Here is a 278,003-nt window from a genome sequence, read left to right on the forward strand (position 1 = left end):
TTCGCAGAACAAGCATGATAGTGGAATGGGATGTCCATCTATCATCATACTTCTTTTCAGACACTTGTCATATGCTTCAGCTGACATCTTCTATTTGAGCTTACCATTATAGGTGGGTTGTGTAGATATTTAAATCTGCTCTGCTGCAAGGGAAGGGAACTAACTCATAGTTGTGGCTTCTCATTATTCTGCTGAAAGAGCTTTGTGGATATTTTCTCTGCTGAACAGAGATAGATGGAATGATGAGAGATGTCCTCCTGTGGAGGGGTATATCAACACCTTTGACATTTTACACATCGACATTAACATTCACAGTTCACAGGATCTAGTGTGTAACACGAAGATCAAAGAGACAGTATTATGTAACAGACAGTATTGTATGTGTATAATGTGTAGTTCCCTTAGAAACTTGAGGTCTGAGGTTCCTATCTGGGATCTGAACAGTATTTATTATGAGCCAGAATCCAAGTGTGACTCGTTAAAAACAAGTTGTCTGTCTGCTGTGAGACATTACAATGCAAATGTGCTCTAAATCTTTTAAGAGTGACATGACCATCATTGTTCTAAGGCTCATTTTCGAATAAATACAGTAGGTGACATGTCTCATTTCCACAATTAACGCATTGAGGGAATTTCCCTCACCCTACTGTTACACTAAACAGCAAGAAGGAATGGCTTCTGCAAAACACACACAAAAAAAGACGATGAACTAGAGTGGCACAGTGATAAATCAAACTGGGACACTACAAAATCACAAAGAATAACTTCAAGTCACTGTTAGTGCAGTCTTACTGTCAAAGCCTTTTTCAACCAAAAAAGTAAAACACATTGTAGCAGGCTCACTCCCTTAAACCACTGACTGACTGATTGGTGGTAGCTACCCTCATTTTTAAAACTAGACGCAGATTCCGCACTGACTGAATATTGTAATGCCTACACTAGTCATGCAGTATTTGTAATATAAAAAGGAGTATCGACCCAGAAAGTAAAAATACTTCATTGGGTATAAAACAGAGGTGGCTACAGAAGTCAAGGCTAAATCGACTGTATTATTAAAAGGTCTGGGTTGATTTTTTTTTTTTTTTTTGTATGGCAATATGTCACTTGTAAGAGGAAATGGTTCTATATTACACCAAGAAGGGTTTTGCTGTACACTGGCAACTTGTAGAGGTCAGGTGACACCAGACCTCAGTCCATTTCACAATATGAATGAAAACTGCCTCATCATTGATTTTGCAGGGAAAATAGACACAGAGCTTAAAAAAGGTTAAATGTGAATGAAGCAGGTCACTAGGGCATTTCTTTGTTATGCACAAGGACCACATCAAATTATACATTTTATAAGCTTTTTGTTATTGTATACATGGATTATACATGGATTAGCCGGCTCAAAACACTTTTTTTCCTGAGGGTCTTCATCATGGCAAGCTATATAATTTTGTACACACGTGTGAAAAGTGTCATTAGAATATATGTATAGTATAAGTATAAATAGGACCAAATTGCAGAGATCATCCATGGTACGCAGAATCTGCATTCACATTCACGCCATGTACGCTCATTTACATCGGCTCACGTATTGCTTAATTACAGCATGCCAGTCACATAATGTTTTGATTACATACTTATAACTGAAATTGCTGCTGCCACACTTTCACACTCAACAAAAGCCTGAAGCCATACCCACATCAAACTGCTCTGAACAAAAATTTGATCGGTACAAAATGCATTGTGACTGGTGGTTTTTGAGCACTGATAGTCAATCACGTCTTCCTTCAATATTTATGAACCTCTGAATCTAATTTCTTCATTCATAAAAATGTCTCAAAAATGTGAGCTAGCATTTAAATGATGGAAAATATATTTTTTATGGTATCCAGCTTTCTTTTGCTGTTATATTCGCCATCAGATCACTCCTATAAACTCCTGGGGCATGTTGTCTAAAGCTCTTGATCACAGGGCACAAACGAGAGCAATCTTTAGCTTCCTGCAAATATCCCAAAAGTAACCTTGCACAGAAAAGTTTGCTCTTTCTCTAAGAGATGTCCAGGGTGAGTCACCAGTTGGGTGTTAGTTCTTTCTCAAATCTGAGTGCTGAAGTAGAGTTGAGTATTTTTGCTGTCATGCAGATAATTAATGGCAGTTTGCCCATCTAATCTACAGACCATATGCTTTGGCAAGGGTTTATGACTATGTTCCCCAGACGCTTTGGATGATGATACCTCAGGAGTGCTGAGGTCATAGTTTCACTGATTTGGTCTCTGTCTCACTTTAGCAAGAACTCTATCCATACCTTGGAGAAGCTCATTTTCAGCAGATGTTGGACTCTATTGTGTATGTCATATTGTCATTTTCATGGGCAGAATGATGTCTACTCTTTCCATCTCTGTTTCAAGAGATGTATTATTTGCTCTCTATAATGCTGCATTAATTGAATTATGGTAAGTAGGGGACAAAAGAACTCCAAAACATCTGACAGGCACACAGCCATGACATATATAATCTTACAGAGAGTTGTGTGGAGTTGTGTCTGACCACAGTTATTCACTCTCGTTTTAGTTCAGTTTTTGTCATCATCAACATCTGCAAATAATATCTAGGTCTTAAGCTGCTGAATATTTGACATTCGTTTGGCACTGGGCAGTGTACAGCGGGTTTATCACAGCGTGTCTACATGAAACTGTTGCTTGCTACTGTTAGCAATGGTGCCATTCACCAAAACATAACCCGGCTACAGCTCCACAGAGTTTCAGAATTGAGTGATAATTTTCAGCCGGCTCCCTACAAACTATGTACATCTTTTACATTAAACATCATAATGCAATTTTATGTTTGTTCAAACTATTATTGATTAATGCAGGGTTACATGCATCTATGGAATTACATAATTAGATTATTGCCTCCAGTCCTTTCAATGAAGATGTCTTCACAGTCTTGTAAGCATAGTATGTGCACATACATTCATTTTATTACTGCATCATTTTATTTATGGGGGGTACAGATAGCCAAGAAAAAATATATCACTGTACTTGTAGGGCTCCTTTCATGAAATGTTGGTTGATGGTTTTGGTTCATTGCTCTCAATCTATGAATTTATTTTACAAGCCATTGCAGGTAGATGATTCTGAAATGTCTCAAACCTACTTTGTTTGTAAGGCTTCTTGCAAGTATTGTAACCTTGTGGATTCTAAATATTGAACAATGTGAAAATTTTCCAGATAACTGTACTCCGGGAGTGCAAAAAAAAGTGCAGAATTTGCTGTAAGCACAGCTACAGCAGAAAACCATTCAACCATATTTTCCATAAAGGTTTGAATCAATTTGTGTTTTTACTCTTCAAAAGTATCTCACCTAGCCAATGTTATTGCTTAAATTATTTCTTTGCAGTAGATGAATTCACACACATACACCCACACATTTCTATATCTGGATCTTCCCTTCCACCTCTTCATAGCATATCACCAAGACAACTATGTGCTTAACAAAGTTTCTTTCACTTTCTAACACTTTTCTACATTAGATTTTACTAATAGGGTAATTTCTGATAGAAAAAAACATTTACTATTCATGGCATGTATCCATGTATGTAATTTAACATATTTTTCCATATATACAGCACAAGGCATCATAATGAGAAGACCTAATGTCTATCAAACCCTCAGTTGTTCTAGAGAATTAGCTTTGTAGTGGAGGAAAATCACAAGTTACACCGTTCTAATAGGGGAAAAACTTAATTAACTAGGTGAGCCTTGGGGCCTCTTACAAAATGCCTCCCCAAGCAACAGCAGAGAGCAAGAATGACCCCCAGCTACAACAGACCTGCTTACTGATACAGAAAATATGATTGCTTTTCATATTCCAGTGAATTTTCAACATTTCCCATTTTACCTCAGGACACACAGTCGCTCAGAACACATTAGAATAGGTGCATTGCAGAAAAAGGGGCAGTGCATGTGGGCGTTATTAGCTAAATGAATTTTAATAAATAACACTGAGACATAATGAAACATAAGACAATATGGAAGTAGAAATTAAATGCTTGTTGAAGTATGCAAGACAGATAATGGGATACAGTCGTGAAACAGATGAGTTTAAGGAGGTGCGTGATACTGCATGTTCAATTTATATGTAAATCAATCCACCTAATAGAATGACCTCAACCAGGTGTCAGAGGATAGGAAAATGATCCCACCCAAAAGCATTTTTGAATTTTGAAATCTCATGAGCTTTTATAGGAACAGGGTGGCAGCCTGGTGCTGCAATAACCCATTAGAGAACAGGCTAATGAGGTGATTTATTTGAGTTACACTGAGAGTATCGCACAGTGCCCACAACAGTCTGCACAATACACATTTGGGACTTTGTCTGCACACGGAGTTCCTATATACCTACAGCAGGAAACAAGCTGCCCTTTTAACCCATGTGCGCCTGATCATGAGGTGGATGTATGGGCGACAAACATACCACTACTATCTGTCACCATTCCACTTCACCTTTTTGTCCTGTCGTAGTTTGAAACAGAGATATTACACATCTGTCACAGTGACTCTCCTTGTTAGAGAGACAGTAGAGAATAATTAGGAGAGAACAAATGATGTGCCGCAAAGGCCCCTGCTGTGTGACCTTTGACCATGCACATAGTAATGGTACATTGTCTACCTGATGTCTGTGACATGAAACTATTATTGTGAAAAGAGAAGTGTAGTTTACGATCAGAAAGTCCTATGCATAGTTTAACAACTTGTTCTTCTGAAGGTTTTTCTTTTCAAAAGTGGTATGTGGGCGTGGGCATGACAGTCCACCGTCTATCAGTCACTAATCGTGTGGAGCAGTGGGTGTCCAGGACACCTGCGTCTGCTGCCTGATAATGAATATGATGAAGATGGATAATACTTTACCCTGTCTGAAACCCTGCTCTCAGCTAGGGAGTGATTACTGCAGTAATTGGGATCCATGGTGGCTGCCGCTGGAGATACTGATGATGAGGCTGTCACGACTAAAATGCAGATAACATTGACATTACTCATATTGGACTTCAAGAGTTACAATTTCACAAATCACCACTGACAACTTTGTAATCAAATCTGTGACCTGTTTCTCTTCATCCATTTATTGGAGTTTCACTGTATATTTGGGTTGTGTAATATTTTCATGAATTAGCTCAAAGACAAACAAGAGATAAAGATTTTAAACATTGTGTTATATGTTTATAAGATGTATGCATTACATTTGACTAACAAAGTCTTGCTACGATCAGCATAGGGTGATCACAGTGAAGCAACAGGAGCTAAGTGACTGGTGAAATCCTGTCACCTTTCCACAAAAATCACTTAACTGGAAAAAAAGGAAACCGCTGATGATATCATTGACTTTTTGAAGCCATTTGGATTCTCTGATCATCTCGGTCGTATGCCAAAGGGTCTTACATATTGATTATTCTGCTACATGGGCCATCACGATACTTCATGCTGATCTTTTGAAAGGTTTCAAAAAGTAATTTATGAGGACCCAGAGTGATCATTACCAGGTGGCCTTGTCAGGCATCACTTCTTCAGGTTTTCTGGGATTCCTGAGGGATGATGGGTGTCCTCTAGGTAGTGTCCTAGTGCATAGAGGATGCTAAAAAAGGGGGAGCTGTTAATGACCATCTGCTCAGAGAGCAACCTTTTTAATGAAGACGGATGTTGGGAGGATCTGTCCAGGGGGCTACGGGCAGGGGTCTAATGACACACCTCTCTATGTCTGGACCTTTTAGGTTGTGTTAGGTGCCCTGCCGGCTCTCACCACCACACTGGCACCAAGAATTTAAAACAGGCCTCCTGATACTGTATCACATGCACCTATGATGTCATGTGATGTACCACTGAGCTCTGATAACTGCAACTGTGTAAGACCACATTGACACACTATTTGACAAAATATAAAAACTGTCAGAGTGAGGCATTAGGCACATTTAAGAGCATAATGCAATCTAATAAGTGGGTTGATCCATATATATATGGATATATACAAATTCAAGCAGAGAAAGAGAATACATGTCATACAAACTATTTATGTTAGTCTTAAATGCTGAATAACTGTAAGAATAGCATCATGTATTGATATCATCAGAGGTCATGTGGCTATGTAAAGAAGTTCCAGATCTTGTGCATAAATGTAGAAAAAAGTTCTCTGTTTTACATGTAGAAAAAAGCTTATTATTTTAAGTTGGGTCATTATCGCCTAATGCTTTGTCATTGAGCCACACCAAGCTATGGTTGAGGAACCCAGATTTAATTGGATTTCAGTTACTTAAATTAAACTCGCTTTCATTCTTGATCCATATCTATTTTTTGTCCATTTTTTGTCTTTTCATTCTTTGTGTTTATATTGAAATCTTTGGAAATGTCTCTGTTGATTTGGCAGACTCAGATTAAGTCCTGCGATTGGGTTCCTGTGCTCCAGCCTCATCATCCTAGATGTGTTTCCTGAGCCGCAGAGTTAATAATATCCAAAAAAGGAAAGTGGGAGCTTACAGCATCCATACCCTTAGGCTTCACCCCGAATGTGCGCTCAAATTAAGAACAAGCCTGTGGCCTAACGGCGGATCTAAATAGGGGGGCTGTTGTGTCAGCAATCTTTTATTAGTCATCCTGTTCGAAAACACAGCGGGGAAGGGAAGAAAGACAGAGCCTGGAGACGACATGAGCGCCTGTGTTCACTGCTGTCCTTTCTTTTTTCATCAGACATCACTTCTCTGCAAAGGTTATTAGAGAAGACAACTAAGATTGATGGATGGAGATGGAAGATGTTCAGATGCCTATCTCTCTCACACTCATCTTCATCTGAGTGTTGGTACTGACAGGTGGCGATGGATAGATGGGTCTTTTCTTCCTACTGCTTCCTACTGTACCCCATATATAGTGCATGATGCTATATCTCCAAGAGCGCACTGTTTATGGGCTTTTTAGCTTAGATGTCTTAATAAAACATCAATTTACCATTATTAGCTACAAAACAACATGAGCGATTTGAATGTTTATTGGAAACTTTTAATGCAATCCCAGTTATGAGTGTGTGTTACACTGTATTTGTCTAGTAATACACTGAGAGTATGTGAGGTGCCGCAGGCTAATAGAAGCCGTTATAATGAGGGATGATACCAATAAATTGATATCTCACTACACTCACTACACACCTCTTTACAGCTGCAGTTAAAAGGATTGACCCAGCCTTCACTAACCTTGTATTTGACTTGAACTGTCATTAGCAAATCAAAAGTAGATTAATTAATCACAGGTCCACTGGGGTATGCATTACCTTAAGTGACTATTGTAATATAACTTCAAGAGAAATCACCTATGATTTCTCATCTTGACACCAGAATGAATGCTGTGCTACTTCCAGGAGTGCTGATGTTGTCATCAAGTCGGGGGAAATGGATTCTGTAAGTGGTGCAGAGTCTATTAGTGCATTAATTCTGCTTCAAATGGAGCTCTTCAAAAATGGTCAACACTTATGTCTCATCTGGACCACTTCAAGTCTTTTCTGCACTCTACTACCTGTTTTACCACCTTCTCTGCCTTTTTTCCTAAAATATTTCCTTAAAATATACTGTATTTCTGTGTAAAAGATGCATAAGAAAAAACAGATGTGACATGTTTCAGTTTGACTGAAAGTGTTGTAAACTGTTAATGTAATTCAGCATGAGCATATACATGAAAGCACTGCTCCAAGTATCAGTGTGTGTCATTGACATGAAGATGCGAGTGGCTACATCCGTGTTGTTGTTCTGCCTCGAGCCCAGACGCTCTTCCATCCTGTTACACTCTGACATTGGGGAACATACCGTGACTTGCTTAGCCAAAGGAAGAGGAGGCCAAATCACAGTGGGACTGGTGGATCACTGATTGAAGCAAGCAAGATCTTTGGAAGATGTCAAGTATTTCATATAATCATGAAAATAAGCAGCAGTCGTATCTTCATGACCTTCTCAAGCATCAGTCCCTGTCCTTTTCTTGCATCTTTTTTCTTATTCTTTTTTCCCATATCAGATTTCTTTTAGTGCCATTAATTGTGTTGCGAACAGCCCACCGATGTACTAATACTATCCCCTGCTGGCAGAAGATGGAACATTTCACACACACAATAACAGATGGTGTAGATAAGTCTCATATTCTACAGCACATTCCTGTTTCAGAAAAGAAAGCAATTTAAGTTTTTAAATAGGATTATAATTAGGAATGTATCAGTGAAAATTACATTATGATGAACTGAAAACACTGAATGAATTTGTATCCTACTTTATAGGCTGGGAGTGTTTTAATTAATTGTTACCCCTGCAAGACCACCAGAGGTCACTACTACTTTATATTATTATCACTCATCTGAAATCTCAAGTGATCAGTCTCAGTCAACAAATGACTGCAGCATAATCCATATCACCAAATAATCTGACAGGTAACTTTTATAAACAGCAGAGCAAGACTAAATGAATTCCATTTTTTAGATAACAGTGAAATGCCTCTAAGCCATGAGAAGTGCACTGCACCTTACACTGCTACAATCCACCATTGTGATCAATGCAAATTCTCAGCAGTCATTGTGACTGATTGTATAATCCAATTAGTCATCCATCACTCAAGACACAGTGGTCCACATTGTTTATTTACACATGTATTTCTATCTAGTGCATAGTGCCTGTCAAACTATAAATTCCTCATTATTACAGATTGTAGAGCATGCAGGGCCCCTCCTCCATGTATGCTCCCAAAGAACAGCTACCTTCCCTCCTCCTATAAACATGTTGGTTTCCATGCCAACCTGGAGCAGGATCCACAGAGCAAACACTCCAGCAGCCAGGAGAAAAGTGTCTAACAATGGGGTCTGAGCTGAGGTTGGAGGGTTGGAGGAGCAGAAGGAGGGAGGAGGAGAGTGTTGGGGGGGAACAGAGCAGGTAGCCAATTCATACAAGACAAAGTCTCAAGCGAGGCTGAAATTATGAATTTCTTGAAATGTTCAGTTGAATAAAGAACTGAAATAATTTGTGCTGTAAAACCTTTATCTAACTGAAAATTAAAAAGTATGCCTGCATATTCTTCCTTTTCAGAGTAGATTGTAAATATGTTTTACAATCTCATGTTAAGTACAGTCAATCAAAGTATACTTAACATGTATTACTTAAAGCGAGGCCACTGTGAAGTAGGATTCACTCCCTACAGCCTTTACTTCCTGGATCACTGTAGATGTACATGTAGCACATTGTAGTTATTTTTACCCAAAAGTCTTTTACTTTACAACCACAGATTTGATGTTTCTAATGCTGCAGTTACATCATATAGCCTGAAGCCACTGCAAAAATCCAACATATTAAATTACTGCCCTTTTTAAAATAAGGAAAAAGGCCAGCATACGTAGAAATGGCACAACAAAGGAAGTAGGGGTTTAAAATGGCCTAACCCTAACTAGTTATTTGAAAATATTATTCTTATGAATATATAACTAATTCATGACATAAACTTTTCATGTGTGCAAACAAAATACATATATTATATGAACAAATTATATAATAGGCTACAGTAGGAGACCTGTTACAAACCCTCCCAAAATCTTTAATTATTTATTGTTACTTAGTCAGTTTGAAATGACGTCATTCACCTCCTAAAGCCATGTCAAGGGCAAAAGGGTAATCGGGGAAAGAAAAGAAGTTGGAAACAGAGGAGTGAGGTGGGACATTCAAACTGAAAAGATTCCTCAGAGGCGTGACTTCTCTACTCAGTGCACACCCATAACAAACTCTGAGAGAAACACGACAGTTGATCCTCCTGGTGTTCTCCAGATTACATTCACAGCTCTGTGGACTGAAGGAGCCATTCATCCTGACATGTCACTTTGGGAAAAGTATTCGCGACAACAACAATAGGTGAGTGAGCATGCCATTGACAATAGCAGTATGATGAAAAACTTGTCTGCAAAAGTCACATTTTTTTATTGTTTGATAATAGCCTTATAAGGACTTTTTTTTTAATATCAAATCATTATTAATTTGTGTCCCTACTATTTATATGAATTATAATGAAAACACAAAATTGAATTGTGATTTTTCCTGTGTGTTTTCCCCTATGTTGGTAGCCTAGGTGTTGGCAAGCATTTATTGATATAGTAAAGTCTGAAATCATTTTATTCTAGTACTAACACAATTAAACACTATTTTCCTTTGAGTGTTTTTCTACGGGTTTAGGGTTCAAAGTACAAAGACTGTACATGGTTTAATAATACATTTCCTGCAATTCCATATTTTGCTGATGCTGCCCTCCTTTTTGAAAACTGTTTATTTTATGTATTCTTGTGTTTGAATCACCTCCTACTGTAGCTATGAGCTGTGGACTACCATCTACTGTGTAAAGAAAACACAACTACTTGAATTGACTTCCTTGTGGGCACAGAGCCTCTGAGGAATCTGCATCAGCCATGACTGGAAAGGGTTGTCAGCTCCTGGTGTCTCCATGTAATGTGTCTCCATCACTGGGTATGATCAGAGGGCACCAGTCCCAATCCATCAGGATACCCATGTCTTCCCCCCAATGGGCCAATCTTAGTTCCTCCTCAGGCGTGGAGAAAGTGAAAAGAGGGACTGTCCACTCCTTAGCCTCTGGGAAACATAGTGAAAGCCATGTTGTCTTGCCAACCCTGAACCTCCGCAAACAGGTGTTAATCAATGGGAAACATCTAACCATGCCGAGTCCAACCCCACACCAGCAAGTACCTGCTCTTCATCCTACAACCACAACAGTGACGACTACCATTCAGACAGGGCGCTGCTCCTCTAACAAGAGCTTTGAAGGTAAAAACGTCAACAAAGGATACAAATATCTAATCGACCCAGGATGTGTGAACTGAACTTTACTCTCCAGAGCAGTAGTTTAATATTACAGTATTCATGATGTAACACCCAGTTAAAAACAAAATCTCACTACATTTTAAGTGAGACATCAGGGCACACAACCTATTAAATAATAACAGTAGTGTATACATAATAATAGACTTCTTAATTTCTTCTCAATTTCATTGAGACAATCTTCATACTTCACTTATTCTCAATGTGCTCTTCCCACCCCTACAGTCTTCTTGTTAGACCTTGTGTTCTCTTATTTATTGATAATTAACCAAGCATGAAGCTGGTCCTGAAATTTTCTACAGAGGAAAAATGGAAGGAGGTGAAAAGCTCATTGGTGATTAACAGAGCAGAAAGTGTCTCTGGCCCTCTTAGGCTGGTGAGGGAAATTCCACCATCTACTGTATAAACATTACTCAAAACTGGCTAAATTTGTTGGTGTCCTTGGATATGTGGAATGTGGATTAAAGTTTTTTGTTAGATAGCCATTTTCCTCCTGGATATTCTGTTTATTAATTTCAAGGCTTTGTGTCCGACAGGTTGCTCTGTGTCTGGGCCCACCATAGAAGTATTTGGGCAGCCAGCTGGTGCTAACCTGACAGTGACCAGTAGTCCCATAACTGTTGTCAAAGGCCAACCGTGTACTGCAGGGCCTGCAGCGCCTCATCCACCATCACATCCACAGAGCATGCAGGTTCCCCACACTGATGGCAGGTGGGCAATATCAATAACAGCATGTGATGATGAGCTCACTAAACCTTAAGAGTGTTACTAAAGTGTATAATAACAATCTGTTTCAGATCCTTACTGTCCAGAGAATCACTGGCATCCACTACTCTCAGTCTGTTTGAAACCCAGTCAATGTTCAGTGGCAGACATGACTGGCCGTATGGCTACCGTGTCCTTCCTCCCCTGGGGCTACCTCAGTGCTCCACCCAGGCTAGCGAGGGCGGTGAGCATATCAGCCTTTCTCCTGGCACAGCCATGTCGGGCACGACTATATCAGGTGGCACAAGCACCTCTGCCTCCCTGCCCTCGTACCTTTTTTCAGCTGATGCTGGGAGCCCCAGACAATCTCGTGCTAAGAAGAGAGCTCTCTCCATGTCACCTTTGTCAGATGTCATGGGTATTGATTTCAACTCCATCATACGCACCTCACCTACCTCACTTGTGGCTTATATTAATGGTTCTCGCAGCTCTCCAGCCTCCCACCCTACACTCTCACCTGTCCAATCTGAAGGGTATGGTCATTTCCTGGGTGTAAGAGGTCGATGTATCCCCCCAGCCCATCCCTGCAGTATGCCAGGCTCCTCTCAGGCTCTGGCCCCACAGACAGAGTGTGGCCGTATGCAGATGCTTGAAGAGGGAGGGGGTCTGGAGAGCCAGATGGCTAACATGGTGGTGGAGCAGCAGTGCCTCCCAGAGGAAGGAGGGGCACTGGAGAAGACCTCAGAGACCTGCAGCCAAACCGCCAATAACATGCTGCCATCTCTACAGTTTCACCCAGCTGCATTGACTACTATCCAAGAAGCTGCTACTCCACAGGGGCCTCCGCCACCCTACCACTCCCACCAGCACATCAACCTCGCCCGACATCACTGCAAAATAAAGACCTCTTCTCAGGACCCTCTCACCCAGGCTCCCATGGCTCCTCCCAGGCATGGGGTCAGCTTTTTACCCCAGATCCCAATGTTAGAGGAAGAAGAGGGAGAGCTAGAAGACTATGGAGCCCACTGCTGCAGGTGGTTGGAATGCAGTGCAGTCTATGACCAAAAGGAGGAGCTGGTAAAGCACATAGAAAAGCTACATGTGGACCAAAGGAAGGCTGAAGATTTCACATGCTACTGGGTGGGCTGTCCTCGCAACTTCAAGCCCTTCAATGCCCGATACAAGCTTCTTATCCATATGAGGGTCCATTCAGGAGAGAAACCCAACAAGTGCACGGTACACCATGCACACTACAACAGTGTCTCTTTTCATGCAACTGAAGTCTATATTTATTTTCATATAATACTTGATTCCTCTACTTCTCAGAAAGAAGCTTCTAGTACACAGATAAAGACAGCTCCCTCTCAATCAGATGATTGTTTTATTCATTTGTGAGTCAAAAGCAGGAACATAATGAATGACAAGGGGCTCAATGGGGTCATTTCTCAGTGTTTCATTCATTCTAGTTGAAGGCTTTCACGCCTCAGTCGAGAAAAAAGCCATTTTCAGTGTAAATGCCTTTGCCTCTGTGTTTATGGCCAAGGTTTAGATCAGAAATATGGCCTTGCTTGCCTCTTAACTTTAGCCATAGAGTAATTAGCAGAGCTCTGTTATAATTGACATGGATATTAACTCAATTATGTAGTTATTAAATCAACACAAAGGAGGCCTAGCACTTTAGATCTGGCATAGCACCATTGTGCTCTAGTAGCTACTGCCTGGGCCTGTCAGCAGCAGGGGGTTTGCCAGGCCACAGATTGACAGACTTGGCCGTCGTTCTGGGAAGGTGATGCCCCATAGTCTGGTTCTCTACAGGTCTCGCTTCTGTGGCCAAACAGTTGGCATTCAGCCATGGCCTGATTGTTGATGAACTAGTATCCTTATTTCTCAAAAATGGATTATCTAGTTCTTTCAGATATGTTGTAATTTAATTATTTTATATACATATTTATGTACGTATAAACACAGATATAGATCTTCTGTGTTAGTCCTTAACTCCCACTGGAAAAAGACTTAGATTTAGATGAATAATGGACAAAGCACTGCCCAAACATGCTCCATGTTTCTGCTTTCAACAAGTAAATTATTAACAGCATGCATACCTGTAGTCAACCTTTTGTTCCAAAATACTCACTTATTAGTAGAAACCAGCTCTGTTGCTATGGGGCTGAAAGTATTGGATGGGTCGTGTACCATGTATCCATTCAATAATGAGGAAAGTATACATGGTCACAATCTATTGCCAAAAACATAAATGATACCAAGTGACATCTGTCTCTTTTTGCTGTAAAGTAATTATAGAAAAAAACAAACAAATTCTAAAGCAAAAAGAGAAAAAGGCACCACATTAGATCTATCTTTCCTGGTCTTTAATGAGGCATTTTGATTCTACGTGGATTTTCTTAAGGTCAAGTCTGAATATTATGTCAAGATTGCAGGGATTTTCACAGACCTGGCATGAAGTTCGACATGTGATTACTTCTACTCCCTCCAAGGTTAAAAAATTGTGCTGAAAATGCAAGATAGGAACATTTTGAATGTCACAGAACAGGTAGATTAAAAGGACTATTTAGAGAAAGCTGTGGTCACTTGAAAGAGCTGAATAAAACAACTGCCCAAGGTGTAGAGCACAGTTATTCCTAGGAAATGATTGGCAGGTGAATAAACTGATGATAAATGAAGTGTGAGCGAGCAGCAGAACAATGAGGTAGCTCTTGTTACACAGTGAACATACAGGGCAGGCCCAGGCTTGTACCTGTCATTTCACAATCTGTTTGATGACAACTGAACAGTTTGTTAACATATCCTTGATTCGTCAGTCTATTTGAGTATGTCACCTTGATTTAAACATCTGAAGTTTGACAAGCATTGTTTGAACTTGCAAAACCAAAACAACTGGAGTCCCACAGTCATTGTGAGTCAGTGCATTGATTATGAGTTTTGGAAAATATTCATTGTCATGTTAGGCTATTTCCATTTTCCAGGACTCTATCCTCACATAGCTATATGAGATATGGCTTGCTGTTTGGCATTATTAGTTTGTATTCTATTTCTGTCATGTTTTCTACAACCATTCCACACTGAAAATGCCAAAAATGTTCTTTCAATTAATGTCAGTTACAATGACTGAATTAATTGTGTTTTCGTTTTGGGTTATTAATGATGAACCCAAAATATATTCTGTTCAGTAAAGCAATAATTTGCATGTATGAGAGTTGTAATGTTAAGCAAAATTTACTCCATCTATTATCTTTCAGTATTCTCTGATCAATGATGCATGATTTTTTTGCACAATCCTCTAAATGTCCCTGCATGAGCAGCTTGTAATTCAAACCTCGCTAGTACCACTGACAACAGGCCTGATAAAATTTCAGGTTGGACAACATTTTATGCGCCGTTGTTAGTTACAGTTTGGTTGAAATTACGGTTTGGCACCTGACATACATTTACATACATATATTATGGCTTCTGTCATTATTCTGGAAATCAGGCTGGTGATAAACATAATGATTCCTATTATGGAGGATATTTACATTTTCTGTAACATTTTAATTGTTGTAAATCACCCATATACATATTACAACATAGGTTTCATGAACAAGTAGTGTCTTTTGTACTAAATAGTATTAAAACGAGCTTACTGTAATTTTACAATCACTGACAGTTTGCTATGTACATTGTTTTAATTTAATTTAAAGCTTTTTATTATTTATTTTGTTGTCTATAAGCATTTTGGCCCACAGTATTAGGAAACAGGTACAACAAAAAAGAGTAGAGAGGGTAGAAATATCAGTGTTGCAGCAGGGAAGAGCAGAGTCCAGAATGAATTGACCTCAGAGTAAGACTGGGCACTGGACAGACTCCGCTGGCACACACTGCAGCTGTCATTGTTCAGCCAGGGCATGAGTACCTGCCAGGACCTGTCAGAGGCTGGCTGTAACACTGATCTACACTGAGGAGCCATGCTGCTTTCTTTTCAACTCAAACGTCCCTCACCACCAACTCAAAAGCCCTCCGTGCTTTATGAGAGCTTCATGAGACAGAGAAAGAGAGTTACACAGTTACTCCTGGCTTGTCCTGGAGCTCTGGCAGTATTTTAGCACTTTGGTGCTGAGAGACGATTTATCTTTGCCTTTGCTGTTTTTCTTGTGGCACTCTGGCAGAAGTTTCTGTTGTTAATTCTCTGTCTTTATTCTATATTTAGGATTGGTTGACTTTACAAATGTATCTCTCATGAAAGAGCATTTACTGCATTAGAACAGAATCAGAAAGTGTGCCCAGGTGAATATTCACTGCCATGCGTAGGAAGGGGTTATGAGAAGATATTGCTTTCTCATTTTGTGCTAATCTACTATTTGATCAATTTCCAATTTGTCTGTTTTTTTGTTTTTTTTCACTAAATGTTAAGACCTCTTCATTTCCAGAATCCAACCACAATCCATTTAACAGTCACAACATGATCATAACACTGAATTGTAACAATAGGTTTGCAGCAAAGAAAGCCTAGCTAGAAAGTGATAGTGGAAAAGTTTTTATTTTTATGTTCAGTTTTAGATATTAAGGGATTGTTTTTGAGAGAAGATGTTGACAGGAAATAGCTATGTCGTGATGACAAATGGCAAGTATGTTCACAGTACATGTGTAATTCAGAGGAATGCAATCAGTTAATCATTAATGGGAAGGAAAAAAATTGCTTTGGCAGTGATGACTGAGAGGTATCAGTATTTGAGAAATTCAGTGTTAGAGGAAGAATAACAAAACTGGACATGGTCTGTGTGTGTGTCCCATGAGGCTTAGTAAGGACATTCCAACCCCCTGTGCAGGAGGAAGGAGAGTAAAGTCCTGACTTTGATCATTCACATATCTTAGCAATGAAGTCACTGTGGCTGCATGACACTGCAAGAAAAGAGCTGTTTTGTTGAGTTGTATTACTGTGGCATTTTCCTGAAGCACAAGAAGTAACAGAGTCTTGTGTAAGATGTTTTTAACATGCTGTTGTTATGAATATACTGTGGCCATTCCTCAGTTTGAGTTTTCGGTGAATGTATAAAACAATAGTGAGTTACTTTTTTGTAATCGATAGCTACCAACTGCTGACAAGGTGAAACAACATAAAGGACTGAAAATACAAAAAAGGACAATACAGTGATGTGTGTATGAACACTGACCCCTGCTGGTGTCACTCACCACCATCAGAGACATATTTCTTAAATTATGATATATATATATATAAGCATAAAAGTATTTTTGAAAAAAGAAAATGAACATTTGAAATAGTGAAATAGTAAAATAACAGCTTCACATTCTGTTGGAGTGTCAAACACAATTTGTAATCAAGAGTCTCAAATTAAACATGATGACACTTTAATTCTTGCCTGTCCAATGATATATTTGCACAGTATGATGTGTACAGTATTTGTATTAAATAGTACATTATTTGCCTTTTCTCCAGTAAAATTTCATCTGAGCACCAACAATTCAAAAGAATGCTGACTAATATAAAGGCACAGTCATCTAAATTGCATCAGACTTTACAATGTTAACAATGAGTCTTTCCTCCTCTTAATATAATTTTCTTGTACATTTTTGCTTAGTTTTATAATTTTTAGGGTTTTTTGTATATCTATCTATCTATCTATCTATCTATCTATCTAAAGTAATCAATTAGAATTGGCTAATGGTTAAAGGTATTGTGGTTATATATAATGACAAGCAATAAAATAATCTCCTCACTACTACCAATAGCAAGCAGTTCCAACCGTGAATGGAAAGCATAACCTTGTCATAAAACTAAAATGCACCTGTCTCTTCCAAATGTCTGTCGCTCTCAGGGCTTCACTGCTTTATAGCTTCTTGTCTGCCAACCATGAAACAAGGCTTAAGTGTCACATCAGACTAAATGACAGTAATTTTTCTATTTGAAAGGTTTTCTTTGCAGTCCCTCCCACACACTGAGGTCAGCTGCTTTTTGTATGTGGTGGGCTCCAGTTAATAAGCTCATAGCTCCAGGTATATGTGCAAAATCAGGTTGGAGATGCTAGAACTTATATTGAATATCATGATGGATGGAGATGATACACCTCAAAATCAATGTCCCCCACCCCAGGCCTGTTTTTAAATGTAGAAGTGGAAGTAATGCCTATCTTGATGGCAATAGACTCCTTTCATTTATTTTACTGTGTTTGTATGCGGTTACAGTTCGAGGGCTGCAAGAAGGCTTTTTCACGGCTAGAAAATCTGAAGATCCACCTGCGTAGTCACACGGGAGAGAAACCCTATCTGTGTCAACAACCGGGGTGCCACAAGGCCTTCAGCAACTCAAGTGACAGAGCTAAACACCAGCGTACACACCTGGACACAGTGAGTGGCAGTCTTGCACAGACGATCCCACATAATTATGGATGGTATTTCAAAGCTTGTTTGCCTATATGTGGAGGCATATATGAAGTTTTCATATTTCTGTGGCCGTGCAGAAGCCGTATGCGTGCCAGGTGCCAGGCTGTGTAAAGCGTTACACTGATCCCAGCTCCTTGAGGAAACATGTTAAATCCCACTCTAGTAAAGAGCGACAGTTACGGAAGAAGGTAAGAACTGCAATGCATGCTGTAACACAATTCACTTTTTAACCTCTTAACGCACGCTGTTCCGTCTAAGGTACGGGACGGATGTTAGGATGTAGCCACACGTTCTTCTGAATGTTTTAAACACCAAACCTTAAACATATATATTCATGCCGTACATCGTTGGAAAGCTTAGATTGTCCTGATTCATTCAAGACCACTCACGACTTATATGGTTGCTCACAGCCGTAATAGTATTAGCGATTAGCTTGGCTAGCCACTCAGCTAAGTGAGAAAAGCTATAATGCCTACATACCTTCAAAGTCTTCCCTTTATCCACAGCGATCATCTTATGACTCAGCACTTTCTGTACAGCTCGCCAAATATCCGTTCTTGTGAAATATGAAATCCGTTTCCATAAAACCGAAATACTTTCCTCAATATGTCCATGTATTTAGTCCAACACGTAACGTAATAACAAAAAATAACAAACCATATACGGTCCGTGTACGTCATTTCCTGACCTGCGCGTCCATCTCAGAGTACACGTGACTAGATGTTTACGAGCCTCTTCTGCTTCTGACGACACCACACACAAGCCAATCGGTGCTTTGGATTAGGCAGTACAATATATCATTACGCACTCGGCATTTTGGTACACGGTTGGTTCTTCTTCGACTTGACATATGACTTACAGCAAAATAAACAGACAGACAGACAGACAGATAGATAGATAGATAGATAGATAGTCAGTCAGTCAGTCAGTCAGTTAGATAGGTAGATAGGTAGATAGGTAGATAGATGGATGGATGGATTGATGGATGAATAGATAGATAGATAAATAGATAGATAGGTATGGCCAAACAAAAAAATATGGTTACATATAATAATATAATATTTAATAATAATAATAATAATAATATGGTGTCAGCTTTCATTAGAGATCAAGATTTTGATTGTAGGCAAAGGGGATGTGAAGTTATAGGTGTTTGATTGCGGTTATACAGCTTTGGTAACCAAGTGTCCATTTGGAGTCTCCAGAAAGGACCTAAGGAAAACGCATGGACATATCTGTTGAAAAATAATTCTGAAAAATTCATCTTTTGGTCTTTTGACTGCATGAAGCCAAGACCTGTGGCTCTGGCCTCATTGTGTCTATATCCTGCTGAGAGGTTCCTGAATGTCTGTACACATGTCATTGTAAAGGCAAACCTATGGGCGAGTAAACAACCCCATTATTCTAACCTCTGCCACTCTTTGTCAGTAAGTCACAGAATCACACAGACACTTTTAGAAGAATCCTGAGAGTGTTTCCTTTCCAATGATACCAGACACATATCTGAGTCTCAAACTATGTGGGATCTCTGCTGCTCACAATTTGGGCATGTCGTTTAGGCTAACAACATAAAAAATGGGGGCGTGTATTAAGTGGTTAATTTTTTTTTTTACGTTTTTTCCTCCTTGAGAACATTTAGAAACATTGTACACTAACGGACAACTGAGTGAAGATGTAAAACTGTCCACCATTAGTGATGTGTTTGCTACACAGCATCACTTCCTGAACATCACAACTATGGACAAAAGGAAATCTACATTTACACATTTCACATATTTCATTTCATTATGCTGTCATTTGTCTAATTAGCTGAGAGTATTGTGTATACTCACTGTGGATGTGCTCTCCATCCCACTCCCTTAAGCTCTGCAATTTAACTGTTCGCAGAAACATCTAATTTACTTTTACCTTCATTAACTCACATCTACTGTAAGTGTGCATGCAGTCAGATGAAAATATCCTGGCTTGTCAGTTTATACATCCACCTACTGTGTGTTAACACTGACAAGGCTAGGTCACAAAATAATACACATAATTATGTTGTTTCTCATACGTTGTCTCTTTAGTTCTTACTGAGGGTCATGTCACCATAGATACAATGAAGGTGGGTTGTTACTAAAAAAAAGTGACATTTTACAAAGTTTCCTACATGCACAACTTGTGAAAAATAACACCCTGAATGTATTATACTATGTATTCATACTAAAACCACTGCAAAATTATAGCATACTGTATAACAACCCTCTTAAGCATCCTAAAGCTTCTTGTGTAGCCTGCAAATGGCTAAATAACTAATCTGACTCCCTTACGTAATAATGACCATTTGAGATTTTTTGTTTGTTTTTCGCCATCATTAGGTAACAGATGGTAGTGTGTTTGGCCACAGCTAATATAAAAGAGGTTTTTACGTCAATGTTCAAATCTATTAGTTATCTATTAGTACATCTAAAACCAGAAAGTGTTCAAGGTGACCTGGCATAGGAAGCATGAAGCCTGTTATGTCTTTCTAATCAAAAAACAACAGCACAAGACAAAATCTATTCAATGTAAATGATTAAAATGAGTAATATTGTTCATACAACTATTAGAGTATTACTGTTGGTTTTATGGCAAGAGTCATATTACTGTCTTTACCAATGTCCATGTTTATGTTTCAATGTGTCATTTCTCCAGATGAAATCCACAGCTGATGGGACCCAGGACACACTGACAGAGTGTTTAACCATCCACCCTCTGCAGCCAAGCCTCTCTCCCCTGGCAAGGATAGACAGCAACTTGAACCCATCCTCCAAAGCATCTCATGAGTCATACTCTGGTATGTTTTAGCTCTGGTTTTTTGTATGTGTATTATATGATGCAAAAACTAGATCCGTAAACACATCTTCCTGCAACCACCTGTGCATAATAGTTTATCCGTTAGATTTAGGCTGTGGTGGACAGCCCTGAAGTGTCTGTCATCCTGTTCTTCAGCTGCTCTGCAAGGACAAGACTCCTCCAGCAATCCGCACTTGGCTCTGTTGTGCTCCTTACAAGATAATTACAGGTACAGAGGATTTTTTTGTGTTATTCTGGGGACTGTAGGTCTTAGGGTGTGAGAGAAAGTTTCAGAAAGTAGAAAAAAGTCTTTCTTCTGTATCCTTACTGTGTTTGCACGCACATACCAAAGCCTATCCCCTTTTCATGCTATTCTTTTAGAAATATTGTGCAATTTAAACATGTCCACCAACATAAGAGTCAACAGTTGGAACTTTACTCAGCAAGCCAAGTGGTCGTTTCTTTTCAGTTTGTATTCCCATTGGCACGGTTAGAACTTTAAACCATGAATAACGTTAGTGCTTCACAAATCTTTTTTTCCTCAATCAATCACAATCAACTTAAACACTAGTTGTCATGGATTCATGGCTATAAGCTCATAATTAGAATAATCAGTTTAAAAGAAAGTGCTAGTTTGAATGCTGAGAAAAGGTTTTTTCTTGGTTTGTGTTTATCAGTATGTGTGTGTGTGGTGTGTTTACTATGGCTGGGAAGACGCTTTACAGTTTGCAAATGGCCAGAAACTCATTTGCCTGGTCAAGCCATAGGAAATCATCCCTTCATCTATATACTTCAAAGCATGTGATAAAGGATTTCTGTCATTCTGAGCAGCCAGATGCTCATGGCTCCTCACTGGCTGTGATTGTTCTCATATCAGCAGTAGGCCAAAGCATTCGCTGCAGGATTCCGGGTAGACAATTGGCCTGTGAAAGCAGACCTCGCCTTGCCTCATTGGTCTCGACCGCCGGTATTAATGGATGCTATAGTCACCGACAAGAGCGGCTAAGGAATTCAATAAGTGAATCATAAAATCTAAAAAATACCATTTAAAGTCCACTGGGAGAAAAAAGACGCCGTAATTACTTTTTTAGATGTTAAATCAATTGTGAAATCCTTGTTGCCATTTTCTGTACACTTTACTGGGATTCTTTCGGTTCTCATTCAGTCCTTGTATATTGTCAGCAAACTTTGGCTCCTTTAATTTTCCCGTTATTGGCAAGTAGACATGTAAATGTGTTACTTGGCCAAAACCTCACAGCAGGGGTGTCAGCTGCCATGGCCACTGAACAATATTTTGATTTAGCTTAATCCTCTGCATTTAACAGTGAGTTACGTGATCTTTGAAAGTAATGTTCTTGATTTTCTGGAAATTTGACAATGAGCTATAGAGGTGCTATCATTGAGGTACAACCCAGCTGTAGAGAAAAAACATATATTCAATTCAATTAATCCTATTTTGACCGATTACACGCACTACAGATGGAGCAGTCTTCATGTATTATCTATACACTGAAAAAGGTGACAGAATGAATTGCAAGCTTAGACTTCCACTATTGTGTTGGAAAATGATATTAGTGAATAATGATTGCACAGGCCATAGTGTTTGGAGTGCAGACTGACATATATTAAGAAGAAGTTCCTTTAGAGTGTTGACTCTGTTTATATGAATTGTCAGGCACAGAGGATCAATCATATGGTCATGAGCTTGATAACAGAAACACTTAAGATGGCACATTTTTACAGTATGGCGCAGAAACTGCAGTGTCTAGTTTTCATAATCTACCAGACATGTGCCTTCAATAAAGTTAAAATAAATAATGTTCAGACTCATAGCAGAAAGCATCCTACTTAGAGTACACTGCTTCATTGCATTGTTGTACAGGAATTATGCAGTGCAGAAGATGAAGGGTTAAATCAGCTGTGCCAGAAGCCACCATGCTGAGGAAGTGAAGCAGAGGAATCCATGAAAGCAGCAATTCTCTCCTCATTACATGGATGTATCAAAGATCTGTAAGAGGAAGCTCTGCTGCATTCTTGTAAAGGGTAAAGATCATTTCAAATACATGCAGCATTGTTTTTCCCACCTGCATCAAACAAGAAATTTAGTTTGTTTTCTACGTTCAAGTAAAGCAAAAGGACAATCGCATGATGACAGTTTATTGTCAAGGTTTGTGTCAGATTTCCGCAGACCATGCAAAACTATGACCTTGTGGTGGATTCATTAATGTTTTATTTGCTGCTTGACTGTGCCATTGTCTGTGCATTTGTCTGTGTGAAACATGAAACCTGTGTGGAAAATATAAAAGTGGAACTATGCAGTTGTTGGCATTGGTTTATAGCATGTAAGCGTGTTTAAAGGATGATGCAGTTTGTGAGTTTTAATGTTTTTGATTTATGTAGCCTTTTATGTCTACAGTAAGTGGTATAAAAGGAGAGTATGATGACCTTTGATGGTGATTTTTTTTTATTCCATAAGTTGATGTCTAAATTGATGTAATTGCCTATAGAAAATACATAATATTGTGTCTTACTTAACTTTGTTATTTCATAAATAAAATATCATAAATTGAATAATATATAGAGGATGGACACAACAAAGCTGTAGAGTGTGTTTCAGTACAGTAGCCCTGCAAAACATTCAGGCTTTTTAAAGTTAACAGCATTATTTGCTGGTTTCTAGGGTGTTTTCATGTGTGGATTTTTAAATCCAGCTTCACAATTGGAAAAATTGTTTGGTGCTTATAGAATTTTCAACATTCTTAGTTTTTATTGTCTTGGAAAACATTAGAAGGATGTTCAAGGATGTTAGCACATGATTCACAGGCTACAAATAAGTCATATGGTTTTTTGGGGTTTTTTAATCATTCTTTTTCTTAATTCCACAAGCAGATTATTTACTTAAGTCTGAAATATTTCAGGTTTGTTGATCCTTCCCCTCACCAGCTGTTCCCTGGGGACCAGCGTGTGCCATGCTCTTCCACCTGCCTCCCACATCCTCCCAATGGGACATCGCTGCAGAACATCCGAGATCTGAAGCAGCCCAGCCAGCTGCCTGATCTTGCAGATCACAACCCAGGTACTCAGAGGTCTATCATCTGTGTGCTGTCATGGTTTGTCAAAAATGCTCCTTCCATAGATGTAAATACAGTTGTGCACAGGCTAGCTCATGGCTGAAGGAGAGGTTCTCATGAGAATGGTTTTATAGTGCAAGTTTCACTGAAGAGCCTATTAGCAAATGTGTAGGTGGTTTGACAATCTGTTTGAACAGATTTTCTCACATGCACATTAATCGTGCAGTATATCTTTACGATGTGTAGCAGGTGGCAGGTGATTTTCTAGTTACTGTAGACAGAATCAGATAGCTCTACTCTATATCTTTAAATAGATATAACCTCTTTTCTTCCTAAGACTTGACAAGCACAGTGATGTTGACAAGGTTCTAAGAAACACACATGTCAGTTTGAACTGCTGAGATAAAGGCAGAGTTTGACAAGACTGAAATAAACACTTTGTTTCATTTAAGGGGTGTAATGCTGCTTTTATCCTATAATGTATAATTTAAGGACAACAGCTATAGAAAGCTATAAAGTTGTTCTTTACAATAAGAATAAAGCAAGACTTTCTCATTTACTCTGTAGAGCTCCCCGGCCAGATAAAGATGTTATATTCTCCTCCACAATATGGTGGGATCATGGCACAGACCAGCTCAAGTCACCTGATGCAAGTTGATGCCTTTGGTGACAGCCTCTCTCCAGCAGTCAATAATCCCAGTGGGGTGGCCAACTCACAAATAGGTCTTTCCTGTGTTACAGGTAATGAAAATACATTCAAAAGAAGATTGTGCTAGGATGAGCATTTTATTGCCATTGCATTTCACAACTCTTGCTGTGCATGTGTTTCTCTCTCTCTCTCTCTCTCTCTCTCTCTCTCTCTCTCTCTCTCTCTCTCTCTCTCTCTCTGTGTGTGTGTGTACGCACGCACTCATTTGCAGGATTTGGTGTCCAAGCACAAGATGTGGCCTCTAATCAAGAATTACATGAAGGAGAGTGTTTCAGTGTAGTGGACCACTGCACAAGTCAGGCCGCCTGCATTTATACAGAGGGGTGATGATATCCTATTGCAGGTTTCTCTCCTTTGGATTGTTTTGTGTCCCCATTCCATTAAGTAAAATGGTCAATAAGAAGAACACAAGATGGCACTGCAACCTGGTGGCAGCTTCATTCAGAGGAATAAAAGACTGATAAACCAAGATGCAGCTGTCTAGGTTTCATGGAATCGAACAAATTGACTCTATATTCTCAGTTTTTCTTTCTTCTCTTTTCAACAAAATCTCTGTAAATCTACTATCTGACTCTATTATCTGGATTCTGTCTCCATAATCAATGTAAAGTAATGACTGAGCCTACAGGATTTTAATGTTTACTTCTTCTGTTTTTATACAGCATGTGAATAACACATAGTAAGTACTTCATGTCGTTTATTGTGACATTTTGCACAATATTCTACTCTGCAATCAAAGTATGCTAGTGATCATTTATTAAGGTTTTTCTTAGAACTTTGTAACTATAGTAACAAGACAGCCTTACCATTTCACTGTAATGTTCATAGAGATAACCTGTTGTTTGAATATAATAATGTGCTATGATTGCTCCTGTGCCTAGTGCATGAGGCAGTTTTGTGTTGATGACCACACCAGTGATTTTGCTTGTTTTAGTTTATGTACTACAAATTCTACAAATTCCTTTTGTAGAATTACACAGAATCACATTACATTTGATCATTTTTCAAAGCATTGCATAGCTTTAGATTTTTAAACCTGTTTTTGCCATTCATTTTCATACAGTATTGAAGATTTACTTCAACACTTGCTTGACGTGTGAACTACCACAGTGATGACAGCTACTTCATTTGTTGCATTTGAATACAGTACATAAGTACAACTGTAAGTAAAAAAGCCATAAGCAAACTGATTTTTTCTATTGAGGTGAAATGACTTTAAGGATAAAATCTTCTGAAGCATGCTATGAATAATGATCAGCAGCAACCTGACATGATTTGTAGTATATGGGCTAAAATACACAAAATTGCTGCTCTGAGGCTTTAACTTTTGAATATATTTGAAATATAACAAGAAAAAGAAGTAAATCATTTGTACCCTCATTTGCTGTTTGTCATACCTTTTTTGACATGAAAGCATGGTCATTTTTCCAAAGCATTCTGCAATTGATAAAGAGGACATGCACTTATATTGAGAGAGCACGAAGCTCATTTTCACAAAAATTCTACTACTAAATAAAAATAAAACAGTCGCCTCAGTGAGAGACCCTAGTTTATATCTGTTACTCTGTAACTCAAGTGCAAGGACTCTCACTGATATACTGATACATTATGGCTCTGAAAGATAATCAAATTGCTGTTGCCACTCAGCAACATGGATTTCTAAAAATGTTGATTCTTTAAAAAAGCAGCAGCTTTGCACACCATGAACCCGGTTTCACAAGCATAAGTAAACTAATTTAATTGTTCTCATTGCTATCTTTGTTGATTCAGCGTGTCTATTACCATAAACCTAAACAAGACAAAGTTAAAAGGCACAACAATGTAGCTACTTTCTGCTAGCAATATAAATAATTTAATATTCTGAAAGTCTGGAGGCAATAAGCTAAAGTAAATTTCAGATGTACTCTAATTAGTAACCAATGCTGTGTACCTGAACAGTATGAAAAGCCTGTACAGATCCAGCAGGCACCAGTTTTCACAGCAGTGTATTTTTCTTGTTTGCAATTGAAAGGACAAACTGTTTTACTTGAAAATAATTCTTTTAGCAAAAGAGTGTCATGCTTCAGATGGGGGTTTCAGTAGTTGCTTAGCAACAACAACAGCTTTTCCAAAAAGCATCTGTTTGCGAACCAAAAAAAAAGTGCTGCGCAGTGGACACAGGTGGTTGGTTGAGCTTTGTATCTATAGGAAGCCTCTTAACAATAGGGTCTTTCTTTGGTTACAGTTTCATATTTAAAAGTTCTGCATGTTTTTAGTCTTCCTCAGGCAATGTGGTACAATATTTTAACTTGTGGCAAATGAGTACCATACTTTATATTTCAGTAATTTCAATGATATTTGCAAACACCCTTTTTCTACCATTAAGCACAATTTTTTGCCCAATATATGAAATTGACAAGTAATGTGGCAATAATTTAACAGAAGATATTTTTTAAATGTTATCAACAATATTTTCTACACCAGCATTGTCCACTTTGAACTAAAACAAAGTACTGTTTTTCCCAGATGTAGGGTACTTGTGAACCAGGTTGGGACTCAAATAAGGCACAGTTTGATCTGCAAATCCCTGAAGCAGTTGTTAACACAGTCAAGTCACAAACACCAATGTGTAATCATTCAGATATAAAGATGCATTCATTAGGAAGGATTTATTTTATGTATTAAGTAGGACAGTGAGAATCATGGCCAAAAAATGCAATATGATGGTCAATAAATACATAGCACAGAAGAACTGAGAATGGCATCCACCCTTGTCATACCCAGCCATCTGGTATGGTGAATAAGACATACTGGGCACTGCCTGTACACACTTGTGGTGACAAATTCACACAAATACTTACAGCAGTGGTGAAAACAGGCCAATGAAAGGCATTGATACATTCCTATCATCAGAATTGTGCATATTTTTGATTGTGCAGGCTTTTTGACAGGTGGCGAGCATTTGGTCAGCCTTGATTTTAAGAGCTATTCCACCTTGCATTTACTTTTTACTTCTACACAAGGTGAGAAAAATAAGCCTAGTTTTCAATTGGCAAAATATGTTAAATCTGCCAAAATTGCTGAGAAATGAGAAATGGCTGAAACTGATTTAGACAAAAGTGAGACTTTTTAAGATTGTTACATCATTGAAGTTTCCATGATTTTTGTGAAATTTCCTGAATTAAACTAGATGGATTACAACCTATTTCTGACTCTAACATAAAACAGTTTAAACAATATACAAAGGAAAGAAAGAAAAAAGTAAGAAACAAACAAACAAAAAGGCAACACCCAGTGAGGTGGATACAAAGCAAACAAGCTGATTTTGCCTTTTGTAGCAGGATGTAGGTCAGGGCTGTAACCTCAGGTGTGCTAATATATCAAAATCTGATCTAAACCTATCTCTGGGCAAAATATAAGTCAATTTGTCATCTTCTGAATCTCACAATACAAGCATGTGCAACTGCAGCAGAAAAATCAATTTTTCAAAGAAATAAAAATGTCACAAAAAATGATCATCATAGCCTAGTAATAATTATGATGTATATGAAATTAAAGTAATATCACAATTACTACCACATTATGAAGGTCCTAGACCAGGGCTTCTTACTAAAACTTATATGGAGGGCTAAAGTAACGGCCATACAGCATCTTGAGAACAATTTCAACCATTTCAAGGTTTTTAATGTCATTCTGACAAATGTCCCAGTCCCAGTGCAATGAGATATAAAAAGCAAACAATGAATGTCAGGATTTTGCATGGACATTGTCAGAGATTACTCAGGAACTAGCCGAGTTGCATTGTTTAACCTTCATCCTATCAACATACTTAACATACAAAGACTACCAGCTGGGGCCCCCAAGAATAAACTACTGTAATAAACAACCATTATAGCGAAATGTTAACTCACTTCTTCTCAAAGCATTAGGCCTATTAGTTATGTAATTAATACCATCTTAAAAAGCAACAGAATACTATCACTATTATTTGGGGAAAGTTACACTTAATTTGCATATTGTGTAAAACTAAAATATACAGTGCACTTTTCTTTCACCTTCAAAATGACTGAGAGTGCCTCTATGTCCCTGAGAGTGTGTAACCTCTCAGGGATGTAGAGGCACTCAAGAAATAATTTAATCTACTAAAACTACATAGGCAGAATTGGGTGATTTTAACTGGGGTTACAGACAACAATGATATGGGGTTATTAATTAGGAACAAACTGATTGAGAAATTTGGGGGGAATTGTTAGAATGAGGCACCTGTGAGATATGTCAAAAAGTAGGACTGAGGTCAAGGCGTTGTCTTGCATCTGGAAGCCAAAAAAAATCTGACTATTTCAACCTTGGTAACATGTTTTCATGTGTAATGTGCTGAAAGTCTCAATACATCTAACTAAACGTGCGCCCAACCTTATTACATATACTCGATCTTCTATCAATGTACCGTATATCGATGTGATTTTATTTCCGTTCATGCTGTATTAAGTGCGCTTAAATCTCCTCCCACCTGCCCGGTGAGTTTTATAGCAACTGTTGCCCAGTGAGGCAGCGCCATAGTCACCGTAGTCCTGGCGACTGTAACCCACCAACAACAACCTCTCGCTCCATCATTACCACCTCCTCCACCATCCTCATATTCATCAACCAGTCCACAGCTCAGGTTTGAATAAATTCTTTCATATATATTTTTTTTAGCCTGAAATAAAATCCTTTCTTGTTTCACGGGATTATTTTATAAAGGAGATATTAACTGCTCCGGTTAATGTTTTGTGTGCTGGTGAATGAAGGCTCGGTGGATAGCTGGGGGTAGTTTGCTAGCGAGGGTGTTTCTTTGTAACGTGTTAGCCTGCTTGCTAACGTTCACTGTAGGTAACGTTACCCACAGCTGTGAGAGGTCGTGCTCAGCTAAGTGGAATATTGCTGTGTTCTCCGACTGGGTGCTTTGTGGTAGAGGTGTTCAGTTTGACGGGCAAAAAGCGGGTTTAGCACGTATTTGTTTAAACTTACTATGCTGAGTGGTAGCAGAGGTCTGTGCTAGTCACTGAAGCTAGCTGGTCAGCTGGAGCAGGAGCAGGTGTCTGTTGTTGCTAAGTTGCTAACGCCAGCGTTGCCTTCCTACAATGCCTGTTGGTACCCCTTTTTTGGCTAATGTTGCGTTGATTTAGCAAGTTTGGGTTTTCGGGTGGTTAAAATCTTGTCAGTAAAGCAAAAATCAATAGCGTGGATCTGCAGTGGAAGATGCTATGAGCTAGCTTTCCATGCACTAACTGCTATTGACAATAGCTAAGCCATTACTTTCCCTTTTGTCTTAGGGAGCAAGATAGCTTCGCTAGCTTTCCAGCTGCCCTCTTTGTGGCATTAGATGGCTATGATAAGCTATCTGATAACACAAAGCTAAGTTTTGTAGTAGTCAGCTTTGAGGAGAAAACACCTGCTCGGCTAACATTAAAATACCTTAATGTTATTACCCCATTTTATCTCGAATCATTTCATTATTCTGCAAACTGGGTTTGTAAATGTCAAGGTTTATCCACCCCTTCTGCAATACACATATACTGCAAAATGATCTCCACTGACAAAAATACTGTCAAATTTTGTATTTGTGTGTCTGTTATAAGTGTGTGTTTATTTCCCTGTGTGTGCATGTAAACGTAACAAGGAGAGTTTCCAATCCAGCATGTCAACGTTCAGGTGAAGATGCTTAGTTAACATCTTCATATTGTGTCATGTTTGTTTTAGATTCACATGAATTGAGTAAAAACATTCTGTCACATCTGTTTTAATAATAATGTAATAAATAACAATTGTCCTGCCCTCCTCACAATATAATGAATAACTTGCATCAATCCTGTGGGTGGGTGGGTCATATAAGTAGAGACTTGGTTTCTTAATGTTGCATCACAATTATTTTTGGGTCCATTGGGTCTCCTGTGCAGCTGCGACCTCTGATTCCCATTTGGGGAGAGAACGTGTGTGTGTGTGTGTGTGTGTGTGAGAGAGAGAGACAGAGAGTCAGAGAGAGAGGAGAGAGTTGAGTTGAGTGGAGGGCAGGTGCACCACCACCAGTAGTGATGGGACTTCTGACCATCTATGTGTCTGTGTCCAATAAAGAAGGACAAAGCAGTGAATAAACTCTAATTGTCAATTGTCATCCCTCGAATTTGTTTCCCTTTTTTAAAATTGTATTGTTGTGAGTCCTATCTGCTCTTGCAGTAAGGCCTCTGTGCAGGAAAGACCTGCCACTGATATACACACAGGCATCAACAGTATCTGTCAGCGCCAGATTGATTGAAACCAATAAGGATAAAATACCAGTGGTGTGATTTTTACACATAGACAAAGTCAAAATAATATAAATATGTTGATCTATTGGGATATACAACCCAAAATAGGTCATGCACAGACCCCTATATATACTCTCTTTCACTCACACACACACACACACACACACACACACAAACAAACACACACACATTAAACAGGATGTAGGGAACTGCTAGTTATCAGATCATGTTACCACTTACCTGTAGTCCAGTAGGGCAGAAATAGTACCATGCCACCTGCTGCCTGGATCCTGTTGCATTTCCAATCACTTAAAGAGGGGCTGATTAATTCAATTATTCAGTCATCCATTTTCACGGCTTTGCAGAATACAACATGTTATTGTTTATTTGACCCAGCCTTCCAACAATAATGTATATTGCTGATGAAAGAGGAGACTTTAAAGTGCTCACTTTTTCAATAATAGCTACATGTGGCATTTAGGTTGAACTTGGCGGGGGTACATTCAGACCCGCTTTAGTAACTTGTGTTTCAAGACATTTTTGCAGTGGCCCTGTCATGACATAAAATCAAATTAAATGTTGAACAGTAGCTTTGATCATTTTGATTTTTGTATACTGATGCAATGTTTTTTAAATCAACACCCCTGAGAACTGTGTTGTTTGCATGTCCTCCAGTTCAGCCCCCCAATTGGATCTCCCTCTCCCCTTTTTCCTGCTGTACCTGCACCTAATCTTACACTCCAGTCTTGCCTTGGGCTACTGTACATGTGCGAGAGGGAGAAATTGTACGTATGTTGTACTTTTCAGCACCTCTCATTTCTTAACTTGGAACATCAGACTTTCATCGTCATCATAAATGGTTATCAGACAGGCAGAGGACATTCTGTGCATTCTGTGACTGTATATTTGCGCTGTTTTACTATTTGTTGCATCTTAACATAGAGGAATAGAGGGGAGAAAACGCAGGGCAAATTGTTGTCCTCCTTGGTGGCTTTTGTTCCTCTGTGTCTTTGTAGGGCTTGCACTTGCTCAGTGGAGCACAGCATTTAAGTGGGCCACAAGGGAGTGCCTGAATGGTGAGGCAGGAGGTGTGTTTGGGGGGGGGGGGGTTGAGGCAACAAGAGTGTGTTGTGATGCAGGGGCTCTTTTCCTTGATTAGGTGGGCTCAGTTGGGGCCATGTACTTTGGCTCTCGAACTGCACTGTGGAAGTCTACATCCTCCTCTCCTCCTCTCTTGACCAGACATTTTTTTCTTTTTTTTTTAGCGTTGGGATGTGGTGAGCTGATGGCTACAGTTTGACATTTTTATCACTTTGGTAGCCTGCATCCAGTGGCTTTCACACTTCAGGGTAAATGAGTAGCTTGCATGCTGCAGTATGTTAATTATTCGTGTTAATTATGCTTCTTCTTTTTTTTTTTTTTTGGAGGGGGGGAGGGATTGATTGTCATCATGTACGTGTCAAAAACACAGAATATAAACTGGACAGTGGTTTATTTTTCCAGAAGCCAGACTTGCAGCCTCTCTAGCAACAGCGTGCAGACATGTCTGACAGCGATAGTATATATACATAACCCCCCACCCCCCCTCCCCAAGGTGTTTAAAATAGCCACGCTGATAACAGAAGGCTTTGCGTTAATGAATCTCAGTGTCCCTGTATGTTTGAAGAAAATGCAGATTTTTTTTTTTCTATATCTTTATACTCAACGCGCCAGGAAAGACTGACTCAGCTTTGTAGTCCAACTTTGAGGTTAGTCACCCAAGCACAAATAAAATGATAGCCTTCAACAAGCCAGTATGATGTTGAAGATAAGGGAAGAAGCAGACTGTCCCCGGAGAGAGTCGAAGCTGTTAGGAAACCCAGGTTAATTAACCAAGAGAGGCTTGTTCATGGAAACTGTGATGGGGAGGAGGTGGCGGCCTTCCCCTGGAACGAACGGGGTGATGTAGCCATACTATTATTAACACACAAACACAGGTTCAGCCTCAGTGTCTCTTCTCACTATTATCTGCTCTTAAAAATAGTTTACTGCAGCCTTCTGTTAGTAAGCATTGTAAACATGCTGTGAAATCTCTGATGAAACTTAAAAATCAGAAACCTCGTCCGCTGTTCTCAGTATGTTTTCCTCAGTATTGGTCCAGGACTTTGTCTCAGGTAACGTTAAACCTGTAAAAGTGGGAACTGACAGAGCAACGAAAAGCAGCATCTATTTGGAGTTGGTTAAATATTAACTTGTTTTATGGCTGTGAACATGGAGACAAGACCATGTGTCACTGATGCATGAGGCTCTCAGTACATTGAGTACCACAAGGCAGAAACAGGTGCTCGGGTACAGTTGCTCTAGAGCAGCTTTAGTAGCATTGATTTGGGAAAAACAGATAGGAGTCTGTGATGAAACCTCATGTTTTCTATTGTGCCTCGACTAGTACCTGATTTAGGCATATTTTATGTCCTTGACTAACCCAATCATGAGGATAATTATTGAGTTTATTTTCATTAATTCAAAGATTTTGTCATGTAATATGATAAATTTGCCTTTTTGTTTTTTAAATGCTTGCTCTGGACACTTCTTTAAGATTGGGTGAAGTTATTAGAGGATGATGTCTATGATTTTATGACTATTTCACCAGTTGCTGTTAAAAAAGTAAACCCTCTGGTCTGTTGTTAATTAAAGGAAGAATGTATTAGTAGATTAACACTTTGGTAAAGTAAGTTATCAATCTTTAATACAATACAAGTGTCAGCTCAATGATGCATTTACATTGTGTTATTGTCATTCATTTATTGTCATTAATTAAAAAGCTGCTTTATGCTCCTGTATGTTGAGTGTTGTTGGTTTTCAGCTTCATGAAGTTGGTGTTTTCTTTGTGTTAATTAGGCGCCATGCAGACCCCTGAAGCAGGCGCTGACTCCACCTCCACTGTCCCTCTTCAGACCACTGTGCCTGTCCAGCCTACCGGCTCCACCCAGCAGGTGCCTGTCCAGCAACAGGTACATCCAACCTGTCTGTGTGTTTGTCCTTAAGTCTTAATGTTCCCGCACAAGTCTGCACACTGCACCTGCATTAATTTATATTTGTATCTGTTGCTGTATTTCTTAATAACAAATTTACGACTCTATTTGTCTCGCCAGGCCCAGACTGTTCAACAGGTTCAGCATGTTTACCCAGCACAGGTGCAGTATGTGGAGGAAAACAGTGGCGTCTACACCAATGGCAACATGTGAGTCAGTCTGTTACACAGCCCTGCTCTTACACCCCTTCACAGATATTAGCATGACGTCTCTGCAGGCTGTTCTGTCCCCTCTTAAGTCTCTTCACACCATCATTCATGTCACAAGCACATGATGTTGGTGGGACTGCGTTCGTTTTTGTGTGTTTGTTTTTCTTTTCTGATGAGGGTGCCGTCGTGTGTTTGATTGTGCTCAGTCACCTGAACATGACCAGAAGTAGGCCTGTCTTTTAAGTGCTGACGCTACACCATGGTCCCCAGGCTCTGAGGAACAGGGCTACATACACACACCACTAACAAGCCCAAGCTGTGTTTGTCCTACTGCGATACACACACATCAGTGCATGTAGAGACACACTGTGTGTGACCTCAGCTCCTGGTGGAAACACTCATACCAGTCTAGTTTTATAACAATAATATAATGATAATAACCATCAAAGTACATAGAAATACAAAATCATACATACACCAAACTGTTATCAGAGAGTACCAGGCATGTGTCAACGATTACACAAAAATAGTATTGTCTTATTTTCTGTGATTTCTGGTATTTTATGTTACATTGAAAAAAAGCACTGCACATACAGAGCAGGATTCTTGTGAGGAGTACAGTCAAAAAATTATAATACATTTGTGATTGTCCTCATTGTGATGATATTTATAGTAAATGACTGTCTCTGTAAATAACAATGAAAGCAGACCTCTCGTGTTTAATTATAACCGTATGGGCTCAACAAGTGTCTTGGATCATTAAGAAAACCATACTTAGACTAAAGAGAGAAAGTGCAGCTGTTTGAAACTTTAGACTGTGTTTTTTTTTTTCTCTCAGTGTTATTGTCTCGATCAGTTTGGGCTCATCGACTGACCTCTAACCTCTCCTCTGAACAGAAGAACCTACTCGTACTCAGAGCCCCAGCTGTATAGTCAGAACAGTGGCGGGAGCTACTTTGACACACAGGGCAGCTCATCACAAGTGTCCACTGTGGTGACGTCTCACGGCATGACCAACAACGGAGGAGGGGGCAGTGGAGGAATGAGCATGGGCCTGGCAGGGGGTCAGGTAATCAGCAGCAGTTCTGGGGCCTACCTCATGGACAACGCTGGACCGCACCCTGCCACCCAGACGGCACGAGCTTCCCCAGCTACTGTAAGTGGCTTAGCACCCACGAATTGGGTTTTTCATCTGCCTTTGCCTGCCTGCTTTTGTGTTTTGATAGACCATCTGACCAAGTCTATGCTGTAGTTTGTAGTAACTTCTACTTCCTCTCTGTTTAGCACCACACAGCTATTAGTTTGCCATGTCTGTCTCTATTAGCATACATGCTGTTTTTCTGTCACACTTTATTGATCTACGCAATAGTTTTTTCCCCAAAATGGATTTTAGTATGTACTCACTGTACACACATGTCAAATAATAGTAGTAGAAAAACAGCTTTAGTATGAGGCAGTCTGTTTTATCTCTGGTAATTATCCTTGCTGATGTATGCGGTGTGCTGCGTAGGCTTGGCCCAAGTCTCTATAGTGATCAAACTACTGCCAAAAATGTTCACACTGTAACCCTAATTATTTAATGTTCAAGTAATGCTGGGCTTCTTTGTTTCCACCCCCGATTTCATCTGTCTGTTATACCCACTCTTTGGTGTAGAAGAAAGATGGAGTTAAAAACTGAGAAACAAGTATATAAAGGAAAGGGGGAATAGTTAGGGAATGTGCTCCTTGAGTTTATCAAAGACAAAACAGCTTAACAGACTCACCCTCTCCTCACAAGAGTGGACAGAGTGGCACACACAGCACAAGAGCCTCACTCTTTTACTACATTCTGAACACTACATCAGACATGTTCACACAGTTCACCATAATGATACTTTCCAGCAGGAATGGAGCGATGATGGGGTGACTGACATTACATTATGAGGATGTCAGTCATGGTAGAGATTTTAAAACATTCAATAAAAACTACCCGAAAGGAGAAATCATTTAATGTTAAAAAGAAATATGTGCAAGGGTTTAAGTGCATTTTAACTGCTGAGGTAAAAAAAAGTCAGCTTATCCTTGTCTAGACTAAGTGATGAGCTTGATAAAAGATAAAAGGCTCCAGCAGTATGATTTGGAAAAAATCAAGAGTGGTGACCTGATTGAAACCAGTGATGCACCCACTATGCAGCCTGTAGGGAATACTTTAAGTTATGAAATATAATAATAACTCTTGTAATTTATTTGATGTCAGCAATCCTTTCATAAGAGGGAACAACACATTTTCTATGTAATGTATATCTCACTTTGTAAGTCACCTTTTTTCTGTTATACTAACTTGACAGCCACATAGATGCTAATTCTGGATTATTTACTACTGAGGAATAACCTCACACGCTCACTCGCTCCTCACTTGGGTAGAGTTTTGATCAGTATTTAAAGTAGTGAAGTGAAGTGTTAAATCACACTGAAAAGCACAGTTCTAATTTGCTAGAAATACACACAAAAACCTTTTATCTTTCCCGCTGCATTTTGTTGTCCTATTATGTTTTGTTGGTACATGATAATTGTTATAGAAGGATATGTGGTAGTGGTGTCTGCTAGGGATGGGCATCTGCCAGCTATCCATTACTGATGTACTAAGTTGATCCTGCAGTATGTTTCTTAACTACCGAATATGTTCCTAAAATGACAGGTTGACCTGCTCTGCTTGGGTTTAGTGGTGCTTGCTTTAGAATCTTTTCTAGAGTTGCTTTATTTTTTGTTACTAATGTGTCTAGATCCACTCTTCAGTTTCCTTGCTTTTGTTTTTATTTCAACCTCTTACATTTTGTTGTCCTTGTGCTTCGTGGTTTATCAGATTGAAATGGCGATTGAGACGCTCCAAAAATCTGAGGGTTTATCCAGTCAGAGAAGCTCGCTGCTCAACAGCCATGTAAGTTGCTTTTACAAATGCCTGCCTTCGCTTTACCTTAGCTTTTGCCAAACTCACTCTCTTGCTGTTCTGCCTCTCTCAACTTTCTATACATTTCAGTTTGAGGTGGCGTTTGCCATTTTTGTTGCGGGTTTTAATTATTATTGCTTTAAATTCACTGGCTGCTTTAGAAGTGCTTTAGCGGAGCTGTCACGCTGCAGCATCCAGATTAAGAACTGTCGGTCTGAGATCTTTCCACACAGTTTGAATCTCTTTAGTAAAACATGTGTTCCCCCCCTGTAGCTTCAGTGGCTGTTGGACAATTATGAGACAGCAGAGGGCGTAAGCCTACCACGATCCACCCTCTACAATCATTATCTGCGTCACTGCCAGGAGCAGAAACTGGACCCTGTAAATGCAGCCTCTTTTGGCAAACTCATCCGCTCCATCTTCATGGGACTCCGTACAAGGCGCCTCGGGACAAGGTTAGCTTTTTTAAACTTTTCATTATGTAAGGAAAAGTTGTCATTTTTCATCTAATTGCAGTATGCTTGCATGGTCCTCATCTTACTGTTATCATCTAACTCAATCCTGATCTTCTTAAGCCTCATAAGTTCTTCTACCCTGTTCAAACTATTTTATATGAGTCTGACTTTTTTGTACACCTCACCTTTTTGCCTTGCAGAGGGAACTCCAAATATCATTACTATGGTATACGTGTGAAACCAGATTCCCCGCTAAATAGACTCCAAGAAGACATGCAGTATATGGCCCTCAGACAACAACCTGTTCAGCAGAAGCAGAGGTGAAACACACACAGCCAGGCATGCATACAGACATAAAGTACTTTCCGTGACCCAAGGCATAGTGTTTATAGATACTGAAGTGAGCTATGTGATTTCAGGTTCAAGCCAGTGCAGAAGTTTGATGCTGGCTCTGGGGAGAATTACTCAGGTGGAGGCCAGAACCATCCTGGTGCAGCAGAGCAGACAGTCATTGCACAGAGCCAGCACCACCAGCAGTTCCTAGGTCAGCAACTTTTCTCTTAAGCTTAATGTCTATAAAACCCAAAATATGTGGAATGCACTTAATATTTACATGGTGTTCATGAGGCTATTCCATAGTTGCCATGTAAGTTTCTTTTCATCCCAACAGATGCATCGCGGGCACTCCCTGACTTTGTAGAGCTGGACCTAGGACAGAGCAATACAGAGAACATCAGCCCAGAGGATGTTAAAGCTCTCCAATCTCTTTACAGAGAGCACTGTGAGGTTAGATAAAGTGCATTATTTTCATTTCCAAATAATCACAGCACTGTGTAATACACAGGGAGAAGGGGGGGGGGGGTAAACAAAGCTAAGTAATCCACTTCAATATTGTGGCATTCATTGATACATCATCATCAATATGTCTATGCAGGCATTGTTACTGTACATTTTCATACTGAGCTGTTTCACCACCCACAAAATCAATTCCCCCTCTTTTTTTTATTTTGTAAGATTCTCATTCTCCTTTACAGTCTAGTCCATGTTTTTCCCCTCAATAAGTATATATGCCTTAATCTACCTGTATCTATCATGATGGCAATTTAGTTGTTTAATCTTATTTAAGCTACCTTTAATGAGAAAAGTGTGGAAAGAGAGAAGAGTGTGAAAACTTTGGGAAAGGTCATGTGTGTTTATAGCGACAGAGATTCGTAAATGCCAACCGCTGGCATTTTGGAAGAGAATTTTCTCTTTATCTTGTGAAGTTTTCAATCACAAGTCTCCTAGTGTCTGGAAAAGTTAGAATCAGGTCATCTACACAAAATTACCAAAGTCTTACTGTCTGACAGACAAGTGTCTACACTGTTGTTATGATTAAAGGGGGAATTCACCCATATTACAAAAAGACACACTCCTAGTGCTGCCTAACAATGCAGTTTGAAGTTGACGGGTCAAGCTCTATAGATCCATATAGTCCATGTAAAATATCAATCCTGCTGCTTCAATACAGTGGAGGTGAATAGAATTTAAGTTGCGCTCCTCACCACAGTGAACATTGATCTACATTACTCTACAGACCTCTCTCCTTCTTTTTATAAATTACTACCAGTGAAAATAATTCATGTTTTTTGTTTATTCTCTGCTTTTGTCTCAGGCTATCCTGGATGTGGTTGTCAACCTCCAGTTCAGTCTAATTGAGAAGCTGTGGCAAACATTCTGGCGTTATTCTCCCCCTGACTCTGTAGAGGGTGCCACTGTAACAGAAAACAGGTGAAGTCAAGCAAGAGAAAAAAATACATTTGTTTTCTTAGCTGAGATCTGTTACTGTTTTACCAAAAAGACATAAAACTTCAACCTGTAAAAGTTTGAACTTAATACATTTAATGATAATCTAATTTCAAAGGCATCTTTCTGTTCATTTTGCAGCAGCATAAGTGAGATTGAAGCGCGGCTCCCCCGGTCCCAGCTGCTGGCGCTGTGCAGAAACGAGGCTGTGCTCAAATGGATGAGCACCTGTGACCACCTAATGTACCAGTCCCTTGTGGAGATCCTCATTCCTGATGTCCTGAGACCCATTCCCAGTGAGCCACAGTCATAGACACCTCTCATGTTTACCTGTTTGCTGTGTTAAGGCTTGTTATGTCATCAATTTTTGTTTTTGGTTGTCCTTGTTTTTATATTTTTAGGTGCCTTGACTCAAGCCATTCGAAACTTTGCCAAAAGCCTGGAAGGTTGGCTCAATAATGCCATGAATGCCATTCCACAGAGAATGATCCAGACTAAGGTAAACAGCCTTAATACTGAGTCGACCTTTGCAAAATGCTGTAAAGAAAAGTCACCTGTTTCTAAAATATGTAATTAATACACGAGTATTAGTTTTACTCTCTGTTTTGAAAGGTTAAAGTAGGTAATACCTGGGCTTCTGTGTGCATTCTTTTCATAGATTGCCGCTGTTAGTGCCTTTGCGCAAACACTGCGTAGATACACATCTCTGAACCACCTGGCTCAGGCGGCACGTGCCGTGTTGCAAAACACGTCACAGATCAACCAGATGCTGAGTGACCTCAACCGTGTTGACTTTGCCAACGTACAGGTCAGAACAGGTCTTTGTGTTTGCTATGATGCAGCTGTGATGCTTGTTATATGTGTACTCTGATCCATGTGATATATTTCTGTTCTTTCACTGTACAAGTGTGAACCTGCTGTTCTGTCTTCATGTTGGTGTATAGGAGCAGGCATCATGGGTGTGTCAGTGTGAGGAGGGAGTGGTTCAGCACTTGGAGCAGGACTTCAAGGCCACGCTACAGCAACAAAGCTCTCTGGAGCAATGGGCAGCCTGGCTGGACAACGTGGTCACTCAAGTGCTCAAACCCTACGAGCATCGGCCCAGCTTCCCCCGGGCGGCTCGACAGTTCCTGCTCAAGTGGTCCTTCTACAGGTCTGCAAAAAAGCACGTCTGTGAGTGTGCCACATCACTGAAAAAGCAAAGACACTTACTTTGTTTGTTTTTTTTTTGTGTGTGTGTGTGTTTCCATCAGTTCTATGGTGATAAGGGACCTGACCCTGCGCAGTGCTGCCAGCTTTGGTTCTTTCCATCTGATCCGCCTGCTGTATGACGAGTATATGTTTTACCTTGTCGAGCATCGTGTGGCCCAAGCTACTGGAGAGACACCCATTGGTGTCATGGGGGAGGTATAACTGTGGCATCTTACGTGTTTTGTCATATGAAATGATCTCTGTTTGGCCTTTTTATAGAGAGAAGTTTCATATTTTGATTATAAAACAGTGAAACAATGTGAACTACTAATGGCTCACCTAACTGATTTTTGTCTCTGTTTTCAGTTTGACAGCCTGAACACCTTATCTCTCACTAACATTGATAAAGGTATGTGGCAAAATGTATAAAGCATACATGTATATGTGCTAGAGAAAAAAGCAAAATGACCGCTCATAACCAAGTATTGACATGCACAGACCAGAGCAGTGGAGTGTGTTTGAGCTGAGTGAAGTCTGGGTAAAGGTGTTTGTGTCAACCTTTCTGTGTCTTTTAACAAAACATTAGTGAAGCACATGGAAAGAACATCCGAGCTGATGTAATGTTAGCAAAGTAAACTGTTTTTGTATCTTCTCCAGCTCTTTTAATTGAGCTCTCGAGTCCGTACAGTGTTTATATTTGTGGCTTCTTCCTGTCTAGATGAAACAAGTGGGATGGACAGCGATTTAGAAGATGACACGGAGGAATCCGGGGAACCTCTTGCTAAACGGGAGAAGTCAGAGCATGAGGTGATCCAGGTGATTCAGGTCGGGGCGCTTGAGGACGGATCTCACCCTGTCGTGGGGGTCGTCCAACCAGGTGTCCTCCACTCGTTGCCCCAGCCCCCGCAGGACCACACCGAGCACATCCTAACCCCTTCTGCTGGTACTCCGACCATCCGCCACTGCAGCGCCACAGGCAATACCTACGCCTCTGTTTGAGGGCACGTCTGACCTTGTCTGGCCTGTTTCCGCCTTCTCACTCTCCACATATCTTTCTCTCTGTAAGTCTAGATGTTTCCGTCTGTTTCATGCATTGTCTCTGTCTGCGCTGGTGTGGACACGCTCTCCTCTCACCATCCAGCCTGGTCAGTGGAGGAGTGCTGAAATGATGATACTTTGGCCGAGATGTGCTGTCCGTGTCTGACTGCTTATATTCTGGATGTGGTGTCATCCCGTGAGTCTGTGCTCTATTAAAATGCGGCAGCTGGTGGAAGGGACGTGGAGGAAAAGGACTAATTTGACCCGTTAAATGTTCCCTGGTTAGACATGACTTACCGCATCTATCTGTCTGTCTATACCGACGGAGTTTATCATGAAGGAAAGTTAAACTTCTTCAAACTACTGATGTCTCAGAGCTCAAATCCATGTCACTAGTCCCAGTGGAGCATCGATTGACTCAAGACCTTTGCCTATTGTACATAGTTTTGCTGTACTTTGAATTGGTATTACCCAAAACTCATGGTGCTATCATTGTGTTTTATTTGTTTAAATTTCCAGTTAATTTTAGTGTGATTTATGTAAACATGCATTCAAACTGCTGATAAACTTTTGGCTGAACAAAAATATTTTGAGTATTGTATGTAGCTGTATGTATGACATTTAAAAAAGGATCATGGGGCAGTTTTGTCTGTTCTGTTTTGAAAATGATATGGTAGCCACCCACTGAAAACCACTTATAGCTTTTAGCCACAGAAAAAGAAACCCTGAAAGTAATATCTGTGCTGCTACTTCTGTAAATAGAAATGAGATTGAGAAGACTGGCTGTACAAAACCTCTTCCTCAATGTTAGCTTTTCTATGCACTCTGTGCATAACGCTTGCCTTTGTTCATTTTAGATGCTCTGTAGTGTGGTTTATGTGATGAGCTGTAATCTTGAAAACAACGTACTGGACACATTCCCCTGTTTTCGCAGTTTCTGTCTTAATGAAAATTTCTTAAGTTTGTGAAAGGACCAAAAACAAACCAACAAGCGGATGCTGAGAGTGAGCCATTTGGGCCACCCAAGAGCTGTTTCCTGTCCCACAGTGCCATGTTGCAGAGCAGAAGGAATGTCAGGGATTTAATGTACCTCGGCTTTATCATAGTGCCTTATCCTTAAATGCAGCTGTCCTTGTAGTCCTGACTGTGTGGTGTAAAGAGCCCACAGCCCCTCTGCATTGTCCCAGCCACAGATTTGGCTTTCTGGTGACTCGTGGCTGGATTTGGGCTGGCTCATCAGTGTTGAGACTAAGGGATGCAGGCACAGACACACCTGTTGTTGTTTCTCTGGATCAGCTCTACTAAGCTTCTTACTTATCAGAATCACGGTCTTTAGCCTTGCTCCTGCCCTCACTCTGCCCTCTTGAGGCCTATTCTTGCATTAGCCTTCGATATTGGGTGAAATGTGTGTATGTGTACTGTATGCGCGTGTGTGTGTGTGTGTGTGTGTGTGTGTGGATGGATGCATTGGTCTGCACTGTGTTTTTATGTGTACGTGTGTGTGTGTGTCTGCGTGCTTGTGTGTATGTGTTGGAACACATCCATCAGTCACCCTACCTCAAACCAGTGGTGCCAGCCCTTTTGACGCGTGCAGCACAGTCTGTCCAAACCTTATTGCACACACACCACTGTACTGCACAAATCTCAACGCGATAGAGAAAATCTGCTTTGCTTTTCTCTCACCTCTGATTACATTTTCATTTCCGTTTTTAGCCCATAAAATGCTTCATCCTTTGTTCCCTGTTGAACGATCATCTTTGTACAGTGGACCAAAAGTAGATATTTTCTGATATTCAAAGAGATATATAGATATATATGTATAGTATATATAATGATGATACACTACATATATTTGTTGCTTTTTATGTGGTTGACCTGATTGTTTCTATGTGATTGTTTCTTTTGGTAGCTCCTCTGTAATTAGTTCATAGACTGTGAAATGGGGGAAAGGCATGGGGACTAACTTCTGATTCATTAGACTACAGTACGTCTATACTTGAACTGTTTTAACCTATGTTGTGAAGAATATTGAGATTAATCCTCTGAATAGGAAAAATTGTCATGACATTTTTTTTTGTTGTTAAACCCTTGTTTTTGTTTTTTGTTTTTCAAATGGTCTGCACCATTTCTCTGCATAAATGTTTATTTATTGATATTTATTGTGTTACGTTTCGGCCTAGATGCTTATGCATATGTCATGATGGGTAATGATAATGAATCATTAATTATACCACTGCAAAGAGCAGACCTACTGTACAGAAGGACTGGGAGATTTGTTTGTTTTTTCTTTCTTTCTGAATCATGAAGGTTGATTATGGGTTTGTTTGTTTTTAAAAAGGGTTGGCACTGTATTTGCTGTAATCAGTCCTTTTTAGGCATATCAATAGTCAAAAAATCCTTTAGATACTAGCAGTACACTGGATTTTTGCTGTTTTCTTTTTAATCTATGGTTTGTGCCAGTGTAGAAAATGTGCTTGACAGTGAAGGAGGGTGGGAATGTGCAAATACTGCATGTCATTTGGGTTAGTGGGTCTTTGGACACATCTCACACTGGGGCATCTGACAAGCCCAGAGCCACAGCATACGGTACACATCACAAACTAGCGTTAGTTTGTGATGTGTAGCCTTACCCTGATCCTGCTGGCTTGAACTGTCTGGAGTTGTAGAAATTGAGCACACACTTAAAAACACAAATCTAGCTTTCCTGTTTACTGTACGTGGTTCAAGGTCAGTTTGAAAAGTCTGCATGAAAAGGTCGATGAACTTTTAAGTAGCTGATAGTTTACGATCTGAGGCATTTTGTTTACATCAGTCTGTGACCATAATTAATTTGCATGAGAGATTGAATCCCTGACTCTTGGTATAAAACTGTTAAAGGCAAGTTGGGAGAAAACTGAGAAAGTAATAAAAAAATATCCAATAAAAAGAGACAGATACAAAAACTTAAGCCCTAGATCATTTCTTATACTTTGTCTAGACCCCCAAATCAGCCTGGGTTAACATAACTGTGAAAAATGAGCTACGCCTCTCTTAACTGACTCCCAACGCGCACTGAAATTTTAAAAATGCAGTTGTAAAAAGTGATGGGGTTCTCTTTGTAAGTTAAAATTTTTAAATGCGTTGTAAATCTGGGTAGAGTGCACTGGTTACAAATGAAGGTTTTACAGGATACTTTCTTTCTTTCCTCTAGCTTCTCTTTTTTCTTTTTTACATTTCTCTGAGTGATTCTTTTAAAAAAATCTCAATCTCAGCTCCCTTTTCATATAAAGTAACTACAACACTGTAGATGGTAACTTGTATTATTTTTTTAGCCTTAAGTGAAAATGGCTTATAAAATGTTTTTCTTTAATCTTAATTATGTGCTTTAGGGTCAAATGTGCTTTCTGGTCTTGCACGCCTACATGTGATGCAAGAAACTTTTTTTTTTCTTACTTTTCGTGCCAGACAGTTTTCGCTTTCTGCATCTCAAAGCCTGCCTGGTTAAACACTGGACTGATGTTAATGCTGCCAACACAATTGTACTTTATTTCTCAGTGTCTTTTAAAAATTGAGAATTTTTTTTTTGTAACAGCTGTTTGCAAATGAGCTCATTTCCAAACAGAAAACATTTAAAAAAGAAAGAAAAAGAAAAAAAAAAACATAAGCTATTCCTTAACTTGTCATAGGAGCATATGAAATGCCTCTTCACCTGGAAAACATGGCAGCTTCACTGACCCATAGCAGACTCCAGTGCCTTTAATTTCGCCCCGGCCAGAGCAGACGGCCTGGGTGACTCTTGGGTCTCTGGTGGGCTACAGATAGAGACTATCAGAGCAGACGTTTCATTGCACAGGTGCTGCCACTGAGAAGACACCAGGGCTGAGGAAGCATACAGATCTGTCCTTAGACTGGACTATTTATTCTTAACTGGACACGACACCACAGACAGACACAAACACTTAGTAGTTTACACGTGGTAGATTACCTGAAGACGGCTTTTTATTGTATAGAACTATTGGTTAATTAAGGAGAGTCACTGTAAGTAAAAATTGCTCTCTTATGAATTGTTTTCTCATGATCGTGGTTTCTTTTGTCAAATGATATTTTCTGAATGCTGTGACCTGTTTGAGATTTGTATTTGGATGTTTTCAAGTGCCATTTGACAGTCTAGTGAGTCGTGGCCATCTGTAGCGCGCTCTAATGCAAGGACAAGCATTTGGCAGTGGCATTTGGGGAAGGTTTCTTATTTTGATTCACCCTAGACAAAAATATGTATATATCAAAAACTGAAAAGGTATATTTATTTGTGTCCTAATTATTTGATTTGTTCTTTTGGTGAACATTTTATCAGATATGTTGGCTAAAGTGTGATTTTTTTTTTCTTCCTCTTTTTATTTGGATAATGTAAAGTATCTGATATAATATATACACACAAATTTCATGTGACTTTCTTTCTGTGTGCCGTTAAGTTTTCTTCATATACTGTATCTTTTCAAATTGGCAAGCAAACAATGCGTGTAGGGTGATTTGTATTGTGTATTTTACATAAAAAAACAAGGACAATTGGGGGACTTTTATATTTATAAAGACATTATCATTTAGTGTGTCGTATTGATGAATATAGAAACTATTAAAGACACATGTAGTTTGGTTTTCTGAATATTTCAGATCTCAGCTCAGGCTAGCTTCTTAGTGTTGTTTTCTTAAAATTTGTGACTTGTCTTTGCAGTAATAAACGTTTTCTTGTTCAAAGTCAGCGTCCTTTCTCTTAACTTCTATTCATGAATCAAATTCCACTTAAAGATTTAATGGCTGCTAAACAATAGTGTTAGCCCATTAAATTTTATTCAACCATATTCATACATACATATAAACACCAATATCATTCAAACTCAGAATGTATGACATAATTGTAAAGATTAAAATGAACATGAGCTTGCATTTCCTGAAAATTGTACAGCATTGTTTTAAAGTCATTTTCAGTCATGACCAGAGTGGTTCATTAATGTAAAAGGTAGCAAAAAGAGTATAAAATACTGCAACAGTTGTAGGTAAACAGAGCTCCAAATACCAAAATATTGTTTGATAAAGAGTGCTGAGCAAAAACTAAAATCATTCAGTTTTACAAGCGACAGAACACTGAAATGACTGCAATCTGATAACCTTTTCACTTTTCATAGGGTATATTTGGCATCAGTATGGCTTACGCTTCCTCTCACAGTTCATTCCTCGCTTCCTTTGCTCAGCTGTTGTCCAGAGTAGTGTCATCCAAGTAATACTCAAATTAAAAAGGGTGTCAGTGAGCCATCTTAAAGTGACACTCTACCCAAAAGATATGTTTGGGTATGAAAAACTCAGCCCATGTAGGTGTGAAAGGTGGTCGTTATATGTAGGTAAAGTTCAGTGATGCTGTTCATTTAAATGTTCAATGTGTTTCAAACAACTATTTTACCAAAATATAACCTTTCAAATCTGCAGTGTATGAGTTTCTGATGCACAAAATAGTTTGCAGGTCCCTTAAAGCGATGGTTCGGCGTAATTTCGACCTAGCGTCATATGCACCTCTGCTAGTTAGAGCCATCAGCAGAATGGTTTAGTACAGGCGCTAACAGGACCACCAGTGTATCTCATAAATTACCCCACTAATAATGCCTGGATTGTTATCAAACTTCTACAGTAGTACAAATAGGGTCTTTACTCATAAATTGATGCATTGGGAAGTTTGTAAGTACACCAGGAGTTTATTAATATGAACACTTACCTGATGGCTTTTACTCTGCTGCTACTGCTAAAGCTGTAAATATTGTCGAAATCTCACGCGATCACTGAAATACCGTATGGTCGCACGAGATCCCGCACAGCACATAGAGATCTGTGCGTGATCACGCAGAGTAAAAGCCATCAGGTAAGTGTATATATTAATAAATTCCTGGTGTACTTACAAACTTTTCAATGCATTGATTTATGAGTAAAGACCCTATTTGTACTACTGTAGAAGTTTGATAATAATCCAGGTATTATTAGTGGGGTAATTAACCAGATACACTGGAGGTCCCGTTAGCTCCTGTACTAAGCAATTCGGCTGATGGCTCTAACTCCACTATTTTCTGACCAAATGAAAATAAACGGCTGAGGCGCTGATTAGATAGACCTCATGGTGCATATGACACTAGGTCGAAATTATGCCGAACCACCACTTTAACTTTATACTAATTTTCTGTAAATTGTGTAATTTGTCAGAATGTATTTTTAAGGCATTTTACAGAAAGGGTGGTGCAATTTTTAAAAAATTTATAAGGAAATATAAAAACAGAAAAAAGGCCTCAGTTAGTTTAGTTGGCTCAATTTCCCACTCATTATATTTGAATTAATATGTAGCTGTTAATTTGCAAAAAAGATTGCAAATTAATTAGTCTTGACTGACAGGAAACCAGTTTTCATTGTGTAGTTTTAAGCATCAAACAAGATATTAGCATATTAGATTATTTATTAAAAACCCTAAAACCCCTTTAAGCCATTACACTGAAGCTACTTTTAAGAAACTGGAAAAATGTCCTAGAAAATTTGCAGGAAAGTGTTACCAAAGTTCTTTATAGATGCTCACTCGTAGCAGTTTTAAGAAACCACCTCATATGCTAATATATCATTTATCGTTTTAACATTTGTACCAAATTACACAAAAATGTTTTGTAAAATGTCCTAAAAGATGAACTGTTACAAATTACTATCACATTTTTCAGAAAATTAGTTGAAAATTAAGGGATCTGTAAAAAAAAAATTAAAATAAGAGTTAACCACAAAACATATTTTGGGCAGTGTGTCACTTTGAGCCACATTTTTCATGGATCTCACCAAGATCATCATTAGCAAGAAAATACATTTAAACTATGCTAAGAGATTATATGGATACAAGTAACCACACATGAGACTATGAAACAAGACAAAATACTTTAAAAAATTAATAAAGTGCTAATGGGTACTATGCGGGCATCTAATTTAAAAATGACTATTCCAAATAATGATAATACACAGATGTGTCATATCAACCTTTTCCTTTTTGAAAATATTTTGAATAAACTCTGGGGTTTGAAAAACGTCCGTAGAAAACATCATTTGATAATGTCATAACAGCCTTGACTGGTTTTAGAATTACACAACACTTTAATGGTGTTGAAAGAGAAGCTGACGTCAGCTAAAACAGGCTTTTCAAACGCTCTCATTAAAAACGACTATTCAAAGGGGAATAATATTTTTTTTAAATCAAACAAGGACTGTCAGAAATGAAAAATATTGAAAATGACATCCTTACAAGAACATGAGTAATGAATAACATGATTTTACATAAATCTCCTGATCATTGAAGGGGGGAAAAAACTCCACTTACATGAAGCCATATCGGCACCCGAGAGCCGATGAAGGAGGGCTGGACCGGCAGTATACTCCAACTGAAATCAAATGTTCTTTTGTCAGACAGAGTTAATTATCAGTGTAAATACAACGCTTTGCCTTTTAAGCCAAATAGTTTGCCCTCTTTAGAAGAAATAGTTCAGAAAAGTAAGGTTGTCACTCAGTTGTGAGGATGCTTGTAAAAATGAAATATTAAATAGACGAGATGTCCACAGAACACAACAGTGAATAATTTCTGGTTTGACACTTAACATTCTGCTGTAATGACACAATGCTTTTGCACAGCACTACGGTTAAATTATTGAGACACTTTTTCCACCTTATAATTTCAGTGTGGACACGTTTTTTTAATTCATGTGAGTGTCATAATGTTTTTGTATTCTTCCATCATGTGCATCCTCTTGGCAGTATGTTTCCAGTGTACCACGACTCCTTCCCGTGTGACTCACATGTTCCTCCAGCTTTTGTTTGGAAGTCACTGAATTTACAGACCTGGAGTCTCGTTCATTATACTGGGAACTGCTCGTAGTGCTGGGTTTTAAAGCAGTGTGTTCAGAGTATACTGCCGGCCTTTAATGTCCTTGTTTCCACTCCTACAACCTACTCAGCTAGGCTTCCCTGCGGTCCTCCTTCAACTCCAAGCCTATATGTGGAGTGGTCTGTTAAAAGTAGAGTCAAGAGTTTTTTGTCTGTTTGTTTTGTTTGTTTGTTTTTTGTACAGTTTATGTCTTCAAACTCAGTCAAGAGGTTGAGGGTCAGCTATGGGCATGGTGTGCAGAACTTCATCCAGTAGTTGCAGAGCTCGGTGTAAATGGATCTCGATCCAGCAGGGTGTCTCTTTGATGCTTTGCCGTGGGTAGTCGGGCCCCCAGCCTTTCACAAAGCTCATCCGCAGGATACACAGCCTACGCAGGTCATCAACCCCAATGCCAGCAGCAGCAGACAAACCTTCAGGGGAATTACAGGCAGTAGCGATTAAATCGATGTATAGGCCAAACCTTGCCAAGATATGTTAGCAAAGTTACTGTTGCAGTAAGAGTTAGAATATACGTTGAAAGTAATTGATAAGCATGCCAAGCCTGAAAATATTTTGATCAAAACACAACCTAAGTTTGTTAAAGCCATAACTTCAACTCCAACTTTTTCACTCAAATGCTCCAAACCACAAAACATGGGTGCATTTATGCTTGTGGCTATACAATAACTAAACTTTCCTATTTGCTAAACATTGTGTTACTTTTGTTTTTAATTATTGAATTATCAAACATATCTCACAAACTTTTATGATTTATAATCATATTAACACTTCTTGTCTGACTGGCTTCACTGTCAAGACTGTAAAATGAAAGAAACATTGATGCCATGTAAAGACTAATTTATTGCTTTTCACACCCTGGTCCTTGTACATTTTGGACAACATCCTGCCCTTTAGCCATATCTCGCATTCTAATATTTTTTTTACTGTATATATGTTGACAACACATTCCTAACCAATATTTGTATTTTGCAACAAACTACAGCTGCACATCTTGGCTGAAGCATACAGTAGCTAGACTATTAATCCCACTTTTAACTGACACTGACTGCTGGTTTCTTTTCTTCTGCCAGTGCACATCTATAATTCTCTTGCTCACAATGCTGCCAGTAAGTGGAATAAGTAAGTCCCTTATATTAATTTGGACTTGGAGGATGATAATGAAAAGCAATAATAATACACTTGCTGAAGGGTAAGTGCAGCAGTAGGAACACTCACTAATGGCAGGGGCGATGCCTCCCACAGAGCCAGGCCCGGGAATATTCCCAGCCACCGCCGCTGCTTGGGCTGCAGCTGCTGCCTGAGCTGTTGCTGCCTGCTGCTGCATCTGCCTGTGGCACTGACGCAAGTCAAACACCTGGCGAGGACACATGGTATGGAATGAACACCAAGCATTGGACTTAAATGGCAAAAATGAATACAGGATGCTCCACATATTATAACGTGATTATGGTTACTCCTACTGTGAGCATAATTGATATTAACACAATAAATATGGTTTATAAAATGGCAAGACCTTCCTTAATTTAGAAATGAAATCACTTTATGACTGAATTATTTGGAACATTTCTGCGATTCACTGTATGAGCATGGTTCTGTGTCTCACCTTTATGTAAGCACTGGGGTAGATCTTGTGAACTGCATCTCCAGGAGCACGTCCGGCTTCTCGGTCTAAGTAATAGCTCTGCACGAACACTGCATGATCACTCAAACAGCGCACCCAAACGTCTCCTTCGCCTTTGCACTCCAGCTGCACACCTTTGCCAATGTGAAGCCTGAAAAAAGAAAAGACAGGGTGGAAAGCTAACACAGTCAGACAAGAGTGACATAAAATACACTTTGCTTGACTATCAATCACTTATCATACCTCAAGTCATACATCTAACAATCCTCGCTTCAGTGAGCTATATAATTGTAATGTCTCTCAGCATGTGGCTAAGTACCTGGCTCTCTCTATGTTCTCCGTCCTGTGGACATTGCTCAGCTGGCCCAAACAGAAACGATCTCCTCCCGAGGGATCCACATAGCCATCCACAGTCACTATCGGACATGTGGATGGCACCTTAAACGTCTCCCCGACCTGGACATCCATCTCAAAGTACGCAATGGAGCACCAGTATTCTGGGGCTGGAACAAAGCAACGAGCAACATCAGGTCAACTGTTTTGCACCAATTGTGTTACAGTTTTGTGATACATTAAGATTAAGTATGTGGTGTAATTCCATCTTCAGCTCAATACTTACCAGGGTGACTGGATATGGGGGGCTGGAACGCTATTTCATTAGTAACAGGCCCTGCAATAACATATCAAAATGAATTATGCAAAAGCAACTTTGGAACCATAACATTAAAGACGTAAAATATCATTTTTAAATTACCACAAATTGTCTATTAGTAATTCCATGAGTTGTCAGGGGTGGAGGTTGACCTAATAACTATGGCTGGTCTTCACTTTGGCCACAGTTACAAATTCTGTTCTGGTCTGGAAAAATATGATCTATTCATACCATAAGAAAGTCCGTTGGAAAAAAATATTTTGAAGTAAACCAGTGATGGTTTTTTGCTGCTGGTATCACTTTTACCCGTTTATCAATCAATTTTTTATATTGCGTAAAATCCCTCTAATTTGAAAAACAGCTAAGCAGGTCCCATCGCATAAATATGTTAATCCATAAATCAGCCTTTATCCGATCTGTCTTGTCCTCGAGTCACTGGTGAACTCTTAGCTCTGTGCTGTACAACAGGTTAATAATGTCCTCAAGTCACTGAAGTATTTGTGGACTATTTTTTCAGGCTTGATTTTTTTCAGTTCTCAATGTACTCACAGTAATGCCCTGTGTGAGGCATGGGCGGATGATGTTGTAGATGCCCATTCTGATGTTGGGGCACTGAAGGGGGGAAGCTGCTGTTTCTGCTCCAGTTTGGGGGAGGATCTGTAAATATACATTCAAAGTTGCAAAATGTGTGCCAATTTTAAGTCTGTTTTGTTGGTCTGAGCTTAATACTAAAAATACATGTTTACTGCATTACTAGTAGGTTTGTCCACTTCAAAATTCAAACAATTTTGCTGTGGACAGGTAATCCCTTTTTTTTTTTTTTTTAAAACAAAGCCATTATAAAATGACCTAAACCAAATCAAATAATGACACAAAATTGAAACTTTTACAGCATTTTGGTTTCACTTTGCTTTGTGCTTTTATGCAGTGTCTCACTTGAGGGTCCAGCACTGATGGTAGAGAAAGCAGAGGTTGAAGCTGAACTGGTGCCATCAACTGGGGCGAGTGGGGGGAGTAGAGCTGGACTGCTGAAAGGTTCTGGTGGACCTGGCCTTGACGGGGGATGCTGGATAGTCTGCAGGTGGCTTTCAGAGCTGGAGTGAGATGGCTGGTTATCATAGTCATATTCATCCTTTACCAAGAGTGGTCCTAGCAGGAGACAACAGACATAAATTAAACTGTTTTATGTCCACCAAACCATCAAAATGGAAAAGATAAAAGTGTGACACTTCCTTACCTGAACTGGAAAGGGTCAGTCCTGATAAGTCTGTGAAAACATTCAGAGGAACACATAAATCACTAAATACATTGATGTAGGTCAAATCCCAATAATGAATTTAATAATCTAAAACAATGAGATCTACTCTTATCCAACAAACCAGTGATTCTTACCAATGCCTGGGGAGACAACCCTTTCATAGTGGTATGGGTTGACACACACGTTATCACATTTGAGGTCAAAGGCATACTGGCAATATTTAACATGTTTTAATTCATTCTTATGTAGATCAGGCCACCGCCACAGCCGGGCATAGACAACATGGGGGAAACCTTTCCGCCCTGCAACCTAAAGCACAGAGAAGAAGATTGAATGAGATACACCGATAACGCTCTCTTACAATTACAAAGGAGTGTAACACAAAACAAATCCAGTACTGTTTATCTGATACTATACCTGTAAGCGTCCATCCAAAGTTCGTTGTATGGTTACACACTTGCTGGGATGAGCTCCATTTGTAGTGATGGCTGTGATAAGGGAGTCCAGCTCATCTTTCTTCTCCTTCAGTTTCTTGACAAGACTCTCGATGGCTCGCTTAGCAAAGCTTTCGCTCTCCCCTCCCTGGCGGTGGCACATCAAGCTGTGCACAATGCTTAAGCAGGCATCGTTACTTGTGGGAGTGTTCGTGATTGACATCTTGCTCCTTAGGTTTCAACCTTGGGGAGGCTTTGCAGCTGTATCCTCTATGCCTTTACAGAAAAGAGGAGGCAAGGTGGAATTACTGTTGATATAATGTGAGCTTAACAACCTAAAGCAGACTGCTGACCAAAATTTTACAATGCATCTGTGTACCACCATCACTTATTTCAGAGACCTGCTTATCATAGTTAACCCTCTTTGAAGTCAATTTATTGTACCTTAAGATACCCAGGCAACTCTCAAAAACTGAAAATATACAATATTTGCTTGACATGACATTTTACATAAAAATGAACTTTTGCTTTAGCATAAATGTGTATTAAAACTGGTAAACACTGCAATAAAGTTCACATGTATGCAAGCAGAACCCCCTCACTAACCCTTATCCACAAATATGGCCAATACATCTTGTCCAAAATGCAAAATGAAATAATGTTTTTAAGTGGGTTTATTATATTGAGATGAACGTAAAGTGGAAAAAAGCTTAACGTGAAGGTTTTAAGGGCATTTTTACAGCATACATTAGCTTTGATGGGTACCAGAGCTGCACAGGTAACCTCGCGTGTCCTCCCTTCACCATGCTTCAGATAACGTTAGTAGTGTGCAACCCAACATGATCTTCTACACTGAACAATCCTTTTATTACTTCTGTATATTCGATCAAGTTAATACACATCTATTGCAAAAGTGGTATTACTTCAGAACATTAACTATAACTAACATCAACGAGTTAATTGTAAGTGGTATCTGTTAGCGTTAGCCATCACTGGGCTTGCCGTAACGTTAAGTAACGCTAGGATGCATGTTTGATAACCTGAACCAAACACACTGATTTGTGGACTTACAGTGATTTCACCCACCAGTAGGGCACTGGGGACCGGTGGTAGACGATGATAAGAGAGTGGCTTTAGCTGCCTAAATGTTGCTACGCTATCCAGCCTTAGCTTGCGTTACTGTTATTTTGGCTAGCTGGGCTAACTGCTAATGCTAAAAGACATTCATCAGCTAACCTTCTTCTATAATAATCAGCTACCTCACGAGAGGTTATACTCTCACATTAGCTAAACGCGATCTCGTTTATCTTACACTAGGCTACATCTATAAATATATATGTATATGTATTGTAAGCTAACGTCAACACATTTACTGGTTAGCTGGCCACAAAATAAACAAATTTCTCTCCACCCACACCGCTCCGACTGCGCATGACCGCGTGAAATATGACAGGCAACACACAAGCAGCTACCAGCACGATATGATACGATTGATTAAATGAATAAATGAATGAATGAATAAAAAGTACGATTCACCCCTATGGTCATGCAGTGCAATTCAACACAGTTTCATTCAACACGATACAATGCAATACAAGAGAATGATGCTATGCAATTAAATATGGTGCAGAGAGTTTGATTGTATTTATTAAGCAAACAGCAAATCATAAACAAACAACAAAAATAAAATTTTACTTTACATTGCCTTACATTTGTTTTCCAATATACTGTTAGTAAGTATCTCATTTATGCTGTTTTTTAATCTCAAAAAAACATTTGGACCTCTCACAACAACTAAGAAGGCCTTTTCACAAGTCTGCAATAGTGAAGGGTTCTCTGTCTCCAGTTTACACAAATGTACTTCGTAAACCAAATAATTAAAACAGTTTAATAATCTATCTACTTATGCTGTGTAATAATTGTTCAAGCAGCACACCACAGTGTCATGTTAGCATGTTTGAGAAATAGTTTAGAGAGAGGAGTCAATCTAAATATCAAATGATTAGTCACATTTCTAGATAACAAAGGCATAGGGCCTCTACAAATAATAATATATAAATAAATCAGATTTTACAGATGCAAAGATGTCAGAAATGACGCATCACATAATCATCCCAAACTATATCCAGTGCACACTTTTTTTATTGGGGCCATTATTATATAAACCTTTATGCCGGTGCACAAATATGTAGCCTATCATGAATCTGCCGATAGTACACAGTGTTGGGTAGTTTAATGTAACAGCATTACGTAGTTAAATTACAAAATAAATGTAATTGTATCTGTTACAGTTACTGATAAAATATATATATATAAATTAAATTGATTGCAAAAGGGTTACATCCAAATATATTCTTTCAAATAACTGAAGGTCCCTCCAGACATGCTTTAATATGTATATACAATAACCTACTTTGGATAATAATTTGTGTCTGATGTGGTTTTTCCACAAAAAAAGTTCAATTAAAATCCTTAAAATAGGATCTATTCATTCTCACTGATTAAAAAACTTCAGACTCTATGAATATGCAAATATTTTTAATTTCAAAAGTTTAACTGCAGGACACAAAATAACTCCAACTTCACTGTAAAGTTCATCCTGGGTGTATGTGCACTGGAGGCATCAAGTTTACACATCACACTTGTTTAAGTTGAATATTGGACCAGGATAGTACCAAAATATTTGTGAGTCAAAAATATTCTTGTAGTCCCACGCCTTGATTTTTCAATGCCCAGCACAGACATATGTTCCACATTCACTAGAAGAATATGAAAACAGTCCTCTAGTGAATGTGGAACTATGAATATACATCATTTTGCACAGTGAAGTTCAAACATTCAAACCTGATAACTCTTAAATACAAATTAAATATACAGTAGTATACTCAGAGAGTTGGAGGATTGGGGCCAGTAATAGGGCCCACAGCTCTTCTCTGCCCCTCTGCCCCTCTGCCCCCATGCGTGAAGAGTTTAGTCAATTATAGTTACTTCTAACATATACATTGGACAGAATGCATACAGGGATGTTTAATAAACATTGAACTAACATTTATTATCATAATACAGTAAATTAGTAATAGTGAAATATTATGTCGCAATACCACACCCTGTAGGATTATTAAAATAATTATGATTAAAAATGTTTAAATCTATAAATTACAGTTTCCAAGAGAATTATGAAACCATTGGTAATAATGCTGTTGGGTGCATGCCAACAATATCTACTCAATTTTGAATGCATGGCCAACCTTGTCAAGACTTCAAATTATTTTAACCCCTGGATAATTGTCTCAAAATACATGAGGTTCTCTTCTTTTCTGGTGTACTGCAATATAAAGTCTCCCCCTTGTGGTTATAATTTAGTGTGACATTACAGTATTGGCAACAGCCTCCTGTCTTTTACGCTCTCTCTTCCATATCTCCCAATGATATGAACCATGTGTTTTGCCCCCCCCTTACCCCTGAACATTAATAGCTGTGAGTGCACAGTCGCACAGTGTAATAAAAAAAAAACAGCCCACACATTAACACGCTCAATTGTGTTTACTCAGTTGTCCTTTGCCAAACCATGTTACCAAATAAATGATACACAATGAATAAAGCTTCTGAAATTTCAATTATGTATTCATAATTTTCTTCTGAACAGTTAAAATGTTTTGTCTTTCATAAATATCTCACAAACAAAACAATACATGTAATTTAATATCATAATTACATACAGTGTGGATCAAAATATCATGACTGTACCATTAGTAGACTGAGATATTACAGTTAACAAATGTTTAGATATGAACTTGTATTACTTTATAATACTTTTTACTTAACATTTTTTAACATATTTCATAAACATACCCCCATTTAATGTTATTACAATAAGAAAAATAAACTGAATTATATGACATTAGTGTACCTTATTATTTTTCAACATAAGTAATGTAATGTTTTGTTTTTTTCACTTGTATTTTTATTGAAGCGCTGTTATTGTTCACACAGTTTATGCAGTTGTGTGTTTCAGATTTCCATAAAGCACAGACAGCACAACAGAACACAGAACATAAGGAACCAGCAAAAACACAGTGAACATAGCCGTGAAAATTAAAAGACAGTTGTGCGTAAAGTGCATGAATTTAGTGTAAGTGTAAGTGTCCACTACACTGATCCTCTAAGAGTTGTCTGATAAGGAGTTATTATTGGAATTGGTGAGCACTTCTAATTTACCTGAAATAATTAAGTTTCAGAGCAAACCTAATTGTTTCAAGTTGGAGAGTACTTGGCAAGTCATTTAGCCTATGCTGTGCTGAAGGTGTTTTTGTGTTTCCTAGTGTTTTAGTAACACTTCTTTGCTGTTATATGGCCAGTTTTTATGGCACCTTCAAGGTAGTCAAAGTGCCTGATGTGCAAAAAAATATCAACATTGGGTCTGGTTACAAATCATCTAAAAGAAAATCAGTAGCAGGTTGATTAAGTTTTGTTTTATTAAAGTTATTACAGCCTACAGAATTGACCCAATACCTACAAATAAAATAAACTACGTGTTTATAATGCCAAAGCAAGAGGTTCTGGTCAACAGGATGTCCAGAGTGTCAAATCCTCAGTATTTCTGAATCGTTTTATGATGAGTCATGAGCTTACAACAGTATGAGGCCAACATTAAACTGCAAGAGCAATAAGCCACTATGAACAAAGAAGTCAGGGATATTGCTGTTTTTATGAATAGTTAAAAGTTAAAATATAATTCCAGGTTTTAAAAAAGGGTCCACTTGGGAAATTTTGTTCACTGCCAGTTGATATCTCTGCCCTGCACACTTGGCCTATGTAAATCTATCTGCAGAGTAAGGATCCTATTAAGTCAGAAAGTTCCACAGTGTTATTCCATTATTGTTATCTGTTTCCAACTGTTAACAGCAGAAGCTAGGTGATGATGTGACATGTATTTTTCCATTTGTACTGTTGCCGTGGCCTTGATAAGGGCGTCAGCTTGCCCGTGTCAAAAAAAGGAAATGGGAGGGTTCAGAGGGCACCAAGCAACCTGATGGCAGCATTGTCAATAGAGCTTGTTGGCGTTGGAGACCAGGAATCTGACACCAACTTCTCACAAATGCTGCCACTTGGAGTGGCGTCTCATCCTGAGTGACGGTTTACAAGACTCCAGGCTCTGACACCTCGTTATCACTATGGCATGGAAGCGGGTAAAGAGAGGCCCGTCAGGCATGTGACGCCAGAGGGATGGGGATTAAGGTTGTTAGGTGGAGAGTGCTATGATTACCTGACCATGAAACAACACCTCAGGGTGTAAGTGATCCAAAATTACTCAATGAATAGATTTATTTTCAGATATTTTATTTTTACAACCAAAATAACATTTATGTTGGTGCAAGAACCAAAAGCAAGAGATGGACGGCTGATATAAAGAAACTTTTCACAGCAGCTGACAGTAATGTTAGGTAAGAAAAATTGGCTACTGCCCTGAAAAGCTCCAAGACATTGTAGAAATTCTCTCCAGTTCAAAAGCCATCAAAAATAAAATTTTTGCAAGTTTGGCAACTAAAGAAGAGGGGGAAATGTCACAGTCTTTAAATCATGTGGCTCCAAAATGCCACAGGGCACAAGAACAAATGATACCATTCATAAATCTGAAGCATGTATTGCTACTGCTTATAAAGCATTTTGGCAAGACTGTGATTCAGTTGATATTGAAATTAAGAGACTTTTCGACATATCAGTAGTGCAAATCATTGTAATCGATGTAGATTTTTCTTGAAAGAATAGCTGGAGCTTCTCAACTTCCGTACTAGGAATCCTTTCTGCCAGAACAAAATGGGAAACAAGCTTTGAGACAGATCTGTAATGAAGTCTGCAATAATACATGGCCTGTGGAAGATTCAGTCTTTCAGCATATTCTGTTCCCGCACTCACCCTGAAATAAACCATCATGCGAACTTCAATTCTGTCAGATTCTTAACCTTGAAACTTTGCCTTTAGGGTACATCATCTGTGCTTATTCACATCCTACTAGCATATTTCTAAAGTATTCAGAAGGATGTCATTGCAATTGATACCAGTGCTGTGCTGAATGGGACTGAGGCCATACTTGCAAGAATGTTGTCACTCACAAGAAATAATTAAATGTCTCAAAAACCACGCTAAAATACAAAAACTGGCAAATAATATAATAAATCATTCCAGTACAAGATTTGCAGCACTGCTAGTAAAACTAATCTAATAACCACTAAAGATTTGCCTTTATACAAACGCAAATTTACATCATGTAGCGCAGATATGAGCCATCCCTATTTTACAACTAAATCCAGATTTGTGTTTTTACACACCGCTGTAGCTGAGATGTTACATATTGTGGAGATAAGCACATGAGCAGATAAAACGATAGATAGATAGCTAGATAGATAGATAGATAGATAGATAGATAGATAGATAGATAGGTAGATAGATAGATAGATAGATAGATAGATAGATAGATAGATAGATAGATAGATAGATAGATAGATAGATAGATAGATAGATAGATAGATAGATAGATAGATAGATAGATAGATAGATAGATAGATAGATGTTTTTGAGATGATGATTGAAGCATCAGCCTGATTTCTTTTTTTTAATCCATCAGTGCACAGTCTCTATCTCTGTGTAACAGTGTCACTTTCAGGACTATCTACAGCCACACTCTGCCACCACCATGCCTTCATACTTGTGGTTGAAAGTGATCACCCCGTTATCATGATAAAGGAGTGAGATGGGCTCCAGCTTAGTGGGTACACAGCAGGCACGCGATGTTCTCTCTGGACTCTTAGTGCTCAACAGTGTCTGCACTATGGCATGTCTGGTGGGCGAGACCTCAGAGGTCATAGGTATCTTGCAAACACCGTTGCACTCATATGCTTCATAGCCCAGTGGCTGGATGACCCATGAATCCCAGCCGATGTCTTTAAAATCCACAAACAGCGGGGTTCTTTTGCATGGCTCACTCTTAACATTGCGACGGATTCGAGGAGGTGTGTCATAGATAAGGTTGGACTGCAGCTGTAGGAGAGACTGTGTGTCTAGCTCGTCCTGGTTAGCATGGCCGGCGTTGTGATGCCCCCAGAAAGCTTGTTGGCTCCAGTCCATGTTTTCTGGAAGGTCATTCTCATGTTCGATCATCTGGTTGAGCTCTTGCTTATCATGTTTGTGGTCTCTGCTCTTATCATCTGAGAATATGATCATCACTGCATTGTGTTTCCCCTCCAAGCCTCTGTCGATATCAATCTCAATCAGACTTTCACCCTCTTCTGTGCTCTCTCGTGCGGCGCCTGCTTCTTCTGACCCCAGATTCATAATATGAACCTCCAGTCGGTGAGTTGTGCACCCTGACTTCCCCCAGAGTGTAACCACATGAGTCAGGTCAAATGACACCCAGCTGTTATCTTTGGCATGAATATGCTTTGTCACCAGTTCCTCCAAATCTGCCGTCTCCACCACCTCCTCTTTATCCCTCCTTCTCTCTTCTTTCCCCACCTCTTTTGTCCAAACAACACCCTCGTGTATTTTGTAGATGGTCACCTTGCAATCAAGGCCAGCATACGGTCTTTGGGCCCTCCGGACCAGGGTGATCAGGCGAAGCTCAGCAATTGTTATGTGCTCATAGTGAGGCATGGAGATGTTGAACAGCAGGGGATGTATCCTTATACCCCTGGCCGTTATACTGTAGGGGGAGGAATCTGAAATTAAAATATTAATAAGTGTGTCTCAGTACGTTGTGTACGTTTTTGTGGTTAAAACAAAACTTAAACTATATTTTAAATGTTGTAATGAACCACTGGATCGTTTTGTTATATAATCTGTACATTGTCAAAACTTAACTTCATTATTTTAAACAAAATAAAACAATAGAAATGTACACGTCCACACATTTTAAAATATTGAAACAATTAAATCATTTCTTTAGGATGTCAAATAGGATCCCAGTGGTTTGAGTGTTGTTGTTTTTTAAATGTTTTAAAGGTTAGAATAATACAACAAAAATGAGCAAATATGTCCAACTGTCACACATTTCCAACATTTTTGTGCTGTCAGACAAAATAGAAGCTCATACCTTCATTCTTGAAACTGCGCACAATGTTGGCTGAGGGCACAGCAGTGCGGTCATTAGCAAATCGGTTGTACAGCTCCAGCATGTACTCTGGTGGCTCCTTACGGGCGTCAAGGGGCCGGGGCTGGGGCCTCTGCTCTGTGAGGTTTAGTGTAGACAGAAACTGGCTCAGAAAGTCTTGTGCATCAAGTAGTGGATTATCACGTCCGTCCCTACCGACTGATGTCCTGTGATGGTTCTCAGGAGACCTGATGGAACTGCTCAAGCTCAAACCAGTCAACATCACAAGTAGGACACTCAGAGAGTGGATAAAGCCCAGGCTGGAGAAGACTGAGACGGACATGGTTGAGTGGAGGAAAGGTTTAGATCCAGAGGTTGAGTATCAGATGTGATAGAACAGTTCAACCAGGGTGGACTCTCCTTCGTTAAAGGACAACAGGTTGTTGTTGGGGGGTAAAGAGAAACAGCTTTGCCCTTGTTGATCTTCAGGTTTGGTACTGAGGGCAGGGCTGTGTTGTCCAATCTGCTGTGCCACCAAGGCCCTGCTCGGCCCCTCTCTCTCTCTCCCCGCCAGGGACTTATCCATAATTTCCACTTGTATTCTGTGACATTTTGATGTATGCCTTTCCTTTCATTAACCACTGTCAAAACCTGCCGGACAGTGCCTTTAAATCAACACAAGTTGTTTTAGGAATCACTATAAACTGCCCCACACAGAAATCAAAAGACACAATAAATTATTAGAAAATAAATCTGATGCATTTAGGGATAAGGAAATCAAAACTCAATAAATATGCACCAAATTAAACATGTAAATTATGTGATTTGCACAATTGTCCTGTCTAATGCAGAAACCCAATTATCAATTAACAATATAATTTACATGCATAATCTCCACAAGAGGCCAGTGTAGAGGCAATATCTGAACTTCTCCTCATTTTGGATCAGATTAATCATTTTCATTGGAGAGGAGTGGAGAGGCTCATTTGATCTCATTTGCATGTGCTTTTAACTTATTACTGCTTTTGTTGTTTGACAGCTCACACATGTAATCAATGCCATCACTTCAACATATACCTTCTTGGACAAGCAAATGACAACAAATAAAAAGTAATGAAATGTATTTTTACAATTAATTTTAGATGAGAGACATATTATGGCTTAAAACACTCACCTCACCATGGCATAAGACATTTCTGCCATTGAGCATCATCAGTGTATGTAAAACACACATACTATATCATCACTTCAAGTGAAAATAGATACTGTAAGACTTTTGTGGGGAAAATGTGCACCAAAAAACTCCACTGGTTCCCTTTAAAGTGCTGTGTGCACTCATTTATGATCATCCATTGCTGAGTCACTGCTGAATCACTATCACTATACTGCAGATGCAATATGCTGAAAATGTAACAAGTATTCATTCTGCATATGCAACCCAAATAGTGTTTTAAAGACGTCTAGTTGGCTCTGTTTTCTTCATACTCAGTAAGTGAATCATTGTTACATTTTTTTAATTGAGTTTGAAGTTAATTCTAATTAACAATGATGAAAACTCCACTTCTGAGTTTCATGTCAGTAAATTGCAATACTGGATTTTTTTTGCAACGAGTAGTGCAAATACTGGAAGTAGACAGAAAAATACTATTGCAATAACTTCTGAGTTAAGATATTATTAGAGCCATTTCTGCATATTTAGTTTGATTATTGTTATGTTAAATAATACGGCATTATGGACAATGAAATAATTAATGGCTCTAAGTTTATGTTTAGTTTAACTGTCTAAAATGTTTATATGATGAAGTCCTCCTCCCAGGAAATGACACTGTGAACACTGCACCATCTAAAGTGGAATAAAACCTCAGTTCGATCCAAGCCAGACAGTGATTGTTTTATTGGAGCGCGTCAGGACCGCAGGTCTCCTCTGAATTAAGGAAGACGGCCAAAACCCATAGAAAGACCGCCACAGATATATTAAACTGTATACAAGATGTCCAACTTATCCCTCTGTGACTTTCAACTGGGACATGACATGTTTAAACACTGTTCCCATTATATTTAATTACATACATTTTTTATTGTTTTGTTCTATTTTGTTTTGTTTCAGGGGTTTTTGGCTGATGCACTTGCATCTTGGCACAGATTTTGGTCTGTTTGGAGCTCTGTTGGGTTAGCTGTTTAAAAACTTGCAATTGATTGTACTGTGAGTGCCAGACCTCATTTACAGCTGACAAATGCGGCTAACTGGCATCTGGCCTAATATGACCCACCTTTGTTGTTGTGTTTAGTAATTGTGATTAAGCCATTTTAAAGTTCAAGTCCATCTACAGGGGAGTGTTTATCATTTTGTAAATCTAGTGCAGTATGACTGGTACTGGCAATTAGCCCTCGCTGTGAGTATATGTGCTTCAAATGACAAAACAAGTGCTTAAAATCTTACTTATCTGACTATGACCTTGAGCAATTTGAACAAAGTATATGCACAGCAGGTCATTACCTATGAACTTCAGTCTAATAATTAATCCCTTCAAGAACACATAGAAAATGTGATTTGTTGATACAAAGCAGACAATACAAATAAAAATGAGAAATTATGCACGTTTTTTATTCTCATTTATCATTTAACATCGCAATGCAAAAAGGACCACTGCAAAGCAGAGTTGTATTGAATGTAGGATCACTTACTGGTATTAGCTAATACACATGTATAACTTTTAATAATAACATGGGTATTACAATAAATATTACAATATAAATGCCTTCATTTAGAATATTAACAGTCCTTTGTTACACATTTACAATCTCATTTTGCCTATCTTGAAACAAACAGACAATTTTCTAATAATCGCACAGTTGAGTCTGATGGCAAGTTTGTCAAGACTAAAGTGAATTCCAAATCATTTGGATGTGTTTGATGACCAGGCCATCAATAGTCCTAATCCTAATAATTACCTCAAACAGTGACCAAAAATATTTGTTTTGTTGTATTTATCAGAATCTTCTTTAGTCCAGAACCCATGGGGATGGACAGCAACAGATCCACATGTCACTTTAGGCCTCAATAGTTTTAACAAACTAGAAGTATTATAAATTATCCCATTCTTGTGTAAACACAGGAAAAATCTAATTGTACATGTAATATATTCTTTGGAGTCACGATTCACCACTTTTTGCATATTTAGACTATTTCAGATATCATTCATAATCCATCGCAATTTTCAAACTATCATCCAGTGACAAAAATCCATCATTCTATTTCCCTTCATAATAAATACATGTAAATATTTGGCACATCATTTCCTGTAAACAAAAGAAAGTATGTTTAACTGAATTGTTTTTCTCTGTCTCTACAAGAATGATCACATGGTGTAAATCCGTGTTTCCACTGATGGAGAGTGTCTCTACAGGATTTAATTGACTTGGCTGGCTGTGTTGTCATGTTTACACCCAGGAGTCCAGCGGCGGAGGTTTGTTATCCATGAGGCCCACTGCAGGTCTGCCAGCTCTGATGAAGTGTTTTCTTTCACTTATCGCCTAGGTCGAGAAAAATGCACACAGCCACTGTTACTCAATTTAAATGAAAGGCACTGACATTTACCAACACACAAAATCATTTATTACAAGATCCACTCTTATCATGCACACCAGAGATGGGTGGAACAGAATCAATTTTAAGTAATCTTTAGAAAACGTGGATGCATTCAGTATGGATTACCTGGAGAGCATCTCTTTCCACAACAGGTCCTTTTCCATCTCCAACTCTATCATTGGGCTCTAAACTGGAATACACATCTGCAAGGGGAAATTATAATAAAGCCAGCAGCAGATATGTAGCAAAGAGGAGTTTTAGAAATATTACATGGAAAGAAAAAGGACATGTAAATCAGTCGGAGAAAATGCTGTCAACCAGTAGTTATGCTATTAGTCTTTGACCACAGATTATAATCATTTTAGAATAAAACTCTACAAATAAAAGGACCTTTATGCTCCAAAAAGTCATAAATCAAGTAATACAACTTTTCAAAAAGACTATTATTTGAACAGAAGCACAGAAGGCAAATGCAATTAAATAAATTAATGAGAGTAACCCCCCCCCCCCCATTCATATTTCAAAATATTTCATAATTTAAAAGGAAGCCCTCATTATTATTATTATTATAATTATTATTATTAAAAGAAAATCACTGTTTTAGTGGGAAGCTAGAGGTCGCTCTTGATGTGGGAAAGTGGGTTCCCTTTTTTGAAAAAAACATTGAAATGAAATGCGACTTGTGATGCGTGAAACGGCTCTGCCTCTGGGAGAGACTGTTCAGGCTAATAAGCAAAGTCTGCACACTGATAACCTTGGCAGCACATCATTGGTTTAAGGCGATGTTTTAGAAGAATATGGTCTGGGACTGAAAATGCCTGTTTCTTTGTCCCTGACATGACAAGAACCACAGTATGTTTTAAAAGCAGTTTTGTATTCCCCTAGCTAGAGGACATTTTTCTCATTTAGATGATGATTTAATAACATTTTGCTGACGGAAAGCATGCAATGATATGCTGACCTTGGTTCTTATCCATGAGAGGCAAGGTGATGTCATCGTTGCCTTGCTTTCCACTCTTTGATTTTTTAATCACTCCAGTAGTTGTTGGCTTTGAAAAACAAAAGGGATTACATCACTAGTTGACAACCACAATTTTATGCTTATCACAAAAATGCATGCATTTGGTTTTTAATATGACTATGAACACCTTGCTGTTGCTGGGTGTTTTGTGTTGTGGTGCTTAGTGATCTTCAGCTTACTACACAAACAATTGTGAGGGCTCAAGTTGAGCCCAAATGTCACTGTCCTCATTTTTTTCTATTTTCCAGACAAAGCAGATTTCACAGTTTAATGCAATTTTTTGCCCTCATCCATGTTTGACAACTTTGTTACTTTCTGATGTGCACACAGGTTACTACCAGATATAGGCCTAATGGAGCCCGTAATGGTGCATGGGGAAAATAAAAATAATTAAATGTTTCTGGTGAGAACAAGAAACTTTCTCACTGCTCACCAGAAAGTATTGCATGCGCGCATGATGTCTGAAAGAAGACACGTTATGCATGGGTTCCCAATCCGACCATTTTTTGTGTATTATTTAATCATTATTAAGGCAAAAGAACTCAATTTATGTCCATCGACATTATAATGAATAGGCTATAGGCTTAATATGAGTTTGCATCCATCATGCTGCGTGGACTTCATTACATCTGCTGCACCGCTCCTACCACAATTATGAAATGCTAAGTTTGTCTGCGACCCTCATAAAAGTAATACTTGCATTATATAAACTAATGAAATTCGTTAAAGTAAGTCATTTGGCGACTTCTAAGTCATTCAATTAAACTAAGTCTGTTCCTGTGAGCGTGAATGATCACTCGAAGTGATCGAACTTTCTTACTTTTACTAGAATAAAGAGTTGAATCAGTACGTCTGCTTTTACTAGAGTATTTTTTACACAAGTATCTAGTACTGCATACTACACAGGCATGACTCAGAAGAACAAGCTTGCACTTTTTAATCATAGTGTGTTGTGTTAATTGATCAGCTGTGTTGTGTTTTACCGGTGCACAGCACGCGAACACACACCTGTGCATGTTTTATGAGAGTAAACAGTCTGACTATATTTTAGTGAATATATTTCACCAATGTTCTGTGTTTTTTTATTTTTAAATAACAATATTTTTTATGGTTCTCGTCATTAAATTTCTCAGGAATCAGGAAATTTTTTTGATTGGATTTCCCGGCAACCGTGTTTGAGTAGCTACACTTGGGTTTGAGTGCGGGCCAGCAGGGGGCAGAGTTGAGGCTTAAGCACAGGAGGCACAACTACCTTTAATTATGCTACCTTCGCCTGCTAGTGAGAAAAGTATCTCGTTTTTTTACCATGTCCCTTTATGGGCTCCGTAAGATATAAAGCATCAAATTTGATCAAAATTTTTTTTAAGTGTAACTGTTGAAACGTTTATGAAGTTCATTACACATGCTGACTGCCTTTACGTTCTTGGAGTTGTAAAATGAAGGGAAATCATAAGAAATACCTTGAAGTGGCTCTTGTTCCAGCCTGCCTTGATTAGACTGCTTCTTAGCTCCTTGTAGGTCCATATTGTTTGAAGCACATGGGAAGCGGCCTTGGTCTCACGTGCTGATTGGCTGACAACATATCATCAGACAATGTGTTAAACAACAGAGGACAGCTTTGAGACAGTCCTGTCCCAATGATTAAAATCCATTTCTGATTGCCCTGTGATGCTTCTAATATGCTGCTGCATCAGAAGCATAAACAGATGAAGTAAATAAGACTATAACAATAATCCAGTTTTTTGGGGGTTTTTTTATATCTTATTTTATCTATACCTGAATCTTTTGCTTTGGATTTCAAATTCCATTTTATATAGAGTTTATAGTTTACACATTACCTTGACTTGTTGATTGCCACTAGTTTCTGAACAGCATGGCCCTGTATGATGGCTCGGGCATTCTCTGGGCTATCTGTGACAATCTCATGAATTGTGTTCAGGATTGACACCACCGTATCTCCCTCCAGATTCTTTGCTGGGTGCTGCTGCCCACATGGCAGATTACCAACTAGGTCCCTCAAAGCGTAGCTCCCTGTAATGACAGAAAAAGAAAATATCGAAGTTATTGTTGAGTGTGCAGGCTTAGAGAGGCGTAATGTGAGTGTTATGAGCTGTTACCTATTAAGTCTTTGTTCCTTCTGTCCATGGCCAGGTTGCGAAGAGCAATGGCCACAGCTCGCACCACTTTGTCCACATCTGAGCGCAGCAGCTCCACCAGGATTGGCAGCCCTTTCTCTTTCCTCACTGTAGCACGGATGAAACTGGACCACTGCAAGCACAAAAACAAACCATAACAGCTAAGTGATATCAGCCTTAGCATTTTTGGAAGCATATGCTAGATTTAGCTTTGACGGTCCTGTTTCATATCTTTACCACCCAAATTATTTGTCACCACTAGTAGACTATAAAAATGAATTGCTATTCTATAAATAAGAACTAAGTTCCACTCTCTCAACACCTCTCTGATTCACCTTGATATCAACATTTTAAAATTCCTTTCATCTTAGCCTAGCCCCTGAGTTGATTTTAAATCATACTGACATTCATTGTATAGTATATCTTGGCAAAGCACATTATTTGATGGGCATAGTGATCCACTTGGGGGATATAGGAATAAAGGTGATTTCTTATGGTACACGATTAAGATGATCAATCCCACATCTCCCTCCTTAAGCACACTTGAACATGGTTGCAGCCTCGAAAAAACAAAACCCATGCCCAAATTAAATGTATCTTATTCCTTTATGATACTGCTCTATTTTAAGTCTTCACTTGAGCTGAACAGCAGAGAGATCCTAGTCATTATGTCATTCAGAGACAATCCTAGATCTGCTTCATAGACATTGAATGAGCACACTCAACCATCACAGCCCCTGTGCATAGGCGTATAAGAAATAACTATTCAATCCACTCACAGCCCAGTGTCCTGCAGCAAGGTTCTGAAGCGCCCCTGCAGCCGCCTCCAGGGTGTTATGGTTGTGACTGCAGGTGAGAAGAGACAGGTAAAGCCTCACCACCTCTGGCTGGTACAGCAGCTCCAACCCTTTAACAGAAAGGCAGAGAATGTCAGGGATGGCATTCAAGCAGTGGAAAACTACCAGTATGACCATCAGTGGCTAAAGATGTAAGGGATGATGCTTTAATGAAGGTTTTTTTTATTATTGAACATTATATTGCCTGAACAGATAAACTGAATTTCTTCTAGTTTGGAAGGTAAATAGTTAGGCAGGTCAGTAGATGAACAGTTAGATTAATTTAATGAAACGAGTATGAAGAAAATTACGGATCCTGACGATTTCTGCAGAAGGTTTTTGCACTAAGCCAGTGGAGGCTGCTGGATGGCTGCCAAGTAGTATAAAGCTGACCCAAGACCATAACATGCTTGTCATTCTGATTTGCATTCACTGGCTGGAGCGTGGGAGGCATGAGCTTAGCTCTGATCTCTTTTCCGATGGCAGCCACATCCACATACAATGTACAGTATACTCTACAATACAATGGTGGAATTTTTGCCACAGTTTCCACATACAACATGCTTCCAGGGCTAAAAACAGCCATTACACTGTACAATAGATAGTAAGGATTGCTAATAATTCATTATAAAGATATATATAAGATGCATGCTGTATCTTTGCATTGTATCAAATTCCAATGCCTGTCTTATATTGCCAGGGGAAATGTTCCTCCTCAAGATGTTGCCAGATAAAAATGTTATCACACTTTCAGTTGGTGGGTCACTTTGTTTCAGTAATGAAACCCTCCTCAAGTGGTGCAGGTGCTGATGTGTGGCTTTGCATTTAAATGGGTTCCCTACTGGGCCATGCCAACGTCATGCATACAAAGCAAATACACAGACAGCAGGTACGGATGCATCATTATGATGATGATGGTGATATATGATAGAAGTTGTTCATAATTTATCTACCTATAATCTATTAGTATTAAACCTAAGGCAATGAGTATTTCTATTCAATCTGAACTGCAATCTTTTAGTTTTTCAAATATATACCTTTCATTTGTTCTGTACGTTTTGGTAAATCCAATGTTCCATATTTTCTGTCCATAAATCCATTTTTCCAACCTGTACATCACAGATACACACATGCACACAAACACAAACACCATTTAATTACATCAGTAATGTTAGTCAATTCAAATCGAAGCACCATGTTACTGTCTTGAAAATGTTCAGGAGTAACGAGACTGACCTTGATTGAACCACTCCTCTAATGAATAAGGTTAGAGGGGAAAAGACGACAGAACAATGTCAGAGATTCGATCATGCTGGAAAAGGACACAGCAGCAGATAACACAGAACTCCTCCATGTGGTGAGATGGACCACATAAAAGGTGAGTGAATTCCCACAAAAGTCAAGTCATACTTATCATTTATCGTAGAAAAGTTAAAAAACCTTTACTATCTTGTACTACCGAAATACTGGTCTTCCTCAGACTCAATCAGTCACATACTCAGACAAGGGAAGTAATTACAGAATTCAATCACACACGATCATTTTCACAGCCAGATCAGACTCCCTCATTATACCTGTACTCAGTAAACAAACACTATAAAAGAAAAAAGAAAAACATACATACAATGAAAGAACCTGAAAAGACCAAATTAAAAAACAAAAAAAGAGGAAGAGGTTAATCAAAATGAAAAGCCAAGAATATCAACTAATTCATTTGATTTAAAAAGGTGAAAAATCCAAATTATGATTGAGTCTAACATGGGCATTCATTTTACAAATGTCCAAGTATGTATACTAATAATAAATGCGACTGAAGAAAATTATTATTCACTTTTTATGAAATTAATAAGGTATTGATTTTCCCCACCGAATTTTCTTCTGTTATCTTTTATTTTTCTTTTCATTTTTCAATGATATTTTATCATTTACAGTACATAAAGATGTAACAAACTGAACTGTGTCTATGAATATGCTTAATTTACTAGTCTATGTGAATGTTTGACTCAGAGAGAAACCAGTGTGTGGTTGTTCTTATCATGCAGCCACTACAATGAAGGCGTTTTAACTTTGGTACCTTGATGAAGCAGTGTGCCTTGACTTTTGTGGGAATGAATTTCCACAAAAAACCTTGTTTGTGGACAATGATTGCTTACCAATCCATTAGGAGCACCTGTTTGATGTTACATCACCAGGTCCAAGAGGCACTTCCTCATTTAAGGGTTCAAGCTTTGCTCAGGAAGGAATTTTTGTTAGTTGAAAGGCTAGCATTGGTGAAAAGTTTCCAAACTTTCAATTAACTCTGTATTATTTTTTAAGTACCCCCTCCCACATACACTCATCAGCGCTGCTGCTTCCTATTAATTACTGTATATCATCTGCAATTCAAATTCTTATTTATAAGGGTGATGCATTTGTAGCAAGGTTTCACCATCGGAAAAATCTTCCTGGTTGTTACATCAGTGGCATGGCATAAAAACCACATAACTGATGTAACAGTAAGTATATGCAAGCTTTTTCAATGTTGAAACTGGGTTCTCCAGTAAAGCCATCATCAGCCCCTGCATGTGTAGGGTGTTTATGAAGTATTCAGGCTCACATTGAAAGAAAAAAAGAAATATGAAACCATGATAAATAATATAAATAATATAATTCAAACTGAGAAAACAGTTATTGCTTATTCACGTGGGTTCTACAAGTTTACAGGTACTGGGCAATGATCTCTAAATGTGGGTAATCATCTCTAAATAAATCTCATTAAAAGCTGGAAACTTGGAGTGTTATGAGAGGAGGGCTACATTCAAAAACTGTAAAAGCTTCAGAAACTGACCTTGTTTTTTTACAATCACAGACATTAGTGCATCTCTGTCTGAACTGCAGAAACTGTGCTACTTTAGGCTCCTATTGGACATGCAATGCAAGAGCAAACAAATTAACCTACAGTAAGAGAGGGAATGATAATTACTTCACTTCATCACTTATTATTGCTACAAACCTTTTGGTCTTTTTCCTCCAAAACTGTCAGGCTCATTCTTCTTCTTCTGTGGTCCCACTGATCTCATCAGATGATTGGCATGGGGCTCCTGAAATCGCTCCACACCTGGTATTTCTTTGTGAACATGATAGGACAGGTTTCGCAGGATGCAGACGCAGTTCTCGACTGACTAAATGGAGGACAATGATAGAAGATTTAAATCAAAGATAGATGCTGTACAGAGGCAGGAGTAATCACTGACTATTTCAGTTCCCTTTTTATTTAGAGACATTTAATGAATGCTTTATATTGGCACACCATAATATAGTTATAAGGACATTTGTGATTGTTTATTGATATACAGCATTTGCCTGCAATTTAAGTTCTCCTATTTTTACAACTGGGTTTTACTCTTGTCGTTCATATTCTATAGTATCATTTAATTGTTGTTATACATATTTTTTATAAAGAACTTCTTTCTCAATCAATTTATGCTGTCTGAAACTGCACACTAATGATAATTACTGTGCACACAAAATAAATATTTTCTGACTTAAAGGCACTATGTGCAGAATTTTAGCATTTCTGACTATGCTCAAAGACTCAGTCAGTGACTTCACCAACCTTATTGTCAGTGTCCTTGTTGACTACAGCTGACTGAAGGGCATGAAGGAGTGCATCCACCAGCCCCTCACATTCCCTCAACCTCTGTCGAGCCTCCGCCCCATCTGAGCTGACATTCCTATTGAAACAGCATTATTAGCAAAGCTGCTAAAACTCAGTCCATTACAGGTATGCTTTTAGTGACTGCTGTCATTCATTCCTTGACAGCAGCCAAGGTTACCTCAGACATCCAGAGGTGTTCTTGAAGACGGTGGTCCACTCAGCACTCTGCAGTTTAGACGGATCGGCTGAGTCTCTCCTCCAGCCTGAGTGTGGGATAATGATTTCATCATTCAGTGTCTGAAGCCCCTGGTTGATGACCATCATCTTTAGTGGCTCATGTGAGGAGAGGTTCCACAGAGTTCCTGCAAGGGGAAAGAATACAAAAGTTGCAAAAGTTAGTTGAGGTATGGCTGGTTATAGCTCCAGGGAGACTATACGACTCAGCTGTACCTGTGGCTAGCTCTTTGACCTCCATGCTGCTGGACTTCCTCAGCAGTCTGACTAAAGCTTGGATGCCATCACAGTTCTTAATAGCCATTTTGTTATTGTGATCTTTGCCATAGGATATGTTGCGCAAAGCACCACAGGCCTTGCGGTGGACCTCAGCTTTAGGATGGTCTAGTAATTCCACCAATATTGGCACTCCATTCAGCTGGCGGACCTCCTGCTTGATGCGATCGTTCTCATAACACAGGTGCTGCAAATAAGCGGCTGCATTAGACTTGACTGGGTCCATTGGGTGGCTGAGCATCGCTATCACCTCATGCAGGTTGGGGTCTCTCCAGCGCGGGTCTCTACGGATGCTGTCCAGACTGACCATGCTGCTGCGTTTGTGAGGTAACTGCAGGGTCTGTGCTCGGCACATGGCCTGGAAGAAAGGGTTCAGGTTCCCCTCCAGCTGGGCCATGAAAGCATCATCGTAGCCACCTCTGAAGAGACAGAGAAAGTCACAAATGAGATTAGGTTGAATTAAACAGGTTAAATGCCATTTCTGAGTGGATACACTGAACTTCAGTGAGTTTAACAGTATAAGTGAGTTTCTTGAATCTTATGGAAATAGCTCTGTCACATTATATGGCCTAAGGAAACGCTTCTGGCAGGTAATAACAGGTGAAACCTCTTTATTTATTGACTTTGAAGCAGGCTGCCATTCCTGATTGATACCAGCTGCTACTTAACTGCTGTCCATCTGTCTTTCTATTGTCCAGGCAGAATCACAAGAACAGGACAGAGGCAACTACTGGGTTTCTGTGTATCTACAAAGTTTAATTTGGATAATTACATTTTGAGATAAAAATTAGTTTATGTGTTAAAATGTGCTTTGTTTGGATATGTTCTTCACATATGCACTTACAATATGAAGACAGATCAATACGTTATGTGATGTAAAATATACCTGGTGGAATGAAATGTATATACAGTCAAGTCAAACTCCGGTTGCAAACCAGGTTGATCGTTTTTTCTGGTCAGGATCAGTGATGACTATTCTTTACTTTCCCAGTCTGTTTTCTAACCAAAAACATTTAATGGCATCAAAGGCTGACCTTATCAACAGGAAGAAAAAAAAAACCTCAGTATTTATCTTTTACTGGCTCTCAGTTTAGCCTCAGTCTGAAACAGGTCATTTTAGCTCTTGTCATTTTAAGCCCCCCTCCCAATGAGCCCACTCTATTGTAACTGATTAGCTTCTGGAAGCTGCTCCCCAGCAGACTTCCAGCAGTGTGGAAGGCTATGTAGCACAATACAGTACTGTACAGTAGTACAGTAGCAGTAGTAGAAGGCAGATGGAACAGATGTCCAGATGTGGGCATGCATAAACGATCTGACTTCAGTTCAATAGGGAAGAAGAGGTAAATTTGCAAATGGGGTATTCAGAGCAGACTGAAGCCTGGGTTTTGAATTCCATTCACCTTGTGTTTTTGAGCTTTGACAATGTTTAACATAGACATGCAATATTATAACAAAATATAAATGTCAGAAAATCACAAAAATCATGATATGTCCACTTTAAATGTTATTACTTGACTGAGTGTCAAAGCAACATATACATACTACTGTTTCCCTTTCCCTTGGCACCTTCAAGATGCATGAGTACTGTACATGTACAGACTGATTTATATTTGACTCTACATTTTCTTGGTACCATGGAAACCACAAGAGTCCTTGAAATCCATTTACACAGTCTCCCCTGTTGGATCAATAAAGTTTGGATCAATAAAGTTTTATCTATTGTACCGTCCTTACCTGGTTCTTGACGGCTCCCTGAGGAGCTCCATGGTGGTGATTGGCCTGAACTGGTGGATTCCACCCAGTGTTGGGTAACTGGCAGCTGCATGGTCAGTCTTCATATCCAGAGGGTTTTCTCCCCGTTCACCAAGGCCATCGTCATCTGTCTGGCTGCTGAGGCCTGAGGGAGCATAGCTGTCCCTGAGGAAGGGTAAGGTGTAGTGAGCTCCGGGCTGGAAGTTTTTGGTGGGCCAGTAGCCGTGAAGGGTAGCGCGAGACAGGCTTCCATACCCTGCACACAAGTCACCGCCAATGCCTCTGTAGCTGTCGGGTATGGTGTACACTCTGCTCTGGCTGTCCGGGTTCACTGGCTGAGTCTCCACAGGTAGCAGTACCACCTGAGGTTGGGGGGGTGGTGCTGTGGTGGTTCTGCTGGTTGTTGTGGTTGGTGATTCAGAGGTTTCAGTGTTTGCTTCAGGGACGGGTTGCTTAGTAGGGGTATTATCTTGAACCATTGGGTTTGATGTAAAATCAGGCACATCCAATGTCTGGAAGTTCTCCAGCTGTGTCTCTGAGGATTCTTGGGTGTCATTCGGGGCCTTCTCGCCCTCCTGTTCCACAGCCTTGAACTCCTGCAAAAATTGATGTACCACAACTGTTATCACTGCAAAACTCTAATCAGAATCTCCCAGTCTTTAAAATCCTGTTTGTCCAAAAAGGCCTCAGGGTTTCCCCTCTCCCATTTAATGCCACCACATTGATGTGTTTATAGTCAGCAGGAACTATTTGGTCCTACCTACAGCATGTTTTTATCTTTCATTTAAACTGTACAGCCCATCCCAGCTTATTTCTCATAGTGATGTTCAATCATCATCCTTTCATCACTTCCCTGGCTATGTGCTCCACCAGTAAATAATGAACTCTTCTTTCCTGCCAAAGAATAATGAATTCCCCTAGTTGAAAATGAGTTTAGATTGGACTTTGATGAAAGAACTTGAGGTCCAGCCATTGTTTAGAAGCAGAGTAAATTGAAGGAAATTTAATTGTCTGATTTAGAACATTGATTTTGATTTTAACTATTTCCTAGCATAGTAAAAGCAAAACAAGTTTTAAGCATAAAAACAAGCAAATTGCATAAAATGTCATGGTATCATTGCCCCAGAAGGCAATTTGGTTTCCTTTGTCTGCCATTGTAACTGCAACCCTGTGTCTAGTTTGTTAGAACATTTTAAAATAAAAAAATATATATATATTTTATATATATATATTGTGTTATCTTTACTTAGTTTTATACTAAAGTTTCAGGAGACAAGACTAATTGATAAAAAGACAAAATGTGGGTGTCAGTCATGAAATGTGTGATTTATGCTGGAAAAGATACATATATTTATATTTTACTTAATAATAATGGATCACATGTTAGTGTCCGGTTTGAACCTCATGAATGAGTAAAGCATGTCAAGTTCAGAAGGAGTTTTCTGAGAATCTATGGAGAAAGAAGTGCTACTAATAGGCTGATATTTAATTTAAAACACTTTTTACTTATTTACTTTTTAATTATTTTATCGCTCATCAGATTAAATAAAATCGCAGTATCCCAGGCTTGTTTTTACTCCCCATTTTCACTATTTCTTCATTTCTAGGACAGCTTTAATCTCTTCATAAGTGTAAAATCACTATTACTTATAAATCATATTGTTCTGGCCACAAAACTTTCCTTAAGAGGCCTATAAACGTTTTTTCTACTCTGTGTCTGAATTGCTGATCAATCAATATCAACATTATAACAAACTGTAAGAAGTCAGTAGACAGTGACCAGTGTAATCAAACAAGTCATGAACCTCAGTGTCTGTCTGCAGTGGGGTGTCAGTCTCAGTAGAGCTTTCATTGGTTGAGGTCATCACGGAGGCGATGGAGGTGGGTGTGTCCAGTTCGTCATTGGTGGATGGGTTATCTAGAGTTGCCTCTTTAGCCTCCTGAGACAAAGATAGTGGAGGAGGTCCCTCTGAACTCTGCTCCTATGCCACACATAGAAATGAGGAAGGCACTGTCACTGATCAGCATCATTCCAACATAGTTTCCCTCTTTGTGTACACAAATATAGGGACATGATAAAGATATAGACAGCACCAATTCTATAGAAATTACAAAAAGTGATGATAAAGTTATTGTGCAACTTTCTGTGCGCTTGTTAAAACTTTTGTAATGATTTGAGGTATCAAATTTCTCTCTCTTTTGATATGTACAAAACTGACAGACAATCTTTTACTGGGTGACTTTCACAGATCAGACTCTGTAAAAAAAAAGATGAAGAAGAAAAATCACTCACAAATGCTAAAAGATTTCTACATTTCAGCTAAATAACTGGCTGTGAGAAGTGTCAGTGAGTGTGATTTATATACGTTGTTTGGTGTGAGACCTGATTTACCACAAGTGACTGTTGCATCAATAATGCAGCTGCTGCTCTGGTACAACATGTGGATATTTCTGTAATTTTCCATTTGTTTATTTCAAGTAGAACTTACATTTTCTTTTCAACAAAATGGGTTTCATTAACCAGAGTGAATTAATTATTCAGTGTCTTGGTCTGAGAAAGAACTGGAGGCACTATTTGACTGTAAACAGATTTTGTGCTGATTTTTCTTTCTAGAAAACTACTGCTAACTTCATATTCATTGTGGTGTGTCTACAGAAGATTGCCTCGCTGCTCTAATGATCTCAGTATCAAATCTGATTGTCTTTTACACCCTTTTTGGTCCAGACAGCCTTCTGATTGCATCAGTTTAACATCATTGAAATCTAGTAAAAACAATGACTTAAATAATCCATCAAACAATTACAGATGATACTTAAAAGGTTATATTATAGGAATTCCATTACACAATCTATGACAGACTTTACTATTTGAATGCCATATCTATACTCTAAATCAAATCTCATTGTGCGAAATATGACACCAATACAATCTCGCCTGAAATGTGTCACTAAATAGCACATATATACAAAATATACCATATGGTATGCTGAGACAAAAAAACTGTACATAAAATAAAAAAACTCTTTCTGAGGCTGCGGCATTCAACCGAACAAGTGCTGAGAACTCAACTCCACTGCATTAAATCAGGCTGCAGTGAACAGCTGACTGAATGTGGGGAGAGAGCATGATTCTCTCACCAAACACAAGAGCCCCTCGTATCCATGAGCAAAATATGTCAGAGGGACGAGGAGAGAAAAAGGGTCACACTGCAGGAGAAATTGGCAGCAATGAGATGATCCTGGCTTGAACACCTCTGGAGGAGGTAGATTGGATATTGTTAGTCAGTGCTGAATGAATGGCTGGCCAAAAGACAGACGGGGGTACTACTGTCCCCTACAGACAGCTTGATTAAGGATCTGGAGGATGATAATAGGCTGGACAGGGGCCTGTGTGCCTGTCCCTCGTCTGATTCGAGCTCTAGGGAAGGCCAGGCCAGTGTGAGTCAAAGCTCATTTAAATAACTCACTGCACCATCACTAACTGAGTGTGCTCACAGAGCCAAATAGGTCGAGATGATTCTGAATCTGACTAAGCCTTTTTTTTTAATTCATTTTTTAAAAAGAGGTTTAGCATATAGATGTTAGGTGTAGCGAGGCAGGAGACAGGATGACATGATTAGCATCTTGTTTCTGTCAACTCTCAGTATTGAGGCCAGCTGCAGCCACTGTATTATTTTGGGAGACAGAATCTGATCTAATGCCGAGTGAGTTCAGTTTTTGGTGACCAGCTCAAGGGCACAACAGGCACAAGCCATGATTCAAACTTGTCACAAATCCATTCAGAAGACACCACATTAAAGAAAAGATTATGTCAAAAATGGGATCTCTCAGTCACAATTAAATCAGCAGATTTGCAGACCAAAGTCATTTTACCAGTGATCAAACTTGAGTATGAATTAGATTTAACAGCTTTTGTCTTTATCAAACTAGAGTTGAAACAGTAATGCTTCCAGGGGATAATAAAACATGACATCAGCCCACTGATGTCAGAAGACATTAGTCACAACTTTGTCACCACTCATCTGCCCTCCACTATCTGTTGAATCAGTGATGCTCATATTGTCCACTATAAATTTACAGATGTCACCGTACATCCTGAATCAAAATGGCACTAAAATGACCAAAGACTATTCTTATTTCAGACTTGTATTCTCCAGAAAGACCATTCCATGCAATACTTCTTGTTTAACCATAATTCAACCAGGATGGCCTATTTAGAGGAAATGCTCATTGAAAATGATGGCCTGGAAAAAAAGAAAAGAAAGATATTCATTCCCAAAGTTTCTATTTGGAGTCTCCTTTCACTCCTGGTTATGCTCTGCTCCTCAAATAGTTAAATGCTGCATGGTCAGATTTAATGTCTCTCTGATAAATCATGGCAATACACTTAACAGTGTGTGCAGCATTTTTCCCCGGCGGGACAACCTCTCCTCATAATGCAATCAAAGATGATCCCCCTTATAAGCCTGCCTATGCATATGCACACATGCACACCTATGCACGTGCACCCATATTCACACACACAGGCACTTAATGAAGATGATAGCATCACGTCCCCATGCACATAAGGAGACTGCACTGAACAGCAGCAAGAGGCGAGGAGGTGAAGCGATTGATGCCTCCTTCATTCATCATGACAGAGGCAGAATGCAAAGCTGAGGAGAGCTACAGTTCTCTGCAGAAAGAAAAAAAAACTGATAGGCAAAAAAAGAGGGAGGGTACAGAGCAAATAGAGCCATTCCACCACACACTTACCTCTTTCACTTCGGCAGGCATTGCCAAATCTTTTCTGTTTCCTAACAAATGATGAACAAGATGCGTCCCCCAGTGACACGTCTGTTTCTCTGTTTCTGCTGAATTTTTGCAGTGACTCTCCCTTTGAGCATTAGAGGCAGTTCAAACATGAGCAGCCATCCTTCCTCCCAGCTCCCACTAACACACGTCCTCTCTCGCTCTCTCACTCTCTCTCACTACCTCTCTCTCTCTCTCTCTCTTTCCCTCTCTCACTCTCTCTGCCTCTATTTCCCTTTCTTTCACAAACACACACTAGACGCACCATGCACACATTTGCTCAACACAGACGTTCTCTCACATACATATACACACACGGACACACACTCACACACCAAGCTCTGTCTCATTACTGCACTCCTCCTCTGATCTGTGCTGCAGTTAATGTGTGCGCTATTAGCAAGGTGCTGAATCAACTGTGTGATGCTGAGCCTGTGAATGGCTTGGATAAGTGCAGAGCCCCGCAATCCCTTTGCTCTATTTTTTAGCAGCCATGGTGCGCAGGCAGTTTAAACATACGTCCATACATACAAGCACACAAACACACACACACACACACACACACACTTCCCTGTGGGCTTACAAGCAGATGCAGCTGGAGCACAGAGAAGCCCGCACTAGTTCAGTAGTATGTCGCCCATGTGCAGCATTACAGGAGATGAGGGATGGGAAATGGAGGGATGGGAAGGTGCGTAAACATAGAGGCACTGTATGCAGCAGCAGGCAGATACACGCTACACTGCTGGACCAACAGCTCTGCAAACTGTATCAAACAAATCAAATGCCTTTTCACTACCCATCACTGCCTGCAAATCTTCCTCATATGGCACCTGCTCAATTCACTGTCATTTGGTATAAGTGTAGAGATAATACAGGAAGATAATGGAGGAATGAAATGTAAACAGGGGATAAATATTCAGCAAGCACGTTAAATGTTTTGCCGTCACTATAAAATGTTGAATTACTCATTGTAGATGTCTATTGTAAACCCCTGGCTCGTTCAATGTAGGAAGCATTACATCATACCATTTTAAAATGAGTCTAAGATCAGCTGAAGTGGTCTGAAATCATCCCAGTTGATGATCTGAGACACAAAGCATTGCTCCACTTGACTGAAACATACCATCATTATGATTTTCAGAGTCTTACTTGCTTTCTCAATTTAAAACAAAAAACCATCCCAGCCATCTTCCAATTTGACATCAAACACATCACACCACAGACCACAGAGCAGCCCTCAGTGTCATTGATCTTTGAGTATTTAGAAATCCCCATAGACATCTGCAGTATTTTGTTTCATCTTGGTTTGTCCAAATATCACTAATAGTCTGCAGTTTGACATTTTTAAAGCAAATACCTCTGCATATTTTAAGATTTGCTTCATTAAACGCCTTGGTACGGACGAAGCTTTTCTCATTTTCATTTTATGTAATCCTTTGTTGGTCATAACCCATTTTTCACTTCATGTTGCCTCCTTGACAGTATAATTAAAAATATACACATTGGTACAGTAGGAGTAATACTTAAAAAGGAACATTGCCTCCCTGTGTGTCAACATCAAGATAAATGTTACATTCAAGTTAAAACTGAAGCAACTCAAGCTCCTTCAAAGAGTAGGGCTAAGAGTTCAGGCATCTCCTTTCATTTAAAAGAATAATAATAATAATAATAATAATAGACGTTGGTTCTTTCTTAGTCAAATCAAAGCAACATTCATGAAACAGCATGTTTTCACATTACAAAGATTTACTGATATGCAGAAATGCCTCCATTTGTTCCAGAAATGATTGCTGCTGTGCACAGCTCTGCCACTGTTCCAGCTCCACACTCGAAAAACACAAGTTCCATCAAATGGAAAATACCAACATTAAGTGTTTTAATGGTTCTGGGTCACTGACAGACACCAGAGCAGCTTCATGGGTATGTTTTAACTGTTTGACATTCTGACAAAGGATTACTCTATAAAACCAAATATGTCGTAGAGATACAGAGAAAACATGGTAAAAGCTGCAGAAAAGAAAAAAAGAAAAAATTTAAAAAATAAATATATATATACACACATAAATATCATAAACAATTGAGGCTTTTAACAATGATAGCTGGTCTCCTTACATTTGTTTTTACCCTCAACTCAAACACTTTTCAACCTATTAAAAACTTTAATATTATTGGCATCTCTATCACATATAAAATCATTACTTTTATAAAGCTAGCAGAATACATAAACAATGGATAACAGGACAAATATGGATCTTAAAAAACACTCAAGCCTCTGGTCTGCATTTAAACCAAATGTGAGTTGCCACCTATTAAATATAGTGTGGAGATGACAACTTATGATATAATTTGTTAACAGCTGAGATCTGCACACATGCTGATAAATGTGATGTACTCAGACCACCCGTTGATTTAGACACAGTAGACTACATATAGAAAGCCTAGCAGCTCACAATGACCATGTTAACATGTGTGCTAGCATGCTACAAATGTGCTTATTAGCCCAAAACTAAACGTACAGATGTGGCTATAGGAAATGCCATTTTTATATATTATAAGTATTGGATTAATTTAATTTTGACCTCATGGCTCCAGACGAAAAGTCATGGGATCACCAAAGTGATTACCAATCATCCTGAAGGGCATGAACCAAATTTCATGAAAAACCATTTAGTGTTTTCAAGTCCATCTTCAATAAAACTTTACAATATGGTACACAAAACCGTGGGAAGGACAGTTACTAAAGAACGAATCAGGAATGAATTAATAATGACCTGATAATTCATTTATCATGAAGGCTTCCTGAATAACTCAGTAGATAATGATGAGTTACAGAGATTGGAAGATACTGAATCATTAGGGAACGATTAGTTCATATATAATCTATCAGTAAATCGACATAGTGGCCAATTTTTTTAAAAGCCATTCCTAGTTAACTGTGAACCAAATGCTGAGTGGTACAAAACATATCATGAAATACTAATTACTTATATATGAATTACCCTTTTTGTAATTGAGACGAACTGGGTGTACCTAGACTAGTAATCCCTCATTATTTCATGGTTATCTTACACTCTTCATGGCAATGCATTCATACATGGTCAAGATATTTCAAACTTCAGAAGCAATAAGATGACAAGTTCTTGGGCAAAGGAAAGGACGTCAGATCAGTGGAAATCTGTACTTTGGTCTGACAACTCCAAATTTGAGATTTCTGGTTTCGACTGTCTTAGTTGCAGAAACAGTGAACGGATGATATCTGCATGTTCCCACCATGAAGCATGGAGGAGGAGGTGTGATCGAAGCTTTGCTGGTGAACATTGTTTGTGATTTATTCAGAATTCAAGACACATTTAACCAGCATGGCTACCACAGCACTCTGCAGTAACACACCATCCCATCCTATCATTTATTTCCTAACAGGACAATGACCCAAAACACACCTCCAGGCTATGGGGGGCTATTTGACCAAGGAAGAGAGTGATGAAGTGTTGCTTCAGATGATCTGACCTCCACAATCACCCGACATAAACCCAATTGAAATGGTTTGGGATTAGCTTGATCACAGACTGAAGGAAATGCAGCAGACAAGTGCTCAGCATATGTGGAAACTCCTTCGAGACTTTCTTCAAGGCAAAAGGTGTCAGCTTTGAGAAATTGTTGTTTTTTTGTATTATTTTTTTTATTTGCTTACCACATAACTCCATAAATAAAGAAAACACTTGAATATGTAGATGTGTTCAAACTTTTGACTGGCACTGTATACATATAATTAATTGAATTTGTTAGTTTTTATTCATTTTGTCACCCATCTGTATGTTTATGCAATGTTCTCTTTTTTATGTTGTTGCATTTTTCCAAATAAGCTATTCAAATATGTGAAGCTTACGGATATGTTTATGTAATCTGTTTGAATGTTTTAATATAATTTGTATGACATGTTGACAAGGATGTTAAATTTCTGATATAAATACTATCCATGTTTAATGAAATAAGTTTTTGTAATTGTCACTTATCTCAGTATTGGTTTATTAAAAACTGTTCAAAAGTCTTCACACTGTATGACATGTATTTGTGTTGAGTACATTGCTACTTTTACAAAAGGAAAGAAACTTCTCCTATTCATGCATCAATATTCATAGACAGTATTACACCTTAAAGATTTTCATTTCCTGTATACATTTTACAGTACATTTATGATGTTTATGCATTCATAGGCTGAACTAGGTTTGCCAATATCTTGGTTTTGGCTTTTGTCTGAGGTGGATTCTGAGACAGTGTGCATTATTTCAGTACATAAAACATGCACATGAAGGAACAATTGTGTGTGGTGTGCATTGTAATGGCATCTCCATAATTGAATGCCACTACAATATATATTGTGTTATTGTTATTGTTTGAAAATTGCAAAACAAACATTCATGTATAAGTGTTGATAGACAACGTTAACATATAAAGACCATATGAATATGTGTGAGCAAGGTTGGCAAGTAGCATTGCAGTTCTGGGAAAAACAAGGCACATTTTGAATCATAAAACATTATACACTCTGTATTGTTCACTTGTAACAGTAACAGTATCTGAATTACTGTTCGCAGGTGTGGGGTAAGATGGTGAACACGCTATGTGTTATAATTTAAGAGGAAAGTTTAATTAAAAAAAAAAAGCACTGTGTTTGTATCACTCTGAAGAGTATGTGTATTTCTGCTGCTGAGCTAAATTTGTGAAATAGTTTGGATATAAAACTCAAGCAAAATACAAATATAAATCAGTTCAAGAAGATGTATAAAAAATACTTCTTATGTGGCACAGCAATGAGGAAGGGTTGGTGGGGTAGACATTATTATCGCAATTATCTAAGTTATAGCTGACTGACACTGGTTGTATATTTGGGATATACATAACAGAATTGGGGTAGTTGGTTGCACAAAAAAACTTATGACATTATGTGCAAAAAGTTATTATGTTTTGTGCTCACCATTTTTGTTCTAATTTTCTATACAGACCACCAAAGTCAGCAGGTTTTATCCAGTGGTTATAGAAACTTTCATGGCAATTCAACACAGTAATTGTTGAGATATTTCAGTCTGAAGCAAACACGTAATTTCTAAACTCCTCACAGCTCTGCATGGTTCCATTAAAACAAACAAGACGTGAAGTGAAGAGAAATACTCACAGGTGATTTGGAGTCAGGACGAGATAGTTGGAAATATGAGCTGAAAATGTCACTCATGATGGATGAGACCGTTTTATACTTAAAATGAATTATACAGGATTTATTGACATCTTCTGCAGGTGTACATTTTCAGAAATTGCTTACTGGGTTTATTACACTTAAGCTGTACAGATCTGTGAATCACAATTAAAGTTTCATTCATTATGAGCCCACCTACTAGCTTGTAACTTTATCTGATTCCACCTCACACATGCACCTCTGCGTGTGCTCAGACAGCACACACAGAGGTGTTAAATAGGTCTTAAGAACAACTTTCTCTTCAGTACTTTCTTCTGCATCATCTCTTCAGGCTGAATGGACAGGCAGCTTCATTCTTGAAACAACAGTGAGAGCTTCCTGCTGTGACACAAAGATACATCCGATACACACACATTTTCTAGTGTGTCAGTGAGTCTTGAGTGCAGGCTCTTTCATTTTCACTAAACTGCTTTTAACCTCTAACATGGGCTGACAGTGAGGCTATGTTATGTTTTAATATTAAGGGTTGGCATTTTGTCCTTATGAACCACAATACTGATCATGGATTTATATTTTCTACAGTATTTTATGTGAATGTAGGTAGATTTATAATGCTAGTATGAATGCCTCACTCATGTTTTCTTGTTTCTATAAAATTATATCCTGTGTCAATTGTATAAGCCTATTTTCAAATTGGTTAGACACTCACTTCCTCTTCAAACTCACATCCCCATGCATCCATTGTACTTTAAGAACAAGCATAAGCATTTTGGCATCCATTTTTACATCCTTTTACCATGCATCACGGCAGAATCTTACATGGTTCCTCCGCATCTGGATATGGTAAATTAGGTTAAAGCCACAGTGGGTGATTTTCATGCTCCTCAAAGTCTTACCAGGACTCATCATAGAATGAAAATGATTATTTATGATGGCCTCATATCAGGACTCATTGTTTTTTTTGAGTGAGTGATCATTCATTTAGTCAATGAAATGTTAAAGAAATAGAAAAAAATTGCATCCACAATATCTCTTCAATTTGCTTGTTTTGTCTGACTAACAGTGCATAACTTTAAGATATTAAATTCACTGTCATATATGATTAAGGAAAACAGCAATGTGTTACGTCTGAGAAGCTGGAAACATAAGATTCTGGGCAGTTGTGCTTGACTGAAATGAATAAAATGCATGAAAGCAGTTCTCAAAATAGTTGCAGTTTCATTTTCTGTCAATAGACTAATCAATCGCTGCAGTTCAACTTAATATTTCCTAACATTACATCATTCTCTGTGGGATTCAGAAAACTTAAACCATGCCAGGAATCCATCTCATAGAGCCTCCAGAAGCTGCAGACCTTTTTTATGTGTATGTGTGTATATGTGACATTTGTAAAAGATATTAAAATGTTATGTAAGGAAGCAGAAACAAGAATCTGAGCAGTGTATTATTAGCTCCTGTAAATTTAATGAATGGTTTGTCATGGTCCGGCTGTGCTTCACCTGTTTATCTCTTCCTTGTGATTCTTATTGGCCCCCTGTTTGTTCTCTCTGTCTGTGTGTGGCACTACGTCTCCGTCCTACTGCCATCGATCAGCACACCTGCAACCCATCCACTCATCAAGCTCCTGCAGTATAAAGCCCAGTTCTACACTCTAGTTCACCAACATAATACTAATGTTTTGGCTGAGTTTAAGATTCTCAAGTGAATATATATCTCTCATGTGTATCTAATTCCTGTTTATCTCTGTGTTTATCTGTGCCAAGGATAATTTTCTTTTTGTGGTCTGCTCGCCTCGTCCCAGCATCCTGTGAGCCTGCCTCTCAGCCAACAGCTCATCTTCCTCTGCCTGCCCCTCCACCATTATTCCAGCTCATTTCTCCACACCTCCATCTCCACAACTTTTAAAATAAACTGACTTTGAACTGTCACAAGCTGCATGTCAGAGTCCCTCTTCTGGGTCCAAAATAAAGTTGGAGTTGGAAGGTCGAGTGTGAATTTTCTTCTTCATATAACACCATGGACTCATTCTACCGTACTCTCTGTCAATGACAATGGTGTTTTAATTAAGCACTCAATAGTGACACATCATAACCAATTATTGTGCAGATTCTATTAATGTGATCTTATTTGACAACGCTGACACCTACCATTGTGCTGTGTTGTTCAAAAACAACCATCCAAGCATTCTTAGTGAGAGAAATTGCAGGTTATTGCCTTGTTATTTCTCCTCTCCCCTGAATGTATAAAGAGATGACACACACTAAAGAAACAAAACAAGAACAAAAATTTCACACACTGAAATTATTTTTTTATTTGTTGACTATAATCGTGAGACATTTTCCACTCATGTAGTCTGGATGACTACAGGGAGAAAGAACCCTGTTAAAGGTTCAGTAGTCGTTCAGTAGAAAAATTCTCCACGTTTTCAACCTGGTCTTAAGATGGGATTCAGTGCTGGTGAACTAATGAGGTGACAAAGGTTAAAGCAGCTTTAAAGTAGTGCTGTGCAGAACTTTTGTGAGATCAGATTTTTTTTAAATTCTCATTATTAATGCAGACGTTTTTGTTTGTGCAATGTGTGTGTAGCTTTCGGTCCATTATTCTGTATACCCTAGTCAGATAAATGGAGGTTCATGGTGAGCCATGATGTGTTTTTCAATAAAACTGCAAAATTACAAAACACATGATAACAAGGTCTTTTTGCAATGAAAAGAAAAAGAGTTCGATCCTTCCAGGGATTCAAGGTTTAAAAAATGTATTCTCTGTTCAATCTTGCAAGGTATAAAAAGTTAACCAGTGTATTCTCTAGAGCAAAGATCCTTTTGTCTATTTAATTCTGCACAAAGACATAAGTTGCAGTCTAAGAAACATGTATTTTGTAGTCATAAAACTGCAACATCCTGGACTTAAGACCACTTTTGAATGTTACCATCTTCTCTCTCCCTACATTAAATAGAGCATTTCAATGTTTCCTGTTTAATAATTAATAACACGACATAAAAATGCCTTAAAGGAATCCATAGCAGCATCCACTGCTTTTTTCATTACAGGCTTGATGTTCCTCTGTAGTTTAACAAAATACACCTGCAAAGTACAGTCTACCTGGACTCCTATTATGCCAGAAGATGTTTTAATTTGTTTACTTTTCTTCAGTCTGTGATTTATTCTCTGCTCCTGTTGCTGAACCTGATCTATCATTACTTTACATTCATTTCCTGAGGACCTTAACCACTACTTCTTTAACACTAACCTAACTCTAAACCTTAACCTTAAGCCAAGTCTTCACCCTAATTGAATGTTTTATATTATGCAGACTTGTCTTTTGTCTCCACAAGATGAAGGATATAAAAAAAGACACCTGCACACAGGAAGCCATTCAGATGAAATAGTTTCTCTGTGCAAACAGCAAGAATAAATACTGCACTACTGTGTGTATTGATGAATCTGAGAGTATGTAACAGGTTGGCATTTCTGAATCCACACGCCTCAGCGTTTCATTGCTGCTTTTCACATTATCAAAGTTGAAGTTCTTTGTCATCACCACAGTAACTGAAAAGTAAATTATCTCCACCATGTGACAGAAATGAACGTAATTATTGCTGCCAATTATCTATACACACTGGAATGAACAGTGAGTGCGCAGTACAGTATAACACACAGGATCTGCCGACAAACACCCACATTACATTGTGAATGGTACTGTATTAATTGCAATGAAATGCCCACACAGACCTGCTCTTTGGTTTTCAGCGTGGAATTTCACGTCCTTTTCCCGTGGACTCTGCCACACAGAGACACAGTCAGTGCACATTTTTGTCCTAATTAAACCCCCGTACTGCCCACGTCTGCTCTGTTCAGGCTGGCATGTGCAGCTGAGGCTAATTCAATTTAACACAGAGACAAAACATCTATGAAGAGTTTACCAAAAAAAAAAAAAAAAATTGGTGCCAGCATGTGTTGAATGTGGCTCGTGTCTCAGACGGCCCTATGACACAGAACGCATAATAACTCTGGAAATACCAGAAAAGGTCAGCATTCTGCTTCAAAAGAGAAAGGTCACCTTTGATTTTCATATTCAAATATTCAAAGATGATCTAAACATTTAAGCAAAGACAAATTATTTTATGTGCAGAGTGAAACAGAATCCAGCCAGATTTAGAGTTAGCCCTCAGACTACAAAATGACAAAGAAACACCTGACATCCTGACTTCCACATCGACTTAATGCTGCACCCCCTTGGCAAGCTATAGGAACAGCAGAAGCTGCCAGTAAGGATCACTCAGAGAACAGCTTCTGCTCAAGCAGCACTACAAAACAGCCCAGCCTGGTGACTTGATAAATATTGTAAATATTGCAAAATATACCCCCTTCGGAGGGAGAAACAACAAGCAGGGTGCTATTAATCCAACTCCTCCTTGTCAAGTGTCTCTGCAGCAAGTGCTTAATCATACCAACAGAGCCTAGAGAGGAAATGAAATGCATCGGTGGCACTGCAGCTGAAAATGACAATCAGCCAGTTCAGTGATGCCTCTGATGATCAGGCATATCAATGAGCTGAGAGAAAGAGAGAGAGAGAGAGAGAGAGAGAGAGACCCACTGCTGCCAAGGGAGAGTCAACGGCACAAATGTAGGTCACTCTGCAGCATTTCTAGAAGTATCATGAAAGATTTAGGTGACTTATGGACTGATCAGAATGAAATCAGCTCATGTCGAGAGGTTACAATGAGTCCATAGTCCTCAGCTAAAGAATCAGTTTTTCTGTTTGCCATAATATCAAGTATCTAGATTCAAAAAGAACCATGGCAACACTGCACACTCTGTGATCCAGAGACACTGAAAACACTGAATATGAATGAACTATTGAACAGTAATCGCTGGTTATTAAGTGATTAATGTTATAATTATTAGGTTTCATTTGTGAGGTCACAACCCTGTTGGCCATCTCCAACTCTAGACTGATAAAGGTGATTAGAATGTTATTATCATTCATTACTTATCACAACATATCAGCTTCAGGTAACAATTAAGGCAAATAATTTTGCTTTTATGTAATGTTATGGTGAGTTTAAAGGATCATTGCACCCAATTTCCAGAATTTTTTTTTTTTTTCACATTCACTTCCATGCTGGTTTTATTTGCGCAGGTTTTCACATTTGTTCAAGTCTATGTAAAAGTTATCAATCATTTGAATTATTCCTTCTGTCCACATGATGCAGTTTTGTTTTTTTTTGTAAATGTACATTGTGTACATTGCTTTTTATGTTACTATCACAACGCTACAGCAAAGAAACACCGTCCTAGGAAATCTAAAGGGAGAAATTTGCACTTAGACGATACCCACTGAAGTGGTTTTAGCTCAGATTTCTTTAATGCTCTGTGCACCACACACAAAATTTGACTTATTATTTCATTTATTATTCATTCAGTTTTATTTAGAAATCCCCTGTGATGCATTTCTAAAAGCATGGTCACATAAAAACCAAGACAAGGAGAAAGTGAGATTACAAGTGAGATTGTAAATTGGTGAACAGATGCTTTAAAAGATGTTTATAGTTCAAACTTAACTTATAACATATTGTGGCGTATAGATCAGCCTTTCTATAGCAGCATAGTTCCAGCTCAAGATATAATTGAGACCAAATTTAGAGTTTAAGTCTTTTCTATTAAATATTTGTTGTGAGGACACATTGTAAAAATAGCATGATGTAAGAAAGAGGGCTTCTAAGACACCACAATGTGAGCAGAATACACTCCTCAAACTCAACAACCTGCAATCCGTCTTTGCACAGCAGCATTGTCTTTACCGTCATTACCATTTTACCACCGGCAACAGAAACTGGGTGAGAGATAGGGAGGCAGTTACAAAACAGAGACAACAACAAGGAGCAAGGAAAGACGAAAAAATGTTCTGACATAAAGTCATTTCTGCAATATTAGCTCTCCCTCCCTGTATATTTTGTATGGTTGCGTGCACTCCCAGTTCCCTGGAATTAGGGACCGTTCTTCCTTTTCTCTTCAAAGCCTGCACAAATAATACTCTGACCTGTATTTTATGGCATTATTTTTGTGCCATACAGGTGACCCCCTCCACCCAGTTCAACAGCTTTTCATCATCACCCCTCCAGCAGAAGATACAGGATGCAGGACAGTAACAGGAGCTTCTTTCCCAAAGCTGTACAGCTGATAAGCACTCAAACGTTGGTGTCAATGTATTGTTTGGTGTGTGCAGCTTTATGTTTTTTTTCTGTTGTGTAATTTTGTTCCCCTTTTTGCATTTATGTCCTTTATGTTTGCATGAGGTCAGCAAGTTGACTTCCATGTGAACTGTGGACTTCTGATTCCAACGAACTGGGTGTCTTCTGAGTCTTCTCCTCTGCTTAGGACTTTATCTGTGTACACATGCTGGTAAAACAGAGTGAGGTGTGGCACCTACATATCAGTCTGTTAAAGCACACTTTCTGGGGTATATAATGTGGAATAGCTGTAACTTTCCCATAAATTTGACATTATACTGATGTGATTGATATATTACAGCACTCCTTTACACACTCATCATTCATGAGATTCATGGTTCACCACCAGAGCAGTGGGTGGGATTCAGTGTGAGTCAACAACAAATGAATGTTTGCTTAGCATGCATATTGTGTGTGGAAGAACAAAATGGTGGAATTTTGGGGCGTTCTCACACTAGCTGATACGTACCGTGCCCGAGCACATTTGATCCCTAATGTCCGGCTCATTTGACTAGTTCACTCTGCACCAGTTGAAGAGGTGGGCCCAGGCGTGGTTCAGTTGACTTGGGTAGTGTGTGTTCACTAACCGTGATGCCAATGATGCGACTGCCCCATTAAATCGCTGCGTTGCATAATTGGTGAAGCTCTATAAAGCATGTATGAGGGTCACCGCACCCAAAACTATTCCAAATGAGCCACAAAGTAGGTCAAATTAAGAACTCCATTTGAATCCTGACATAGTGGTCCAGTGTGTTCCTTTGATTTGATATTTATTTTTTAGTGACTGACCCCGTGTTTGAGTGGAAAAAAGTGCCAAGTCATACCATCTACCCTCAACTGACAGGTATCTAAGGCAGACAGCATATTTCCACTCTGTGAAAAGTGGTGCTGTATTGTTGCAGCAAAGTCTGGTAGCTCTGTAATTTTACTGAATTTTTATTTATTTTTATCATATTTTTTGTCATATTTTTGTCAACAACTGTGGATACTTCTGATGAAGAGAAGAGTTTATTCAAGAGAAGAGGTTTTTTCATTGAAACGGAGCAAGTGTGGAGGATGCCACCCTATTCCAACTGAGTTCAAGAGGTGTTTTCGTGGTTGTTGTGCTGGTGCAAAAGTGAAGGCTTGGAAATGAAGATATAAGCCCTTTCTGCCATCAGTCATCATGGGAAATGTAAGCTCTCTGCCCAACAAGAGTGATGAACTGGAGATATTGGTGAAGACTCAGAAAGTATACCGTGAGTGTAGTCTCATGTGTTTTACGGAAACGTGGTTGAATCAAAACAGACTCCAATGTGGATCTACTTGGCTTCACTCTCGACCAGAGATGGTGCAGTCCTGCTCATGTTACTGTCAAGGAGAAGATGTGCTGTCCAGATATTGAATTATTGGCAGTTAGTATAAGACCATAATATGTACCAATTCAGTCATATCATAACAATACTTCCCATCCAACATGTACATGTACATCACACCCAAGGCAACTGCTGAAGTTCCATGTGAATTTCTACATGACCTAGTTGCTAAGATACAGACTAAACATCCTGAGGTATTTTTGATAATATCAGGAGACTTCAATCATGTTTCCCTCTCCTCCCACCTGACTGGATTTACACAGTTTGTTAATTGTCCCACCAGAGAAAATAAAACCCTTGATCTGCTGTATGCCAATGTCAAAGAAGCTTACAGAGCCACTGCCTTACCACCACTTGGCAGGTCAGATCGCAACTAAACTCACAGTCAGGACATGACCAAACTTGACCCCCTGCAGTTTGCATACAAACAACACATTGGAGTGAACGATGCTGTCCTCTACATGATGCACCGTGCCCTTGCTCATCTGGAAGAAACTGGCGCTTATGTGAGAATCATGGTCTTTGATTTTTTTTTTCTCACAGAGATGGGTGTAGATGTTACTGTAGTATCTGCTGTAGGTAGAGCTAGTTTTAACTACTTTATATACGTCTTTATTCATATAACAATGTGTTGTATTTTAAAAAGCTTTACATATTATCTATTGTGCCTAATCTTTCTCTGAAAAGTAACTAAAGCTGTCAAATGAATGTAGTGGAGTTTAAGTACAAAGTAGCATCATATTGAAATATTCTAGTAAAGTGCAAGCACCTCAAAACTGTACTTAAGTACACTATTTGAATAAATGTACTTTGTTTCTTTTCATAACTAGTGACACTTTTGATTAAAGCAATAGAAAAGGCAAGAGAAAGTCAGTGTGTCAAGCCTCAAGAATTTTGAGATAGTGTTTAAGGTGCTTTAGTCTTTAATTTCCCTAAACACAAACTAAAGACTGTCATGACCTGAATGTGTTTTTTAAGCCAGACTGAAGCAGCTTCAAAAGGGAACAGAATCCATAAATCAATCAAAAGCTTTGACCAATGTCAACAACATTTAGCTGAAACATAATCTTACGATAGTGAGTTTGTCTTTATTGCTTTTGTGCAAGAATGTCTTGCATGTCTTTGGTCAACCAAAAAATCAGAAACCTCCACAGAAAGAAAACCAACACACAACAGAGTCACAGCAAATCTGATTCAATCATGAATTCATCTTGTATAAAACTGTTCCCTCTTGACATTCTCCTCTTATAATGATCTACAGTTTGTTGTTACATGTTAGTTATGCAAACTGCATATAGCAAGAGATAAAAGAAGCAGAGCATTTTGATAATAATTGTTTACAATGAGACTGTAGCCTGTAGGCACTGATGGGTTGCATTGCTTGGTTTTTGATCCAATCAGAAGTACTCAATAGGATCGTGGTGGATTGCTGCATATTAGTCAACTCCAGGCTTCCTCCGTAACATGGGAGTTTTTCATAGATGAACATGATCGTCTCCTCCCACATACACCTGCAAGGAAAAAGCAAAAAAATTGGGTAAAAAAATATTGCAATATCTGATTTTGTTCATATCATCCTGCCAAATGACCAAATGCAAATGCAAAATACAGCATTAGATGTAGAGCTGAAAGAAACTGCTGTATCATTGATGAATATTGGTCAGTTTCTTGACTGTACAAGCAATCCCTTTCACATACTGGTAGGCTGTTTTATGTAATTCATTGATAACATTGATAGAGTTTTATATCTCATTTGAGTGTACTAGAAAGTGAGTAATTACAATTTATGGATCTCTTAATTACCTTTATGAAGTAGTTCGTCCCTTGCAATACTTGCGTCTTGCAACTTGGCATTGAAGACATTATAGGACTTTCCTGCTCTACTCTCAGCGTGGGGCTTCATCTAATGTATAATGAAGCAACATCAACACCAGAACAACACACAGACCTTATAAACTGTGTGCAGAAATTGGAGAGATTTCAGGGAGCAAAGTGAAAGTGTAGTCATTTTTTATATAAAAAAAAAAACTCAATTTATTTCTACTTACACTTTCACAGATCTTCTGAATTGCTTCGTCTGCAGGCTTTTCATCATTAAGTCTTCCAGGCAACATTGTGACAGTTTTAAGAGGTGAAAATTAGCGAATAAATGAAGTCACCTGACTGTGTCTAGTCTGGAAGCACCAAGTAAGTCAAGTCTTCTATGAGACTGTGTTTGGGGGAGTGCCATCTAGGCAAACAAGGGTTTTTTGTTTGTTTTTAAAAAAAAATCATGTCAGAAACCAGCTAAAGCAACAAATAAATCCTCTGAGTTGAAAATAACTACTTAATTTTACAAACTTAATTTTACATTTCTAGCCTAAATTGTTTACAGTATCAGAATCGGAGAGTTAGAAAATATATTTGAACATTTCTCTTTATTCTCCCTCTTTAAAATCAGAATGGATTAGTCTGAGGGTGGGCTTTGTGGATATGAGAGCTGGTTTGAAGTGTTTCAGAATGAGTCATTGATCACCCAAACAGCTAAGATTTCCTTCTTTACAGTATTATAGTACTCTGCTGCATCTGGATTAACCCCTTCTCTGCCAAGCTTCATTCTCTATGTCCAGTCAAAACACTTTCCAATATTTTGCACCCCTGGTACACTAGCCAGCATTTCATTATTCCTCACATCAAGAAAGGTGAAATATTTCAAGCCAATGGTTATAACTAACATTCACCAATCATTTTGTTGAGTTAGCATGGACACTTTCTTGTTTTTGTGTTCAGAAATGTTAAGGATATAAATGACATATCGGTTATATTTTACTAAGTACTATATTATATTCATGGATTTGTGGACATGAATCAAAAAGATTACATTTTGTGGGTTATTTTACGAACTGCCATGTGACTGGGTTGCACAGGTGTAATGATCACTTCTGTTACTGCATGTATATTTAAATTTGTAGGATTATGTACAAAAATGTGTGCACAACCTTTCATACAGTATCATACAAACAGTGAATGAGAACGGCCTGTAGCTCTTAGCTGAGGCAAAGAATATAGATGAGAACACTGAATTGGATTTGGCTCCACAGATAATGGTTTGTTTGTGTCGGATATAAAGTAGTGGAGTCATTTCTAGTAAATACACAAAATAACAGTACCACTATCTTCCTGAGACACACAACAACTTACTTCATCATTCATTGGGAATAATAGAACCTATGGGACAAGAAAAGTGACAGGTACAGGCAACTAAGGGGTTATACATGTAACAAAATGTTTTATGTTACTGTGTTGTGCAATGTTCAATTATAATGGTTTATAGATGTGTTTCTTTGTGATAGTGATATGCTTCTTTCTGTTGAAAATGAAATGTATCAGTAATGTATTAATTACAGCCTTAGAGATATGAACATTTTGGGAGCTACATAGTATTGCATTTATTTCAGTGGTAGCCTGCAGACATTGCAAATTACACATTTTCTTTGTATCTGTACACTTACACTTACAGGTATCCTAAGCAGCTGCTACTGTGTCTGTATATGCTTACAGTACTATTGGCTCTAGGTAAAAATACACTACACATGATGTCTTAATCATTACTGGTGGTCACAGATCCTACCCTCCTAAATTATTATTTCTTAAATTGCCAAGTGAGGAGACATTAGAGGTTGCTCCTACAGAACTAAAGCTTCTTAAGATTATATTTAATGTACAGTTAAAATTTTGGATAGGAGCCACCTCTATAAACAGAGTACTGGAACTTGAGTCAAATTCTATGTATGAGTAGTCAGCCAATAAAACTGGCTCAATTTAGTTTTGCTAATTTCCATAAACTTCAAATATATTATTTTAATAAATATTGAGCCTATTTATAAATGCCTGTACATAATCAGACTTTTAAGGTGCAGATGTGAAATAACCAAGAGCAATTGTGAGGATTAATGTCATTTGGACAAAGTCTCTCTCTGTTCAGGTGAAATTAAACTACTGTTGCTGTGGATTGTGACAATACTACAGCGTCCCTGTAAAAAGCACAACAACATTTTTAAAGTTTTTGATTCACAGAAACTATGAGAAGCAAATGTCAAAGACTGATTTAAATTGCAGCGTGATCACATCCCTTCTAATGATGTTTTAGAGGCTTTAGGCCTCATCTTTCTCCTCTGAATTCTCTTCTGTCGTCTTACCTGTCCTGTGTGAAAAGACTGTGTAATATAATCTGCAATCTTGTCTGACATTTTTGGCACAAACAACTGCTCTGATGACTGCAGAACAATGCTGTTTGCATCTTACTTGTTGCTCTGTGGCACTCTAACTAAAAATCTTTTTCTTTTTTTTCTTTTTTTGGTGCTTTACGTCTCTTGTTGTTGTCAGTTCTTTAACTAAGCCTGTATAAGTGAGACATTTTAAATTCCTATTGAATTTAACAGTCTGGTGAGAGATCTGTCAGTCATTGGTCTGTGTTGTAAATTCCGAGCAAGCTTTACTGTTGTCATATCCACACTGTTACCCACTATCAGGTCAAGTACAGTCATAACTCACAAGAAAAAGCTCCAACCTCAAAATGTAGCGTGGTGTGATTTATTGCCTAAACAAAAATGTGTCTATCACAGCTCAAGGTAATAAAAGTTCTTGCTTTTAGACATATTTCTGTCACGAAGCCTCTGAATGACTTATAAGCCTGTTCTGACACTGAAGGCCAGCCAGAAGAGGAGGCATTCAATGTTATCTGAAAAAGTAAAAATGTCTGATTAATCTGGTCCCTCAGAAACAAAACCATCTACCACAAAGCATTTATTCTCCGGTAGGTTTAATGGGGAAAAGGCAGGCTGACATTTTTGCCTTTTTTTATTATTATTATTATTTTAAATTATATGAAATAATATGACATACCTGTAAGATTGACCTTTTGGAATATATAGGACACTGCAGAGCTTCCTCTGGTCTTTGCCATTACTTGCAACCTTGGACATCAACAACATGCTGTTTTTCTGGCATTTTACACACAACAGCATCATCTACTGGACCAGGCTGCCTTACTGACATCACACCACACTCTGAAACTGTTCACTAGAGGGTGCCATATACAAATCCTGTGCAGAAAATGGCATCACAGCACCACACTGCTTTAGTTTACTGAAGTCTCAATTATAGGCCATAATTTCTTGTTTTTCCCATCATTACTTTCATAACTTTATGTGCTGAAGCAGTTAAAAGTAACTGATTGAGACATGGCGTCTCTTTGCACAAAGCATGTCATTGGTTGAGTCATGAGCTAAAATTAGTTTTGGGATTTGAAAAATGAAATACCAACCAAAATACAATTTTCCATTTGCTGCTTAGAGGTGTTTAACATATGTAAATACTTGTTTGTGTTGTTGTAGTCATGTGCAGGTGCCTTCACAGCAGAAAATGACATAAAAACAGAGTGAAAATTATAAAATCAGTTTATTCATATAAACAACTACAAAATTCTATTAAATGGGTTTTTCCAGTGGGAGACAAAGTGGTATTACATAATTTCACAAAATCAATATCAAAACAAATACAAACAGATACCAAGTTCATCTGTATTCTTCACATAGCTCTTTTGCTTTGACTGAGTTTATAGAGCTCGCTCTATCTGCAAGAGGAGGCACAACTATCCTGAGAATCGCCTTTTTTTTCATTAACAGTCAAACTTACATGTGCAAGAACATTTCATTATTCACTGTGTGTATTGTTTCACACATACCCTCCCACACAGGAAAGTCCCAAATGGCCTCATATTTACAAAGTATTTGGGAGCTGTGAAGACTAACACTGCATAGATGATTCATTCACACCATCAGAAACATGGGATATTTTATTATTATTTCAGAGCTCCCAGGGTGACCGAGTCCTTCCCCTCAGAGGAGTATGTAAGTGAGGATCGTTTTGTAGTGGCGTAGGAGGCATATGAGGGGACAGAGGAGGTGGAGGAGGAGGGTAAACGGGGCAAGGTGGATGTAGAGGAGGGGAGGGGTTGCGTCTGTCTGTCAGGAGGGCCGTAGGCTGGAGAGGAGGACCTGCCTTTGCTCTGCAGGCTGCTACTGCTGCTGCTCTGCAGAGGGGAGCTGGCTGTTTTTGGGCCTCGGGTCAGAGACGACGTGGAGGAGCTGGAGAGAGGGGAGGTCCTCATGCCGTAACCGAGGATACCTGTGCTCATAAGGAACTCCCGGGAGCCATAGGCTGGGGGAGTTGGTCCACGGGAGCCCAGAGGTCGGATGTTGTCTGGTGGAAGACTCCGCCTGCTGGGGATGTCATAGATCCCCACATCTGGGCCATACAGGGCTTGGGATCTGGCTTGCAGGCGCAGCATTCTTTCTCTCTCCTCCATCTCCCGTCTCTCGTGGATAGATGCCATGATGGTTTTTGAAAAGTTGTCATAGCGCACAGCAGATGACTTCTGAGGTGTTAAACCCTGTGGCCCTAGATCACGGAGGCTGTCTCGAAGACTCTCTCGTAATGCCAGACCCGAAGGGGTGAGGTCTCGTGATGTTGCGCTTTGGGGTGCAAGGTCCCTTGGCATCAGCCCTTGAAAAGCAGGAGAATGGTCTCTTTGAATGAATCCTTGGAAGGAGGGTGAGGGATCCCTAGAGATGAGACCCTGCAATGAAGGTGAGGGGTCTCGAGGCTGAGGAGACTGTCTGGTGACACCCATAAAGACAGGGCTGTAGGAGTGAGGGGACGGACGCTGCACCACAGTCCCATCTGTGCCCAGAGTCATGAAGTGAGGGTGGTAGCCGACCAGAGGGGCCCCTCTCTGAGCCAGGAACTGAGCATCTGCAGGGTTGATGAGATTATCATAGGAGAGGCTGCTGCTGCTGTGGTTGGCCAGCAGGCTGGAGGATGAAATGCCCGGCGGGGGACTGGATCTAAAACCATCAGCATGCATCGCAGGCAACTGGGGTTTACTGCCATGGCGGTTGTTGTGTTTGAGGGTGAGTGACATAGAGTTGAGCTGCAGCGAGCTGGAGACAGTGTTGGTCTGGGCATGTAGGCTGCTACTCGCTGGACTTTCTTTGGGATCAGAGCGGAGGTCAGGACTTCTGTTGTTCCCTTGATGCTCTGACGTCCTCAGCAACTAGACAGCAAAACAAAAAGCAGAAAGCAATGTCTGTCAGACACACAGCAGAGCTTGTATACTGAGGATCACACTCCTACAATATAACAAATTGATATCAGGTTGAAAAGCACCTGCTCTGGAGGAATGGGTGATGATCCTCTAGATATGGCCTCCAGGACTGGCCGTAGCTGTGGCACAGTGGGAATGGATACAGGAATGATGGATTTGGTGTGATGTCCCATTTCTGAAAACAGAAAACATACAATACAGACACCATATTGAAAAACGCACAAATACAGCTCAGCAATCACACTTTGAGCATCTATGGTACTATAAAAGTATGTATGCTTTGAAAATACTAAATATATATGTCAGCTATGTCATCCTATAGTACCATCCATGGCAGCTAGTTGGCTTCTCAGCAAGCTGTGCTCTGGTTTTGGTGGCAGCGGCGGTGGAGTTTTCAGCTGTTTGATGTCTGACAGCTCGACAGCTCCTGCTGAGGTCCGCTGGCAGGAGGGGGAGAAAAAAACAAGGAGTAAGATCTAATCGTATCCATTGACAGCAGAGGTCACAATCCTTAGATGATGGTGTGCATGTGAAAATATTAAACTGCTCATGCATACTTTAATTGTTAGATCCCGGCACTGTATCCCGTTATCTCTGACTTTCACTGGCCTGTCGATCTCTGGTTTGAGGAAGGGAGGCTGAACATGGACGACTGCTTTCTTATAGGGCCTCGCCATGTACCTGGTGTCACAGGAAAGAGAGAGCATGACAGCTGAGTATTAGCCAACAGGCTTCCTGAATTGCTGAAGATAAAGTATAAAAAAATGACCCTCACTTAGGAGAGATGGGACTGCAAACCAGATATTCCAGATTGTTACAACAACCACGTGTAAAAGGATTTACTCCTCCTTGAAACTTCCCAGTTACCTGTTGGGTACATAAAGATATAAAACCACAACTGTTAATATTATATTAATTGTTCAGGTTCAAGGTTGTCACCTATATTAAATCCAACCATTTGAAGTCCTTTATTATATTATAAAAATTCCACTAGTCCTGACAGTAGTTTTATATTTGGAAACTCAAACTGACTTGTTCATTGGTGGTGCGTCCTCTGGACACGAGGTACAGGTGGAATCCAGAGAGACCCAGGACCGGGATCAGAAACAGCCCTGATATACTGATCACCACCAAACTGGAAAGACTGTTAAGAAAAACTGCCTCATAATAGTTCGACATAGGTTTAACACATTAATACCTATAAATGCATAGATAGATGCACACACACACATTTACTGAGTGTCTACAAGGATACGTGACGGTGCAGTGCAACTTCCACAGTTCATCCATGTGGTGCAGGACGTATATGAGGCCAAAGGTGAAGACACAGATCATGTGACCTGTCAACGACAACAGAAACAGGAAGAAATAGCGGTAGTTTCGTCTCCCGATGCAGTTGTTCACCCAAGGACAGTGATGGTCAAAGTCCTGAGAAGAGATGGTGTAAAAAGAAAAATCACTCATTTGATGTCAAATACTTGTGAAATATCCACTGCACTTTCTAACTACACTTTGTTTAATACAGGCTGTCTGAACCCGTTTTCAAATTGCATTTCTACTGAGACTACAAAGGATCTGAGAAAAGGATTAACCTGATTAATGAGATCTCTCTCCCTCCATCACACTCAGTCCATCATTCACTGCAGAAATCCCACTTTATTGACTCTTGGCAACACAGACTGCTACACTGCTTTTCTCATCTGTCCATCCATGCCCTCTATTTTCTTATCATTTTCTGTCTTCAAATCTGTTCACGCACTGACCTCCACGCAGTGATCACAGACGCTGCAGTGGGAGCAGCGTGGAGGTCTGTAGAAATGACATGACGCACACCACTTCATCCGCACTTGGACACCCTTCACGTCCACGTTCTTGTACAGTGGAGCACGGAATTCATCATCCTTGTCCTCGTCCTCGTTCGCTGGAAAGCAATAAGTGGACAATGACGCTTCTACAAATACTTTTTTTTTTTAAAAACTGCTTACATACTGTAAGCATAACGTCTCTTTGATTACTAACCCATCGGGAGCACACCAGCATCCATGAAGGTTGCCATGGTGAAGTTGGCCAGCACAAAAAGGAAGAGGATGGCACAGCATGGTGGCACAGCAGGGCAGATGGTCACAGCCAGCCACGGGCATCTGAATACACACACAAACACACACACAGGACAAAAAAAAATGATGTCCTGTACTCACCACTCAAAGCAGAATTCATACTGCAGCGTGTGAGTGTATGACAGTGTTTGTGAGCCTTGCAATTATCCAACCCTTAGAAGAGGTTAATACAAATCAGGGCTACAACAAAGATTTTAAGGGATAATCTTCATCCCATTTATTGTGATGGGAGGAAAAGTAATTGTTTACAGTGGAAGATAATCATGTATTAGTGTGTGTTCATCATAACCCAAGACAAGGGATTAAATGATGGGGTCCCTCCTGGCAGAATGTCCCTGCACCCTGCAGTAGAGGCAAGATGATAAACGAGGTCTGGACACTTTTAAAAGGCTGCAACAAACAATTGCTTTTAGTTTTGATTAATCTGCTGATTATTTGATTAATCGTTTTTAGTCTATAAAATGTCAGAAAATTGTTTTGTTCAACCACTTGTCCAAAACAAGATAAAAGATATTCAATTTACGATAAGAGAAAAGCAACAAATCCTGACATTTAAAAACCATAAACCAGTAAATATTTCACAGTGATAGATGACTTTAACAATCAGTAAATGATTTCAGCGCTATACATGTGTGGTTTTCAAGTGTAACGTATTTTAATGAGGCCCAGCACAATCTGTTCCTGATATACAAAGAAAAATGTGCGTTTGATGTTAAGCACATATTGTCTGATGAAAAACAACTACAGTGTGGAGCATTATGTGAAGCAGAATGTGTCCAAGACTCACAGATGTCAGTGCTCACAGTTATTTAGACATACATTACCATTAGCTATAGAAAGTGACAGGTTTACTGTCTCCCTGAAGAGAAAAGACGTGATTTAGCTGAGAATGAAGACAAAATAGCACATTATATGATGATTTAACGGCTACACTATTTAGTAAAATGTCCTTGATTTCTTGGTGAGTTTTTCTGGATGAATGATTAAGAAACTTGAAAGCTGTGTTTCAGGGAAGGGAAGCTTTCTGGTGGCTGATTTTATCTATAGAGCTCGGTACAGAAGACCAGGTTATTTATTTGCTGTGTAAAATGAAAAAAGCTTGTTCTTGTCTATCACTATGACAAATGTTTCACCACTATAACTGTATTTTGGTGTTTTGTAAAACCATGTGGGCCAGGCACTACACAAGGCAAGTTTATTTTTATAGCACCTTATCTTACACAGGGGTCATTCGAAGTGCTTGACAGGCAAAAGATATGAAACATAAAAAGAGATAAAAGTGTAAAATAAGATAAATAAAAGTCAGGCAAGTTTTATAAAAATTGTTTAAGACCTAATTAATAAAATAAATAGAACCAAGAGAGCAGTCGTTAGATTAGTCTTAAAAATGGCTACAGCTAGGGCAATTCAGGGCTGCATAATCACTAAAGGCTGTTTCACCACCTTTGGTTTGAACTCTGAGTACCACTAACTGACCAGTCCCTGCAGATCTGAGAGGCCTACCCGACTTGTACTAAGCAAACATATATGTGATGTATTTTGGGCTAAGACCATTGAGTGACTTATAGACAATAGGCAGGGCATGAAATCAATTCTATATTTAAATGGAAGCCGGTGCAAGAGTTACTTATGGTCTTGTTGGTAAGGCCAGTGCTTGACACAAAGTTTCTCATTATAGATGCCAGAAGTGGAGTTTTTTTTTTACAGCAACTAACTAACCGCAGTGGCTCATTAAATGTGGAAACTGCAAAATGTATTCAACAAAACTTAACTCATCAAAAACATGACAGCTTACAGCTACCACAGACTCACTGGTGGTTTAGGACTATATTTAGTAATACTGTTATGTTATGGAAACCTGAAAGTGTTTGGAAGATTGTAAAGGCACAAGATGACAAGATGGTCTGGTTAATGTGTAAAGAATTTAAAGTCAGAAAACCTGTTGAAACTGGTGAAATTGGTGTTAAATTAGATTTCAAAAAATATTTGTCACAATTAGGAATTATGCAATGGACGATAACTAATGTAAACTGTCTAAAGAACTGGACTGTCTTTCATGATTTAAACCAGTGGAAAGCTTTTTGTTAAAATCTTAGAAAACCATGTCTTATCTTTTTATTTGATTGTGAATCATACAGAATGGGTGTGTGATTAATATATCACTACTGAGTGAGATTAGCGGGAGGGGCAGTGTAATCAGGTTACAGTGGTAGACAGACAGGAAAGATCCACTGGATTATATTAACAGTGTTTGATTGAACACATGTTTAACCTATATACTGTATGGGAATGTTTGATGTTAATAATCAAATGTTACAGCTGTGTATAGTATCAGCACAGGTCACAAAAAAAAGACGTTCTCTCTCACAGTTATAACCAGTATAAAACCAGTGTAACCAGTGTCTGCATGAGGAAAATGTGTAAAAAAAATGTTTTTCAATATGACTCCGTGGGCAAGTGATTAAACACAAAGTCTGATCAAAAGTGAAAACACCAACAAAATTAAGAGTCATCCGCCTCAATTATGCACTTCATTGCAGCGCAAGCCCAATCCCCAAACCTCCCCCGCTGGTTTTAGGCTATGGGGGAGGGGTTCCCCTCCTGAGAGGAACGCCTGCTGATGCCATGCCAGCTGCAAACCCAGTAATCCCTGGATTATGAACTCTGGATTACAGGCCATTTCTGCCAGTCCAGTCCATTGTGGGATCCTCATATTAGATGAAAACACACAGAGCGTGCGGTCAGGACTGACCATATATCACCATATATCAAACAGCACAATACAATATACAGTACATACCATGACATGAATCTAATTGATTCACTACTAGTGATCTATAACTACATGATGGTATAGCTTTTGTTCAGTAGATGAGGAAACACTGAAAATGGGACAAGCATGTCTTCAAAGATTTGAACAAATATAGCACAGTGAAGAAGAAGACCGTAAGAAGCAGTAAATGTGTGACAAAGATATTAAGGAGCATAATATGATCCCTACCCTGAGGCTTCGGTTCAGGATTTGTGTTCAACTTCCTTTCACTGAATATGGTCATGACTGACATGTGCTTAAACTGTCATAGCTGATCAGTGACATTAAGCTGTGTAACCCGAGGGGGTCAGTTACAACCCTGTCAACTTTTATTATTGATTCATATGTAGATTAATTATTCTATGAAATGTTAAAAAATAGCTAAATATGGCATTCATCATTTCTAAGAAACCATGATGATGTCTTGAATTTGCTGTTTTGTCTGACTAACAGTCTAAAACCTAAAATATTCAATTTACTCTCATATATGATAAGAAAAACAGCAAATTGTCACATTTGAGTTGGCAGAAATCACAAAATGTTGAGCAATTTTGACTAATCAATTAGCAAAATAGTTGTCAATTCATTGTTGGAGCTCTACAACCCTTCTCTCACAACACTGTAAAAGATCTTTAAATTAAATTGAAGTGAAGCCAACTAAAATTGAGCTTACACAACTGAGCACAACTGAGCTAAATAATGATTTTCATTATTGATTCTGGTTTACTGTTTAATCACCACACAGAGCTTTGAAATATGTGTTTAAAAAAGATCAAATAGAATATTGAGTACCATGCAAAATTAGCCAAGCACAAATCAATTATTTCGCTGCAGATGAGACAGAGAAAGTAAAAACGGGAACGTGTAAGAATTCATTTGAGTGATTTCTTATGGACGAGATTACAACGTAGATGCGCCTGCTCGGACGGTGAGCCTCCATCTTTGGTCTGAGACCATCTGGACCACAGGGAGAGACAGTTCATTACCCTGCGGCAAGGCAAGACAAACCCCACCTAATGAAAGAGCCCAGGCAGAGCTGTATTAAATCACACAAAACAGTAAGCTGCTCTGCAATCTGCACACTGCTCTCATCCCTACACTGGGTCAGTGGCACAGCAGACACCGTGCAGTTGATCAAGCAGCAGGTTCACTACTACTGCTTTTGTGAAATATTGTCACAGTTACATAAATGACATCACTGCCATGTAATCTGTCAGATTTCTAGATACATCATCAATACAGAAGACACTGGTTGTGAATTAATTTCTACAGACTATACTATAAATCTCTACATAGCATTTGCCCATATGTTTTTTTCATATGATCTGTTGCTCATGCCAACAATTTTTCATCATGCCTGTTCTCATTATGTACCATCCAGTAAAGATGCAATTTAGGATTGCAGCTGTGAACAAATCATATATAAAAAGATTGATTTTAACGGTTGGACAATGCAAACAAAGCCATTTCAGCTTTAAATCACTGCAAAGAGTGATCATAAATATAGATATACATCTCAAATATGAATTTCCATATTATCTCAGTACGTCAGTATTCTGAACACAGTTTGCTCAGCTCAGCTAAGGGAATCTCAAGGCTTATACTTCAAAAGACTATTTCAACACTTCAGCTGATATTTCACCTCCTTCAAATGTTTCAATTTAAACTGCAACTCCCATACAATATTTCACATACAAAGAAATTAAGACATTTTAACCTGTTTACAGTGTTTCAACCTGCATTTTTCAGTGTAAAGAACATTTCAATGTGCAGTATTTCAGTATTCTGAATACAGTAGTAGTACACTAGCAGAGGAGAACATTTCAGCAAGGGACATTTTTCTCAGTCTTTCTAAGGTCTGTGGTATTTGTTGGGGCGTGGGTGGTCTGCTTGAGTTTAACAATGCACCAAACCATAGGCGCTAACCCAAACACAAGTTCAAGGTCAGAAGAACAAAAGCAGGAAGCCGGCAACTGATGAGTTGCATCAGGCAAAGGAAGACAAAAGAGCCCCGGCAATTTTAAAGGTCGTTTTCTGACTCCACCAAACCTGCAGTGGAAAAAAGAAATGGAGGTATACATGCTTGCACTACTAATGTGCACAGAGTCAGACACTGTATGTACACACACTATAGTTTAGATTTAAAATTATGGGTAAAACTGAGAAAAAATGAAGCTGTGAAGTTTCAGGATATTAATATTAATATGGCAGTGCACATTGTGACTACATTTGAGAGGAGAGAACTCGAAGCGTGACTAGCTGGCATTCACTGACTTTCCCATGATTCACAGTAACCAGGGTGAAGGCCAAGGTGACATTATGGCAGATGACAAGTGATGTCTCTTTGACTCAGCGTTACCAAGGCGGAGCTGTACAGAGCATGGCACCTGTCCATCTCTGCTTTTGGAGGAAAGGGGGGTGACTGCAGCTGCTGACTTGGCAGATTTGCAGGGTATTAAACAAATGATCAGTCATATCAGACGACCGTTACAACAGACAAAACAGAGCGCCTGCCAAGAAAATATTTCAGACTTCCTGCTGAATGTCGATATGAATGGTCTTCAAGTCTACTGTACGAACTTCCAGATTACTGTATAAGTGCAAACAAATGAGCTAGTGGGGAACGAGGGGTTAGTAGACACAGGACAAGTTCAACTGCAGACATCAAAGCAAAATAGAATACTGCTGCTCAGTTAGCACAGGTTTTCAATTATCCTTTTCCAAAGATGGATTTACAGTAGTGAGAGAGACACACTTTGGAGTTGTTCTGAGCCATGAGGTCAGAACATTTTAAGATCCATTCTACTGGGTTGTGTTAATTAAAAGATTTTTAGGCCATTTCAGCTAAAATCCTCATCCCATAAGAAGCAGAGTCATAAACTGTTCATTTAATCTTTTGTAGTGTCCTGGTTTAGCAGGTTTAGCATTGCAGTCCCAATTAAGGAGTCCCTGTTTCAATCCATCATGTCAGCAGGCCATTGATTTTTTTTCATCTCAGTATATAGATGGAGTTTCTCAACCTTTGCTGGTCTGGGAGCCTGTCTTTGTGTACAGGATGTCCCAAAAGTCTTAATTAGACAGCCGTGACATTGTCTGATGGATATGAATGTGACATAAAAAGGTCAAAGTATAGTCTAAAATTATTCCAAGCTTTGAACCCATTTCAGTACTTTGTATAATAATAATACAATATAATAATAATTCTGATGTACAGAACCAGTCAAAAGTTTGGACACACTTTCTCATTCAATTGAATGTGATGGAAGTACTGTACATCAATGCACCAGATTCCTACAAAAACCGCTGTATAGAGGAGACAACCTCAAAACTGTCTGGTATACTTAAACATTTCTAAACTAAAAACTGTACACCATTCTACATCTGTGCTGCGTCTACAACATCTGACAGTAATTTCAAAAAGTTCCACACTCCGTTTTTTCCCCAGATGGGGGATCACATGGCATTGGCCATAGGATCCTAATCCCATACTCCCAATCTGGTGTCAGATTCCAGCAGAAACGGTGCACGGCTGGAGAATACAGGAGAAACTAGGACAGATATGGCTATGGAGGTCAAGGGTCAGCAGACTAGCATAGAGCTGAAGAGGTGGGTAGAGGGGGTATCAGAGGGGGTTACATGTTGAAATTAGGATGCTTTAATATCTGACACAGGTCTGCTTGTTTTGTCTCTTGAATATACATTATATAATAATACAGAGATATAAGTCTAACCTATATACTATAGTCATCATTTAAATTGGATTTTCATGGCATTACAGGATGTAACAATTTTCCTGCATGCCAGTGCTGGCTTGAGTGGAATCTTTTCAATCTCCCACTAGTTTTGTCTTTCCTCACAAATAGGTCAAAACACAAAAGCTGAAATAAACCATTAAGACAAAATTTCAAAACTGCCAAATTACAATCAGATCCTGACACGAACCAGGTTTAAAAGCATTCGCCTACTGCATATTTGATTTCTCCCAGATGCATTTATGACACATGTGGGTCAAAATGACATGTTGATACATGTTGATTGTGGGTGGCTTATCCCCTAAACTGTGCTTACAGTACTCTGAATCCTAAGGGTGCACTGGGCAGGCACCCAGGCTAGCCCACACTGTGAGCCAACCAGGTCAGATGTGAGCCGCCCCTGGTGGCTCTGCCAGCAGTGCAGTCAGTGAAGAAACAGCAGCAAGGGTTCACTTTTTGTGTATTTGTTTCTTAAAATTAATAGTTTTGAGTTTTTAAATTATATAAATATATATAAATAAAATTGTTCAGCTTAATAAAGATTTAGCCCTGGATTGATTAATATTTAAGGATGCCAGATAAGGTCGTGGCCAATGTTTTAAACATTTTATAATCTCAAAATCCAATTGCACACGAAAAAAAAAAAAAAAAAATCCTATTTGAGAGGAAACCAGATGCATGGTGGGTGAATAACTAAGCGATGGATGGTTGGATGGATGGATGAATGATGGATGGGTGCATGGATGGATTCTCCATGGAGAGAAAAAATATGAGGGTGCATGAGCAACTTCTCATTTCTTGTTTAAGGCTACTTACGTGAAGACGAAGAACAGGGAGGTAGAGCCGACCAGGAGGCAGGCGGCCGTGCACACCGGGATGAAGGCGCTGGGTTTCAGCGAGTCGGCGCCGCTGGTGGGCATCCTGTCCTCTCCGCACTCATCAGTGTCTCATACGAATCAGACAGCACACATGCACCGGAGAAGTGCTCGTTTGTTTGTAAATGTTTGTGACAAATCCCTTCATCAACCTGAGAGCGCCGGAAAACGAAAATCATAGTCGAACGGAGGAAAAAAGAAAAAATAGACTGAAAGCCAATAGCCCGCAGCTCCCTGTTCACTCCCGCATCCCGTCCAGTCTGTCCCGGCAGGCAGCAGCGCACAGATGCCGCCTCTGGTTTATCCCCAAGGTGGAGCTTTTACTCATGAATGACGTGATAGCACTACACTACATGACACTACACAACACTACACTACATTACACAACACTACAATAAACTACACTTCACTACACAACACTACACTACATTACACAACACTACAATAAACTACACTTCACTACACAACACTACACTACATTACACTACATTACACTAGACTAAACTACACTACACTACATTACATTACACTAGACTAAACTACACTACACTACACTACATTACATTACACTAGGCTAAACTACACTACACTACATTACACAGCACTACACTACAATAAACTACACTTTACTACACAACACTACACTTCACTACATTACTCTACACTACACTAAACTAGACTAAACTACACTACATTACATTACACTACACCACATTACACAACACGACACAACACTACACTACACTAAATTACATTAAACTACACTACATTCAACTACACTACACCACACTACACTACAGTACACTACTACACTACACTAGACAACACAACACTACACTACACAACATTACACTAAATGACACAATACTACACTAATTGACACAACACTACACTACTACACTATACTAAATGTCACAACACTACACTACACTACACTACACTACTCTACACAACACTACACTACATTGCACTACACAACACTAGACTAGTGGTCGTTAAAATGGGGTTCTTGAGGGGGTCCCCAGCAAAAAAGGGAATTTTTACTATAATAAGTAACATAAGTAACACAATGACAATTACAGAAAGTGTATGAAACCCATGACCAAAGTAGTCATGGGTTTCATACACTTTCTGTAATAGCAAAAATCTTATCAGATGGGGAACACTTGGACAAAATCTAATCAAATGGGGTTCTGTGGTCTAATTTGTGTCAGTTTAGGGTCCTTGGTTTGAAAAGATTTGAAAGCCACAGCACTAATGTGACACTTGTCTAGGATTTGATATAAATATGAGTGAACTTCAGTAACATAGCCAACAGTCAGTGTGGGTCACAGTGCTATAAAAGACTGGTTTACAGTCAGGGTCACTAAGGGTAAATTGAGTCTGCAGGCTGGTGCATTGAAAGTATTCTATCAGCGGTTAACCAAATACTATATATAAGATGAACCCCATTTTTCCACAATGCCACAGCAAACCCTTAAATTATATTACCATAAAACGGTGGACTCCCATTCAACCCGCTGCTCCCTGGACTGGAGGCCAACACCAGCCGCAGTCCTAAAAAAAATAAAACTATAAATAAACACTATACTAATTATACCAATGTAAAGCAAACGGCAACCAGCCCTTAGCTTATGGAATGAACACAATACATGTTAATCTCAGTCTATCCATAGGTAAAGACATTGTCACTCCTGGACTGTTATGGCTCTTTACAAAAGAAGGAAATTGTTTGGATGAGAGTCGAAATGTTTTCATGTATCTACATCAAGTCCAGTTGCTCTTAGTTCAATCCTCCTTTGATAACCATGACCTGGGGGACTGAGGATCTTCACAGAAAGTATAGAGATCACTGAGTTTATGGTTTTATACCTGAGGTTGTATTTTATTGTAATTTACCAGTGGACTGAAAGTTTTCACTGGTGGCTCTTTGCACTTGCTAAGTGGGCGTTCAAATTCAACTCTTTATTTTCTCTTCCTTCATTCATATAATACACCACTGGTGAAGTGACTCTTTGTCTCATTGGGACTACATAATGAAGGCTCCACAAGGGAAAACAAAATGGTTGAACGTGGTCTGATCTTTACACTGTGATTGGCTTGGGCTTCTTAACCTCCTCTATAAAATGCCCAGCCCAACCAAACTGTGAGAGTTGTGTGACTGTCTAACTTCTTTCATCTCTAAGTGAAAATAAAGTGAAGTCATCACCTGATCTTGTGAAATGTTGGATGCAGAAGAGTTGATTGAATCCATCATTAGAGCATTCATGTTCCTGGCAGGGATCCTGGGAAACAATTTATTGGCTATACGTTCTCTACCCAGGCAGAAATCTGGGATCCGCACAAATGAAGTCCTCTTCATCAACCTGGCTGTCTCCAACCTCATCACTAACTGCCTGGTGGACCTGCCTGACACCATGGCAGATTTTGCTGGACAATGGTTCCTAGGGGAAACCTTCTGTGGCTTTTTTCGAAGTTTTGCTGATCTGTCTGAAACCAGCAGCATCTACACAACGTTCTTCATCAGTGCTTTCTGGCACCAGAAGCTGGTCGGCTCCCTGAAACACGGAGGTGCACCAGTACGACTGGACAGCTTGTGCCTGGTGGCCTGTCTGCTGGCTGGGAGCTGGACTGTGGCTGTGGTCTTCAGCATACCACACTTTTTCTTTGTCAAAGTGGAGGGGGGAAATGAAAGCCACGAAGACTGCCTAGATGTCTTCCCTAATGCAATCACCAGGCAAACCTATGAGATCTTTTACCTCACCCTGGCTAATGCACTCCCTCTTGCTGGGATTGTATTTGCCAGTATCCAAATTGTCATTACTCTGCTTAAAAACCAGAGGCGCATAAGAGGTCATAACTCTGACACCACCAAGGAAATGGTAAAAGATGAAAACAAGGGTCTGGAGAAAACAGATGATCAGAGAGCAATCAGCACTGTTTCTGGATCAGACACCTTAAAAGATCAAAAACATTCTGCATCTTTAACCAGCGTTTATACAGGCAGGCCTGCTTCTTCCAGTGCAAACGCAGGTCTGACAGGTTCCAGCTCTCCCCTCAACACAAACACAGACAGCAAAGTTGAAGCTCCGGCAAATCTTTCAAGGCCCAGTCAGATGCCAGCTAAGCCCAGTCCGAGCTCAGGCACTCAGGTTAGGGCAGCTAAGAGTGTGGTGGCCGTAGCCAGCGTGTTCCTGGTCTGTTGGCTGACTCATCTCTTTCTGCGCATCACCAACAGCATCCACACCTCATCAATAGTGGTGGAGGTGGCCAGCTATGTTGCAGCGTCCTACACCTGCATCATCCCCTACATATTCCTGCATGGAGTGAAAAAGCTTTCTTTCTCATGCAAAAGATAGAAATGGTCTCTGACAAGCTCTGAGTTTATTTGTTGTCTTTTGTGTTGGAATCAATATATGATTATGTATGTGTTATCTGATTTTGGAAGACCTGATCGTCACTGTTAAATGTTCAAATCTAATTCCAAATGGTCTCATATCCACATTTCCTCCCGTGCTATTCAGCTGTCCAACACGTTATCTGTAGTCGTAGTACATCAATGTTTATTCTTCCCCATTTGTTGCTACTTTTCTACTTAACACTTCATTCAAATCTATCAGAATTGGCCTATGAAAAACACACCCATTGCTTGAACAAGTAACTGTACAAGAGATGAACTTGTGGATAAATTGCAAAACCCCAGTTAATTATTACAACTTCCAGGTTTTTCTTTAATACAGCTGTTCACTCTGCTTTTGGTGTCTGCTTTCTCAAAAGTGTTTATCCTTACTTTGACATTATCTAAATAAAAAGTTCTCAAAATTCATAGAAAAGCACATAAAGTATTCATTTTAAGCAAATAGCCTACTTTGAAAGCTTTATGTAGCCCAAAGATACGACTGAACATGTGATTCCCCAGAATGATGACAGTTTAAGTGTCAGCTGCGTCCGTGACAGCATCAAAACAGCCTGTTTATTGATTCCAGGCTCATTTCTGTCAATATTTTCTGTATTATAATTATTTGGTTCAACCCAATCAGAAGACATTCTTAAGACATGTATTTCATCTGCTGTTTTCATATGGTATGGGCTACATGATAACTTTAAAGGCAACATGCATACTGTATGTAGTTTTTCCCCTTTTCTGTCGTTTTTCCCCTTTTCTGTAGCATTTCATTTCAGTCTTTTACTTAACTAAGAAACACCATGTAGCTCTATTTTCAGATGTACTAATGTAAAATTAAAATTAATATACATTTCTGAAGCAAAAAGAACTTAGTAAGATACTATGAGACTGATGCTGCTCACATTGTAGTCTAAAAGCACAAACCTTAACTTATTATAGCTACATGTTTTTGCACAAATATGCTACAGTCATCTTTTTTTTCTTTCTTTTTTTTTTATGAGTGTTAAGTAGGAATATAACGTGATGGATTGATTGAGAAGTCTAAATGAAATGATGAAAATGGCATTTATATTTGATGGCAGGTGTGGGACTGTTCACTGATTGTATTAATTTTACATGGTGTGAAATACTTTATCAGCTGTTGTGAGAGTGTACTTAATGCGACATTGAGAAAAATAAAGCCAGCATCAAGACAAAATTTTATTATTTTTAATAAGACTAAAAATTAAACATAATTGTGTGCTGAAGTACATAGCTAATTGGAAAAAAGACCATTAGCAATTACTGTCCTGTTACTGATGACTGTGAGAAACCCTGAGTGCCATTTTCAATTAAAGATAATAACATAAACACAAACAGTGATGTCATTAACTTCATTATTGACTCCCTTTGCAGCGTCACATTGTAAAAACACAGCAATTTAATGCTGCTTCCTGCTGATAGTCATTTAGAAAGTGTAATACCAAACTGCACTTCAACTAAGGACACCAGGTTGTTTGGTTTGCAGGTAACAACTAGTTGGTGTAGTGTTTTTCAAGACATCCTCATACACAAAAGCAATGACACATTTTATATCTTTATAAAAAGTTTTATGGATTTTTTTTCTCTATGCAGGCCAAAAGTTTTTAGTGAGGCACTGAACAGCACCGTTAAAAAAAATGGTTCTACACTCATAACAATCATCAAAGCACTCGTACTCACAACAGAACTGTTAAATTTAATCAGCCAAGTAGAAAATGTTAAATGTAAATACACATCAAAATAAAGTTTGAATGACCTTTGGCAGAAGAGACAACATCATGGCCAGGTTTATGTACATAATTACAACATCCAACACTGAACTGTTTGTTTGGCGTGAAACGTAGAACAATAAAAATCACTCCCCTGTGATGAAAAAGAAAGGTTTCAGTCTGAAAATGGATTCATATCAAAATATTCCAAAATCAATCATCATTGAGTGCATTTTTCATTTAAGAAAACTGACTTGTAAAATTCTGAGTGAGAAGTCTGACTTCATGTTCGTAGAAACACATGTAACTCAAATATCCTGTCAGTTTTAGATATCTGACACAGCTATTTGCACACAATGCAAATGACCAACAGTTTCTTGCTTTTCAAAGTTGTATTGTAGCATAATGTTTAGACTTAGAACAAAATGCATTAAATAAGTTATAAAAATTGTCTCTTCGGCTTCTCATTCTTCACGGTCACATACTTTCACTGTCTCATAACACGGAGCATGCCAGGCTGTCACACAACAGACTACAGAGGAGAAAAAGAGGCAAACTGTACTGTGTAATAGGCCTTTTTCACAGCAGACATTTTCATTTGCATGGTAGGAAACCTGCAGGTGTTACTTAGAACATCAGCATTGGCTCAGCTCAATTCAGGTGTCCCAGTGAGCCTGAAACCAATTATCTTAAGAATTTTCCATCTCCAACATGTTTAAATGTGTTTGGTGAAAAAGGCCTGTACAAACATCAATGTGCTGAGCTTGCAGATAATGTAATCATACTTTTAATCAGCTGTTTAATTAAGGCAACAGTGCAAGATCCAACGGTCACCTGTCCGTTGTCCTGATGAAGAACGATATCAGCGACATCAGTGGAGTTTGTCCAGCTTTGCCTGCAGCGACTTGAAGTTGCCGATAGTCTGTTGAAGGGCGGCGTTGGGGCTCAGAGACTGCAGCTCCACAAGGTATCCACAAATGTTATCAAGGCACACGTTAGTGAATCGGCGCCTAAGACAGAGGGAAAGCAATCAGCTTTACTACAGGCTTATAGCAAGTTCTGAAATTTTCAGTCACAGACTAGGCAATCTGCTCTGGGCTCACTGATTTCAGTATATCAACCAGTTTTTTGTGTTTTATAAGGATGATCACAGCAGTTTATGTAAAACAACAACGACAAGTGCTGACCCAAAGCTATCTGACCTTAACAGAGATAAATTATGACATTAAAACCACTAAGCTTGGACCAAATTAAGGGGAGTAAGGTTTTATATTCATTTTTCTGTCACTAATGTGTCTTTGACTGTCTGAACATAGCTGCTGTTGACAGTTATGTGTAGCTTGCCAGCACTCAAGTGATTGATAGATGGTAAATGGTAAATGGACTGTACTTATATAGCGCCTTTCTAGTCTGTGCGACCACTCAAAGCGCTTTACATGACAAGTCATTCACCCATTCACACACATTCATACACTGATGGCAGGGGCTACCACGCAGGGTGCCAACCTGCTCATCAGGGGGAATCTAACCATTCATACACATTCATACACCGTTGGCACAGCAACGGGAGCAATTAGGGGTTAAGTGTCTTGCCCAAGGACACATCGACATGTGGACTGGAGGAGCCGGGAATCGAACCACCAATCTTCCAATTGGAGGACGACCGCTCTACCTCCTGCCCACAGCCGCCCCATAGACATTACGTGTGGCCTAGGAACAGCAAAAAAGCCACTCACTGCGTTGTAAATTATAATGTTACTGCTCTCATTGCAGATTCAAACTTATTTCATATGCACTTCTTTCTGGGGGGTTTTATGTATACTTGTGGACCCCAGGCAGAGTAGTCGCTACCTTGGTAGTGGCCAAAGGGAATCCTAATACATTCTTAAAATATTTTCTTTTTAAATTGTATGTATTTTACATAAAGCTACATTTGACCACAATGAAACATTCTGAAAAAGATAAATAAGTTAGATTTATCATCAGGCCTGTTCAAAAAGACTGTAAGACTCTGTGTAGAAATTATCTCCAAAATGCAGGTTTCATACAACACCACAACTGAAAAGCCAAATTTTGGATTTTATCTAAAGCAGAAAAGGGGGGGGGGGTTCTTACTCATGGACACTTTGGTTTCGTTGTCAAAGGGATTTCAACCAGGGACTCACACTAAGGCATCTGTAAAAGGCCAACGCATCAGTGCCCTCTATAGGCCAGCAGCTAAACAGCTACTCAGATGATGATTACCTGTCATAGGTTGGTACTCTGCTGGGGTCATCCACATAACCTGACAGAAGCACATGGATACACTCCACCAAGTGCAGAGGTTTCTTCAGCCGCTGCCAGCAGGGATCCTACAGGTGAAAATCCACGAGGCAGGTTAATGGATTAAATGAGAGTCCTCATCAAAAAACCTTTAACAAAGCTGACAAATGAAGGCATTGATGAAACATAATATTTTATCTGTACCCGAGTTTTGAAGAGTTGGTCATAGACCTCCAAAAGACGTGGCAGCTGTACCCCGATCTCCTGCATAGTGGAGGTGACAAAGCCTACATCCCAGTTCAATCGACACACCTCCTGCTCCAGAAACTTCACCAAGAACTCTGAAAACATCAGAAACATCAACTCTTGTTAGCACTGCATACTCCTCAATTTGTTTAATTACTCTGGAAAATATATTTTGAGTTGGACCTAACTGATTCAGAGCATGCGTGCAAGGATGTTTATAAAATGAATCAGTGTCTCCACAGAGCAGACAAGTTTGAACAGGCTGATTGTAATAGGAGGACAATTTAGCAATTACCTAGACCCAGCAGACCTGTACCACAGAGACATACTGACATAATTTATTTAGGAAAAATTTATTATATTACTGTTAACAAAACAGTAAACAGAAAAACGGAAAATCCAACAGTAAGGAAAACAGAGCCTAATTGCAGGAAGGTATGAATGTTTACCTAGAGGGAAATATCTTGGTGTTCCAGCATAAATCTTCCCCAGTGATACCAGTTTCAAACTGAGGGATCTCATCCTGTCTGCTGGACTCATGATCACTGTGTCTCCCAGCTCTAAAAGACAAGAGGCAAAACAATCAGCACTAAAATCAAATGCAAATTGTTTTTAAGAACAGCACATTTTTGCAGTGTTGACATTTCACTCACCTTTCTCCATGATTTCCTGCCACAGAGAGTGCACTAGGATCGGGTCAGAGTGTCCTGCGCAGTGAATGATGGCCAGTTTGCACTCAGATAATTTGAAATGGTCGGCAAACTCCCCATACAGCTACACAAGAGAAAGTAACACAGTATTAACAAAGCATTCACATTTACAATAAAAACTTTAAAAAAAAAACAGATATTAATAATCTGAGAGTCCTGATGCCGCCTGTTACCTTGGTGATGTCCATGAGCTCTGAGTCCAACTGAGAGATGACATTTTTCACTGAGGGATGATTAGAGTATTGTCTGATCAGGGTCTCCTGAATCTGGACTTGGATGCGCACAAGCTAGGAAGAAGGCAGAATCAGAAAATTCTTAATTTCATACAGGAACCACATCTAGATTTCTTTTCGCTGCGATCACCACCACATACATACCTCCATCTTTTCCTCCAATTCATGAAGGAACTCTCCATCTGATGCCTGAGCTGAGATGCAGGAAGAACTCTTTGCAGAAAGGATGGCTCGGGCGATATACTCCAAACGCTGCTTCAGAGATATCTCGGTGCTGCATGTTCAGAGAAAAGCAAGATATGTTTATTATGTTATATTAAAACAACTATTAGCAATTATAATAGTGAATCAAACAACACTAGAAAGAAAAACATGGTGGTGAGAACATGTGGTAACAGGGGTTTTCTGGAGGATTGAAATTTACTATCCCGTTATTGTGTGTACAAACCTGGGCATGTCAGCGAGGCGGGCCAATACATGAGCTGCCTTGCCAAAGTTACGGTTCTTCTCATAGTAGCGCCACAGTAGGTCCATGTTGTGCACTTTACTCTGATCCTGTTTGATCATGTGCATCAGATGTTCCTCTAAGTATGGAGAATTCACCTGGACAACAGAGGACAAACAAAAACGATCAGACTGACTTATGACACAAACAATGTTTACAGACACATGCTTATTTTGGACATAAACGCTGTGGGAAGTTAGGCGTCTTTATTTTGCAAACATCAGGGAAAATAAAGTTAATACTACAAATCTGAGTAAGAAGAATAACATTTGCGGTCAGGGTGAAAATGCCCACAAAAATAACAAGTTTATAAAATATGTTTTCTGACCACACTTGAAGGAACGAGTGTTTTTAGCTGTTCCAAATGCCTAGTCTAGCAGTGATTACAAGGACAATTTGTACTTAATGGCCTTCAGTGTTTCAATCGGGCTGCTCACACAAAAGGTGACAAAAGTAATTTTGTGAAAAGTTAAAAACGGTGGTTGATAGAGATGTTAAAAATCCTGACTACACACCTAAGTGGTCATGATTGTCACAATTGGGAAGTTAAAGAAATTGTTGGACTCAGTCTTGTCAATACCAATGCTGAAGGAAGAACAGGGGAAGGGGGTTTCACATATCTGATTTGACTGAAGCATACTGATCCCATAGCAGTTATTTTTACTACCACAAAAGGACTTATTTTCATTTATTTTTCCTCACTGAGGGCAGTAAACAGTCCCTCCTTTAGCCACATCAAATTTTGGGTGAGAGGGAACATAAAATCAGATTAGAAATTAGTTAAAACTGGTGTGCGGCAAACACAAAACTGTGTATTTTTCAATACAAATAAGAGCACAAAGGAAAACAATACGCCTCAGATTTAGAATATGCACAAAAATGAACTAAAAGATGATGCTAGTTTGAAGTGAAAACAGACAGACAAACAAACAAACAAACACAAAGACACACTACCTCTAGCAACTTGTCAGTCAGGTCGGCCTGAATGAGCCAGTTGTACAGAGCGATGTGAAACAGCTCGTCCTGAGACCTCTGGGCCAGACCGAGCATCTGCTCAAACTACAAGAGGACAACAGATTTTCATTAGAAATGCAGATCACATACGCTGCTGTAAGCAAAAAAAGGCATCAACTGTCCCCTTCTTACTCACGTGGGCTGTAGCTTCTTCGTTACTGAGCATGTTAGGGTCAGATGTCATGACAGGAGGACCAGGCTGCTTTGGTACGCTGGGGGACTGAGGAGCAGCTTTGCTCTGGTTCACCAGCTCCTGCATGGTGTCTGTGATGCACTTATAACACGAAAGTCTGAAGTGGAGAGGGGAACGGTGGAAAATGTGGTGACAAAAAGCTACAATAGCACATAATTTAAATTAATTAAGCTACTATACTTTCTTGCGTTACCTTTCCTGGAAGGCTTGCTGTCCCACTTGGTCCTCTTCAGGCTCTCCATTCTTGTAGAAGTGGGGCCCCAGTCTCTGTGGATCTTTCTTGTCTGCTGCTGTGAGGCACAACTCAAGGACCCCCTCGTAGAATCGCACTGAAACAGTTCAACAGCATAAGTAACATACCAACGACATTAGCAGAGAAAGTGGATGCATCTTGTGAATCTTTACCTTGTCTGTACTGTGAGCAGACGAGCGGCAGGTCTGTATGCTGGCTGATCTGTTGGTAGAGCCGTAGAGACTCTCTCAGTGTTCTTTCTTTATCCACTTTATTCTGGATCTGTTTCGAGCTCTGCAGCAACTCATTAGCCTGAGTGGAAGACAAAAGCAGCAAATTCAGTATTGAGACACATGAATCAATGTGGGAGAATCAATAATGCTCTTGTTTCCCCCGGGGCTGTAATAAAGACTGACAAATTTAACAATATCTAGTACCTTTTAATGTTTTATGATAATGAGCTGAGACTGTTATAAGAACTTTTAAGGGCCCACAAACACCATCTCTGTGTGTGTGTTTGTGTGTGTGTGTGTGTACTGTATGTACCTTGGAGCAAACGCTATCATCACTGCTGTACAGCAGAGGGCAAATGTCCCGCAGGTGATTGCTGATAGCATCCACAGAGGCATTATCTTTGATGTAGACGTTAATGAGTGCTGTGACGAGTGCCCCAGACAGCTCCTTCCCCTGGATCACAACATCCTTAAAACTTGCTCCCTTCATCTGCTCTTGAAACTCCTACAAAACACAGAAAAAAAGTGGGTGAGCAATTAGTGTTGCAGGAACAAAGGAGTGCTCACACACTGTACACCAGATTTTTGTTTGAAAACAGAGTTATTATAATCAGGAAGGTACAAGGATAAACACTGCAGTGATGATGTATGAGCATCGGAATCTGTTTGTAATGAAGGAGTGTGTAAAGTGTTTGAGCACACATGTACCTTTGGCAGTTCAGACATAATGAGGCTGAACTGATGATCACAAAGAAGTTTCCAGAGAGCCAGAGTCTGATAGGAGCGATGCACTAACTGCTGGATGCCCTGCAGGGACACCTTCTCATAGACCTGAGCCTTGGCTGGAAACAAGAAGAGCACAGAGTCACACAAATGATATAAAGAAAGATATCAGGTGTAAAATAATCAGGGTGAATATAAAGCTTGCCATTTTTGTTGGTACATCAAAAAAAAAAATATCATGTTGTTATTCATGTAAAATATTATCTTGACACAATTAGGGACAATGTGGAAATCTGCATTCATAACTCACTGTGATATTTCCTCTGGAGCTCCTGCTGGACCTGCTGAGAGTTGGCACCATCAGGACGCATAAATCCCAGCAGCCTTTGCTGCAGGTTGGCAGGGGAGCTAAAGCTAATAAGGAGCAGAACAGATGTTATTCCATAGGGGATGGGAAACAAGACGTGGATACAGTAGAGAGATTATACAGAGCAGGATTCTGTTTTTTCAGGTTTCATCCCCCCTTTCATGCATCTTAACTGCCCTCTACAGCCTGAAAGATTCATGAAAGATAAACTTCTGGTCGCAGGCCATCAACTGAAGTTACAGCTGGTATTGCAGTTGATTTTTTAAAAAATAAAATAAAAATAAAAACTTGCTAAGCAGTGTGTTAACAATAATGAAACATGGAGCAGCAGCAGCAATGTTTGGTTCTTTGTGATTCAGTGATGATTGTAGATTTACTTTTAACTTGTAACCAGTGATGATCTATTTAGAAGAGATGTATTACATTGTATTAATAGAACCTATTCAGCTATCAACAAACCAGTTATCAGAGGAGCTCTTACCTTGCACCACCGAGAGAGGATGGACTGAACTGTGAGTTTTTATCAAGAAACTCCCGCAAACCACAGAGCTCCACAAGGACCGACTCCAGATCGAATGAACCAACGCTGCTTTCCAACTGTGGGGATGATATTTAAGAACATTGACTTATTACCCACTAGCATCATTTTAAACGCGTATCACCACTTTTTAGCTTTTGCAAATGGATACTTGGTGTGATTTCTATACTTACAATATTAACAGTCTGATTTCCTTTGCTAATGCTTTTCTCAACAGCAAGGCTCCCATCCCATATATTTCTGTTAAAGTCAGGTCAGAAGAAAACAAGAAAGATCCATCTTTCAGTATGGACAGTTCTGACTGAACCTGCACATATTGAGGCTCTCACTAAGAAAACACATTCAAAATATGCCAACGTGATAAATTGTAAGAGGATTTACTGACCCAAGAATGCGAGCAAAGTAGATGCAGATACCGTTGTGCTTCCCTGAGAAAATCACCTCTGGGCCAGCTGACATGGGTGCAATGGGGGCAGAGCCAGAGGGCATTGGTGTGAAAGGAGTAGCCAAAGCTGGAGGCACAATGCCTGGGGTGCGGGTAACAGAAATTATAATAGTTTAAACATGTATTTTATGGCAGTATTATCAAATGTGATGCCCAAGATGTTTTATATTACATTATATTGGTATATGACAATTCCACAGGGGTTTAAGTTGTCAAGTTTGGTCTTTATTTATACCTCCCCTCTCTCACACTCACACTCACAAGAGTGGACAGTATCTAAACATCATTTACCTGGTGCTGGAGAGCTCATCACGGGTCCTACATTACTGGGAGATGTCAAGGCTGCAGGGAATCTCATCTGTGCTTCTCCTCCATATCTGATCACAACATTAACAGAAGACTTGTCTTTAGTTTTTCTTCAGTGTGAATGTGTAAATGTGTCCATGTATTAACAGTGTTATCTGACCTGAAGAAGGCTCTGGTGGCCCACTGTGAAACCTCTCTGTCACAAGCTGCAGTGGAACAAGCTAGGATCAGTGATGTGCCACACGCCTGCTCCTCCTGTACACAAAAGAGCAACAAATCAAATAGATGAGTGTTTGTGTAACGAGCCTGCACACTTCAGTCTGAGGCTGAATGCTTTAAAGCATTTGTGTGTCATGCAGGCAGCAGGCCACAACATGTGTATATATAAATTAGACAGAATATGGTGAATTATACCCTGTGCAGCTTGAAGAATCGTTCAATCTCTTCACTTTCTCCTCCAGCGCAGCTCACCAGCAGGTGACGGAGCTGGTCTACTGGACGCAGTTTCTGGAAGATGTGACTCCCCTACACAAGAAGTCCACAATTAGTATGCAAAACTAAGACACACTATGTCACACTTTAACAAACGGAGCCATAGGGAAGTAGCAATGTGAAGAGTCATGACAGCAGTTTTAACCTTTGCAGAAAGAAGAACAAACTTCTGAGGAGGGACATTGTGCTGCTGGACCACCACGGGTGAATCAGTGATGGGGATTTGGTCCTTGTTCAGAGGGCTCCAAATCTTGACTGGCTTCTCCTCATTAAGGGCACAAAGAGCCCAAGAGTGTCCATCGACATTAGACATCATCTGTAATACCACACAGAAGAGAGACATGATGCAGAGTTTCTATCAACCAGTGTGTTGAGAATTATAGCTACCAAAACTCATGTTTGACAAAAAGTCAGCCACAATATCCAGAAAATAAATTAATGTATAATATAAGTAACTGCATTCTCTACTGTCTATCATGTGTTATTTGAAATTGTGAGCAAAAAACAAACAAACAAATACTTTATTCTACACAAGCTGCACTACAGAGGCACACTCAGTGGTCTAAAGAAAGCTAAAATGAGTTCTATTTCTGTATGCTTCTTGTGAGCTGACCTGAGTCTCCATCAAGGGTTTCTTGAAGGGGAAGGAGTCGTGGTTGATGCACCACAAAACTTCACTGTCCTCAGTCTCAGAAGCAGCCATTAACAGAACACCTGTAACAATTAGACAAAGAAAAGGTCATTAAAAGGCAGCTTGTACAGCCTTGTCAACTGTTTTCCTGTACATTGGATAGCTGATCATTGTCTGGAAAACAATTAAATAATAGAGTAGCAGAGATTATTTTTTTACCTTTGCTGTGTAGTGCCTTGTGGACCTTTGCAGGTTTCTGCAAGGTAGAAGATGCAGAAAACCCTGGTGGCAAACGGACATGAACCAAAGCTAGCAGGCTCGGTCGAACAGCCATATGCTTCTGGTGTGGCGGGGCAAAAGGTGTAGTACTAAAGTAGAGACGCACACCTACAGAAACAGAATATGTACAGGTATATATAAGGGGGAAAATGTTTCATGTAACCTTATATGTATCTTACTATTCTGCTCATCTTCACTACTGTTTGTTCATCTTTACCTGCATGTGTGACAGCGAGCAGGTGACAGTCTGAGGACTCAGATCTGTCAATCACAGAGATCTGGACAATGGGTTTGAAGACAGAACGATCAATTGTCCTACAAAAGTAAGAGAGTTTCAAAGAGACAGGGGGAAAAAAAAAGAGTTTTATTATTATTTATTATTGACAAATCTGATGGAAAAATGTTTGATGTTCAACAAACCGAGATATACCTGGCAATGTTTCCAGCAGCTGCAACAATGGTGCTCTGCGACATTGTTGCCACACGACCAATACCCTGCCCATCAGCACCCAGATCATACACCTGAAACAACAGCCAACTTTATAATTATTTCAAGCACCACAGATTTGTATGTTTCCTTGCTTATCTGAAATTATGGGAAAAACTATATATTGTAAACATCATACCTGCAGGACATCTTTCTCTGAGCGTGTGTACAGTATGTTTCGGGAGTTGTCGACAGCAATCTGCATAATGGGGTCTACAGAGCACAAGGACAACAAAAGTTAATTTTATTTAGATCTAGGACGCCTTTTTCCCTGCAAATATATCCCCTCTTTCTTACCGTCTTCAGAGAAGGAGAACTGGAGCACAGAGGGGACGAGGAAGGATAGTGAGCTTTTGGAGTGGTTGATTTTTCTGCAACGCTGGCTCAACCAGCCTGCTTCAGCCTGGTAAGCTATCTCATAGAGACAGCCATCCTTTCCTGCCATAAAGATGCGACCCAGGTCTGTAGAAGTAATGGACTGGATGTAGGTGTTGTCTGTTGGGATGGAGAAGAGCGGGTCTGGAAGCAGCTGCATCCCACCAGACATGCTGTCATTCAACCCTAAAATAAAAACAGAGGCACACAACAATGACAATGAATGATGAGTCCAATCAATACGGGTGCATATCATTAATAACACTGTTGTAAGTTCGCTCCACATCCCATGCCAATTTTTATACAAGTACCAAGGCAATTAAATACTTTTGCATTCATTCATTGTAACATAACCCCCTGATTTTGGGTGAAAATTGGTACATACAAAATTTGTTGAGTTTTTACTCATGATGACTTCACAGACTTTCACAGATCTCAAATGCAGAGGGGTATTTTATTTAGGAGTCATGTCAGTCATCATGTACACAGCAGTAACCCCTAACCTATATATAGCATTGCTGACGAATATCTGGAACTTGTTTGTACATATTTGATTATTCAAACAACAACAATGTATTTAATTTATTCCTGTGATTATTTTTAACAGGATACCCCAGAGGACTGTTATTATGTTATGGCTATTATTTCAATTAATTTAAAAATAGAACTTTCAGAAGAAGATGATTCACTGGCATCTACACAATCAAATGCTACAAGGGAACAAATCATGTGCAGTGTCACTGTGATTGAATTGTAGGACAGACTCACCAGTTTGACCCTTAGGGAAGCTCAGTCCCAGAATCACTACATCCACAGAGGTGGCCAAAACTAAGAGGTAGTGAATGTGTGGCTGTAAAATCCCTGGAAAGAGAAACAGAAATCATTAACATGACTGGAATAAAGGAAGAAATCAAAATGAAGGGTGAGTTGAGGTGTTTCCACATACCTTGTTTAGGTTTTACAAGACCGACTGCCAGAATAGTTTCAATAAGGCCGTCAAAATAGGCCACATCTCCTCTGAAAGGAAGCAGAAAATACATACATTTCACTTTAGGTTTAAATGCACTGTGGGTGCACATCAGTTGGTTACCTATAATGTTTATCATGGTCATTGTCTGCCCATAATCTACATACTCACCCGTCTTCATAATTCCACATGAATATGTCGTTGTCAATAGCAAGCCATGCTCGACACAGCTCAGGAAACACTCCCATCATGCAGTTACATTGCATATCTATAAAACTGTTAAGATGAAACTCATAACTTGGTCATGTCCTCTACGTGTTAACAACAAAGACAGGAGCAATCAACTTTACATTTTCACTTTACATTTGATGGAAACCTAAGGGTCAATCTAAAGCAGTGGATTAGTTTTTCCTGACAAGGATACGGCTGAACTGCTCCACCAGTTCTGGTGGTAGAGGGACTCTGCGGACTGCACTGAGCTCCGGGAGATTTGGCACACTCAGTAAACCTGCTCCCTGGAGGGGATAGTCCATGTCCGACACTCCAGAGAGGGACGGCATATCTAAAGACACAAGTAACAAAAACACAATCTAATTATGCACTATGCACACTCAGCAGTTTGGTGCCAAATGTTCTGTTTAAAAATCAGAAACACAGTCTGATACAACAACCCTGTAATAAATTTTACATTCATGGGGTTTATGATTTTTCAGTTTTTGTTTAAACAGTTTTAGAGAGGCATTTCTAAAAATGTAGTCTACTATGATACAGACTGAATGAAAACAATAATCTATAATAATAATAATAATATAATAATCTATGCACTGTTATTGTCAAGAGGGAAAAAGACACCATGTTTGTGTAAATGAATTTGGGAAGTTTTGGTCACCTTCTTTCACAAAAGAGTGAAGAACTGACATGATTACATATCAGAGTATGGTCATCAAACGATGTGTGGGAATTTGACTAAAATATTTTCATATATACTGATCCGACTTTTTCAGTCCAAATAGCGATACCTGGACTTTGGGCATCGGCCGACAGCGAGTACCAATCCAATACCAGTGTTTAATTAATAAGCTGTATGCCTCACTGTGTGAAAGAGACTGGGGTCATTCTTTTATGTGAAAGGCAACATCACACTTGATTTAGAGATTGTTTTTCTAACTTTGTAAAACCAAATGAATACAATAAGATATAAATATCTAATTGTTACTTATCAAAATAATGGTATTCAATACCAGATCAGCCCATTGTCACTGATAACTGATCCATCTAATTGGGTCAGTATCAGACCAATATCCGATATCAGTATTGGTGTATCTGTAAATGAAAACATATTACCCTGTAGTCATGATACAACCACATTATGTAACTCTCTGACTGTAACTACATCTCCCCTAGCCATATTCATATAACATTACACAATATCAAGTAATAACTCTCACATCTTTCTTATGTGCATATATTTGTCTAAACAACATCTAAAAGCACCAAGAGAGATTCACATTATTAGTATCCATGTTCTTGGTCAATATCTATTCTATTGTATTTACTTTAATCTAACATTTGTGGTTTGCATGATAGCCTCAGTGTAACCAGAGACTTTCGACAGCTGTTGTTTAATCTTTCTCTCCTCATGACTTACTGTGAGAGGGGACGTTGAGAAGCTCTGACAGGTCGGGAAAGCAGCGGTCATCCTGCAGGTGTCTGTCGATCAGTCGGGCAGAGTTTTCCAGCGCCTCGGCGAGTGCAGCGGCGGGGCTGCTGGGTCCAGCACTGGACGGCATGACTGGGCTCCCACCACTAACGTATCTACGGAGGAAGTAGGTAGACAGATTGGTAAACTGTCCTACACAAACGACGGAGAGATACGCTGCCGATGTCGCTACGGGTTTGACGTTTCTAAGATTCAGCGGTAGCTACCGTTAGCAAGCTGGCAGCACACCGGTTACCAACATTTCTTTCCTAGGATGGTCATCGCCCGCCCTACTCTGCCTCTAATTGGTGCCTTCATTCGTTAGATTTAGGTATAAAGAGTGTGATTGGTTGGGATTAAGGTCAGAATATCACGGTTAACCAATCACAGGCAGAGTAGGGCGGGTCATGACTTATTTTTTCCTTTACTTTATTAACAACACATTTATACTACAATATAGTTAACGGTGCAATGCGCATTAGAGATAAAGTATGACAATATCGCACACCGGTTACTTGTCTGCTACCATTAAAATCGTATTACTTAGCATGCAAGCTAAATGCTAGCTAGGACTGAAATAACGTGTTGTAAAAGTAAATTAATGGCTTTACCCGACTGAAAAGAGACCGCGTGGTAGTGAGTTACTTGGCTAAAAAGTGTTGGTCACCAGTTCAGCAGCAACGTTTTAAACAAATACATCCAGCACACTCAGGAACAACAGCCCGCCAACCTCATGCTACCATGGATGTTTAAGCGACTGCAACAACCGCTGAGGGGAAAGGTTTTCTTCCGGTGGGTTGTCTTCTTCTTCGTCGCTTTTCTCAGTTTTTGCGCACAAGACAGTGAGGCTCTGTCCTGCCACCTACAGGCCAATTTGATCTGAAACGCAAATATACACGCACTGGCCTCTTTATTACACAATACAGTTACAATAACTCTGCTATAATATATATATACACATTCTACATTGAAGTTTATACATTTTCAGGTTTTGTCAACATTGTCAGGAAGGTGATAATTCTGCTTTATGTTTATTATTGAGGTCATAGTGGGCGACGGTAGTGTACTAGGGTGCATTATATTGAATAGTGTTCCTAATATTTTGTCCACTCCATTAACATACGAGTTGTAAATGTCATCCTAAACTGAGATCAAATAGGATTTTAGAGTTAGTTTCTGTAATGAGGCCCCAGGCTATCAGTTGTAACTTTTCAAGTGAAAGCTGGTGTCAAGTTTTGGTAATATAGATCGGAGACAAAGAAAATGCACAGGATCATACTAGCAGAGATGGGCATTCCTTTTAAAAGGTGCCCTGATCGGCTTTTCATCACATTATTCAATCAAACAGAAAAGGTCAGTCCAGTACATGTGGTGCTTGCATCAGTGTGCACTTGGGTCTAACGTTTTCTATTAAAATGCAGACAGTCTTTTGGTGAACAGAGAAATTGGCTGCAGGGCAAGGTCTGAGAGATTTTGTTGGGTTACCTGCCAGCTGCTGACATTCACATCCTCAGTTATAATCAATCGCCTAAGAAGATCTGGTATTTTGCTTCAGAGACCTTTTTAAAGGAGGCAAATGGGCCCCTGAAAATGAATGCCTGAGTTTAACCACTGCTGGTAAAAGCCTTCTATGATTTGCTCCAGACACACACACATACAAGTGAAAACCTCACAGTACAGGCAAACAAAGACAGAGCCTGATGATTAAAAAAAAGATGCATGATGCATTGTGATGAAAAAAGCAAACAAAACAAGCGCAAACAAGTAACAAAGACGTAAGAAAAATTTATTGCAGTATTTGTTTCACCAGAAGTGCTGAGGATCACTTTCTTCTTGCTCTGTGTTCTACTGTATAACATCAAATTCTATATTAAAAACAATATATCTTCCCCTGCATATAGGCATTGATACTGCACTGCTTTTAACATAAGTAAATCATTTCAAAGGTACTCCATTACAGTGTGGGTAAACAACAAAATGTTTGAAACAAGAAAAAAAACAGTTCAAAGTTGTTGGAGCTCAGGTTAAGTGAATAAATCCATCTGGTGCTAGTTTAAACTCCAAAAACACTTTATTAAGAACATCATCAATACACTAATTTCCAACATTCACTTTATTCTTTTTTTTTTTTTTTTTTTTACAGAATTATGTTCAGATATAAACATGTGTTTAGTTAAACTATGATACAGTGGGAGTAAAAATCAAACAACCGAGTTGCTGCACAACAGCGAAGGAACTCCCACACAATGTTTTCCCAAACATTTCCTTCTTGTGTTTTTCTTGTGTTTAACTTAAACATGCCCATGTTTCCAACAGATCAGGGTTCACAATACTTTTCCTCTATCACGTCCTTAAATATAAAGAGGTTTCGTCTTTTTCTCTGCTTGTAACATATTGGATCCACATAGATTTGGCTGTGAGGGGATTCTGTCTGTCAGTTGATTAACTCTTAGTCCCCTCCTTGGCAGCATATAGCGCCCGTAACGTATGTGCCACTTTGTTCGTAAGCTTTTGTCCACTTGTCAAGGAGATTTTCTTGTAAATAATGTCCGACTCCTTGATCGTATCAACCCAAGGCACCTTTTTGCGACCATCCCGTTTCTTTGCCTCAGCCCAGGGCCCAGAGTAACTTCCAGACATCCAGTGTATACTGTAGCCACCTTTGGTCTTCTGGATGACCCTAGCAATCTGTGGTCTGTCTTTGTATTTGGGGCGGCAGATGGCAACGACGTCCCTGGCTTCCACTGTCTCATTCATGTGACCTGAATCCTCTGTGGAATCCCCGCCTTTCCTTGGTTTCCGCTGTGGATGAAAGCAGGGGGGTGTTAGTGCCTTCACATGAACCCTTTTTACACAGGATGCATCACATCAGCACTTTGCATGTTTGAGTTAATCTCACTGCAACAATGAAGAGAAAGTTCATTTTTATTTTACATGGTCAACCCATATAAATGTCTCATTGTTTACACAGTATGTCCCAATGAGGGTCACAATTTTGTACATATAACAATTATTTATTTATTTCATCTTTTTTTTTCTTATGTTGGACTGTTGATATGCAGGTTTCCCCCTTGTGACTTTGTTCTTCCCAAAACAATGAGTGTCCTCTGTTGTGGATCTTAAATGTGATATCTACATGACCTCACTAAAGCAGAATATACATGTAGAAATTGTGTAAAAGGTAACATTAAAATGCTATGAGTAACAACCTTATATTTAACTCCTTAAACGTATTCTTACCACGGGAGGATCTTCATCCTCACTGTCGTCATCATCTGACTCCACTGTAGTATGGTTATTGTGGTTGTGGTTCTGGGGTTTTGGGCCCCTGAGTAGCGAAGAAATGGCTTTATTTCTAGCATTGGCACTTGCTTCGCCCTCCTCGTCCTCTTCATCGCGATCCAAGTGCTCCATCAGTACCTTGAACTATGAGAGATAAAACAAGGCTTTAAGTCAGTCTACGTTTACATGGACCTTAATATTGCATTAATAATCATAATAATAGCCCAATCAGAATCAAAATGCTTCATATACCCACCTCAATCAGAAAAGGGAATTTCCAATTGGATTGAGGAAGGTAGGGTAAAGTTTTGATAATTCATTCAATAGTAAAATATTAGCACTTAATAACCATGTAAACGCTTAATCTGATTGTTTCTCTCTGGTTGGAATAAATATATTCGAATGTGCACGTACCCGGCTACTGTTAACTCAAAAAGTACTCTAGTACTACTTACTTGACATTGAATGACAGATGACAAAATACAGTAACTGGCATCATATGGTCTATGAAAACCTCAAACACCTTGTGTGTACTGAAAAAAACCCCTCAAAACTTTATGAATGAGAAAATGCTGAATGCTTACATCCAAGTACTGTTTCACAATATTCCTCTTGGTCTCGTAGCTGAGAGTCCTGTTGGCTAAATCAGCCTTCAGGAAATCCAGCGTCTGTCGAGGGTTGAAATGCACCTTAGATTTCCTGTTCACTGCCTTGTCATACACTTTGGCAGACTCTGTTGGTGAGTACTTCTGGATTTTGCTGTAATGCCAACAAAAAGTTCAGTTGAGTTTGTCATGTAGTAGTTAATAAAACATGTGTCCACTGGCATTTTTTACATAACCTACCTGTCTGAGAAGCCATACAGATTCTTCAGATGTTGTTTGAGCACAAGCAGCAGCAAGATACCCTGAGAAGCACTGGCGAAGTCCAGCAGAGGGTTTGTGTTTTCAGGTAGACGGTCCATAATTGCATCTTCATCTTCCATTTCGGAGTCAGAATCTGTTTTCTTTCGCCTGTGGACCACCTCATCTTCCTCATCGCTGCTGCTGCTGCTGCTGCTGGATTCACTACTGCTGTCCTCGTCGTCATCATCATCCTCAGAGCTGTATTTCTTCCTGTGAGACTTCTGCTTCTTCTTTTTCTTCTTCTTCTTCTTATTCGGCTTCGTCTTCTTTTGACGCTCAACAGGCTCTTTCAGTAAAGACTACGCAGAAAACAAAATCACTCAAATACAGGACAACATGAACACAAGCCTGGATATTCATCTCATGATAAACAAAATCTACTATGAGTGAAAAGTCATACAAATTAAACAAAGCTTCTCACCTCCTTGAAAGATTGGGCCAGATTGCTACCAGAGACAGACAGAGTAATGTCTATATGGTGCATGATGAAAAGAGGTTCCTCCTGGGTCTGGTATGGGAAGCAGGCCAAGTTGTCTGCTATGAACAGCAGCCTGTTCACCTCTGTTTTCTGCAAGAGACAACACTCCATGGTTTAAACTAACTGTTCATGACCAAGAATATTGTCCACTTTCTGAGCACTGATCAATTGACTGATTCATATGTACAATTACACTGATTCACACATGAATTAGGCAAAATGACAATGTGTATGACCAAAATGTATTCTGTGTCTATTTCTGTCCCTCTTGCATTGAGGATCTAACCCACTGCCGCTGAAAGACAGCCAACATCTTCATGCCATGCTGCCGTATAAACACACTTTAGTTTGGATCCACTTTGAGCAGCAAAACTAGTAATTGGGTGCATGATTAAAGATACACAAATCCACAAATCTGACAGACGGAGGTGAACTTACAGAGCTATCATCAAACAGGTTGAGCAGGGAAATGAGGAAAGCCCGTCTATGTTGTCGGTTCCCGCGGACCAAAGTGTAAAGATGAGAGCAGAGGGCCGCATCTGTGTCATCGTGCCGAACACCTCGGACCACTGGCTCTTTGCTGCCAGCTATGGCCTGTTGTACCTGATGAGACATCTTCAACCCTGCTACGGCTTTCATCTGTGAATTCACAAAAAGATACAACTCCTTATGTAGACAGAATGATAATGTTTGTAAAACTTACAATTAAGCCTTCATCTTGGTCGACAACATGTACAGGCGTGCAGAGTATATTATTCATTAAAATTCTTCATAAAACACTTACATGGATGAAGCCGGAATATTTCTTGTCAATCTCCACCAGCTGTTGATCAGCCTTGTTCTTCATGGTTGGCTCGGGGTCTGTTCCCATGGCAATCAAGTAGGGCACACACTAAAAAAAAAAAAACACACAGAAGTCTTGAGATGCATTCAAAATAACAGTGTCATCGGGTGATAAATAAAATCTGGTAATCTTCATCAGAGTATGGTGGAGTGAGACTGTGAATTTACCTGTACAGGATGGATGAGGCCCTGGCTGAGAGTCAGAGTAATGACACTAAGTGAAAAGTGCCGCACAGTGGACTGCGTGTGGAAGAAGGACTCCAGCACCTGCTTCAGGTAGATCTGCATTATAGAACTGCTCATGCCTGATGAGATGTCCCCCATTTCCTTCAGATCCTCTTGCTTAGCTTGGTTCTTCCCTGAAATAAACAAAAATATCCCCCTGGCCAGTAAGTGGATGAAAAGTGCATGAAAGTGCATCAAATGTAGAACACAGAGTGATAATCATAGGCAGAGATGGGTTTGTTAAACTCACATTCACGGTCAGCCTCCTGCATTCGATTGTCCTCCTCCTGTAGGTAGGTCTGCAGGTTTTTTAACACCTGGATCTTCAGACCAACCAAACTGTTTTCATCTGACAGGGTATTGTTATAGAGAACCTTCACATCCTGCACAAACATGAGCTCTGGGTGCATGATGAACTGGAAGCCTTGAGACAATGGAAATAATTTAAATGCAGATGTCATTACCAAAGAAGCTAAAATCAAAGATAAAGGTCAAATATAAACATGAGAGCTGTCAATGATACATGACATTATATAGTGATTACATTTTATGTTAAAATGACATTAGGTGCAATATACCTAGACCTATGATGGCCTTGATCTGGACCTCCTCATCTTCATTAGTGGTGAAGTACAGCAGAAGCTCCAACACTTTGTCCTTGATGACAATCTAAGAGACACAAACAGAGTCTTCAAAACGGGTTCTACAGCAGTTCTGTGCACAACATTTAAGCGCCGAGTGCTGGTGTCTACCTTGCTGGCGCCCTTGAACTCCTCTTGGTCAAAATCAAAGTGTCGACACAGAGCCCCCACAGTAAACAGTGAGCGCAGCAGAGTGGGTTTGTTAGATACCAGAGTGGAGCTGCTGGGATCCTCTTGGTGCTGGGTCTTGAGTTTTGCCAGAGCTCCTACAAAATGATTCACAGAGGCAATTAAAACCTAAGAAACAACTGCTCCTTTTGTTGTTCTAGTTCACACAATGAACTTAATCAAACAATCTGGACCGTAAAATACATGTTCAGTGCTCTTATTTATCTTTATTTGAAATTAGATGAATGTGAACTTTAAATGTAACCATTCATTGGAGTTGAATGATCAGGCTATATATACTATTCATTTTGATTTTACATTATTTTAAGCCTTTTCCACTTCAAGTTGTGTGACATTTCTGAAAAGGACAAATCCTCACCGTAGTAACGATTGAAACAAGCCCAAACAAACTTGTAGTTATGTGTGACCTTGTTCACAACAGCACCAAGACAGCTTACACAGTGTTGGACAACCTGATAAGAAAACACAACAAATAATATAATGATACTGTTTGCTCAGAAGAAGTAGTTTTGCATCCATGTTGTGCATGATTTTTGAGAACTATCTTTGAAAGCTGTGGGCTGCAAAACTGAGACTGACCGTCATGCCATATTTGATGATGAGCTTCATCAGATCTTCTTCAAGGGTGGTGAGGAAAGTCTCGCTTGGAAGCTCCATCAGAGGTATGACCAGCTCCAGGATCTTGGCCACGTTACATATCACCATGAAGTCATTCTGAGTCTGAAATGATCATTCAGAAGCATTGAAAGATAACGGTGAACAACTGTGTTGAACACTTGTGTTTTTATTTTCCTGCCACTAGATGGAGCCACAGCACAACATAAAAGTAAGTGTTCAGTTCTGTCCATTCCTCTTACTGTCAGGCAAGTAAAAAATGATACACCAATAATTAACAAGATGACAAGATCCTTACATTGCACTTGGTGGTCAAGTAGGGCTGCATAGTCATGGCATGTTTGACCATTAACTGTGGTCTGATCTTGCTGAACAGGTATAGAGTGGTGATGCATGCTACCAGGCGACCTGAGTTGACCCCTTTGTCCTCACAGTCTGTAATGCAAACACAGATAACAATGAAATTTGTCTCAGCATGTTAATGGTTAACACATGAACAATCATTTTGTAAGCAAACACACGCATACATTAATTTGCAACATGCATGTACCTGCGAGAGACTCCTCATATTTCAGTATGTGTTCAACTAGATTGTCCACCAACTGAACGCAAGCTTTCTTTGCAGGTTTGTACGAAGCGTTCTCTTCTGACTTCAGTAGCTGAACATTTGCAGGACATACAGCAGTCAAATAAGATGCAAAACAAAATATAAATATAAATAAAACAAAACAAAATAAAACACAATAGCTGTTGCTGAGATTTAAAAAAAATTCATACAAGTTGAACAACTTACATTTTGGAGAAGCTGCTCAAACCAGTCATAGCCTGAATCTTTACATGCCAACACCTGGAATGAAATCAAAACATCTCTTAAGTTAGATTATATCAAACACCAAGATATTTCTGACACATTAATGTATTTTCACACATCCAGATAGTACGCACCACATCTGTGATGTTCAGGATCTTTCTGGTCAGGGCATCTTTGTCATGACTGGGCGTGGGGGTGAACCAGAGTTTCTGGAATGTCTCATTCACCAGTTTCTGTAGGGTCAAAGATGTTTAGGTATATTAAAAGTTTTCTTAAATGCTAGAATCTGCCGCTTGTAAGAGGCTTTTGAATAAAAACAAATGCAAACCTTAATCCCTTCCTCATCATTGACCCTTCGGATCATCCTGACACACATCTCAGTGATCTTGTGGAAGTCTGGCTGCTCCAGGCAAATATCCCGTAGGATCTTAATGACTCTCTTCCGCACACTAATACCTGTGTCCTGTGAAAAGACAAAAACAGCTCAATAAAGACTTAATATAAAATTGCTTCTTGTAGTTACACTAAATGTAGTTTAATTTAATAGCAAAATATCAATATGTTAAGTTAGAAAAGTGAAAAAATACAGTTTTTCCTCAAACTGTATTATTATGTGATTTCTAAACTGCACTTTTGATGGTTGCAGTTCTTAATATGATCTTTAGGTGGCACTGTGGGGTAAAGCGACTTTAACCTCAGCTGAACTTGTGCACTTTAAATGAACTTTCAGGTCAGAGTTTGAGAAAAGTAAAGTGCAAAGTTCTACTTGAGTCTGCATTATAATAGACATGACTTGTTCATTTCTACTAACTCCTGAGAGGGAACAGGATGTGATCAGTTTACATTTTTACCACAAGAACAGATCCCGTGTATGATAGGGAACCTCACAAACAGGTGTCAAAAAGTCAAAGAAGGGAAGCTTAAATTACCAATATCCTTTCAATGAGCATGTCATAGTACTGCTCAATGAGCTGAGGTCGACTTAGCACAAAACGGCCGAGGAGCTCTACAGCTGCTTCTCGCACACTGGTGGAGTTGTCCATGAGGCGACAATGAACCCCACGCTGCATATCCAACTGAAAAACAAAGATGGAAAATCAGTCAAGCACAGTTACACTTTACTAAACATTATGGCTGCCTGTGTGACTGCAGTGATTTAGCACAATTGTCTGACAACATCATAACACTATTGTCTGTTAGCTTTAGGAAACAGGCATTCAAAAAATATTTTCTGATATTCTATAAATCAAATAATCAGAAGATTAATCAATAATGAAAATAATCATTCACTGAGCAGCTTCAGTCAACGATCAGTGTCTACACAGGAAGCGTTCAGGAACAGCACTGAGTGTAGGTCACTTGCATTTTGGCAGTGATGAAAACTCAACACACTTTGTTGTCACAGTAGTTTTGCACGTAAAATGCAAGAAATTCTGCGTGATTTACCCGTGCTAGAATACTTGGATCCACCGCCACTACCTCAGACAGACACTTCATGGCTTTAGTTCTGACTGCAATAGCACTCTCACCCAGAACTCTCAGAATCTATACAGAAAGACACACAGAGAAAAAAGGTTACTGACAGGCAACATAATCTAATCTCTCACACTTTATGTGAAATGAATAGTACCTGTGATAAATAAATATCAAAGCTCTGTGCAAATGGCCTCATAGAGGCCAGATATCTGACAATCAGACAGGAGTCCTCATAGTCTACTGTGTCAGAGTTTGACCTGAAAGAAAAGTGAAGAAGACAGTTAGGATAGGTCAACAGGTGAAAAGCGTAACAAATTAGCGCAGTGATACAGAGAGAAGTAGTATTTACGTCAGAGAATTGAAATGTGATTGTGAAGTCTTTATCTTGCGGAGGAATTTCTTTCGTGCTTCAGCCCTCTGCATAATTTCAGCAGTTGAATCATCATCCCTGGAATGACCTTTCCAATCATCGTCTTTCTCATTTTGAGACTTCATCGCTTTGTCTGCCTCAGTTGTTGTGTCCCTGAACCACTGAGCGATGTAAAACTTCCTTGCAAACTGGATGAAACAAATACATGCATACTTAAACTATGAACATTTTGAGGTATAATGCAAAGACTGTAGGTATGTGAATGCATGTGTATGTAAAATGAAACACTCACCACTAAAGATGTGTCTTTATCAATGTTTTCATTTAGATAGTCTAGCAAGGCTTTCTGGAGTTGTTGGGTCTCATCATTGCCTGGAGTCTGTGAGGAGAACAATAAAGAAGGGGCAACTCAAAAGTAGTTCAACAGCACTGTTGATGTAAAGGTGCTTAAATAATTCTGTAATTATTGTGTCTACATGTTCGAGGATGCGGTTAATGGCCTTTTGGTCCATCTTGCTTGTGACAGCATCTTTACGCAGGCGAGAAGCAACAGTGCCGAGGTAGTCCAGTGATGCCACCCTGAGCGCCATTTCTGTCTGCTTGTTACTGAACTGGTGCACCTGGAGTACAGGAAGAGAGGAGGGGAAATATTACAGCAAAAAAAAAAACAAGTAACTGTATCTGTTTCACAAGATAATAACTGATGACAGATTTGGACTAAAGGATTCTGCTCACCAAAAGCCGGCCGAGTAAACTGAGCAGCAGTTCAGCTGCAGGCCACTCAGGCTTGTTGACTGTTGACAGCAGGTCGTGAACAAAGTTCTCAAACAGGGGTCTGTAGTCCTCCTCTCCTTGCTTACTGCCACATCTGCCACATACAGAATAAGAGTCAATACAATCTTTTAGATCAATGTATTTTTGAACATTGAACCAGTTAATATTACAACACCCTATTCTGTGGCCAGGATAACACATGAAATACATGTTGTGAGGTTATAGCAGGAAATATTACTTACTTCTTGAGAAACACTGATAGGAAGTTCTGAGCCGTCCTCATGGCAGTTTCATAAGAATTTGTGATGAGGATATCTTTGTCCACCTTGAATAATAGCAAACAAAATATAAAAGAATTTGTGAATCAAAACATTTGTCAGATAAATACTATTTCTATATCAGCTGAATCCCCGGTCCATACCTTCTTATTATGTTCATCATCTACGTCCCTCTCAGAGGGGAGCTGTACCACACACTGGATGAGCTGAAGAACCAGAGCTGTGACCATCTGAATATACAAGGACTCTCCAACCGAATCACTGGTGTTTAGCCTGGTGTATGAGGAGTATGAGGCATAGTTAACTAAGCAATGCAAAAGTCTTCAATAACACATTGCTTTCATTTATACTAACTTCAAAGATCCCGTCCACACACTTGCTTGTCCCTCCATGAAACATTTTGAATTGAAAATTAAGTATTGCTCATGTCAAAAGTTTATTTGCTGCATGCCAGATGTCTCCTACTTCACTGTGAAGTCCATTCGCAGTATAAATGCACTGAAGGCTCAATGCTTTTGTGAAAGCTGAATATTGCACCATAATTGGATCCAAACTGGTTGTGAGGTCACAAATCATGGTAGGAACCTCAGATTTAAAGTAAGCACAGAGAAATGTTCCACTTTCAGTAAATGAATGTGAAGCACGCTCCTAGCTCTGCACATCATTCTACACAGTGAAACTCAAACATCAAATTGAAGGAACAAGAAGAAACACACAATTTTGCCTGGAGGGGAACTTAATATTCACTTAAGATGTAGTTACCTAAAGTTCCTGAGGCTGCGTTTGCTAGTAGGCAGTCTAGCCAGGGAGGTGAAGATTTCTTCAAGAATGAGCTGCCTGTGCTTCTCGTAACGAGAGAACACCTGAGGAAGAATAAAATGCAGTTTACCAAATCAAAGTATAGCAATAACTTGTCATAAACACAAATAATCTGAGGCAATAGCATAATTTACTTCTAAAACTACTAAAATCAACTTACTGCTGTCACAAGTGTGATGGCACACAGTTGCAGTTCATTGACATTCTCCACAAAAAACGGTGTAATACCAAGATTGGACACCTAAACATGGGTGACAAAAGAAGTCAGATATGTTACAAGTTTTAGAGTCAATGATGTCATGAACTTTAATGACATCAACCCAGATTCAGAATCTCACTTGTAGAATGGTCGTGTCAGTTAACAGCTGGATCTCCAGGAGCTCCGACATGTTGCTGACAATGTCACACACTTTGTTGTAAAGTGTGACAACCACCTTCTGCTTATGGGTAGAACACTTTGCTCTCTTGGCCTTTGAGTTATGACTGCCACCTTGGAGAGTAAGATAGCGAGAAAGGAAAAGATAGGATAAAAATAAGTAAAACACTTAATCTTTTAACACTTTATTTCATAGAATAGTACTTAAACGTGTCAGATAATCTTTCCTTGGAAAAAGAGTGATAGCCCCAAACTTTAGATGATGAACACGTCTTCAGTAATTTATGCATGCTAAGAACAATGGTCACTTCCAGGTAGTAAACTGGGAGTTCATTTGAATTGCGGAGAAAGCAGAGATTATTTCTATTGTCATTTTTAGCTGTACCTGTAATGTTTAATAACAGTTAAACACAGTGGTCCAACCTACATTTCCGCTGTGCATATTTCATAAACTGTTTTGCTTTGGTAGCAGCTCTGAGTGACAACTCACCATTGGTCGGATTAACTAGTGGCTGCCTTTGTCATAATGGGAAGCCAATTACCACTACTTTTGTCATTTATACTTACTCATGGTTACTTCAGTCAAGACCACTTTTCACAAAGAAAACTTTTATTGCTATTTGTACTTCTACTTATATTTGACGGTATGGCTCTGATCTGGGTGAGCAGCAGCAAAGACCGCAGGTGCAGAACAAAGCAGGCAACAATGACAACAGAACGACATTGTTTGAGTCAGACAAAGCATGTAAAGAGGAGCTGGGGGGACAGTGGGCAAGCAGCTTGCAGAGGAAGTAGCATGGCTAGGCAGACTGTAACAGCTTTAAATAAGGCACCTTGTATACGATTTGCTAAGTGAACATATAGAAAGAATCAGCTGAGCTATCAGTTGATATAGACTGCTTGAGATCACTTGCTATCAGCTGATGTAGCTGGGTTTGTGAGCAGAGCATGACTTCATGCCTGAACAAACGCTATGCTCAGCTTTTAATTACTTTTTTCTACTTTTTTTACTGCTCATACTTACTTACACATACACTTTTTTGTTTACCTCTTTACTTTCTTAACTGACATTTATTTTTGCTCCACTCCATTAAATTGTATGAATATGACACAAGGATTTTCTACCTGGAAGTTATTGTAAACAAATATTGTGATTGGTCTATATACAATTTTGTTATTAGTTAATCCCTGAATCTATTGAAATTGCTCTCAATTTTGATTGCTCAATAGTACAGATATACATTTAAGGCATGATAGATTTTTTTAAAAATAAAGCCTAAAAAGCTTGTCAAATTAGTACATTTGCACACATTTTTAAAAAATGCTTCTGGAAAGCACTATCAGTCTACAACTTAGAAGAACAGAATAAAACAGTGCTGACCTCCGTGTGGATCCAGTCTGTAGGCCGGGTCATACTGAGGGTACAAAGAGTTCTGCAGATGGAACTTGGTATACTGCAGCACCCTCTCAATCACATCCTCTATATAAACAACCTTGGGCATGCGTGGAGATGTCATGATGTTAAGTGCAGTCAGGCAGGCATCAGCAGACTTTGTCACCCGCTCTATGATCAGGTCACGCCACAACCGCTCCTCATCCATGGAATCATTACCCTACATATTCCAAAAGCAATTAGTATGAAAATGACATAACTTGCTGAAAAGCTCTAAAATAACATTGGGTAAATTAGGTAACAGAATAAAAGCAGGCTGATAACTTACATGATTCATTAATGTGGAAAGTTTGACACTGTCCCGAATGTTCTTCTCCAGGATATTCAGAATTTTCACCAGTTTCTCAGATGGAAACTGTCAATCAAACATGGTTACTTTAACAACGATGTAGCTGTGAATTGATGGATTTTGACAGATTATATATATATGTATTATTGTAAAAATGATTGTACCCAGGTGACAGTGCACTTCTCTTACCTTGTTAAAGATGCCCATAGCTTTAATCTTAGAGGAGTCGCTGCCTAGCTCGCCCAACTGGTGTTTTCCAAGCAGGAGTTCTTCAGGTATCTCATCATCATCTGCGTGAGGGCACAAAGTTATAATGTTGATATTTTTCAAACTTACCACTTGGACAAACATCAGGAGCTTTGGAAACTGCATTTCATGTTTACCTGCACCACTGAAGTCTGCATCTTCAAGACTTTCAATAATGTTGTCCACGCTGGCTGTGAATCTCTTAAATGTGGAAGAGTCCAACTTTTCTGTTAAATAAATGTAAACAGATAAATAGATTTTTGTTTTAAATGTAGTTTTTATGTCATAATAAAATCAATTATTATTATTACTATAGAATTCAAAGTATTAAAACAATACCCTCTAGTGTCATCTTGGAGTCGTACGCCTTTCTGTTTTTTAGTTTCTCCTTTTTCTTCAGTTTTCTGGCAACTGAACAAAAAGAAAACACATCTGTAAAATCTTTGACAGAAACCCTCAAGCACTTCATATTTGATAGAGAAGGACTTGGTCCAGTAACCCAATTATCCTGGAAACTGGTCTGACTGTTCATGAGATTCAGATAATTTGAAAGACAGCTGTCAGAAATGAAACCTAATATTTTATATCCATTTTCTGAAGATGAATATTATTGAATATATTTGACTTAACCAAAGTATTTATCTTGCCTATACAGAAAAAGACTCACCATCACTTAGGCTTGGAGGTGGAGTGTCTTCATCTGAGTCGTCTGAGATCCTTTGGCGGTGATGACCACCCGACCGGCGAGAACCTTTCTTCTCCTCCTGTTTCCATGACTTGTCGTGTTCTTTCTTGGGCTTTTTCCTTACATCTGAAACAAAAAAAGAGAGGGTCAGAAAAATATCAAGTTTTTGCAGAGCTTTCAGTACTTTAACAACTAAAACATTTCAAACACTTTTGTTGTTTGCGTGTTTGAGTATAATTGGACTACTCTGGTGTGTATGTTTAAATATTGTGAATAGTTTTAGGTTTAAAGCTCACACTCATTGTCAGAGTTGTCTTCATCCTCTTCATCGGAGTTGGACTCAGCGTACTTGGGTTTCTTACTGACCATACTGTGCCTGCGCTTGTTTGACTCTGTAAAAGCACAAGTGGTGAGTGAACTTTGAGAAAAGTCGAATCTAAAATTCAAAAGTAGATAGAATCATTTAATGACTGTGATAGTAATTATTCCAAGTAAAAAAAAAACTAACCCAACAAAGTCATATTGCACATATACATCCCGTGCAGTTCTGTGTGCATATTTTATGTACGTGAATGAAATAAAGTAAATCATACCTTTCCCTGATTTTTCAAAAGAGGACAAGTTCCTGGATTTGGAGCCGTGTGTATCCCTGCTTTCCTTAATGATCTTTTTTACCTCATCGACACTTAGTTTCTTGAGCACAACAACAGGCTTAGCTCCTTTGTTAATGTTCTCTACCAGCGACACTCTCTCCAGTCTGACCCGGGGTTCGCTCCAAGCCTCCGCCACTTTTTTGGGAATTGGGGGATCTTTGTCTTTTCCATCCCGTTTAAATTTTGGAATCACAAAGTTCTTCAGACTTCCTGACCTTCCACCCAGCAGGTATGAGGGGAACACACTAGGATTTATCTCAAAGGGATGCTGTTTATTCCCAGTTTGGCAATTACTGCGGTCATCCCCGCTTTTCCTCTCTTCCTTGTGTTGGGGATTTTGAAGGCTGGAACTATCTGTCCTCTGTCGACCATTGAGGTCAGTGGATTTTCTGCTTCCGTCTTGTTTCACTCTAGGGCTTTCGGCTTTAGCATGCCGGTCAGGAGAATGTTGGTGTCTGTTGCCGTTTTCTTTTGACAGCATCTTGTGTTTCCTTTCCCTATCTTTGATTCTTTCTCTATCTCTGTCCTTATTCCTCTCTTTATCTTTGTCCTTATCTCTGTCCTTATTCCTCTCTTTATCTTTATCTCTATCTTTGTCCTTATCCCTTTCCTTATCTTTGTCTTTATTCCTCTCTTTTTCTTTGTCCTTATCCCTATCCCTATCTCTTTCCTTGTTCTTATCTTTATCTCTACCTTTGTCCTTATCCCTATCTCTTTCCTTATCAATAACCTTTTCTTTATCTTTATCTCTATCCTTATCCTTATCCATATCCTTTTCTTTATCTCTCTCCTTAACCCTATTTCTATCCCTGTCCTTAATCTTATCTCTATCTCTATCCCTGTCCTTATCCCGATCTCGATCCTTGTCCTTATCCTTATCCTTATCTCGGTCCTTGTCCTTATCCTTATCCTTATCTCTGTCTGTGTCCTTATCCTTATCTCGATCTCTGTCCTTATCTCTATCCTTACCTATGTCATCTACCTGTTTGGAATTACGCTCTGCCTTGCTCATGGTTTCAGGAGCCTCAGGTTGGCTGAGATGGGATTTGTGACTGTTGTGGTTCTTCTCCTCTTTGTGCCGCGAGTCTGAATGTCTGTCGTGTTTCTGCCGTGGTGTGTCTGATCGTTTGCCATCTGAGTGTCCCTTGCTGCTTGGTCGGTGCTTAGATTCCCGTCGGCTTTCCTGCTTCTCTTTAAGGGTTTCTGGTTGGACGTCTGTGCTGGACTTCTTGGAGTTGTCAGCATGCTGTTTGATGATGCCGGGTCTGTTCTCACTAACTTTATCCACCTTTCCGTCTGTCTTTGTCTTTAGGCGCCGCAGGTGGTCCTCGCAGAGCTGCCTTGCTTCCAAGACTACCACAGGCTGTCCTTTCACTCTGCCGGCTTGCTGCAGATCAATACTGACCATTAAAGCAGGCCGGCTAGCACCGTTACTCGCAGCATTCGTCTTCTTGGGTGTCAACTTGCTGCCAGTGTTGCCCCCGTGTGCGGCAGGCCCGTCGCCAGCCTCAGCTCCGGGTTCCTGAGGATACGAGTCTTGCTTCCGTTTCTTCAGTGGCTTGTCTGCAATAAAAAGCACTGTAGCTGAGCCTTACTAAAAACACCAACAAACATCATGAAAAAAATGCAAGAAAGGCACTGGGCAAAGGCAGGCACACAGAAATTCACCTTTATCCTGGACTTCTTTAGACCATCGCTCTCTCTCACTGACTGACTCGCGTTCTATTCTCTCAAAGTCTGCCAGTGCGTCTATCTCGGCGTCATCGAACACAGCCCCACTGATGACTCCAGTCTCCTTGATGTTTGGCTGAACAGGAGCCTGCTGACAGTTTGCCTGCTCCTCGGCACCCAACTTGTGTGACAAGTCATGGGCAGTCCTTGACAACTGATTATTATTCATCAAATCAGTTGCATGGTCCTCAACTGCACTAGGAGAAAGCCCTTTGGATTCATCCAAGTCCGAAGACCTCACTCGGGACAGTTTTAAAGTCAGCCGTGCAGAGTCTTTCAGTGGAGAGCTAACGATATCATACAGGGAATTTTTGTCCATCTGCTCATTTTCCTCTTTGAGCCTTTCTTTCTGCCTCTTTTTGTGGTCAGAAGAGGAGAGGAGCAGGTCGGGTGCTGCAACCGGTGGTAAATCAGGCGGATGTGACTGCATGATAAGAGGAGGTCTTGACCCTGCAGAAACAAAAATATTAATTAATTTTTTTTTTTAAGTTTAAGTGGGCACCAGAGAATTAGTCATGGGAATTAATGAATTATACATTTGATGTCTTATTTTTGATTCTACAAAATGAAGAATATTCAATGACTTGTTGCTGAAGTAACATACATTTTGCAGCCTCTTCACTCCCAGCAGGGGAACACACCGACTGTGGTGATTTAACTGGAAACGAGGCCGCCCTCGTGGAACGATCATTTCCCTCATTTCCCAGTCTGTGAGCCATGTTCATGTAGTCTTCATCAGAATCTGGTCTTGCGTTATGATTGGGTGGGTTACTTGATAGCTGTCCAGAGACTTTGTTGTCATGGATATTTCGGAGACTTCCAGTAACTAAAGCGGAGAGCAATATAAAATCTTCAGTCAAATCTTTCCCACCTTTACAGACAGCTGTGGTAAGTTGTATCATATTACCATACAAGCATCAGCTAAGTTACTAGTAGGGGTGTAACAGTATGTGTATTTGTCCTGAACTGTCATGGTCTAGATGTGACAGTTCAGTGCCTGCAGTCGTATGTATAATAATCTCTGTGGCCCACACAATTATTTCCAAAACAGTTTATTCTTCCCCTAACTCTGACATGTGGCACATTTTGGCAGCGCACCACTTAGCTGTATCATGCTCGTGTGTATGCTAGCCAGCCTGACAAAGTTAGGCTGGTTATTCTGGTTGTCCTGTAGTGTCGCTGCCATCAGAAAGACAAACGAGAAACCCGTGACAAGTGCAAAACTATTATTAAAATATGTTCCGTTTTCACCATAGTGACACAATACCGCATCTTCTATCCCCCTTTCCTCTCTGTGACGGTAAGTGTAAGCAGCATTTTACTGTTGTATCTGCTGGAGGTGGAGCTATTTTCTACTACTGCCACCGTTATATCCACGCTTACTAGTGTTGTTAAAAGTTATGTTAAAGGGCTAGTTATTGAGTATGCTTGCAAAAACAGTACAGGCAGTGTCATTTTAACAGCAAATTACTGTTTTCCTCCAAAAATGTGTTGGAGGGTCAGAGTTCAATTTGAGGGTATGACAGAACACAAGGTTATAGTGTAACGGTTGTTCTGTGGGGGAACGAGGAGGAAAGATGGAGGCTTCTTGTTTGAGGCAGAATGCTCACATAATATATTAATGTAGAAAAAGCACACAGCTATAACAAACTCGTTTAAAGCCAGCAACAGCAGGAAAGAACACAAAATGACGATTCAACTTTTCTGTGACAGTTCTTGTATCAAAAGTTTGCTATTTGCTATTATTCCTAGCAGAGGTGTGGCTGGCTGCTAATTATATGTTTATTCCAACTTAACGTTGCGCTCACCTTGCTGAGTCTGCTGGTGTTGAGAGTAACTGGGTGGACTGTACTGCATGTAGTCAGCAGGACTTTGAGGAGTATAGGGACTGGGTATAGGGCTGTTCTGCTGCGGTACAAATCGAGTTCCTGACCCAGACTGCGGGGATGTAAAGCATCTGTGAGGGAGGAAGACATAGTTTTAGTAGAAAGTACACATGCTTCTACTTTTGTAACATCTGACAGCAAGCTGAAACAGCCTTACCCAGGGGGGCTTTGAGGGACAGTGGTTTGCGGATAGTTTGATGCTGGACTCCCATGCACCTGATTCTGAGACAGCTTATACTGTTGAACCATAGGCTGCTGCCTTACACCTGAGAGATAAAAAATTGATAGAAAAATTTGAATTCATCAAAACAAAGAGCTGAACATGCACAACTCAACACGCAGCACCAAAAACAGAAACTCAGTGATATAGAATTTCTGTTACCAGCTACACTTCTTGAAAAAGGTAGCTCAGGTTAAAGAAAATGCTCAAAAGTGAAATAGAATAACATCTCCAGTGTCTCAAACATCATCTACTGAATAACAACACTGGGTACTACTATGAGACTATGTTCCAAGTAAGCATATTAATGTATTACAATACAGAATGTTTACCAGTTTATTAAGTACACCTGTATAATCTCTTATAATCACATAAATCCCAACTTCCTTTATTCCACCTTTACCATTGTGTCAGAGATGTGTTGATTCAGTTATATGGTCATTCTATTAGACCTTAGTGGTGGTGTGGTATTGGATTGTATTATGTTGAAAGGTGTATATATAATTTTGTGCCCCTGATTTGTGTACTGTAAACTGTAAATGGGGGTGGACAAAACATTAGAAACGCACTTCAATATAATGTTATCCAATACAACACCACTTCTACATGCAGCCACTAAAATGACCATCTAGTTGAATCAAGATCAGTGTCAACAAAAACTGAACATTAAAAGTTTCACGTAGATAGGAAACTTCAGTCATACTGTATAAACGCTGTAATGTATGTATATTTGGCCATGCAGTAGAATACTGTGCAATAATTAGTATGATAATGGTATCCAAAACCTCATAATCATGTTATACTGTGAGGTCATTCACAATGCCTGAACTACTGTCGCTGCATTTCAAGTTTAATCTTGTGTACTTGTAAGTCTTTCTGAAAATAAAACGTGTCACCACAAAAATGATTTGGTATTCAGAGCGATAAAGGAGGAGGTTAGAGCTGCAGGAAAGTAGTGAGGGTTTACCAAGGTGCAAGATTGTGTGCGTACTGTCTGAGGACAAGCACGTACTGAGCACATCTTTGAGGAAGCATTTCACTGGATCAGAAGCACCTAAACTTTGTCTGCTGGCCAAAATCGCCCGAATATGCCTTCTTGAGGCTCATACATCAGTGTTGCTAAAAGATTATTGATCTGAGTGTGTGGTCACTACTACAAACACTTGTGAGGTTTTTTTCTGAATACATGTTTATCTTGCCATTGCCAGCACCTCTAACTAGAGTACACGCTGTGAGCAAAGGTTTTCTTCCTCTTTTATTTCACTTGACACAAAGAATGGTTCGGTATGCAAGTGTGTATGCAGAGTATGTCCTTATTATCCGTAATTGCAAGCTATTGCAGCCACTCATAAAACTTGAAGGATTTCCTGAACAAAGGTTAAAAAGATAACTATGTAAATGTTTATGGCAATTAGTGATATTCTTGTTGATGACAAAACAAATGCAGCTAAGCTTTAAATAACCATGTTTGGATTTTATGTAAAAAAAAAAACCCATCAAAATATTTTTCTGTGATACTTGCTACTCCACAGTTCACACTAATGCTGGGTTAGGGTTTTCCGCGTTATTCAAAGCTAAGCTAACCACTTCTGTCAGTCTTAAATCTTTGAACAAAGCTAGGCTAAATTTGTACAGATTAACAACAGACTTATCTGTGTTTAGTGTTAACATTTCTCTTTACCCCTGGTGATCAGACAAAATAACTAATTAACTAGACCTACTGCACATAAGAAATTCGTAGTCAAGTAGTCACCTAACAGCCCTCACAAACCCCTGAGTCATGCCTAAGAGTAAACTATACAACTGCCAATGATACCTGTGGTTCTCAATTTTTTCTGTAATACCAGGGAAATTACAGGTGAAACTAATAATATAAATGATGGCTCAGTTCCAATAATTATCACAAATCACTGCAGCAATAATAATGTTACTGGCTACACCTGTGTTTGACTGGAAGGTCTTTTCAACTTTAGTTTCACTCCATGTTTACTCACAGTCTGGGAACCACTTGTGTGGTGAAACTAGGAAAGGAAGTGCATCTGAACCAGGAAATACTTAAGTGAATTATTAGTATCAGTGGCAACCAAGCATGTAGCCAAGGAGAGAGCATGCACTGAGCTCAACTGCAGACGATTCAATGTCTCCTCCTTACCACCCCAAACCTTGTACTGGGTTGTCATACTTTTGTCCCTGAAGATATGGGGGTTTCTGGACAGCAAGGTTTGGAGAAGCATTGGCATATCACCCTCAGGTTCATCATTCCCCAAGTTGTCCTTCAACTCTCTAGAAAGAAAACAACAGAACAGTCCTCGGTTAAATTGCAGGCAAGAACTACAGCTCTGCTTCCTTCGAGTCTCAGTTGCCATTTTCAGTGCAGCGTAGACTGGCCTTTCATGATTCTGACAAATACGAGCATGGGTTGACCTATCTCTCTATCCTAGATTCAAAGGTGATTACTGAAATAGAAACAGCAATGTCCAACTTCCCTCATAAAGTAAACAGTGATGTTATTACAGTAAAACGACAATGTATTATACATTTCCACCAAAACTGCTGACATTCAAATTGACGTTCCAATGACTTCTTTCCCTATTAAAAACTATTATTAGACTTAGCATGCCTTTACAAGTTCCCACTCTTAAATAGGTAGTGTAGCAGGCTGTGAGAGACTTGTGAGCGGTACTTACATGTGTTCAGTTGAGACCTGGTTAAGGCTATGTGCCAGCTGAGTCACCAGATTCTCGTCCCGACACACCAGCAGGCTGCTGACCTCTTCGGAGATCCTTCCATTGTAGAGCAGACTCTTTGCAGTGGTGGCAGGCAGAGGGGAAGGCAAGGGCAGCTGGTTCAACACTAAAGGAACGATGGAAAGACAAGTTATCTCGGCTGAGAAATCCGAGGAAGCAGGATAGGAGAGAATAATAAAATTAAACTGTTTTGAAAAAGATAAGGATGTGAATTTAGTTATGAATATGCAGAGTTCCAGACAAAATAAAACAAATTGATTCAAACTTGGAAGACATGCTATTCTGGTTTTCACAGTATATCAGACATTTCAAAGGCCTCAGAATACATGCCAAAATTATATATGCTAAACAAAATGTTGTAACAATATAATTAGCATGATGTCTATCCTTTCATCAAAAGTCCTGAAAATTATAGTAACATCAGAGTGACGAAAGGTCCATCAATTTCTGTACACTTTTACCATTCTGATGCTCTCCAGTGCAATTATCCTGCAATAAATAATATATCTATAATGTGTATACTTTTGCAGAAATCTAGGCCTACAACTGCCCATCTGTTTGAAACATTAACCTCTTAAGCCCTGACTGCCTTGAAATCATTAGTAATAAGAAACATCCCAATTACCAGTATTTAGCCCCTGTTACAACTACAAAGCCAGTCAAATTCAGCCTGCTTAGCAATCAAGTATTCTATGGCCTTGTCGCATCTTGGTTTGAATGTTAGTATTTAGGCTGTGTGAACAGCATTAGAGAGATGATGTTGCACTTACAGTCTGTCAGGCTAGCAATTCCAGCAAGAGTAGTGATGGGAACATGAGGCATATCACCATTCATGCTGAAGATGAGGTCAAGAGGTCGTGTCAATGCACAGGCTGCTCAAAATCACCAATCTCTTCCTATTCCTCACATCTCCAAAATTCTGCAGAGACAAAAAAGGCAACAGACACTCTTACACGATGTTCACTGTCAACAAAGTTGGATGCTATTACAAGCAACACTGTTATTACTATTAAGGGATGGTCAAATATCTTCCACATATCTATAGTGTGCTTCTTCTGGAACGGGGCTTTAAATCTGTGTCATCTCATGAGTGTGCATTATTACAGTGCCAACATAACTGCACTTCTGAGGCAGTTTATGAAGGCCTTATAGCAAGGCTGCTTTGCCTGAGCATGTCTTTGGGTTATTGATTCATGCAGCTTCAGTCAACTAACAGGTACTGATGCTCCAACCATTATGCCCATTTTTTGGTCCTTTTTGTTACACATACACAGCTTCAGTGTGTGCATCAACGTACTCAAGTCGAACATTTTATGTCTGCACAAACATACAAAAGTCAGCTATTTTAGCTCTCATGCGAATACAGTATGTCGTGTATTGCAATTATACCCGGGTAGTGACAAAACTAACGCTATCTCTGCTGATATTATCTCTATAACGTTAGAATAAATTACGAGGCGTTACAATAGTAATCTCTCTCTCTCTCTCTGTGATTATGTCTAGCACGTCTTAACCTCTAACGTTAGCTTGCCTGTGGTTTTATTTTCATTTTGCAAATGAAGCTAACTAAACACAAAAACAAAACAAGCAATTGAAATGAACATTGTTAACGTTACGTATGATGTTATTTCTTTTGTTATAGTGTCAGGTAAGGTTTCCGGGGCTCTCCAAAAAAAAAAAACCCCACAACAGCGACATTAACATTAGCTCGTCTTGACATCAGATGCTGGCTGTATTATTACTCAATTATTACTATTATTTTGTCGTTGTAGGCACTTGCTAAGAGAACGAGCAGCATAACGACGTCTATGAAAGTGACTACAATCAACTCGGGGTTAGCCGGCTAGCAACAACTGGAGATGTAGCCATGCTAGCTGGCTAGGTGTAACGCTAGGTTAAGTTGCCTAAGCTAGCATCACCGGGAGTGCATCAAAGCCAGCTAGCCGTGTGTTGCCTGCTCCGAGACGCTCCTTTCTTTAGCATTCAGGTCGTGTACGGGTTTAGATGTTCACCTCACACTTCCTATGGCCTCCGTCGACGTATCTCTAGCTCACAAAGTGGACCTCGGACTTGCCTAAGGAAGCGTAACCCCGACCCGACGCCAGGGAGGCAGGGGTACAAAGCAAAGACCCCATCACAAATCAAGAATTACCCCCTCCTCCTACCACCTCCCACCTCTTGGCCGCTATCGTCTCCTGTGTGCCTGACAAAGCGGAGAGACTCAGGGAGGACTCACAAATGTCGCTGAAAAGCGGCTGTTATTGTTGAATCTGCTGGTTTATTTACCTCAGGATGTGATGAGAAAGAAGTGGTTCTGGTGGAGGAGGAGGAGGAGGAGGAGGGGGAGGGGTAGGATGGCAGCTGGAGCAGGAGTCTCTAGCTCCCTCTCCGTCCCACGGTTCAAACAGCTCCTCCGAGTAAACAGCTAACACCACGGCAGTGAAACCGGGGGGGTTTCATCTTTCCCACGGCGAGCATATGTGTTGGGAGGGAGGGGGAGGCATCCCCTCAAACCGGCCTTTTAAACACGATTATCCCCAGACAACGTTAAATGTAGGAGGTACTAGTTTATTTTCTAGAGAACCGGAGAAAAGAGGAAAAAAGGAGGGTCCACAGTCCAATCACCTCTCTCTCTCTTTCTCTCTCTCTCTCTCGCTCTCTCTCTCTTTCAAAATGCCGACCGGAAGAATCGTTAAAAGGAATAACTCCCTCAACCGGTGAGGAGCTAAATCATAGCCTGTCTAATGATTGTGACCCTAATATCTAACCAGCTGAGTCCCAGTCTGCACCCCCACAACCCAGCGCCGACCTCTGGGATCTTTGCATGGGGGTCCCGGTGCTGGTTGTTTTGTTTTGTTTTTTAGGTGGTTTCCCCAACAGTGTTTCGTAACTATCATTTATACACGGAAATGATTAAATCCAGTAGTTAAATGACACAAGATATACGTGGCATGCGGGTCTGTGATGTTTACATCTGGATTCTGGAGGTGTGTAACCAGCAGAACTTCAATCTTTCCGTCGTTGTTCTGCATTAACTCATTAACTAGGCGGAATCTAGTCATTAACTGTTACATTATAGGGTTTTTTCTGATCAGGTGTCATTCACTTTTTTTTTTTTTTTAAATCTGTTTTGTGTGTTTAACTGAGGAATGATGTAGGCTTGACATCACAACAAACACATGTACAATTAGCCAATCAGCTGCGTCCCCACAAAAAAAACGTCCCACTTATAGCAAAGCAGAGATCACTGATCACCTGGAAATGCTCTCTCCTCTTTCTCACATGCTCCCAAATGTTCAAGAGGATCATTATTGAGCTTGAGTGTACATATAGCTATTAAAATATTCATAAAGTATAAGTCCATTCAATTGAATTTAATAATGTGAGAGATACCAAATGTTATAAGCAGGTTTTAGTCTCCCTCTAGTGGAGAAATAATAAAAGTTTTTGCAGACAAAAGCAAACTTTTGCTCTCGTGCCTTCTTTCCTGTATTCTGGCATCCTTGTCTTACCCTTTTCAGACTGTGACATTTCCATTATAATTATTCAAAGAAAATATCTATGTAACACAACATTTTAGGTCCAGAGGCAACATAGGATTAAATCAAACGAAAAACAAGACCCAATATAGTGTATATTACGGCTGGGACTGGGTAATATATAAATATTATATTGATTTTGTGATATGAGACTTGATATCGTCTTAGATTTTGGATATCATATATATGGGGTATGATTTTGCAATAAAGTGATATCATTTCCTGATTTTACCAGATTGTTCCAGCTATTCTATTATTTGCCTTTACCCACTTTTTTATTGTATCCACATTACTGATGATTATTTGTCAAAAATCTCATTGTTTCAATGTCAATATCGAGATATTTGATGTTGTCCATATTGCCCAGCCCTATTGTATATAATCTAGAATGAGTCGATGTAACACTCTGACATTTATGATTAGTTGATAATATCATCAAAGAAACTGGATGGTTTGGTTTATCTAGGCTGATGACAGACTCCAGAACATTGCTTTGTATTTTTTGGAGGATTTCTTATCATTTTCAAATAAGCTTTATGTCTATACTGCAGCATATAACAACAACAAAAATAGAAAAATACTTACTTCTAAATGTGGTGACACTGTTTTCCAGCCATTTTTATTCCATGTGTATATAGTATAGATTACACATATTACACATAATCCCCATACTGTCTGACTAGGAAAATATAGCCTATTATCTAGGAAATAAATCAGGATTATAACAATCATATAATCTGCTTCTAAAATAATACATTTCAGCCGTTCTTCCCACTGAGAGTACATGCACATCTAATTGTTTTGTCAAGAAAAAATAGTCTATTGCTGATCTCATAAATAATCATTTTGAACACTTTTTTTCAGAAGGGAATAACTCAGGCATCGTTAGGCTATAGGTTCTTTGACTGTGTACTGCAATACTTGATAATAAGCTTATATGACCAAATGCTATTATTTATTATTATACAGTCCATTATACAGGTAGTAGGCCATAAGGTAGTACTTGGGGCATAATGGCCCCGCCAAACTTTTATTAATCGGTGACACACACACACACACACACACACACACACACACACACACACACACACACACACACACACACACACACACACAAACACAAACACAAACATTTGAAAAGTTAGCAGCTGATCTTGGCTGTAGTTTCACGAGTGGATAATAATGTTGCGTTGGACCGCAGGGTTTCACGGTAATTACTCCGCTTCAATAGGTTTAACCATGAGCCTCTAACCCGTGACGGTCATGAGGGTTTGCTACCCTCTCTGTTCTCCGGCACTCTGAGGCAAAGATATTTGAGGAGTGAAATAACAGAGCTCCGAGGACTCACACTTTTTGACAAGCCATCCCAACCAGAGGAACTGTCTGCAATCTAATTATCCAATTTGGTAAGATTATTTTCTGTTTGTCTTTTTTCCTTGCAGAGTATAGCCTTATTATAAAGAGAATATTTTGTATGTTTAAAAGATTAAGGCTACTTTTAATCAACATTATTGTAAGCTGAACTCAAAATTCCCTATTTTTGTTTCTTATCAAACAAGAAAAATATGTTATGTTGCAGAAGGTTTCCCAGCATGTTGCTATAGCAACAGGTGATGCTATCACAAATTAGGATTAAGATAATTGATGAATGTCTTGTTAGTGTTTCGACTGATTTGGCAAAAAAGAGAAATAAAGAAATATGTATTTTAATTTGCCTATTTGCTGACTAAAGTGTATATGTTCTCACGTACTTTTCAAGCATTTGTCAGCCAGTTATAATAGACTATTACTCATTAATGCCACTGGAGCACCAGTGAGAGACCCATAGTTTACTTCAATATCAAGTACTAAGACTGGATGGAAAAACAAAAGGACACACATGAGGGCAGTGATTCCTAAAGCATGGAATACCATTTAATTTTAACAAACTTTATTTGAGTAAGCAAATTCATACCCAGCAATTACAGAACATCACTTATGGTTTGGATAAAAGTTATAGGGTTAAGGTTATTATGTGGTAGATGTAGCAACCACTACTTGATATATTTAACCTGTGTATTTCAGCAGTAAGAGCTGACCAATTGAGCAAAATGTTACATTAAAAGAAGCACTATTTTCAGCCTGTGCTGTGGGCTGGAAAAAAGCAGTACATTTTTATTAAAACAAAAAAACAAAACAAAACAAAACTTAAACTGTTCACAGCATCACAGTAATCAAATGTCTCTAATGGCCTGTATTTGGTTGCTGATACCTTGTATGCCTCATTGTATGGGAATAATGTGTAGTGACAAAGGCCTGTTTAGAGCCTTTAGTGTTCAGTACTAGAATTCATTTGTATAGGCTGTGGAATATGATTTCATCCACTAAATGAAACACTGAAATAAAGAAACCTTTACTATGTTATACATTTTACTTGAACAGATTATGAAGTGATTTTCTGTTTTTTTCAGATTGATGCATTGTAATCGTACAAACGGTATGCCTCGTGGAGACTTTAACATCTATTTTGCCAGCGGCAGAAGGGGATATGTCAGAGCTGAGGAGTATGTGTATCTATTTTTATTTTAAATTCAGAAAAATAGGAAAATCTTCTGACATAAATCTTATTAATCTATATAATGCCATATTGGGATGAATACCAGAACATGAAATCATAAACTATTGCTTTTCTCTGTAACTATATTAATTGTACGATCACTATCAGTCTTAGCTGATGCTTGTATTTTTGATTATTTTGTGATAAATTCCAACATAATTTGGAAAAGTGCTGAAATATGGTCATGCATCTTGAATTTATGATTTATTTAACTGTATTGCTCAGTGATTGTTACTTTAAGTGAATTGTGCTGTGTATCACAGGGCAGTAGGCATAGCTCTGCTGGTGGTCATCCTGGCAGCTCTCCTCATCCTGGGCTGCTGGTATTTCAAAAAAAGGAGTGGCTACAAAATAATCAGGGTGAGACAGTCCTTCCTTTAATGTTGCGATAGATTAGCAATCTAACTAATAAAAGCATGTTTCTGCAAAATCCACAATTTGACGGGCAAATCGATTGATATGAAGTATCAGGTTCATGTAAAATTTAAAATAAAAAAGATTTACAACATCTTTGAGAAATCTATGTTCCTTCTTGTACTTCTTTTCACTCAGTTTTCCTTTCTTTTTTGGCCACAGTAACTCATTCTGTCCTCATTTCTTGCTTGTCTTTGTCTCCCCTGCAGAGCCCCAGGTCTGGGTCATCAGGTCACACAGGAGGCCAGTACTCAGAGGCTGGACCTTCAGCAGATAACAAGATGGCTCTCACAGACTTTGGCAGCTTCCGACCAGCGGTGAGAGACAGGAAGTTACCTAATGACTGACTTTTCTGGTTTTCCATATCTAAGCTGTCCCAGAGTCAAATTGTTTTAATTTCAGGAAAGAGACTGATGAGAACAAATTAGACAGACATGATGTACAATTCTTTTTTTTTAAACATAAATAATTTATCATTTCAATACATCACTAGTCAATGACTAGTTTGTGGGCAGACTCCAACTGTCTAAACCCAAAGTCCATGACAGAGGGTACTTGTTTAGTACAAAGCCTCAGGACTCTGAACAGAGTTAAGCACGTGAAGCTGATGCAATGGATTCCTGAAGGAGAGATTATTATGTCACCAGACTGGGGGAAGGTATTAAAACCATTTAATTCCCAAGGGAGGTATGTCTCCTTGTGAGCGGGAAGTGAGGGATGTAGATGCAGATCAGCACCCTCTCATATGACATGAAGTTACAAAAGTCGAAATGTCTTTTAAAAATTCCCATCCTTTTCTTATGTAGCAATTACCAAGGTTCAGAGAAAAGAACCTTTCAACCATGCTCGACCTATTGTTTTCCCCATTGGCACACAGACCAAGAATGTTTAACCCACAGAGCTTAAAATATCAATTCTAGTCAAGTGATTCAAGTTTCCGGCTATGATGCTGAATCTGTTAAAAAGTAAAACATTCATTTTAAGTGGATCTAATTATGAAACGGTAAAAAAATGCAACTTGTATTGTCATGATATTAGTCAGTGTGTGGGAATTCTTAATACATTTTCAGCTGTTTACATCTGGATGTTTGTTCTACCCTTCACCAGGTTCCTAATGCTCCTCCAGCCTATGAAAAGATCTCTTCAGGGCCGCTGCCTCCTCCCTATTCCCCCTAAAGGGCTTCTATAAAAAAGGACAGACATCTGAAGAAGAAAGGAAAATACTGGATGACAATCCTCATCTGTTGTCTGATGATATATAATCATCTGCCACTGTCAATATGGTCCCAAATACTTTATAGCTAAGTATACCAATAGGTGAAAGTAGTGTCTCTCTTTGTAAAATTATTCACTTGCATGAACACAATGTACATAGGTTGTTTCAATAAACAATAAAAATGATTTCACAAGGCGTCTCTGTGTACAAGAAAGCAGCTCAAACACATTGTTGGGGACAGTTGCATTGTTTATTTTCATGCAGTAACGTCCACATTTGTTCAATGAAAATGTACCTAGTAAATATTTTTGAAAAATCTATATGGTAAAAATAAATAAATGCGACTTCAAAACATTTTATATGGGCTCAAACATGTAGTACAAATTCTTCTATTAGTTTATTTATATTTCTAAAAAGTAAGATGTAGGTTTCAAACTGTTACTAGTTGAAAAAAAGGTGATAACAGTTGTACTGTTCAGACAGTTAAGTAAAGCAAGGTGTACCAATGAATAGTATCCCAATAATTACCACTTGAAGCAGTATCTAGTAGCATTGAAAAGTATTACAAAAACTTGAGTTGAAATCCATTTTTTCTACCCTCTCACTCTACTGATTTTTATAACAGTTGTCAATACTGGCCATGAAATTAAAAAAAAAGTCTTGAGTCTACAACATTCATCTGAGGGAAACCTCAATAGTTTTCAATTTAGAAAACAATCATCACAGTATACATTTCCAGTCTGTCTGAGCATCCAGCTTACTTATAAGATCGTCTAAGCAGAGGGTATGACCTACTGTGTCTTAAATTTAGGTTGAGTTCAACTTCAGCTGGAAAACAGTTCTTTAACAAACCCAAGGTTACTATAAGTGATGAATATGAGCCCTGCCAAAACAAGCAGCTGAGAAGTGTCTCAGTCCTCACATAGCTGTCTCATGGTCTCAGTTAATTGGTTCACTTTGTATCTGCCTGGGAAGGCTGTAAAGAGGAATCATGGGTGTGTAGTGCTCCAGTGGAACTGTTGGGTGAAATCACCAGTGCAGCCAGTGGTTTGGGGCAGGCGGTCAACTCTGCGGGATTGACCTGGCACTGAACTGTACTCAAAACAGCACCATCAGGACTAATGAGTAGCTTGGACGCTACATTGGTATGCATACCTAAAGCTGAGGTCTGCAGCGAGTGTTTTCCCAGTGCTTGATTGGTCAGAACGACGGGTTGGTGGATGGTGTTGTTTGTCTTCAGTGATGTGATTGGTTGAGCTGGAGTTATTATTACAGTGTTGCAGCATGGAGGTGTGGTCACCACAGGTGCGGTTTCAAAGCTGCTGACAGTGCTTCCGATTGGTGGAACTGTAGCAATGGGCAGCGTCTGCATCCTTGACACTGTGCTTACAATTGGAGGGACAGCCACTGTTGGCAATACTTGTGTCCGTGTGCCAGCAAACACAGATTGCATGACTGCCTGTTTTTTGACTGTTGTGAATCCAACGCCCATATTTGCCAAAAACTGTGAAGGAGCAGTGGAGGGTGCTCCAATTCTAACTGCTGTCTGCTGGGGCTGTATGCCTGGACCCAGGGTTGTCACTGAAACCTCTTGCTGAGCAGGAAGAGAATGCAAATGTGGTGTGCTCGCTATCACAGGGGCTGGGGTTGAGGAAAGGGGTACTGGAACTGGTATGACGGGACTTGGTAGGGAAACAGATGATGGGCTGGGTAAAACAGGCCAGGATGCTAGAGTTGCTGACAATCTGGGCAGAAAGGGGGCTACTGCAGGTGAAATGGAGGATGAACATTCAGCTCGCCTGGGTGCACCAGCAGCTAACCTGATTGGAGCCAGCGCTGAGCCAAGACCAGAGGCACTAGTTACCACTGGGGACCACTTACCAGGTGTTCCTGGTAGTTGAACTGGCAAACTGACATTGGGAGTGTTTGCTAGCAATGACGGACCAACAGCAGGTGTGCATGCTACAAAAGGAGAACTTATGGCTGGCACACCAGGCAGCCTGGCAGGGGACTGGGGTAAAACTGGTGCTCGAGGGGCTACAGTGACAGAGCTCGCCCCATGGGGAGGTACTGCTGCTCCAATGTTAGTAGCACTGGTGCTAGGCACTTGTTGTGGTGCAGGGCTAGAGATGATGAGAACATGGTTACCTGGACCTAAACCCCGGGGAGGGACTACAAAGCGTGTATTGTTAAGGAGGATCTGTGTACCAGCAGCAAGGGGTGTAGAGGTGTTAATGAGTATCCTCTGCTGAATCGTGCCAGTCGCAGAGGTGGTGAATGGGGTACTGATGGTTGCTGCCGAGGAGATTTGTGTTTGGGTTTCATTGAGAGTAAGGTGAGAGGAAGATAACATGGAAGCTGTTTCCTCACCAATGCTGCTTTGGATATTTGGGGGCTGACGGACAAGGTTGGTTGTGGACGTTTGGGTTGGGCTACTCTGCACAGTAGTGGTAACCTGAGCAGAAGAGTTGCTGGACAGTATACCTGTGGGCATACCAAGATCCTTCTTGTTCATGTTTCCTGCAGGTGTGGCAGCAGTAGATGTGGAAAAGCCTGGTTGGGAGATCATAGTAAAAGAAGGAATACCCTGTAGCTGAGAGTTGCTGGTCAGAGAAGTGTGGGAAGTAAGCTCAGACACTGGTGTACTTTTAGAAGGGGAACGTGACAGGGCACCAATGGTCTGTCCAATGGTTGTTGTCTTTCCTGACAACTGGATTTGAAGCCCTGGAGACACAAGACACAAGATTGAGATATTTATTTGTGCATGACATCAGTTATTCAACTGATCAACATAGATGATGTGGGTGTATTTAGGCACCTTCAGGTTGACACAGGCCTTATGTGTGTGTTAATACTAACATATTTATGAATTTATGAAAGTCTACATGTACAAACAGTGCCCTACTGCAAAAACATACAGACTGAATCAAACACAGAACAGGTCATATATAAGAATTCCAGTAAATCATCACACCAAACAAACCCACCTGTGGGCAAAGTGATGTTATTGACTTTGGACAATGCTTCTGAGTTGATACCACCAACAGGAGGGCCTGGGTTTAATCCCATCAGCGGAGTTTCACCTGATAATGAGGTGGTCAGTAGCTGTCCACCAGCCCCTGTCGCTATTGCTTGCTTTGGAACACTTCCAACGAAGGTGGTGGATGATGTTGCTGTGGGCTGGCTGATGAACATGACTCTTGAACTAGGAAGTGATTTTGTGGAGGAAAGTGTGTCTTTTGATACAGCTACATTTGAGGCAGAGGAAGAAGAGGGGGTAACCAGAATAAATTTAGTAACCTGGGATCTCTCATCTGTGCTGCTGGCCCGTTTCACACCAGGCTTGCACATGAACTCAGATTGTGGGAGAACTTGAGGAACACTAGAACTACTCAGTGATGGGACAACGACAGTGTTTTTCACTACTGAAGTTTGAAAATGAGAACCAGCAGCTGCTGTCGGTGCAAGCTGGCTAATCTTCGTTGCAAACTTAGAACCGGATGAAGTGTTGGAGCCTTGACTTAAGGCAACAGTTGTTCCTGAAGTCTGGTTTCCTGGCCCTGGAACAGGAATGCCACCAGTAAGGGCAGTGACCATTGGAGTTGTAACAGTGGAAGAAGACCTCAATACTGAAGAAACCTGCTTCTGAGGCTGGGCTACTGAGATACTTGTCACTGTTGGGATGGTACAAGGGGAAGTGTGAGAAGGAGCAGAAGGAGAGGTTGATGACGTCTTGGATACAAGAAAGGCTTTAAACTGAGGTGAAATGGTGATAACTGGACTGGTGGGCAAACAACCAAGGGCATTCTGGTCTGAGGATGTCTGGACTTTGACAATGCCTGTGTTGCCTCCTCTAGTTGTTACAAGGATGGACTGTGAGTCACGAATACACACAGTCTTAAGCTCTTGTTTAGGGTCTGTAGACTTAACAGGCTCAGTAGAAACTGCACTGGCAGGAGTTGTGATGGAAGAGGGGTTTGGCATACCACCCTGTGGAGTGCTTGCTTCAGCACTACAGACTTGTGTCCCCTTGAACCCTGGGGTGTTTAGAGCGCCATGCTGCAGTCGAGGGGAAACAGTAGGAGAAGGGGTCCTCACTGTCCTGGGATCTTTTAGGGGAGCCACTTGCTGAACAGGGATTCTATTTTCAGGAATAGTGAACCCAGGCACATTGGTAGACATACATAAGGGCCTGGTCACTTTAGAAACTGGGACCTGAATGCCCTTAGATTGTTGTTGATGTAAAGAAGAGACCTTTTCTTCATTTTTGTGAATGAGAAGTTTAGAAGGCAGAATCACTACTTGCTGCATGATCTTCTCCCCAGTGTTCTGGTCCAGGACAGGATGAACAGAGATCTTGACTGGACTGCTGTTGTCTTTCCTTACAAGGTGACCCAACCCTTCAGGGACCTTGTACACCACTTGGACAGGACTTTTTGGTACAGTCTGGGTTGGTTTGGCCTGTGGTGATTTAGAAAGAGCTGCCGTCACTGTGGCCATTCCAAGCTGTCTAAGTACTTGTGTCTGTTGTAGTCCTTGTGCCTGCAGTTGTTGTGAGTTCTGCTGGGAACTGGATGGAGAACTTTGTGCTTCTGAAAGTTTTGCGGTAGTCAGGGAGACTGGAGACCCTTTGCTCTGTCCATCTACATTGTTGACTGCTGGAAAATCAACAGGCCGTTTCATTAAGGTCACTTTGTTTCCCACACTCTTAGCCAGCAGGGTGGGAATGGGCGTGTAGCCCTTAGGTAGTCCAGTGGTAGGGTGGAGAATGGGGGGTTTGTGTGACAATGAAGTCTGGGCTGACACCTTTGCTGTCCATGCCGAGTCTGAATCCCTGGATTGATTTGATGGGATCATTTCTGAGCTAGACTGTGATCCAGAGTCAGGGGTAGAAGTAATGTTACTGCTGCCAGCCTGAACTCTTGGCAGTAGACTGATGCCTGTCTCTGTGCTGGCCAGAGGGTGTCTTAGGTGGTTGGGAGTTATACAAGTCACTGTTCTCTCTCCAGCAGGCTCAGCCACAAACTGCCTGGTGCTTGCTGAGAACAAATTAGAAATATCTATTAGAGATGCACAGGTCAATTACAAATTTATACAGTCCAACAGATGTGTTGTAACATTCATTTCAATTACTTTCAAATAAGTGCAGGGCTGTGGTATTTAGTTGCAGACTTTAGAGGCAGGAAAAAAACATTTCAAGCTTATTTCTTACAGTACATTACATTTAAAATTCTAGTTTAATTACATTACCTCCAGTCCAAAGACCTCTGGGAACTACATGTTCCAGGTCTTCTTCTGATCTTCTATAATGATCCGACAGTGAACACGCCTCCTTCCCTAAACCTCTCTCTTCATCATCATCCGATGATGATGATGACATACACTCCTCACGGACAAAGTTATTGTACTCTGGGTTCTTCTTGAAATCATGAAATTCCTTCTTCAAACGAAGCCTGATAAAAACGGAATGGTAGAAATAAGAAGCAGGGATTTAATTCCCAGCACAGCAAAAATGATCTAATGAGAGCTGTTAAATCAAAGTTGGATAATTCTGCTTTGTTCGGGTTAGATGTTCCCATTTTACAATATTATGCCTATCCAATATATTATATACTGTGTAAAATTATGAGCACAACGTTTTGATACAAAATATAATATAAATGAAGGTTTGACCCAACCATCCTTTAATGTTAAATGAGTTATACCTGTTCCTTTGGTAGGCCTTAACAAGTTTGGGTTCCCAGGGTGAAAGCTCATTCAGTAGTCTGATTAGAGTGCTGTGGAGGTCTTTCACTGCTTCTCTCCTATAATACCACCGGCCCTGTCAATTCAAACAAAGATTTTAATGTTGGTGATTTAACTAAGACAATGTGTGAGCACAATGTATTCCTCACCAAAGCAGATGGCTCTGGAACATGTGAATTGTGATTGTCACCTACCAGTCTCTTTTTGGTGCTCTCCAGGTCATCAAGCTCATCTTCTGTTTTACTGATCAGCTCACGCAACTCTTCAAGACTGGTGCATACCAACTACACAGTAGAAATAGTATATCAAGTAAGAAAATCAGAATGATGAAAGAGACAGGACAGAAAAATGCTGAGGTTATATCAAGACAATTAGAGAAACCTATTACTAAATCAATTAACAAATTAGTTTAAAAAGCACACAGGTAAAGACATAACAGTGTACATTTTGGCACAAATGTGAGTACCTTAAATGATGGCTCGACTGGAGGTTCAGCTTTAATTTTCTTTGAAGATTCAAGCTTTTTTCCTGTCAACAATATAACAATTATACCAATGTAACCAACAAATGATTACTGAATAAAAACCCTGAAGAACATTACAAATTCAGAAAGTATCCCATGCAGCATTGTGGCTATGAATGCACATTTACTATGTGCCTGATGCAGTTCCAAAAGAAACCACTGACACTCATCACAGCTTTTTCTCACCTGCTTTATGTTTTTTCTTTTTGTCTTTTCTCTTGATCGTTGTGGTAGCTCTCCGCACTGCAGACTTGGCAGCCTCAGCTGGGGATAGGCTCATCCTGTCCACGTGCTGCAGCTGCCTATGATCTCCTTTCACCCCCGGCAGCTGTTCCTTCCCTCGCTTTTTCTTTCGCTTTTTTTTTTTTGCCCAGATTCTGTCAGCCACCCTCTCTTCACTTGAGTTTTGAATGCCTTCAGAAGACAACTGTGATGCCAGCCCTGATGTGCCACAGCAGCAGTCGTACTGCTCAGATCTAACATCACTAGTTTTGTTTCTACAACAGTCCAAACAGAAAGACCTTTGGTGTCCCTGACTGTGACTCCCCACTGGTTTGGTAAGGGAAGCCTGATTCACAGAGCGAGCAGGGGACCTGCCTGTGTAGCTGTGCTCCCCCACACTCAGACAGGGATCCTGTGTCTCTGCTTTAATGGTGCGCACTGAGCCCAATGAGAAATGCTGCCCTTGTTTTACTGCAGGTCTCTTGGAGTGATGCTCAAACACAACAGTCTCTTCCTTCAAATTAGTTTTCACACTACTTCCTCCAATAGGACTTGTGTGTGAAAGTGACAAGGAGTTATTGTGAATTTGTAAGTCCAATTTAGAGTCCTCACAGGAGTCTCCATCAGAGGAACCTGATTCAGAACCCTCTTCGTTCTTCAGTGAACACGATTTAAACATTTCTTCATCTTCCTCGCCATTCCCATTTTCCCTTTTTAAAAATCCAAATGTCTCTGCTTTCCCCTTCCCAAAACCATCAGACTCTCCTGTGTCTATGGAGCCTGCACAACATCCCATGTCCCTTTTATCCCCCTCCTCCTTCATTACATCCGACTCTTCACCCTCTGTCCCTGGCTCTATTTCAACCCTTTTGACCCATATAGAAGGGAAAGGAAAAGCTGGGGGTGTGCTGGGGCTCTGGCAGTAGATCCTCAGGTCTGCCCCGCAGAAATGTGGGAAATGTATATAGGCATTCTCCTTGCTGTCATAGCCCAAAATAGACTCCCTACATTCATGGATGGGCTGCGCCAGTACAGCATCCTGCACATCCTTCTGTGTCTCATATATATGATCACACAGCCCTTTCAGAAGCCACACTCGCTGATAGAAGGGCAGCAAGTGAAAGGGTTTCTCCTCCAAAGGACTCACCTCCCCCATGGTGCTGAAAAACTGGTGGCAGAGTCCCAGCTGTTCAGCCCGAGTTGGCTGATCACGGGCGCCACCAACAGCTCGATACCAGCCCATGACCCGCTGCCTGAGCTCTGACTCCCAGCGACGGTAAGGCAGGGCAGGCCGGCGGTGCAGAGTGGCCCGTCTCTGTGATGGGGATAGTAGGGAAGACATGATTTTAGAGAGGAGGTGGCTGCAGCGGGGCATTAGCAAACAGCGCTCCAGCTCAAAAAATACAATCTCAGGAAGGTTGAGGGCAGTCTGAGCCAGGCAGAGGAAGTGCCCTATAGCAGGGAGTTCCCAAAGGGTGTCCACAGTGTTCGGGGAAGCCTCTGACAGCAAGCTCTGCTCCCATTCTTCCACCTCCTTGGCTGACATTTCTTCTGCTTCTTTTTTCTCAAGCTCCCGTTGCCTGAAAGGTCAGAAAACACAGAGGTTTACTTTCCACCCTGTTTTTAATCAAAATTAATTTCTTGTGAGCTGACATTTTTATTTTGTAAAATATTACAACAGCAACTTTTAATCTTCTCTTTAAAAGATTCTCTCACCTCTTCTCCTCCTTGACCCTCTGTTGCTCTTCCAGGCGTAGGGTCTGGACCATGATAGACTCATGTCCACCAACAGTGATGGTAGCCAAGCTACGAGGTGCCAATCTCCTCCTTGTGGAGGTGCCCCCTGAACCTCGTTCTTCCTCTGCACCAAAACGTCCTTTGGAAGTCACTGCCAAGGTCGTCTTCTCTCGAAGTGTCCTAGTTTGACAGATTGAGAGGAAAAAACTGATGTTTTCAATGTGTTGAAAAATAAACACTGTCTCTACACTACTGATGTAATCTCACTAAGGTTGCAATTAACTATTATTTTCATTATTGATTAATCTGCTCATAATTGTGTCAATCAATCCATTTGTTGTTTTGACTACAAAATATCTAAAATGTCTCATTTTGTCCAATGTGCCTAAACCAAAGATAATAATTTAACAGTGATATAAATCACAGGAAAAACAGAACATCATCACTTTAGAGAAGCAGCAACAAGTAAATATGTAGCATTTTTGCTTGAAAAATTACTCAGATTAATAATTGATTTCTGCCCATCAACTATTGGATTCATTTTAGCACTAAATTCAACAAATGTTGTGGTTGTTTTAAAACATGTAACCGAATACATTTACATTATTAAATACATTCAAGGGTGATTATGGGATCATAATTTGGTGCAGAACAGATTAACAACTCCTATTAATTAGGGCTGCTGCAACTAATAATTATTTTAATTGATGAAACTGTTGATTATTTGGAATTAGTGATTAATCATTTGGCCAATAAGATGTCACAAAAAAGTTAAATATGTTTCACCATTTTTTCATTTTTATCCACAATCAACAGTCCAAATCTAATTTACAATTTTAGTAGTAACCAGCAAATATTCAGTTAATTTTTTTTTTTTTTTTAATATTCAGGTTTTGAACAGCTAATTGATATGTTCAACAATGTAACTACATTTTTCTCACCTAGATAGCAATGTGAGCTTCTGCTCCAGCATGATTTCCAGCTTTTGAGCCTGTTTGGAGACCCAGTGGTCCACCCCATGGTAGCGATAGCAGTTCTCCAACATCAGCCTGAAGTCTGCAACAAACTCTGTTATGGTTTCATACTCCTGGCTGATAAACCTCTCTTGCATCCTCCGCAAGCACATCGACTGCTTGAGCTGTGACTGACCCCGACCCCGGACTCCTCCAATGCCATGTTGGGCCTCCTGGTGGCCAATGGGTTGAAGAAATGGGCTGGTGACCCCTTTGTACTTGTCCAAGAGAAAGCCAGTGAATATCTTATAAGCTTGCTGGATCTCATAGTTCATATTCTCCTCGTAGCTATTGCTGTTGGTAGAGATGCAGACCTCAGGCAGTGACAAGTCACTGTTAGAAAACTCTGACATACCATCATTGCTCATTGAAAGGTGGTCACCTTCAACAGCTGCATCACTGCTGTCACCAGGACAGTGTAATGCTACCATAGTCTCAGCTTCGCAACCATTACTGAACCCATCCTCAGTTATGACTAGGTCGATGTCTTCAGTACTGCTGCTCACCCATCTGGAATCTGAAGACATGATGTTGGAGCTGGACTGCTGGGGCGCTGGCTCTGGGTCTTGGTTGCAGAACATCTGTTGGCTACAAGCTGCTGTGATTTGGTCTGTCTTATCCTCCTGATCCATGGTGCAGGCACCTGAAGGGGGTAACAGGTGTCACCTACAGTGAACTTTGATGCTGCAAACAGCACTCTAGTCTAGTTTTAATGTGAAGGAAAACTACACCAAGACAAATAATCAGTACTTACTAAGTATTTATAGTTTCAAACAATCTCACAGCAGAGAGCTCATCATACGTGACATATCTCAGATCGCAAGGTTAGGTTTGCGGACAATTTTAAATTCCTAACATGACAAGTGCTGATAAGATTAAACCCTGGAATGTTTTCCTCATGTGATTGTGTCAAAAACACCAGCAGCTAGACTCTAATTATCTACCTGCCGGATCTTTCAAACTTTTCGTTTCCCTGGATCAATGTCTAGCTAGCCAAAAGTTAGCTTTTAGCCAGCTAGCTAACAGTAGTTTAAACAACAAAAAGTACACCAAGTTTGTTCATCCTGCTCAGAGATTCAATCTACGGTGTACTCCCTTATCACGTGCAACATTTTGACCAAAACAAACTGAGCACAGGCAGAGCTTGGTTGGTGAAACAACATACCTCGACGTTTTCAGTGCGGCTCCAGACATATAGGCAGGACAGCCTTAGCAAGCTCAGCAACGACGACAGCTTGCTAGCTGGGCTAGCTTGCTATTGTCTCCAATCTGGGGCCTGCAATTGCTGCGTTCGCTGTCCATAGTGAGATTTTACAGTAATTAAATGTCCATTTGTAAAAAGTTATGCAGACATGTCATGTCGTCAGCGCACGGAGTGATGTCAGTGGCAGCAAGATGGCTAAAAGGAGCATTAGCCGGAGTAACACTAACTGATTGTCCGACAATGCATAACAGTTCATTTTCATTAGCCATCCGGCTAACCCGCTAGGTTTACAAGTTGACAGCGACTATGTGACATCTACACACTGCTAGGTTAACGTGAGAGACACATTTGCGGCATGTGTCAAATATCTTGTGAAGCTTGTAGGGTTTACAGAAAGACACTAACGCACTATTCTGGCTTGCATGACGAACAGTGAGCAGTCCACTTCACTTCCACCCTGCGTGCGCCTGATGCAAATGTGCGCAGCCTGACGTCGCCTGCAGGTCGCATGTCACACCAAATTGTTATTTAGGTTTTTGTAGTCAATTCTGACAAACGCTCACTTTATCACTTTATACCTAGTTGATAATATTATGGTGATTATATGTCAAACCATCGGACTGAGTGAGACAACTGTCATTCCATTTTAAATAAAAGCACACTGTCGATGAAGCTGCTGTGCACAACAAAGAGTCTAAAGCATTGCAATGTTAAAATACTCATTCATAACTCCAGCACTAAAAGTGTCTTCCAGTGAGTGACAGAAAACTGAGTGGAAACAACACGCATGTCTCACTTCTCACCGCTAGATGTCGCTAGTCACCAGTGTACGACAGATGAACATCCTCACATACACGATGGATGGATGCTGGAGTTATTTGGCCCTTTTTTGCCTCTCAGGAAGCTCTTAACCCTTACATACTGTTCAGGGTCACATTTGACAATTTTTAAATTTCTTCTAGCCGGACGTCTCCCTAAATGTGACCCACAGTTTACTAAATTTAAAAATAAAATGCATGCAGTGCTAATTTTATATGCTTGTGCAGCTGATACACCTTTTTATATATGCAAATGTACAAGTTTGAACTGTGTTTATCAATTTTTAATAATCAAAAGTCAGCATTTAAACATGTTGTATTCTTCATATTCTATAAAATGTTCACCTGGGTCATAAAATAGTGAAGTAGTTTATCCTAGTTGGCATTTTTTCCTGGGATCATTTATACTCATTCTGACTATTTCAGTGTAAAATTTAAAGATTTAACTTTTAAATGAGATCAGGATTATGACTGTAACCAAATGGTTGAGGAATAGTCTCCTTTTTATTTTGGGTACATTATTTTCAGGCTCCTGCAGCAAAATGGGGGTGCCTGAAAGTTAACACTCTAGCACTTTAGATTGAAAAAGTTTAATTCAAATTAAATGCATTATTATAATGAATGAAAGCCCCCAAAAGTTCCACTCCTTGTTTATTCTGGTTATGGTATGACTGATAGTACTGTTTGCTTTAGGAGAGGAGATTTGGACACTGACTGAGATATTGCACTGCCTGTAAGACAAAAATCAGGGCAAAAGAGTCCCAGTACTTTGTGATTGAATGTAAAGAGTAACTATTATAGGTTGAGGCAGGGATGAGTTGTTTACAGATTGATGTGTTATAACAGTGTCCCTGAATATATTTAGCATCAGTTATTGTTTTATTAAAACTTCTCAAGTATTGTATGTCATGTTAGCAAAGGACAGACATGCAGAATTAGGAGAGTGAGCACGTGAATTATTCTCTAATGACAGTGTAGACTTGCCAGTGGCAGATTGAGAAAGTCTCCAGCTGGGGATATTGTTAATTAAGCAATTTAGCCACGAGAGGCCTGTGCTTTACAGTGATATTAGGTATTATATGTTAAGAGGGGTATATCAGTCCAAAACAGGCCACTCTTTTTGATACACGATGATTTTTAATTATTTTATCTCCCAAATCATGCTGTTTCGCTGCTGTGCGCAATTACTTTCAGGGGAACAGAAAGGCAAGAGAAGATGATAAGAATCTTCTATTAAATGTTCTGGGAATTTAGAGGTCACATGCAAAAGAAAAGTTTTCCAATTACTGTTTGAAATTTGGTTCATATTTTTATGTGTGAATTGGATTGCCTCATGGAAAATTTCATTAATTGATTCATTTCAGAAATTTGGACACTGTATTTTAATCATTAAGACTAACATTTACATTATAATATATTTTCTTTTTCCTTTTCCAATTCATTTAAACCATATAAGAATACATTTTAGAAAGGAGTGGATTACCCCGAGACCCTCTAGAGGCCCAAAGGCTTTAGGTTCAATGTTATTTAGCTTTGGTTATTAGTTTGTGGTTATTACAAATTAGTTTGTAAAGCACATTTTAACTAAAAGAGGTAGGGCCCCCAGGAGAGCCCCTACATTGTTACCTGCACAGAAAGTGGGGGTAAATATGAGCCTACAATTTATTTTTGCCCCAACACCCTCTAGTAGGTTAATCCAGCCCTGAGAAAGCCAGAGGCAATTCAAAGTGTTTAATATTAGGCACACAATGCATGACAATGTTTAAAATGACAATAAAGAGAAAACTAAATAGAATATTATTAAATAATAATACGTTGCTCCTTTAAATAAATAAAAGTGCAGTGAAGAAATGAATCCATCAGAGGCACAGGAGTGTTTGAACATGGTTAGGGGTACATTTAGAATAAGAAGTGGAATGGATGGATAAATGTGTGCAGCATAGCTAAAGGCAGTCTCATTGTGTTTGGATCTGACTTAAAATACTACTAGTTGATATCCTTGAAAGATCCAATCTACCTGTAAAATACATATCAAGTATGTATTTTGGCCCGTGGCTTTTAAGTGATTTGGAAACGAGTGGCAGCACCTTAAAATCAATCATTTTAATAAGCCAGTGTATGTTTTTAATGATAAAAAGCTAATTATGAATTATTTTGCTGAGGCCAAAATCTGAGTTGATTCAAATGCCAATATTTATCTTTAGTGGGGTCATCCTATGCTATACTACTCAATAAAAAACAATGAATATTGGAAGCTGGCACAGCAACCCAGATTCCAAATTGTTTGGGAACATGATGGGTAGTTCAGCTTAACGAGCTGATCTTAAGAGCCTATCTTAAAGTCTAGCTTTATCATTATTTCAGTTGATACTGTAGTAATAAAATCAGCAGTATTTATTGTGTTTACTCAAATGACCACAAGGCAGACCTGTGATTATGCAGTATTTCAACACAGGAATGCTCTACACAATAATGAAAGAGGAACAAGAGGTTAATATGGGCTCCATAGGTTATTTTTCACCTATGGGCCCCAACCGTCCTACTTGGACTCCTTGTAGGAGCTGTAAAGGGCCGTCTTGTGTCACCACGTCTCAGCGGGATATAGGCTAACGCACTGCTGCTGCAAACCTCCAATTATGTCTAGTTATTATGCAGCTTTTGAGTTATAGTTATCCTCTAAGTGTTTACTAATGCAGACCCGGCTTATTGTTTTTTTTTATTTATCTTTTTTTTTTTTTTTTTTATCAGTGCATTTAGGGGAGAGCTGTGCCTTTAACTGCAAACTGTGCTCGCTTAAACGTTATTTCGCGAGATTTGCTTGGCGCCGCGACCTCATGTGAAACACCTCCTGCGCGACCCAGTCCGACGTTACCTCTGCAGAGGAAAACGCAATGGAGCCCTGAACATTTGTCATTTTTTTTTATATCTCTCTTTTGACCCCTGGAAAAGAATATTAGTAGGCAAAACCCCCCCCACCCCCCTCGCTTCATCTGTTATTTATTTGAGGCGCAACAGGGCGGTGCAACGATGTGGATCCAAATTCGTACTATAGACGGGAAGGAGACGCGTACCGTTGAGGATCTTTCTAGATTGACCAAAATTGAGTCTTTACGGTTGAAAATACAGGACATCTTCAATGTGAGCCCACAACAACAGCGCCTGTTCTACAGAGGGAAGCAGGTAAAAGGCAATTTCTGTGTCAGTCCGTTACGCAGCGGTCGGTTTTCTGGTGCTTTGGCAGGGGTTTTGGTGCTGGTGCTTGGAGTGGAGTGAGTGAGTGGTCCTCTTGGTGTTGTAGCCGTTTCGGACCCATGCGAGCTTCCTGTTTTGATAGGAATTCGCCAATAGTTCTTGCGCAAGAGCCCGGGGTACGCGGTGTGCCAGCCCCCGGTGGAAATAGGCAGTATCCGCATGAATGTGTGCTCACATTATGCATCCGTGTTACATTGTTTGGGTTGGTGCTTCAGAGACTTGCATGCAACAAATGTCTCGCCGACGTAGACGTGTTTGTTTACATTGCCGCCAGAGAGAGAGAGAGAGAGAGGTAGAGAGAGAGAGAGAGAGAGAGAGAGAGAAAAGGGGAACATCGCCCTCTGTTTCCACATGTAGAGCAAAGTAGTGCAGCTAAAGTAACCCCTAACCCTGATGTACACATATAACACTCCTTTAAATATCCATCTCATTATGCATTGTTTTTTTGCTTTGTATTTGTAACATGTGGCGCCAGTAGCTGAGCACCATATGGGAGGCTCGTACATGTGGTGTGTTATGATGATGATGATGTTAATGATCATTTGGAGGGGAGGGGAGGGGAAGGGAGGGGAGGGGACTCCTGGCTCCACGTGCCCTGGCATCTAAAAAGCAAATGTAGTTGTGTTTACAGCGTGGCGTCATGAAGGTATATACACACTGTACAGTGAGGGCAGGACTGTCAGATGACGAGACTGTGCATACATTACACATGTGGATTGATGTGGATGGGTGTCATGCTGTCATGTTTGCACTTCCAACCAGGCCTTTCTTCAATACAGCATAGCACATATGTATGATTTTGATTTGTTTTATATTAGGGGTGAGCAATATGTATTATATCAATATTACAATATGAGACTAAATATCATATTAGATATGTGTTAATGATATATGTGTTGTCTTTTCCTGGTTTTAAAGGCTGCTTTACAGTAAAGTTAAGTCATTTTCTGAACTCATCAGACTGTTTTAGTTCTTCTGATGTTTGCATTTCCCTACTCTGTCATTATATACATATTACTGTTGATTAGTCATTAAACATCTGAAAATATTTTGTCAAAGAACCAATATTTCTCCATACAACATTATTACAACATTGAGGTATTTTGTCAAAAATATAGTGATATATTATTTTGTCCATAGCGCCAAGCCCTATTTTATAGTAATGTACATCTCTAAAACTTTTTATCTTCTATGTCAGGTCACGTTAGGCTAAGTGAAAAAGAGGGAAAAAACTTAAAAAAAAAAAAAAAAAAGATATCTCACATAATCCCATGCTACCTATTTCTTATGGTTTATTCTGCTTTACTATCCAGTACTAGCTTGTAAAATGCTCTAAGCACTTTTCACAATTTCTCATATCATTGATTGATTTACAGTTGACATGCCTATACAAACGATATGTTGGAACTTTCCTTTACAGCATAATATGTCAAATATTTAAATATATGGCTACTATTTATTTTAGAAAAAAGGTTTTTGATAAACACTAAAAAACATTGATTTAATGTGATCATACAAATGTAACTTCTAAACATGATGGTTTTGAATACTGTTGTAAATATGTTAATACAGTACGGTGTCGCTGTGATAATCGCAATACTATCAGTATTTCTCAGTCAAGTTATCATTAATGATGAATTCAGGACATCAACCATAATTTCAACCTAAATGCATTTTTATGTTGTAGAATTTGACTGTAGAATTCATAATACGAAACACCAACAGAGCAAATCTTTGAGCCAGTGCTACAGTGCAACTTCATCTTCGGGAGGAAACAAGTGCAGAAACCAGAATAATTGTTTAAGACCCATTTGAGCCTAAGCCCAGTCTTGAATATTTGGTCACTGGCCTGCTGGGATTGCAATTCCCCCATATTGTATAGACATATTGTGTTAGATTTATATACTGTGTTACTGTGTTTGAACAGATGTTGGTGTATTGTTGAGTGATTGAAGCAAGTTTAATACCAGCAGTTAGGAAAGACAATGAAAAGCTGTAAGCTGCTGCCCTGAGGTGGACATGTGTGTTTGTGTGTGTCATGGCGGATGGTCGCATATGAAGGCCTCAAAGCCTGTGGTTTCTTTTCAAATACACATGGGCATATTTTATGATGTACCACATATACCAACACACATACACACACACACACACTTGTAACTGCCACTGTTAAAGCAATAGATGTATACCCTCGGTGTAATGATGTAATATGATAAAAGAGTTAAGCGTAAACAGTCTGTATCATTCACTGTGTATATATTGTTTGTTTAAATATGTAAATATATGGTGTAAAAACTGGCCCAGTATCACAGTGTGTGTGCGATGTGTGACAAGTTATTGAAAAGCTTCATCCTGCCAGCTGTTGTTTTATCAGCAATAAGCAGAAGATGCTCACTACTGGCAGGATACTGGTGCCGTGATTTTTTTTTTTAGCATATTAGCATAACATCACAAAGCTGATATTAACACAGTTTGACTCAGACTGGCAGATAAGCCCCCTGGGGAAGCAAGCAGCCTACATGATGTGTTGATCTCGCATTGTTTGCATTTCGTCACACTTGTTTTTTATTTACTTCATATGTGTCATACAGTACCAAAGGCCAAGGAATTCCTTTTTTCGATTGGTCTGCTGCATTTTTAAATGGCCTAACCTACTTCATGTTGTGTAATTATGATAATGGTGGTCTAACAGACGTTGTATTCTGAGGTATGTAGTGAGCCGATTCTCTGTTTGTGTGAGGTTTATGTTGCTGGACAGAAAGAAAGAAAAGACTTTCAATGTTAGGAATGGACAAAGAGAGATTTCAAGGCCCACAGTGCTGTTGCTCTTTGATAGAGAGACTAAAGGCATCTCTGTGGGCTACTGCATGTGTTTGTCCTCGGAAAGGAACAATGGCAAAGTAAAGTTGGCAAACCTTGCCCACTAAGGAGAGCTTGTGTTATGAATGCTGAAGTCATGTAAAGAAACAAGCAATATTGGGTTTGAGTAGTTGTGTTACACCTTCTGCAGCAGTGCCCTTGGATGCAGATCTTTTTACTGGTAAACTAATTAGACTGTTTCGAAGTTAAAGCACAAAACAAGACTTTTGTTCTTTCAAGAATTTCATAAACTGCGATTGATTCAATTTGCTTCATTAACTATTAGTTAGCTGTTATGCTGGAATGATTATGGACTGTCGGTGCTGAAATGGCAAAGGCCAAGACTGTGTTGTAAATCCTGTGCTTCCTTCATCTCACTGGAAAATAAGTGGGGAGGGTTGATTAGGGGATTTCCACATGTTAAGTAATGCATGGAATGAGCCAGTGACACGCAGCGTACACTAGCTAGTGCCCTTACATGCACGTAGTGGTGCCTGCGCTCTGTTAGGATTTAGACTCGTAGCAGAATAACTCAGTCTAATTCCTTTTTCAAAATGGCGTCTTGTTTTTCCCCCCAGCTCACTGCGCACGCTGCCTCACCAGTTCAAAGTCATGCTTGCCCTTGAGTCGGAAGGGTCTCAAGCCAGCAGCCGCACAACTTAGCCTCAGTGTTTTGTTTTCTTTTTTCTTTTTTTATGGGGTTTTCAATTTGCCTGTGCACTCCTCGTTGTGTCTCTGTTTCACTTTGAACGTCTCGTGCCACTCACACATTCACGAGCAGGCGCACACACACCTTCCACTGTCCATGCGGCCTTTCTGCTCAACACCCACACTCACTTATACTGTAGGCCTTTCATTTACTAATTGAAAAAAAAAGGTTTGTCTTGTTTGTTAAGTGGTTTAAAGCCCAGCTTGTAGTGCGTCAGTGTGCTTTAAGTGTAATGCTGTCGCTCACGTGTGTGTGTGTTGTTGTTGTTTTTTTTTTAAAACCAAGGCAGCAACATGTTTCATGTCTACATAGTTGGGCTGTCTTCCACTGTTAGCTGTTGCCTATTGTCGGGCTGTAGGAAAGCTTTATTGGCTTGCCCCCTTACACACAGGCAGTTGCTGTGACCTAGATATCACTACAATTTGATTATACATGCATTGATGTTGTGGCTCCTCGAATGATGTGTTTTTTTTTTTTTTGGGGGGGGGGGGGTATAACTGAGCTGTAGACTTCGATAGAGAATTTCAGGGGAAGTGGACTTGGCTGCAGCCATGCATGTACACAGTCACACCCTTCTTTGACAGATTGGACGAACAAAGAGCAAAGACAAAGGGAGGCACTAAACCTGGACTACAACTGCAGCTTTTCTAACACTCCCACATGTTTTCATAGTATTGCCACTCCTTCTCAAAGTAGCTCTAGCTGGCGTGGTGGCCAAATGTTCTACCTGTGAATCGTCAGCTCCTACACTGTGAATAAAGCTTAGATTACAGGGGACTACTGGGCTATTATACTTACCTACCTACCTTTTATAATTGTCTCATATTTCAGTCAGTAGTGGCACATATTCGCATACAGTAAATCTATAAAAAATCTATTTGATTTAAATGTAAACAAAAGGGTGTTTCATAACCAAATTTAAAATGTAGGACTGCAACCTGTCATCATAGGTTGACATGTCACACAACGACTAAATCTCCAGTATGTTTTTAATGCTTTCTAGTAATGATAAAGGGTTGTAGACATCAGTAGTACTAAGGATTAAAAACCTTTCAATCACCATCTGTTTAGCAGGAAGTAGTTTCACCTACATGCCACACTCAATGAACAAAAACAAGACCAGGCCTAAAACTCAGGATCATTTTGTTCTTTGATGACGTAATTATTTAACCCTGAAAACCCAGAAATATGCTTACAGTAAATATACTCAAAATATTGTGTTACTTACTCCCCTCTTAATGCATCAAACAAGTTATACTGACCTACAAACAGGTAGAAATGCCTTGAATTGAGTGTGTATAGAGGTTAGGGTAAAATGTTATGTTTGTCCATTGGTTAAAACCAGCCTTTGTTAACTTGCAATTTTTGTTAAATCATCAGTGGAATTTTTCTGGAAAACGATCGGATGTCCTTAGGCGTCATGTAGACCAAAGATTGAGGCTTGGTAGATGACAGGCACACAGACACACCCCATGTCATTGTTTTTGGAAATATGACCTATTTTACTCAGCTCTTTGCTAAGACGGGCTGTGGGCGGAGACGAAGGCGAAGAATCGTGTAGGAATAGGGGGTTTGGATGGCCTGTCTGAGCAAAGAGGCTAATTTCTTCCTATAAAAACTCTTCTCCACCAGCAGGGTGGGTCTGGCTTGGGTTTCACGCCTTTAAACCTCTTTTTAGAACTTGGCACTGATATTAAATGGGCCATCATGATTTCTCAGTCTATTAAAGGTGCAGTGTATAGAATTTGGTGGCATCTAACAGAACGAACTTGGAATATCATTTTCCAATAAGTTAGTTTTAATTATTGTATAATTGGAAAAATATGTAATTGTAATTGCACGATTTTAGATATTAGAGGGAATGATAATGTTTACATCATTCCCATTTTCACTGAAAATGATATGAAAATGTCAAAATGATTATGGTGTGGTTTTTGTGGGGTTCTTTGCCAATAAAGATATAGAATATGATGTGTAGTCCTGGTCGTCTCTGCAGCACAGTAGTTTATTTAAAAAGGCGTTTTAACACTAATTTCTCCTTTTAACAAATATTGTGCCTCCTGCAATTTAAAAATCACAGTAAGTCATATTGAAGTTTTGATTAAAATATTCATTAATAGTTCAGCCCTAGTTCATTTACTTACTTTTACTTAAAGCCTGTGGCCCCACTTTAGGCATAGGCCGCCAACAAATGCTCCCCAGGCATCCCGGTCCTGGGCCAATTTCTCCAGCTGTCTCCATGTATGGCCAGTTCTCTTCATGTCTGCCTCCAGGTCACGGCGCCAGGTGTTTCTTGGTCTGCCTCATTGACTGTACATAAATATGGACGTCATGACAGCTCCCCAAAAGTGAAGCCAAAACATCTCGATAGCCCCCTGGTGGCTGGTTGCAGAATAGATCATAAGTCCCACCCCCCTGCCATGTTAGTGGATGGGACATAGGCTAAACTAAAAATATCAAAAGATGGTTTCTGTCATTTGAGGTTGTTGTTATCATGCTGGTGCTTTTGTTTTTAATTAGTTATTTGACGTTATAAAAAAGGGGTGTGACGTCATGGTTTACAGCTGTGACAGCTGCTCTCAAACTTCTGTCAGACGACTGGATGGCTGCAGCACCTTCCCCTGCACCGTCATCACACCCTATCCAAGGAGAGCTCTCCGGGTCGCCTTGGTCAACACCAGGAAGTGGCCCTGATGTTGACCAAGATGACCCTGAAAGCTGGATGGGTGGCACATGGCCCATGGATCCCCATTTATAGATGGCAGGTTCTCTTCCACAGAGGCTGCCATGTTGTACCGCCATGTTTATACAGTGTCCCTGAACAGACAAACCAAACACTGGCTTTTGCATTTTTTGAGAGGTTCACAACCACCGTAGGCTATTTGATAGCTTATGTATTCTGTTGTGGTAATGCAGGCAAATATAGTAAACAGGTTTCTTAGTAATCACATTTCCAAATGATTTCTCCACTAAGAGTTTTTAAAGCCTTATAATAAGATACTATGTGGAGGCATGTTGGTACAATAATGAAGCATGATGCAGTATTACAGCCAACCCCAGCACCAGATTCTACTCTATAATAACTATTATAATCTGTAGATTTAGAATGATATTCAAAGATTTGTTCAATGGCAGATATGATCTGATAGAGAAAAGGCAGCGTGAGTTAAATCCTGACAAGGTTTGTCTTAGATGTTGAGTATATTTTTAAAACAGCCACAGGTCCGTCTCTGGTCTTTGTTTGACGTTCTGACATTGTTCTTTGGTGCCTGTTAAAATAAGAAATTAGTCTTTGTGAGACCGCCTGTCGAAATACAGCAGATAAATTAGCCTTGTGGAGAGGTGTTAATGTTATTCCACTCAACAATTTGATACACTCACATGCACACGCAAACACACATACATGCACACACACTGTTGCCATGCCAAGGATTTCTGACTCTGATTTTATTCGAGCCTTTTGAGAATTCTTCAAGTCAAGTGTCTCTGTTTTGTGGAAAGCTTTGTTATGATGTGTGCCCGGTACTGAAGCAAAGTCTCCCACTGGAATGCTGAACTGAGTCATATAATGAAGATACCAGTAGCAATGTGTTTTTTTTTTATTGTGCTGCATTATTTATGATGAAGGAGAAAATGTCATATCCTTGATGATGTTATTAGACGATAGAGATACAACGTGCCAATATTTCTCTCAAAGATATCTTCAACCCCATTAATATAAGAGGTATTTTTTTAATATTTCCTGTCTAGATGGTGGGTCTTTGTTTTGGGGACTATTCAGCGGGTTGTGTTACTGAAGTCAGAGCTGTAACACCTCGCAGCGAGAGGCTGATCACACTGACGGTAATGAAGTTGCTATGGAAAGCGGGTACAGCTCTAGATTTCATTTATATCGTTTGATGCAGCGCATGAAATTCTACTGTATCTAGTTTTGCCACTCGTGTGTTTCTCTCTCCATCGAACCTGTACTTCTCTACAGTGAGGCTGCCTACAGCAAACCCTACCAGCAATCTTATTTGTCTGGTTTGGATGCTCTCTGTTTGTCTATTTGTCATTCTTTCTTAATGCAGTATCAAGTAGCAAAAAGCAGACAGGCAGACAGACGAGGATAAACAATTACTGAGACTAAATCGAAAACCGAGCTTAGGCAGGGAGACAGACAAAGAAATGCTGAGATAGACTGCCACAGGAAGACAGACAGATAGACAGACAGGTGAGTATAGCAACCACTGTATGGTTGTGTTTGCACCACTGCTCCTCTGATCTAAATTTCATGAGACTATTAAAAACAGGGAGGGTTGGGGAAATTGCGCTCACTCCCTCTGCTGCTCTCCTGCTCTTACGCCTCCAACCGCTCTCCTCCTCGCTGTCAAATAACGAAGAAGAGAAGGGGAGCGGGAGAGCGGCGGCCATGCTCGTCTCTCCAGCACAATGGGCTTGTGGGGTTGAGGGCTGAAATGAATAGCTGATGTCTGTAATGAGTTGGCGCGTCCGCCATAAACTCCATTCCTAAGGCAGTAGCTGTTCTGTACACTTAACAGTAGATCGGTTGTGGTAGAAGAGTAAATGCGGGTTTCCAACGGGCCCTCATCTGTTTTTTTTTTTCCTTTTCAAGAGCTTGTTTATTGAAAGAACCATTTTCTGATGCCTGAAAGGGTCGCACTGATTATAGTGATGGTAGTGGTGGTGGGTCGGTGTCGACAGAGATTATATACATGATTCAGGTTCATGCGGGTGAGGGTTGTGGGGAAGAGGGGGGGGGGGGGGTTGCTCTCTTTTGGTTGTCATAGCAACCCAGTCATTTCTCTCCCCCAGCTATATCTCCTATCACTTTAATTCATGCATTCATTTCTTTTATTTATTTTTTCTTTCTATTGCTTTGTAGAAAACCAGAGTGGGATATGTGCGAGTGGAGCGGAGCTGGCAGTTCAGCATCGATTTCTATTTTATTGAAAATGTAGACGAATACCGACGTGGCTAATTAGTACCAGTGCCAGGTAGCTTCTTACCAGTCATAGGTGTCAATGTTACGAATGTTTGCACTACTCCTCAGTTAAATGCATTTAAACACTAGCTGAATATTGGCTCATTTGAGAACAGATGTTGTTGCTCCAAAGCGACATCATTAAATGCCACCGTGGTATTTAAAGGTGTGTAGATTTATTGAAGTGCAGAGTGTTTATTTTAACATCCTCTGTATGCTGTGGAGTGCGTTAACAATACATAGTTACTTTCTGTCACTGTGCTCAATGTTTTCTCTGTCTAACACGTTCTTTGTTTGTCCTTGACAAGCAGCCTGGTGTATTGGTCTGAGGGCGATCCGTAGCACAATGGTGTTCAGTAGATATCACATGAATGTCTGTTAGGAAAGAACTTTGGGACAAGGTTTTATTAAGGATGTTTTAAGTTTTTTTTGTTGATGCCTCTTAAAATATATAACAATTATTTACTATCAGGTAACTATTTGACAGAAAATTTGAGAAAAAAATGATCATTCAACACATTTTATTTGATTGTCAGAATTTCTCAAATATAAACCAGAGCTGCAGCCATTAGTCACTTAGTCAATTAAGCAATTGACAAAAAATGAGTCGGCAACTGTTTCAATTATTTTAGTCACTTTTTAATACCTTTTACCTTCTTAAATGTGATGATCGTAGTAATACCAATGTCCTGAGGTTTTGGACCGGTGGTTTGACAAAAATAGACATTTAAAGGTATCACCTTGGACTTTTGGTTGCAGCCCCAATGCACACTGAATCCCTTTGAGGAACATTTGATCTCTTTCCATTATTTTTAGATGATTAGGAAATAATGAATATTGAATATTGAAAATAATTGTTAGTTGCAGTCCCTATGTGCAGTTATGGCTTTTTGCATCTGTAAATAGTATATCTCAGAGTCTTCTTTCACTTTTACTTTTTTAGATGGAAGATGGCCAGACGCTGTTTGACTACAACGTGGGTCTCAACGACATTGTCCAGCTGCTGATCCGCTCACAGACTGACCCTCCCGACAGCCCCATCACCAAGGACTCCTCAAGCGTCGCCTGTAGTTCAGCTCCTCCCTCTGACTCCAGATCTGAAAGCCACGACTCCCCAGCTCCCATCTCACCCGCTGCTATGGAAACTTCCACCAATATAGACAATGACAGCAGTGACACCACCAGCACCATTAACAAAGCCAAGCCGGACACCAGCGCTACCAGTAACTCAGCCAGTACCAAAAATGGGTTTAAGTCCTCCAGTCCGGTGTTGGACACCCAGCCGCCAACATCCAGCAAAAACGCACTAGTCAACCCTGGAATTGGGATGTACAAGGTGAGAATGGATGAGAGTGTAAATATTTGCCAGCTTTTGAAAGAAACTGACTGACTTGTCTCTTTGCTAAATCCGTATTTATTACAAATCATTCGTATATATATATATATATATATATATATATATATATATATATATATATATATATATATATATATATATATATATATATATATATATATATATATATATATATATATATATGAAACAAGGGTTTTGTTTTATGTATTCTCTAATACAGCATTTTGTAATGATGCCATAAGCCAAGACACTAAAAGTACAAGCCTGACTGTTGGCGTAGTTTCCCTTCTTCATGTGATTTTTTTTTTCCCTCAGCAGTCATCTGTTTCTTTCACCACTGTCTTGTGTTGTAGGAGTCCATCCTGCTTACATACAGTATTCCAGCCAAAATGACCTGAGCCTGCTTGTATTTATGTGTCGTTGTGTGAGAGCTCATGTGTTGGTGTCGAATGTACTGCACCCTTTTTACAGGTTTGAGCCCCTAAATGCCTTTAATTTATAAGGAGTAATGGCATGCATGTACAAGCACATGGCTTTGTAATGTAGGCACAATTCCAAACATCATGTTACAACCTAGTCACTCATCGATTTACAGATTATAAAAGGACTACAGTCAAAGCCCTTGTGTGTATGCGTGTGTGTTTGTGTGTGTGTGACACTACTCTACTCTACTGTGCTCTACTGTGTTTTGCTGGCTTGCTGACTCACATGACTGAGAATTATATGTGTATGACTGGATTCCATTTATGATGCCAAAAGTCTGATCGAGCATCCAGGAAGATCAATAACTGTGTTGGAAATTGTGAAACTTCACTGGATTTCAAGGTCACATGCCTTTACCAGTTTGAAACATTCTCTACAGACTCAGTGTATATTTTATTTGGTTTTTATAAGGGAGCACATGACCAACCATGAAATTTATTACTCGAGTGCATCTCGAACATGAGAAGATTGACATCACAAAACTTACTAGGACGTTTGATGTTAAAGGATTAAATGTATTTCACATGTTTCAGACTTTTTAATAACTTTTTATTTTTTTAATACAATTGCCCACAACTGTTATTACTCACATTAGTCTTTTTAATTAGAATTTGATGAATGAATGATGATGTATGTGTATAGTCTAACAAATCAATTTGAAGAGACTTTCTTGAGATGGGAACCTGTTATTGATATGTGGTAATGTAGTTGGACTGTAGAAGTGCTTAATGTGAAATTATGCTTAATCGCTGACTCACAAAAGCTTTGTGAGTCGTCCATGCTTTACAATTCAGTAATAACACAACGCAACACATATAAAGGCAACAGAAGAACTGGCTGCCTAAGGCAGGAAAAAAAAAATTAATAGTCTGTGTAATGGTGTCCGTTAAGTATATGGTGTGTAGCAAATGAGCTCAAACATACAAAAACAGACAGATGGGCTTAAATGAGACCAGGGGTTAATTGTGTCTCCGTGTCTCCTCAGATTAACGAGCTGGTGGACTGCAGAGACGTGAGCATCGGCGCCTGGTTTGAGGCCTGCATCGAAAATGTGACACGCACTCCCAAAGGACAGATAACATCCACCAAGGGCAAGGTGGGCCGGCCCCCAAAAAGGACTAATGGAAAGCTGGAGGCCGAACAGGGACAGGCCTACAGCCAGGGCCAAACCACAGACAGTAACAGGAATAATGTTGTGTTAAACTCGGAGAGTAATGGAGCCTCCACCTCTCAAACAGACTCTACAGCAACTACAGAGACCAAGGAGAGAGAAGAGGACGTAATTTACCACATTAAATATGACGAGTAAGTGACGGCTCATTATGCTGGCCAACGTTCTGGCTGCAACTGAACTGATTTTGGGTTGAAGTGATAACAAGCACATGGTCTTCGGTTCTAGTAAAAGTGTATGGTGCAGATCGGAATTTAGCATTTTAACAAAACGCTGCAGCACTGACTGTGATTTTGGTCTGGCATACCAAGATCATTCTAGACTATAAAATGCTGCTTAGGTTTGGAATTTGCAGTGCTGCTCCTCAGAGAGTATAGTGAGCATGTGTTTCGTCCTCCTTGCATATCTCATGCAGGGCTCCTGTGTTACAGCACAGCAGAAAATAGGGTTTCGTTCTCACTAGTTCTATCCATGTTAAAAATGTATTTGCTTGTGCTGCTGGTGTGTGGCATTCTAGATAAAAATGTCTACCAGAACAGAAATCCGTGTGTGTGCGTGTGTATGTGTGTGTGTGTGTGTGTGTGTAGGGCAAGTGGCTGCAAGCATCAGTAACAGTAGTTCGGCGTGTTGGGAATTTCAGCCTCCGCTTTCTCCTGGCAGTTCAGGGGATGGAGAAGAGGGGGTTTGTGTAGTTGATGCTACAATTTGGACTCTATCTCTTGCGCTCCCCTTTTCCAGCAAATTCATTCAGAAGCTGACGTTTCCATGGTAACCCATGAGTTCTCAGGAGCATTACTTCTTTGCTTGCCTCCCTCAGCTTTGTCTGTAATTGCTGTGAACATGCCACCGGTGAGACATAGCGTCCTCGCTGTGTGTACCGTACTCTGTGCATATGTGTGTGTATGTGCTTCTGTCATGGGACGTGGTGCCAGAGGAATTGTATCAAGGATTGTTGAGCAGTCAATGTGTGTTTTATTTTAGGCAGACATCATTCCCATTTGACATTTCAGAATTTTCCAATTCCCCGGTATGCTGCTTTTATTTATTGTTTCATCATTTGCAACGGGACAGGAGTGTGCCAGCAGAGACAATTCAATATTGTAAACCATCTTGCGTTCCCCTTTTTATTTAAATTTAATGGTTTTAATTATTTATCCGTTTGTTTGTTGAGGTTATTGTTTTAGCCTCATGTGCCTCTTTTGGTGTATTTGATCGGTAACAGCAGGGAAGGGAGAGAAAGGGAGAGAGATGAATGACTACACAGGTCCCAGGCTAGTTATAAACCTAGGATGTCACAGTAATATGTGATTTACGTCCTCACCCACTGCGCCACAAATAAAATCCTAATTTGTGTGCTGTTGAGAAGCCACAGCTGCAAACATAAAAAGGTCTAAATCATCAGGTTTCTTTTTTGGTGAAAGCTTTTCTTGCAGTCTCGCTCTTTTTTTTGCCTTCTGTTAAATGCGTGGTATCTGTCTCTGTCCTGAGCGCCATTCCAGGTTTCTTCCATCATCTTGTTTGCCAGAGAAAAGTGGAGGGTGGGTAAGAACGCTCCGCCCCCCCCCCCCCCCCCCCCCCCCCCCACACACACACACACACACACACACACACACACACTTACTTACATACATACACGCATACGCACACACACACACACACATGCACAGTCCCCCCCCCCTCCAGTAAACACCTGCCTGCATAGTCTTGAGAAAAGAAACCAGCTCTACAAACCGCCATGTTTTTTGCATGAATCCATTCTGGACAGCATTTCTACACAATGTAATGAGCCCCAAAATCAAAGCGATATATTGGGAGAATCTCCTCTCTGCTGCTACCAAAAACTGGGGTGATGTGTGTGTGTGTGTGTGTGTGTGTGTGTGTGTGTGTGTGTGTGTGTGTGTGTGTGTGTGTGTGTGTGTGTGTGTTGTTGCTCTATAGCAAGACGGTCAGATTTTGGATATTGTAATATTGTGATATGGCAGAAGTGTTTTCTCTTGGTTTTAAAGCCTGCCTTACAGTAAAGAGATGGGTTTTTTTTTTTTAACTTACTGGGCTGTTATTGCTGTTCTATTTTTTTTTGCCTTTTCCCACTTCATTGTAGTCATTATATCCACAGAACTGATGTTTATTTATTGAGTTATTTGGGCAAAAATATCTATATATTGCCCTTAGATTTGTGGTTAAATCATTACTGAGCTCAGCATATGATTTTCTGTAGAGTGAGTAACAAATATAGACATTAAATTGACAAATATAATTTAAGTTAATGTGGTTTTCAAGCAGGCATCTTGATTTTTAATGATGCCTTATAATGTAATTATTTTAAGCATCTTAAAGCAAATGTATGTGCCTCAGCTGCAAAAAAAATCAAAAACTACAAACTAGATGTCTTAACAAGAAAATGTGTATCTTATGAGATAATTTGACCCAAATGAAATAATTTAAACCTGGACGAAGTGTAAGAATCCACATGCTGGCAGGGTTATTAGGAGGACTGTCACCTCCTGCTCTGAGATTACTGCCCCACAGAGGACATTTTTACTTGTCACACTAGGAAAGGCACAGGTGTAAATAGTAAAATTAATGATGGTTGAATTCCATTAAGCTGCTTCAATTTCAGGTTCTTGGTATTGCACATTCTGGTTCTCTGTCACGGCTCACTGGGACACTTGAATATAACGGAGCCATCATTAATATTATTAATTACACCAAAGCTTTTCATACTTAGACAAATCAGAAGTTGTCTGCTGTGAAAAAGGCCTATTTCCTTCCTGAGCCCTGCACAGCATGTGAGAAATCTGTACAGTTTGTAATCACGTCTGATGTGTAACCTTTTATTTAAATGGCTTAAAAGAGAGGCCTCTTAAAAGGGCTCTGTATTCTAATTGACAAGGATCCACATACAGTGTCAATGAAGATATCTTACACAGGGCCTCCATGAGTTTTTCTGTGATTATTATTATATAGTAAGTTACGTCTGAATCACAAGCGGTCTGTTGATTTGGCCATTTCATGCAAGAAAATATTGTTGTGATTTCTTGAATTTGCATAAATTACTATGATCGAAAGATGACTCTTGAGGGACTGGTTACAACAAGTATCTAAAGCTGTGGCAGTTTGCCTGCTACAGGTTTAGCGAAACAAAGTTTAGTTTCAGTTCTCTTTCTCAACTGCCCCGTCTCCCATCTCCTTTTTTGCACAGAGCATTTGTTGTTTGACTGTTGAGTAATATCTAGATCCTAACCAAATATGATATCAGTCAATACTAGATGGCTGAGATCTTATTAGAGATATGCTGAGTGATATGCTAGATTTTGCGGTCATATTTAACCCTAACCCTTTTCACAGGAGGAAAGCATAGGTGCAAATAATAATGTAAATGATGGCTTTGGTTTCAGGTTTGTGGTATAATTATGCATAATGGGTAATGCTTTCATGGCATACTGTGAAATTAATTTGCCTTTTTTGTCTGCTACAGAATAGAATATGTTCTGTAAATTATTCATCAAGTGTTCTCTGAGAAAAAAATCAGACACCAAAAAGGGGGGCATGTATTTTATATTGTTTTGGTTTCATGATGGCACCTCCTAGCTTTAATTAATGCATTAATTCAACCATAGGTTCTCCATCTGGAGAGATGGATTGCTTGTTTCCATAAAGGCAAACATCGTTGCATAAAGCAGTAAGATCAGTGTTCTATCACTGGTTACACTGAGCCTGATTGCATCCTGCTACACAACAAAAAAGCCACAGACTCTGTAGAAGCATCCACAGTCCTGCTCTCATTTATCTAACTTACAAACATGAACCACATCTTGTCCTGCACCTTAGCTTGTATAACGCCACCAAATAAACATTCATTGGGTTAGGGTTAGGGTTAGGGTTAGGGTTAAAAAGGGGAAAAAGTGCACCGCTATAGCTAAATAGCTGCTCACAGCTGCAGCACATTAAATAGCATGTAGACATGCTGCAAATGTCACTTTGGTTCAGTTCTCTTCCACACCACTGCTAACAACATGCTCTCTACACCTGACATGTAGGCTGTAACACACATTTGTTGACTTTGTCTGTTGTTTCTTACAGCCTGCCATCTGCTGCCAGTCACACACAGACACCGTCACACTTCTCCAGTTGACTGAGAGGAAAATTTGAATTCACAATATATTAAAAAAAACATGTTGACATTATTCGTGACTGCAAAAGAAGATTAAATGTGATTTCAGTTCAGGTCTTGAAACAGAAAGGGACCATTATTAATGTTAATACTGTCCCGCTATAACAAATCACAATATCTGGTGTGAAAATGGCCTAATGTTCAACCATATAAGACCCTGCCTAAGTACGTACACACGTATCTTTGTCAAAACTGTTTAAAGTCACTTTCGGTGATCACTGTGCAATCATAGCAGCTATTTTTGTTTGTAGAAAATGAATCTGTCCATTATCTGCACACTCGTAACCTGCTAGATGTTCTTCATGGGTATCAAGAGGGTGTATCAGAGGTGAAATCCTACACACATTATAAACCAAATCTGAGGAATCACTATCTCAATAAATACTTTCAATAAATAAAAATCAGATGTTTGGGGTTAAGTGCTTTTGAAAACTTCCATAACTTAATCAGATTTTTAATGTAAATATTATTACCTACAACTAGGGGTGTGACGATACACTCAGCTCACGAGACGAGACACAATATTGGGTTCACAAGATCGAGACGAGATTTTAACTATATTTTTAAAAAAACTTCAATGAGGAAATAAATGACTGTTCTTTTGTTTGAAATTCACAAAATGGAATTGAAATGTTTTAACTATTCATCTTGTAATGGATCACTTTCTTTTGTTTACTTTCTAAATATATAATTATGATATGCAGTATGCAGCACTGTAAAAGGTTTCTCCATATAGATATTTTATAGATTTTGGTATTTATGGAAATAACAACCATAAATACAAAAGTTAGATACAATCACAAATACTAAAAAGTAAATTATAAAGAGTAGAAACAATTCTAATATAGAAATATACATTAAATAATCTAATTATCACAAATTATAACATATTGTTAATAAAAAATAACATAAATAAAAGTAAATTGCACAAATCCTGTATCACATAAATACACAAGTAGAACAACCTATACATTGTGTTATAATTTGGTAGTGTGACTCATTTTACTTTTTGCATCATTAGGCTTCTATGGCCTCAGGCTCAGTGTAGAGACCTGAGGTCAACTTACCACTGCTCCTCTCCTCATCTCATACTTCTGACTGAGATCTTGTCAGCAGGTGGAAGCTGCAACAAGGTTAATGATCCACACGTGACATTATAAAAATAAGATATGACAAATGCAAATGAGCGATAGAAAACCGATCGTCTTTTTTTTTTTTTTGGTGCGCCCCTTATAGCTTCGCGAGACAATATTCACTTCGACGAGAAATATCCTTGCGATCTCGTGAGCTGAGTGTATCGTCACACCCCTACCTACAAGTTATGATTGATTTTGGGGAAATCAGGTGCTCTGTTATAGCTTAAAATGTGGAAGCTGGTGAAAGTGTGAGCTGTTACATTGGAATGAATCCCTTTAAAGTCAGTTTGATACAAATTTTTAATGAAGTTGCAGTTTCACATTTTGGCTTCAGTTACTCACAGAGCCGAGATTAAGAGACTGCGGTGACTTTGCTTCACTACTGTCAAGTAATTATATTCAGATAGCGTGTTTAGTGTCAGTGGTTTTTTAACTGAGCTGCTTATCAGCAAATGGAGGAATTCTTATTTCATTTTCTCCCTCTTTACAGGGACTTCAGCTACATAATTATGGTTTCAGAACAGAGTGTGAGGGCCCTTCTGTTGATAATTTATGTTGTCTCCACTTCATAACTGATCAAATATGTTTATACATTTCATTTAGACGCACTTTGTATTCATAGAAATTATTTTTGCCTTTCTTTTTTTCCTCCTTCCCACAACTCCAGGAAAAGTTGCCTTTTAATACCAGGCTTTGAGTCTAGCCACAGTGAGAGTGTAGGCGGACAGTCAAGTTAACTCTGTGTGGACATTTCAACCTGACACTGCACATTCAGACCCTCAGACTTGTTGGGATAGTCAGGTCAAATCAGATAAACGATCTGGCGACCACACATCACCAATTTTGGATGAACTTGAAAGCAGCGTCTGTAGAGAGGAGCCTCCACCCATCAACCATGGGCAGTTGCACGAAGTACTGATGTCACCGCCAAAATGTGTGGCAGCTGTTGCCAAGGGCTAAAATGATCCAACACAATACAGACCAGTGCTTTCTGTTCTTGCGGTTGTATCTGATCTCAGATCTGGACAGAAATGTTGTGCTTTTATGAGTTATTAGAAGGAATTTTGTTTGCCGTCATATGCTGGTCAACTCTGAACTAGAGTCATTAGTTGGTAGTTTTGGGTCAGCAAGTACATCTTCAGAAAAAAAGAAATCTAAGGAAGCTGAAGTAACAATATCACAGTTATTGTATGTAATCTATAGAGTATTATGATTAAACATGTTTTGTCAAATGCAGAGAAATATAACCTAGACAAAACCAGCAAGGGCTTTCTAATGAATGTATCACATTGCAGCCTCATTTCAATTGATCTGAGACAGTGGACAGTCATATTTCCCCATTAAGATAATTATAGTGCATCCATTATGTGATTTTGTTGCCTTTTATATGTGTATAAAAGGAATTCAATTATATTTTACCTTTCTGGTCGTTGTAGATCAGTCCCTAAATGTCCACACTAATTAAATTAAATGTCATTCTATATCAGATCGGGTTTTGTAAGACATTTAAGCTTGCAAAATTATTCTTTTATATTGTTGTTCATTTTAATTGTGCCTCCGTCTGTAGCTGGTGCATTCAGAATGAGGGCAGTGCAGACAGTTGGAGCTTGTGTGGTCTGTTCATGCTGAGTCCTATTGTGCTCCAAGGTTGATATTCCTCTCCTGTGTGTGTGTTCACATGTACATGTTGGCTTGTGTCTGTGTGTGTTTGTGTTGCTGGACCCCCCCCCCCCCCCACCCCCACCTTACCCAAAACTGCAGTAATCCCTTGGGCCTAAAAAAGGAAATCCCTGCACTGTGCCCTGGCCTATTCTTCGCTACTTGTGTGCTACAACTCTTACAGTCTACCTCTGTGTGCATTGTCCGGTCAATTTACAATGGCTCGAAATATGCAGCGTTGTCTTCTCAGTAAGAAAGCAAAGCATAAGTGCATAGTCTGCTAGGATAACATCTTAAAATGTCAGGCATTGTAAGTTAGCATTTGTGATTGTTAGCCAGAGCCCAACAGGCCGTCATCGGTTCTGCATCAGTGCAGGCTGTCTGAGAAAGTGTCCAGTTTAGGCTTTGCTTCTCCCTTCTCACCCAAAAAATGCAAACATACACTGCTTCCCTGCCCCTGCAACCCGCTTCCCACCCCCACCCCCTTCACCTCCCGCTGTGTGAGCGGACCTGAGTGTGCAGGCTGCTAACACGTTGTCCCGATGTAAGCATAAATCGAGCTATTGGCAAGCAATGGAGCTGTCAATTCATCCTGTAGTCAGGCCTGATTCTCGCAGCTTAATGATGATTGGCAGGTAGGAAACCTGCGCAATTAACCTCACTACATCTCCACTCCTAGTTTGCTAGACGAGAAGGCACTACACACTTGTTCCCATTTTCTTTTGGCAGAGGAGGCACCTTTTAAATTGTACAGAGGGTGCTGGTGGTTTATGGACACTTGATATTCTAAAAAAACAAAGCCTTTTATAGCATCAGAGAACATCAAGTTTGTTTCTGTTTCATGAAACGTTGAAGTGAAGTTCTTTTGAAGACATTTTATTCACCCTAATCCTGTAATCACTACATGTTTATCTTGCCTTTTAGTCATTTTAGTCACCTCGTCTTTCCTCACCCAACTCCTGTTGAGTGGGGCAGTTTGTGCAGCGGTTTCCAGAAATTGTGCTCAGGATGTAGATGACTCAAGCCTGATCATACCTCAGTCTGTCTCTTCTGGTTGAGTCATGTCAGGCCTGAATTTTTCTTGGCGTCTGAAACGTGCCTTTGGTCAGAGAGCACAAGCAGTATTATACAGTGAATATAATGATGCTGCTATGGAAGCAAGATTCTATTTGTTCTGTTCTTTCTTGCTTCCAATGCCTCCAGTTGGGGGCTTAGTCCTGTCTATATGTTAGTCATACATAATATCTTGGAAATGGCAAGTACAATTTTGGTCCAGTGTTTTTCTGAAGGCAGCAAGGTTGCCATATTCAGTTATTTTCCGTGTAGATTAATGGGGAGAGGTGGAAGGAGGCCACAGTAGTAAAAATCCTTCATCGTTATTTGCTCCAAAGTCCTAGTCAAACAGTTTTACTGAGTCTTGTGGTATGTAGATGCAAATGATGAATCTGCAGTATGTCAATTAGTTTTGTTTTGTAGAAGAAAGTTAATGTTTAATGGATACATTTTTCTATTAGGAATCCTTATAGACTGTGTCAGAGCTGCTGTATAAAAGAAAATCTTATCTAATCTGAGGAATATGCCGTGTAGACATAGTGTGTTAACGTAGTCCAGTCTGAAATGCAATCCACTAGTTTATTGGTATTTTTGGCTTAATTTCACTTTTGGTCAAGTTTGTATAACTAAAAGCCTGTTTTGTTCATAAACAAACCTGTGTTTGAACTTTGTAGCATATCAAATTGGTGAAGAAAAAAATAACAATTTTGTTTTCTAAACTGATGACGAACATCTTTCAGGGGCCTGAAATCACGCTTGAATAAACTAATAATTCATTTGAACTGTAGGTCATACTACTATCATGCTGTGGCTCTGGTCAGAACTTCATCTGGTCTCAACATTTAGACATGCTGTGCAAAAATCAACTTGTATTAAAGATAGTTTTGCCCGCCTGTGCTCGTGAGGGCTACTGTTGACTGATTTTCCTGCACAGAAAGCCTGTATGTATTACTTATTAATGGAGAAGTGTCTCACTTTCTGCATTGAGCTGTGAAATAGTTTGTGAAGAGTTGCTTTTTGCTCGTGTGAATATTGCAAAGTTTCATGTGGATGAACGTTTTTTTTCGGAGTAGATTAGACATAATGTAAAAAATCAGGCTGACTTCACACCTAAAAGCCCTTTTCCTCTCTCCCTGCCACACCTCTTCTTATCCCAGCTACCCAGAGAATGGTGTAGTGGAAATGAGACCGGTGGATGTGCGGCCTCGTGCCAGGACCCTGCTGTTATGGGACCAGCTAAAGGTTGGCATGCAGGTGATGGTCAACTACAACATGGAGACCCCAGAGGAGAGAGGTTTCTGGTTCGACGCTGAGGTTCAGGCCCTCAATCAAACTACGCGCACCAACAAAGAGCTCCGAGTCAAGATTCTCCTGGGGTGAGGATCTTCCCCCTAGGTGGAAAGAGGACGGTGGGACTCTTTTCTCTTTGGCTTCCTATTATTGTCTTTTCATCTCCGGCTCTCGCTTCCTATCTCCCCCCTTTTTTTGTGTCCATGTCTCTCGCCCTCCCTGCAGGGGTCCTGGAGACGTGATTGGCGATTGCAAAGTTCAGTTTCTGGATGAAATCTACCAGGTGGAGAAACCAGGAACTTGTCCACTCTCGGCTGCAGATGGACAATTTAAACGTATGCGGTAGAGCCTATATTGCTTTTAGTACAACCACACCATAATATCTTAACGTATCTGTTTATGTGTGTTCATGCATCTATGAACTTTTCCTCCCTCCCCTGAATCCAGGGAAGAGTGGGCCTGAGTGTAAGCACTGCAAGGCCGACCCGGACGCCGAGTGTCGCTTCTGCTCCTGCTGCGTGTGCGGCGGGAAGCAGGATGCTCACATGCAGCTGCTGTGCGATGAATGCAACATGGCGTTCCACATCTACTGCCTCAACCCGCCGCTTGCCAGCATCCCAGATGACGAGGACTGGTGAGAGACTGGAGCTCGGCAATTAGCTCCAAGATCTGGCACTGCACAGTCAATTTAAGAGGGATGATTAATAGTGTTTAGTAAGAGCTGAAGTGCATTTAAGATGTAATTAAGTGTTAAAATCAATATGAAATAATGACATAATGCAGTCGCAGGTGTTCGGTTATCTAATGTAGTGGCTTTGAGTGTCTCTGCTAAACAGAAATGTTAGTGTTTTGGCAGTTATAGAGAGGAAGATCCCCACCCTCTGTTTCTATTTCTGACATGTGTTGCTTTTGGAAGGTGAAATGGCAAAAAGCTAAAGACAGCATTTCTTAACCAACTTCCTGGTACACATTCAATGTAAAAGTCAGTGCAGCATTTCTCTTTAAGGTATTTATTAACTGATGTCAGTGTCTTTGCCTTTTGGGTATTTGGGGGAAATGTTGCTCCTTAATTATATTTTACAGTGATTTGTGTTTGCCAGAAACTGGCCAATAAATCTTTTGTTGTTGAATCTCCACCAAGGAAATTGATTGTCAAAATAAGCTGATCCAAACACTGAAGTTATGTAAAGCTTAGATAAAATCGTATTTTTAGATGGAGATTACATCAAATTTAATTACACTGATTGTCAACAGCTGGATTTTAGATGTTCAGAACTGCCTCTGTTTAATCTGGAGCGCTGTTACACACACAAGGTCCTTTTGTTCTGCAGGTACTGTCCCACCTGTAAGAATGACACCAGTGAGGTTGTCAAGGCAGGAGAAAAACTCAAAGCCAGCAAGAAGAAGGCTAAGATGCCATCGGCAACAACTGAGAGTCAAAGGGACTGGGGAAAGGTGAGACCCAAAAGAATCACACACACACACCAGGTGACTCTGTACAACTGAAAGAAAACGTGCAGAGCAAGCCTGAGGGGAAGACCTGTGGTTCCTCTTGAAAGTGCCTGGCAGGAGCAGATGCTGTGTGGAAAAATATGAAACAGTAGTTTGAGTGTCAGAAGTTTTTCTGCAACATTAAGTTTTCCAGATTGTTTTCTGCTTCAGTCTCTTGAACTGGGCACACGTGGGCTCAAGTGGCGTGCACATGCTCAGTACAGGAGATCCAATCAACTTTACACTTATTGCAAGAAATCAATTCTAAAAGAACAATAATCAAATTTCTGAGAATAGGATATTGGTGTTTTTGAATTTTACATTTTCCTTTTTGTCTGTCTGCTCCTCTTGAATTGAATTTTTGAGTGTGTAAAACTTCTTGAATTCAAAATAGTCCAAAAAGTGACCTTAAAAGAAGAAGAAGTTGACCTATATGGAGCAGAATTGTTTTCATTTTTAAGTTTAAACCTTGAGTTTGCCTGTTTTATGGTTATTTTTTTTAAAAATCTCCAAGGCCTTAAAGTAAAAATGACCAGAAAGGTTACGCTTTTATCATAGTATAGCCATCGTGATACAAATGGAGTACAATAGACACTAAAACCTGCTGTAAAACTTTATTTATACAGAGGTTTGTAACATAAGATTGTTACTGTGGAAACGTTTGGGCGTTATTCATGCCTCACTGGCATTTTACTCCATTAACTTAGTGTAAACTGGTTTGTGCTTGTGTATCAGTTAAAGTATGCGTTTAATATTTTGTGTAGGTAATTGTCCTCTTCCAGTTTTGTGTTTCCACTTGATTGAAGATAAATGGTTGTGTGTGTTTCATAGAAGCTCATTCAGAGATTGTCTCAGCATGCCACAAATTATTCTCTCAAATCAGATGATCAGATCAGACGTCTTTGATCCGTCAGCAATTCTTAATATTTACCCAACTTTAAAACAGGCTTCTGGAGTTGATTAATAGTGTGGTTTGAGTTATATAATGTCTGAAAATCCTTAAATGTTTTACTGATTATGTAGCTCTTCTCATATAATCACTACCTGAATACCTTCTGCACCTCCTCCTTCAATTTTCATGGTTTTACAGAGCACAAACCAGAAAATTACATTGGCAAAAACTAGAAATATCTCATTTTAGCTCCTGATGCAGAAAATGAGACCGAAGCAGACAGCTGACAAGTATTTAAATTTGTTTTTTTGGGGGGGGGGTTTTAAGCATCTGTTTTAAGCATACTGTTAAATATTTTTCCCCAAATCTCCTAAGAGTCCTTTTTTTTTAATGGCAACACTTGGAGATATTGTGTGGGCTCCTTTCCATCCTGGGCTCGCTGTCTCCCTGACGCTGCGCTCCGTGGTGTAATGTGAACAATGCCATTAAGCATGACTTAGCCACTTTCCTGGAACTGCCAACGGAAAACAACTCCTTTCTTTACCAGAATGCTCCCTTTCTCTGCGGACTAATTGAAAACAGCCTGGCTTGTGTGTTTGGGCACATTTAAGTGCTGTGAGTCACACAGCGTTTATACTTGACTTTCACATTATCGCAATTTTATAACCCTCAATATAAAATGCTCGTCTTTGCGAAAAGTTGCTTTTGTACTCTCACTTTTTATACGCTCTGTAAATGGAATGCTCATAATTTCTGAAAGTATATCATTCTTTGTCCATAAATATTCACTGAAAGCTTTTGCCAGATTTGACCCACAAATCAGCAGCCCTTGCTCCTGAGTACTACTTTTCCACTCATGCGGACATTAGATGGTATTTTTGTGCATGTACCTTTATATTCTTTGCCATCTTTCTCGATGTAATTGCAGGGTATGGCCTGTGTGGGGCGTACCAAGGAGTGCACAATTGTTCCTTCAAACCACTACGGACCCATACCTGGTATTCCTGTTGGAACCACATGGAAATTCAGAGTTCAGGTTAGCTGTGCATCACATAGTTTTATATAGATATAGTCTATTGATTAAAATTGTTAGAAAATCGAGCAGTTGTCTAAGTCTCATTATGTCTTATTCTCAAATACTGACAATATCATTTCAGTATGAATTATATTTTCATATATTTATATCTTTCTCTTCCATCCTCCTCCACACATTATGAATATGTTCTCTGCATCTCTGTTTCTTTCTTTGTGCTTTCAGGTGAGCGAGGCAGGTGTTCACAGGCCACATGTCGGTGGTATCCACGGGCGCAGTAACGATGGCTCCTATTCTCTGGTGTTGGCTGGGGGCTTTGAGGATGAAGTGGTGGGCTATTTCGTATTATTTACAAGATGTTTATTCTCATAAGTGGTTTACTGACAGTAGTGGCAATTTTTCTCAATCATGTTATTACATTACCGTGAACTGCTGTAGGACAGGGGAGATGAGTTCACCTACACAGGCAGCGGGGGCCGTGACCTCTCAGGAAACAAACGGATCGGAGAGCACTGTTTTGACCAGACCCTTACCCACATGAACAGGTATAACCTTCCATCTATGTAGGTTTTATCCAAGAGTTGTATGTTGTTTCCAAATTTGTGTTATCTGATGTGTTAATCTGTGTTAATTTAGTCAGGTTCTGGTGGTTAAACTTTGCATAGTTGTGGTCTTTTTCAAATAACAAGCTCAAGTGATTAACTTCCTTAACAGCAAACAATCATTGATTATTCATTAACATCTCAAATCCTCAGTCAGACTTGATTAACATCATCTTGTCTCGTCTATAATTCTCTTCCTGGGCTCCTCGACTCCCACAGGGCTCTGGCTTTAAACTGCGATGCGCCCCTGAACGACAAGGACGGGGCAGAGTCCAGGAACTGGCGGGCGGGAAAACCGGTGAGAGTGGTGCGCAGCTCCAAAGGCCGACGCATCAGCAAATATGCTCCTGAGGAGGGCAACCGCTACGATGGTATCTACAAGGTACAGACATGTTTTGCCTTAGGATGTAAAATAAGATCAACTCACTACTCAAGATAAATAAAAATGATATAAATTATGCAATTATGGAACAGAACTGTGAGAACTAGCACTCTCATATAACCTACCTGTTACTTGACCTCCTGGCTTAATATGACCTACATTGGAAACTAATTGTAACAATAATTTGATTCTTTACCTCATAGACCAGGCAGGACTAGTAGTTTGATACTTTGATCATAGGGACTTGAGATTTGACTTGGTCCTGGTCCTGAAGATGTATACATTTTTTGTTTTGTGGGGAAATTTAGGTGGTAAAATACTGGCCAGAGATAGGAAAGTGTGGTTATCTGGTGTGGCGGTACCTGCTGAGACGGGATGATCTGGAGCCAGCGCCATGGACACCTGAAGGGCTGGACAGGATAAAAAAACTGGACCTTGGTGTTCAGGTTAGACTGCTAGTGTGCCTTATATTCATACACACTAACATATCTTGCTTTGTTTGTTTGTTCCCATCAGTTTACATTATTTTGCACATGTATGCCTCAAGTTTTCAGAAGTGGAAGCAAACTACTTCCCTTCTCCAAATAAGCGGCCTTGTTGGTGATTTTGTGTTTACCCGTAGTACCCACCCGGCTACTTGGCAGCCATGGCTAACAAGACTAAGAAAGAGGCCAACGCCAGACCCGGTCGCAGCGGTCGGGGTAAGCACCATCCCGGGAGGGGGAGGCCGCGGAGACAACGCAAGATCAAGGAGAAAGAGGAGAATGATGAGGAAGAGGAGGAGGAGCAGCCGATGGCCGGCGTGGAAGAGGAGGAGCCTGAAAGTAATGGAGAGCAGAAGACAACCGCAGATAGTGGTGGGTGCTTTAAGAGATGAAGCTCAAAGCAGGTCAGACATCGTCTTTAGGGGTGTTGTGAGAAGAGGACAGGTGAGACCAGAGTGAGCAGTGGAACTGCTTCTAAGATAGTGTGTAAATATTCAATATTTGTCATCGAATTTTCCCAGGGCACGCACCACTGTGAGACGAGTTTGCTTAACAGCTTACTTTTAATTTTCCTCTTTTACTCCAATAGTAATTGTTTTTGGTTTAAAGTCTTATTTGTGTTTCTTACCCAGAATCGTCACCGGTGGCAGAGCCTCCCTCAAAACGGTTGAAGATAGAAGAGACCTTCCAGCTGTCAGAGCAGCAGCAGCAGTTAATCCGAGAGGACACAGCCAACAAGAAACTCTGGGACGAAGCCATGGGACACCTTGCAGAGGGACCAGTATGCATCTCAGTACACCCCAACACCATAATACATCACAGAATCCTCAACACTTGTGTTCACAAAGCAACTCATTGAACGTCTGTGTTTTTTAAATCTGTTTTCACAGTTTTAACATGTATTTTCCTTCTTTCACTCTACCCTGTCTGCATTCCTTTCATGTTTCTGTCTGTGCACATATGAAGAATTTCCTGCGCAAGATGGAGCAGATCTTCATGTGCGTGTGCTGCCAGGAGCTGGCCTTCCAACCCATCACCACCGTCTGCACACACAATGTTTGCAAGGTATCTAGTGCCCACTGGAGTGCCTGTATTTGTAACCACAGCAAAAAAACAACTTTTCTTTCTATCTGTGTATGAATTTCTCCTGCTGCTCCCCCTCCCTCCTCAGACTTGTCTTCAGCGGTCGTTCCGAGCGAAGGTGTACACCTGCCCCGCCTGCCGTCACGACCTGGGCAAAGACTACATCATGACCCAAAACAAGACGCTCCAGATGCTGCTCGACCAGTTCTTTCCCGGCTACAGCAAGGGCCGATGAGGTCGAAATCCCATTTCTACGTAGAATACATACACGCACATAAGCATCCATTCTGTGCACCCATGTATACCGTCAAGTACCTAGAGCTCCACTTTAAAACGCATCACGCACACATACTGTACTTACCCACGGGCAAATGTATATTGCATATACAGCCATTTATGTATACAATCATTCATACACAAACAACCTCAGTAGGAACTGACCTCATCTGTTGAACTTGGACTGTCTCCATTAACGTCACCAGCCTGAAATTCAAACGAGGACGTTTTTTTTTTTGTTTATTTTTTACCTCCCCCACGAACGCACAAAAGACACACAGAAGGAGCTTTGACTCATATGCCCACAAGCAATCTCAAGATATTAGCTAATGTTTTAATTTGCTCCTCCACCTTGTTGACCACTGGTACCGTAAAATTGCTACAATGCAGCCCAGATGTCCCCTCTGGTCATGAAATCAGCCATTAGATTCCTGCCAACCTGTAAGCATTTTGTGTACCATGTGTACAGTTTTACACCAAAATCCTCAGCTGAACTGCTTCATATTTGTTCAGTGTTTAAAAACGGTGCTAGGTTAATACAGTCATTTAGGCTCAGCAGGACTGGCAGTTTCACAAGGTTACTAAAGACAAATGGAAGAGACAATGTCCCGCACAAAAAATTAAGAAAGTCAAGAATTCCATTTATATATGAAAAGAAGCACACACTGTTTATGCCTTTGAAGCACTTTATCAATGACATGTGCAGCAGACTTATTTTGTAGTTTAACCAGGAGCACCTGGTAGCATCCTGCTAGCTGCTCGTGTCACTTGGAATAATACCATCGCTATGCCTCAAGCTAATAAGAATAGCAAATGTCTCGTCGGTGGTAACTTAACATTAAATTGGCAGCTGTGCCCAGTTTGTTTGGAGCTTCAGAAGATTTCTGGCCACAATAGAGCAGCACATATGTAGTGAACACAACAGTCATCAACAGGCAAAAACTCTTAACTTGGATTTTATGTAGAGTTAAAAAAAAAAGGCAGTCATTTAGTCATTTTGACCCTCATAAACATACCAAAGACATGAGGCAGGGCAGAGGCAAAAAATCTTCAGGAATCTGCTTTTAAAAAAACTAATTTCTGGTGAGGGATCATGACTAGGAATAAAATGCAATACGTACTTGTAAAGTATCAAACAGCCAAATAAAAAAAAGGGCACTTTTCATTTCTACTTCAAAGCAGCTATACAGAAATACACACAACAAACAAGCAAGCACCAGTGAATCTGTCTCATAAGCGCTGTGGAAACGTCTAACATTATTGAAATGATTTGTCAAACATTGTTAATCTTCACATGTACTCTCTCATTCATGGTTCCACTTTGTCAGTCAGATTTCATGGACTGAACTGGTAACGATGTGATGAAAATGAAAGAGTTATGTGCTGCACCCTGAAAAGCTTGAAAAAGCATGAGGCGCGCCGCTTGCATCCACTTTTCAATGACGCTTGGAAGGGCACACTGTGGCTGTCCATGGTGTTACCAGGCAACTAAAACCAATCCGTACTTCACACAAAGATGGTTAGCATATATCGTGCTCAGCGGATATTCATCTGCTGTTGTTGTGTCTGTTAGATTCAGTGTTATGTTCTGTGAGATCTGCTTCTCCTTTGTTTTAGGATTGCACGGCAATGATCGGCAATGAGATATTTGTTATCACATTACATCCATGAATTGGAGTTATATCTGTCTCAGTGTGCCATGGTGGAGCCTGAAGGAAAAGGCTACTGATTTTCATTCCCTGACAAAGCTTCTTAATGAACACAATGGCTGTGTGGATGGATACACACCATCAGAGGCTCAGGGACACTGCCTCAGAACACAGTATACAAGCTAGATGTAAACATACTGACTCCATAGGACAAGAAAACAGGAGATGAACAAAAGTTTACAGTAAAAGCACTGGCAGTCACAAATGATACCCAAAGTTGGTATCCAATGTCCGGTCAGATAAATTGTGAAATTTATAATTTTATACTATTTTAGTTTGGCAAAGTTTTTGTATGGCTGCTTCTGTTTAGATGACATTTAAACATTTGAACACTGACTTTGTTAAATAAGTTAAAAACATGAAAACAGTACCCAGTGCTACATGCCAGAAGTGAGAACTTTAGAATATTGTGAGAGATTCTTCCAACAGTGCATATGTGAGAATTCATTGGTGCATTAGGATGTAACACATTGGAGTAGTTTCAACAGGTTTTCATGTTGAATTACATTTATACATGAAAGATAACATAACTGTGAATATAGAGTGGCAAAATGCATTTTTTTTGCAAGGTTAAGGTTTAATGACGTCCTACTACTACTTTAACACTGGGCCTGGGTTAATCATTTAATGTACATGCCCCCTGTTAGCCAATGAAAGGTCATTAGATGATCAGTGTCAGCAACCTCCCCTGATTTCATCACCACATACACACATTGAGTGTGTATATCAAGCAAAGAGAGTCATGCCAGGAAAGAGCAGACTTAACAGAAAAAGAACTCAATCGGGAAAGACGAAGATTTTTTTGGAAGTTACTGATAATCGATTTGACTGAAAACCTTAAATACATACATAAATATTTTTTTTGGCTTCTTGACACAGAACGAGGGAGGGGGGGGGGGGGGGTAACATGAGACAGCAGAGTCTGTCAAAAACAAGACAGATCATGACATTCAAACACACTAAGGTCTACGGCCAAAAATACCGAGTGGCAGCTGTGAACAAAAACTTTCAAAAAATGTATTTGGACCAAAAGACCAACAACTTCTTAACAGAGCTCAAGACTTTTTCTTGACTCTTTTTAAGATATGTTTGTTTGGTAAAAATCCTAAAAAAGACATGTTTTTGTTTTTAATGCTCACATTTTCTTATATGTTACCATCCAATGGATTCATCAAGACCAGTAAAGAACTGCCCCTTACATATCTTTGAAATGCACTTACATGAGCTTTACATAAATCATTACATTGTTTTAATACCTGGAAGACCAATGACAGTCATAATCTGAAATAATATGCTCAGGTCATTTTTTTTACTCTCCTTTTTGTCCTTTTGCGGGACATTATTCCACAATTTGGTTTATCATTATAAACCTTTTTTGATAATTTTTTAGTGACTGCTGCATAGTGCCACATGGGTTGCATGCAAGACGCATGACCTTGTTACTACACTGCACGCATGCATGTTCACTTATTCACTGCTTTTATCTGTTTGACCTGACACATCATCTTCTACTATGATCAAATATCGTGTTGACAGTCCAAGCAAGTCCACTTTCCCCCTTAGTTCAAAATGTAGTTTTTCTATTGTGAGCAGCTGACACAGATTGGCATCTTTTCCAGTGCTGATATGGTACTTTAAAATGTCAAGGGTTGGCAGGTCTGATAGGAACTCAAACAACAACATCCTGTGGAGAGCAGATTAGTTGACAGCAAAGCCGGCGCACTGATCTGAGATCTGGACAGAGGTCAACCTGGAGAGCTGACACATTCATCAGAAGTTCAACATTCAAAATACTTTTTTACGCAGGAGTTGGTTTTGTGGGAAAACGTAGCTCCTGTCCATCGTTACACGTTCACCTGTAACAAGGCAAAAGCCACGTTCTGTTAATAGTTGAGACGACAGCTGATTGAAGTCACTGCTGTACACATTTCTTACTGACTGACATTCAGATCAGAGATGAAGCTGTGTGTCTGACCCAACACTTCCTCCCCTTTCATTGGCGGGCTGTTTTTGTTTGTGGTGACGTCCTTGTTTCTGTTCAATCATTCAGGATTTTTTTTTTCTGTCTTTTTTTTTTTTTTTTTTTAAATCAACAACTTGCAAGTACAAATGGTCTTTAAAGCTAACTGTGATGTGCATTACTTCCGCTGTTGCTCAAATCTTGTTCAAAGATTAATTTTCTCCCCTGCGTTGACTGGCAAGTTAATAACCCTCCTTTCTTTCTCCGCTGTGACCTTCACTCCCTTTTCTCTCTTTCTCTCTTTCTCTCTCCCTCCGCTGTCTCCTGCCCTCCGTGAATCTACAGTACTAACAATTTTTAGACGTCTTGTGGACGCTTGGCTTCAGTGCTGTGTTGTTGTTTTTTTTTTTATTGCACTCTTGAAGAAAAATGTTTGAAAAGTCACATTTGATTTTCCTAGAATGCTTACTATTATCTATGTCCGTACGCCATTTTTCTATCGTTTTAGTTGCTTCTCTTCCATTTTAATCATTAGTCATTTTTATGTGGCGACCTCAACATTTGCAGCATACGCCAGTCTGAGGAGTTTCATTGCTTCATATTGTGATCTGAAATTTTATACATGTCATAATAATACTTGATATGTACCTAATAAATATTTGGATTCCAGAAAACAGTTTTTCTTTTTTTTTGTTAATGTGTTGGGCACATTTTCACATTGCCTTGAGATCAGTTCCACTCAATTTCCAATCAAAGCTTATCATCAGCTTTTATGTGGTAGAAGAAAAATATTTTTTTTCTTTCATACAAATGGTTGTATAGAGTCATAGGAGTGCCATAAAGAATCATACATTTGTAAAGAATAAGAACATGTGGAAATATAAGGACAAATAAATAGAAAAATGTGTAAAATATAAATAATTAAGCATTTTCATAAATTTTTACATTTGATCATTCATATGTGTATTTATATTTTTATTTTATATTTATGTTTTTGTATTTAGTTTACTTTTGCATACCAATTACAATTGTGTTAATATATTTTTAATTATTTATACATAATTATAATTATTTATTTATTTTATTGCTTTACTTTTTATTGTTTTTTTTTCCTGTTGCTGTTACTTTTCCCCATATATTTACTCATTTTTTAATTTACTTATTATTTTTAATTTACAGATTTTTTATGGTACTCCTATAACTCCATAAAGGCACACTTCAATAGGTTCCTTCATGTGTCTCTCACAGTAAAGTCAGAACAGGCAACATTTTCTTAATCATACAGAAGTGGAGGTGGATATTTAAAAAGTAAGTATTCTACTATTCTCAGTCGGTAAGCAGCTGAAATAACGTCAAACGATCTCCAGATGTACATTTGATGACAGTATTTCTTCATACTACATGTGATGGTTTACATTTAAATTATGGGTGCTGCCCACTTAAAATTAAAAACCTTTACTTCAAATTATACTCTGTCATACAGTTTTAACAATACAACAAGTATTTGTAAAAATATCAAACAAGAAGGCAATATCAATTTGCCATTAAAAAATCATCTCAATTTATTTTAATTAGACATCAACAAAGACTTTAACTAATCAAGAGCAGCAAGCACAAGCACACAGATTATTCCTTCTGATTACACTTCTGATCAGTTTGAAGGTGGACATAGCCATGCTAGAAATCATCATGAGATCCCCAGATTGCTCTATAATAGACTTTCTTTATACAGCAAAAACAATGTTTCATAACTCATAATGAAAACACCTCAAAACTATGATTCAATCAAGCAAATAAAGGCACAGAGAATAAAATACCCAACAATGAGATAGGACAAAAACTTAATAACAAATCCTTTTAAAGCAGGTGACTGAGTATAATAGCAATTCACAGTCTGCAGACACTCAGGTCTGATAATTGGCCAAATGAGGTGAAATCATCAGTGCAGTGGAACATTAAGATTCAGAAGAGGATTTAGTGACATTTGTTATACATTATGGTTACAGCAAATGAGACCCAATCAGCTGTTGGATGCTTGTGTTTAGTTCAGATACCTGTGGAGCCTCCTGGTGGTTTGAAGACACATGACAAGCTCTGGATGTCTGCCCTACTGCTCTTTTGTAACTGACCTGATTTTCTTCCCTTATGTTGGATACAAGTTAAAGTATTATCACCGGAGGCTCACAGGGGTTCTGAGTGTAACTTGATGAAATCATTTGATGCATCTCCAGTGATTACAACAGGCAGAAAGACGATATAACTCAGTGTGAAACTATGAATTCACAGTTTAGGATATTTCATTTCAAATAAATAAAAATTAGACAAAGGGCTGTTTTGTTTGTTTGTTTTATTATCACAGAAGCACAACAGGTACCACTATGTAGGTGAACAACAAACTCAATACTATCATGAAAAAAAAGTTAAAAGGAATGCTAATCCAAAAAAATAAAATAAAAATAAAATAAAATCCAATCATAACATCACAGCATTTATTTTCCAACCTCAAAAAACTACAATATAGTCAGATATAAATGGCAGAAAGAAGCAAAAGCACTTTGGATTATTCACTTTCCTTTCACTTTGTACCAATACACTCTTCACAAGGATCTCTCACTTGAAACTGAAACGCCTACATCAGACACATGCAACAGCGTTCACCTTTTCACTCAACCTCTAAATAGATTCACTATTTAAGCTATCAAGTACCAATTATTGGGGCTGTTGCTCATTTCAAAGAATCATAACACTTTTAAGAGTGATGTTAGTGCTAGAAAATAACTGGTCCCGCTGAAATGTATTTGTAATTCATTTCAGAGACTAATTTTAAGTCGCTATTTAGCCAATCAAAAGAAAGCTGGAGTACCCGAGTGTAAACCTGATGACCTTTTTTGTTGTACATTCAAGAAAAGAAGAATCCTCCACTTTAATCTATCATTAAAAAGGAAACAAACAAAAAATAGCAACAAATGGAAATTAAACTGTACTTATAGCTACAACAACTGCAATATGATTGTAAGTCCAAAAAAAACAAACGATTCCCTCCTTTATAGGTGACAACACCAATTAATCGTCGAAGAAAACAGTATAACAAAAACACACAAACATAGACGGTGGAAATCAGGAGATGCACATCTTAAGTATTCCCTTGAACACAAAAAGCATCGGGGAAGTGAATACTTGCATACAAGGAGCTACCGCTGAGAATATAACAAAGACGGTGGTGTATGAGAAAGCTGGGATAGACAAACATATGGGAAGGAAAGGGAGGGGGGGGGGGGTGTTAAGCGGGGCGGAGAGGCTGTCCAGAGGGCTACTCCTCGTCCGAGGAGTCCCTGTCGAAATTGTAGGCCATGAAGAGAACGTCGGGTCGAGGTGGGACGAGGGCATGGCCCGGTTTCACAATCTCAAAGCCCAGGAAACTGAATGTACGCACCAGTTTAGCTGAAAGAATGAGGAAGACATTAAGAGTCAGAACACAGGAGGTGAATCAATCATGTTATCAAAAGTTGTCAGAATATTCTGAATGCTCGCTGGGGGAAAAAAAAGCCAAAAATGGGGTTGTTAGCACATACCACGATCGTCTCTGTTCTTGTAAAAGCAGACAAACACGCTAACGACTTTCAGATGTTCTTCAGCATATTCCAGGAGAGCCGCAAAACTGGAGGGAGAACAGAGGAGGGCAGCTTGGGTTAGAAAAATGGAAAACAACTTCTAACAACGCAGGCGCAAACTTGTTCACTGAATCTAATGCATAGATCCTACAAACAGATGTGTTTTTATGGATTATTTAAAAAAGGAGTCTGCGTCAGCATCTCTTCAGATGCTTCAAAACGAGCCGGCCTCAAACACTAAAATCAGGCTGAAACTGAGATGAACAGGAAATCGAGGCCTACTGCCTGCCTGGTTTCTTCCATCTTTTACAAAAACATTTTCTATACCAACATTTTAATAGTTTTCCCTTTATTCTAACTCTAATTGTCTGTTTGCTCTTCTATAACACAGGTCAAGTCTTAAAGCCCAATTCTTGCGACTTATCTAGCCTCACCTCTCCTTGCTGCCTTCAGGAAGCGGGTCAAGAGGTATCTCCACGTAGAGAGCGCTGCTGCTTAGGACAGCATCCCACTGTATTGTCTTGGTGACAGTGGGACGACTTTGGAAGTGGAGTATCCCGGGGCGACCATTACCTGCTGGCTCCTCCGTTACAGTCAGCTTTCGGTCCTGGAAAATGAATACAAGTAACACATTGGAAAACAGCAGTGTCACGCGCATCAATGTCTTGTATATTGTGTGATTTTGTCTAACAAGGATGTAAATGTAGATAACATCCTGCTAATGAGCCTCTAAAAATGACCTGTACTCTGGAGGAAAAAGAAATTCAATGTTTCGCTGCTGAGTGTAGATAACCGACTCCTTCCTCTGCTTTGCAAACAAACACTAGATCACATGACAGGAAATGGTTGCAGTGAAACGAGAGAAGTTCCTATTCTTGACTAGTTTCTTCAGCGCACACTTGTTTCTGTTCTTGTAGCTCCTCTCGCCACGTTTGAAATGGGTGTTGGTTACCAGACTTACTGAGTAGATTGGCCGAGCTGAAGGAGTGTGATCCCGTGTGCCATTCCCTCGCCCACCTGGGATCTTCAGGGGTGGGAGAGGGGCATCAGGAGCACCACAGAGGCCCCGGGCCGCGGGTACTACTACAGTGCAGGGACAACCTAGAGAGAGAAGAGGGGGAGGCAGATAGGAGGACATAATTACAACACTGTGACAGAAACAAAAAAAATACATTTATTACTTAGAGCAGTTTTCAGTACTTCCGCACACGGCCTGTGTTAGTTACTGTGTGTACACATTTATATGACTTTTATATAATCTTCTATACGAGTACAATCTGTAATCAGACCTGTAATGGGTCTTAAAAACAGACAAATGACCAAACTGTGCTATAGTGTGAAAACAAACTACAGGCTCGTATTCCTATAACAAATTACTTTTTTCATATAAATCAATTCTTTCACCTATAAACCATCAAAAAACAGGAGAAAATGTCCATCAGAAATCCCAGAACACAAGGGTGTCACCATTAAATGTCTTTTTTGTCAAATAAAGAACTGAATACCTGAAACATTTACAATATAGTATCATATAACTGGCAAACTGTCATATTCAACTATGTGCAACCATCCAATCTTTGGCACTGTGGCTTAAAAAAAAAAACAATGAATCAGTTATCAAAATAGTTTCCAGTTGATTTTCAACAACTAGTTACCAGACCACACTAGTGAGACGATAAGAGATCCTTTGTGACTTTATGTCTGCTTGATTTTCTTTGGAAACCTCTTTTAGAAGTATAAATATTGTTCTCAACACTCAAGTACACTCCCTGATTTTCTTAAATCACCACATTTGCAAATCCAAACATTCCCCTGCAGCTCACTGTGATGTTTCTCAGCTGTGAACTGCACTCACACCTTTTCAGAATATCTCAATGCCACAGGCCAACACATATGTGCGTGTCATTTGTTATAAAACCACCCCGGGCATTTGTTCTGCGTAGCACTGTTCAAGCTTTCAGTTCTGTCTGAGAGGTTTGTGTTACCGACGCGTGCGGACATTTAACTCTTGTTCCTGCCCAGTCTGAATGCGCTTATTGTCTCTCGCTTTGGACAAAAAAACCCTGCAAATGTAACTTAAGCTAAAAAAAAACAAACATGCGTGCTCTGGAAATAAAATGTCGACGGCTTTCTGTTCGGCTTTATTGACAATAAAACATGATATTATCCAAACTGTGCCTACCAAAATAACTTCTTCAAACTTGTTAAACTTTAATAAATAGTGCAGTGGTGACCATCTAAAGGATGCTTTCAGTGTCTGCTTACAGTTCCCCAAAACAATCGCATTGTGTTTACAGAGCTGTTAACATAACTTTTAAAAAAGAGTGGTGTACCAGCACAGCAGGATGCGGTGGGAGGCAACCAACCAAAAATATTTGCTGCTACAAGCCAGACTCGCTTTCTTCAAGTCAAATTCTTAGTGTGGTTCTTTCTGGCAGTCAGTGAAAGTTAAGCTGTTACCAGAAAGCAGAAACCTCCACCGAACATCCACTAAGCTCGTCTTACAGGAAGTTAACAGGCCAACATATGCCATCTTGTGACCTTTGTTCATTGTGCTTACTGTATATAATAAAAAAAAAAAAAGGTGCTGTCAAGGTTTTCTGTTGCGTGGCAAAGAAAATTAAGCCATGAGTGAAAATCCTTGAAGCTGAGGTTGTTATTTAATAACTTCTTTTGTGAATACGAGTCAACAACCTCAAAGATAATCTGTTTACTTTGTCACAGGATAAACAAAAGCTGCAAATCCTCACAATTGAGAAGCTTTAAGAATGTTATGATTTCTTTCTTGATTCATTATCAACAAAATGTCTAAAAATGGTGAAACAAAGGCCAGTATGATTTCTGACAGTCGGAGGTAATGTAATCAAAATAGTTTTTATTAAATCAACAGCCGCCGCCGCTGCCAATTATCCAGCTTCTTAGAATTCAAATTCTCATAATTCAGATTAGAACCAGTGAATTTTTTGCTTTAAAAAAACAATGGATTGCCGAATAGCTGCAGATTAACTAGCAGGTTGAATCTAAACTGCTGGAGACTCAGTCAATTGAATAAAACAAGAGAAAATTAATCATCAACTACTTTGATGTTAAATTAATTGAGTCTTTTTTTTTTTTTTAAAGAAAACAATGTTGAGATTCTGTTTCCAGCTTCTTAAATATGAATATTTTCTGTTTTTTCAGTCCTGAATGATAACAAATTAAATATCTTTGTGTTGTGGACTGTTGAATCAGGACAAAACAAGACATTTTTGGTTGCATCTTGAGCTTTAGGCAACTGTGATTGACATTTTTCACCATTTTCTGATATGTCATGAACTAAATTAATTGATTAATCGAGAGAATAATTGTCAGATTAAACAATTAAAATAGTTGATTGTTGCAGCCATAGTTACTCTGTGATAAGTAATATACGGTAACTTACTTTTCCTTCATTTCTTAATATTCTAGGTTTTGTTTTTTTCATTATTTTAATGTTGTATCTTATGTGGAAAAATATGAAAACCAACAAAAAGAAAAAAAAGAAAAAGAAAAAAATTATAAAAATAGTTCCTGATTAACTTTCTGTAAAACAACTAATACTAACAGGTGTAATCTAAATTGTTGTTATTTTGATCATGTAATCAACTAATTGTTGTGGCTCTAATATAAACACACAACTCTAATTATCAGAACTGTCATTTAACACTTTGAAATCAAGAAAAAATAGAACCAGAACAGACTGAAAAAAGAGTGAGTCAGTCAGTATGGGATGCTTTCCCCTTATTATTCAAATGACGTTTCCTGTAAATCATCTACAAATAGGCCACGTAGCAGTTTAAAACTATACCACAATGAAATGAACTCCCATTATCACTTTAGTAATCTCCCCCCTTTCTGTCCTTGAGATGAGCTGGCGATCACTTGCACCATCCAGCAGTGCATCACCGTGCTCAGTCACACCGTCCTGTCGTCAGTGGGCCTGCTGCAGTAAAAACTCAGGAGTTGCGTAATTATCGACCAACCTGACTCACACGGCATCAACGTGACCAGAAAAAAACATGTGGTCACCTGGCGAAATCACCTTTACACTGTCGTCTGTACTGTCATTGTTTCCCTTCTTCCTCTCTTCATAAAGCCACCAGATGTTACAGTTTAACAACGTGACCTGAGGTTGCGTATGTTGTCAAGTTAAAGATTGCGTATTTATTATGTCAAGTGGGGAATATGTACAGCGTCAAACAACGCTTTCTCGATAGATAATATCGTGAATATGAATTATTTTTACGTTTATTATGTTTAATCCGAGTTGCTGTCAACAGAGTCCTTCAACAAGGAAGTCGGTTTGGGCTTTAAATACACGGACTCATATGTAAACTACATAAATTTGTATTATTAGTTACAGGACATTTAAACTAGTCACTTGTTATTAGACTCCTTTACAACACGGTTATCTTTATCTAATCAAAGACGAGGCTCGCTGGCGCAGTTATTACCCACGGTGACGTAGGTTAACAGGTTAGCTAACGTTAGCCAATAATGCTAAAGTTGTCTCTCGGGCCACCAGGTTAGACATTAGTCTATAACACAAAAATTGTTAACAGCTGGCACCAGTCACATAACATAAGATAATAAGCTTCGGCGATACACCGCATTTTGAATAAACAATTTTACTTCCGCTGTTAGCTGCTGCTAGCTCGGTTAGCTTAGCCACCCCTCCCCCACATCGCGGCTAGCACAGACAGCTAGGTGAGGTTATGTTTTTTTTCTTCATCGTTTACTTACTTCCCAATCATGTCACAAATGCCACTACTTAAATCCGCCATGTTTGTATAAGACTGCTGTTTTCCCTCTTTCTCGCGAGCAAAGCAATGACTGTTTAGGATCCGCTGGAGGTTGGATTTTACCATCCGGCCTCGGGTAGAGACACGACGGGCTGACTGCTCTCTGCTATGCTCTGCTGTGTAATGATCGGGCGAAGCTCGGAGCTGATAGAAAAATCACACTGTCAAGTTACAGGAAGTTACATGTTAACACACTTCCGCTGTACTTCAAAAAATAAAAACACAATTAAAAAAGACATCAGAACTTTGGCTATTTGGCTATATAGTACATAGTGACAGTCACAGTTCATAGCTAGGCAGCAGAAATATGTTTTTAGGTGATTCTTGAAAATTTAGGTAGTGCGAGAGAATCGAATCTAGGGAGTGAAAGTGAAATCCAGTTTTGGGGCAGCAATAGAGAAGATGAGTAGCCTAGCTAAAAGCTTTACTTTTCAAATATGTTTCTGTTTTGTTTTGTTTTTACAGTATGTGATGATAACAAGCTTTACATTGATAACATTTCCAAAATGTGCATTGCAGATCTGAAATAAAAACCCCTTTTTTATTCATTCAGTTATTTATTATTTTACCTAAAGAAAGTAAAAATTAGACATATTAAGCCTAGAAAATACTGGAATCAGCCAACCAAGTGTTATTTTATAATTGTGGGATGTACATTCCCTCAGTTGGCCCCAAACTATTACAGAAAATACAGCTCACATGCACTATACATTAATGAAGTATACAGAAAAAGCACAGAAAATGTAGCAACAGTTCTGTTATTCTAAAAATAACAACACAGAAGTCAAACCTGAGGCCTGGGGCCTGTTTCAGAAAGCAGGTTTAGTGAAAACTCTGAGTTAGTTAACCCTGAGATGAGGGAAAATCTGGTTTTTCGGTTTCACAAAACCAGTTCAGCTTAACTCTGAGTCAGTTACCCTGGCAACATACTCTGTGAACCTAACCTGCTCGCTGGCAGGTTTTCTTCAACCCTGAGTTTCTCTTCCTTTTTAGTTGAAGCCCGCAGACTGAAGGAGGTCAGACATGGTGTGTCCTTTTCTTAAAGAGTCAGTTAATATTGAAGCACAAATACTATGCACAAATCCCCATCAGAGGGTGATCGGACCTGCTGGGATGTTTTAACTCTGATTATGTTCTGTTTGAGTGTTTCCATTTTTCTGTACAATGGATAATGTATCTGAACAATATTCTCAGTCCTCGTATCGTCTGTACGACACTAAATGGACATGTTCTCAGTTCAGAACAAGTTCTCTGTTCAAGTTCATGTTTCCAAAGCAACCGTCTGTCGGGCTGTCACAAATGCAATATTTGAAGGTGATTGATAGGCAAGTGGTTACTGCGCATGCTTCATAGTGACAGTGTTGCTGGTTTGATACCAGTGACAAACTTGTTCTCTCTCTCTATACCAGCTACTATTAAATTAAGGTGAAAGTACCCAAACATAAATCTTTAAATAAAACTAAATTTGACTATTGCACTGAAATGTTTACATTTTTGTAGTGTTGTAGCCTATAAAGGCATAGGTGTTGCTTTCAAATAGACAATATTAAATACTGGCAGTGTTGGGATGACTAAAAAATTGACTTTCTTTTTTTCTTAGAAGATTTCATCAACTACTGAAATATATATCACATGTTGAATGTAGCATTTAAATGCTGTTTAATGAGGTAGGGCAGGCTAAACAACACCACAATTGCTTGTAATGAATACATTACTTGTTGGAGCTATATTTTTATATTTCATATTCAGTTGCTGCCAAGTAGGCCTACGTTTTATTCCTGTTGGGGTCTGCATGAATATTAAATGTGTTCATTTGTGACCAGCACATAGGAATATATGTGAACATATTGTAAATATGGATTATTGGTAAAGGTAAATAATATAAACCCACAAGGATGCTTTATTAAACAACAACAACAACAAAAAACAACAACAACAACAACAACAATGTTGATTCAGTTCTTCATTCATTCTTCCATTCTCCTGAAAAGGTAAGTGGAAATATCTATATTTTCCCCATTCAAATCAAAACCGTGACCTTTATCTTGAAACAGGAAGGCATTGTCACAGCAGCGTTATTTTTTCCCACCCGCATTCTGGGACGAACCACCCCTATTCTACATCTGATAGGCTCTGATGTTGATATGATAAAAAACCTAACCAATCGAATCAGCTAAGGCAGCAGGTACTAGCCTATCAGACACATCATAGGGCGGGTCTTCGCGGATTGCGGGTGGGTAAAAATAAGGCATCGCAGCTACATTCTAAGATTAGGCTATATCTAGCTTGACACTCATGCTATCGCTAACAAACCAGAAAAGCTAAGAAAAAAATGCTAGTAACATGACCGTAACTTCCCCCAGCGATAACCGACTGACCCTGACCTATGACCACAGTTTAAGATAATAACATAGAAACATCTAACTGTATGCCATTTGTTGTCACTAAAATATTTGAATTATCTTCATATTACAGTTAATTTAATGTGAAAAACTAAGTACGTGCCGAGCAAACAACTAACGTTAGCTTATGTCGAGTTAGCAGTTTATGTTTACATGAGGGTGTCGATGGAAAAGTACCAAGCAAGCAAGCAAGCAAGCAAATGATTTACGTAAAATAATCTGAGTACACATCGCTGTCACGTGTCATCACAGTTACATATTTGAAGCTGATGACTTAAAACTAATTAATAGTCTATCCAGCTAAAAAAATTTCTTTAAAAGAGACACTGATGTGAGTTGTAGTTTTTGGTATGAAGGTCCAGAAGCTATTGTGTACATTTATTTTGGCATTGCCCATTTGGCAAAACCAAAAAATAACAGTTGTTATTATTACAATGGCCAAATTCCATATGTAAAGTAACAGCTAAGAAACCATGCTTTCTTGCATTTAGCAATGATATCAAACAATACATTCTTTCAATTCAATCCACCCTAAAACCAAAACCAATTAAAACTGTAACACATTGTGCTATGTCAAAAGTCTTCATATAGTTCCGATCCCCCCTAGCGTTAATTTCTAGTTGTAAAGCGTACATTTTCTTTTACATATACATTTACTTTTCTTTGCATGTGTTATATGTATCGTACATATTAAACTTTTTTTGGCAATTAAAAAAAAGTTTAAATTAAATTGTTAAACGTATTGCTAATGGCAGTTTAATAAATTATCTGAGTTTCTCTTAGATCTATTTAAAATGATTGAATAATAATAATGAATTTACTTCATACTGTATGTAATATATATTTTAAACCGGATTTTGAAAAGATTAAGCTGTTAGAAGAAAGATGGGGGTGTCACTGATCGAGATAAATTGTGATACAGTGACGTCTGCAGTTTCTTCAGCCGACCACCAGATGGCGACAAAAAAGAGAACAGCGCTAATGTTATTACAGTTCAAATGCTAAATGTCCATGGGGCACGAACAATGACATATGTATAAATAAATAACTACATTTTAAAAAATCATTAAATGCATAAATAAATGAAAAACAATACATTTTCGTAATGAAAAATTACGTTTTTTTTCTAAACTTCCATGACTAATCTTTTATTTAGGCTCTTTCTTTCTTTCTTTCTTTCTTTCTTTCTTCCTTCCTTTCTTTCTTTCTTTCTTTCTTTCTTTCTTTGTTTCTTTGTTTCTTTGTTTCTTTGTTTCTTTCTTTCTTTCTTTCTTTCTTTCTTCGAACATTCATTAATTTATGCACTTCTGCATGTATTTATTTATGCATTTCTGTGTTTGTATGTTGATAAGATAAGAGGTCATAACCTCGGTCTACCCTTGTAGATCTATGTTGACAATGACTGAGGTGATTCCAGGAACCAGGAACATAATGGATGGACAAAATTTGCAAATTAAAAAAGAGGTATTTGTAATATTTTGACAACATAATAAAAATATATTTCTATGCACTGTGTTCCCATACACAGCAACTTCACTAATTGCGGCTTAAAAAAATAAAAATAAAATAACATTCAAATTTATTGTATATGTTAATGCATTTTTAGAAAAATATTCAATGATAAAAAAAACTATGAATATAAATGTTTATATTATATATGGTCTTAATACCCTCGTTAAATCACCAGCTGCTGAATTGCTTTGTTACTGAACGGTGCTACAACAAACTTACCTCCCTTCACTTTGAGATTTCTGCTAATAATACTTTTCTACTGTTCCTTGTGAAAAACACTTGTATTTACATGAAGGATTTCTTGAGAGACTCATACATATAGGATTCATTAAGGGGCTCCTCTGTGGGATTACGTTTCACAGGGTTCATTGAGTTCATAATTAAAGGAATAGTTTGACATTTTAGGAACTACACATTCGCTTTTTTGCCAAGACATGAGCGATCACACTGTGCAATCTTTGTATGGTAAAATGATAGAACAAAGAAAGAATACGGATATTTCCTTAACTAGGCTGTTGTAGTATAGTATGCACTCTATCTATTTTTATTCTACTTTTATTTTTATCTTATTGTATTATTATTGTCAGCCATCAGACTGTACACCACCACAGCTCCCAGTACCTCCCACTCCCACTAAAAGAAACAGATGCTGTCCTTACTATGTAAATCCCAGGAACACTGCACACACGCAGTAAATAAAATATACTTATCTTAGCTGCATTTCTTCTATGACAGGTGCTACATAAAGTTTATTATTATCAGTGTTGGGGAGTAACTAGTTACATGTAACAGCGTTATGTAATTACATTACAAAATAAATGTGTAATCCGTTACAGTTACTGATAATATTGTAATTAAATCAGGCTACACTTATTAAAATGTTGATGTTTACAAACAGGGTTACATCTGAAGTCAGATCTTTAAGATTTTGCTCAGGAGGGGTTTTCCCTCATTTTTAAATATTTAACATGTTACTGAATACATATATTACTGTTTTTAATTGTTTGAAAATAATATTTTTTATATTTTGTAAATAAATCATGACTTTAATAGGCTTGTTCATTGTGTCATAGTAACAATGAAGCCCATGCCAGACTTTTGACTTTTTTCATAAATCATGTCAGTATCTATGAAAAACACCTGAATTTATGTAATAAGTTACTAGTTTGATTAAGTAATTGAAACAGTTACATTACTTATTACATTTTGAATATATTTACTAATAATCTGTAACCTATTACATTTCATCCAAACTGCTGACCAAACGCTGCTTTATTTTTGTCTTGTGCTCACATGGCAGTGAGTCCTCCTACTCCTCCTCCTCCATCTGTTAGCGTTTTGGTTTTCATTAAATTCACTCCGCTCCTCTTTAAGTTTGTCCCTCAGTGCGATCCGTGGCTCTACAGAAGAAGACGAAGAAGAAGAAGAAAAAAAAGCGGAGCCTGAGAGCGACGCTAGCGGACGCCTGCAGCTGATGTACCGCTGGCCCGAAAATGGAGAGCGACACCGCTGTCAGGAGAATAAAACAAGTCGGGACACTGAGTTATGTACCGGGAGATAACGACGGCTCCCGGGACCGGTGCGGGGACAACGGCTACAACGGTGACGCGAAGAGGAAACCCGAAGTGAGCTTGTACTTGCTGCGGGAAGGGCTGGCTGCCTCCCTGGTGTCTGTGTTTATTTTGGTGCTGTGGGGACTTGTTCATGTGTCGTTACAGCAGCTCGTCATTGGAAAGCCGAGTGGCGACTTCAACGCGGTGAGAGCCAGGTGAGTTCAGATGAGTGTAGCGTACATGTCGAGTAGCGGTCTTCACAGCTAACCTTTCCTCTAGTTTGGCAACAGACCCGCCTAGAAACCACTACCGGGTGTCCCCTCCGCCTCCCAGGTAACCTGCATGGCTGACAGGTGTTCCAACGGTCTGAAGCAGCAGCCTCCAGCACTTATCTGCAATCTCCTGCCCACAAACTAGTTAGATGACTCAGAGAGACACAAACACACCTCAAACAAACACGTCATTATTATTATTCTTCTAAAGTCGAAAAACAAACATGTCAAATGTTAAATAAATGAATGAAAAAGGCGCTCGGGTGAGGTAATGTAACACAATAGTTCATTTGAATAATACATTTCATACACAAAAGCAATTAAAAGTGGCTTACGTAATGCAGTTAAACATAAAACAGGACATCCAAAGACACTGAAGGACACATTGAAAGGAGCTGGAGCAAAGATAAAATCCAAGAAATAAACAGGTAGGCCTTTAAAAAAGTCAATTATTTAATAAAACTAAAATTGTAAAAGCTTACTAGAAACGCACTGTAAACACAACTGTTGGATATACAGTCCGATAGAGCTAAAATAATTAGATCATGGACTTAAAATTAATTGCTTAAGTTGGAAATCAACGTTAATATCAAGCAAAAATGTTTTATATCATTGTAAACATAACATTTTTGAATTTGAACACTCTGAAGGGAGAAGACAAGCCGGCTGGTGCTTTAAGAACATGTGATGCTTGGATATTTTTCAATATTTTCGGACATTGTATAAACTTAAAGATGAATTGATTATTCAAAAACATAACCAATAGAAAAATAGATGATGAAAATGATCTTCAGTTGCAGCCCTACTCAGATTGTGAGAATCAGCTCTTCTGGAAATTGCGTCAACTCAAGGATTGAGGAAGCTCAAAATCAAGGTTGCAATGCTGATGAAAACTTGGAAACACCAGCCTAAACTGAACCACCCTATTCACAACCAAACACATGTTCAATGTTAAAATGATAAGAATGCTAAAACATGCTTAAAACAACCTCTTAGACACACAATACAGCAGTAGCTTTTTATCAGGGCAGGAGAGGCAGGGATTATGGCAATGAATCTGAGGTCAGCAGGGCTGTGGTTGAGCTCTTGAAAGTGCTGGGTGGCGGGATTTGCCATCATTTGGCTGGTTTCTCCATAAATGAGTCAGGCATGCTGCATTTGAACTGATTAGGGCTCTGAGCTTCTTTGGTCACAATCATGGCTTTCATGAGTCCATGCCCTACAAATCCAGATTTAAGTTATGAACATAAAACAGTCCCTTAGAAGCTGCAGTAAAGAACGAGTGAAAGCAGCAGTTCAGACAACGTCTTTAAAGTCATCTGCTGCCACTTTTACATCTCAAGAGAAACTACATGCAGGAGAGGGATATTGTGATTTAGGAGTCTAAAGCAGAACAACAATTGGAAAAACAATACATTAGCTGTTTTTAATCCCTCGTTGTAACATCTGGACTACAACACATGGCTTCACCCACCAGGTCTCTATGGGAGATACCACTTCTAAGTTATCTCACTGGTGGCTCTGAGCATCAGCTGTCATAGCAGCTCCTCTGCTGGTGTGTGCAGTGGAGCTAACACTGGCGTTTCATGAGCAGCTGCAGCAAACACAACCAACAGCTGCTTTTAAAAACAGAAAATATAAGGAGTAAAAGCATCTGTTTTTTGTTTTTTACTGTCCCATATTGGCATTCTGGAAACTTCAGACATCATGTTGGTATTTTATCTTAATTTCCTGTTCTGCTTCTGTTGAGGGAGCCTGTGCAGTGAAGATAAGATAAGGTACATAAGATAAGGTCGAAGTAAAGCAGAATTATTCTCTATAACATGTAAATCATAACAGTGAGTCGACTCAAGACTTGGGTCACGTAACAATGAGGGGGTTTTATCCTGTTTATTTTTAAAGATACATTTATTTGAAAGAATGAAAAACAGGTTAATTTCTGCTTCTAAATCTAAATCCTTACCTCAGTACATGCGTCGTGTGGTCATGAAGTTGCTCCACTCGTCTCTTAAAAACTTTTAATGTTACTTGTAGAATTACAACAAATTATTTATTATTTTCAGTCATCTTTTGGTTCTAAGAAAATAATGGAAAAGGCTTGTTACAGTTTTCTATAATGCAAGTTAAAGTATTCAAATAGCTTTATATTCTGACCAAACAGTCAAAAACAAAACGATTATCAATTGACTGTTATAGAATGTCAATCAGTCATTGAATCAATAGTCAGTGGAATAAAAGTTTGTCTTCTTCAAGCCAAATTTAACAGTATGTTCTCGCATTGATTTAAATTTAGCAGTAATTTAAACAGTGTCAGTCGACCGAGACTTGAACCTGGTTTCATTTCAGCTCATCGTTTCATTGTAATCAGACAGTGAAAATGTTGATGCATCTGTAATATCTGGAGGAATTGGTTATTAGACAAGACTTGAACACCTATGTATGTTTGTGATTTTGTCAGTTAACCCACACCCTCAGGAAATGTGCCTGACCTATATTAACTTGTGAAACTTAAAGGCGGTTTTGGACTGTGACCTCACAGACAGACATACAATAGTTAAGTGTCTTTAACAATAATATTGAGTGACAGTGTACTTGTGAACATATGCTGTGATGTTTTGATGGAATAAATACGTTTGGTTTACTGCCACAAGGAATGAACAGCACCACAATGTTTTCCTTCTCTCTGCTTCACCACACAATCCAGACGGCACTTAGAACAGATCACCAGCGTGGGCCCTCGGCCGGTGGGCAGCCAGGAGAATGAAATATTGACAGTGGGCTACTTATTGGAGCAGATTGAGAAGATCCGAGTGGAGACAGCAGCAGGCCCACATCAGCTCACAGTGGATGTACAGCGACCCACCGGCTCTTTCTCTATTGACTTTCTCGGAGGCTTCACCAGCTTCTATGACCGAGTCACCAATATTGCTGTCAGGCTGGAGCCCAAGGATGGGGCGCAGCATCTCATGCTGGCCAACTGCCACTTTGACACAGTGGCCAACAGTCCAGGTATAAAAGCTTTCCTCCTCCTCCTTAACAAAGCTGCCTTTTCTCTGAGTGAGCTTTCTGATGATGAAGGGATATAAAAGAACTGGTGTAGCAAGCATGCACCTTCTGTATATCTGTATTTGATTTCAACTTATCATATCTGCTTTTGCAACCTCTCTTGGGTATCGCAAATATGCACCCTCATGCTCAGCTTGGTTGTTGTGCAGAAGTGATGACTGATTTGTTGACCTTTTACTACAGGATGCCATAAGGAAAGATTTCAGGCAGTGGAAGATCTTACTGATCTAAAGAGCAGTTTACAACAAGTTTCTTTGTATTTCCCATTGACATTTCTAATCACACTCTCATAGATACTGCAGCTCTTGTCCTCAGTGTGTAGAAGTCATTGGTTTCCAATCTGCAAGTCCTCAAGTGTTTCAGTGATCATAATACCCTCACTTGTGTCCCATGTCGTGCACCATAGTCATGTGGATTGCGTATAAACAGCCGTAACAAGCCAATAGTGAAAGTGAAGATCTAAAATGCTTCTTGTAAATGATTACAGACCAGTCACATTGTGCTTTAACAGGAAGCTGCTTCTAGCGGTCAGGTGATCATATCAAGACTGTGTAATAACAGGGTTTGCTGATGATATGTAACACACTCCAGTACCTAACACTTCCTTGTTTAGTTTTATTTCTGGGTTTTTCTCCACACCCTAAAGCCTATTGAAGGAACACACGCACATACACACACACACGCATGTGCTCACACAGCTTCACCGGCAAAAGGAAATTGATTCAAGAGGTGTGGACTGAGAAGATACACACACATTTCCATGTCCATCGCTGCCTGCCAACCTTTTGATTTCTTGGAAATATAAACCCTTGATCATGTAAAAATAGTATACTAGGTAATAAAAGAAAAAGGAAAAGGCAGTGGATTGTCTCACACATATTTTTGTGCATAGATCGGCACCTGTGTTGATAATTGTGTGCCTATAATTACTTTTTTTCCAGTCACAGGTGAACTCTTCAGGCTTTCATATGTACATGCCGTCCCCGGAGTCCCACACTACTTTTTGGGGACAAGGATTAATATTTCGCTCACATAAGTGGCAGTGACAGCAGCATCAGTAGTGTGAATGGGGCCTAGACAGACATCCCCCCCCATCTCATGATCACATTCAATCCAGAAAGCCGGAGCACATGATGTCTCAATTTCCCTCTCTGATCTTTGGGTCATTTTTTTTCTTCCTCTCTCTCGCCTTTCTTCAAATTCACTCTCAGCAAATTGTGTTCCTTAATGCGAACCTGTCTAATCTTTCTGCATCACATGCTCTATTCACATGCTTTCTTTTCTTTTCCTCTCACCGTTACCCATTTTTCCTCTCTGCTCTCACTACCATAGAAGCAGTGGGAGCTGGATCTCTACCAGGTCGTCACATTCTTTACATGTTTGCACACATGGCCTGCTCCACTCATTTCCGTGTGTGTGTATGTGTGTGAGAATTTATGTAATTTATACTTCAGAGTTATATGCACTCTCATACGCTTGTATTTTATATCTCACACTGACTAGCAGGCTCAGAACAGTTTGGTTGGAAAATGATGTTGCCTTTATGCAATTGTGAATGGAATCGAGGAGCCCAAATTGTCCTCATTGTGTATGTATTTTGATATTTTTGACACACATACAGTCCACTGGTTTCCTTGTGTTAGGTGCCAGTGATGATGCAGTGAGCTGTGCAGTAATGTTGGAAGTCCTCCATTCTCTGGCCAACCAGTCTACTCCTCTTCACCATGGCGTTGTCTTCCTCTTCAATGGAGCTGAGGAAAATATCCTGCAGGTAAAATGAAGTGCCAGATATTTTACACATTAAAATGTTGGACTAGCATGTCCACAGCTCTCTAATTTAAAATGTCTCTCTTTCTGCTTTTCTTATTTTCTCTGTTATAATAACTCTTCCTCTTTTCTTTTTTCTCTGTCTCGCTCTCTCTCTCTCTCAGGCCAGTCATGGTTTCATTACCCAGCATCCGTGGGCCAAGCAAGTGAGAGCCTTCATTAACTTGGAGGCTGCAGGTGTTGGGGGCAAGGAGGTTGTTTTCCAGACAGGTACTGAACCATTTACTCTTTGTTTGACAAACGGGTGTGGTTTCTTCAGTTTGTTGACTTTTCCTCTGGTTTGCTTCCTCTGCATATGTTGTTTATGGATATGCAGCCTCTTGGCAACATTTCCTTCTCCTATAACTGGAAAGATTGCAAATAAGGAGAGTATGAAGTTGATAATGTTGCTGCTGGAGTACTGAGAATTATTATCAAAGTCTGTATTGTGAACCTACAGTATCTGCCCTTGTTCTGACCATTTATCTTTTGGCTGGCTGCCACCATTCAGTATCTAAGGATTGCTAGCAGCCTGATTATGGTTGCTGAACTGCCTGTAACATTTACAGTTCATATTTTATCTGATATTCTTACTCAGCTCAACTAATGTGTTACACATTAAACAAGCAACAAATGCCTACATCCCTAAATCCATAAATGACTAATGGTACACAATGTATAGGATGGTGTTACAGAACCCTGTTGATGTATCTTTGTTGACAGAATGATTATTTCATGTAACCAAACTGAGGAATGTGAGACAACTGTCAAACAGCTTTTACTTCCCATTCCACAACAGGTCCAGAGAACCCGTGGCTGGTTCAAGCGTACGTTAATGCAGCAAAACACCCCTTCGCCTCTGTGGTCGGCCAGGAAGTCTTTCAGAGTGGCATCATCCCCTCTGACACCGACTTCCGCATCTACAGGGACTTTGGTAACATCCCAGGTAAAGAAACACAGAGCGCCCATATGGAAACTAAAGAGCCTTTCATCATACAGCTGATAGAAAGCAAACATGTTTTCATCTAGTGTATTTTTCTCTCTTCTTTTTATTCTATTGTATTCTTCATATTTGTATTTTCTTTTTTACAGGCATTGATCTGGCTTTCATTGAGAACGGTTTCATCTACCATACAAAGTATGACACTGCAGACAGAATCCTGACAGACTCGATACAGCGAGCCGGTACGCAAAATCCCACACATGCATCCATACTTAAGCAAATAGATTCAGAAGCTGGTAGCTGATGTGTGTCTGTCACAGTGAGAACGGTCTCTGCAGCAGAAGACTTTCAGGGTTGAAGTGACTGCCAACACAGTTTTTCTGTCACAAACACATGCAGTGCATTTCAGTTTTATCCTTCAACCAGCACTTTGCTAATCTCATTATTTTGCTGAGAATTAAACGATGCACACACACACACACACACACACACATATATAGTGTACATACCAGCCACAGACATTTACTGTCGCACTTGTGCTTGTTTACCACGTGCATCTGCTTTGCTGAATCACTTTGCTTTACTTAGTAGAGAATCCAGTCAGTCAGCACTAAAAACCTGAGACAGCTGGCATCTTTTTTCTCCCTCAGCAGCTACTGGACAACCTCCCTCCCCTTCTTCTGCAGACAGCAACTTGCTGTGAAAGGCATGAATTATTAGGGAGCGAGATTTCAGAGCTCCTTCTGTAGAACGTATTTTTAGTTTGTAAAAAGGAGGCATAACAGTTTTGTAAGGCGGAGACTAGATACAGTGTAGGGAAGGTGAGGGAAGACACAACGGTAGCATAAAAATGCTCATTGTTACTTCAGTTGAATGTTGGAGCTTCACTGTGCAGAATGATGTATAAACAGAGTTTTACACTAAAAGGCTGCTGAGTTTAAGGGGCGGGCTTATGAGCATCACAACTAGTTTGGAGAGTAATCATGGTCGAGTATGTAACTCATACAAGTATGATATGGAAACTTGAAGCAGTGCACATACCCTTAGAATGGAATACGAGACATCTTTTATCCATCTGTTGAACTTTTGAAATGAACAATATTTACATATTCACTGATTTTCTGGAGTAAGAAGGAACAGATGGAATTTTAATGAGGTAATTGTGTTTTTTTTGAGGGAAAAACACATTGGATACATATCCCTACTCCAAGCAGAGTATTTTATATATTGTACAACATGTCTGGAGGGGATCTTTAAACTCTACAATTTTACAAGTGCTTTGGGACAAAAGGAACAAGTTGCAAGTTATCATTGCTTTAATATGTAAATTCACTTTAAAAAAAATAAATAAAATGTAGCATAAATCTGTAAAGATATTATATACATACATAAATAAGAGAATGGCAGTATAACCATTTTATTATAGCGTATGATTCATTAGATGTAACCTTATAATGGTTTTGGTCAGCAAAGTTGGTGGATCTCAAAGCAGTGATAAGCGGTGAACCCAAGAACAATTAGAAGTTGTACTCTCAGTTGTTTACACTGACAACACAGAGCCTACCAGGCGGAAGAACAATGGAGCTTTGTCTCGTGTGTGTGTGTGTGTGTACGTACGTGTGTGTGTACGTGCGTGTGTGTGTGTGTGTGTGTACGTGTGTGTACGCGCGCTGTTAATCGTGCAGACTTGCAGGCAGCAATACATAAAAGAAACTTAGCCTCAGGCAGTAATAACCCATGCTGCGACCTTTTACTGATCCTTCCTGTAGCCACATTTCTGTGCCTCTACATTCAACGTCATGATTGTAACCAATAGTGCAACTGTTGTGTAACTATGAGGGGCATAAATCAGACCTGCTCATACACAGGCACACAAGCACACACACACACCCATACACACAGTACACACACCACCATATTGTTTCACTGACTCCGCTGTTTGGAGCATGAATCATGTTTGCTCACACCACTTTACTCTCTTTATACTGCGATCATTCTCACTGTGTAATCATGCGTATAAGACAGAATAATGTTTTTTAAAGAGAGAATATTATTGTAGTAGTGAGAGTATTAGTGGCCTGAAATGTCTTTCATTCATCTATTTTATACTATAAACCAATAAAATACATTTTTATCCAATTTAATTTAATTCATATTGTTGGTGATGTAACAGAGAGTTTGTTAGGCTCAATACATAATAACAGCGCTTCATTTTCTACTATGTGCTTTTTCGTGTTAGTTTCATTATTGACATGGTTTGGTGTGTGCATGCCTGTGGTTTTATTTCTGCAGATCATACAGTCTAGGTGACCATATAGGAACATTAACGGCCACAACCTCTTTACAGTCAGTTCTTGGTCAGTCCTTGCTGGTCCGATGGTTCCAATGAGTCAACAATCAACTCTGTCTACTGCATGTGATGTGTCAGCTCTGCAAACCACAATCCCGTTTTGTCACTTTCACATTCAGTCACACCAACAATTTCCTTCTGGTAGTGCAGGCAGATTTGCACATGTTGGAAAAACCACAATAAAGCAATTTATTTTCCAGTTTTTCCACTTCCTTGAATTCAAGCCAGTCTTGGTTTTAAGTCAGGATCAGGGATCAGGCCTTTGTACCCTTCTATTACCTCCAATGTGTCGTATGTTTCATCTTTTGACTTCATCACTTCTAAAATCACTTCCTATGTCTAGGTGACAACATCCTGGCGGTCCTGAAGTACCTGGCAATGTCGGAGAAGTTGGCAGATTCCTCAGAGTATCGTCATGGCAACATGGTATTTTTTGACCTGTTAGGGGTAGTCGTGGTGGCTTACCCAGCTCGTGTCGGCACCATCCTCAACTACATGGTGGCTGCAGCTACTTTCCTTTACCTGGCCAAGAAAGCCTCGCTTCCTGGCAATGGGGGTAGGTCACAATTTCCTGTCTGGACCAAAATGTTGAGATTGTTTTTATTTCTCTGTAGAAGGATTTGGTCAGCTGATTGTGTACGTTCATCTCCATCTCTCTCAGGTGGTCGCTACGTGCGAGACTTGGCCTTTGCCACAGGTGTAGCGGTGCTGAGTTGGTTCATCACTCTACTGTCAGTGCTGATCGTAGCTCTGCTCGTCACTCTACTGGGCCGCTCCATGTTTTGGTACAACCACTTCTATGCCTCCATCTGCCTGTACGGAGCTGCCTCCACTGGCAAGATGATCCTTGTACATACGCTGGCCAAGAACCTTTACTACGGGGTGAGAGATTTTAAGGTGCATTTGAGAATATAATACATTACAAACACTGCAGGTTTTACACATAGGTTTTATAGTTGTGTGTTTTTGTGTAAACCTAAATGGTAAGATTTTTGTGTATCCATTAGTTCAGGCCATAAGGTGAGCGTTGAAATATTTGCTGTGTTGGAAGTGGAAAGAATGTTGATCAGCTAGACTCAGATTAATATCTCCAACGATAAGTCTCATTCCATGAAACATGTTTTAGTTTAGTTCAGTATAATCAAATGAGTGTTAATTCCTTCTCTCATTCCTTCCTTATATATACAATAGTTTGAGGAAAAGAAGAGGTAAAATTATTTCCTCCTATTATTTCTCATGATGGCTTACTCAGCTCATGTAATGCAGACTAAAATGCAGAGAAAGCAGACAGTTCCTCTTCCTCCATCGTGGTAACACAATTAGTGTTTGTGTGTGTGCGTGAGTGTAAAAGGGTAGAGATGTTTGACAGGCAGTTATTTGTCAAGTCACATGCACACACTGCTGAGAGCCAACTGCCCTGTCTCTCTGTGGTTTTTGATAGTTAATGCAGGAAGGTGAAGGTCCTGGTTTTCCATCTGTCAACAGAAACAGAAAGTCAGAAGATCTTGCATTGCTTGAAGTATTATTCACACCAAGATGTTTTTTCTGGTCAACCTTTTAAGGAGCAGCTGGTTGCAGTTCAGCTTGCTTATAATGAGAACGTATTTGAGGTTGGAAGTGTCACAGAAAGTTGATGTTCATCTGGAGCTGCAGCTAACCACATTATGAACTCCGGCTTATCATGGCCAGTTTCCAGAAAGGACACAGTCTAACCTTTGTCCCAGACTACATGGCTTCATCTCCAGTGAAACAAAATCTCTATTGAAAGACCAGCATACTGGGACTATGGCGTTGTTTTTTAATGGTGTTTTGTTGACAAGAGAGACAGCACTGGCAAGTTTCGCTTAACAGAAAAAACAAAGGAATCATTAGTCCTTTAAAGAAGATCATGAATGATGCCTGCACAAGAGATTGAGTTTTTTTCTAAATTTATTGGCTTGTAGTCATTCACAATTTGGTATTCTGGTTTAAATAAAATTACTCTGAGGCATGTAACACTAAAATTGGGAGTCTCTTTGTGCACTAAAGGTCAAGATACACAGAGAGGCCTGAATTAGAAATGCTTATCTCTGTGTTTTTTGTAGCTACGCATCAATCAAGACCAGAACTTGCTGTACAAAGCTCACCACAGACACTGGGGATGTATTTGTGTTTGCACTGATGCAAGACCACACAATGCTGCTCAGATTTGTTATGTATGAGTGTGTGTGTGTGTATGTGTCTGTGTCTGTGTCTGTGAGGGCTTTCCATATGACAGCTGTCTGAGAAATCATTCGACCAAAATGTGGCAATTTGAGAAAAGAGCCGGGCAAGTTGTTGCGAGATGTTTATTTTAATTGAAGAATCCTCCGCCTTGTGCACTTGTGGGATGGTGTACTTTGTAACGATATATTACGACAGCCTCTCTTTCAGCCTGCAGTAACAGTAACACAATCAAGCCAGTGAATTTCCCCTGCAGTAGAGGGTTTTTTTTCCCAAGCTCTTTGTTGGTTTTATGTTCTTTTTTTCTTTATCATTTTAGTTTCAGGATACAATAATAACCTTGCTGAGGAGTTTCTAGTGTATGAACCACAAGGCATCAAGTTATAACAATATTTCTTTGTTTGTCTTTTATCCACATAAGCAAGTAATATTATTTGTTACATATGTTTGAGTTTACATAAGAATTGTATACATTTATGGACAGTTGGATCTCTTTTTAAATGAGATAAAACAGCAAATGAAATAAATTGAAAGAACATAATGTATTCATGTATGCATATTCCCTGTATGCTGAGCTGTGTTTGTGTTTTCCATGCAGGGGGTCCGTCTAGTGGAACTGGGTGATCTCTACTTCGATGTGAGCTTGCTGCTATGGTGCTGCAGCCTGGTGTGGTTGACCCAGCAGGACCTGTGCTCAGCCTACGTACCCATGCTGATGGTGGCCTTTCCTCTGGCCACCAGACTGCTACTAGCTAAGGAATTTAAACACAGAGGTAAACATTGAACCTCAACTCAAACTTTATTTAAAATGACAAGCAAATGATAAAAACTCAAACACATTTTTAACAGAGAACTCAGTTGAATGTAAGGATTGAGGTGTTATGCCAGAGGACACCGATTGTATTAATATTAATTACTACTTTCTAATATGACCAGAACCAAGAGATGAAAGTATTCTTACCCGGAAACCTGGTTCCAAAACCCCATCTGTAATTAGATTAACTAGATGATCTCGTTCATGGCACTTTAGATTCGGAAACTGGGATTTGCTCTAAACTACTGGGCATATATTTAGGTTAACTCTCTGCTTTTGGCTAATTCTACAAGGCTTGAGCCCATTTCAGATTTGCAACGCATGATGTAATGCCAACTTTATATGTCACCTTGTGTCTGAGTAAATGCCTGAATCATAAATAATATTGTGCTCTGTTGGCCACAGTAACATTTTTAGAGGTCACAACAAAATAGAAAAACAACCCTTTTTATAATTATAATAATGTTCTAACCAGTTGTCTCCCTCTTTGTATTTAACATTTTCACATATGCCATCTGCTTGAAATTATGAATATCTAGCAAAACGCTTTACATACAGCATGTGAGCAAATGGTAATCAATTATTTAAGCTTCAAAACAGTTTTTAAAAAACTAAAAATCCGTCAGTAGTGCGTACAGAAAATTGACAACACCCTTCCTTCTACTCAAGTTACACATTCCTGTGAAAAAGTCTTTACTGTACACTGTTTGATTGGGTTGAAGATGGATTGTCATACTGTAGCTGTAGGGTCTGATGGTTTAGTTTTGCTCTTGATAAACAATAAACTGTCTGTCTGTCTTTCTGCAGGAGCATCAGTGAAGTACAGTGTGCTCTATTTGTTGGGTCTGGCGTTGCCATATGTCCACTTCATGTTCCTCATCTGGGTGGTCTTTGAGATTTTCACACCCATCATGGGTCGCAGCGGCACAGAGATACCCCCAGAATTAGTCCTGGCCACCCTCGTCACCCTGGCAACCATTTTCCTGTCCTCTTTTTTCGTAAGTGTTCCCACATTGTGCACAACAACGAACAAAAATGGGCAAAACTGGCGGTAATTTCAGAAAGGCCGCTGTGTAGATTGTTCATCCAGTCACGTATTGTGTTTTCTTGTCTGTCGCAGCTTCATTTCATCTATTTGGTACGGAGCACTAAGTGGATCCTGGCGGGTCTGGGCTCAGTCTTCATTGTCATGTTCCTGTTGGTGTCCAGCAGTGTCTTCTTTCCTTATTCAGCCGATCCAGACAGTCCACGACCAAAACGAGTCTTCCTACAGGTTAAAAATCACAACACACACACACAGAAGCACAAATTGTTCACAAAAACATATGAATTTACTTTTATATTCACTTTTTTCCTCTTGGAAGGGTAAGGGAAAAGTGTGCATTTTTCTGATTATTAGATTATTATAATTATGGGAAAATGTTGGGATGGGAAAATGGGAAAAATATTGAAATGAATAAAAAGAAGGAAGAAAATTTGAAGGAAAGTGTTTATTTATATTTTTGCACGTTTTATTAATTACCTGCAGCATACAACACGGACCTTCCACAATCTTGAGGGCCAGGTAGAGAGTCGAGACTCAGGTCTTTGGATCAACAGTTTTGACTACACAGGCATACAGCACGTCACACCCCACATCCCTGACATCAATGACAGTGTTCGCACCCACTGCCGTGAGGACCGGCCCTTCTGCGGTTACCCCTGGTACCTGCCAGTGAAGTTCCTCAGCAAGTCAGTAATGCGCATTCTTCCACTCTTTGTTTATCAGTGTTTGTTTATCTGCTTCCTTCTTCTTTGTAGTATGAAGGCTGATTGTTTTCATAATTTCGATCATATGTTGGTGCATATGCAGGAAGAACTGGTACCTTCCTGCTCCAGAAGTGTCTCCTAGCTCTCCGCTGGAGTTCAGCCTGCTGTCCAAAGAGGAGACCAGCTGGGGAACCATCAAGATGACGTTCAGTGCCAAAGGTCAGTAGCACTTCACGTTGACAAAGAACTAGAGAAGTTTCCTTTTGAGGAGTTACAGATAGAGATATGAAACAAAATCAAAAAACTTTTTCGTAAAAACCAGTGTCATGTGACTTCAGATTGGACTTTAGCCATTTGACCGGTTCAGTGACGCATTATTTGGGAGAGATTACAGTCAGCATTGAGATTATGAATGCAGGGAATGTTCTTGGACAAGAGTTTGACATTTTGAAACTACATTAAATTATTGAGAGTGAAAGATCATTTGTGATCTTGGAAATAGTACAGCAATGTTACCATGGAGTCCATTTAGGGGGTTTGGATCATATCACACGAGTAGATATCCAGTATTATCCAGTTGTCATGGAAATGTTCAACTTTCTGTTTTCCTGAGAACTTTCAGGACTTTTATTAGCAAACAGAAATTTGTCATTTCTATGACAACTGGGCAAATATCTGCTTGAATCAGATGAAGAAGTCCTTCTGACTCCAAATTTAAAATTCAGGCTACAAGATTTTCAAGCCATTTCTGATCTGAATGAATGAAGTTTTTGTTTGGACTCCACTTACAGTTTTGGGTGTTTGGTCCTACGACCATTACAGCACAGCTGCTGCCACAGATTTAAACTATCAATAATGCATATAATACATAAATATGAGATCATAAAATCTAAATAATGTATTCATTTTCCTATATCTTCCAGCACAGCTAGCTGACCTGGATATATATTGTGTATGTGCATGTTAATGTGTGATTTGCTGTCCTGTGCAGGCCCAAGCCACATGTCCCTGTACCTGATGCCTCACCGAGGAGCCAGCCTCTCCACCTGGTCCTTTGGGGATGGGACACCCCAGTTTGACCTGAGTGGAGAATACTTTGTCTTCTATTCCCACGGCCTCGATGCCCCAATGTGGACCTTCTGGTTTGAAATACAGGTACTGTCTGCAGCTAAAAGGAACATTCCGCACTTGTTGTCCTTATTAACATTTCATATGCTCTGTTATGTGAATTATTTAAACAGCTTTTGGTGAGTGGAGGTAATCTAAGAAAGCATCAGTGTTGCTTTGGTTGGAAGAAAAATTGTGATGGGATTTGTTTTACGGTGATATTGACATTCCTTTTTCAGTGTTAAATATTGAACGTATCCCTCTTCATACTGTTGTAACTTATGTATTTAGGACTGTGGTCCAGGCCACATTAATATGATCAGTTGCTGTGGTGGTTTTGTGCTTCTTAGACTCGAGAAAGATGCAACAGCAGTCAGGACATCTTTCAGACCTTCTTTTCATTCCTAACATTTCTGGATTTCTGGGATGCCTGCAGGAGATCAGATCCAGCCAGAGCACAGCTGGACTGCGTTTGAGAACAAAGCATTTTTGTCATGAGAACACCTATAAACTTTAGTTTGGAGATTTATTTGTTTGAATTACGTGACTGCCTGCCCTTCTCAGGGTTTAGATGAATATGACACCTTAAAAACATCCAGCATATAAGCTAAAGGTGATGGGATTTTTCTGAGGGATGGAAAACTAGCTATATCTGGTCCTTTCACCTCTTATATGACAGTCTGTGCTGACATATTCATGATTTTCTTTCTCTTTCTGTTAGCCTCCCAGAGACCCGGACCCATCGGGCCCTGAGGGAATAATCTCGGTTGCCATCTCCGCTCACTATTTCTTTGGGAAAGACCAGAGGACTGCTCGGCTGGAGGAAATCCTCCACAGGTTCCCCACGTGGGCTTTTCCCTCATCTTGGGTCAGTACCTACGACATGTACCGATACTGAGGTCCACACTCACACTGCAGAGGCTGACGCTGAGGAGAGCGAGCTGAGGGCTACAGGCCCACCCCCCCAAGACAGACAGATAGACAGAAGCGATTTCAAGGGACAATACTGAGAACTGGCCCTGCTGCCTTCTCACTCTGGCACAAACATGCACAACAACACACACTCACACACGCTGCCTCCCAGCCTGCCTGAGAGACCCCCATCACTGTGTCAGTAGGCTTAGTACTGTAGCTAACCAAGCAGGAAGACACGTCGAGGCATGCCAGAGCTGAGCTGACCAGCTTACAGACTGACTAACTCACTGACCGACGCACCGGCCACTACAAGCCTCGTGCTCACTCCTGGGTTACTGAAACAAAGGGGTTACGTTTTTTTTTTTTGTTTATTTTTGTTTTGTTTTTTTGTACTCAATCTTTCGTGCCTTTGCTTTACTCACTCCATCTCACTCCCCTCCCTGCTCTTTCTCTCTCGCCAACTTCCTCCGCCCTGTTCTTCCTCTCTCATGCTAACACTCTTCCTGAATGAATAACGTCGCATGACTACCTCTCCCTGCTCTCTCTTTCATCAGCACACCACTCGAGCCGTTCTCAGACTAAATGTTTCTCCGGCTTCCTCAGCAAAAATAACACCACCACTATCTGCACTGTAGATGTAGCGGAATAGCAATGGATCTGCTCAGGAGGGCAAACAAAGATCTGCTTTTGTTTCAACTCCTCTTCTGACTTTAACTGGAAACTTTGACACTTTGAAAGTCACTTTCTTTTTTCAATACCACTTGTTGTACTATGAGCAAATAGGTTTTTGTACTAGCTAATCAGTTAACTGTGAAGTTGCTCATCATGATTCCTCACTAAGACCCTTGATCTGCAGCACATAATGCTCCTGTGTTTCAATGAGGAATGCCAACAATCTGCTGTGATTGTCAGAGATGCAAAAGCAGATAAATGTGCCTGTTAATTGAAGAAAAAAAAAAAGCTGGCTAAAATCAAAATGTCAAAGTGTCCCTGAAAATAGTAAGATTTTGCTCAAAGGGGAGTAGGGTCTTTTTCTGAGGTCTTAAAGCGTTCGTCCTGACATATTCAGGCCAAACCTCATGTCTTTCTGTCAAAGCTTGACAACACCAGAACTTGCAGCACTCAAAAAAAAAAAAAAAAAGAAAGTCCTGTGATTTAAAATGATTCCCGAGCCTTTGAGGGTGAACGGGTGGGAAACCAGCAATGCAAATCCACACTCATTAACAGCGTCAGCGTTCCAACACTTTGATGTGAAGCAGAGCGTACTGACGATGATCTACATTTGCTGTTACTGTAATAGTGTTTGGATCTGTGCTGTGAGCCGTCTCCAGCAGCACCAATAATCTTTTATGTAATGACAGAAAAGGATCCAGTCCATATGACTCAACATGTTGGCTGCAGGTAGAGAGAAGTTAAATAGAACTTGGTGCATTTTCAGTCAGTTGTACTATTAAAACAAAACGGGAATAGCATGCGTGTGGCTACATTTGAAATTTGTCCTGATCAATTAGCAAATTATTCAATATATAAAAACAAAGAAAGCAGCTATTGCTTTTAAATGCCTTTTTTTATGGGTCCGTATGTAACTATGTAAGAACTATGTAATTATACAATTATATGGAAAATAGACTGTTTTTAATTGGTTTACTTTCAATGAATTAATTCCAACTGATTCTCTGCTGTGATATTAGTATATTATTCTAGCATGCCATGTAACACATAAGGAGAATAAGGCTTTCAACGTGGGTTTAAATTATGCTTTTATTCAAAGCAAATTCCTATTTTCCTGATTATTGGCACCAAATTACAAAGTGCTCTTCAGGATGTTATTAGAAAATTACTGAGCCATAACATGTTGCCAAAAACATTTCCATACAGATAGTTTTAGGGTAAGATCTGAAATGCTGCTGCATAGAGAAAATGTTAAATAGCTAGAATGAGAAAATGATGCCTGAGGTTAAGGTGGAGGATCCAGCCAATATGGGGCCATTAAAGTTCTGACTTGACTTTTCTCTACTCTCAGTTCTCCTGAAACACATACATTATATCTAAAGACTGTAAGATTAGGAGTCAACGCTGCTGAGGACAGCTTAGTGTCAGCTATCGTCCACTCTCATTTTTTGTGGTGCATGTTGCTAATATTTCGCTCATCTCACGTGGAGCTGCAGCTTGTCGTGTAGAGCTCAAGTATCGCAGCCGCAGTCCAGTTAGTATGACCTGTGTCTGCTTCACATAGTGGACCCGTTGTTACAGTTTAGTTTCACCACTACCTCTACAATAATCTAAACTTACAGAGATAACGGTTATTAATGTTCTCACAAAGACTTGTTTAAATGTTATAGTTGGAAGATTTAAATAATATATATAATGTATACGGTTGAAAAGTGAGAGAGATTGTGATGATCTTTAAAGCATGTTTATCTGAGGGCTACCTCTCCTATAGATGTATCTAAAGAGGTCTGTTTCCATCGTGTTTGATAGATGAATCATGAATCGCATAGCTGTGCATCTAAAACAGTCAGGATGAGCGTCCCGTCCTGTCTTCAGTCCCACACACTGATGAATTCCATTACAACACACAATAATGTTACATTGTTGCTTGCTGGCATTTTGACCCCTTTTTATATAATCAAAGGTGGGATCAGGTTGTAAAAACTTTGGGAGATTTTTTTTTTTTTTTGCACTTGGGAGATGAACTGAGCAAAAAACCACCTTGTGTCTCTTGTCACCCAGCGACACGTCCCTGTGATCCATGTCGTCTGCTTCAGTCACACAAAATGAGAAACGCTGACATGAAGGAGGCCTTAAAAGTTTTTTGCTTCCAAAGAGACACAACATGTTTACTGTGCAACGCGGACACAAACATCTCAGTGGTCTTAAAAAAAATGCTATCTAAGTGCCGCACTGTGCAGACTTTGTATGTATGTATGCGAACCTGTCGTCTGTTGGGAATCACAGCCTTCAGTAGCACTCGACAATTTGCAAACAGATTGTCCTTCTATGCTCTTTCTTTTTATGCATGATGTGTCAAACGGGATGAGCAAAACGGAGCTCTAATTGGTGGGTTGTAGCCAAATGAGCCAGATGATTTGAAATGAGTTGACAAAAAACGACATCACCATGAGTTCATCAAAGTGACCAACATGGATGAGAAGTCTGTGTACAGTTGATAAAAAAAAAAAAGGAAATTAATCTGCTGAGGAAGATCATGTGATTCAATCAAAAGCTCCAAAGTGAGATTTTGACAAAGACATCTGGACTCTAGAGAAAAACTATATATATGATGTCGACGTGTACGTTTTGATTTGCATATCTTATAACAATGACCAGATACTCTCCTCTATACCTGATGGAAAATGACTTAGCAATAGTTGGCAGTATTGTAAATTGTTTAAAACATCAGTTTGGTCCTTTAATATATTCAATAACTTCTGCCTCTGTACCAGATGCTGCTGCATTAACTCTGTGCTGCTCAACAGCTGTTAGTAATGGAGTCATTGTGAACAGCAGCAGATAGAGAAACACTATCAGACTGACCAAGTGTTTCCTTTTTGTGATCAGTCACCTCGCTCGTTTCCTTTGAGGTTTTAACTGGCATTTTTATTATGTTTTGTTTTCCATCAATAGACGGTAATGTTTAATCAATTAACAGGGCTGTGGATGGAGCAGGAAGTGAGGTGTGTTTTTTTTCCTCTTCAGGCTGAGTTAGACTTGAACCACACGGTTCATCTGGAAAAGAGAGGGGGGAAAAAATCTGTCTTTAATAGAAGAAAAATGATCAGCTTCTGAAATGTTTATATTTTTTTGTCCTGAAAAGATCAAACTGACATCACAGTGAAGTCATGTGTATCTGACTTTGACAGAAGATGGATTTAAGTCTGTGCTTGAGTTAATATTCAGAGTGTCTGTCTATGGGAGAAAAAGCTTTATTAACAAATGTAAATGAATATTTTTCTAACAATCTGTAGTCTTTGATTTCTGTGGGAGACTGAAGGAAAGCAAAGAAATGGAAAATTGAGTTATGTGTAGTAAACTTTAAAAAAAAAAGAAAAAGTCTTTAGCTTGTTCATGTGGCAGAATTTATAGGACTTTTGTTTCTAGTTATAACATTAAGTGGGATGATAGTGGATGAATAACAAAAAAGGTGCGTTTGTTCTTGATAAAAGCATAAAGGGGGAGGGGAGGGGGGGGGGACTGCTGTAGATGTGGGACGGAGTGGGGAGACGTGTGATGTTAAAAGCTGTGAAATGGCTCATCCTACATCGTCGGTGCTCCCGCTGTGCTTTCACCGAGCGCTGCTACAGAGCTCAACGTAGAAAAAAAAAAAAAAAAAACTCCACTTTAGGATACAGCGAGTTTAAATTGTGACTTTACGACAGAATCTAATGTATTAATGTTACTCAGTTTAGACCGAGAGGCTGACCAAGCAACTGCTGTGTTTGTTTGTTTTTTTGTTGTTAAGTGTAAACTCACACTTGAACGCAGCTTCATCTTCATAACAAAGGATCAAAAATAAATAAATAGAAAAAAAAAGATTTGAATCGTCCTCACACTCAAATGTCATATCCTTTATAAACTGTAACAAATATATTCTGGGATACACGCTGAAATGTCTTAACGCTTGTTGTTGATGGATGTCTGTTTTTTTTTTTTAGTGTCATATTTGTTTGGTTATAGATACCTGAACTGTGTGTTGGTCATCTTCACTCATGCCTACTCTCATAACTGTTGGTAAAAGTTGAATTAAGATGTTTTTAAAAAAGACTGATCATTTTGTCTTCTTTTGTGTTTGATTTGACACTTTGAACTGCTGTTTTACTGTTTTCTAAAAAAAAAACAAAAAAACAAACTGCATATTTGTCTTTTTAGTTGGGATTAGTGATTGATATCGGGGAAGTATTGGGACTGATCTGGTTAACAGGGTATCCGTTTATTGAATGGACGGGATGATTTTTACATTATGCAAAAAGCTTGAATTAAATTAGCACTTACAACAATTAAAATGCTTCTTACATTAATGTTTCTGCTTGTTGTCCTGTTTATAACACTGACATCTACATAAAACAACGCATCAGATATTACTTACAAACTGGTACTCAATGAAACAAACTGACCATTTTAAAAAATAATTTATTGGTCTTTATGTACAAGGAAAAAATGAAGTAGAAAACCAAACATGAGTAGAAAAGGCAAATGTACAAGAGAGTATCTTTACACTGCATTGAGGATGTCTGCTGCTGCCTCAGAAATAAAACTGACCTCTGAGACAGGAAGCAGACAATACTTTTTAAACTGTACACAGGAGGGAGGGAGGGAGCGCTGTCCACCTCTGAGTGGACTGAAAGCCGCGTACCATGTGACCACTCCTCGTTTGCAGAGAAGGAAACCATAAAAGATCTGAAATATTCATTTCCGTAGGAAATTGTCTCGTATGCCGTCAGCATTAGTTCTGTGCGTCAATGGTTATGTTTGTGATGAGAGGGAGGGTTTTTGTGTGTGTGAGGTTTTGTTCCCTCTGCATAATGACTCGCGCTCAATTGAAGCAACCGGTTAAAACAGAAGGCCTCTGGACGTTAAAGTCTTTGGTTCATCAAGTTACCGTTTTCAAGTAAAGCTTACAGCACAGCAGCGTAGTGTAGCTGTAGGCTTGTTCAGAGTGGAGACTGAGGGTGTGACAGACAGGATTCATGTTGAGTGACAACAGGACATTAGAGTCAACAACACTGCAGTCATTTTACCCTTTTTGTTAGTACTCTAACAATAAAGGCAAGTTATAAAAACAGAATTGAAGTTTTTAATGGCTAAGGCTGTCAATTATCAGTTGTTTTTCCCTCACAGTAAATAAATCTCACGTACAGAACCAAACCAACATCCTACTTATAAGAATTGTCTGTATGAAAAGCTGAGAGACTGTAATCAGACTGTAATCCTCTGTCCGTTGTTGTCCAAAAACTAGTGATAACATGTCAATGAGCTGTACTGGGCGACATGTTTCTTCACCATGAAAGCAACCACTACTGTAGTTTGTTTAGAAACAGCGATAAGAGTTTCAGTCTCAGGAGAGTAGTACGACAGAGGCCGCGGACAAGTCAAGGGGGGTTGTGATGTGGAGCACAACAAACTGGCAAAGCTCTGTAAACTGACACAGTGGCATCTGTCACACAAAGAACTACTCTCAAGATTAAAAACCTTATCACTTATTAGTCTTTGGAGCTGTAGCCACTGCCTTCAGGGTGAATGAAGATGTCACTCAGTGCAGCAGTGTGGCTTATTGATATGTTTTTAATAGTTACGGAGATCTACGGTTCAGAGGATACACACAAACACACTATACTTTCTAGTAGGATGAGTTCAATGTTGGTTTGGTTCTGCCCATGAGATTTGTTGTCAGTGAGAAATATAGAAAGAATATTGCCAGCCTTTTCCTTTTAACTGATACCAAACCCGACTCATCTTGCCAGACAAGAGAGCGAAACAAATCCGTAAAATATCATTTGATCTGTTGTGAAAAGTAGAAGTGAACAGATGGGGGACGAAACAGAAAAAGAAAAGTAGTGAACACAAAAGAATAAAGCTGAGTAACATTTCAATACATTGCACAATATAATACTGACATATCCATGATAAACCTTTAGTGCTTGCGGTAGAGAGCCAATATATACGACGGGTTTGTGATCAGTCATTAAAAAAAACCCCCCAAAAAAACCAAGCACATCTCCAGGTATCAATTCAGCAATTATAACTCTGCTAAAACGCCAATAAATAATAGTAATAATGAGGACTACTACAATAAAACTCAATTCCATGTGATGGAAGTCACCACACATGCTGTATCAACATGTTTTCAGGAATCCACACAGGAGCACAAAAGTGCACGTGTGTCGTGGCGGAGTCGGTTATCATTGTCTCGAGCATGTCAGCGATGGGATATGCACGTTGTTGGACCCTCAGAGTATAATAATAGTGGGACTGGACGAAATATGAGTCCTTATCAGATATTTGGGGTCCATTACACATGAAAAAAAAAGGATACTGATGTTCACTGTTAACACTACTGAAGCGGGAATCAAATGATGTTCTCGCAACGAGGGATAGGTACAAAATCTACAGAGTCGGATGGCTTTAATAACAATATCCATGATCTGCCTCACTAATGATAGGACACACACTTGCAGTCTCTCATACAAACACTAATGTGTGTTTAAAAGCTGGATAAAGCATCATATGATTTGGTTTTTATAGCGTCTGTTTTGCCCAGGCCATTCACTGCACTGCAGCCTGAAATCTGGCCAGTTCAGCAGCAATCTGCTTTGTTTGTCATCTAAAATCTGGGCCCCACCTGAAGGAGAGCAGCTGATTTTGGCTCAGACACTTTTAGGACCTGGACCTCTGCAAGGTCGGGGCGTTGTTACAACCTCATCTGGTGCATGAAAAATACATAAACGCAGGTACTGATCAGTGGTAAGAAACTAGTCTGCACTCGCAATAGTGGATTTTTCTCAGAGATCATTTTCTTAGAAATCTTAAGGTCGTCACTTCTCAAGAATTACACAGAATTCATACCATGACTGCTTTTTACAGGAAGGGACAAAGGTGTGATCAATAGAAAAATAATGTCATCTTGTTGTACACTGTTACATTATTGAAAAAGGTATCACAAAATATTTTAAAATCATATGAGGTATGAAAGTATGAAACACCCCTTGTGCACACAAACATAACTGCACACTTAACTGTAGGCTCAGATACACTTCAGTGCATCTTGTGAATGGTTCACGACTAGAGCTTTGTTCTACATTATCCTCAGCAACGTAGCATGATGATCAAATACACAGGGTTTCTTTTTTTTATCTTTGAAGTGATCTTTGCACTGCTTGCATTAACCAAAAAGGAAACAATGGAGCTTTTTGTCTGGACTGTGGGGGGGGAAACATTTCAAAGTCTCCAGTTGCACTTAAATAAGTGCCAAACAAAAGTTGCACACAAAACATCTGTCTTGGAATAGGAAGCCTGTACTTTCCTGTGCTGGTTTACAGCTTCTGAACACCACCAAGCACGTGGAAACACACACACTCACACAGGTGACCTTTTTTTTTTCTAACAGCACATTTTGGGAGAAATAAGCCTGCTAGAAAGGAGCTGTCAGACTTTCTCTTGTTGTGCTGTCATGTCTTTGTGCCAGCTGGTCTGTCTGTCACTCAGTATCCACAGGGGCTCCAATCAACACAGAGGGCAAATCTGAAGAGTGGGTAATACTGACTGAAACAAGAACCTGCAGGAGAGGTACTTTCTACACACACACACACACACACACACACACACACACACACACACACACACACACACACACACACACACACACACACACACACACACACACACACACACACACACACACACACACACACACACACACACACACAAAGTCTATTTCCAGTCAGCAACTGCTGCTGCTTCCTCCTCCCTTTCTCACGCGGGCACAAAGCTCACAGGTTAGAGTCCAGACGAGGTTCCTGAGTTCAAGACAAGGTGCAGTCATAGGCTCCCTCCTCGTCTCCCTGCTCCTCTGTCTGCTCAGGAGGACAGTCCTCAGAGGGGGGTCTCGGAAAACCTCCGGCGGGTTCCTGGGAGGGTAGGGCCATGCCCAGTGGAGCTGCTGCTCCCCTGCTGTCCTCAGGACGTGGTAAAGTGGCGCCTCCCAGCCCCTCAGAGCCGCTGAGTTTGGAGCTCTGGCTGGCGGGCTGGAAGGCCTCGGGCTGCACCTGCTCAGCCACTGAATCCATCAGCTGCTGTAGGTGCGGCTGGATCAGGTTGAGAAATGGTTTGTATCCCAGGCTGGAGAAACATGACAGAGATATAGGTTTTCATAACAATACAGGGTGTGAGTCCTTCATCTTTATTACACTGAAACCATTCACAATATTATGAAGCTTAAACAGGAGAAATGAACACACATCTGGACAGGTCACATGCTATACCCACCAGTCAGTAGAGGCCCACGTGTCAACAGCCAACAAGCCGTTTCGGACACTCTGCACAGTTTCTGCGGGGACCTCGGGGCTGTCCAGGAAGCTGATGACCTGCTTGATGACATTGGCATCCCGCAGTATCAAACCAATCACAACACACCACTCCAGACAACCCGCCTCCATGAACACGTGGAGGAGATACCTGTAAGTCACATAAGGCACAGCTGTCAATCACTGGCTTCGCACTCATACATTCATCATGACATTATGACAAACTGTAATAATGTAACAAGTTTCTTATCACTTGTGACATTGTAACCCAGAGGTGATGTTTGGTGATGGCATCTTACCTGAGCTGCACCTGCGACTTGTGCGGGCCTTTGTTGGCAAGCTCCATGGAGATGTGCTCCAGCTCGGCCTGGCTGAGACTCAGAGTCGAGGAGTTCTCATCAACCATCGTCCAATCACCATCCACCACTGAGCTGGTCTCTGTTAAGTCTGTAGCTGAGCCAATACTGTACTCCTCCACTAGAGGGAGCAGACATGGAAGGGTTGTGGGAAAAAAAAGCTGGTGAGCATTTCACACTGACTAAAATAACAACACAAGTCGAGAGGGATAAAAGATAGATCACATTTGTGACTGAACATAAGACAGGGATCAGCTGTTCAGGTCTAATTACCTTTGTTGGTGAGCAGTGACAGGAAAGCGTCATGTGTCTGTGGTGAGTGTTGGTTGGAGTGAGCAGACGAGGCTGTATCCATGTCTTTGGTCCTCTCCCCGATCCCGTCCAGCCAGGTGTGGTTGCTGGGAGCAGCCTGAGGGGGCGCTGTGTCCATGTCACTGTTCAGCAAGCTGTCAGCTGACTGCGACTTCAACAGCCGTGTGCTCAGAACTTAAAACAAAAACAACAGACAGTGTGATCTGATGGACATAAAGCCGAAAAATGGCTCCTTAGCATTTTCCAGATGGATTCTGACTCACTCACCTGTGCGACACCGTCCGTTCTTCAGCGGTGAGCTGAGGCTTCCCACGGGGATAACAGGGAATGGCCAGAGAAAATCCTTGTGGAGTCTCTTTAACGCCAAAACAAAATCATCAACGCGGGCCACGCGGTTTCGTTCACGACACAACCAGCCGATGAGCTCGAAGCCCAGCTGTGCTGAGAAACACCCCAGGTCACGAAGGCGTACCTGCTCCAGGAGGTGGCGGGCATGGCGCCAGAGCATCATATCAATATACATGTTCTCTGCACACTCCACATCCCGACTGGAAGGGATAAACACAGGAAAGAGGAAAGAAAATGTGAAAACATTTAGATGTGATAGAGAACATCACTCACAATCTATGGTTTGCGTGTGTGTGTGTGTGTGTGTGTCCATACCCTTTAGCAGAAGGTCCAGTGGGCATACTGAAGGTCTTCTGCAGGTTGAACTTGCCCGTAGTGATGGAGTCAGCCGACTGAGACAAGCTGATGCTGCGATTTCTGAAGAACTCAAAACCCCCACTTGAGCTGGGTTCCTACACACAGAGACACAGTCAGTGAGCTCATGCTTAAACAAAGGTTTACTCTATGTTGTGTGTAAGACTTCCAGTCAGATTGTTGAAACAGGACTTAGCTATATAAATAATTTAGGCTTTTCAAGCAAGAGTCAAAGAAAAGTGGTGAGCAACAGAAAAAGGAATGTGTACTGAAACAGTGTGAATCTCCTCACCTGTGTGGTGGGAGTTGGGGGCGGGGTCTCCATCTCTCCAGAGCCGATGGCTTTGAGGAATCGGATCATGTGTCGGCAGAGGTCCCACTTGCCCTCCTCAAGCGCCGTGTTGAAGAGCAGTGTGGCGTGCTGTCTGCTCACTGCTGGAACCTCCATGTTCTTTACATGAAGGGAGGGAATGGGAGAAGAGACAGAAAGGTGGAGCATTTTATGTCATGACATCTAAAAGGCTAAAAAAAAGGGTGATATTTGCTGCATTATGCTATGAAAAGCAATGCACATGTAGTGTGTGTTTGTCACTACCTGCAGTATAATCAGATAGGAGGCTGCTGTGTCCAGATCTCGAGCCATGAGACACCCCTCGAACAGATCCTTGGGGTTCCCCACAGCAGCGAACAGGTAGTTCCACAAGGCGTACTCTGTCTTCCGGGCGCAGTGGACGATGGTCTGGAGAAAGAGGGGGAACTCGGTGATAAACTTGGCCACGGTGGGCAACAGAGGGTCAGGGATGGGCTCTCTCGATGTTGCCTCTTCTTCCAGCACCACATGCACCATCAGCTCCATGACGTGGGGGAAATAGGGAAGGGAAGCACACGACTGAGCCAGCATCAAAGCCTGCAGGAGAGAGAACATTAAGAGAAGAAATAACTCAGTTTGTGTATTTTGTGGGTGTGCAAACAGAAACTCACAATGTGATTGTGACACGGAGCAGTTTGTATTTCCACTTGCCTGGTTCACTAAATGCAAACATGGAGACTGTGTGTGTGTGTGTGTGTGTGTGTGTGTGTGTGTGTGTGTGTGTGTGTGTGTGTGCGCGCGCATGTGAGCAAAGTGTGTTAAACAGGAAAATTGACATACCTGTTCACCCAGGTTGCGAACCAGCAGCTGCCTCAGAATGTGGTGGAGGTAGATCTGGGAGGTTCTCTCTACGGTGCAGAAGGGGAACAGCGCCTCCAGCGGCTCTGAGGAACCCTGCAGCCCGTCATACAGCACAGTCTCATTGCTCGCCCCCAGTACCAGGGCATCCTCAAACAGCACAGCCAGCGGGTAGATGTTGATGTGGAAGGGCAGCATGATGCGCCTGGAGAGGAAGGAGTGAGGCTTGCGGTGGTCTCGGGGGAACAGCGGCAGCCAGACTTTCATGCCCGCCTCACCGCAGGACAACCACAGGGCCTCCAGTAGGTGGCGTTTCTTCCTGTTGGAGCGACATGTGGTCCACACATTCTCCACGCACTGGGCCAGCACTACCGGAGGACAAAATGGTAGCTAGACCAGAAAGAATATATAGTTATAGGGATTTATTACTAAAAGCAAACACCATCCACTTAACATGTTGCTTTAGTCGTTTGTTAGTTGTAGAGGACTTCCTTTAAAGATTGTACTTAACTAACACTATCGTACTGTGTAACTGATCTCTGGTTAAGTTTGTGACATAGTTTCTCAATACAGGTGAAACTGGCCGAAAAAGTTGGGGCACTGAAAATCCAGCTGAGGTGTTTTAACTCACCTGTTTCTTATTGTTGGCGGGCGTCTCCTTCTCTCGTACCTGCGGCCCCGAACGGTCCCTGTGTAGCATGATCAACTGGCCAGCCAGATTCAACATGATGCTCTCTGCCATGCAGGCCTGAGATGGACAAACACATGTAAGAACAAGGATTCTCTCTTCTACGTCTATTTATAATTCACTGTGTGTGTGTGTGTGTGTGTGTGTGTGTGTGTGTGTTACCTGCTGCGGGGCTTTCAATGTGATGCCAGTCTCTGTGCGCACAGACGTGAGTGTGACAGACACCACTAGGGCAGGGTGTGGGATGTAGCGAGACATCGACACTTCCTGCAGCAACTCCACGCTGGCTGTCGGGTTTGGACTGAAATGTCAAATACAGGAACACATATTATAAGACTTCATAGTAAAAACACTAATACACGGGAATGATACTAAGACACGGAATCTGAAGTGTTTGGAAAAGCTGTTAGTATGAGAGGTAACAACATGTGAATATCAACAAGAAACATTTTCTTTTAAACTCTTTAAATAGTTCAGCATCAGTGTTAAGACTGCACTCAAATATTTTGTTCAGGTCGATGCCTGGTTTAAATTTAACCAATGTACCCGAGTGAAAAGTCACTGAAAAACAATTCAAACTCACAACAGATATTGAGGAAAGCACAAGTCATTTAGATGTTGCCAAAGTTTGAAAGTTTTGAGGCCAGTGGTTTATTACAAACACGGAGTAGACCCAGCCAGACATAAAGCTGAGGCCATTTCTGTCATGTGATGGGTATTAAGTGAATAGTTTTTACTCGAAGCCTCTTTTCCTGGGGGAAAATGTGGCTGAGTAACATTATTACTTAACACTATTATGACAACTGGTGCCAGGGATTTCCCTGGTGCAAGACTGTGTGAAAGAAACGGCAAGGTGGAGTAAAAGTCTAGACAAGAGATTTATGACTATACAACCAACTGCAAGTATAATGTGTGTGCAGAATCAGCCCACCTGTCATTCCGCCTCTCTATACTATAGAGACAGATGGAACAGTCAGCTCTGAACAAGATGACCATGTCTCTGAAGACGTTGAGCAGCAGAGTGTCTGAGTGCAGCTTTGTGACCGAGGCAAAGGCGTTGTCCAGGTTGGATGATCGTTGATAGAGTCTCAACTAAGTGTTAGAAAAGGGACAACAGAGAGAAACGTCATAATGAGACAGCATGAAATACAGAGATGTAAGAGGAAGAATCATGGCGTAGTTGGTGCTTCAGTCTCACCTGCTCTTGCTGGTCTATAAAATTGTAACAGGCCACCACCACAAAGTCTTTCCACCAAGCCAGACCGCCCGTTACTGTCATGTTCTGCTCCTGCAGGGATGAGACGAGACATGCAAACACAGACAGTTATCCATATGTAACTTGAGCTACACATTCAAGACATTTAATTTGTGTGCTGAAGGTTTATTTGATTTTTCCTAAATGCTTTTATGTGTGCTGCTGCAAATAAGGTAATAACATGAAGTGCATGAAATATGTAGATTGGCGTGGAAATTTAAGTATTTGCCAGTTATTCATGTCAAGCAATGATAATTACGTGTGCTGAACTAATATAACTGTGGTACTGCGTTCCCATCACCAGTTGTTTCACTGGTAGTTCAGCCGTTCAGAGATGGTTACATTTAGATTTCTGTCCTACAGTCTACAGTGTCACATACCTGAGTGATATTTCCAAACAGTTTCCATTTCCTCGTGAATAAAGAGTAGTGTGCCAAGCCCCGCCTCCCTGCGACAGCCATGCACTGGCCTTCTGTGTTTATGGCTGCAAACTGCACACAGTAACAGTATAAGATCAAGTGCTGACACTGAATACAAATACTCACAATCAGGAAAACTCACACAAAGCTAAACACAGGGTTAACAATTTTATAGACACAGTCAACGGTTTACTAACATATTCACACAGTCATGTTTGTTTGTTTTGTGCATTATCACTTATTATGGGCTTTAAACGCCAAAAACCTACTACAAGTTCTCCAAGAAGACGAAGAAAACACACACACACACACACACACACACACACACACACACACACGTACACACACCATAATTCTCTGTGGTTTCACTTTATAAACACAACTACGTGAATTCAGGAATCTTGCAGCTTTTACAGTCTGAGCACACACGTGTCCTGGGTGACCAGTTTTAACCAGTTTGTGCTACCAGATGTGCTCATATCCCACACATGACATCACTAAGTCAACAAGTTCAGTATTCATGGGAGAGAATTTAGAATGCAAACGTCTGTGACTTTAATCTTTTCTCACGCTTGACACAGTGAGCCAGGATGCTAAATTACAAACACATATTTTCATCACTTACCCTTATAGGCCAGTTGCTCTCTAGGTATGTGCTGTGAATCTAGATGGGAAAAAAATACAGGAAATACAATATAAATAAATTAAAGGGTCTATGTTGCTGATTCAAGAATGTCGATAGTTTGAACATGTGCACCCTAAGAAATATTTCAAAACTCTGTCATTTTTGCATAAATCCTAACCTATCCAGGTGTGTTACTGTGCATACTGACCTGGACCACGTGCCAGTGCTTGTGTCCAAGTAAAGTGCTGAGTCCCTGAGAGAGAGAGGATTCGGGGTTGGGGGGATGGTGCAGTGGGCTGCTGTCGTGTGGGTGCAAGTGTGTGTGTGCGTGTGTGTCAGAGGTGTTGTGGACCTGTGTGGGGTCGCCACAGGTCAAATAGAGGCGGTCTTCACCGTGAAGTAACACCTGCTCCTGGTTACTCTGTACAGCAGAGAGAGAAGCAAACAGAGCATGAATGTTTAATGTATGTGTACACAAAACTGACTGTGCTGTGAGTTTCCATCCGTCTTCTCACCGTGCAGGGGTTCACTGTGAGAGCACTCTTGATGAAGTGGAATTGCAGTATGCCGGCCTGCTGGGAGGACTGAGGAGGTGGCACCATCTCTACCTCCTCCCCCTCCTCCTTCTCCTCTTGCTGCTCCTCCTGCGTCCTCCTCTCCTGTTTGTTAGGGATCACCCACAGATGGTAACCCTCTGCTCCCCAGCTCTGGAAAGAGAGTGCAAGTTTCAGTATGCAACAAACATACATTTAACATGTGATGGGTAAGCTTTGAAAAAAATGTATTAAAATATACACAATAAAACGTGTAATGAATAAATAACTCAAAGTATCAGCAATACATGTGTAAGTTGTATAATTGTCATTATTCTAATTGAAACAGATGTAATTAACTAATGCTGGTGATTAATTTCCATTAATCCCTGTCATGGGAAACATTAACAAATCAAACACTTTTGCTTTTAACTCCGCCATCTTATTTGCAGTCATTGTCACAATGATCTCTGTAGTGTTAAATCTAAAATGTGATGTACATATGAGGATTTTTATGGTTATATTTTTTAATTAAATTACAGGATGAAAGAAAAAAACATGGCAGCTGCTAAACACATGACTTTAACCAGGAAAGTTTAAAAAAAAAGCACCAACCATAGAGCTGATTTTAATGGGATCCTTCTTGGTACCATCAGAACGATATCTGTGGGGAGCACAAAGCAGGAGGTTCATATACACATGTGCATTAAATCAGGAGTGAAGTGTGTACGATTATGTGTGTGTGAGTGTGTTCACCCACGCAAAATCCTCTCCCAGAGTGCAGATTAGGTGAGCTCCAAAGACACTCCACAGCGACAGGCCTCCACACTCCCATGTAACCATGGCAACGCTGTAGTCAGGTGACCAGCAGATGAGCTTGACTGGGCCTGTCTTGTTGTAGGTGTCTTGAAAAGGGAATTTAGAGAAGTTAATGTTGCACTGTTTAAGTACTGAATTAACTTGTTTGCACGTTGTGTGTGTGTAAATGTATTTCTTTATAGTCAACATAAAATATATTACATATTATATACTCTACTTTATTCCAAGTTTTAAATGATTGTTTATTCATTACAGCTCTTTTACAGCGGTGCCGTGGGTTCACATTCATACCAGCTAAAAAGATAACCAATATATAACAACCACAGCAACAATGATAAAATGTCAATGCAAATAACTAGTGGATTTATCTGGCAAGAGTTATATCCAGCAGTAAAAACTAATAAAATAATTAAAAAGTCAAATATCAACAAATAAATAACACATAACTGTGTAAACAGTGGAACACTTTGCACTGATTTAATGTTGTCTTTTTTATTGCTGGACCGAGCTGAATCATGTTTGGTCTTTTGTTTTCAAACTTAAACATGAGAAAAAGCTCTGATTAATGAAACCAAGTGAAGTATTGTTATTATCTGATACAACTTCCGTCATTGCATGATAACTACACAATAACCTGGATTTCTATATGAATTGTGGTTTTCTAGTGAATGACTTTCTGCTAAAACATTAGGCAAATTAGCTACTACAATTTATAGGGAATTCCCAATACCTGCATTCTGTATAGCATAATATGGTTTCTTAATTCACACAGGATATGTTTTGGGGCTAAGAGAAAGAAAAACTGGTCTGTTTTCTGTTGTAGAATTTGTGTTTTGTTGTAAAAGGTACTGAAATACAAAAAAATCCTGTGTACAACTTTGATGTATGTCCACGTGTGTCTGAAACTATGCCAGGTGTCCTTATCTTTATCGCACAGACAGTGACACATTTCTTTCGAGTGATGAGGATCTTATATGGCTGTTCCCCCACTGGGGGGAGCTATGGCTTTAGATCCTATCATAGGACTGCTCAAACAGATGTGAACTACAGGGAGACACAGGCATGTGCACTCAAGAGACAGACAGCTGAAAGAATGCAAGTTATCTCAAAGAGGAATTTGTGTAGGGATATGACACACACAGAAAAAGAGAGGACGAAAACGGAGGGGAGGGGGGGGGGGGAGAAAATGAGAGATTGTGGGTGATACCTGGGTAGTGTTTTGGGGTGAGCTCCAGTTTGTGGGAGAGCTGCATGGATCCTGTCGTGGTGTCTATCATGTAGACCAGCACTGAGCCACTGTCATGAGAACAAATACATTTTTTGAGACCCAGAACTTGGGACACGATTATCACACAAACCAGTAATCAGAAACACTACTAAAAGGATCAGAATGAGGCTTCAGTGTAATCTGAATCTATGTCATCTATGATCACAGCTGATCTAAATCAGAGTAACAAGTACTTTTAAGTGTGTTTTGAAAGGTATATCGAAATAATATTCAAATGACTGAAATTATTTTCACCACACAGCATGGTATTGTGAGTGAGAAAGTTCAATGTCGGCTCTACTTTCTGTATGTCTTTCTGCATAAATACTCAAAGAACTCACACATTTCAATAAGACACAAAATCCACTCACAAAAGAAGAACAAGAAGGAGCAAAGAGGAAGAGAAAATCCTGCCAAGCTGGCAGATTGTCCAATCTGACAGGCATACACTAGGTAGCCTCTGCAAACACAAACTGACACATTCTCACACTGGACACACACCACATGGACAACAATAAATCCCTATAACACAGGAATGCAAACAAACACACCCGACATCTCTTCCCAGCACTGTGTTGTAAAAATACAGTCAGAGATAGCGAGGGGGGACACACAAACACGTACCTTGCACAGCCGAAAGCCATCAGTCTGTATTTGTTGTTGACGGCCACGCAGGTGCCATCAGTCACATCTGCTGCCCAGACGCCCTGCAGCTGCTGGACACACACAAACAAACACACTCACACACATCAGAAACCTTTATGAATTACAAATCACTGACTGTGTCTATGACAGGTCCTGTCACAAGTCAGCAGATGTGTTTAAACTCTGCTGTCAACTTGAAACAAATCACTAATATTTAACTTTGAAATGTTTTGATGAAGCCTATATGAAGCTCAACAACACAGATTATTAGAAGACAGCTTAGTCAGATCTGACATTTATATATCAGGATATTTTTATGTTGACTCCAGCACCAGATGTCTTAATTTCAAGAACAGAATTCCTTGCCAAATGTTTTGACAACAACGTGTTTATGTATCTTCTTGTCTTGTTAGAAATAAAAAGATTTCTTACTGATGGTCATAATTTTTAAAAATCCTGCCAAGATGAAAACGATAGCTTTTTATATAATATAGAAATCTGTTGACCTGAACAAGTTACATCATCAGCTTGGATATTTTTTCTCTGTGACTAATTCTGCTCTGTGGGAAAACTGATTGCTGGTGTTGGTATCATTAAATTAAACTTTTAAACCAGAAAGGACATCTACAGCATCACTGTATGTTCTTAACTCTACTTATTTATTATGTATAGTATTAGCCTTTAAATCTATTCCTTAACTGATACCTTCATTATTTTTTCACAAATCTACCCTGGAATATGGCTGAATGATAGACTCATAGATCATTCCATTGCAATTCAAAAGCCGAGTAAAATGTTTTATTGTGTGTTTTATTATGTATTTGTTGTTGTTGCTAAAATAGGTCTGCGGTGGTTCCCCTGTTATGTGGTCAGATGATGTCATATGCTGAAAGAGCAGGCTGTGTGCAAGTCTTGTTATGACAAATCAAAGGCTTTCATCAGCTTTTAAACATTATAGCTATTATACTTTTTTCATAAACTGTCTCTATATATCTGATCTTTAGAAAACTCTGTGTGTGTGTGTTTTCACATCAACAGTGGGTGGTCTTACATCTGCCGTGATGATGTTGCTGAGTGGTGTGATAAAGCCCAAGCGTCCGTCGCTCAGTACCACAGCGAAGCCGTCCAGGGTTACACAATACTCCATACAACGGATATGCACTCCCTCCAGGTCCAGAGAGGGACCACCTACACACACAGACACATTCAGAGGTTTGAAGCATCTAAAAGACTGAACCTGGAGCTGAAGTTAATGATAAGAATGTAAAAGCTAAACATGGCACTGGATCATGTGTGATTGTTGGAGATAATTCAACATTGAAATGCTTTTAAAATGGCCAAATTGTTCAAGTAATATTCAAATGATTTCTTATTAATTAATTAGTGAGTGATTTGCAGCTTCTGTTCATACTGTCAACCGGACTCTGTCTGCTCCTAGGTTAACCTATGTGCATGTGTCTTCCCTAACCTCGAGCAGACTGTAGGTCTAGTGAGAAGGGGATGGTAGTGAGGCAGATGGCCTTGCGTCCGTTGCTCCCCAGCCCATCCCAGTGCAGCACGTGGAGGTAGCCGTCTGCGGTGCACACCAGTAAGTCCTCCTGGAGGGACTGGAGACTGGTGGGAAGATGAAAAGACAGAGATATCAGCACTGAGAGGGAGGAGAGAGTAAAAGAAAACAGTCGGGGGCAGTAGGTAGGCTGGGCGGGGGCGCGATAACAAACGATGGAGTGTTCGAAAACAGTGGACTAGTCATCATCCAGCTGTACCCTCCGAGTGAAGCCCGAAACTTTTATTGGCCAGCTGTGATGAGGTCACATAGCTGCCATCGCCAAGTCTCATTGTCTTCTAATACAGAAGAGAACAAACAGCGGTGTGTTTGTGTGTGTAAAACTGTTTATTGTGCTCCGAAAAGTATGAGAGGTCTAAAGATGGCACGATGGGACAAAAAAGAAGAGAAGAGCAAGAGTCTTTAAGAAGAGAGGAGGAAGAAAAAAAAACAGGAAGTGTATGAGGACACTGGACTTTCACTGCGGGGGAGGAAACTTCTTTTGGTAGCTTCACAGCAGGAGATGCCCACTCATCTCCTGCACAATCAGGCTGCGACAGTGAAATGCCAGCAGAGTGCTCTCGTTCAGATGACTACCCTGTAATCTCTGTCAAATGAAGACAGCAGAGGAGATGTTACAGAGAACACGTTGAACTGAAGACACTGACAATATAAACAAAAAGATAGGAGAAAAAAAAGTCAAGCAGAAAACCAGTGGAGTGGCAGCTCTTGTCACTGAGCAAACAAAAATGTCAAGCTGGAGGATGTGTCGGTGATAATAGAGAAGGTAGGAAAAGAAACTACAAAAGAACAGAAGTGAGCAAAAACAAAGAAGCAGAAGACAATGGCTTGTTTTAACAGGCTCTTGTGTTGAATGAAGATAGCTTTATTTCTATACCAATCTTGTTATAATTTAGACACTAGGTTGTAGAAATGGAATAGCATTAACACAGATATTTATATTCATAATAAAGCCTCACAGTGCACACTTATATGTAGATACAATGCTGTGAGCTGTGTGTGTTTTAAAACAGGTGTAATGACAATACAGGTGCAGTGGAAGCACAATGATTAAGAGTAAACAAAGGATGAGGTTGAGGAGAGTGATCAATTTAAAAATACTTTGTCCAACTAAGGATCAATCTTGGAAATGGGTTGGTGCTCTCTCCCATGTTTCCTGTGTGTCTACTGCTGAATGGGGGTGTCAATGCCAAAAAGAATCTTTAAAAAAAAAAAAATCTTCCAAATTGTGCCCTCTCAGAAAAAAGTGAAAACTTGTGTGGATGACTTTGATGACTTTTATAGCATCCGAGTAAATATGTCCCGAAATCCCTGAAATTATGAGGCTGATTTGAATCAGCTCTGCTCTAGGCGATGCTGAACTTGGTCCAGCTAACAGTAAAATCAAAAGTGTTCCCTTCTGTCATCCTTTCCTTTCATCAAGCTGTGACTAAACCCTTCCACCCACTTCTATTCGTCTGTCCATCACTCTTCTCTTTCAGCACCCTCACTTGTCTGCGGATTCATGTTATTTCTCTCTGCCAGTGACAACTGACAGAGCTCCTCGCTGCACCTCAGCCGTCTCTCACTGCCAACGCTGACTTTGCGTGAGAGAAAGAAGATCATTTTTCAAGCCTTTTACTCTGAGCCAAATGCCCTTCACAGATATACAAGGAATTCAAGTATTCAATGTTTAAAAGGAGCTATATACCTTTAACAGCTATAACAGTGGTGACATTTCTTTTGATATTTCCTGGTGATACAAGCTTTAAAATATATAACTCAGTGTCAATGCGTACTGAATGGAAAGCTAGTATAAAGCAAGAAAACCATAGATTTTGTGTAGTTTTCAGTTTGATTGGAAATAAATTTGTCTGTGTGTAATTTAAATGATTTCAAATTAATTATAAGAATAATATACATAGTGGACCAGCTACGGTCAAGGTGAGGGTCTGACGGAACAGACACCCCTCTATTTCAAGAAACACAGCTCTCCTGAAGTCTGTTTTCCTCTTAAACATACAAATATATACAATGATTTTGTTGTACTTCCAAAAAGCAGGTGAACACTCAACACTGCATAAACATCCTGTGTAGACACCAAAACGGGGAACTAACTGCAGCTCCAATGTAGACAAGCTGTGTTTTTACAGGAAGCACCTGCATTGAGCACACAGAGCAAGTATACGTTGATGGTTTCAGCATATGGAGGTGGCTTTTGTCTGTGTGCATGTGACCTTGATGACACATCCATGTCCCGGAGCGAGAGTAAGTAGGTTTATATGAGGGAGAGGAAGAAAGGCAGACACAACAGAGACAAACACAGAGGGAGGAGGGGGGGGGCACAATAAAACAGCATCCTACCTGGTGATGGGGGCCTCTAGATCCACAGGCTTCTTCATCTCTAGAGACAGAGCAGGGGCACATTGTTCCTCCTTATAGCCCGGGGTCACCTTCACACGAGGACTTCCTCTGTGAAAACACATTAATACATGTATTCATTTTATAGCTGCTTGAGGAAAAACTGCCAAAAGTGCCTGAATGCAAGTGGCAGAGATGAAAAAGATGGCTGGATGTGCCCAGACCTGCCCCACCTCGGCTGGTATGTTGTCTAGGAATGTCAATCACACACAACTACACACACTGTGGAAACAAAAGCGTACTAACACACAGACTCACAACATGGAGGTTTTTAATGATACAAACTAGAGAAACTGACAGCAAATACTTTATTTTTTATATTCCAGCCTGAAACCAGATCTTGAGCCCATCAAACACCTTTGGGATGAATCAAAACACTGACTGTGACTACACCCAACACCAGTGGCTGACCTCATTGAAGTTTTTTGGCTGAATGGGAGAAAAACCCTGTAGCCAAGTCCCAAAAATATTGTGGGGAGCCTTCACATATGTGCAGAGGCTGTTACAGCAGCAGATTAATGTCCATGTTAGAATAAAATGTTTATAAATCACACAAAGTCTAGTTCACTACCTGATCTTTCAAACATGTAACCCAAGCCAATCATTTATTCCATATTTGGTCGTGAAAAGCAAAGAAAATAAAAGATTAAATATCAAAACTTGGATGGATTTTAACTTTCTCACTCTTAATGAAAATAAGACTGAGATCGTTATGTTTGGACGGTCTGACCTGTTGGATGACTCTGATGGTACTTTTGGCCCTTTAGCAGCAATTGATCTTTTGTTAAGAACCATGGTGTGATTTTTGAAAGCTCCTTCAAATTTCATAAACAGATTAGTTCAGTTGTCAAAACAAGCTTTTTTCAGTTAAGATTTTTAGCCAAGATAAAAACGTATCTCTCTGTCCCAAAGATTTCAAGTCATTCATGTTTTCATTACCTCTTCATCGTCTCTAGTAAGTACAAAATGTAGCTGCTCGTCTTCAAACTTTTAAAAGAAAGCTTGATCACATAAAATCACAGATTCTCTGCACTGGCTTACTGTCCGTTTCAGGACTGATTTTATGATTTCAGTGCTGGCTTTTAAGGTCTTAAATTGGCTGGCGCCACCTTATCAAACAGAACTGCTCCATCACCATCATCACACTCTAGTAAAACCACCGAAGTCGACCAAACAGATGCTCTCAGAGATCCAGGCACAAAAACAGGCAACCGAGCATTTGCGATGGCCATCCCAAATCTCTGAACAGCCTGGCCTGGCTCAAATTGAGCTCAGATCAATTTGAGTTGAGCTTCACACCTCGACTTCATCTTCATTTTCTTTTATTCTTGTTTGTTATTTACTTTTAAACATATTTATTTGGGTATTATGGATATTGTTTGGGGTATGTTACAGCTGTTCGGCACTTTGGTGAACTGTGGTTGTTTTCTGTGCTGTGCTAATAAATTTTGACTTGACATTTCATAAGAGGATTTAGTCATGAAGCGCTCTTGTAGTCCTGCTAGTATTGTTTGCCAGCGGCACTGACAGACAGCTGCCGGCTGATTGCTGAAGAGACTCTGCTGGTTTGAACCCCAGGGAGCGTTAGATAATGAGGAAGTTGACATTTTCTTCAGAGATAAACTACAGAAAGCAAAAAATCCCAAATGGAGAGAAAAAAGGCAGCTGACACTTAAGTGTTCACATAAATAGATGCTGAGTTTGTTTGTAGCTTGAATAACAATTGTTGCTTGTGGTGGTAGAGACAGTGCAGCCTGTGAGCTACAGTTTAATCAATTCTGCTCACATTACCCAAGCATGTGCATACAATGATTAGTCGATTAACTGATTAGTTGACTGACAGAAAATTGATAAGCAACTATTTTGATAATTGAACAATTGTTTTCGTCATTTTTAAAGCAGCTTCTTGAATGTGAGGATCTGAAGCTTTTCAGTATCTAGTCTAGTCCTAGCAGAGAGGCAATAGCACTGTTTGCCCTTTTTACTAGAATTGCAGAAAACATCCACTGTGAGTTTGGTTGAATCTCAGTTTGGCACCATCTCAGAGTGGCCACCAGGTGGAGCTTTGGCAGCTTTGGTGATGTTTTACTGTGTTGAAATAAATTAACTAAATGTTCAGTCTGCTTGCTCGTTGTTCAGACACATTCAGAGTCATTACCACTTTTGCCGTTAGCATTGTTGTTAACAGGCGGCTCGCTTCATGTGCGCTTATCAATATTTTAAAGGCTCATTGTTACAGTTTTGTATTTCTCTGTGATGTAGCACAGTGTTAACAATGTTACTTTATATCTTTCTCAGCACTGGAAGCCAAACAATTTTCTGAAGCCTAGAAATATGTATTCAAATAATTATCTTAATAGTAGACTAGTCGACTAAAAGCTTGAACTAACAACTACTAGTAGACTAGGAAACTTCACTCTGAACTCTAAGAAAATACAACATAATGGGTTGCAGTCCTCCGTGTGTGTATATTTGTGTGTATGAGTATGTACACATGCTGCACTCACTTTGGGTAGACAGGCTCATATAGGTACTTGTCATCCCCTCCACCCAGCACATCAAACAGGAGGATGTAGCCTTTGGCGGTCTGAAAACAGAGAGAGAAGAACTGTTATAAAAAGACGAATATATTTGCTAACCCACCACTTTATTATCAGACAGAGAAATGGAAAGAGAAATATTTCGAGTAAATGTTTGAGAATAGGAATGCTGAGGAATTTAATCACTTAAGTGTCATCACAAATATGCGAGAGAGAAGAAAAATAGCTTCTCCTCTTCTTCTGCTCAGTCTTGATTTTTCTTTTGTTTTGTTTATTTGTTTATGTATTTGTTTGTTTTATCTTTTATAAAGCGTCCTTGGGTTTGTGAAAGGCGCTATATAAATCACACCTATTATTATTATTGAAAAACAAAAAAACATCTAGTGTTGCCATCGCAGGGAAGAGAGGGAGACGGAGAGCTGCTCCGGGGACTCTGTTGGTGTAGCTTATAAAGGCCAACACAGCCGGATGCATATAACTAACAGTCTAAACTGCTGCTGCTGCTGCTGTCACTTATATTGATGATAGTTGGTGCGGTTTTAATTGAAGCTGCAGCACTGCAATTGGATAATATTGATCAAGCCCAGTTTTTAGTGCTTCACACAAACACTGTATCCTTAATCATTCTGGTTACAAATGAACCTGCCTTTTAAATCCTTTAACAAAAGATAATTGTAACACCATGATTAATTGCCACAGAGTATTGATCTGTACTTTATGGTATTTCATGCTCAAATCATTTTCTATATCTCCTGAGTAAGAGCTGTGAAGGATGACACTTGCCACACAGTCACAACAACAAGAGGCACAAGAAAATATTTTCCTGCGCTACATAATCAGGAACAGGCAGAGCCACTTGTTGATTGTTTTGAAAACTGGATCTATAAAGGCCAAAAAAACAAAAAACAAAAAACAAAAACCTTTACACAGGTCTCTTTGGCCTCACTGACTATTTATGCAGGTCTAAATTAATAATGATGCTCCAACACAAATCTATAAGCATTTATAAACACAAACCTCATTCTCCACTCATTGCAATGTCAAATTCTAGGAAAGTACTAGTATGCAAGTAGGATATTCTGGTCATTTTTACTCACTCTCTCACACACTCACACACACTCTCACACACACACACACACAGTGCTGCCAGGGAAACTTCTGAAATTGAGCCTGTTGACCAAAACATGATACGAAACCTGATCGAGCCTCCACAGTCTGCATTAATGTGATGTGGTTTTGCAGCGGCTGTACACAAAAAAGCCGTCTGTCGTATTACAGATCCACCCAGAACCAGAGTGAGTTTGATGTACACATCCTATCTCTACTATTTACTGTGTTTTTATTCAGTTCAGCTTCACTGCGTGGGGATGTTTTGCTCATAGTTTGCGGCAGCACACTAAAGTAACCCTTGACTTTTCCAGTGTGGTGACAGTGCTGTTGGTCAGGGGCCAAGGCATCGCCGCAGCAATGCGAAAATCCAAAGCAGAGAGAGGATAAAGCCAGCAGCGACATGGAGCTCCACTAGAAAAGCACAGGCTCGGCCAGAGACAGGACTGAGAGCCAAACTGGGAGGCCTGCAAAACCCATCAACAGACTTGGAGCTCCACAAAAACTGCGGAGGAGCAACAAAGACAAAAACGGCCTCACAACAACTTTACAAAATGCACAAAATCTACTCTATTCACAGCTTCTTCTCTGACATAAACAAATACAGCCAATAATTACTGTCTAATACTAATACATTTCACACTATACCAAGTTCCCATATATTACTTTGTTTAAGTGCATCTGTGCATCATTTGAGTGCATCAACTCACCATCTTCAAAATACTGTTTACTTAAATCACTTCACAAACACATCAGTGATTTACGACACAAACATAAACCTTCACTAAGTTTTTCTCCTGCTGGTAAACAAGACTCCAGACGTTTTCTTTGCACGAATGGACTCCTGCTTGTTTTAAATTAACCTTTTATAATACAAATCTCACATCAGCTACACTCAAACATTCATTTAATCTGTCTTTTAGTTGACATTTCAAACCAGTAACCCTAACCCTATAATATTGTTAGTTTTGTAAGGCCATGTAACTGAAACATGTAGTTCTGGAGTTTATCACATGATGACTAACTAAATTATCATACATTTAATAGTTCTGTCTGAGGAAGTGCTGTTGGTTATAAAGCGCCTGCAGAAACTGATGGGACTTGATTTCCACTGCATCATGACCTCTAATTGACTGTGCGAGTGAATCAAAGTCACATTAGTGGACTTGGACAAGTCAATGTTACACCGACTTTAGTTTGTCAAGCAAAGTCATTGTGCGCTGAGGTTGTGGAGATAAAATAGCCACTTCATCACGTTCATGCTAGCACTATATATAGTTAAGATGATGATCGCAGCAGGACACAGTCTCACTACGACCTAGTTTGTTTTTTTTAGTTCATGTAGTCCACATACGAACGCGCACAACCTTCAACAAGGTGGCACAGTTCTCCATATTTTCTATTTTAACCACAGGACATATCAAATCTGTGTCAAATAGTCTGAGCAAGATACACAAAATCTCTCACGTTCAAATACATGTTTTTACACTTATGAGTGAGAAATGAAAAACTTGTGAAACAAGAACAAAAAGGGTACAAGAGTGACTCAACAGTGCTGGCTTTATTTATCCGTTTATGTTATAGATTTTTTCCTTTAAACATAGATCACTGAGATAATTAGTGTCTGTAAATCTTATCCAATTTGTTCTTTTCACCACTGTCAGAAAGCAGCAGTGAACTGGAAAGTAATGATTTCAAGAAAGCTAAATCCACTATGGGATTTTATTTTATTTTGCTTTTGATCAATGGTTAATCTCTGCGGTTTGATTGACAACCATCATCAGTCGGGGGGGGGGGGGGGGGGGGGGGTTTGCCTCTGTGTCATCCTGAAGAATTCAAGCAGTGCTATCAAAAGCACAGGCCAGTACAAATACTGCATATATGTAAGATAGGAAGTGGGGGGCTTTAATCTGAGAAGCCCCCTGCCAAACTCATATATTCATCAATTCTGACAGGCTTCTTTCCCAGAGGGGGGTCTCAGAAAGGAAGTGTGACAAGCCTACTTCTGTACTTCAAAAGCCTGCCAATTACAGGAGGCAGGGAATCTACCAAATCAAAGATGGGGGGGGGGAGGAAAACTATTTGGCAATTTAGTACAAACTTGAGTAGCGTCTCCTGCTCTCAATAGCTCATCCCTTTCATCTTAGTCTGATCACACTAGGTACATGAAAGCATTCACACACCCATTCATCTTTTTATGGGATTATTAGGTTTGCACTGAGTTGTCTTGTCAGATAAGTGAAAAAATGGTGAATGAAAGGGAGATAAAGGGAGAAGGCCACAATTGAGATGTGCTCCACGTCTCCAGGACTCGCAACTCTCTTGGTGCTTTCACACATGCAGATATAATGATACAGGAAGAGACAATTCATTATCATCTGAGGTCCAGTAAAAACGCAGGCATTGAGATTCAAAAGGCAAAATATGCACACAGTGGGCCAGCATGGCGGGGAGCTGAAAAAGATTTCTCTTCATGTCCTCTAACTAATGGCAGTGGCAACAAAAGGCTGTAGCTCTTGAACCATCGGGTGGTAATCTCTTTCATGAAACTGCAAAATATAAACGCATCCACAACACAGCTCAGTTGTCACTGCAGACACAGGACTGCAGTGACGATCAGTTTCCCTTCTGCAAAAAATACTCCCTGAAAAACATAAAAACAAGTGGCTACTGCAGTGATCTGTCAAAGCCCAGTAAACCACACAGTGGGCCAACTTTCTCTTCCTCATATGGCAACACCAGAAAACAAATGGCTGACTGGAGCCATATATTAAACTATGAGCTTGGTAGTACACAAGCTACAGAAACCTGATTCTTTAAATGTCATGTAATCAATAAACATAAGTTTCCTTTATCAGGCTGAGTTATAAGATTTATAATGATGTTTTTATATTAACACATTTCAGGGATGGAATTTTTGAGCCACCGTGGCAGACATGTTCCAATATTACTATTATCATTTAGTTTTAGTGTGCCGCTCTGTGCGCAGCGTGAACCCTCATGTGGCAAATGTGTGCAAATTTGACCAGCAAAAAATCAGATATATGAGAAGTGGTCACCAGTCATGACCAATCAGTGGAACAATGGCTGTTTTCTGATTGATGGATGCATCTCTACAAACAACAGCTTTATTGTGGGCACCAACAATTTTGAAATTGGTGGCTATTAAGGACCACAAAGCCTCCAAATGCTACAAGGAGGTGACTTGCATCGTACAAGGAAAGTCGGATCCAGAAAAAACAGCTGCAATGAGTGTGTGTGTGTGTGTGTGTGTGTGTGTGTGTGTGTGTGTGTGTGTGTGAGATAGATTGAAGAGTGTGTGAATAAATATTAAATGAATACTTTTTAGGTGAAACGTATATTAGTTGATGTTATTACTTTAAAAGTAGGGTAAAGGTTACACAAAAGTTAGTTACACACAGAAGAGCAATTACAAAATGGTGGTGGTAAAATTGAGCCACTTTGCTGGTGGAAGAAAAAAGTTAATTTCCTACACTGGCACTTGTGCGAGGTAGCGTATAGAGTAATTAAAAGATACACATGCCACATGCACGGTGTACTTTGTGCTCGTCAAGTACAAAGCTTGACCTCTCAGTGTGCAATTAAAATATGCCAGACCTCGTTACAACACTATGTAAAGGGTATCTGGTAGGGGAGAAATCTGACTGCTGCCCAAACGCATGTAAAATGTGCTTTATGATTTTCGGCTTTGACCTGTTCTTTGTTTCTAGTGGACACACGTATATGCTCATTATTCTGGTACATGAGGCAAAACGACTTTAACTCTTGTCACATAACGCTTCCTTTTCTTCTGTACTATTTAAACCAATAATTACAACTTAATGCTGCATTTTAAAGAGTGTAACATCAAAGGATTGACTTAATGCTGCTGTAAAAGTGCAAACAAATAGAAAAGAAGAAGGAGGAAAAAAAAGCTGACTGATGACTCTTCTAGTTCAGGCTTGCAAGTAGAACGAAAGACGGTGGTTTCTGCAGACAAAGTGACGAGTCAGCAGAAAACTGTACGCAGTGCAATGGCGTACTGAAGCCTATCTTCTGCATGTTTAAACACATCCCAGACGTCCACACACACACACACACACACACACACACACACACACACACACACACACACACACACACACACACACACACACACACACACACACACACACACACACACACACACACACACACCTCTGAGGTAAAGTGCACTTTTCCAAGAGTGTGACCATTCACACGATGCACAGACATTAGTACATGCCAGTAGTTGTCTTTGAAAAATGTACTGTAAAGTAAATTCCATAGACTGTATAGGTAAATTCCAAACTGAACAAAAGTCCTGTTAATGTGAAACAGTAGCAACCAGCGTGGTATCTTTAACTGCAGTATCTGTTACTGAATGTGGTTTGGAAGCACACAGCTGTCAGGCAGTCCTCACTGGAGCATGAGAAGACTAAAGACATCTGATACAATTGATACAAATTTATTTATTACAGGGGGGGGACGCTAATTCACTCAGCAGCATGCCATTTCTTTCAGGTGATGCTTTATGTGTCCAAATGAATGAATGATGTGCATTAGATAGGTACACATGTCCAATTTTGTTGAGTAGACACTGGGAGCATAACAGTAAAAATATGAAGCCAAAAAGAACTGTGATTAAATAGCACATTATTATTAAATAGCAGAGGAAAAACATTAGATTGCAGTAATACAAATGAAAATGTATGTTTAAGTTATTTTTGCTTTAGGCCGTGAGGACACACACATATTTGAGGTCTTTTAAAACCAAATCAACCTGTCAGAGAAAACATTTCTGACCCCTTCCAACAGGACAGAATCTGTGTAGGAGTGGACCCAGTAAAAAGGGAACACCTAATCCTCTACAGCCACAGCTCAAAGCAAAGCCTCAAAAATTTCCACAGTTGAAACACTTCTCTGATGCAGTCTCATTAAAATTACATTTATTGCAGCGCTAATGTGTGCTTGTGTTATTGCATGTGCATGTTTGTGTACGCAATTAAGAGAATTCAGTGAATTAAGCGTCCCATTTGTTTACCCAAAAAAAACATGAAATGCTGCAGAAACTGTTGACTGATTTTAGAGGTGGCTTTTTAAAAAAAATCCAGCCATATTGATGTTATGACTGCTATAGGCCTGATGTTTAAGTGTTGTGCTCCGGGGGTCCGTGTCTACATGTCTATGGACGTTTTTGTACATATGTATAAATACACATATCATATATTTTTTGGTTATTGCTTATCATACATAACGTTTTCTTTTGTTTCACAGTATACACCATTATGTGTTGCATTATCTTCCGTACACTTATATATGTACACCTGTAAATATGGATTGGGATTGAAACATTATGTGACAGGTGGCCTCAGTTTTGATCTATTTAAGATGGTGACTATACATTTTTGTTTTAGTCTAAAGAAGAGCAGTGTGCTCGAAACTCCACAAAACTACATCTGGATCAGAAGTTACAATGCAGACTTTCTTCTGCCTGCTACCATTTGCACACATTTTTTTTCATCCTGTCTTCTCCCACTTAACAAGTACTGGTAAACCACAAGTGGTACTTAATTTATCGCTTTTCACCTTAACCCCTTTTCTCTTTACTCACAGTGTTTATATTAAAAAAGCCAGAAATATGTATTTATATGTCCGTAGAACTGCATCGGTGCCGTAGAAAATTGCATCAAATTCTTGGTCGATATAAAAAAAGTTCTTGGTGAAAACACTTTCCTGAGCACTGCCTTTAAGTGAGAGTATAAAAACAGAGAGGGAACATTTTGGCCTCGGACAGATCCCAAGACACACACACAAGAAGAAATGAATGCTAAAAAGTATTTCCCCTGTTTGAAGAACTACATCCTTTCTTGAGTCCTGCCACACAAACAAGTTCTTCTTTTATACTGTGTCAATTGCTTTTGCTGCTTCCCTCATACTCCATCTAAAAACACACACAGACACGCACACGCACACGCTCACGCTCAGCTAAAGATAGTCCTAGCCATAGTTTAGGAGGGTGATTACGTTAGCCTCAAAGTCTGCAGGGTGTGTGCGTGGCCAAACATCTGGGAAACAGCTGGTGGTTGAAGTGAGGACTACTGCCTGGGCAACGCTGGTTTTTATTGTTCTGCAGTCCCTGGTTTTTCCGAGTCTGCCCACCCTATAATTAAACGACAATACTAATGAGGGTGAGAGAAATTATACCTTCTTGGAGCTAAAATGTTGACAGCTAGTCAACAACACAGCATAGCCTGTAGATATTTAAAGACACTTAAATTGGTTGTCATAGCGTTGACTGTGTTATCTGTTAATGTGGCTCCTAATCCACACTTAAATTCGTGAATGAAAAAACTCAGAAGTTATTAGATTATGTGTAGACAAAAACAACTTGGGGTCCTTTTCAAACTTGACGCTGACATTTAAAACTGCCAGCGTATTTATGGAGTAAACCGGATGTGATCTGCTCCACAAATCTAGCAGCATTACAGTCAACTCATGATGAATATTTATTATTACATAATAGTATGGAATAGTCTCTGAATAAGCTTGAGATCCTTGGACATTGTGAGCAGGCACTAGGTAGAATGTGGTACTTTATGTTTTAACTTGACATTTATGTCTGTTCCCTTTGTATATTCTATCTGTTTTTGTTTTTATTCATTTCCATTTTATGATTGTATTTGATTTTATTTATTTTTAATGTAAATCACTTAGTCCCTGTGAAAAGTGTGATATAAATAAACTTTGCTTGCTTCTTATTAAACTTTTGTTGAGACTGAGCACCTACTTTGATTCCTACTACAGTTAAAGTTAACGCCACATCGGCTGTGGGTTGTTGTCAGTAGTTACATATTCTGGTCTAATCTTATTGCATCTCCGTCACTACACTTTTTGACTACACAATAGCAACTGCTGCTGATGCCTCACTATAGACATTGTCATCTCTTGGGTGCAAAATATTCAGTATTTCAAGTACAGCCATAAAATGTTTCGATCTTATTTGGTTCAAATACAATTTTAGCTTCTTCACTCCAAGAAGAATTTCCAGACACCCTCTTCTAGCTGTTTTCTTAAAAGATTGACACTTTAAACTGCAAACAGGATGATAAGCAAATGCTTGTTCTACACTTTCACACTTTAAACTTAATTACTTTTTCATTGGTGTTTCCCTTCAGTCAGCCAAATAAAAGAAAAGTTTCTAGTCAGCAGATCTCACTATGACTCGACTTAGTCTGCATATTGTGAGATCTGACCCAGTGCAGATACTCTCATATTTACTGCTGCTTTGAAGTTAACATACCTCCTGCCCTACACATTTCCTGTTTGAGAAGAAATATAATAATCTGTTTTAATTAAATAAAACCATCAAAGTTGAGTTAATTGTCAGGGACTAAAGGTTAATGAAAGCTGCAGGTACTTGCAGTTCATATCTAGCCTGTAATAATGTCTGCGTTATTTCCTGTTGCAAATGGCATGTAGCTGGTAGTTGTGGCAGTTATTGTTGACACTACTAGACCGATACTGAGTCAAATGAGACAGGTTTGCAGTACTTCCAGTACAACCAAAACAGAGATGAATAGTCTCTACATTAGGAAAAACAATATTGAAACTTTTTATATTTTTACCCGTCAGGAATCAGAACCCAACTAAGTGTCAGTGGAGGCCAGAAAGTGCGTGTGCCTTGGTATTTTTAACTCCTGCACCTGCTCCCTGTTGTGTTTGGCTGAGTGGGCCTCGGATCGGGGCCTGACTTGCTGCTTTCCCAGACACATTCACGGCATTCATTCATGTGTACTTTGGCCTCATGAGGGATGAAGAGAGAGAGAGAGAGAGAGAGAGAGAGAGAGAGAGAGAGAGAGAGAGAGAGAGAGAGAGAGAGAGAGAGAGAGAGAGAGAGAGAGAGAGAGAGAGAGAGAGAGAGAGAGAGAGAGAGAGAGAGAGAGAGAGAGAGAGAGAGAGAGAGAGAGAGAGAGAGACTACGAGGCCATGAGGTTATCCTTCTAATATTATTTGATAAATGACATTATGTCTTCATTACTGACTGACATTTCTTTATGGACATAAACTGCCAGTTTAAGCATTGACCTGACAACATTTGAGACGTCTGAATATACTTCCTTTCTCTTTTAGGAAAGATTGTATTTCTGCCCTTTTACCTGATATGTATGTTCAGCAGAATGGCTTCAAGGACAAGCGGTGGTGTTTTGGGATAAACATGTACTGTCTTCTGCCACACTTGCCTCTGAACAGCATCTTGTGTCCTTGACAGCATTTCCTGGCAGTGTTTACAAAAAGACGTAGGATTATCTAGGCTAAGGTATTTGATGAAACTTAAAATAAAAAGAGATTACACTGTATTATACTTAATTCTCTATAAATATAGATAATGTTCGACTACAAACACTGTATCCTCAGCAGCACACACAAAACAAACACAAATCAGTGAGTTTTTGCAGTAGACGCTGATGATTTTAATGAACTGATTCTCCGTGCAGTTTGTTTTGATGCTCTCTGCTCCTGGTCAGGGTCTTGGCTTTCTGTCGTCCTGTGTGTCGCTGATCACATGACCTTTGGAACCTGACTGACTCATCTGCTGACTCGGCCACTTGTATTCTTTGAATTTATTCAACGAGACACTTCCTTCACGTAGTTAGCTGCAGAGTGCTCATATCAATCTTGAGTAATGGTGCAAGGAACAGAAGATGGCAGAGGTCGATGTACCTTGAAGTTAAGTTGTCAAGAAGGTGGAGATTTGATGCTTTTCATTGTCTTTCTCAGGTTTTCTCTATCAAGATAGCAACACTGTAGAGAGTGCTGTGCTGCTTTTGTTTTAGGTGAACAATGAAACAAGATAATGATCATCACTAAGGATGAAGTCTCCTGGTCAACTGGTCGATTGGTTGGTCGATGTGCCTGGCCAAAGACTAACACATTACATGTGAAAATGGGGGTGCATTGAGACATGAGTCAACCTCTATGTTGTTGCCTAGGAAACACTTGGTAGCGTAGCTCCATTAAGGAATAAGGCAGTGGGTAATAGGTGTGCAGAGCAAATGAGTGACAGAAAAGTAATAGTGAATGCGAGTGGAGCAGAGGAAAAGGTTAGCAGTACGTTATCAATCTGGCACTAAATGTACAGTACAGCGAACAGTGTGTCAGTTCATAAATTATGAACTAAAGTCTCATCTGCTGTTTCCACAACTGCTGGAAAAATGAATAGGCTTAGCAACAATTAGTTTGCCTAACCAGAAGAAGCTAAACAGAGAAATGTGTAGCTACTGAGTTCAGTGTGTCCCAAAACATCCAACAACCCCCTCGCCCACTAATCACCACTACAGGTTTCCTTAGGCATTAGACCACAAGCAAAACCCCACCAGCTGAATTGGGGCTTCCATTGCACACTTATCCTTATAAGCTTCCTGGTTATTTACATAAGCATCCTAAGATAAACAGCCTGATTCCACCATCGTTGCTTAGTCATCTTCGTCTGCCTCAACATGACACAGCTGATGCAGCATCCATCTGTTCCTTCTCTGAACTCCCCTTTCCCCGGGATTACACTTGCGAAGAATGATTAACAGTATATCCTGAAATTAAATGACATAATAACTCTGTAAATCCAGCCATGATGTACTCTGCTGGCTTTGCTGTCATCACAACGTTTAAATTATTCTTAGTCCGACCTCTGAGCCAGCTCTGTTGTAAATAGTGGACACGACAAGGCCCCTGCAGTCGTCAATGCATACCAAGGGAAGCAGTGTTTGACGCTTCAAAGAAATGTCGCTTTGGTGATTTCCTGCATACACAGCTTACTGAAAATGCTGTTTATTTCATATAAATCTAATCAGAAACAATACTAGCTAAATGCCATGTTAGAGATTTTCAGAGATGGAGATGATGATCCACCTGAAGGCGTCACAGTGGAGGAAAGATATTTGAACTAACATCAATAAGCTTGTGTGGGCTCATGTACAGAAACATGTAGGCAAGAATATTTCATCTCCATGGAAATGAGAAAAAAATCACGTCTTTCCAGCTTTGTGGGATGATAATTTGCATATTTTTCTGGTTGTGGTGGGTTCTTTACCTAAAGCTGGGATATAACCACAATATTTCATGTTTGTTTAAACAGCAACAAACAGATATGCTCCTACCCCCATCAGGTTCACCATTCAGATAAATCTGTATTGATTTGCAAAACACACAAAAAATGAGGCCCTCTCAAACTACCAAAAAAGCTGAGACAGCTAAAATCCTTTAGAAGGCTGCATTCTGTTCCCAGTATATATCTCAACCACAAGCCTGACAGTTACATCAAAGACTACTACTACTACTACTTTTATAGCACAATTAATGAATTAAGAACTGATATGTAAATGCCAGTGACCAATAAAATATGAAACAAGCTGTTGAGTTGCAGTTTCACTTTGAGTTGATTATCTCTGTGAGACAGTACAGTGATTAGCAGAGGACAAAGTAACACAGTACTGTAGGCAGGGAGCAAAGTTTAACTGAACCTAAACATGTTGAAGGCCAGCCTTTACCGTGACTCTTAGTGATTTATCTAATACAGACATAATACTGCCTTTTTAGCAATTATTTAACTGGTAGTAACTTTAACAGCCAGCAGTGTATTTTAACTGTGTATTTTTGTAATATTGATTTAAAGCACCAATATAAATGTCTTTTGTAAGGGGGCCACCCGGCTAAAGCAACAGTGTATCTGGAGCTACTCACTTCAGTAAGATGCACACATGAAGTGATGATGACTGTGCAAGTCAAAGCGTGTCAGGCTTAAGGAACCACACACACACAGACACACATTCCTTTTCTTGTGCTCATGAAACCGGCCAGTGTGAGTACGTTGAGACCAGAAACTGATTATTGATGCTGAATCTGTTACGATTCTCACATATTTTTCATTAATTTATTTGTATGAATCATAAATACTTTCTCATTAGTGACACTGGTGGTTGTTAAGCGAGCTGCAGTCAACATCCTGTTGCTTGCTGCATGACACTATTGAAGTTGATGTCTTTTTCTTCACTTACACTTCTCATTATTACATAAAAGACCTCTAATGTGTTTTGCATCATTCAGCTTCGTTCAGGATCATTTCAGCAAAGCATCACTCACTACCAGTCAGTCAGTGGTGAAGTGGTGTTTTGTTGTGAAATGTGCAGTGATTGACGGAGACAGATATCTGCAGGGTGTTTTTACTTGGATGGCACCATTTTTGTTGTGTGGTGTCATCATGCTAGTCGTTTGTTTGCTTAGAGGGAAAGATGCAAGATATTCAGAGCACGCAAAAACATCAGATCCTTTGGATTTTCGTGGAAAATCTGGCTCAGGTCCTTCACATAGAAATCAGTCCACGGGTAGTTACAGACAACTGAGAAAGATGGGGAATGTCTCATTCTTTAAATTATATTACACATTATATTAATTGTTTCACAATTCTACATATAGAAACCATAAATTAATTATTCTCATGTACTATACATGGTCTTTTTCTTTTCTTTTTTTTTTTTTAAACCATTTTACAATCTGAAAAATGCTAACTTCAACCTAATGTCACACTGTTACACACAGTTTGATCTATGCATGATTGAAAGTGAAGTTGTAACATGAAATTGGGAGCTCAGGGACTTTGTTTCAGTTCTCTTCTCACAGTTACGGGAATACCTTCCTATATATATATATATATCTATCAATCTAACTATCTGGAGATCAGAGCAAAATAGCAAAAAATAGGACAAAATCCACATTTTAGAAAACTGCAGACACTTTCATCTACAGCATTTTTCACACTTGCACTACTGTCAAGTGCTAAAGCTGCAAAGTAGCTGCATATCATAAAACACCATATCAATGATCTACCCACTGAATAACACACTATATGAAAGTGGCAACAAAATGATGAGCAGGTTATTACTGTTACAAACATGCAACGGACAGAAGAGAGAGAGAGAGCGAGAGGAAGTCGATGAACGATTGGTTGGCGATGGTTGGTTTCACGTGTCAACGAAAGTGCAACACCTCAAACAGAGGCAGCTAGTTATGCAACCATTTTTTAAAATTGTGCCAAAGGTGGTGGACTGGTTTTAGGGCTGTGGGGGATGTGGGTTGGTCATGTTGTTTTTAATCAACAGCGTTTGAATCATGAAGAAAACGGTATTTTCACTTTTGATAGACATGGTCATAAACTCTCTGACAGCTTCCAGCAGTGCTGCTCATTACTTTTCACAGTTTTAATGGTGCACTGGAGTTTGAGGTGCTGCTCATAGGCGGAAATTCACCTCAGCTGAAAAAAAAACATCTTAAGTATGGGTCTAGTACATTAAAGATTGTATTCATCATTTATATAATCTGCCCAGCTGGCAAAATCAATTTTAAAAATGGGACATCTGATGAAAACCCAGATAATGTTAAGAATCATCTAACGTTTAATTATTATAAATACATGAATTAACATCATTTTTGTTGTATTTCTATTCAATTTTTAACATTTGAGGATATACTTTCATCAGCATTACATACAGTGCTAATATTATAAGCTATTCCACAAAGTAAAGTGATTTTGCAGTTTGAACACAAGTCATTAATAAACTTAAGTGTTTTGTACTAATAAGAAAAGATACAAAATGTGTGCTGAAGGACATCAATCATACTGCATATATGATGAGGCTGAGGAGCATGTACTTACCGCCACAGCTATCATGGAGTCGTCTGGTTTCCATTCTGCCTTCTGGTAGAAGCCAAACTGGGCGGCCGCCTTTGCAGACTCGATATAGCTGACTATCAAAACACTGGGCTGTGGGTGGGGAATAAGGATATGAGAAAGAAAATAAGCACTTTAAACATCCTGCAAGTCACAGACATCTTACTGCCAGACAACAACAAGACTGGAAACCTATTGTATAATTCCACATGGAGAGGAAACATGAAAACTGTAAACATTTCAGTTTTATTAAAAACTACATTTGAGCTCCAAATGAAAACGGCACAGCGCTTACATCATGGTGAAAACGCCATTGAATTTAGCATTGCAGACCTTTGTTAGCCATTGTTAGACTTTCAGTGAACACAGTGAAACTATACATGGTGCCTTTTTATGTCATCTACATTACCTACAATGCAATGTGACTATGTCTAAATGCTTGCAGTGTGAAAACCACAAGTCCATCTACAAATACCATGTTTGATATGAATAACAGATTTGGGACACATAACAACAGCTTCAATAGTCAAGCCGCATGAGTGCAATATGCTTTTAATTGCTCAAATAATGACTACCAGGGCAGTCTGAAAATAACTACACAAACTATGGACACAACAACAACACACCACCATCAAAACAAAAATCCATTCAGAAATAGAAAAGAGCATGTTAACAATTTGGCGCATTTATTCGCTAGTTTACAGGAAGGTGATTTAATGCCTCACATGTTGGTTCTATGGCAAAGAGAAAATAGAGATGCAATTCTGTCCCTAAAGCATGGGATGGTTTCTGCTAAATTTACCATGTGAGGCTCATTTAGAAAAATGTATTCAGACCAACAAAGGCCAGCTCTGTAAAACTGTGCAAAACTGTGACCATTGCTAGTAAACAAAAGGGAGAATGACGAGCAGTAAACAGGTAGTGTGGACTTTAACATTGTAACCAAGTGTTGAGGATGTTGTTTGCACCATGCAACACAGAGAGATAAAGAAATGTTGCCCAAGGCCGTTGCCCTCACTTTGCCTCCACTGAAGCACTACGGCTGATATCTGTCTGCATCACAGAACCACTACCACCAGTTCATCTCTATGTCCTGATTTGACACCGAGTTTAAGCTACTGTAGGTCTGTTCCTGTTCACCACAAAACAATAAGTGCACGTTCATCTGCTGGCAAACAGGATGTACTGAATGACTTGTGATGTGTAAATGTGTAAATCAGTTGCAGATCTAGAGAAGTTTACATGGGGTGGAAGGAGGTTTATGGCAAATTGGCCTGGAGGTTTATGGCAAAGTGGCCTGGGAGGGCTGTGGGGGGGGGGGGCAGTCACAACAAAATTATACACTACTTGTGTAATTAAATGGCAACAGAAATCAACCAATAACTATTTTACTGAGTATGTTATTGGACTAAGGAGAGCGAGAGGGGGAAGGAAAGGGAGTGGGAGAGGGAGAGGGAGAGAGAGAGAGAGAGAACACCCTGAAGCTGTTGCAAGAATGGGATAATGCATCTCTCTGTCTTTATCTCTTTCCTTCAGTTTCTCTTTCTGTACCTCTCTCGGTTCTTCTCATTCGTTTCTTTTGCAGCCCGTCATCTCTCCTTCAACTCCTTCCTGTCTCTCACTCTGCTCTACCTCTCTGTCTTTCTCTCCATTTCTCCCTCCTGTCATTTTCTTGTCCCTCCTTTTGATTTATTTTTTTATTTTTTTTATCAGAAGGCCATTTGTGCTGCACTAACCTGCAGTAGTCAAAATATGAAAGGATCTCTTTTTCAAATTGTAGAAGCATGTGGCTAATACATTAAGCTACAATCAAATAAATATTAATACACAGTCAGTGATACTTGGATCATGGTTAAATATATTTCCTGTCTGACAGATTGGGTGTTAGAGGAAGGAGATTTTTTAATACATTTATATATAATGTAATCAAATTATAATAATCAATTTGAAGTGTGGATTTTCTTGCTTATTTCAGTACTTTGCACGTTCACTGTGGACATACTGGTGGCTGAAAATGACAATATTTTATAGCTGAAGAGGAGCAGCGGTAATGAGGTCAAACTCAAAACCTCAAAGCCTCACTGTTGAGTCACTGGTGTTACTCAACAAGCGGTGAAAACCCCTTGCAGAGATTTTATTATTCAATCATTGTATGAGGCTGCGCTTTTGACAAGACCCATTGTTACTGAAGATGAATTAATCCTTAGTCATACTACAAAACTACAGCAACTTGTTTTATTTCTCAGCATGGCCAGATTGGAAAACATGTTTTGTTTTTTTAGCTTGTGCTGTTCCTGTTCCTGTTCCTGTGACAGAAGCAACACTCATTGACATTGCAGGTAAACAGGACCATGCTGCACACTGAATGGCTTTAGTCGGGTAACCAAGGCAGGAAAATATCTCGTGTAATTCCAGCTATGCAACATTAGACTGTGTACCCAATCAGTGTAATGAGAGAAGCAGGTCTTAAATATTTCTACCCCACAGCATCCTTTCCATGGAATTAAAACTTAATGATGCCAATGATACCTGCAGTGGTGGCGCTTGCTCAGTGGGAAGCAGAAAAGGGAGAATCGCTGCTTGTTAGGAATCGAAATAACATCTGAAACCATTAGAAGAAACACAGGTGGTGCTTGGTAAATTAAAGCAGAGATCCCACTAGAGGTGGTCTATATTTACATTTGGGAACTTGGAGGGGGATCATGCTGATTCATGCAATAATTCATGTAATCTGTTACACAGTCTGTGAATCCATCTATGCCCCCCCCCTCCATGTGTATTACAGAGAACATCCCAATCTGTCGCCTCAACACAACCCCGGAGAGCTTCCTGTGACCACCTCCACACAGTTCTGGTGGTCACAGGTTGCAGCTGGACAGTGGGTTTTTTAAGAGGGGCTTAAGATCTGATCTGCCCAGGGGAGGGAGAGATATGGATCTGTATGCTTACTTATCATTAGCAAACAGCAGGTCTAGTGATTTCATTAGAGCAATTTATAGTTTAATCTGTAAGTATTCAGACAGTTTTGTTTTGACTCTGTACTCCAACATGCTGTATTTGAAATTTAACGACTATGAGGTCAAAGTGCTGATTAATGTTGATAACTTCACTGTTTACATCTGATAAACTTTTAGAAACTGCTGTTGTTATATACAATATAATACAACTACAACTACAAATCAGTGTTTAACACAAACAGCAAAAGAAAGAAGGATAACTATATTTTTTTAATGTCATGAATCAGTTAAATCATGTATCCATCAACTTGCTCTTTTTAAGATATTGTTATGTTTGGTAAACTCTGTGCACACAGTCTTGCAGGCAGATGGTATACTGCGTGCAAACACACAGGCAGATTTGCTTACTTGTTTATTTGCATCCACATCCCAAACAAACAACTGGTACACAGATTGTTTTAACTGAGCTCAAACTGAAATGATTTGTAGGGTAGCAGTGACTTGAACTCATGCAGCTCCTCTGCATTGCCATTTTCCCATGATCCACCACTCACTGAAGAAATCCCAGAGCACAAAGGATTACACAAGCACACAACTATGTGCTACCATACATGTGCATACACACACACAAAACTCTGCAGATTTCGCAGACACACAGTCAACTATGGAGCTTTTATGGAAAAATAGCGCCACCACACAAACACAATCCATCTCTCTATTTCCTAGATATCCTGAGCAGTATCTCTCCTCCCATACAGCTGTGGCAGGGTGACAGAACACAACGACTAAAAGGATAAGCTACTGTGCAACACGGATTAGTAATAGTGCCTCCGTTGAACGAGCCGGGCTCAGGCTGCACTGGCCAAGGTTCAGGATCCTTAATGGGATTAAAGAGGAAAGACCTGGTGGGAAAACGATGGCTAAGATCAACAGGGGCAAAGAAGCTAGAAAGGCAAATAGCAGATTTACAATATTGGAATATCCCATAATCCACACTTTAACTGATTTAATATTGATTATATGGTTGATCTGCTGCATGTGTTTGCTTTAATTAAGGTATTTGAACGTCTTTAGAAAAATACTACTTCAGAAAAATGTGTGAACAAACCGCTCTGCTACAGAGTGAATTCAAATGACATGATGGATAGAACAGATGTGAAAGGTGCATGTCGAGAGGAAGAGGTTGCTCCAGTTGACATTCCTGGGAGGATCCTTTCCCTTGATGCCTCATTAGGAGCTGGAGGGTCTTTCTCATAGCTTTAAGAACTGTTGCACTGCAGAAGTGGGAATGATCGCAGGGCCATTTTGAGGGCTTTTTTAGGAAAACAACAGCTGTTCAAGTTAGCCTTTTGCTTTAAACAGTGGAACAAAACATGTCTCCTTTCCAGGTCCGTTATTCACATGAAACCCAAGAGACACAAACACCAGGACCAAAGACCAGGACGTCTGCCATCTTGTTGCCGTTGTTGAAGTCGTGCAAAAATGACGTGGGTATACCAACCGCCAGCTTGTATCACTTCAGCGTTCCCACTGGCGGTACGAAGGCAAACAGAAAAAGGCTCCTAAAGGTACATATTACTTGTTGGTGGGAGCTCTTGAATGGGTAGCTCCTCTAAGTGGGTCCCCAAAACTGTTTAATCCAAAAACACCTACTGGTAATCACAGGCAAAATTCTTGAGAAAGAGGGGAAGGAAGACATGGTCCCACCCTGTGAGGTACTCAGGATATAAACATTGACCTGATCCATTGTTGCTGCAACTCAATGGCATACAGGCTATGTGGAGCACAGACTGCCATGAACAATGTGCTCAGCTGCAGATTATCAAATCAAATGGCCTCTTTCCATCCAGCAAATCTAATGTATTTAAACAAATGAGTGCAGAGGTTATAAGTGCATATAAGTGGAGTTTTCTACTTCAGCAGATGCTGCTGTAGGCACAAACATTTTATCAGCCATTCTGCATTTCATCAGATTTGAAAGCTGAAGTTGATTATTGAACTAGGTTTAAGTTTGTGAGAAGATAAATGCATATAGGCAATAATGAAAATAGGATCTCATCTGTCGTAGCTGCCACTGTCTGGAACCCAGATCGGTTCACAGTCTGTCTCCTACTACTGACTACTAAACTAAGTCAACATTCACAAACCCTTTACTGTAGTGGGTTGTTTAGCACTGTTTGTCTTCACTGTAGGGATTTTTTTTTTTAAGTTTCCATCAACTTGCCTATGATTTTCTTTACCAAAAAAACTGCTCCCCCTTACTTTTCCTTCTGATATTGACCATGCTTTTCTATTTAAAAAAAAAACTTGCATCTCTCTTGAAGAACTGCCTGCAAAGCATTCATTGTGCTGTTTTGCTATTCATTTATGTACAAACCCTGAAGTCAAACCTTAAATGTCACCTCACAGATCATTTCCTCAAATCTATCGTCAGAAGCCCCTTTGGATACACACCAGCAAGTTCAGGAGCCATAAAGTAATCAATTTAGCCAGCCAATAATGAGTGATTTAGTTTTTTAAAAAAAAACAGTTTCAGCACAGGCTCCTATCTGAAGAATAAGTCGTGAATTAGTTAAATTCATGACTAAGGCTTTGGCTCGAGACAACCTGTGAAAAGCCAAGATAAAAATCACCATCTTGTTGAAAAGACTGCCATAATAAACAGAAAAAGAGAAAAACAAGTCGACACCGGCCTTCAACTACACAGAGGCCACTGAGAGGAAAATATAACCCCTCAGAGCACAAGATATTGTGAACAAGCAATATTGTTTCTGCTTCACAATGATATTTTATTGTACTGCAAATGGAAAAAGAAAGGGATCAATTAATGTGCTGACATGATTGTTTACATTGATTGTCAAACACTGGAAGCCTAAAAGCTCTTGAATTCGAGTCGAGCTACAGCCTGACAGAAAATACCACAACATGTATTTGTTTTGAACACTATGGGAAATCCCACGCTGATAATATCTTAAACTTTGAACTTTGGAGGGTAGGGGGAACAACAGATTTATTTATTTGTTTTAATCAAAAACACTGAATATACCGAAGACACTCATCCTTTCAAACAGCTGACAAAGCATTCATCAGGTGGACTCTCTCATTCCTCCTGACTGAGAAGATGAAACGCTACCGACCTCTTTGTTATGATTAAAGGAGGAAAGAGGATGATCGACGATATTCAAATACAACGCAACGTTAGTGATGATTTGAGCTCCGACTTTGAGATAAGCACACGTATGCGGATATACTAAAACAGCTGTGATGTGTAATGTCACCTGTATACATAATTTGCGGCACCCCTTGACATCACCAAGGTGAATGTCTTCAGGTTGCTCATCATGAGTACGGACATTTTTGTAGGTATATATGTTAATTAACGCCCCTTTTATTAAACAAGGTGTGTGTATGTGGGGGGGATAAAGTGATGGAGTATTTGGCTGATAAGGCATGTTTAATATCGTTTAATGTTCAGCTAAACGTAAAAGTGGCACTGCACACATTGTTATTGTCGGGACAGCTGAGAATATGCGCTTGTAGCTGGGTTGACTTACCCGACTAAACCAGATGCTGAGCTGTGTCTCCGAGAGCACGGCGAAGTAAAACCTCTGTGAGCTGGGCTGGATGTAGAAGGGCTCCTCTTCACTCCTCAGCGGACAAAGCAGCCTCCGGGGCCAGCCGGTAAGAAAATACATGACGGCCAAGTCGCTCCGTTTCGATACTCCAGATAGTGTCGCAATGCCAGACCTGTCTCTGGGCACCTTATTCCTTTATGAAGTGTTGTTTTCAATAGAAGTGGCTCATGGCCGGCTGCTTTAGTGAAAACAATAGTTTTAAATATATATATGCCGCCCGGAGTTCACACGGGTCGGGCTATGAATCCATGAATGCCGCACAGAAAAATCCAAGCAGCCGATGGAGCTACTCAGCTAGCCCGGGCTAGCGTTGGCTTTTCCAAGTTGAAGCTAATGAGCTGTCCAAGTCAACGACAGGTTAACCGAAAACAAAAGCAACCACACACACACCGCACCAAACTGTGCGTTGCGGCTGATGAAATGAGTCGACAAACTTTCGCTCCCGTCGCCGTTTTAGTTCATACGGTGTCCGAACCAGCGGTGTTTAATAACGGTGAAGGGTCCGGCTCTTACTTCTCTGTCCCCCACCGACGCCATCTTTACCAGAGTCTGTCCGACTGAAGGCTGATTGGACGCGACGGAGGAGTTTGCGTCGTGTTGACATTTGACGTCATCTCTCCGTTATGTTGAAACGTGGTGGCGTTGCAGGCCGCGTGGCTCGACGCTGACACCTGCTGGTGGGGAAAGAAAAATGAGCGTCTGCACAAACCCTGCTGGAAAAACATACAGTAGTACTCCTTAAATGCAAACAAGACAAAGTGTCACTTGAATAAAGCTGCAATCTATCTCAAAAAGGCCTACACCATCCTCAAAGACCCATCCCATCCGGGTCACACTCTGTTTGAACTACCTGAATTACCTTTAATAAACAATGACTTGGTAAACCATATTTCGTGTCATGCATTCTTCCATCCTTTTCTGCTTCTACAAAACAAATCAAATCAACTTGAAAAACTAAAACTAAGACTAAAACTAAATAAAAACTTAAATAAAGCTGATCAGTTCCTCAAAATAAAAATAAAAACAAAACTACTCCACTTGTTCAACTAAAACTAAACTGAAATTAAAACAAAAAAAAAACTTATGAAAATTTCAAAACTATAACCCTGATGCACAAACAAATGATTAATGTGAATTTATACTTGTTCCACATAGAGCAAGTTTGTACTTTGTGGGTGCCTGTCTACATGTGTTCAACATGTGTTTTTACTCTGCAAAGCAAACTGAATAGCAGCTGTAAGAAATTGTGCTCAACACTGTTTCACACTGTTTAATTCTCCTTACATTATGTCACAAATACATCACACGCACAAACAAGAAAACACAAAATGATTCAGGAAACCCTGAATTCCCCTTTTTTAGCTATTAGGGCAATTATTCTGAGAATAAAGATTTAAGACTATTAACCATTTTTGAGTCATACGTACAGGCACACAAGCTTGGCCACATAGCCACATGGTGCAGCAATACACTGCATGACACAGTAATGCAGTGGGCTTGTGTGAACTGTCAGGGTAAGTGGATGTTTAGATGTTTTGGGTTTCACTGTACAGTATGATGTATGTGCATAGTTTTACACCAGAGGGATGTCACATTCATTGACGTTTCTCTCTATAAACCTTAAATATAAATTAGGGGGTGTATCTGAGAGCATTATACATCTAGTTTTGAACCACTCATGGTCCAATATGCAACTTACATAAATATGATGTGGAAACTTAAAGCCCCCAGTGCACATACACTGAGAATGGACTCTTTTTATTTATGTAAGAGGCATCTTGCATCCAACAATATATATTTGCATAAAGATTCTGG

At 39.7% G+C, this 278,003-nt stretch overlaps 15 protein-coding genes and 1 pseudogene across 19 annotated transcripts; 6 read left to right on the forward strand and 10 right to left on the reverse strand.

Annotated features, from left to right (window-relative positions):
• The first annotated feature begins 10,449 nt into the window (after nucleotides 1-10,449).
• Nucleotides 10,450-24,898, forward strand: glis3 (GLIS family zinc finger 3). The gene is made up of 10 exons (XM_053339481.1): nucleotides 10,450-10,822; nucleotides 11,413-11,587; nucleotides 11,674-12,817; nucleotides 17,780-17,941; nucleotides 18,055-18,165; nucleotides 20,651-20,792; nucleotides 20,948-21,020; nucleotides 23,710-23,867; nucleotides 24,430-24,603; nucleotides 24,783-24,898. Exons 1-10 carry the CDS (start codon nucleotides 10,450-10,452, stop codon nucleotides 24,896-24,898), a joined length of 2,628 nt encoding a protein of 875 aa, XP_053195456.1.
• A 4,223-nt stretch (nucleotides 24,899-29,121) lies between these two features.
• On the forward strand, nucleotides 29,122-42,893 carry rfx3 (regulatory factor X, 3 (influences HLA class II expression)). Its single transcript, XM_053339450.1, has 17 exons — nucleotides 29,122-29,213; nucleotides 33,715-33,827; nucleotides 33,969-34,057; nucleotides 34,955-35,213; nucleotides 36,900-36,974; nucleotides 37,257-37,438; nucleotides 37,639-37,758; nucleotides 37,858-37,982; nucleotides 38,109-38,224; nucleotides 39,093-39,208; nucleotides 39,365-39,519; nucleotides 39,625-39,722; nucleotides 39,882-40,031; nucleotides 40,168-40,376; nucleotides 40,477-40,630; nucleotides 40,781-40,823; nucleotides 41,133-42,893. Exons 2-17 carry the CDS (start codon nucleotides 33,720-33,722, stop codon nucleotides 41,411-41,413), a joined length of 2,280 nt encoding a protein of 759 aa, XP_053195425.1. The 5' UTR covers nucleotides 29,122-29,213; nucleotides 33,715-33,719; the 3' UTR covers nucleotides 41,414-42,893.
• Nucleotides 42,894-48,726: 5,833 nt separating this feature from the next.
• Nucleotides 48,727-54,727, reverse strand: smad4a (SMAD family member 4a). Of its 2 annotated transcripts, XM_053339449.1 has the most exons (11): nucleotides 54,413-54,727; nucleotides 53,325-53,617; nucleotides 53,042-53,216; nucleotides 52,887-52,916; nucleotides 52,586-52,798; nucleotides 52,199-52,306; nucleotides 51,617-51,667; nucleotides 51,317-51,500; nucleotides 50,980-51,148; nucleotides 50,592-50,730; nucleotides 48,727-49,786 (listed from the first exon to the last, which is right to left on the reverse strand). In XM_053339449.1, the coding sequence occupies exons 2-11, from the start codon at nucleotides 53,562-53,564 to the stop codon at nucleotides 49,575-49,577; spliced, it is 1,521 nt and encodes a 506-aa protein (XP_053195424.1). In that variant the 5' UTR covers nucleotides 53,565-53,617; nucleotides 54,413-54,727; the 3' UTR covers nucleotides 48,727-49,574. The 2 variants fall into 2 exon arrangements, with proteins under 2 accessions (XP_053195424.1, XP_053195423.1); XM_053339448.1 differs by lacking the exon at nucleotides 48,727-49,786 and having other exon boundaries at nucleotides 50,184-50,730.
• Nucleotides 54,728-60,007: 5,280 nt separating this feature from the next.
• Nucleotides 60,008-61,770, reverse strand: LOC128380473 (bone morphogenetic protein 10-like). Its single transcript, XM_053340295.1, has 2 exons — nucleotides 61,431-61,770; nucleotides 60,008-61,056 (listed from the first exon to the last, which is right to left on the reverse strand). The coding sequence occupies exons 1-2, from the start codon at nucleotides 61,768-61,770 to the stop codon at nucleotides 60,008-60,010; spliced, it is 1,389 nt and encodes a 462-aa protein (XP_053196270.1).
• A 3,098-nt stretch (nucleotides 61,771-64,868) lies between these two features.
• arvcfa (ARVCF delta catenin family member a) lies at nucleotides 64,869-79,683 on the reverse strand. Its single transcript, XM_053339907.1, has 16 exons — nucleotides 79,663-79,683; nucleotides 76,713-76,889; nucleotides 74,890-75,503; nucleotides 73,096-73,574; nucleotides 72,824-73,007; nucleotides 72,604-72,721; nucleotides 72,001-72,169; nucleotides 70,245-70,262; nucleotides 70,046-70,117; nucleotides 68,952-69,079; nucleotides 68,155-68,305; nucleotides 67,876-68,068; nucleotides 67,498-67,609; nucleotides 65,978-66,065; nucleotides 65,143-65,219; nucleotides 64,869-64,961 (listed from the first exon to the last, which is right to left on the reverse strand). The coding sequence occupies exons 1-16, from the start codon at nucleotides 79,681-79,683 to the stop codon at nucleotides 64,869-64,871; spliced, it is 2,694 nt and encodes an 897-aa protein (XP_053195882.1).
• Nucleotides 79,684-93,874: 14,191 nt separating this feature from the next.
• LOC128380688 (cystatin-B-like) lies at nucleotides 93,875-94,591 on the reverse strand (annotated as a pseudogene).
• A 3,728-nt stretch (nucleotides 94,592-98,319) lies between these two features.
• zdhhc8a (zinc finger DHHC-type palmitoyltransferase 8a) lies at nucleotides 98,320-109,225 on the reverse strand. The gene is made up of 10 exons (XM_053340239.1): nucleotides 109,122-109,225; nucleotides 101,644-101,765; nucleotides 101,388-101,545; nucleotides 100,880-101,052; nucleotides 100,657-100,759; nucleotides 100,400-100,491; nucleotides 100,182-100,305; nucleotides 99,950-100,064; nucleotides 99,687-99,799; nucleotides 98,320-99,573 (listed from the first exon to the last, which is right to left on the reverse strand). Exons 1-10 carry the CDS (start codon nucleotides 109,223-109,225, stop codon nucleotides 98,320-98,322), a joined length of 2,358 nt encoding a protein of 785 aa, XP_053196214.1.
• A 2,177-nt stretch (nucleotides 109,226-111,402) lies between these two features.
• On the forward strand, nucleotides 111,403-112,539 carry LOC128379841 (chemokine XC receptor 1). Its single transcript, XM_053339482.1, has 2 exons — nucleotides 111,403-112,081; nucleotides 112,214-112,539. The coding sequence occupies exons 1-2, from the start codon at nucleotides 111,403-111,405 to the stop codon at nucleotides 112,537-112,539; spliced, it is 1,005 nt and encodes a 334-aa protein (XP_053195457.1).
• A 2,394-nt stretch (nucleotides 112,540-114,933) lies between these two features.
• nup155 (nucleoporin 155) lies at nucleotides 114,934-127,988 on the reverse strand. Its single transcript, XM_053339713.1, has 34 exons — nucleotides 127,865-127,988; nucleotides 127,203-127,369; nucleotides 125,979-126,116; nucleotides 125,726-125,822; nucleotides 125,534-125,604; nucleotides 125,356-125,448; nucleotides 124,510-124,773; nucleotides 124,352-124,425; nucleotides 124,156-124,247; nucleotides 123,943-124,040; nucleotides 123,666-123,833; nucleotides 123,429-123,529; nucleotides 122,961-123,131; nucleotides 122,738-122,848; nucleotides 122,484-122,578; nucleotides 122,309-122,394; nucleotides 121,958-122,099; nucleotides 121,746-121,812; nucleotides 121,516-121,631; nucleotides 120,978-121,081; nucleotides 120,653-120,786; nucleotides 120,258-120,449; nucleotides 119,885-120,023; nucleotides 119,673-119,808; nucleotides 119,423-119,576; nucleotides 119,227-119,331; nucleotides 118,216-118,370; nucleotides 117,912-118,041; nucleotides 117,708-117,821; nucleotides 117,478-117,598; nucleotides 117,274-117,384; nucleotides 116,783-116,919; nucleotides 116,561-116,667; nucleotides 114,934-115,326 (listed from the first exon to the last, which is right to left on the reverse strand). Exons 2-34 carry the CDS (start codon nucleotides 127,342-127,344, stop codon nucleotides 115,188-115,190), a joined length of 4,104 nt encoding a protein of 1,367 aa, XP_053195688.1. The 5' UTR covers nucleotides 127,345-127,369; nucleotides 127,865-127,988; the 3' UTR covers nucleotides 114,934-115,187.
• Nucleotides 127,989-129,055: 1,067 nt separating this feature from the next.
• LOC128380226 (nipped-B-like protein B) lies at nucleotides 129,056-151,813 on the reverse strand. Of its 2 annotated transcripts, XM_053339958.1 has the most exons (47): nucleotides 151,532-151,813; nucleotides 150,016-150,164; nucleotides 149,186-149,351; nucleotides 148,681-148,781; nucleotides 146,436-146,544; nucleotides 146,201-146,349; nucleotides 144,997-145,218; nucleotides 144,330-144,842; nucleotides 143,631-144,224; nucleotides 142,602-143,576; nucleotides 142,305-142,400; nucleotides 141,991-142,134; nucleotides 141,663-141,734; nucleotides 141,461-141,550; nucleotides 141,267-141,367; nucleotides 141,057-141,143; nucleotides 140,717-140,948; nucleotides 139,298-139,449; nucleotides 139,120-139,200; nucleotides 138,903-139,003; nucleotides 138,284-138,413; nucleotides 138,105-138,187; nucleotides 137,824-137,956; nucleotides 137,565-137,708; nucleotides 137,381-137,467; nucleotides 137,068-137,276; nucleotides 136,873-136,975; nucleotides 136,689-136,787; nucleotides 136,172-136,318; nucleotides 135,571-135,705; nucleotides 135,377-135,475; nucleotides 135,225-135,278; nucleotides 134,982-135,090; nucleotides 134,730-134,866; nucleotides 134,396-134,536; nucleotides 134,175-134,268; nucleotides 133,739-133,893; nucleotides 133,565-133,655; nucleotides 133,237-133,410; nucleotides 132,930-133,120; nucleotides 132,703-132,810; nucleotides 132,357-132,557; nucleotides 131,862-132,008; nucleotides 131,381-131,739; nucleotides 131,120-131,294; nucleotides 130,494-130,679; nucleotides 129,056-130,055 (listed from the first exon to the last, which is right to left on the reverse strand). In XM_053339958.1, exons 2-47 carry the CDS (start codon nucleotides 150,077-150,079, stop codon nucleotides 129,696-129,698), a joined length of 8,100 nt encoding a protein of 2,699 aa, XP_053195933.1. In that variant the 5' UTR covers nucleotides 150,080-150,164; nucleotides 151,532-151,813; the 3' UTR covers nucleotides 129,056-129,695. The 2 variants fall into 2 exon arrangements, with proteins under 2 accessions (XP_053195933.1, XP_053195931.1); XM_053339956.1 differs by having other exon boundaries at nucleotides 142,602-144,224.
• A 3,425-nt stretch (nucleotides 151,814-155,238) lies between these two features.
• Nucleotides 155,239-156,970, forward strand: mlana (melan-A). The gene is made up of 4 exons (XM_053340470.1): nucleotides 155,239-155,327; nucleotides 155,644-155,740; nucleotides 156,004-156,111; nucleotides 156,902-156,970. The coding sequence occupies exons 1-4, from the start codon at nucleotides 155,239-155,241 to the stop codon at nucleotides 156,968-156,970; spliced, it is 363 nt and encodes a 120-aa protein (XP_053196445.1).
• A 274-nt stretch (nucleotides 156,971-157,244) lies between these two features.
• LOC128380520 (uncharacterized protein KIAA2026) lies at nucleotides 157,245-167,864 on the reverse strand. The gene is made up of 10 exons (XM_053340365.1): nucleotides 167,416-167,864; nucleotides 166,179-166,893; nucleotides 165,217-165,417; nucleotides 163,465-165,080; nucleotides 163,222-163,283; nucleotides 162,950-163,039; nucleotides 162,716-162,831; nucleotides 162,261-162,463; nucleotides 159,998-162,049; nucleotides 157,245-159,734 (listed from the first exon to the last, which is right to left on the reverse strand). The coding sequence occupies exons 2-10, from the start codon at nucleotides 166,880-166,882 to the stop codon at nucleotides 157,963-157,965; spliced, it is 6,816 nt and encodes a 2,271-aa protein (XP_053196340.1). The 5' UTR covers nucleotides 166,883-166,893; nucleotides 167,416-167,864; the 3' UTR covers nucleotides 157,245-157,962.
• Nucleotides 167,865-171,153: 3,289 nt separating this feature from the next.
• Nucleotides 171,154-200,567, forward strand: LOC128380482 (E3 ubiquitin-protein ligase UHRF2-like). 2 transcript variants are annotated; one of them, XM_053340310.1, is made up of 16 exons: nucleotides 171,154-171,452; nucleotides 181,017-181,409; nucleotides 182,899-183,218; nucleotides 192,264-192,482; nucleotides 192,622-192,731; nucleotides 192,844-193,030; nucleotides 193,728-193,851; nucleotides 195,708-195,815; nucleotides 196,038-196,142; nucleotides 196,251-196,357; nucleotides 196,634-196,796; nucleotides 197,105-197,242; nucleotides 197,419-197,653; nucleotides 197,914-198,062; nucleotides 198,248-198,346; nucleotides 198,453-200,567. In XM_053340310.1, the coding sequence occupies exons 1-16, from the start codon at nucleotides 171,300-171,302 to the stop codon at nucleotides 198,597-198,599; spliced, it is 2,757 nt and encodes a 918-aa protein (XP_053196285.1). In that variant the 5' UTR covers nucleotides 171,154-171,299; the 3' UTR covers nucleotides 198,600-200,567. The 2 variants fall into 2 exon arrangements, with proteins under 2 accessions (XP_053196285.1, XP_053196286.1); XM_053340311.1 differs by lacking the exon at nucleotides 171,154-171,452 and adding an exon at nucleotides 174,146-174,228.
• A 4,072-nt stretch (nucleotides 200,568-204,639) lies between these two features.
• oaz1b (ornithine decarboxylase antizyme 1b) lies at nucleotides 204,640-210,878 on the reverse strand. The gene is given in 6 exon segments (XM_053339990.1): nucleotides 204,640-205,750; nucleotides 205,882-205,967; nucleotides 206,355-206,527; nucleotides 206,882-206,968; nucleotides 206,970-207,021; nucleotides 210,682-210,878. Coding segments are annotated over 6 exon segments (654 nt in total). The 5' UTR covers nucleotides 210,807-210,878; the 3' UTR covers nucleotides 204,640-205,619.
• A 5,182-nt stretch (nucleotides 210,879-216,060) lies between these two features.
• On the forward strand, nucleotides 216,061-234,619 carry LOC128380511 (endoplasmic reticulum metallopeptidase 1). Of its 2 annotated transcripts, XM_053340354.1 has the most exons (15): nucleotides 216,061-216,422; nucleotides 219,184-219,488; nucleotides 221,189-221,316; nucleotides 221,477-221,582; nucleotides 222,151-222,297; nucleotides 222,444-222,536; nucleotides 224,988-225,200; nucleotides 225,306-225,526; nucleotides 227,445-227,619; nucleotides 228,468-228,658; nucleotides 228,781-228,933; nucleotides 229,189-229,391; nucleotides 229,513-229,628; nucleotides 230,401-230,564; nucleotides 231,238-234,619. In XM_053340354.1, the coding sequence occupies exons 1-15, from the start codon at nucleotides 216,148-216,150 to the stop codon at nucleotides 231,412-231,414; spliced, it is 2,667 nt and encodes an 888-aa protein (XP_053196329.1). In that variant the 5' UTR covers nucleotides 216,061-216,147; the 3' UTR covers nucleotides 231,415-234,619. The 2 variants fall into 2 exon arrangements, with proteins under 2 accessions (XP_053196329.1, XP_053196328.1); XM_053340353.1 differs by having other exon boundaries at nucleotides 224,988-225,526.
• A 2,299-nt stretch (nucleotides 234,620-236,918) lies between these two features.
• ric1 (RIC1 homolog, RAB6A GEF complex partner 1) lies at nucleotides 236,919-276,724 on the reverse strand. Its single transcript, XM_053340348.1, has 27 exons — nucleotides 276,108-276,724; nucleotides 269,582-269,689; nucleotides 255,715-255,794; nucleotides 253,151-253,258; nucleotides 250,709-250,854; nucleotides 250,292-250,428; nucleotides 249,220-249,311; nucleotides 248,536-248,624; nucleotides 247,270-247,414; nucleotides 247,125-247,173; nucleotides 246,492-246,683; nucleotides 246,185-246,397; nucleotides 245,977-246,015; nucleotides 245,313-245,423; nucleotides 244,876-244,965; nucleotides 244,609-244,769; nucleotides 243,840-243,978; nucleotides 243,621-243,737; nucleotides 242,972-243,379; nucleotides 242,417-242,728; nucleotides 242,114-242,272; nucleotides 241,783-241,919; nucleotides 241,387-241,667; nucleotides 241,081-241,293; nucleotides 240,751-240,928; nucleotides 240,414-240,602; nucleotides 236,919-240,266 (listed from the first exon to the last, which is right to left on the reverse strand). The coding sequence occupies exons 1-27, from the start codon at nucleotides 276,246-276,248 to the stop codon at nucleotides 239,951-239,953; spliced, it is 4,350 nt and encodes a 1,449-aa protein (XP_053196323.1). The 5' UTR covers nucleotides 276,249-276,724; the 3' UTR covers nucleotides 236,919-239,950.
• Between the last annotated feature and the right edge of the window lie 1,279 nt (nucleotides 276,725-278,003).

Source organism: Scomber japonicus, chromosome 19 (assembly GCF_027409825.1).
Source record: "Scomber japonicus isolate fScoJap1 chromosome 19, fScoJap1.pri, whole genome shotgun sequence".
In the NCBI taxonomy this organism is placed as follows: Eukaryota; Metazoa; Chordata; class Actinopteri; order Scombriformes; family Scombridae; genus Scomber; species Scomber japonicus.

Excerpts from the sequence above, each read along its gene's own strand:
- glis3 (XM_053339481.1), top strand. The coding sequence starts at position 10,450 with ATGACTGGAAAGGGTTGTCAGCTCCTGGTGTCTCCATGTAATGTGTCT. Across the intron at positions 18,166-20,650 it reads AGCGACAGTTACGGAAGAAG|ATGAAATCCACAGCTGATGG; the intron begins GTAAGAACTGCA and ends TCATTTCTCCAG. Across the intron at positions 23,868-24,429 it reads TCTTGCAGATCACAACCCAG|AGCTCCCCGGCCAGATAAAG; the intron begins GTACTCAGAGGT and ends TTTACTCTGTAG.
- rfx3 (XM_053339450.1), top strand. The coding sequence starts at position 33,720 with ATGCAGACCCCTGAAGCAGGCGCTGACTCCACCTCCACTGTCCCTCTT. Across the intron at positions 35,214-36,899 it reads CACGAGCTTCCCCAGCTACT|ATTGAAATGGCGATTGAGAC; the intron begins GTAAGTGGCTTA and ends GTGGTTTATCAG. Across the intron at positions 40,032-40,167 it reads TTGACTTTGCCAACGTACAG|GAGCAGGCATCATGGGTGTG; the intron begins GTCAGAACAGGT and ends GTTGGTGTATAG.
- smad4a (XM_053339448.1), bottom strand. The coding sequence starts at position 53,564 with ATGTCAATCACGAACACTCCCACAAGTAACGATGCCTGCTTAAGCATT. Across the intron at positions 52,307-52,585 it reads CATCAGTGCTGGACCCTCAA|ATCCTCCCCCAAACTGGAGC; the intron begins GTGAGACACTGC and ends GTATATTTACAG. Across the intron at positions 50,731-50,979 it reads ACCCCAGTGCTTACATAAAG|GTGTTTGACTTGCGTCAGTG; the intron begins GTGAGACACAGA and ends TGTCCTCGCCAG.
- LOC128380473 (XM_053340295.1), bottom strand. The coding sequence starts at position 61,770 with ATGTCCGTCTCAGTCTTCTCCAGCCTGGGCTTTATCCACTCTCTGAGT. Across the intron at positions 61,057-61,430 it reads GCGCAGTTTCAAGAATGAAG|ATTCCTCCCCCTACAGTATA; the intron begins GTATGAGCTTCT and ends TTTTAATTTCAG.
- arvcfa (XM_053339907.1), bottom strand. The coding sequence starts at position 79,683 with ATGCCTGCCGAAGTGAAAGAG. Across the intron at positions 73,008-73,095 it reads GGTCAAAGAGCTAGCCACAG|GAACTCTGTGGAACCTCTCC; the intron begins GTACAGCTGAGT and ends TTCCCCTTGCAG. Across the intron at positions 72,170-72,603 it reads ACAAGGACACTGACAATAAG|TCAGTCGAGAACTGCGTCTG; the intron begins GTTGGTGAAGTC and ends TCCTCCATTTAG.
- zdhhc8a (XM_053340239.1), bottom strand. The coding sequence starts at position 109,225 with ATGCCCACCAGCGGCGCCGACTCGCTGAAACCCAGCGCCTTCATCCCG. Across the intron at positions 101,766-109,121 it reads TCCCTGTTCTTCGTCTTCAC|ATGCCCGTGGCTGGCTGTGA; the intron begins GTAAGTAGCCTT and ends GTGTGTATTCAG. Across the intron at positions 99,800-99,949 it reads CCAACTAGCTGCCATGGATG|AAATGGGACATCACACCAAA; the intron begins GTACTATAGGAT and ends TTCTGTTTTCAG.
- LOC128379841 (XM_053339482.1), top strand. The coding sequence starts at position 111,403 with ATGTTGGATGCAGAAGAGTTGATTGAATCCATCATTAGAGCATTCATG. Across the intron at positions 112,082-112,213 it reads GGTAAAAGATGAAAACAAGG|GTCTGACAGGTTCCAGCTCT; the intron begins GTCTGGAGAAAA and ends GTGCAAACGCAG.
- nup155 (XM_053339713.1), bottom strand. The coding sequence starts at position 127,344 with ATGCCGTCCAGTGCTGGACCCAGCAGCCCCGCCGCTGCACTCGCCGAG. Across the intron at positions 124,426-124,509 it reads GTTCTCCTTCTCTGAAGACG|ACCCCATTATGCAGATTGCT; the intron begins GTAAGAAAGAGG and ends TGTGCTCTGTAG. Across the intron at positions 122,100-122,308 it reads GATGAGCTCTCCAGCACCAG|GCATTGTGCCTCCAGCTTTG; the intron begins GTAAATGATGTT and ends CCCGCACCCCAG.
- LOC128380226 (XM_053339956.1), bottom strand. The coding sequence starts at position 150,079 with ATGAATGGTGATATGCCTCATGTTCCCATCACTACTCTTGCTGGAATT. Across the intron at positions 136,788-136,872 it reads TTGATATTTATTTATCACAG|ATTCTGAGAGTTCTGGGTGA; the intron begins GTACTATTCATT and ends CTTTCTGTATAG. Across the intron at positions 132,009-132,356 it reads ACCTGTTTGATGATAGCTCT|AAAACAGAGGTGAACAGGCT; the intron begins GTAAGTTCACCT and ends TGTCTCTTGCAG.
- mlana (XM_053340470.1), top strand. The coding sequence starts at position 155,239 with ATGCATTGTAATCGTACAAACGGTATGCCTCGTGGAGACTTTAACATC. Across the intron at positions 155,741-156,003 it reads GTGGCTACAAAATAATCAGG|AGCCCCAGGTCTGGGTCATC; the intron begins GTGAGACAGTCC and ends TCTCCCCTGCAG. Across the intron at positions 156,112-156,901 it reads TTGGCAGCTTCCGACCAGCG|GTTCCTAATGCTCCTCCAGC; the intron begins GTGAGAGACAGG and ends ACCCTTCACCAG.
- LOC128380520 (XM_053340365.1), bottom strand. The coding sequence starts at position 166,882 with ATGGATCAGGAGGATAAGACAGACCAAATCACAGCAGCTTGTAGCCAA. Across the intron at positions 162,050-162,260 it reads CAGAGGTCTTTGGACTGGAG|CAAGCACCAGGCAGTTTGTG; the intron begins GTAATGTAATTA and ends ATTTGTTCTCAG. Across the intron at positions 159,735-159,997 it reads TAACATCACTTTGCCCACAG|GGCTTCAAATCCAGTTGTCA; the intron begins GTGGGTTTGTTT and ends TTGTGTCTCCAG.
- LOC128380482 (XM_053340310.1), top strand. The coding sequence starts at position 171,300 with ATGTGGATCCAAATTCGTACTATAGACGGGAAGGAGACGCGTACCGTT. Across the intron at positions 192,732-192,843 it reads TGCAGATGGACAATTTAAAC|GGAAGAGTGGGCCTGAGTGT; the intron begins GTATGCGGTAGA and ends CCCTGAATCCAG. Across the intron at positions 196,358-196,633 it reads ACCCTTACCCACATGAACAG|GGCTCTGGCTTTAAACTGCG; the intron begins GTATAACCTTCC and ends CGACTCCCACAG.
- LOC128380511 (XM_053340353.1), top strand. The coding sequence starts at position 216,148 with ATGGAGAGCGACACCGCTGTCAGGAGAATAAAACAAGTCGGGACACTG. Across the intron at positions 216,423-219,183 it reads TTCAACGCGGTGAGAGCCAG|ACGGCACTTAGAACAGATCA; the intron begins GTGAGTTCAGAT and ends CACACAATCCAG. Across the intron at positions 221,317-221,476 it reads CTGAGGAAAATATCCTGCAG|GCCAGTCATGGTTTCATTAC; the intron begins GTAAAATGAAGT and ends TCTCTCTCTCAG.
- ric1 (XM_053340348.1), bottom strand. The coding sequence starts at position 276,248 with ATGTATTTTCTTACCGGCTGGCCCCGGAGGCTGCTTTGTCCGCTGAGG. Across the intron at positions 241,920-242,113 it reads CCCCAACTCCCACCACACAG|GAACCCAGCTCAAGTGGGGG; the intron begins GTGAGGAGATTC and ends CTCTGTGTGTAG. Across the intron at positions 241,668-241,782 it reads ACTGGACCTTCTGCTAAAGG|TCGGGATGTGGAGTGTGCAG; the intron begins GTATGGACACAC and ends TATCCCTTCCAG.